The sequence below is a fragment of the Xenopus laevis genome, chromosome 4S (genome assembly GCF_017654675.1).
Source record: "Xenopus laevis strain J_2021 chromosome 4S, Xenopus_laevis_v10.1, whole genome shotgun sequence".
NCBI lineage: Eukaryota > Metazoa > Chordata > Amphibia > Anura > Pipidae > Xenopus > Xenopus laevis.
The window spans coordinates 112,205,526-112,493,883 of NC_054378.1; the positions used below are offsets into that span (position 1 = coordinate 112,205,526).

The 288,358-nt window shown below is 41.2% G+C and overlaps 3 protein-coding genes and 1 long non-coding RNA gene across 6 annotated transcripts; 1 reads left to right on the forward strand and 3 right to left on the reverse strand.

Moving 5' to 3' along the window:
- Window positions 1-19,449: 19,449 nt before the first annotated feature.
- Window positions 19,450-22,404, reverse strand: LOC121393365. The gene is made up of 2 exons (XR_005961024.1): window positions 19,953-22,404; window positions 19,450-19,832 (listed from the first exon to the last, which is right to left on the reverse strand). It is a non-coding gene; the product is annotated as an uncharacterized LOC121393365 (long non-coding RNA).
- Window positions 22,405-118,319: 95,915 nt separating this feature from the next.
- slc41a3.S (solute carrier family 41 member 3 S homeolog) lies at window positions 118,320-153,004 on the forward strand. Of its 3 annotated transcripts, none has more exons than XM_018261387.2 (10): window positions 118,320-118,640; window positions 133,931-134,038; window positions 137,712-137,783; window positions 138,506-138,650; window positions 141,396-141,542; window positions 142,434-142,578; window positions 143,506-143,585; window positions 146,002-146,136; window positions 148,938-149,086; window positions 152,565-153,004. In XM_018261387.2, exons 1-10 carry the CDS (start codon window positions 118,347-118,349, stop codon window positions 152,748-152,750), a joined length of 1,461 nt encoding a protein of 486 aa, XP_018116876.1. In that variant the 5' UTR covers window positions 118,320-118,346; the 3' UTR covers window positions 152,751-153,004. The 3 variants fall into 3 exon arrangements, with proteins under 3 accessions (XP_018116876.1, XP_018116877.1, XP_041417661.1); XM_018261388.2 differs by lacking the exon at window positions 118,320-118,640 and adding an exon at window positions 128,922-129,767; XM_041561727.1 differs by lacking the exon at window positions 118,320-118,640 and adding an exon at window positions 133,233-133,550.
- An 8,163-nt stretch (window positions 153,005-161,167) lies between these two features.
- chst13.S (carbohydrate (chondroitin 4) sulfotransferase 13 S homeolog) lies at window positions 161,168-186,209 on the reverse strand (the record flags this gene model as incomplete). Its single annotated transcript, NM_001095744.1, is given in 3 exon segments — window positions 161,168-162,288; window positions 164,489-164,568; window positions 186,014-186,209. Coding segments are annotated over 3 exon segments (990 nt in total). The 3' UTR covers window positions 161,168-161,448.
- An 18,775-nt stretch (window positions 186,210-204,984) lies between these two features.
- Window positions 204,985-233,480, reverse strand: txnrd3.S (thioredoxin reductase 3 S homeolog). Its single transcript, NM_001353386.1, has 16 exons — window positions 233,274-233,480; window positions 231,311-231,371; window positions 228,799-228,908; window positions 221,247-221,354; window positions 220,668-220,740; window positions 219,934-220,053; window positions 219,562-219,704; window positions 219,367-219,482; window positions 217,305-217,530; window positions 212,358-212,450; window positions 211,206-211,282; window positions 210,141-210,297; window positions 209,542-209,649; window positions 208,861-208,956; window positions 206,264-206,398; window positions 204,985-205,134 (listed from the first exon to the last, which is right to left on the reverse strand). Exons 1-16 carry the CDS (start codon window positions 233,376-233,378, stop codon window positions 205,066-205,068), a joined length of 1,797 nt encoding a protein of 598 aa, NP_001340315.1. The 5' UTR covers window positions 233,379-233,480; the 3' UTR covers window positions 204,985-205,065.
- Window positions 233,481-288,358: the final 54,878 nt, after the last annotated feature.

Here is a 288,358-nt window from a genome sequence, read left to right on the forward strand (position 1 = left end):
GGAGGAATGGGGGTCTTCCCTGCTATAGGGCTGCTATTCTTCTGGGCTGGTACAGTGGTCACTAAGCATAAGATACAGTTTATACAGTTAGTGTAGGTAGAATTTCTTGCTGAGAACTAAAGGCTTAGCACTGTCAATTAGTGCTGTGTGGGCCCTTTTTGCTGTAATTTCAGGATATTCATGGCTCTTGTGCATTATAACCTGATAATACAACGCCAATGTGTTTGCTCTAGGACTAGGACTAGTCTCTTGACTGAGTTGAGTGTCTGGGTGCCAAATGCAAACTGCTTTGTCACAAGGGTAAAAATCCTAAAACAATAGTATTTGTTTATTGCATTTTGCACCATGTCCCTTTAAAGGAGAAGGAAAGGTTAAAACTAAGTAAGCCTTATCAGAAAGGTCCATCTAAATATACCAGTAAACCCCCAAAGTAGTTTCTTTCCTTCTATTGTGTACACATGGGCTTCTGTATCAGACTTCCTGCCTTCAGCTTAAACCTCATTGCCCTGGGCAAGAGCATGCTCAGTTTGCTCCTCTCTCCCCCCCTCCCTTCTCTACTGTAATCTGAGCCCAGAGCAGGGAGAGAGTCAGGCAGGAAGTGATGTCACACCACATTAATACTGCAGCTCCTATCCTAAACAAACAGAGTTTCTAGAGCTTTTTACTAAGGTATGGTAAAGCATTCTACAGAATAAATATAGCATTCTAGCTTGCACTATTGCAGCTAATCTATTGGCAATAAAATGCCTCCGTAGCTTTCCTTCCCCTTTAATATATCATTCACTAAGCATTAGGACAGATATTATAGAACAAGAAGAGCCACATATCCAGCTTGTAGTCTTCTATTTCAATCATTAGACTTCATCACTGCAGTTCATTTTTCCGTTGGGAATTTCCTTTTATTGAACTCTGAGCAAACGATGGAAAATTACTGTCATTTCACAACTGACCCTTTCATTGTTTCATAAAGCGAAACTTTCAGATAACCAGTTGACTGATAGACCTGATCGCTTGCCAGATGCAAATAAATACATTTAATTACTACATTTAAAATCCATAGAGAAAAAAAGGACTTTATGATGCATTGATCCTAGCTATCAAACTGGCTTCAGCGTAATGTGTGCGTGCCAAACCATCAAATGTCTGGCACATTAATCAGCTTGTTCATTTGGGCCAAAGTGCAAATCCCATGATTAGGTCTGTACATTGTGTTGCAGCATGGACTACAGTTATGCATGGATAGATTTATCTATACACTCAAGTATACTATCCAGTCTCATGATACAGATATGGGATCTATCATCCAGAATGCTCAGGACCTGGGGTTTTCCAGATAAGGGATTTTTCTTTAATTTGGATCTCCATACATATAGGGGTTATTTATTAAAGTCCAAAAGGAAAAGACCTGAAAAAAATGTTTTTTTTATTAGGAAATCCAAATTTTTAGTGCAAAAAAACTCACATTTTTCAGGATTTATTTAAGCCCGATGCTGTAAAAAATCTGAATCCAAAAATCCAATATCTCAGTTTTGCTGAGGTTGTCAATAAGTCAATGGGAGAGGTCCCTTTCCTATTCGGAAGTTTCTGTGGTCTGTGCTGGAATTAGCCCGAAAATCCAGCAATTGTGGACTTTTCAGGCAAAAATCAGATATATTTGGACTTTTTGGGAAGAAACCCGAAAATATTGTACTATTCTGGGAAAAACTCGTACGATTCGGGTTTTCGCTCGATTATATCAAATTTTTCCCCAATCCGATTAATTCACGCTTCGTTAATAATAAATAAGGTCCCATAATGGATTCTAGTTTTTAAAAATTCTAGATTGTAAAAAAAGCTGAAAAAATTGGATTTTGAAAAATAACCCCCTAAGTCTACTTAAAATTTATTTAAACATTAAATCAACCCAGTAGGATTGTTTTGCCTCTAGGATGAATTAGATCTTAGTTCAGATCAGGTACAAGGGACTGTTTTATTAATACAGAGAAAAAGAAAATCAATTAAAAAAAATTAGGATTGGAGTCATGTTGGAGATGGCCTTCCTGTAATGCGTAGCTTCCTGGATATAGGGATTCTGGGTAACAGATCCCTCTACCTGGGCTCTACATTACAAAGCAGTGTATTAGTGAATTGTATAGAATAGTACGTGTTTGCTCACCTTATTGTGCCATGTACTGGCCTGCATTGCCCCAACATCCAAGTATTAATGGGGACGTTCACCTTCCAAATCCTTCAGTTCCCTTGTACACCCTAAATGATGACTTTTTTCAGCTACTTTCTATTTTTTATTCTTAAATGTTTATCTGTTTTAAGGTATTTTCTGTAATTATTTTTAACATATGCTGTGTTGCTATAGAGTAGGTGGGAGTCGTGCCGGTAACCTAACAAAATGCAACTAATGCAAAAGGTAAAGAAGAGCTTGCAATCTAAAAAATGATATTGCTTCAGAAGAATATCAGCGTCTAGTGTGGGAATTCAGTAGAGCTCAGGGAGCATGCTCAGTACAGGGTGAAGGTGCTGCTGTAAGAAATTAATCAACTATTGTTGTTCAATATGATACCAGTATTAAATGTATGTTTTCAAATGCAAGGAGTCTGATTGGTAAAATGGGAGAGCAGGAGGTACTGGTGCTGGAGGGAAAATATGATGTGATTGGTGAGGCCGAAACATGGCTGAATGAGTCACATGACTGGGCAGTTAATATCAGTGGCTATACTTTGTTTCGGAAGGACAGAGGCAATAGAAAAGGAGGAGGGTATGTCTATTTGTTAGGCAGGATTTAAAAGCTTATATAAATGTGTATAAAATAGAGGAGTCTGAGTTCCCAGACTCAATTCATGCACTGATGGCTCAACTCAATCTAGTCAGTGGCTAACTCAGCATATGATTCATAAAGCTTTAATAAAAATGAATGTAAACAAGGCTCCAGGGCCTGATGGCATACTCCCCGGGTTCTAAGAGAGCTTTGTTCAGTTTTAGACTAGCCCCTATTTCTGATCTATTTGGATTTTGCCAAAGCTTTTGATACCGTGCCCCACAAACGACTGCTTTCTAAACTAAGGTCTGTTGAGTTTAATAAAGTTGTTTGCACATGGATAGGAAACTGGCTACAGGATCGGGTACAGAGGGTGGTTGTTAAAGGACAAGGAAAGTTAAACTAAAGAAGTAGCTAGAAATGTTGTACATTATGTTTTTAGGCTTCTGTATCAGCCCAAGGCAACCAAATCCTTTTAGCAGGGAAGATCTGTGTCTCCAAAGATGCCCCAGTAGCTCCTGATCTTCTTTTCTGCTGATTCACTGCACATGCTCTGTGCTGCTGTTACTTACTGAGTTTAGGGACCCACTCACAATATACAGTACACATAGAATAGAAAAGTCACAATATAAGACTGATTAGTCATTAATACAGATAATTACTACATGGCAGCACAGAAACCAGTGCAATTAGCATCAGAATTTAATAATCAGCCCTGTAACATCAGCTTATATTACAGGCCAACCTCATTTTCTGCTGGATAATTAGTGACGAGCCCTAAGCTTAGCTTCTCAACAGCTGCTCAGAGCCCACTGAGCATGTGAGTGTCACAGACACTTTCCAAGATGGTGACCCCCTGTGACAAGTTTGAAGTCCTGGATCATTGCTGCTATTGACAAGCTGAATCTTTAGGCTGGTGCAATAAGATCAGTGTATAAAATATTTTTCACCATATTCATTTTTAGGGTTTAGTTCTCCTTTAAGGTAACTCTTATGTTATATAATGGCTAATTTTAAGCAACTCATCAATTGGTCTTCATTTTTTCTTTTTTTTGTGATTTTTGAATTATTTGCCTTTTTGTTCTGACTTTTTCCAACTTTTAAATAGGTTGCCACTGGCCCCATTAAAAAAAATGCTCTACAATGCTACAAATTCATTGTTATTGTCACTGTTTATTACTCATCTTTATATTCAGAACTTTCCCTATTCATATTCCAACGTCTAAATCAAAACAATACATGGTTGCTTGTTATTTGGACCCTAGCAACCAATTTACTGAAATTACAAACTGGAGGGCTGCTGTATAAAAAGTGAAATGACTCAAAAACCACAAATAATAAAAAATAAAAAAACAATTGCAAATTTTAAAAGAATATCTTTACATCAGGGGTGCCCATACTTTACTAATGCAAGGTCTAATTTTAGTGATGTTGTCCAATTATGATCTACATCCATAATAACATTGTTTGCATTCTGTTCCATGAAAAATATATCTTTATTTATGACAAAATGTATATTATATATATTTTTTATAGATTTTTTTGCAGGGGGGCCCGCCACTGCTTAATGAAATAAATATCTGAATCAAACAAGAGGGTGATCACCAGCTAAAGGTCTATGGGTGGATCCTGATAGACCTTTTGGACACCCGTGCTCTACATCAAACCAAAAGTTAGAAGAAGCTGCGTCTCGTTTTTGTCCAAAGAAAACGGCTTCGAAAGTGGTTTCGTGATTTTATTTGCCAGCGGCGAATCGAGGGAATTCGCCGCAAATTCGCGCCTGGTGAATAAATTCGCCCATCACTAACATTGAGCAGTCAAGTGCAATTCTTTCTACTGAGTGTTAGAGTTTGGTGGCACTCAGCACTGAGCTTTCACACGTATCATACTATCCTATTATTTCTTTCACATTGGGGATCAAGCTTTGCTGTGTTGCCACCCAGGAGCCCCGTTTCTCTGACCCTGTGTATGTGACATGGCTCAAGAGCTGGTTTAGTGTACTGAACAGCCCTAATCTTTGTCTTCTCATTTGCAACATGCGGCGGGGGTCTGCTCAGGCCCTCAAATGAATGACGGCTCCAATCGAAAATAGTTCAGACCGCTCTTCAGAGCAGGTTATCATTATTAGTACAGAGAACTGAAGGCCTAATGTTTGCTGGCAGCGGAGAATTCGGTGAAGCAACTCCCGTCTTCTTCTGTTTATTTGCCTTATTTGCGTTGTTGGTTTCCAGCATCACTACTTCAACTGTATACACTTAATTATCTGGCTGTCCTCTAGAGATCCGTTTACGTGCCTTGGATTTCTGTATGTATAGAGAGAGATACACATCAATACATCAGGGACCCGAAACCAAACAAAACAAATCCGTGCAACCACCAGACCTGCCTGACCCACAGCACTAAATTGACGCCTGTGTTTTTTTTTTCTTTTCCAAGAATACACCGCTTCTCCTTTCTAAGAACATGCACATACAGATGCACGTATTGTGGCAGGGGTTGGGGAAGGTAAACCTTATTTTCCCTTATTCAAGTGCTATATTGACTGCAGGGCTGAACCACTTCTCTCCGTGACAAGACGCTCCGTGCGTAGTGGTGCGACTGTCTGACCAATGGCACCTCGAGGGATCATTTTTATTTGCATTCGTGCTATTAAATATACATTTTAATCTAAGCCATAACTTAAAAAATATTATTTGTAGCATCTTTTGCATTCTGCAAATACAAACCTCTGCTAACTAGTGGTGGGCGAATTTATTCACCAGGCATGGATTCGTGGCAAATTTTAGCAATCAGCAAATTCAGCACATGTACAAAATTGTTGAACATTGAAATAATATTGACACCAATTGATTTTAATGCATTTGGACAAAAGACTCGCACAGCTAAAAATGGCCGCGCAATGAAAATTGTCGCACGTCAAAATGATTTTGATGCCCATTGACTTTAATGCATTGGAACAAAAAAGTCACAAGTGTAAAAATTGTCTCGCTTGTAAAAATTGTTGCGTGTTAAAAGAATTTTGACACCCATTTACTTTAATGCTTTTGGACAAAAGAGTTACACATGTAAAAATTGTCGTGTGCATAAAAACTGTCACGCGTCAAATTTATTTTGACACCTATTGACTTCAATGTTTTCTCAATTTCTTTGCTGTTTTGCAATTTTTTTTTGATATTTCATGAATTTGTCGGTGAAGCAAAAAGGGACAGAATCGCCCATCACTACTGCTAACATATTCGGATAATGGCAATGCTGCAAAGGCTCCAGACAACAGCAAAGCCAGCCCTCTCGCCATTGCTAACTTCTCTGCAGCTTCACTTGCATAACTAATAAGAAAGCATATAGGCAGATAACATTTTAATTTGGGACAGACTAACTGATGCTAGGGTTGCCATCTGGCCCGTATTTTACCGGCCTGGCCGGTAAAAATGATGGTTGATCCCAATGTTATTAATAGGGAAAAAAAGATAAATATATAGGAAGGCCGGTATTTTTTTCCGGAAAAGGTGGCAACCCTAACTGTTGCATAGATCACAATGTGGCCTATTGAATCTGCTTTCCCAGTGGTGCCATACAAACCCAGTAGAAGGTCAGGCAGGATGGTAGAAAAAGACCAAACTACCCAACCAAACCCGGGCATTTTTGGAAGACATCAATGGCAGTAGAAGACAGGGACCTGTGTTTACAGACAGCTGCTAATTCTATGCAAGCCACTAAATGCCATGTTTTTAAAATATGTATATACCCTTTGAATATGTGATATGAAAAAAATACAGTGCTTGAATATAAAATGATGAAAGTTGAAGTCTATAATTTTATACCATTATCAACATCATTCCAGCGTCTACATGCATAACTACATCAAGCCCTACTATCACGACTAAGCCCTATCTATCTATTATCTATCTATATATCTATAATCTATCTATCTATCTATCTATCTATCTATCTATCTATCTATCTATCTATCTATCTATCTATCATCTATCTATCATCTATCTATCTATCTATCTATCTATCTATCGTATCTATCTATCTATCTATCTATCTATCTATCTATCTATCTATCTATCTATCTATCTATCTATCTATCATCTATCTTTCATCTTTCTTTCTTTCTTTCTTTCTTTCTTTCTTTCTTTCTTTCTTTCTTTCTTTCTTTCTTTCTTTCTTTCTTTCTTTCTTTCTTTTATCCACTATATCATCTATCTATCTATCTATCTATCTATCTATCTATCTATCTATCTATCTATCTATCTATCTATCTATCTATCTATCTATCATCTATCATCTTTTTCCTTCCTTCCTTCCTTCCTTCCTTCCTTCCTTCCTTCCTTCCCTCCCTCCCTCCCTTCCCTCCCTCCCTCCCCTCCCTCCCCCCCTCCCTTTCTTTCTTTCTTTCTTTCTATCTATCTATTATCTATTAAATAGTCTAAGTGGCGTAACTACCGGGGGGAGCAGGGGGTGCGATTAGGCCAGGGGCCGCACCCCCTCAGGGCCCCCCGGCAGCTCACATGCCACTGGATTCCATGCAGAAAATAGCGTACGGAGTTACGTTACTGTATAGTCTGTATGTCTGTCTTTCATTCTGTCTGTTTATCTATATATTATTTATCTTTCTCTATATCATCTATCCACCATCTATCTACCGCTCTATGTATTATCTATCTGTCTATAGGTGTGTGTGATTTATTCACAGTGCATCATTTGTCATGTATTGCCATCATGCTTGGAACACACAGGCAAATAGGGAGATACAGAGAATGAGACACTAATTAAATATTGGTGAGCATTTAAAGGAGAATTCAACCCATTTATAAAAAAAAACCGAGTACCCCCCACCCCAGGTAGACCTCCCTCCTCCCCCAGGCTTAACTGCCCCCCCCCCGAGGTAATGCCCCATATTTTATACTTACCCCATGGTGCAGATTCTGCCATCGGAGTTCCACGCATTAATCTTCCGGGTCTTCGGTAAGCTGACTATGAGATCAGCAATTGCCTTGTAACTCCCCGCATGCGCAGTTGTCGCAAACCGGCAAACTGCCCCAACTGCACATGCGCAGAAATGATCTACCAGTCAGCTTACAGAGGAGCCAGATGGATGCATGGAACTCCGCTGGCAGAATCTGCACCGAGGGGTAAGTATAAAGTATGGGGCATTTCCCCGGGGGGGGGGCAGTTAGCCTGGGGGGTACTTGGTTTTTTACAAATGGGTTGAATTCTCCTTTAAAGGAATTCTCTCCCTGATTGTGAAATTCTCTCCATGAATCAGTGGTACGGGTATGGGACCTATTATCCACCTGGGGTTTTCCAGATAATGGACCTTTCTGTAAACCCAATAGGCTGGTTTTGCTTCGAATAAAGATTAATTATATCTTAGTTTGGTTTAAGTACAAGCTACCGTTATTATTAGAGAGAAAAATTGAACTATTTTTAAACAAATTGATTATTTGGCTAAAATGGAGTCAATGGAGACAGCCATTCTGTAATTCAGAGCTTTCTGGATAATGGGTTTCCAGATAACAGATCCCATACCAGTACTGGTTGATAGTTTTAAGAAGTTTTAAGTAGGGGTTGGATGGCTTTTTAGCAAGTGAGGGAATACAGGGTTATGGAAGATAGCTCATAGTACAAGTTGATCCAGGGACTGGTCCAAATTGGAGAGGCTTCAGTTGTTGCGGTTGTTTGCCTTCCTCTGGATCAAATAGAACTTAAGCAGGTTTATACAGACTTAAGGTTGAACTTGATGTACGTGTGTCTTTTTTTAACCTAACTTACTATGTTACTATGTTGAATAAGCTGATGGTAACATAACCAAGTCGACTAGTTGAGACCATAAATAGGGTTATATATGGGGTGTATTGCTCTTACAGCAACTTGATTTCTGTAGAATTCTTCTAAATGCCCTGGTTTGGCTGGTGACTGTGCTTTTTCTTGGAAGAAAGGCAATCAATATGAGTCTCTCATTTGTTACCATCACAACCTGTTATGTGTATAATTATCCTTGAGATTAATTCAATGAACTCTTGGGAAGGGCTTACCCTTTCCAAGAAACAGACCCTGCGGCTGCTGGGGGCTCAGCAAAATGCACTTACTTGTACATACATAAGCAAAGGTGGTCTTTCCAAAGACATGGGCACACTTATGTGTCCTTTTCTGAAACACTGCTAACCATATTGTTAATTTGTCCCTGATAACAAAAAATACTGACCAAAGAGCAATCCTGCTCACTATAAGTTTGATCTGTTTGTTGGCCCTTTTCCATCACATGCAGCTGAAGTGCAAACAAGGTCCCTCCTGTATGGCCAAGTCCCACATCTCCCATTGCAGCTGCCATTACAAACTGGTTCAAATCTTTGCTCTTTCTGTATCCATACCCCCCAACATTCATAGAAAGAGAGACAAAAAGTTTTGCCGCATGTGCAGCATGACAGATTTTTGACCACACCCATTTTATGACCACACCCCCTTATTACCATGTCCATTTTACAAAATTTGGCAGGTTATGGAAAGTTTGAACAAACATTTGATGGTTTTAGGGTCAGCTTTTATGTGTTATTACAGTTTTGCTAATGAAGGTGAATTGACCTTTAAGCTGCAAGTCACAGTTTCCCCAGGAGACCTGCTTATCTTAAATAGTTACAATTGTATCTTTGCTTATCTTAAATTGTAACAAATGTATCTAACTGCACCTGACATGTATTCTGGGCTCTCTGCTAGAAGCCATTTAAGTTTTAGAAACTTTGTATCTTTTTCTGGCTGTTCAGTGCAGGAGATCAAAGAGAAAGTTGGGACATTTCAGTAGCAATCCGGGACTGCGGGTTGAGCTGTCAAAATTGGGACTGTCCCACGAAAAACGAGACAGTTGGGAGGTATGTGTATCTGCTCCCACTCTGGCTAAGCATTTACACTGAAATTCAAGGAAGGAATGCTGCATTGTATGAAAAAGTGAATTACACTGATCAGACCCAGATTTCTATTTGGGCCGCCCATAGGCTAGAGGGTCCCCCGCCAGTGTGCCCCCCCCCTTAACGAGCACCCATAGCACTTCCGATTATATTACATTGCTGCTGGGTGGCATGCCGCCCCTAAAACCTTGCTGCCCTAGGCCCAGACCTTTGTGACAAATCCGGGCTTGGCACTGATTTTCACATATTGCACTCCTCCAGTAAGCAAGCCCTGCAGCTTGTTCACCTTTAAATAAACTTTTATTATGATGTAGAGAGTGATATTCTGAGACTAATTGCAATTGGTTTTCATTTATTTATTTGTGGTTTTTGAGCTTTTGAGCTAATTTAGCTTTTTATGCAGCAGCTCTCCAGTTTGCAGTTTCAGCAATCTAGTTACTAGGGTCCAAATTACCCTAGTAACCATGCACTGATTTGAATAAGAGACTGGAATAAGAATAGGAGAGGCCTGAATAGAAAGATGAGTAATAAAAAGTAGCAATAACAATAAATTTGTAGCCTTACAGAGCATTTGTTTTTACATGGGGTCAGTGACGCCCACTTAAAAGCTGGAGAGAGTCAGAAGAAGAAGGCAAATAATTAAAAAAAAACTGTAAAAAATATAAATAATAAAGACCAACTAAAAAGTTGCTTAGATTTGGGCCTTCTTTAGCATACTCAAATTGAAACTAAAGAAGGATAAACACACACTTAAAAGGGGTGCTTTTAAGTGTGTTTTTATCCATGTATTCATCAATTGCCACTATCTAGGTGAAAGTGCTCTGTGTTCTAGGAAGCTTACAATCTAAAATGGAAGTTGGCAAGGCATATTTTAGGTTACGACAAAGAAAGTCCACAGGTTTGATTGAAATAGAGCACAAATGAACAAAGGATGTATTACAGTACAAAAGAATTGTTTTAAACATTCAATATACATCATTAGTGTCCAGTCTGTAATTTGTCCTCTTCCTGCATCGCAGTTGCAAGAGGCCCCTTCTCCTCTAACGGCCGCACTGTAAATTGGGGGCTGATTTACTGTTTATGTTAAATGCCCTTAGAAAGGCTCAAGTGTCTCCTGGTTCATAATATTTACTTTTTTTGGTTTTCAAAGGGGGAAATTGATTTTTAAACCGAGATATTGCTTAGGAGGTACGGAGCTTAACACATTAACAGTTTGAAAATGAGAGAGAAGCAAGGTCTGTTAGAGAAATCCAGGCCACCAATGCCACGTGTCAGGGAATTCAGTGATAAAGCATCCAGCCATGACGTTTTAGTGCCATCAAACTGTAATGTAGGACAAGATGTATTTAAAGAGCTTGGGCAACATACAGACAGAAGGTAAATTAAAATTTCATTTTGACTTTCTGGCTATAATTATTAATGTAGGAATTATCACTGATCTATATAAAGAAAAACATTTTAAATAATTTAGATTTGTATTTAGCAAATTATTTAATTGTAAGCAATTTGCATATTACAAATTGTCCCTTTTAGTTGTACAGAGATCTTAAAAGAGAAGTGAGGTTTAAAAGTCTGTATCAATACATTGGCCACCCCTACTCAGTGGAATCCATAATAATTGCACTTTCTTGAGTATATAGGGCTGCAGGGGAACATCACAGGGTGGGTACAATTCCGTCACAGGGCAGGTGGATCAGCATACCTCCCAGCATACTATAGATATATAGGACAACCTGGACAGGATTAATCTGATGATATTACTGTACACATGCGCTGCTGCTTGAGTCCAACATTTTTAATTATACCCTGCAGCAATAACGACCTATTTTGGATGAACCCTCCATGCGGTGCAAGGAAAGTCTGGAGAGCACATGTACGTTCTGCTTGTAAACAGAGTTACTGTGTTACCATACAACAAAGGCTCGCAAGTAGGAACACATGGCAGCTATTTGCTAGAATGTTTCAAACATCATTTAAAGGGATAAAACAAGTTCTGACTCAGGAACATTCTACATCAGTTGTTTGCAACCAGCGCACCATAGCTGCCGTTTTACAACTTAAACATCCAGCACCCACTGTCAACCTTCAGCTGTCAGAAGCATTCTGGGAATTTAATTTAACATTATATGTGAGTTGTGAGTTCCCCCATGCTTGTACTAAAGCTGCGTTAAGGTGGCCATACACAGAGAGATCCGCTCGTTTGGCGATGTTGCCAAACGAGCAGATATGTCCCTGGTATGTCTTCCTTGAGGTGAGCGATATCAGGCTGATCCAATCGTGGGCCCTAGGGCCCAACAATCGGATCACAAAGATGGGTAAATGGGCGGTCGAGTCACGGCACCACATCAATGAACAGATGCAGTCCTCAATCCAACCGGATTTTTAGTCCCATCCGATCAACATCTGGTCGAACAGAAATTGATCGGGGAAGCCCGTCAGAGGGCCCCATACACGGGCCAATAAGCTGGCGACTTTGTCTGTCCGCAGCTTTTATCGACCCGTGTATGGCCACCTTTAAAGAATTATTCCCAGCCTCCAATTACAGCCAACAACTCGAGGAGCCAAGAGGAGATGTGCAATTTAGTTGCAGGTTCTCATACGTGTACGTGTATGAGGTGCAGACCATGTGAATGCTGGGGGGGTAATGCAGTTGGCCCACTGGGGTCCTGAGTGATGCATAATTTCAGTGTATGTATCTATATATATATATATATATATATATATATATATATATATATATATATATATATATATATATATATACTCCCACAGTACAGTACCCGCACTCAAATCTGGGCGATTCCAATGGTGCCAGATCAAAAATATTCAAATAGTGAAAAGGAGTGAGTGCCGATCCTCCTTTTCACTATATATATATATATATATATATATATATATATATATATATATATATATATATATATATATATATATATTTATATATATATATATATATATATATTTAAATATATATTTAAATATATATATATATATATATATATATATATATATATATTAAATAAATAAATAAATAAATAAATTCTATTAACTTCTATTTACCATGCTGCAGCTCAGTGATGTCTTCACTATATGCCCAGTGCAGAGCCCTGTATAATTATTATTAACATGTATTTATAGAGCGCCAACACATACACCAGCTGACATATTCAGAGCCAACTATGACATCACGTGGCAGACTCCCAACAGAGTGCATTGCACATGGTCATTAATCTGCAGGAAACCTCTGCCTCCTCTAAACTAATGCAGATCTTGTCTCACACATCTAATCACACAGGGGAAAGGACATTTTCAATAGATGGGATCAGTGTGGTTTGGCCAAAATGCACAGTGAGCCAGATTCACATCCATGAGAAAAGGTTATTTTATGGTTTAACGAGTGAAAATGTATGGGAGAGATGCAATTTGAGGAGAAAAAAAACTTTTCTCCTAATTCATTTGCCTTTTTTCCCCCATAGATTTTAATGAAATACAGTAAACACTGAGATATGTTTTTCTCATTGGTTCTATGGGCCCATTTGGAATTGAATAAGGAGATAAGTCATCTAATTAAATCTGAGCTATAATTACCTATAAGGATGTATGACCAGCTTTAAAGGTACACAGTTTCTGTAACCGAGGAAAATATTGTACATGTCACTACCGCAAGAACGGACACCCCTTATTTAACTGGATAAACCAGTGGTACAGTGGATGGCCTAGTTGCCTTGATGCCCAGGGGTCTGATTCCATCAAGGCCACTATCTGTCTGCAAGAAGTTTCCCCAGAGCACAAAGGTACAAAGTACAAAAAATGGCTGTTTATGTCAGAAATGTGGGGACCCATGGGGTTAATAGCCCCTATGGCTTTAAATCCCTAAACTACCTTATTTGTCTAGTTGCTGGGCAGATGGCCACGTATATGCATCTCCTTTAATTATCGGCCCATAGGTTTATGACCACTTTCTGTTTGGTTAGGGGTGGTCCTTTCTCTTTGGCCTTCAGTTGGATGTGCTCCAGGAAGCCTGGGATCAACAAAGCATTTAGTAAAGCCCTTTATTAAAGGAACAGGGACCCCATGAATGAAGGCTTTAGTCAGTTACCGGTTGTTTCACCTAATAGCACATTCTGGGAAAGTGGATAGTCAGATTTAGATAGAAATAGCAGCCTGTGCTCCAACAAGAATTAATAGCAGGGAGTAGCTCTCCTCTAGGCTCTGCTTGCTTAGGTGAAGGGACTGCAGTACTGAATCAGGCTTAGATTATTCCACTGATGTGGTGTCACATTGTGTCTCATCTGTCTGACTGTGCTGAAATTGATCATCTGTCATTTATTACTGAACTGCCATATTGGATTGTGAGTATAATAACCCTGTGAATATTGTCTTGGACAGTAAATCTATTCTGCTTGAGTTTTCCAAGAACCTCCTGAACCTCCTTCTGTTTTTATTGAAAGTCATATAGCTTAAGTGAGTTGTAGTACAGCTACCTCTCCGCTTTATACCCTTCACTTAGTGAAGGCCCATCCAGGGTGTTAGAGTCCAATGTAACTGATACTCTATCGTATAACTAGACAAGGCTTAAAGGGGTTGTTCACCTTCCAAACACATTTTTTCAGTTCAGATGTTTTCAGAGTGTTCACCAGAAATAAAGACTTTTTTCAATTACTTTCCATCTTTTTTTTTTTCCAGTTTCCCAAAAGTTTAAAGTTTAATTTTTGTGTCTCTGGTGTTTCAGTCTGGCAGCTCAGTGATCCAGGAGCAGAATATGAACTGTTACAATTTGCTGCATTTAGTTGGTGCATTTAGTTGATACATTTCTTAGCAGTATCCGTGGAATATTAGCAACTATTGTATCAATTCTAACAGCTGCTTTAAATAAAACTCAGGGATTCTGCTCAGCAGGGATAAAGATCGCAAATGTATCAATTAAATGTATCAATTTAGAACAGGTAAAGAGTTGGCGACCCCACCCCTCCTAGAGCTGCTTTAGAAGGTGAAAAATTACACTTCAATATTAGAAAAACAGTGACAAATAAAAAATAGGAAGTAATTTGAAAAAAGTCTTTATTTCTGGTGAACAATCTGAAACCAACTGAACTGGAAAAAGTGTTTGAAGGTGAACAACCCCTTTAACCTAACCAAATTAATCTTACAGGCTCCGTAAGTACTCTGGGTTTGCGTGGATTCCCTCCCCTGTCCAACAACAGGGGCTAAGGTGAATGATGTCTGAGGAATATGTAGGCACCATATAAATAAACCACAATAAATGGACTGAATTCAATAAATCTTTTAGGAAACAATAACATGTTGCTATATAGATCAGGGGCTCGGAGACTGCGCTAAAGCAGCGAGACATGTCCAGAGAGGAGTAAGTAAACAGGATCCTGACATCATGAAATTACAGGAAAATGTACAGTTTACTGGCATTTATGGAGCAGCAGAATATTTTTTTCCATGGCTGGAAGTCAGAATTCCACATTAGACTGGTTTGAACAGACAGAGGCAGTGAGCAAAAAAGGCGTCTGAGTTTCTAGAGTAAGAAATACCTAAGGGTAAAAGGCAGAGAGCACTGACATGGGCCAGGTAATACGGAGTGTTTGGGTGGAGGGCGAGAATGGTAACAACCCCTTGGGCTGGCATCACTCAGGACAATTATGGGTTCTCCATTAAAGGTTTTTTCTTTATGAATACCAAACTTGAATTGCAGCCTGCCCCAAAATGATCATCAGGGCTTTTATCCAGAAATCAGAGGAACAGAGGGAAATATTCAGCGCTGGTTTTAGGGCTGGCAAAAAAGGGCATTTATCTTGGGCCCCAACTTGCAGCACTCCAGTTCTCATTAAACTGTAACTTCTAGCATCTCCTAAGATGCTAGAAGTTACAGTTTAATGAGAACTGGAGTGCTGCAAGTTGGATTATACCCCTTAGACTGGGGCCTTTCTGCCAGGGGCCCTGTATTGTCAGTCTCAAAGCCTGACAGTATTAAAGGGTAGCATATAAAGCAATTTGAGAGAGTATTGTATCAAGTAGCTGGAACACAACTGAAACATACGTTGTTTAAGCTAGTTACCAATCCAAAAAAGCCTGCTAAATAATAGCTACTGACATCAAATCTCTGACATCAGATATCTTAATGACATAGTTCTGCTGCCTTATGATATAGTTCTACTGCATATTGAAGCTAGGGATGCACCGAATCCAGGATTCGGTTCGGGATTCCGCCAGGATTCTGCCTTTTTCAGCAGGATTTGGATTAGCTGAATACTTCTGCCCGGCTGAACCAAATCCTAATTTGCATATGCAAATTAGGGCGAGAGAGGGAAATTGCGTGACTTTTTGTCACAAAACAAGGAAGTAAAAAATAATTTTTCCTTCCCATCCCTAATGTGCATATGCAAATTAGGATCCGGATTTGGTTCTATATTCGGCCGAGTCTTTCACGAAGGATTCGGGGGTTCAGCTGAATACAAAATAGTGGATTCGGTGCATCCCTAATTGAAGCAAAGGAATATGATAAAGGGAGTTAGAGGTAAAGCCTCTACATGAATCAATGTGTTTGCTCTAATTTTAGCTCCAATGATTGCCTCCAAATGATTTCGAAATTGCACTTATTCATAAATCCATCTATCCAAGTGGTACATTTAATTTTGCAACATTGCGCGGGTTTCTTTGCAACCATGTAGTACTGCTCCAAAGGACATGCGGCATATGGATATGTGTATGGTTAGAAATGGATGGCTGGGCACTCAAAGAAGTTAAGAAACAATGGGTTCAATCTGCTTTGTTTTTTTGCACTTAATACTGGGGATGGGGGGGGGGGCATTTACAATTGCTTGTGCTTGTATCTTAAATGTGTATTAAATATTGACCATCAACTTCTTACATTTTTTCAGACTTAATATGTTTACTTCTCTGCCTTTATTATGGTAAACAATTTCAATTTAGAGCAATTCCCCATATTTTGTATAGCTATAGATCACATTTTCAAACACTTACTGCAAAATCAGGAATCTCAAAACAAAAAAACAAAGATGGTCGGTTTTTGCTTTTTTTTTTTTTCTATTAATAAACAAACAAGGACATCCAAGTAATCTTGAACACGTGTAGGAGATTAGCTGTAATCACAGGATTTAAAATGAAAGCATATAAAGCAGAAGCACCTCATATGAAATATACTTTCAAATCTGATGGGATCAAAGAGTCATATTCATGCCTGGATTTCTGTCACCCGTAGACCGCAGGGTCCTCACAACTTCCTGCTGCCCTAGGCCTGGGCCTTTGTAGCCTTACCACAAATCTGGGCCTGGTCATGTTTCAAACTAGGGATGCACCAAATCCACTATTTTGGATTTGGTCGAACCAACAAATACCGATCTAAATCCAATGCAGATTCAAAATCAGGGATGTGAGGGGGAAAAAGAAAACCATGCCCACTGTTAAATGTTTTTTGACTTCCTTGTTTTTTGATGAAAAGTCACACGATTTGAAGGATTCAGATTCGGTTCGACCAGGCACGAGGATTCGTCCGAATCCAATCCTGCTGAAAAAAAAAGCCGTACCAAACAGTGAATTTGGTGCATCCCTATTTCAAAATACATTAATAACATATCTAGCAGTTGTCTTTTCAATCATCACACCTACACATTAAATATTAATTTAACAATTCTCCAGCTTCAACAAAACCTTGCCAAATGGGAAATAACTTTAGGGAGGGCGAATATTAGAAAAATTGTCTATTTTCCTAAATTGCTTATAAACTGTATATGAGACATAAAGAGCACACATCCATAAAATGAATCTATCACAAAGTGCAGGGCAAAGTGCAAAAGCCAGGTTCATGTCATCATGCTTTTTGCACACCCGCGTCTTTCTCTGAACTTTTCTAAATTGCCATAGGTCTCTGTGCTTCTAAATGCCACCCACCCCCTCCCATTCAAGTGCTTTTTAAATGAGCACTAAAGGTCACGCATTTACACCCCTACTTCTCTAAGCTCTTGGCTTGGGTTCATCATTGATAATTTAGATGGAACATTTATAAACTCATCAGAACACACTTTCAGTTTTACAGAGATGGACCAATCACATCTAGTCGGTACCAGATAATAACCCTCCAAATCAGATCCAGGGCAAGTAGTATAGTCACCCATGGCAATATTTCTAGACCCAGTGCCCTAGCAGCATGCCCCCTACCAGCTCACACCAATAACTCCCCCTTCGCCTGATGCTGATTCCACTAACACAGTTTCCCCACATTACTCATTTACTCACCCTCTAACTCAATTTACAGCTTCACTTGGCATGCACTCACCCTACCTATCCCTAGTTACAGCCCTGCTACACCTTTCATATTACTGTGGGTTTGAATGGTTCATCTCAAATTGACTAATGTCAAGAGACTGAAGCTGACCTGCAATATTGCCTAACGTTTTTCCCTATAATAACAAATTTTCTGATTGGACATTTATTGTAAAGGGGGATGATAGCAAGAATATATAATAGACACAAAGAAACCTTGATTATCAGAGACTCTTTTTCAGGTACCCATATGAGGTACCTGAAAAACCTTAAGGCCAACCACATTGTCTGATTTGGTAAACCTGCACAAGAACAGACCACTATTGTTGACATTGGATGCAGATTTCCAATGTCGTTCATCTCAAATTGACTAATTTGAACTCATTTAAATTGACTAATTTGAACTAATGGTTCATCTCAAATTTTTCATCTCAAAAATACTGAAGGTGACCTTGGATATAGCCAAACGTTTTCCCTATAATAACACATTTTCTGACTGGAAGTTCATGGGTACTGGGAGATGGTAACAAGAAACACAAATAATAGAATAGAAACAAAGAAACCAGGCCCAACAGAGATTTTTTAACATATGGGTCACGTAAATGTCTCTTTAGAGGTACCTGAAAAACCCTACAAGACCACATTGTATGATTTCCTAAGCCTACATGAGAACAGCCCACTATTGTTGACTTTGGAGGCAGATATCCAATGTGGATTGAAAATATCATCCAGATGGTCTGCTATGTGGGTCTAGTCAACACAATTGGGACCCCTACTGTAAATGTACTACTGGTAGTTCTGCCATAGTACCAGGTTAATCAAAAAGAGACATTATTATGTCCTAACATACACTGTATGTCCTCACAATCAATTTGGTTATCACAGGATAACAGGTCCCTGGTAGATCTAAGAACAGCACTCAATAGTAAAATCCAGGTCCCACTGTGACACATTCAGTTACATTGAGTAGGAGAAACAACAGCCTGCCAGAAAGCAGTTCCATCCTAAAGTGCTGGCTCTTTCTGAAAGCACATGACCAGGCAAAATGACCTGAGATGCACCTACACACCAATATAATACATTTTAAAAAAAATATACTTGCTGGTTCAGGAATGAAATGTTATATTGTAGAGTGGATTATTTACAGTATAAAATAAAAATGACACCATAAAAATCATGACAGAATCCCTTTAAGTTAAAATAATAATAACAAACACATTAAATAAACCCAATAGGCTGGTTTTGCTTCCAATAAGGAGTAATTATATCTTAGTTCAGATCAAGTACAAGATACTGTTTTATTATTACAGAGAAAAATGAAATCATTTTTAAAAATTTAGATTATTTGGATAAAATTAGGTCTATGGGAGATGGCCTTTCCATAATTTGGAACTTTCTGGATGATGGGTTTCTGGATAACAGATCTCATACCTGTATGGCAAATGGTCTTCTAGTAATTCAGAATTTAAAGGGGATCCAACACTAATACTAGCTCTATGTCAAAAATATGCTGGGAAAATACAGATTTTTTTTTTTTATCTCCCATATAAATTTAATTCATTGTTCAGTATTTGCTTTAATGTAAATTCATTTTCATGTCTGTGATTTTAGAAAAGGTGGCAAAATCCTGTACCAAATTGGGTACTGCTTTCAAGTTGGTGATATCCGACATGCAGTCCTCCAGCCGTTGTTGAATAGTAACTCTTAGCCACCCCTTGTGTGAGTTTAGGTGTGTGTAGTTATGCAGCTGCATTGGGTGGGCTGCAGTTTGACCTGTTTTGACCATATGGACTTGTATGATGGAAACTTTTTGTTGATGAACCAAAAGGAATTGTGGAGGAGCCGTAGCTGCTGCTGCTCTGATCATTCCGGTAGCTGACCTGAACAATACAAAGGTGACTGTGAATGTACAGTATGTGGCCCTTGTACATTATTCATTCATTGGTTGGAGAAGCATATGGGTCGGTTTACGTGTGGCCAACCTAACTCTACTACTTTACCTCTGAATCCTTTCAGGACTTGTTATTGTTGTTGTTTTTGATTCCAGCCACACAGATAATGCCGAGTTGCCTTTTCCCATTAAAATAATAAGCAAAGCACAGTTATTTGCGCTGGAAAGCACCAATCACTTTCAACCAGTCAGATGAAACCTACCCTTACCATTGATGAAAGCTGTTGCAGAAGCACGGTTTTATGAGACCAATTAAGTGGTTAAAACAGAAACTCCAACCAGATGGTTTTGGAATTGCAGGACGCAGACTGACGCTGCATAAAAAGGGTAAGGAAGAAAAGTTTTATGAGCCTAGTCCAGGTACTTTTCTCAGTGGGACAATAAGGGGCTAAACGGGCCTGCTGAGTTATAGTTATTTTTATGAAGAACTGAGGTCACTGATCTTAGTGAGAGACCAGAGATGTCTGGCTCCGGGAGACTTTAGCACAGCCTGATTACCAGCATTTGAGAAGATTGTTTTCCAGAAAAGCAAATAGCCAAAGGGTGAAAAATATTTCTCTAAAGCAAAGACATGGATCCAATAATGGCGTAGTACAGATAGACACATTTTTCATCAGTTTGAAGCAACACAGAACACATGTCAACCTTGGTGTCCAGCCTCTGTAAGAGAGGAAAGGGATAGAGTGAGCCTCTTAATAGACCTCATTCATTGTGAAACAGGCAACGCTAAAGGCCTCTCGGGACTTGACTTTAACTTGAGTTCCTTGCATTTGAATTCCACAGGGAGAAGGCCCAACTTGCATGGAGGATGGAATAAACAGTACAAACCTCATATTATCCATGAATGCTGAAGGAAGCCCTTTATCATAAACTCCCTCCACCCTTTCAGTGCTAGGTGGAACTTCTACAGAGGGTATTTCACCTCTTTGCAGGTACTGAAAGGAATCCAGTGCATTAACAACATTTGCACAACTTAAATTCCTTTCATTGGCCCTCTTAATATATTCAATGACATCAACTTTAATGGAGATGAAAGTACACCATCTCCCTGCACAGCTTTACCACCTGCTGGCCCAGCAGTCCCTCAATAAATATAGTTCTTCAGCCCCTACTAATATTTATAGTCATTCAACACCAATGTTTATGGTTGTGCTCCAGTTAGCTGTAAGCCACCATTGTTTGAAAGTCTTCATAGAACCACCATATAATTGTTGACCTGATGTTAAGCATCAGCCTGAATCTGTGGACATACTCTGGTACAACTTCCATGCAGCTGGACTTTATGAAAACATGAGAATATTCTCTGTTTGACCTCTGGAGACTCCCATGGAAGAAAGGAGCAGAAGTGGCCATCTTCCTTTTGTAAGAATATGTAACCCACTTTGAAACCAAAGGCAACAGAGCCTGACCACGTCATGCTGTCCTGGGGTCCCTTTTACTACTCTCTCAGGCTCCTATCCACATTGGAACCAGACACGGGTCTATTGATGACTATTACAGTATCGCAGTCTCCTACCCTATCGCTAAGCCTCCTGGGAACTTTGGCTTTTTTAGTAACATGCACTCATAGGGAGTACTGTGCTGTGGGGAGAGCTAAGTGCCTCCACTGCTCCACCTTTACACATGATTGCTTTAACTTTAAATATCTATGGGTATATGGTATTGATTGTCTATTTGCCGACAGATATATGATGTTGATTTGAATGCCCCTTTATTAACGTAAATAAAAAATGATGGCATTCTTCTATTAATACGCAACCCCGAAATAGCAAAATATTAAAAAAAACTACATAAATATCTCACGGACCCAAGAACAGTCAACTCTTTTTTTTAAATTTTCTGGAATCCGTGGGCACTGTCAGGTACGATAACTTTTACTTTACTGCTCACGTACAGTGCAATATAAAATGCCCTTTCATATAGAAGCAATTTGTGTTTTCACTATCCATGTAGAGCGCCAGAGTAAAACAAGGGGCAGTGTTTGGAAAGGGTTGTAGTTTATGCAGGATGAAGCGGCTCCAGTCTTCAGCATGAAAAATCCCAAACACTGCCTATTAAACCAAATGCTCTAGTCATTAATTTTAGCTCACTGGCCCATGCTGATCTGTTTATTGTAAAACAGAGTACAAAGAATGCTTTTGCTGTGTAAATTGCCATCAGATTATTCTTCCTCTGCATTAGGTAGGACCAGAGAACGCTGCTGTTTCCATGGTGCACGTATTTTCTTTTTCACTAGAGTCCCACAAAATGAAAGGATTAGTCTTCACTAGAGGCCCCATTCTAGCGGGTGACTATGCAAAAAGAAAGGAAGATTTACACTTCGGGAGTGGAAATTTTATAGCCCTTTTCTAACGGAGAATGGATTTAATACGCAGCCACAAAGCAATGGCCTCCTCTGACTGTGCATCCCCAAAAAAAAAAAAATATATATATATAGTGAATAAAGTACCCCCTCTTATAAAATATAAGGATATTATTAGTTACCGAGGAGTTTCATGAACATATAAAAACACGAGGCCGAAGGCCGAGTGTTTTTATACAGGTCATGGAACTCCGAGGTAACTTCTAATATCCTCACATTTTACAACTGGGGGTACTTTATTTATTATAATACACAAATTTTAGTGAGTCATGTGACAGAAATGACATCACTACTCACCGTTTATAACTGATGACATCACTACTCACCGTTTATAAGGATATAATTTACAGGATATTCATGACTTTTGTGTATTATATAGTGAATAAAGTACCCCCTCTTGTAAAATATAAGGATATTATAAGTTACCGAGGAGTTTCATGACCATATAAAAACACGAGGCCGAAGGCCGAGTGTTTTTATACAGGTCATGGAACTCCGAGGTAACTTCTAATATCCTCACATTTTACAACTGGGGGTACTTTATTTATTATAATACACAAATTTTAGTGAGTCATGTGACAGAAATGACATCACTACTCACCGTTTATAACTGATGACATCACTACTCACCGTTTATAAGGATATAATTTACAGGATATTCATGACTTTTGTGTATTATATATATATATATACAAATCACTTGCAAGACTAATGCTCATCCTCCAAATGTTTCTTTAAAGAGAATATGTATTGTAGTTTTTTTCCCAGAGGGAAATTGGTGATTTCCCAGGAAACGTGAGTGAGAAGGGGAAAGGGGTACCCCATGGGGAACACAATTGCACAGCGGCAAATCAACAAACATTTCAATGAGTCTTCCTAGAAAAAGGGTGAGAGTTGTTGCATTTAAAATGAATGATTCGAAAAAGATTCCTAAAATACAATGTTTTATGATTTATGTGATGTGTGCATCACAAAACGGAAGCTGATATGCCAAAATGTGTTATTTTTATAAATTGAGCACAATGTTGCCTCTGTATTAAATTGTGTGCCAGGGTGTTCTCATATATAGCACCATATTTATGTACTGTACTTTCTTTCTAGACACCCAATGGCCACCGCTGTCATCCTAAGCACTGAACTGTTCTTTGCAGATGATGCTAGGACACTGAAAGAGTATGGGAGCAAAGCCAGTGGTTTATCTACAGAGCAAGCATGTCCGTCGGGTGGAGAGCTGTTTCTGTCTCCTCGGTAGGTGGGCCTGGGAGTGACCCATGACAAATAAGAAATCCCTGGTCACCTGCAATTTTTTTTCATCATGTGTCACCCATAGCTTTGCCACCTGGCCGGTATTTTACCGGCCTGGCCGGTAAAAATGATGCTTGATGCCAATGTTATTAATAGGAAAAAACAGCAAGAATATAGTAAGTCCAGTATTTTTTTCCAGAAAAGGTGGCAACCCTAGTTACCCACAATTTTGCTCAGGGAGAGTTTGCAGGGTGCTCTGGGTGTAAGACTCGCCGGGAGATTGTTGAAATCTTTTACCTCCCGGCGCTTCTCTCCTAGACTGACAGTGCACATGTGCGCACTTCCAGGTTCGCGTCCCTGATTGACGCCTGCGTCATGACGTCACCAAGGGGAGCCGGATTTCTATTATGGCGCCAAATTTTGTTTAAATGGCTACTCCTCCATTTTTTAAATGCCCAAGCTGGCTTCAGTTTAACTGTTCCTGCTCAAGCGTTACTTCTGTTTCCTGATATCCTGGTTTTGACTACCCGTCCCTTGACTATGATTTCTGCCGCCTGCATCGAACTATTCACCTGACCTTGACTATGTCTCCTCTTATCCCTGCCGGTACCTCGTTTACGGACTTGCTACGCACTTCCTTGTCGGCTTCTGCAGCAAGAAGTCCGGGGTCCCAAAAGGCCGTCGGTGAACACCGGAACCCACGGGGTCCACATGTATGTCTGAAGGTACAACCACTGAACAAGGTTCCTGATAACGTGACCGTTACACTGGGCCTCACAGCGCTGAGAAGAAAAGTACCCTGGGCCTGTTCACTTTTGGAGAATGAGGAGCACTGCCCGGGTCTGAAGTAGGCAACTAGAATCCATTACTGTCAACAAAGAGAATTAAAAGAGAAACAAGGAATAGATTAAAGGAAAAGATAGAATCTCTAAGGGGGGTAGGCACCCCAATTATTTTAACTTTCCTTTGCTTTAATCTCTTTCATGCCTCTCTTTTTTTCTCTTTGTTGGCAGTAACGGTCTCATTTTCTTGGTTTTTTTTTGTGGGTAATTAGTTTACATTGCGTTAATTAACTAACTTATCATCTCAGTCCGTCACAGTTTCTTGTGATTCTTTCTGTGGTCACTGCACATTCTAAAAACGTCTCCAGACTTCCCCTCACTGTGTATGTGCTGAATGAATACCATTGCCTGAATTATCAGCTCCTTCCAAAGCGGAATTGTCAGAAGTGGGAATTGCATTTTTTGGCACAGTACAGTACCATACATTTTATTCTACAAAGACTTTTCGACTGAATCGTTTGTGCTTTCTCTGCAGATCCGAGGAGGGTGCAGACTGGCAATGCCCATGCCAGGGTTCAGAATTGAAGTCTCTGTCTGGGTACAACAGAGGTAATGAATTTAGTTTGACAACTGCAGCTCTACACTCAAGCGCTATACTGTTGGGCGAGGGGGAGTCTAGCATGAAGACATAGTTAACTGTTATGTAAAATGGTTAAAAAAATAACACATTGAAAAGTTCTACACGGCTACAGTTAAAACCTACATTTGCTTTCTACCATCCATTTTCTCTCGTTCCACTTCAGAGCTAATTAGTTTATACAGTATACTGCCTTTCCTATGCTAAGGGTAGCTGCCTGCATTACGTTTAGGGATAGCCATGCATTCTGCAAGCAGATTTTAGGGGCAGAAAACACCTAGATATTCACATTTTTTCAACACGAGCAAAAGAAATAGAACTTGTGTTGAAAATACATTCAGATTATTCTTTTAATTACAACCTTAAATAAATCCATTGTTTCTTGGTTTTGTTTTTATGATGAAGCAGTAATGGTGACTTGATTTGCTTCCGACTTATGAGAACATCCCTGTAGTGAAACTCTAAACGGGCTTTGTATAAACAATCTTCCCATTTCACCCTTTGTTGTGCCTGATTTGCTATCTTACAGATAAGCAGAAATCTATTATGTGTGAGTGGGGGGTTCTTATTTATGCACTGGGAATCTGATTTTGTATTAGCTTTAATATCCATCTGTGACACCTAGTGGCACATTTACTATGGGTCGAATATCGAGGGTTAATTAACCCTCGATATTCGACCATCAAAGTTAAAGCCTTCGACTTCGAATATCGAAGTCAAAGGATTTACCGTAATTCCTTCGATCGAACAATCGAAGGAAAAATCGTTTGATCGATTAAATCCTTCGAATCGAACGTTTCGAAGGATTTTTTAATTCATCCATTGAATGATTTTCCTTCGATCACAAATTGCTAGGAAAGCCTACGGGGACCTTCTCCACAGGCTAACATTGGTGCTCGTTAGGTTTTAGGGGGCAAAGTAGGTGGTCGAAGTTTTTTTTTAAAGAGACAGTACTTCGACTATCGAATGGTCGAATAGTCGAACGATTTTTAGTTCGATTCAAAGTCGTAGTCAAAGGTCGAAGTAGCCAATTCGATGGTCGAAGTGGCCAAAAAAAAACCTTCGAAATTCAAAGTTTTTTTCCTTCTAATCCTTCACTCGAGTGAGGGATGCTGTTCGTTTATGAGAAGGAGTAAAAGGTAAGCAAAACAACATTTATTTTTCTTAGGTTAATTCATTTTAAAATAAAGCAAATGGGGGTCACTGACCCCATCTAAAAAAACAAATGCTCTGTAAGACTACAACTATATAATTCAAGCCTATTCGGGCCTCTCCTATTTATATTCTAGTCTCTTATTCAAATCCGTGCATGGTTGCTAGGGGAATTTGGACCCTAGTGATCAGATTGCTGAAATTGCAAACTGGAGGGCTGCTGCATAAAAAACTAAATATCTCAAAAAACACAAATAATAAAAAATGGAAACCAATTGCAAAATGTTTAAGAATGTCCCACTCTACATCATAATAAAAGTTAAGGCAACCCATTTAATCTGTTTTTGTTCAGAGTGTTCTGAACTGCTTTATAGTCCTAACCTGACTAGGGATCAACACATTTTAACAAGGTGCCTCATAGTCACTGATGTTTTATTAGTGTACAGTTGACACCCACAGTAGATATTGGGTGTTTTGCACATTTTGGGTGTTTTATACATAGCTGTTTTACGTCCTGTCCCCAAGTTATGAATGCAAGCTCCAGTGTAAAGACAGGGTTTCTATTTTTCCACCACAAACCATAGGATTAAGTGTTCCAATTGTTAAGCTAAACACAAAAAAAAGCTGGCAATGCCAACCTCCTTGCCTGCCTAGTTTTCTGTAACGATGGAAGTCTTGGCTGCCCATAAGCGAGTGGCTCCTCTTATAAAACGCCGTTGGTCGGACGCCGTTGGGTACAGTTGAGCCTAGAATGGCAAAATCCTTGTTAACACTTTGTTCTTTTTCAAGGTTACGTCTGAATATGCATAAAGATTCGGTTTGCTCTAGCTTTGAATCTTATTAAAAATATGAACGTGTATGTGGATTTGTCTTCCCACATCAGAAGATGTCTCTTCAATTGCACCACAGGCTCTTCTTCATTATATGGAAACTCAAGAACATAAGCCCAGCTGATCTAGATCTGCGAGTGGAGTAAACTCGATGAGATGATTTGCTGGGGGGAGGTAGTAAGAAGGGTTGATCCCTAGGCCCTATTATTTTTCTAATTTTTGAGTTAAACTGGCCATAGATGTAAAGATCCGATCTTTTGAATCCTTGAACAATCGGACTTCCCCATCTCCCGACCTGCCACTAACCATTCTGATCACATAAAGTAAATCTTTTAACCTGTCTGATCGACCAAACGACCGATGTCCGCCGGGTGAAAAAATGTCGGGACTCTCCACACATGGTCTGAAAATCGTACGAATACTCGGATCTTTGCGTCTATGGCCAGCTTAACACAGTTGTAGCTTTCCTATGCCATATTGCTTCCCGTAGTTGCTGTTGGCAGTTTATACAGTGGTGCTCAAACGTTTGTACACTCTTGAATTTTCAGTATTTCTGGGTAAATTTGAGGGACAACATGGTCTGTTTTTCACTCAAGTCAAAAAATTCGATAACGAGAAAACATGAGCCAATAACATAGAGTTTGCTCATTTATTTATTGAGGAAACTGATCCAAAGTGACATATTTTGCTTTCAGTAACTGGTGTAACAGCAATAATTCCAAATAAATGTTTCCAGTAACTGTTGATCAGTCCTGCACATTGGCATGGAAGAATTTCAGCCAATCCCTGCAATCCGAACAGCTTCATCTCAGGGCTTCTTCAGCTCCTTCAATATTCTATAGGGTTACAGTTAGGACTTTGACTCATTGACTATTCCAACTAAAAAAGTTGTAATATTGGTGTGTAGGTGCCATCTCAAATAATTTTGCCTGGTCATGTGCTCTCAGAAAAAGTTAGCACTTCACAATGGAACTGCTTTCTGCTGTGCAGCAGTAAAGAGTGACTGAAGTTTATCAAAGCACATGACTCGGGGCATCTGAGAAACTGAAAGCCCCATGCCAGATTTAAAAATTAAATATAATAAATAGGGATGCGCCAAATTCAGGATTCAGTTTGGGATTCGACCAGGATTCAGACTTTTTCAGCAGGATTCGGCTTCGGCCAAATCCTTCTGCCTGACCGAACGGAATCTGAATTTGCATATGCAAATTAGGGACCGGAGGGAAATTGCGTGACTTTTTGTCACAAAACAAGGAAGTAAAAAATGTTTTCCCCTTCCCACCACTAATTTGCATATATAAATTAGGATTCGGTTCAGTATTTCTTTCGTGAAGGATTCAGGGTTTATGCTGAATCCAAAATGGATTCGGTGCATCCCTAAAAAAAAAATCTGTTTGCTCTTATGAAAAATGAATATAGAGAAGTACATATAGAAACATACAGAGAAATATTTTATCAATTAGTCTCACACCATGCCTATCTAACCCTTCTGGTTTTGGGCCCCTAGAATATTCCATGTACTGTACAGCTTACGGTAAACAGCTTAATAGCAGCACACTAGTTAGGTTTGGTAAATCAGTTATATTTAAACAGCTGTGGTAATACAGTTATGGGACCTGATATCCAGAATGCTTAGGACCTGAGGTTTACGACATATTTCTGTAATTTGAATCTCCATACTTACGGTCTACTAAAAATCATTTAGACTTTAAGGGGCAGATTTATCAAGGGTCAAATTAAAATACTTTGACTTCGAATATCGAAGTTTTTTCCATCGAATTTGGCTATCCTGCGGTCGAAGTAAAATCGTTTGAACGATTCGAAGGATTTCACCGATCGATCGAGCAATTTTACTTTGATTAACAAAAACTTAGAAAAATGCAGTTAAAGGTCCCCATAGGCTAACATAACACTTCGGCAAGGTTTAATTTGGCAAAGTATTGAAATCGAAGTTTTTTTAAAGAGACGGTACTTCGATTATTGAATGGTCGAATATTCAAACTTTTTCACTTCGAATCGAATTCGAAGTCGTAGTATCCTATTCGATGGTCGAAGTATCCAAAAAAATGACTTTGAATTTCGAATTTTTTACTTTGAAAATTCCCTCGAAATTCACTTCGACCCTTGATAAATCTGCCCCTAAATAAACCCGATAGGATTGTTTTGCCTCCACTAAGGATTTATTATATCTAAGGTACTGTTTAATTATTGCAGAGAAAAAGGAAATAGTTTTTAAAATGTTGAATTATTTGATTCAAATGGAGTCTAGGGGAGACGGCCAATAATTTGTAGAATTTCTGGGTCTGTTCAGTATATTCCAGGGCAAGTGTGCCACCGCTGTTATCTTTTTGCTTTATTTGCCTTTATATGTGTCCACACACAACCCATATTGGACAGAGGTGCCTTTGGATTACCCTTTATAATCTTTATTAAATATAAAAAATATAAAATATCAAAAGACATTGATATGATTTGTATGTCTACTCTTTAGCAATTTCTATTTGTTGGGGAAAAATAGTATTAAAGTAATACATAAAAGAGATGGAGATGAAAGCAGACAGATGCATACACCCATGCACATATATGTATAACAATAAATTGGCAGAGCTAATGTTTAAAGGTCTCTGACTTGACAGTATGCTGAGTATGAATGACTTGCAGTTTGGGTATTCCGCTGAGGGCCCATGTTGCAGTTACAGAAGATTAATGATAAAACTGCAGGAAGAGAACAAAGTGATTCACATCAAAGCCGGAGCTCTCTAGGCCCAGCCTTGAGTGATCATTAAACAGAAAAGCATTGCTCTGTTCATTTCCAGATGTTCAGGGATGGCATGATCCTTATATTGATGGCTACTTAATAACTGTCTGGTTACTGTGGGTTATTAGAAAGAAACAGAGTAATTTGGCCTGTTAGATGGTCAGCAAGTTGTTTTGGGGTTTAGGGTTGACACCATGTTTACTAGTGCTGACATTAGGTCCTTTATACTCCCCAGATCAGGTTATGGAGAGGGAACTGAATTGGTAACGCATACTTCCCAACTGTCCCGTTTTTCACGGGACAGTCCCGATTTTGACTGCTCAACCTGCAGTCCCGGATTGTTACTGAAAGGTTCCGACTCTCTCTTTGATCCTCCTGCTTTGAACAGCCAGAAAAAGATACAATGTTTCTAAAAACGTATTTGACTTTTGGCAGAGAGCCCAGAATACTTGGCAGGTGCACTTAGATACATTTGTAACCATTTAAGATAAGCAAAGAAACAAATGCAACAATTTAAGATAAGCAGGTCTCTTGGGGAAACTGTGACTTGCAGCTTAAAGGGCAATTCACCTTCATTAGCAAAGCTGTAATAACACATAAAAACTACAGAAATGTGTTCAAACTTTCATAACCTGCCAAATTTTGTAAAATGAACATGGTAATTGGGGGTGTGGCCACAAAAATGGGCGTGGTTAAACACTTTTTGTCCCTCTTTCTGTTTCCAAAATGTTGGGAGGTATTGTAACTGCCTAACGCCAATACCCAATGAGACTGAGCCAGTAATGACTGGTCCAATTAAGTGGCTCCCTTTTCACAAATAAAATTAGTAATATTTCATTGCAGACTAAACAAATGAATGTAGATGAACCAATTCACAACAGATCACGGTAAAGTTGGCCATTGGGGTAAATGTTTATAGTAAGAAAGTGGGACCCTGCACCAAATTATCAATGGAATCAAAAAATGTAGGATCCATGCCATGTATTTATGGCTCTAATATAAGGGTCAATTTTAAAAAAATAAAATAAATAAAGAGAATCCAAACTGCAACCCAGAGTTGTATATTAAAGGAACAACGGAATACTTAAAGGGTTGATAACCTTTGCAATTAGTTTCCATTATTTATTTATTTATCTATTGAGTTATTTAGCTTTTTACTCAGCAGCTCTCCTGTTTGCCATTTATAACAATCTGGTTGCTAGGGTCCAAATTACCCTAGAAAACCATGCATTGATTTTAATTAGAGACAGGTATATGAATAGGAGAGACCAGAGTAGAAAGATGAGTAATAAACAGCAGCAATAACAATACATTTTTGTAACTGTACAGAGTGTTTGTTTTATAGATGGAGTCAGTGACTCCCTTTTGAAAGATGGAAAGAGTGAGAAGAAGGCAAATTATTCAAAATCTATAAAAAAATTAAGACCAGCTGAAACATTGCTTAGAATTAGAACATACTTAGAGGAGATTCGGGGAGGAGATAATGAGTCAGCACCAAGGCCGGAACTAGGCGTCGGCAGAAAAGGCACCTGCCTAGGGCGCAACGATGTGGAGGTGCTGGCATGTGCCTGTTCAACAATCTTATGCCTACCCTCTCCTCTGTCCCTCCCCTTAATTTTCCCCTTTAGTTGATCTTCGCCGATTTCATGGCGCGCGTGCCTGTGCATAGGGGGGTGGGGCTAGCTGACTGGGTTGCCTAGGGCGCCTGGTCGGCTTGGCCCGAATCTGCACTGTATTAGTGAAGGGAACCGCAGGTTTCCAAAACAGAGCACAGAAGCCTGAAACTATTTGCCCACATCCAAGTGCAGCATGTAAAGTGCAAAAAATGGACGATTAGGCCCTTTTTTGCATATTGCACGCTGCCCATGTATTTACAAATGAGCCCTAATATCTTTTATTCTCCAAAATTGCTCCATATATTATATTGCACATAATTGTCATTATTTCATTAGAAGAACAAGCTCAGTCTATGGTGAAGCTGGGTTGTAGGTTGGGAAGAGCCTGGACTCTTAAGCTCAGAATGGTAAATATAAATTTGGAGCTCTCTGGGAGTAGAAACGGGGGGATATTTTGAGTATCAGTTACATAAGAAGTCAACGTTGTGCATCACTGGGAGAGCAGCGCAATAATATGGGTATAGAATACACTGCTTATAATTTTCGGGCCAATAAAAGTTAGAGTATGTCACCAGGCCAACCCTATCTTTGATTGGCCAGGGAATAGGGGCAACAAGAATAAAGGAATCCTGGTGTGTATATATGTGTATGTATATATGTGTATGTATATATATATATATATATATATATATATATATATATATATATATATACAGGGCCGCCATCAGGGGGGGACAGGGGGGAGAGTTGTAGGGGGCCCGAGGGTAAGGGGGGCCCGGCCACACTTACTTGATAAGCCGGCCCCCCATCTTTCTGAGAGCTGCTGACTTCGGGAAGGCATGGATGTTTAAGGGGCCCTGGCCACCAATTTTCTTATAATGTGGGGGGGGGGGGCTGGCCATTTTAATTCCTAGGGTCCCCTGGCATAGGCTTGGCCTTGCTAGAATCACAATATTTTACTACACCAGCGAAAGCGCAAACCAAAGCTATTGGGGAACGGTATTAAAAGACATAATGTACAGTATATAGCAACCAATCAGCCACCTGTTTCAGGCTGTTATGGGTTACTAGACTTGTTGCAAAACTTAATTACTAGTGTGCCTTTTTGTCAGGGGCCAGTGGTACCCCTGTTTATTTTTTTTTATGAAAATTGGGGACAAATTTACTTTCTTTTGGAACTGGTGTATTTGGGAGGGAGACACTAGAATCAGCCGGGAAATACTTTTATTTGTCTAGCACTCCTACATTTTAAAGCATGCTTGCAATACATTAATTTAAATTATATTTTTGGCTGTTCCTTACATAAAGCCTATGACATGTTTACAACAAACAGTGCACATTTAATTCATCGGGACAAGCATGAAATATTCTAGCAAACAAGCATGACAAACAAACATTCTGTCAAGACCATAGCAGTGATGCCATTGCCCATTCCTGTTTTCCATTGGTAATGCCCTAATAGTTTTAGTAATCCTAGATCTTAATGTGCTGCATTAAAGTATTTCAAGCCGATTAGGTTCTGAGGTTTTCTTTGGGCATATGTTAAGCTTGTATGAGCCCATTTGTACACAGAGTCCTTGTTGTCAAATGTTTATATGCAACTCCCAGGTTCTACAGGATTTTTTTTTTCCCACAGTCTGTTCTTCTTTGTTTGACGAGTTTGTTCAATTCATTTGCAAAACAAAATGATTTTGCTGTACAGATCTTTAGGAGGGTGTTCCTGTTTAATGAAGAAGGATGCAGTTGTTTTGGGGCTCATCCTTCCCCCCTACATTTCCTAACATATGACACATAAACTATACACTGGGCTCATGTGTAGGGCAATATAACAACTTTATTTTATTTTACGAAGCTTTCCCCGGTGTAATGTATTTGCTGCTACATATACGTCCATTGTACTTTAACTTCCTGCCGTATGCAAATTAGGCATCGCTAGCGTAACTTCGCTTTCCTTGACGAATTAACGCTAGCGCAACTTTGCTACCATTTGCCTCCCTGAGCGCAACTTTGGATTTTAGTGAATTAGCGGCGCCCTGGCGAAGTGCGGCGAATTGTGGTGAAGCCTGCGCTAGCGCAACTCCACAGGTTAGTGAATTTGCCCCAATGATCACTCAGTTCAATGTGTAGTTGAAACATCCGCCTTTATTGGTTACATTTGATAAAAGGAAAAAACAGCCTGAGGTCTGACACGTTTTGGAACTACGTACTTCCTCAGAGGAGATTTAAAGTGAGACAATACGGGGCAGATTTATCAAGGGTCGAATTTCGAAGTAAAAATACCAGGCACAATTGTGGCGGCAGAACTTGCCACAAGGCTGCAATTACATGCAGTTATTGGAGGCAAAAATGCTGCCTTATGGGGGAAAAAAGAGCAATTTGTGTCTGAAAATTGCTCACATTACTTATTAGGGGAAAGATGCAATTCAGTGTTTTGTTTTTTAGCAACAATGCAGTGTTTTTACACACAATTGTCTTGTAATTGTGCCCATGAGGGGTTGTTAAATTTGATGTTCATCAAGTTCAACCTTTTAAGTATATATATATATCCTGCCTAGTTGGTCCAGAGGAAGGCCAGACACCTCTCCAATTTGTTTAAGAGGGGAAAAAAATCCTTCCTGACTCCAAGATGGCAGTTGGACCAAGGTGCAGCCGGAGGGGGTCCAGGGGGCCCTGGATGCTAGTGCAGAGAACACAATTGTGCTCTCTAAGCTAGAAGAGCAGAATTTCCAGTTTGAAACCCAGAAATTCGACTCTTGAATTAGGAGGAGCTGCATTTTTGCCACCCTTGGCAACCAATGGGGCGATGCCACCTGAGGCGAGTTTCTCAAGCATTAGAGAATATTAGTGAACAACCCCAACTTGGCCACTTTTTCCTCATACCTGAGATTTTCCATACCTATGAGATTTTCAATGTGGTGTGCCCAAAGCATTAATTAATAATTAAGCTTTTGTCTTGCAGCAAATCAGACGCACTTGTCAGAATATGGTTATTACTGGCACTTTGTGTCAAAATACACAGGCCCCCAAAATACACGGGCCCCCATACATGGCCTGACAGACTGAGTAGACAGCTTATTGGCCCGTCTGTGGGGCCATCCGACGGGCTTCCCCGATTGATATCTGGCCGAAAATCGTGTATGTGGTCCGGCAATCCGACTGCCCATATCGGGTCTATTATGATCCGATCGTTATGCCCTAGGGCCCACGATCAGATCAGACCGATATCGCCCACTTCAGTGTGGGCACATCGGGGAGAGATCCGCTCGTTTAGCGACATCGCCAAACAAGTGAATCTTTACGTCTATGGCCATCTTAAGGGTAGAACTACACGAGCGTCTTCCAACGGACCCAACACGGTGCGCCAAAACACAGGCGTCAAGTCCGATGCGATGGAAAATATGGTAAGCAATAGCAATGTTGGATGGTGTCACAGCGTTCATCCGACACATCGTGACTGTTGGATGCAAACGCTGCATGCTGCGTCTGCATCTGACAGTTGTGTCACATCGGATGAATGCTGTGACACCATCCGACATTTGTATTTACCTTATTGTCTGTCGCATCCGATTTGACACCTGCGTTTTAGTGCATCGCATCAGATCTGCCGAGTAGTCGTGGAAATCATCCATGTAGCTCTACCCTAAGTCTGTGCATGATTCTTAAGGCCCAAGCCTGCTTCCAGTATTGCAGCAGCCCCCAGTGGGAACCCAGCAATTACAACAGGGTTGAAGATTGTGGTAGTTCCAGGGTCTCCCTGCACCAATAGGTGCACTTGTGTGTAATTCAGAAGAGGCAGGACAGATGCACTGGCAATAAGTTCGCCTCAGGGAAGTGAAAGATGTATGTTCAGGTGCAAGTTGTGGTGTTTATACAAATGGCCTGTAGATGTCACTGTGCCCATACTTATAATGTACATACTTCATACAGCTTAAAAGTGAAAGTGAAAGTTACTGTTGTGTAATGGCTGCGTGAGACCCTGCTAATAAAGCACTGTTATACTCTTCTCATCCTCGGCTACCCAAAACATAACAGATTGGCGACAGGATGGCTCTTCTACCTCTGAAGCAGCCTGCACCTTCTCTTCCAAACCCCGGTGAGCCTACCATACCTTTTACTGCTTGGATCCGTATGTTTGAAAATTACATTATTGCTGCTGACTATTGGGAGATTTCTGCTGCTAGAAAGCGTGCTTTACTTATTCACTGCCTGGGAGCAGAGGGACAGCTTATATTCTATACATTACCATTACCTGATGATACTTATGAAACTGCTCTTACTACTAAAAAGAACTTTTTTGTGCCAAGAGTAAATGTGGTTGCTGAAAGATATAAATTCCGCCAACGTGAACAACGTAATGGCGAATCCACAGAACAATTTGTAGCAGCTTTGAGAGAGCTGGTTGTTACCTGTGAGTTTGGGAATCTAACAGATGAAATGCTAAGAGACCAAATAGTGGAAAAAACAAACTCACGTCGCATTAGAGAGAGACTGCTCCTAGAGCAGGATTTAACCCTTGCAAAGGCTATTACAGTTGCTAGCCAAATTGAAACAGCAGTGGCAGAGGCTAAAACTCTCAGTCAGGGAACTGCTGGGAATGTACAGATTTTGAATTCAACACTGTGGCCTAATAATGCACAGTCACAGCCAAAATACAGTGCTAAGGAAAGGGATTCACCTACACTGCAAAACCATACAGCAAATACAAATAAAAAATACTGCTTTTGCTGTGGTTCAACACAACACACTGCAAATTATGTTACATGTCCAGCAAAAGCTAAACGGTTCAGCTGTTTCTATACTACCAAAGGATATTTTCTTGAAATACTTTTCCAAAGATCCGCTTGTTGCACCTGCCCTGAAACTGGTCAGTTACTTAAAGGATCCAATCCCTGTGTTTGGTTGCTTGTCAGTGACTGTACAATTTGAATCAAATTCTGCAAAATGTGACTTTTACATTGTGAATAAGGGTACTGCTATACTTGGAAGGGATCTCTTTGCTGCATTAAACCTACAATTAGTTGATGTTCTCATTACTACAGCACCAGTGCCTGCCACACAGCCAGTATCTAAAATTTCAGCCTGGATCTTTAGTCAGAATTAAGAAACCAGGAATACTGAAACAAGGACAATCTAAATTTACTACACCACTTGAAGTGAGACGCCAGCAAAGACTGATGGATGCATATGGAATGCAAGTCATCTTGCTCCTGTTAGATATGAAGGACATTTTCCTACTTCTGATGTCAACTGCAATAGGCCTGAAGAAAGTGAACCTATAAGGCGTACTGATATAATCAGAAAACTACCTGCATGGACCCAGGACTATCTGATGTGAATAATGTATATTATTGCTTTAAAAGGCATTGTTGTTGTTTATTACATTTGCCCAAATGCTTTCCTACTATAGGGGGAATGTGGTGTTTATACAAATGACCTGTAGATGTCACTGTGCCCAGACTTATACTGTGCATACTTCATACAGCTTAAAAGCGAAAGTTACTGTTGTGTAATGGCTGCGTGAGAGCCTGCTAATAAAGCACTCATCCTCTGCTATCCAAAGCACCTTTAATAAATTGCTTCAGTGTGTGCAATATACATTATGTCCTCAACTGTGGTTGCGATTGGAAATGAGCCCTATTGTCAACTGTCAAAGAGCTACATGAGAGTGATTCATTCGCATGGGCACTGAGCTGCTTATTCATGCAAATATAATGGAAATAATAAAATATAAATAATGAAAATATCAGCATGTGCAATGTTTGGCATATTTAGGGAATAAGGGAAGACTTTATTTCACCCTCCATTTGTAGCATGTCCCTTATCAACTTGTCCAGTTGTTTATGCTTATTGCTGCTGTACAAAATGTTATTATGAGTTCAGTTTACAGGTACAAGGTGCCAAAGGTTGGGTGATTGTTGTGTTGGGGAGCTGTTGCTGTGTTCCTATTGACTAGTAACAACAAACTATTGCTTAGGCATCGATAAGTGTATCATTAAAGATTATTGTATTCTGCAATGAACTGGAATTGCTACGGATAATTGAAACCTACAGTAAGTTATATTTTTGTCTAGTCATGCCATGCTCTCCATGTGACGTGTGTTAAACAGCTGGCTTAGATTTCCCCTGGAATTTACTTATGCTGAAATATAAAATATTTTCTAGTTTGTCATTTGGCTAAAGTTTCTGTTCTGCTTTTAGATCTGTGTGTGTTGCATGTCAGATCTAGGGAGTCTTGTTATAATGCTTAATATTGGAGAGGCTATTTTCTCCCGATTACTTCTGAAATTTCTTCATTCCTGTTTTTGTGGGCACATTTCCCAAGCAAAATGTTGCAACTTCGTCTCCATTTGTTTAACATCTTAATGCTGAGGATATAGAAACATTGGAAAGATTACCATTTAATTGTTTGCTTTGCCCATGCATGTTGGTTTCAGACTTTGCCAGCTTTTGATTTATGGTCGTTCTGATTAGCGGGTTGGATGTTCAAGACCTTGTTCCTTTTGGTAATTTGAACTTCCAGAATTCCGGTGATTTATTTGCTTTCAGGAATGTGCACAGGCGGGGAGTTTGATAATCTTACAACTAAAACAGTATTATGGTCTACCAATTCATCTGACATGCAATATATTTTTAAATACCCTCCACTTTCTTCTGGGTATCTTTAAAGAGGTCTGGAGGTTTGTTATAAATCGTAATATTGTTTGCACAATCCGTCAGTTTGGTTTTGTTCATTCTTATTGTGACTTCTGTCAAAGATTGTAGAGCTTTCCCAACATCAGAGAAGGGGGTTGAGGGTTGTTGCGAGCAGGACAGGCTCAAGAACGAGTAGCAGGCAAACTTTGGGGGACACAGGCTAGGCAAACAAAGGAAAGCCTGGGAAAGAGCAGAAAGGGAATTAATAAGACAAATGCAATTAATGGTGCATGATGATATAATAAAATGTCATGGACATATGGTATACATGTGTAATGATGCTGTACATGTAACCTGAAAAGGTGCTAGAACAGGATAAGCTCCTGTTTTGGAGTTTGTTTGACTAGTGATAGACAAATGTATTCGCCAGGCGTGAATTTGCAGCGAATTTGCGCATTTCAGATAACTGCCGCAAATATTTGGCGCGTCCAAAAAATGTTGACGCCGGCAACAATGTTGACGCCTGTGACAATATAACATGCGACCCATTGACTTTAAAACAATCGGACAAAATATGCACTTGTCAAATTGTCACCGGCATCAAAATTCGAGTTTTGCAAATTTTTCGTCATAGCAAAATGCCCATCACTATGTTTGACATAATATTGACTTTTCACTAGATTCTTTTGCTATTTTTGTCTGAGAAAAGGACATTTGGTGGCCATTTATTTTCTGATGGTGATGTCTGTTATATAGTTAATAATTAGATGGATTGTACTATGGAAGAGGACATACAGTATATGTTCTTCTAGTCATAAATGCTTAACTTCAAAAAGACAATCCAGCCATATCCTTCACAGTGTGAGTAATGCCACAAAGTCTTTGTATTACAGAAACTCCAAGATTTTTTAATCTACTTAACAAACACCTGAGCCTCAGTTTTACATTGTATCGTATTTTTTATTGTTGTGCAGCTGAAGTCTAACATTTCCTCCGGCGTCAACTGGGGTGTGGACTATAACCTCAAGGGTCCCCTTGCAACGTCAAGCTTGTGCCATTGCTGCTGCCAGTACCACGGGGGAGTGGGCCTGTGTAGGCAGACACACTAGGAGGCACATTTATCAAGGGTTGAATTTCAAATTCATGTGAGTCTTTTTAAACTCCCATAAATTAAGTCAAATTCAAAATTCGATTGGGAGAAATTTATTTAAAAAATTTAATTGATAAAACTCGGACGAATTTTCTGATATTCAACATTTTTCTTTCCAAAGCACAAAAGATTTTCAACCCAACAGATCATGTTAACCACGATAAAATATTATGCAAGCCCATAACATGTAGCTTACAAGGCAAAGGAGACGGACAGATTTTACCAATCCGAAAACTTGAATCGAATTCGCTTCGAATTATACAAAACTCGATTTCAGTTTTGTCTCCGAAAAATATCTCAAATGTCAGGAGGGCTACAAACATTAATCCCTGGGCCTCTCCCAAATTTTAATTCTTAAAGGGCCAGAGTATGATAAATCTCGAAAATAAAATTTGAATTTCCTTAAAAACTTAAATTGAGTTTGGATAATTCACTAGTCGAATTTGAGAGTTTTGACCATAAAAAAATTTCGAATTTTCAATTCCACCCTTAATAAATCTGCCCATAGGTATTTTCCTGGTGCCCCGCTGGCCCAGTCCAACTGTGGACAATCATCATCTGGAGAGGTGGATATATTTCCATTATGGAACACTGGAGCATCCAGGCATTATTAATCCTGTTTCGCCATCTGGCAAATGAGTCTAGCTTTGGTAGATGCCAGAAAAAAACATTAGCTGCCTAAATGGGTAATGCTACAATTACAGTGTAAAAAAAAACATTGTTGACAATTCTTTGCTTCCTACTTTGTGGCAACAGATTGGAGAAATTAATTTCCAGAGAATTGGTTTGCTGTTTTAGGAGAGGAGGAACTTAGCTGGTTTGCAAGCCTTGGCCACTCAACCCAATCAATCTGATTGGGATCAAATCCCTGCACACGTACAGATTTTGGCAGTAGTCAAAAAGGATCCCAAAGCATATACAGTATTTTATTCTGTGCTGTCCTAGAAGCTGGAAGTTTCATCTGTGATCAAGCATCTCAGAAGATTAGTATGGTACCTAGTGTTAATTTAAATATGCAATGGTTCTCCTAATCATATTATCTCTCTCCCTTGTGTTATATTTGCTAAATTAACCCATGTTCCTGGGTGGTGTAATGTAAGTGCTGTGATTGGCCATTTGGTAGCCCCTAAGTGGACTGGCAGCCTACAGGAGTCTCTGATTGGCAATACACCTGTTTTTTATGCAAATAAAACTTGTCTTCAAGGCAAGAAATCAAAAACGAGCAGCTGCTTTGAGGCCACTGGAAGCAACATCCATGGGGTTGGTAAGCAACATGTTGCTCACGAGCCAGTGGTTAGGGATTATTTTGGAGGGAAGTCACTAGTTTTTTTAATTTTAGACTGAAGATAAAAATGAAATTTTCTAAATGTTTTGCTTTGTTGCATCTAGATAGCAATAAGCTTTCTTCATTTCCTAAGAATAAATGTATTTCCCATGAGAGTAAGTTATTGAAAACTTTATATCTAGCTGCTTCCAGGAAAGCTTTATTTAATTTTTTTTAATGAACCAGCTTAGTTGGCAAGAAGCCTAAATAGCTAAAACAAAAGGAAGTATTTCCAATGAGTCTTTTAGGCTCTACAATTCCAGTTGTAGTGGTCAAATATCTTGGTTTCTTCAATTGTAATATGAATGTTTATTGGGTAGATAAATGGGCTTTTTCTTTCTTTTTATTGTATTTACATCCACTGGCTTAGTTAATGTTGGTTAATTTTTGTTAGTTTTTATGCATTTCTTCATTGAATGTTATCCATCTTTGATAATAACATGCTATTGTGTTGAATGCTACATATTTTCTTAGTCCGCATAATATTTGCTGTTATTTTGATTTCATTTGTTTAATGTGAAAATCAAATCAAATATTTCAAGCTGAGATCTATCAGCTGCTGCATAATCGTTTATCATTGCATTCCACTTGTTCATTTACTATAATAAAAAGAGTTTCTGGAGGTACAAGTGTGGCAATAATTGTAAAAGGCTGAAGACAGAAGACTTTTTCATAAGCAATGGATGACTTTGTATACATATTGGAGCTCATTTATAAACACTGGGCAAATTTGCACCTGGGAAGTTACCCATAGCAATCAATCAGTGACTGGCTTTTAACAATGAAAGCATTTGATTGGTTGCCAAAGGTTTCTGCCCAGGTGCAGATTTGCCCAGTGCTAATAAATGAACCCCAACGAGTCTATTGGTTTTATAGATACCTAACAGCCCTAAACTACCACTTCCAACATGTCACTGACAACCAAAGGACTTGAGGAAGACGGGTCAAGCGCAGATGCAGTTTTTCACATCAACTTTGTTTTTTCTTTTCTCTTTGTTTTTCTTGCTGGGGATCTTGGAACCAAATGAAACCAGGTACAATTACAGCAGCCAAGGAACATAAACAAGAAAAGGATTCTTCCTAGTGAAACAAAAATTAGAATGAGATTTATTTGCGTACAAAACTGAACGTACTTTATAAACCGATCTCTATTTTTGTCTTGTCCCATGCCTAGACGAAGCATGCATGGAGAATATTTAAATCCGTCCCACTGCGGCAAAAGCGTAACCCTGAATATTTATATACTACAGATACTTTGCCTCAGCCATCTCCCGCGACGTGAGAGATGAAATATAATCCAAACCACAGAACCCAGAGCACAGCAGTTACCTCAACATTTTTGGCAGCCTTGGCACCAGAACGATGACTTGAGGGAGGCTTGAGGAGAACACACAGGTCCTTCTTTGTAGAAATACCTGGCATTCCACATGGCCAAGCACAGAACATTTTATTTTGACATTTTTTACAGCTGTTCTTAACAAAAGAATGGACAAATGTTGATACGGTCACAACAGGATTCTAACAATTCATAGCACAATCAGGGACTAGGTTTGTTATACCTAGATACTATAAATATGACTAGCCCGGCCATCCCACCCTCAAACCATTGTTGTATGAGATGTTATTACAAATGATAAAAGATAGTTACTGTATGTGTTTCAGGTTCTACAAGATCCAATCAGATATAGCTTATATCTTATGCCAGATACTTCAATTTTAGTGCTCATAGACATGTACCATTTAATATGTTCTTTGAAACTATAACCTCTATAGTCCAGAAGCTGGAAATACTTCTCATTAGCTTCTATGCTACAATTTATGGCTACCCCTATGAAAACTTTGAGCTAGGAACAAAATAAAGAGTGCATTGCTTGCTTCAGAGTTGTACCTGAGGCCAGAGCTGCTGCCTCAGGGGTCCCCACACCACCCTGGGCCCCCCAGTCACATAGTCCCCTCTGGTCTTTCCATCCCAACTGCATCCACCTGGCCCCCCGTGCTTTGGGGCCAATGAGGGAGGTCAGGAGAGGGGGCGATGCTTCAAGCAAAGAGTAAGTCTTTGCCAGCAGGACCCAAAAGTGCAGGAGTCCACCATTTTTTCAACCAGTTTTCCACCAGCCCAGTCCGGCACTGGCTTGTTTCATAAACTGTATATATTATTTGTATACCAATAATTCTTATAAAAGAGGGATGCACTCTTATAGTGTAAAATGGGGTTAAATGGTAATTATGTATAAATATATAAGGGGACAATACAGTAAACTCTCTAATGCTTTATTTACCAGTAGATACTTTCAGCAGATGATCCATGGACTGGTCCAATTGCCAAGAAGGAATTTAGAGGGGCATCAGGTGGGCTTTTTTTGCCTTCCTCTGGATTAGCTAGGTTCACTTAAAAAACAAAGTATGAACTTGATGGACCTGAGTCTTTGTCTTTGTTACTATGTTGCTGGACTGTAAAACCTTTTGAAATGTACATTCACTATTCATTAAGTTTCATGATACTCATACAATAAATTTGAAATGATCACAGCTACTGATACTATACATTTGAAACGGCAGCACCACCTGTCTGCCTTACTCCAGTCAGACACGTTGGGAGCAGGGTTAGGAGCTGGCAGAAGAGGCACGTTCCTTGGGCACAATGGTGGGGGGGGGGGGGTGGTAGGAACATACCTCTTCCGTAGCTTAACCCTTAGTCCACAAACTTGTTCCCCCTTCAATTTACACTGATCCCTCTGCAGTGTTTGGTGGTGCAATGTTTTGCGTGCACACGCTCATGAGCCCATGTGTGCAAAGTGGAGAGACTTAGCCAACCATGTTGCCATGTTACCTAGGTTGTCCAGCTGGCTTGGAAGACCAGTGTTTCCGCCTTCTTATTGATTGACACACCGGTCTCCAGTTCTGTGTGTAAATACCTGGCAGAAAGCATCTTTATGCCATGACGTAGTCTCTATCCTTGACTCATATTAAAGGTATTGTAGTTCCAGTGTGCATTTTGATAGTCTTTCGTCATTCTGTTGTGCTCAACCCCCTTTTGGCACTTTTTCTCATTTAAATAGCCTGACTTAGAGTCCTGCGTGGAACCAATTTTTGAGACGCAGACCCAAATCCACAACCCACTTGGATCCGCTACCCAACCCCGGCCCGCAACAGCCTTAGCTGCAACCCGATCCACAACTCGCAGACCGCCATTAAAATGGAAGTTCTGTTGCTGCAAACCAGTGACATCAAAAGTTTTGTAACATTTTAAAAGGAGTAAAATATAGACAATATAACATAAGATAAGAAGTATAGTTGAGACCCACAACCTGCAGACCCGTGACCCACATCTATACCCGCACCCAAAAATCCTACCCTCATCCCGCAGGGTATCCACTTTTTTGTGGGTAACCCACAGGTATCAACAGGAACCCGAACCACTGCAGGACACTTGCCTGACTGCCATACACACATTGCCAAAACTGGATGTGGGTTTAATGTTCTTCAGTTGCTCAATACTATTCTTCTAGATCTGTCTCAGTAGTATTCAGGTTACTTGTTATCCCTCTGCAGAAATTTCCAGTTGGTGAAGACAGGTACTGCTTTTCTGCTTCATGAAGAGAGAAAGATTCCCCAAACAGTCTCCTGGGCTTCTGTATTACAGATTGTAACAGCTGGACGCAGTTTGTAGAAGCTTTAGATAGTGAGAAGATAAATTCCTGTGACCTCTGCTTAGAACTGGCCAGAGAAACATCAGATGGCTTTTCTCTGCTCGCTAACTTCATTTTCTGAACAAAGCAACATCCCAAGACTTTTCTTTTCTCACTAACTTAATTTTCTACCGACAGTGCCGCGTCAGCCAAAATAAAGCAGGTGGCCTTTTAGTTTCAAATTCATTGTATTAGCTGTTTAAAAACTGATGATATATTGACAAACAGAACAAAAATAATGAGTGTAAATTTAAAAAGAGCTTAGAAGATTGCTCTTAACAGGTCTACATGAATTTGTTTTGAGGGTTTGTTTACATTTTTTCTGAATATGCGGGTGTCAATTTAAAGGGTTACTTTAAAGTGTTATAAAAGAGCAGGCTTAGCTGACTGAGGTACATACATATCTACAGCAATGATTACTATCATTCTAAATATTTTGAATATACTATAGATACATCTGAGTTTTGTCAACGCAGATTCTCTGGACTTTTTCTTTTTGATCTCCTGCACTGAAAAAAGATACAAAGTCTCTGAAACTTAATTAAAATAAGAAGCTTGAGGCCCGAACACTCAGTCACCCTGTTATAACACGTAAAACATGTCTCAAAAACTCCTAGAAATGTGTTCAAACTTTCATAACCTGCCAAATTTTGTAAAATAGACATGGAAGGGGGTCAAACTTGTTCTCGGCAGAACTTTTTGTCCTTCTTTCCATTTTTTAAATGTTGGGGTATGAAGGGCCAAAAGTGCCACAAATGATCATTTAAATAATGGTTTGTGTGAACTGAAAAAACAGTTATTTAATTTTTGTACAGTTAGTAATGTTTTAAAGCAGATATCCTGGGGTTCTTGCTATCAGCTCTTCTCCATTTCAGCTATCTTTTATCCATGGTGAAAGCAAAGCTCTGCTTGGATTGTTGTGTTCAGCGGTGCCTTAGAGAATAAATATTCATGACCTGCATCCCAAATCCCTGCCAAATCAAAGTACAGGTATTTTTCAATAAAAATGCCAACCTTTAATTAGAAATTACTAGGAATTTTGAAAAGTACAGACTAAGCGTACTTTTGAAAAGTACTTGTTGAATTGTCTGCTGGGGGTTGTTTGAACATGGACATGGATATGTCGAGTCTTTATATACAAATTAAGACTAGGACAGGGCTATTGTAATAAAAGACAGGTCTAGTAACCCATGGCAACCAATCTGCTTTCAAACAGGTGACCAGTAAATGCTATCTGCAAATCTAAAAAACATAATTCTAAGCAACTTTTACATTTCTTTTATGGTTTATAAGTTATTTGTATTTGCTATTGAAATCAGTGTGTGCCCCTTTCAATGTAACACAATATAATACAATGTAAGACAAGGCAACTGATTAAAAGTTTAAAAGACCTGGGGAATGAAGACTTTTGCAACATTGTTTAAAAATGGAGTTAAGCAAATGCTGCTTTCAATAGCAATTGTTTTAACAAATAACTTTAAAAGCACTGAATCTTTTTTTAAAAAAATGTATACTGGAACGTTGCTTAGACTTAAGTTTGCTTTCTTTAGTCACATTTGTATTTTGGGGTTGACTTGCCCTTTAAGAATTCTACTGCTTCATTATACATTTTATACAGGGACTAAATGTTCCCTACAACCTGCTTTCAAGTTTAAAACCAAATAGTTGCCCTTTTATTGGCCACCACTCGGATCACCTGACTAAAGATGGAAAGGGAGGGAGCTACAACATGGAGCTGGCCACTGCTCCTGTATAAACTATAACAAACAAGGGAAAGTTTTGCTCACCACTTAATTTGAAACCACAGCAATGAGACTGTGACCACAAAAATCATACAGACAAATACAGGAGATTCTCTGCACCATTATGACATTAGGAGATTAAGCTACTTAAACTGCCTTAAACTACTTAAACTACCCTCCGCTTTTAATAAAACAGGGATTATTTGTCCATGGATTGCAATAAATTTAAGATGGCCAACTACGTCAAAGTTATCCATGGTCTGACCAATCCTAAACTCACTTTAACCTGATTCTTTAAGAATTCTATTGCTTCTGCATTTTTCAAAATGTATAAAAAATCAATACAATTTTTGTAGCAGCTTAAGACACATAATGTCTTAAATTTCTTAAAAATGGAGAGTGCAGAGGATCTCTTTTCTTTGTCTGAATTTTGTGGTCACACTCTCACTGCACGCCCATCTAATGGTTTAAAATTGTTTAAAGGAGAGCACAACTTTTCCTTTTTTTTGCTATAGAATGGTGTAAAGGTGGTGTAAAGGTGGTGTAAAGGAACTGTTGGAGAGTGGTCTTGGGAAGGGCAAATAGGGGATAACAAATGAACTGTAGCACACTACAAAATTGTTCATTGGTTCCAAAGGAAGATATAAAATGGCTGGAATGACAATAAACACCATCTTCAGAGCACTGATGTGCAACTTATGAGCCCATGCATGTTGTGATAAATGCAAGTCACCACACACAGTGATTTATGATTAGACCAGACCATTAAACTGATAGGGAGAGAAATTCCAAAGAGTGGGTGCAGCATGTATAAAGAGTCCCAGATGGGATAGGGTGAAAAGGAAATAAATAAGGAGAAGAACGTCATGTGCAGAGTGAAGTTTGCATCTGGTTGCTATCAGCATTGATGGTTACTTTGGGTAGAAGTACATATGGGGAAGTTGGATTAACAGCTCAGTTTTATCTACTGTATGTTGAGTTCAGAGGCTTCATTAGATATAACTGGGCACCACAGCAAATTATTTTAAAGGACCCTAAAATGTCTAGAGCTTTACATTACTTTACTAATATTTATTGAAATGTTATATGAATTAGGGCTTTATGGGCCCACTATATCTCCAGGCCCCCCTGCAGTCTCAGGGTCTGCTCCCTCTATAGTTACACCCCTGGTTGAGTTGTAGGCAATCAGAGATAAAGAGGGAGCAGATCTGGAGAGGAGAGGTAGGGATCAGGATCACCTGGATATAAATGAGAATCCATGTTATGTTACTAGTGATACTAAAAACACAATATATTTGGCCAAAGGTAAAAGAGGTCTATAGTATATGGGCAAAACAAATATAACCTTTAAACATTTAGTCAGTAGTGTCCTAAATGCTTCCAAACAAAAAAGGCAAAGAGGTTAGCGCACCGACGCCCTTGATATGTGCATGGTGGGGATCCCGGTGACTTATTTTTTCAGGGATGATAATTTGTTTTCTTGATTTGCAGATGAAATATATATACACACACACATTTTTATATATGTGACAAAGGCTAGAGAATTAGCCAAAACATTAAGCTCCACCCATAAAACAACCTATTGTTTCCCCTTAAACCCTGAGAGTGCGGATTCCTTCTTTTCTGTGGATCTATGGATATATCCTGAACTGCACCCAGGCCAGCAGGACTTCAGTAGCGTGCCAGCTTTGTGAACTTGCTATATATATATATATATATATACATATACAGAACAAAATGGAACGAACTTCCATGAGGGGAAACAAAAGCCTGGGTGCTAGTCCATAGGAAATAAAAAAAGACTGCAATGTTTGACAGCACTCCTGTGTGGAGCCGAAATGTTGGATCGCAATAAATGTTCACCTATTTGACGAGTTTGCCGTGTTGGAATTGTCCTTGGAGTGCTGTCAACCATTGCAGTCTTTATACATACATATATATATATATACACACACACACATATATAAAGAGGGGCATTTACTTGCCAGATGCAAAGTGTAACGTGCTGTTTGCAGGATATTTTAACCACAGTGGATTGTTTTGTCCCAGAATTCCACTGTAATTGTGGCCTTGCGGGAAGCTGATCCTGCTCCATTGTGTCAAAAGGAATTTATGGTTTCAAATCAAGTGCAAGTTGCAGCTAGCGTCACCAGATTGTATATTTCATTACACATTGAAAACTGCAACCTGCCGTGGGCACCCTGAAACTTACCAGGGTGACATTAGCTTCATGTGACATTAGTCCCAGTGTCAGTAGGCACACTTATGTACAATTCATGAGAAGATTCAGCCAATGCCACTTACCAGGCACCACCAATTGTTATGTCATCCTAAATGGCCAATGCTATGACTTTTTTATATTCATGTAGCAGATCCCCAGTATAACCATGTTACCATGAATCTTGTATCTTTTTATAGACTGTAATTTCTGCCACTTTGCCCATGGAATCCAGTCAGGCCCAGATTTGTGGAAAGGTCACAAAGGCCCGGGCCTTGAGAGGCACAGTTTTAGGGGGGTGGCATGCTGCCCAACCACACCTGCATTGGATCAGAAGCACTGGGGATTCGCAGGAGATACAATGGCTTTCAAAATGTCCTGTGCACCAATCCCCAGTACTCCAGACCCAATGCTAAAAATTTGAGCATGTGCTGGTCTAGGGCTGCCTGCTATATAAATCCGGCCCTGAATCCAGTCTCCGACAATGTTATATGAGCCCTGACAGGTTGCATAACAATATGCAGTATGCATTAATAGAAAATATAATATATTTACAAGGGTTATGACAGGCAGGGCCGGATTTACCTTTTGTGCTCCCCATATGTCCAGCTGCTGTGGCCACCCCCCCCCCTTCCTCTGAATCCACTAGCAGTTGTAGTCTGTAGAGCATTTGCAGACCTGGATTTGTGGAAAGGCCACCTAGGCCCGGGCCTAGGCCGGCAAGATTTTAGGCGGGCGGCATGCTGCCCAACCACACCCACATTGGTTCAAAAACACTGGGGATGCGCTATAGATACAATATTTTTTTTAATTTCCCATGCACCAATCCCCATTGTTCTTTTCCCCCTGGAGGGGACAGGGGCGATGAATGGTAGTGGGCCTAGGGGCGCCCACTATGTAAATCAGGCCCTGAGCATTTGTTTTTTAGATGGTGTCAGTGACCCCATTTGAAAGGAAAACTCATAGTTATGCCACATGAATTAAATGGTAAAAATAGGAAAATCACCCTTATATGCTACTTAGCAAGAAGCATGATTAAGAGAAAAAAGTTATGCTCTGCAACCTGGATCACATTTCCAAAAAAACATTTGCATAGTTTAGTAAATTAATAGGATATTAATCGGAGCACTGGTGAAATGGGAGTATGATTTTCTGAGAATGATGCTGACTATGAAATGCTTAAAGAGCCTTATGTAGAGTAGGGGGCAAAGAAGAGACAATGGAACTATAGTGCGCACTTTTAATTACACCAAAGGACTCAAAGATAAGAAGGGAGTATGTTAAAGGGATACTATCATGGGGAAAAATAATTTTTTCAAAATGAATCAGTTAATAGTGCTGCTCCAGCAGAATTCTGCACTGAAATCCATTTCTCAAAAGAGGAAACATATTTTTTATATTCAATTTTGAAATCTGACATGGGGCTAGACATATTGTCAATTTCCCAGCTGCCCCAAGTCATGTGACTTGTGCTCTGATAAACTTCAATCACTCTTTACTGCTGTACTGCAAGTTGGAGTGATATCACCCCCCTCCCTCCCCCCCCAGCAGCCAAACAAAAGAACAATGGGAAGGTAACCAGATAACAGCTCCCTAACACAAGATAACAGCTGCCTGGTAGATCTAAGAACAGCACTCAATAGTAAAAAACCATGTCCCACTGAGACACATTCAGTTACATTGAGAAGGAAAAACAGCAGCCTGCCAGAAAGCATTTCTCTCCTAAAGTGCAGGCACAAGTCACATGACCAGGGGCAGCTGGGAAATTGACAAAATGTCTAGCCCCATGTCCGATTTCAAAATTGAATATAAAAAAATCTGTTTGCTCTTTTGAGAAATGGATTTCAGTGCAGAATTCTGCTGGAGTAGCACTATTAACTGATGCGTTTTGAAAAAAACATGTTTTCCGATGCCAGGATACCTTTAAGATAACTTTGCATACTACCACTATTACTATAGACACTTAAACCATTCTTTACACAGTTAAGGCATAATATTTGCCTTTGCTACACTGCTCTAACATACAGCTGCTGCTTTGCAGGTCCTCATTGCGCAAGGTTTAAGGCAGTTGCCCCTGCTCTGAGGCCTTAAACTTGCATAGCTTAGGGCTGTTGTCAGAACATGTTTAATGACTTAAGGGGTAATTAATGTTATACAAAAATTAGAAGTAGTGAATGCTTGAATTTTAAGATTTTAAGTATAAATCTATTGCTATTCCATAACTCCAAATTTTAACATGCTCTAGATTATGTACATAGTAACTGAAATACAATAAGGAGCTGAGCACAGCAATGTATGGTAATACAATGTATGGTGAACAAACAATATTCCTTTATAGTCCTTTGACCACTTGCCTGATGTGGCCTCTGTTGCTGTGCTGAATTTTGCCATAAAGCATGCACCTCATAGATGAAATAGCAAAATTCATAACACTGCCTTGACAGCCCATGCCAAACATTGTTTGATCTAACTACCTGCAGAGTTCAGAATTATCCTGTACATGCTGTGCACAGATCCATGGCTCGCTCACTCCACTCTTACAAATGCGAACTGCACGGCCGCGCCCCGCGTGCAGAGTGACGTTGCACCGTTGCGCTGGCTTGCCACCCCTAAACATCTTGCCGCCCTAGGCCCGGGCCTAGGGGGCCTCTCCCTAAATCTGACCCTGATGACAGGGCTGTATTTGCCTTGACAAATGGCACTTAAACTTGTGAAATCCAAAACTGCAAAATTTAGTACAAAGGATCCACCTGACATCTTAGCAAGAGAGTAGTCAGTTTCAAATTTTCAAAAATCTCATAACAACTCTCTCTCCCCCAGGCTAAGCATGAACGAGCGGCTCATTGAAATAAGATAGAAAGCCCTAAAGCACAAAGCCCAGTTCAGTTCACATGTCAGTCAGTTTAGCCGCTTAGCTTTGGGCAGTTACTAGGACAAGAAACACAATAACTTTAATATTGCAAATATTTAGCAACTTATAATTATGGAAGATATGTACCAAGACTTAGATTTCAAATAGAATATTGGCTTACCTTTAAAATTTATTGTGATAATACAGTTTGTGCTTTTGGCTGACCTGGTTATGGTGTTATTATTATTATTATTATTATAAATAAAATGTATTTATAAAGCACAACTGTACAGTATATAGGTGTATATATTAAACATACAGATTTGAACAGATACAGCAATTGACACTCCATTCATTACATGTACTTGTGGCAAATGGTGTTTCTGCACCGGTTGATGCAGAGGAACCCTGGAACTACCAGAGATTGTCAAACAATAGGTAAAGTCTTATCAAATGCAGGGTAAAGTTTTTGACCATTTTCATGTTGCCCATGAGACTGGGTGTTGTTGAGTGTGGCAGGCCACTGGGTCTCCAGAGCTTGAAGATTGCTGCTGGCTTCCATTGTAACACTGCTTGTTCATCTCTCTGCCTTTTCCCATTGGCCCAAGCATTTCAAGGCACTGTCTACCCCCAAACATTATATGACAGCGGCCCCTTATAACACCCTGTGGTTTCTAAGCATTTTATGGCAGACACAGTGGCCCTGCCTCAAGCTTTATACAGACTATACCATCAGCAATCCTTCAAGTGGATCTAATCTCCAGGCGATTGCAGGTGCAATTTATATAATCTGAGGAGTCAGTCATATCTATCGAGGCTATGACAACCATCCGGAGGGGAGCAGCCAGTAATGCAGGGGCGTAACTACAGAGGAAGCAGACCCTAAGGCTACATGAAGCCCTAATTAATGAGCAATTTAAACATATTTTGGTAAAATAGGTCAACATCTGGATATGTTAAAGGAGAAGGAAACCCAGTCGGCGCACAAACCCTCCCCCTCTCCCCTGTGTTGCTTCCCCTCCCTCCTCCCCCCTGGCCTACCTGTCTCGCTGTCAAATGCCCCTAACTTGTTACTTACCCTTCTGCGCAGGTCCAGTCTACGGAGTTCACCAACGCCATCTTCTTCCAAGCGATCTTCTTCCTGCTTTGACCGGCGCATGCGCAGTAGGAGCATTTCGCAGGTGAAATTGGAAAACTTTGTGACTTTTGGTGCATTCGCAGTAGATCCGTACCGGCGAAATGCTCCTACTGCGCATGCATCAAAATGCCGGTCAAAGCAGGAAGAAGATCGCTTGGAAGAAGATGGCGTCGGTGAACTCCGTAGACTGGACCTGCGCAGAAGGGTAAGTAACAAGTTAGGGGCATTTGCCCAGCGAGACAGGTAGGCCAGGGGGGAGGAGGGAGGGGAAGCAACACAGGGGAGGGGGGGAGGGTTTTTGCTCCGACTGGGTTTCCTTCTCCTTTAAGGGCCTTAAAATGTATTTGTTGTTGGGCCCAGTAATATCTAGTTACTCCACTGAAGTACAGATTGCTGGGCCGACGGGGCCCAATGGACTCAATCATCTGTTTGATGAGTCCTTTTATCAAGGAAAAATCATTGCAATGTGTCATTGCTTTAAGACCAGATACGCAATAAAACGGTTACATTTAAATGCAGAGCTGTCTATTTCCTTATCTTCCCAAGAAACCAAAACCTAATCCATTCCATCTCATAATAAAATCCTTATTAAAATATATAATTATTAAACGGAAATGCCACAGTCTGAAAAACAGGCGGCTATGAAATACCTCTGCGTTCTTGAATCCTGAAATCATATAAATATTGAGAGCGTCGCCATATCTCTCCATCTGTGATGAACAGGTAGCCACAGTGCCTTGCTGTGCCACTCCAGGTCATATAGATGAATTTATTAAACACACACACACACCTATTCTGTATATATTCCCCTTTCAGTGGATTGAAGCTCTGAAATGGAAATCTTCCAACATTCTGCAGAATTCCAAGAAAACCAAAAAACAGCGCAATGAAAGGAAAGGTGCCAGCATGTGTGCCATGCCTGCTAGCTGTGTTTTAAATACAAATATTCAGAACTGTTTTTTTAAAAAGAAAATATTTGTTTTAACACAAGCCAAAATGTAAATGTCATATTTAAATGCAGAAAAGGGGAAAAGGACTAATTTTCTTTAAAAAAAAATGTAATGCAAGGTTTCGGTGTAATTGTAACTGCCAAAATCAGGCACAACATACTGTATAGTGCAAGATACCTGACATTTACTTTGTGGGACATTTACTCCAACATTGTTCAGTTGCTTGTTGTTTTGTTGGTGCAACATCAAGGGGCAGATTTACTAAGCTCGAGTGAATAGTTTGAATCCAGAAATATTCGAATTTCGAAGTAATTTTTGGGTACTTCGACCATCGAATTGGTCAAATTCGATCGCATTCGATCGAATCGAATGATTCGAACGATTCGAAGTAAAAATCGTTCGACCATTCGATAATCGAAGTACTGTCTCTTTAAAAAATCCTTGGACTCAATACTTCGCCAAATAAAAGCTGCCAAATTGAATGTTAGCCTATGGGGACATTGTAGATAGGTTTTGGGCACTTTTTATGATCGAATAAAAATCATTAGATCGATCGCTTAAAATCGTTCGTTCCATTTTATCGTTCAATCAAATGATTTTTATTCATTCAATCGAACCTTTTGCACTAAAATCCTTCGAATTCGAAGGATTTTACTTCGAGGGTCGGATTCGAGGGTTTTTTAACCCTCGAAATTCGACCCTTGATAAATCTGCCCCCCCAAGTGTGAGCGTCTCTAGAATCATAGGAAACCTATTACTTAAGTCTTAGTCAAGGTAGGTGTCAAGTAGAAGGATCCCTGCCATCAAAGTGCACAGATTAATCATGAAAGGTCAGAAGCTTTTTGGAGTGTAGAAGGAGAACCGAGTTTTGGACTTGAGAAATTCCCAGTAGCCTCAGGTTTAGTTAGAATCTTGGTGATAAAATTTGGGAATTTTGCAAAAGCAAATAAGACTAGCGATTGCTTCACCCAAAATTTCACAAAATTACTGAAAAATTTGAAAACTGCGAAAAATTTGCAAATCGAATTGAAGTCATTGGGCATCAAAATAATAATTTTTTTTCCACTTTTTCTTTTTGCCTCTTGTGTCTTTCTGTTGCCAGAATCTTTCTATGTCCAGATCCAGAGCTTATTCTTTCTAATGCTTTGGGGGAGTAGGCTCCACCCAGTAAAAAAGGGGATCATTTTCCAGCAGAAGAAAAAGTGGAGTATTAGACATGCCTCGTCTTGTGCTTTTCTTACCATTTCTACTGTTTAACGTTGGAGGGTGGTGCAAGGGAAATAGTCTCCGTGGGAAATCAGTGTTGGAGATTGGGCATCACTTTAGATTGGTTACTCAGTGGAAGAGTGAAAGAGTCATTTACAAAAATGTTTAGTGATAAATCTGGTTCCGTTCACTTAAAATTAACAAAAGTGAACACCGCTAATTTAAGCACCAAAAAAACTTATACAAAAAGCTTTTGCTGTATGGTGCCTACTGAATCTCTAGAGGACAATTTCAAAAATACGCATTAAGACAACTTACCCGAAAAAGGTGGTGACCCGGGTATATGAACGCCGGGTCCCGCTCCTGGGTTCACTAATGCCTGACACTGTATCAAATCCAAATGAAACCCAGTGCACAAACCTTCACACACCCACTGAAACTATACAGGTATGAGATCCATTATCAGAAAAAACCCGTATTCAGATATCTCCGAATTATGGAAGGGCTGCGTCCATACATACACACACACACTGGCCCGCCATACACTCACATAAACTATATACAGTATACACATATCTATATTAATTGTAGATTTAATATCACTATTGCCTTGAATATTATGTTTATCCAAGAAATCATCCAATCCCCTTTTAAAGTCATTACCAGAATCAGCATTCCACAACCTCACTGTCCTCACTGTGAAGAACCACCTACTCTGTTTCAAATGAATGTTCCTTTAGTCTAAAGGGGTGGCCTCTGGTGTGAAGATTCATTTTAAGAGAAAAAAGATCCCCCAGTTTTCTGTCTATCATGCCCTCTATTAGGTTTAAAGAGTAATTATATCCCCTCTCAATTGTCTTTTTTACCAGAGAAAACAACCCCAACCTTGACAGTCTCCCCTCATAATTTAAGTTTTCCATCCCACTTACCAATATAGTTGCACTTAGTCTCTGCACTCTCTCCAGCTCATTTATATCCCTCTTAAGGACTGGAGTCCAAAACTGCACTGCATACTCCAGATGAGGCCTCACCAGGGACCTATAAAGAGGCAGAATTATGTTTTCATCCCTTGAGTTAATGCCCTTTTTTATGCAAGACAGAACTTTATTTGCTTTAGTAGCCACAGAATGACACTGCCCAGAATTATACAACTTGTTATCTACAAAGACCCCTAGATCCTTCTCATTTAAGGAAACTCCCAACACACTGCCATTTAGTGTATAACTTGCATTTATATTATTTTTGCCAAAGTGCATAACCTGCATTTATCAACATTGAACCTCATTTTCCAGTTTGCTGCCCAGTTTTCCAGTTTAGACAAATCACTCTGCAAAGTGGCAGCATCCTGCATGGAACCTATAGTTCTGCACAATTTAGTATCATCAGCAAAAATAGAAACAGTACTTTCAATGCCCACCTCCAGGTCATTAATAAATAAAAAGCAAAGCATACGCTTTCCAAAAGCTTTCCCACCACTGACGTCAAACTAACTGGCCTTTAGAATAAAGGAGATGATATTGGAGGTTTTATTTTCCTGAATTAAAGGAGGGCGATTATTATTCAGTCTATTCATATGCTAAACGTTAAGGAAGTCATTAATAGCATCTCCCAAGTCTCCAAGGATGAAAACAAGTCCAACCTACACATTTTTTTTCTTTCCCTTTATATGGAGCTGTGCAAGCTGAGAGGAAAGTTACCAATAGGCAGGCATCTTATTGAATGCATGGAGTTATTTATTACATCTGTATCACAGGCTTTAAAGGAGATGGGGGGTTTCATTCTAAGAGTTCCAGCCATTCTCTGTTGAGCTTTCCCTCTGTGTTGTTGTAGGACAGAATGACCTCATGGCAAAAACCTCTCCTAGCAACCTGCACGGCGCAACATTCATCCATCAGCCGTCCCTTGACCATGACATGGGCAAATAATCTCCCAATAGTCACTCTAGCCTTATTATAATACCACAATAAGCAATGTAAGCATAATAAATAAATGGTCCCTTGTTATTTTATTTATTTTGTTTGTTTGGGTGTATTATCCCTATGCCACATGACTGTGCATCATATCATAAATCCATTATATGAGGGCAGGATGGGGTCTGAATTAAACAATCACCGGTTTAGGGTAATGGCACACAGGGGTTCTAAATTAACCCAAATTGTTAAAGCAACCAAATAGCCCCCATTGACTTGTAAAGGTACAAGTATTTTTCAGTAAATTTTTGTCTGATAACATGCATGGGTACTTTTTTAGGCAACTACCGACCTGAGAAGTCCTTGTGCCATAATTGCAAGGGGGACTTTGTAGACACACTAAAGGAGAACTAAACCCTAAAAATAAATATGACTTAAAATGCCATATTATATATACTAAACTTACTAAACCAGCCTAAAGATTCAGCATCCCTAAAGTAGTAATGGTCCAGGCCTTCAAAGTTTTGGATTCTGTTTGGAGTGTCTGTGACACTGCACATGCTCAGTGGGCTCTGAGCAGCTGTTGAGAAGCAAAGCTTAAGGGTCGTCACAAATCATCAAGCAGAAAATGAGGTTGACCTGTCATATAAGCTGATGCTACAGGGCTGATTATTACATTCTGATGCTAATTGTGCTGGTTTCTGTGCTGCCATGTAGTAATTATGTGTATTAATTACTAATCAGCCTTATATTGTGACATTTCTATTCTATGTGTACTATATATTGTGAGTGGGTCCCTAAGCTCAGTAAGTGACAGCAGCACAGAGCATGTGCAGTGAATCAGCAGAAAAGAAGATGGGGAGCTACTGGGGCATCTTTGGAGACACCGATCTTTACTGTTAAAGGGCTGTGGTTGCCCTGGGCTGGCACAGAAGCCTAAAACTTAATGTAAAATAATTCTGCCTTACTTCTTTGGTTAAGCTTTAATGCCTATAATGGCTAATTTTTTACTTAAAAATGTTGGGCTTAAAGTCCCACGTACCATTACGGACATTCCTGTTGCAGTAGGTCCAGTGACATAACAGTTTGTGTAACTCAAACACCCCCAAACCTAAAACACCTTTTTGGGCCCTCTTCTGATCATATTCCTGTCTCTCATTCAAAGCACTGTCTAGTTTTTAGGGTAAATTGCACTCTATGAAAAAGGCCAAACATTGCGTGTTTTCCTCCAACAGTAAAGACCAAAATATGATTAAAAATTAAAATCATTTATTAGGACATACAAGTGAATGCCTGACACATTTTGTGTCTACTGGGGCACTTACTCATAGGCTCAATAGGCTAAATTGCACTCTAGCAACCAAATAGGTGCTACAATTCCAAAATGTAGAGCTACTAAGCAAAAAGCTAAATCATTAAAAAACCTTTAATAATAAGAAATGAAGAGCAGTTGCAAACTGTCTTATAATATAACTCTCTACATAATAAAGTTATTTTAAAGGTGAACAACCCCTTTAAAGAACTTTGTAAAGGTAACTGAAAGAGAAATTGTCCCTACACTGCTGGTTCAGTGTAGTATAAGCCATCTCTCTAAAACGCCTTGCAACCTTCTTTAGAGCTTTTACACACAAGGGTGTTTTTTATGTATTATTCAAACTAATGCTGTCTGCAAAAAAAAAACTGCATATATTGCATTTATGTGCGTTTTTGTAAACTCAGCAAAGTGTGTTTTTTTGGTCAGTTCCAAACGCAACCTTCTAGTCTACTGGTTTCTGAATATGCGTTGGTTATAAGGAAATGCAGCATGTTACGTCTGATCAAATAAGATGAAATGTGAAAGGGATAAACAAACGTTCATGAGTGCAACCAGGCAGAATATACAGTAATTACATCGGGACGTTTAGGTGCATTTAAACCTACGTCTCAAACATGTGCCAAATGCATAAAAGATGCCTATGTGTATGAGCTCTGTTTTTCAACCGGTTCCTGCTATGTTGTTTTGAGGGTCAGAACCAGCAGTGCAGAGAAAAGAAAGGGATAGACAGATGCTGCTTTCTACAGATGACTGAAAATCAGTGAAAATGTTTAATTATTGTGTTTGGTCAACCTGTTTTGAATTGCTTTTCTCATTAAAGATGTTTTTTTATTTGGTGCCCACTGACTAAGACTGAGCGGTTACTGCTTTCTACCGGAGGTAAACATCTATTTGTGTATGTAAATATACAGCGTATCCCTGAGTCAGCAGAGCCATGCAAAGTAACAGAAGGAAGCCTTTCAGAGCCAAGCCTAGTGGGGTTTTTGCAAGAGAAAAAAGGATATTTCATAAATTAAGAAGGTGAAAGGAGAAAGAATTGGAAACATGTGTATTTGCTGGAAAGAGAGAGAGAGGCACTAAAGATGGAGCAGTATTGGGTAGAGAGCCAGCAGCATCACTAGGTGCCTGCCAGGGACTCTCACATTTCTTCATGCTCAGCAGAAGCTTCCAGGTTTCTCGGCCAAATGTCTATTGTTAGAATATCATCCCCTGGGCTGCTGGTCTTTGTGCTGGATCAACTGCTTTTGCAGCTGGGCATCATGCGGTACTCTAAGTGTCAAGACTCTGGGGGTCATTTATCAAAGCAATGTAGTGGCAAAAACAGCACAGACGCCATAAGCGTGTAAGTACAGGGCGTGTGCTGAATCTGGCGCAGAGCTAATAGCGTTCTTTACAATTCTCTTACTATGTAAGATCCTATGCACCCCTTGCGATGCCAGAACGGTTAGCTAGAGCAACATACATGGTATATTCATAGGCTAAGAATAATCATGATTTAAGTAGGCTTAGCTTCCCCCAAAAGAGATCAGCTGCTATATATTCATAAACTAATAACCTTATAAAGGTAGCTTCCCCAAACAAAAATGTCTCCCTACTTCCCTGCTAACAATAATGGTGCTTCTTGGCCTTCAGTAATATTTACACATGTAACATGTACACAGTAATAATTACACATGTAACCTACAGCACTTAATATCGCCCCATTTGTGTTACGCTTTCATTTAGACTGTAAGCTCTATGGGGCAGGGATCTCCATCCTTTTGTCTCCTTGACACTAAGGGGGAAATGTAATAAAATGCACAAAGAGCAAAACTTTGTGAATACAAATGCGCCTGTCGCAATGTAATATGCTTTGTCCGGCTTTTATTGAGAACTCCACTTCACCAGTGCTTAGCACACTTAAGTGGGGTTTGCCTACTATAGAACCAACCATTTAAAAAAGGCTCTTGACTCTGTAAAGCAGTTAGAACAGCAATGCAATACTGAGGGGCCGATTCACAAAGGGTCGAATATGGAGGGTTAATTAACCCTCGATATTCGACTGGGAATTAAAATACTTCGAATATCAAAGTCGAAGGATTTTAGCGCAAATAGTGCAATCGAATGATCGAAGGATTATCCCTTCGATCGAACGATAAAATCCTTTGATTTGAACGATTCGAAGGATTTTAATCCAACGATCGAAGGAATATCCTTCGATCAAAAAAAGTTAGCCAAGCCTATGGGGACCTTCCCCATAGGCTAACATTGAGTTCGGTAGCTTTTAGATGGCGAACTAGGGGGCCGAAGTTTTTTCTTAAAGAGACAGTACTTCGACTATCGAATGGTCGAATGGTCGAACGATTTTTAGTTCGAATAGTTCGATTCAAAGTCATAGTCGAAGGTCATAGTAGCCCATTCGATGGTCGAAGTAGCCCAAAAAACAATTCGAAATTCGAAGTTTTTTTACTTCGAATCCTTCACTTGAAGATAGTGAATCGACAATAAACCTATGCACGATTACTTTATATTTTCTGTACATGGTTTGGACAGCTTTCATGCATTTGGTGAGATATATATATATAATGTGTGTGTGGGATCTAATTCTGGTGAACAATTGGACAAGGCTGTGTAAACCACATGCACAAGTCACTGTGGCTCCATCTGTATGTTGGATACTTTATTTAAAGGACAAATAAAGGGTTACTAAATATTTTATTCCCATCTACAGGCATACCTCCAGTGATGTCATCGGCGTACAATCTGTTTTCCTGATCTGAAGCCTCACAGAAAAAAACTTTACGTTTGGGCATGGTGTTGTATAAGGGTGGCATAGTGCTACTGAAATAACTGGCTTAAAACTAACATTAGTGTGTTGTTGACAGAGGTGTTATAGGACAGTTTGAAACAGGTCTTTTTTATTTTGGAAGGTGGGCTTGTAATTTTATTTGCTATTGGATTGCACAGGTCTTACCTATCCTAACAACCAGGTTGCAGTTCAGATGAAAGAATAGAAGATAGATAGAAAAGGGTCTCTATAATATGATGAGCAATCAAAATAACTTTAGGAATTAGAACTGAATGTCACCGTACATCATTTTAGTTTTTGCTGAAATCTAGAAGGGGACGGAATAAGACACTGGATTTATTCAAAAACCAAACTGAAGAGTTTCGAATAATAGGTAATCTATAATACAGGTATGGGACCTGTTATCCAGAATGCTTGGGACCTGGGGTTTTCTGGATGAGGGATCTTTCCATAAGTCATACCTTAAGTCTATTAGAAAATCATGTAAACATTAAATAAACCCAATAAGCTTGTTTTGCTTCCATTAAGGATTAATTATATCTAAGATTCGATGAAGTACATGGTACTATTTTTAATTACAGAGAAAAAGGAAATTGTTTTTAAAAAAAATTGGACTATTTGGATAAAATGGAGTCTATGGGAGACACCCTTTCCTTAATTTGGAGCTTTCTGATTTTGTTTTGTCAGATGGGCATGACCACCATGAGGGGAGTGGCTACTGGGGGAGATTAGTCGCCCGGCAACAAATCCCCTCTTCCTCGGGCGACTAATCTCCCTTAAATGCTGGCGGGATGGCACTCGGATCACTTCGGCTTTCCAAAAGTTGCCTTAAGTTTCGTAGTGAGGCAACTTCGGGTGACTTCGGAAAACGAAGCATTCCAAATGCCATCCCACAGGCGATTTACATTCTAGCCAGCGGTAAGGCATTTAGGGGAGATTAGTCGCCTGAAGAAGAGGCAATTTGTCACTGGGCGACTAATCTTCCCCAGTAGCCACGTCTGCCACCACCCTAAAGCCCAATATCTGTACAGCTGATCAGACAAAGTGCAAATACTGATTCTAGCCAGATTTCATTTAGATAAAAGCCATTTGGTAAAAGTGCAAATTATTTAACCCTCCAGTTGATATTGAACTAAAACTTTAGATTCAAAACTTGTGATGTCACAATGAGAAGTCACAGGAATGAGTGCCGCAACCTCCAGGGTTGGAATTCTGACTGCTCTTCTGTTTACCAGCTCAATTGAGTTTACTTTATAAAACAGCATTTTGTCCCAGGCAAGCAGCAATGACGCAGTTGGCCGTCCCCACATGTAAATGTTGTAAGAGGCTCTTTACTGGTACTCCTGGAGGTGTTTGTCTTGGCAGCCTTTGAGAAGTTATGTAGTAAGCACAGGGTTTGTTCTACCTGAAGCAGATTGGGATGATAAAAGGTCCTGTTTGGGCACATTGTGGCCAGAACCAAAACACGGGAACCGCGTCTCTGACTGATCTTAAAAAAATTCCCCACTACAAATCCTGTTACATTAGTTACGTGTTTGTGTATGAGGGGCAGACAGGCACCTGTTTTATGTCTTGTCTCATGTTTTTACTTTCTCTGGAATCTTTCTGCACCACCAGTAACCATTTGTCTTGTATGGTACTCTGTAGGGGATAAAGCAACCCATGTGTTCCATGTTGGATTCCACCTAGGGCATATGCTCACTTTTTGGTCAGGGCAATCAGCTTTAACACCAGACTTTGATTATGGGGGGCTGGAATTTAACTAGATGAGTAGTTTATGCCAATAAAGATTTCTATTTTTTTATTCTACATTCGTCTGATCTATGCATGACCTTTTGAGCGCCCTGCTCCAACATTTTGCTTCTTTGTCTACAGTTTATCCGCTCCCTTGAGCTGAGGGCCTGGGGCAGGAGAACCTGGGCCACCTACTCCATTTGGTGAGTTATTCTATTGGTAAAGCCCATGCTTAAAGACATATGATGGGTCTGGAATTTAAACCCATGTCAACTGCTATTTATGTTATAGCGACAGCTAGTTCCATGCTGCCCTGTAGAGCTTACAATCTAATATTACCACAAGGGCCTGATAACGTAGGACTAATTCCTTTGCTCTCTGAAATAGAAAAACAGACGTGGCAGGTACCTGCTGTTTGGAAGAACACAAACTATCTAAATAAAAACAAATATACAAGTTATTGCTGCACTGGAGAGGTAGGGGGTAAACCTGCTTTTCTCAGAGGCCACGAATACAAATATTTTTCTATTTAGATGTTGACGGTGATAGCATATTTAGAAATGCTGCCATGAAGTAATGTCACGCTACTTGTACTGTTACTGATCTAATTTGTACAAATTCCTGTTTTTCTGCACATATTGTACCTGTTTGCACAGCACAGCGGGATCAGGAAGCTCTTTAGGCCCTTCTACCCTTCCCCTGTACCTTCACAATTATTGTTTTATTTAATTTCAGTATGCAAATTTGGGTTCTGATTCAGGATTTGGTTGAATCTTTTGTGAAGGATTTGGTATAGGTATGGGGCCTGTTATGCAGAATGCTCAAGACCCGAGGTTTTCTATATAAGGGGTCTTTCTGTTATTTGGATCTCCATATCTTTAGTTTACTAAATAATCATTTAAACATTCAATAGGATTGTTTTGCCTACAACAAGGATCTATTATATCTTAGTTGGGATCAAGTACAAGGTACTGTTTTATTATTACAGAGAAAAAGGCAATTATTTTGAAATATTTGATTAAAATGGAGTCTATGGTAGATGGCCTTCCCATAATTCGGAACCTTCTGGATAATGGGATTCCGAATAATAGATCCCATAACTGTAACTGGTCGAATCCAAAAATTATAGATTGGGTGCATCCCTGCTTTTATTAAAGATATCTTATTTTTAAAGGGATACTGTCATGGGGAAAAAAAAAATTTCAAAATGAATCGGTTAATAGTGCTGCTCCAGCAGAATTCTGCACTGAAATCCATTTCTCAAAAAAGCAAATAGATTTTTTTCTATTTAATTTTGAAATCTGACATGGGGCTAGACATAGTGTCAATTTCCCAGCTGCCCCAAGTCATGTGACTTGTGCTCTGATAAACTTCAATCACTCTTTACTGCTGTACTGCAAGTTGGAGTGATATCACCCCCTCCCTTCCCCCCCCCAGCAGCCAAACAAAAGAACAATGGGAAGGTAACCAGATAACAGCTCCCTAACACAAGATATCAACTGCCTGGTAGATCTAAGAACAACACTCAGTAGTAAAAACCCATGTCTCACTGAGACACATTCAGTTACACTGAGAAGGAAAAACAGCAGCCTGCCAGAAAGCATTTCTCTCCTAAAGTGCAGGCACAAATCACATGACCAGGGGCAGCTGGGAAATTGACAAAATGTCTAGCCCCATGTCAGATTTCAAAATTGAATATAAAAAAATCTGTCTGCTCTTTTGAGAAATGGATTTCAGTGCAGAATTCTGCTGGAGTAGCACTATTAACTGATGTGTTTTGAAAAAAACATGTTTTCCGATGACAGGATCCCTTTAACATGAACAAAATCATTGGCACATGGCAAATCCAATTTTCTCTGCTGATTGCCTTTGTTGCATGGTCCACCTAGTCGCCTACTAAAGAATCTGCTAATTAATGTTCATATTTTTTGATAATGTTTTTTTAAATATATTTTACTTATTATTTGGATTAAAAATACATAAATTAACACATTTTACTCAAAGAGGTGGATAGACATTTATCAATTTCACATTTATTAATGTTTTACTACACAAAAATATATTCTGTCCCCAGCAAGCCTTTCCCATAGATGCCAATTATAAGGTAAGTTTTCCTGGAGCACTTAAATATCCATTTGGAAAGTGTTTGAAACTTTGGTTACTCAGCCTAAATAGCATCAAGAAAAAGACTGAGCAAATAAACAGAAGTGATAGTGCCGCCTTAAATCATAAATCCACCACTAGATGTTAATATGTTAAATCTTTAGAAAGTAGATTGGATTATGAACCCCGATAATCTTAGATGCTAATGGATTATTTTGCTTCCTATTCTAATTTATCGTTTCAAGGGGTTCTCTTCAAGTTGTTCTCATGTTGCATATGATTCTGTTTTAAAAGTTAAAATTCATTAAAAAGATAATTAAAAAAAAAGAAAGTAAGTAAGTAGATTGCTCCCTGGGACCTACCACAACCTGATGAGTGTTTCTGGTAGACATTTCTCCATTTTGACTTACGAGTGCCAGTATTATTATTGTTACAAATAGTAGTTCATCTAGTATTACTGGTGCCAAATATGTGAATCTTGGCCACCCATATGCTAAGCCAAATTGGGCAGATCCAGTTGTTGGCTGCTGGGTCATATAGCACGACCTACAGAGACCCCTTGCTCGGTTGATATCAGACCCATTAGTGGGACCTATACTCAGGTCAAAATGCTGCGGACTCCGGCTGGAAGAACTAAGTAGGCAGCTTGTATCAGTCCATCTTCAACCAGCTTTATATCTCATATCTCACCAGTCATGTTTATACTAGTGCTAGGCTTATGTACATTGCAACAGGACCACAAGTGCAGTGTGCAAAGTGCAAATTTGGATTCAAATCAGCATTTTATATCCGTAATGCAACATTTTTTAGTGCTATTGCAGCCACATGAGGAGCTGGGCCCAATGCAAAAGATTACATGCAATTGTGCATCAATTGAGCATCACATCCAGTGGTAAGGGTTACTGCCTCAGAATGGAGGTAGCTCCAGTGTTCCATACAAATACAATAGGTGTACGTACTTGTGATTTAGCAGAAGACACAGGATAGACACAACAGCAACATCTCTTAAAGGGGACCTTTTGTTCAGACATAAAGAAAAGTATAATAAAAGTCCTTGTCAAATGAAACATCAAACCCAAATTCTTTATTTTTAATCAAAAATCTATAGTGTTTATAAACTTGTTTAAGACAACTGTCAACTGTCAATTATATCATGCCTGCCCGCCCTCTATGACTTAGGCATAAAGTCGTAGCAGAAAATTACTTTCACTTTCCATTCTGCAGTTCCTAAATGTCACTGCACTCCCCTTCCTCCTCACCATCTAATTGTGTAGCCAAAGCATGGGCATGGGCATCAGGTGCCCCCTTATGGCACATTTTGGCTTGATAAAAGACCGATGGCGGTCTGAAACGTTGCCAAGTGTATTGGGGTCAGAAACCCATGTCTCAATAAAGGCATTTTAAACAAAGCGATCTATGGCTGGTGCTGTCGATATCTGCAAATTATGAAACATTTTGGCATGATGTCAAGCTTGCCTTAATAACAGTGTCCACAAAATGGCACCTGCCTGCTTGCTGTGACTGTGAATTCCAAAGTGGCATTTATTTTGCTTGACCAACATCAAAATAATAGGATGTTGAATTATTGCTTCAGTTGACAGGTAATCTTTAATGAATGGCATTAATAAGCCAAAATTTGCGTCCATTTTAGTGCAAATAAACCCTGAGGTGTCTAATAATTGCACTGCTATGAGAAACCATTTTTTCTTGCCATGAGCTGCCATGTGGCACATCATAGTATCTGGCAAGTATCAAGTATTAGGTAGTCAGTGTGTCTGGCCAGTGCTGACTTATTGGCACTTACTCTATGCTGCACAGCTGAATATTTCCCGTTCAACAGAAGGTGCCAATGCCAATGTTACCATTACAATTATAACCTAACTTTGGCATTGTCATTATTTGCTTTCTATGGCATTATCATTTACCTTTACTGTGCCATTAAGATTATACCCTTACTGTGCCATTGCCATTATATGCTTACCGTGGCTTAATCATTGTACCCTTACTGTGACCATTTTACCTTTACAGTGCCATTACCATTTTATCCTTTCGGTGTTTTTATCATTATACCCTTACAGTGCCATTACAATTATCCCCTTAGGGTGCCATTAAAGGGGACCTGTCAACTTATTAAACTATTCCAGATCCTATTTCATGATGTTAGCCAAGATAAAATAAACTTCAGTTACACTAAATAAATTATTTCAATCTCATTTCTTTTAGTCTTGGAAATTACAATCACATCAAGCAGGCAGCAGCCATTTTGTGGACACTGTTATTAAGGCAAGCTTTAGATCATGCCAACATCTTGTTTATGTTTTAGAATGGGGGACCTGAAAACCATGCCCATGCACTGGCTGCACAATCAGCTGTTAAAGATGGAAGGGGAATGTGGGGAGAGCAGTGACATCTAGTCAGTGCAGAATGCAAAGTGAAAGTAATGGCCTGCCCCGTCTCTGTGGAGAGGCAGTCAATATATGATTGACAGCTGAGAGTTTTAAATGAGTTTATAACCGTTATGGATGAAGGATTTGGGTTTATTGTTTAATTTTAAAAGGACTATTATTATACAGATTTTTATGTCTGGGTGAGAGTTCTCCTTTAACAATTTACCCTTACTGTGCCATTACCATTAAACCCTTACAGTGCTATAACAATTATACCCCTAGGGTGCCATTACCAGTTTATCTTATGGTGCCATTATTATTATACTCAGTGCCCTTTTTAAAAAAAACAGGGTTGGTATGACAACAGAGATGGGGCAGAATTATGCCAAAACTGTATTTCCACAGAATTAAATCATATATTACATAAATTTGCACCAACAAATGTATCTGTTAACTGCTCTCACACACACAAGAGTCAGAATTTATTATCTTTAATGCTTCCCAGTATATACATTCACCCCTTTTAAAATGAAACAAAATGGCGGTCTCTGAACATGGACTGCATGGCTGAAGTGCCCTCTCCCTTCAGAGCCTCATTTATCAAACAGGCCTGCAGCACAACATTCTGTTTTCTTTGTAAATGAGCTCAGTTCATCAAGGAGGGTGAGTAACAAACATGTCTTTCAGGTCCTCCGCTGGCTCCAGCTATGTCAGGTATTGATGTCAGTGGCGGATAGTGATGCCAGCATGAGCACTTGGCAGCCTCGGCCATATTACATAAAACAGCCTTGTCTTGCACAGAGAGAGACCTGTGTGGGTTTCATGCTCTGAATCCTAATGAGACTTTTTTCCCCCTCTGTACAAACAGCAAAGTGCACTTTCCATTGCACAGAACGAGCCAGTTTGTACAGCTCACTTCTGGAAAAATAACAAAAAAATGATTAAAGAAACATGAGCCACAGGAAATGCTAGCTTTGTTTTCCTGCTGTATTTTATCTCAAATTTCCTTTCTATGGACATTACAAGGAGCAGCAAGTGACTTCACTTCAGCACCATTTATTAGTTGCTAAAGTTCCACTATCATTTTTTCTTCCCTATACTTTTTCCAAACATGTCATGCATCATGTGCGCCTATGTACACGGAAGCACACCTGTCAAACATTAGTTACCCCCTGGATAGAACTGGTAATCCCAAAACTAGGGAAACTTAGGTCTCTTCAAAAATATTCTACATAAAACAAACACATTTCTGTCACATTATTTGCCATTGGATAATCCAATAGATTATAGTCTGTCCCTTTGGCTTGTATGATGCACTGTGCTCACACACAAACCTAGAGCACACATACATGCTAGGTTACATCAGCCAATGAGCTGACAGAGCTGTGTCTTTTACACATTACTTCCTGTAACAGTTAGGGTTTGCGATACTTCCTGTCAGGTGATCAGCGAGAGACACACAGAACATCACAAAATAGTATCTCTAAGTAAAAGAGCAATATTTCTTCATACATAATACCAGTGTCGGACTGGCCCACTGGAATACCAGGAAAACTCCCGGTGGGCCCAGATGTCAGTGACCCTCATGCTGCTAAACATTTGGCCTATTTCATGGCCATTCCCTATTTCTATGAGAATAAAGAGGCTAAATAGATGGAATAATAGATTATAGTATGTAAAGAAAAGAGACTAGGAGAATAGAGGTTGAGTGAGGAGAAGAAGAATAATATGACTGTGAGTGGGCCCCTGGTCTAAGGTTTTTGAGTAAGCCCCTAGGTTTTTACGTGGGCCCCTGGTGTCCCAGTCTGAAACTGCATAATAGGATTCTTTAATAAGTCCCTATGAGAATATTAATGACCTTTGGTAATAATTTTGTTCAGAACTAGGGTTGCCACATGTTCGGATTTGACCCAGACAGCCCGTTTTCAGAAGGGCTGTCCGGGTCAAGAAAAAAGGAAAACCGGCTCGATCTTCCCTGATTGACATGCCAGTAAGCCAATCGCTGATCGCTATAATATCATAGCCCAGCCCACATGATATAGCATGCTCCCATGCACAATGTCTCTGACATCATGGTCCGGCCCCTGTTCGGATTTGAGACGCACAGGTGGCAACCCTATTCACAACATATAGTTCTGTGGTGACACTTTAACAGGGACCCTGTTATAATGACTACCCCTGGGGTGTCAAGGTGAATATCTGCAATATTATTTGCACTTTGAACCCTTTAGTAAATGAGCCCTCTGTAGGGTTTGTTGCACTGTTCACTCAACCTAATCTGCTGGCATTCACATATAAACTTGTTATGGTGAGAGACAGGGAAAATGGTAGTTGCCTAACACAGCAAAGCTGTAATATAATTTATTCAGTCCCGTGTGTTTTTATATGCAGTGCTGGACTGGTCCACCAGGATACCGGGAAAACTCCCAGTGGGCCCAGGTATCAATGTGCCCTCTTGCTTCTAAATATTTGGCCTATTTCATGGTCATTCCTTATTTCTTTATGGGGAAAAAATGTGTAATAATGGAAGAATATTGTAAGAAGACATTAAAGACTTTGCAGTATAAAGAGGTTGAGTGAGGAGAGGAGGAATAATAGTTTGGAAAGTGGGCCCAAGGTCTCTAAGGTTTTCTGGTGGGCCCCTGGCATCTTAGTCCAATGCTGTTTATATGGGTCAAGTAACTCCAAGGCAACATTGCTGTGAGTTACTGGTTGCTTTTATTTTGGGGCTCTGGAACCCTGCCCTTCCTCTATCCTCCAGTTTCTGCTCTGCTCCTCTGGGTCCTTGCTCCGTCACTCTTTCAATTCAATCACATTTTTCAAATTACATCCCTAAGTACCGATTATAACTGATGACATCCAAGCACCATTTATAGGGGTATAATTTACAGGATATTCACGGCTCGTGTGTATTTTAAGTCTATTATCTGCAAATATTCTAGCTATTTCTACATTAAAGTTCCATGGCTTAAGGGAAGAACGGAAAGGGCTTTTGTACTAAGCCCCCAGCTTTAGAAGGGCTCCTTCCTAGCTAGATTTACATAGGGCATTTTCACTGCAATTAGCCAGAAAATAACATTGGTGCAAAAGACCATGGGCTGATGGTAAGTTAAGGGCTGCTTTGTACTCTACACCTATCGGTGCGCCCTAATTTGCATGTTTAAGTAATATGTAATTAAGGGGTTATGTAGGGTATCAGGAGAAAGGACAACTATGTGCTCCCCCCCCCGCTTGCTCCTCATGAGTACACATGAAGGGTGAATAGTGTGGCTGTTTTTTGGACTTTAAACACTGCCCCACCATCCGTAACTGAGCCCTAAAATGGCCCCCAATGATTGCAGAGAGCAAGAGGCAGAGAAGCTAGTTTTTGGGAACCAATTCAAAAGCAAACAGTTATGACCCATGTGGTCCTCCTCAAATCTCTGATTGGTTACTGCCTGGTAACCAATCAAGGCAAACCAAGAGAGCTAAAAGCAGGTAGCAGGCTATTATGTTACACCTCCAGTCACTCCAGCCTTTATAGACTACATTTTTGGCTAAATAACTAAATTAGAAACATTTTCTATTTTGCACAGCCTATCTATTTACCCAGTTTTTATTTTTGCACTGAACTATTCTTTTAAGTGCAACGGATCACTTTCTTCTGCAATATGCTCATAATCCCAGACTTTTGGCACAGTTGTATGAGAAAATGTTAAAGTTCCGGCCATTAGGCTGGGGCAGCTTCACAGCTGCACTTTTCATGATATTTATTCTTTTTGCACTTATGCACTTTTTTAAACTTTCAGGATTGCGGAGCAAGACTTCCACGTTACACATACATTCGGGGGGGGGGGTGGCCATTAGGCTCCTTCCCCCCTGAATCCCTGACTCCACAGTGGGTGCACCTCTTTGATTCATTGGTTCATTGGTTACCCTACCCTCTTGTAAGCCCTTTTGGGCTGGAGGGGAATGAATAAAGGAACCCTCCTATCCTTGCAGCAGACCTTGGGGTCTGGGGGGTCCAGGATAAAGGGGTTCCCCCTAGCTTCGGCGAAGGGAAGCCCGAAGAATCTGGCAATTCTTTGAGCCTTTTGGCCCTGAGACCTGGATTTTTAGCACCTTAGAGCCCTGTGTGTGGTTTTTAACACTGCTCTTTCTTGCACTTTGGTGATACGAAGGATAGACTTCAATAACAAAAGAAAATAAGTGAGCAACTCCTGCAGAGAAGTCTATGTTTGCTTGAATGCTAATGAAAATAGTATGGGCTTGACAGCAGGCTCAAGGTTAAAGTGTGTCTTGAGCAATCATAAACTGGCAGAGGCAGCAGTGGATTTCCATTATAAAAATATCCCTTTCTTCATATCCTAATTAAAACATTAATATAGCAAAGGACTCTGTATAGAAGGTGATACACATTCATTTTGTGGATTACTGACACTTTATCAAAGAGTGTTTGTTCTTTATGTAGAACAGCTCCTACAACATCGGAGGGCTCATGATGGAAAAATGCATAAGAGTGTAAGGCATGGTGCCATAGGTGTTATTTACGAAAAAAAAGGTGCAAACAACAAAATTGCACCCTGTATTGCTCATTCAATTAACATTTGTCTTGCTGTGCTCTACACCTCTAAGCACAGTGCCTGTCAGTGTTGCCTAACTTGCCAATTTGAATGATGCCCGAGATGAGGTGAGAGGCCATTCCTACAGCATGCTTCTCATGAATACAGTTTTGCTAAATGTAGGCAGTGCTGTATTCATGTGAAAAGTGCAGGTCCTTGTACTTTAGAACTTGCACCTCCACACACTCCACTCCACCAACAGCGAAGGGGCAAAGTTCAAAAAACAAGGTGCTTTTAGCCCCTCTCCAATGCTTGAGTAATGACCCCTCGTACTTTCCACAGGTTTGGAGAGCATTGTATAGAAAAAAGCAGATGCCCTCTGACAGGACAACTGTCTTTTAGCAACACCCCCCACCCACCAAATCTTAGAATCCTGAAGGATGAAAAAATATCAGGGATAAAATATTCACAATGGCAAAAATGTTTCCTCTCAAACATGTATCATTAGTTTTGCAAACCAGTAATGCTTCATTGTCCGAGGCAGAAGAATCAATACCATGGATACCTAGTACAGAGAGCTCACTTGCACATTCATTAAAAAAAAAGAAACATTTCCAGTTACAAAATTGGAAATTCTGTAATATGTATGTAACAAAGCTTTGCATTAAAGATAATAAGGTTACTCCAAAAATGAATGTGGTCTTCTGAGCACATTTGCAATTGACATACATTTTCTTTCTCGTTTTCAAGGTATTAGCAATTATTATATGGTATTGTACTAAAATTGAAAAAGCGCCACCTGCTGATCAGTTCTTCGCACCAGCCTGACAGTTGGGAACATTTTTTTCAAGAAGAAAATCTTCTGATTTTGCTCTGCTCACATGAGTCTTCTAATGTTTCTTTACTCTTTTCTAAGCATCACATACGGTAACTTTTCGGTTCTTCTGAAATTGTCTCTTGACTGTCAGTCGAGTAAGAAGAACAGATTAGAGGTTGTTATTGTTGTTTCAATATCATTACATCAGCAGTGTAAAAACTTGAAACTTGAAAAATACATTCATTTGTGTTAAGGGTTTACATTTCCTTTAATAAAAATTCCAGTACTGTAAAACAGGTTCTAAAAGATGCAAATTTTCATATTTACTTTTGTACATTTTTTATTCTGTTTATGGCTTTTCAAACCAAAGTTTGCTGAATGGGAAATTGAGCTGTCATCACGGGAAATTATTTTGCCAACAGGTGATAAGAAGTTATAGCTGTTGGCATTTTATGTCCCAGAAGAGCCCTCTGCCTTGATCTTGTCCATTGGCTCTTGCCTTGAAATGGAAACAGTAACTTAATCAATGCAAATTCATCTCGTTCCCTGTCCTGCTTTATGCGAAAACAGGATCTTTCATAGAAATTTGGAGAGCCTCCAGGAAACAAATTGTGGAATTTTTAGGAGTGCAAAGACATTTTGGGAGTCAAAACCGTAAAACATATATTTATTTGTATTTACATATGTATTTTTCACTCACAAATATGACATTTCTCCAAGTCTCTCTTCGGCAGTAGAATACGACTATTTATACGTTATCCTGTCTGATAATGGGATTCCTTTATGAACTGTCTTTATATATCAGATGGGTTTTTACAGCAGAAGATAGCTTGGTAAATAAGAACAGCGATCCCTAAGGACTGTGGTTAAAAACCCATAAAGAAAACAACCTTATGAGTTCAACTCAATAAACTGAACTTTTCATGTTCCTGCTGTGCACACTTCAGCCATTCATTGGAACCCATTTCCCAGAATCCTTTTTGGCCATCTGTGAGTCAACATTGTGGTGTGTGGAGGACCACAAGAGAGAAGAGATAAAAAAAGGAGCAGTAAAGGGAACTCTCTAAAGCAAATATAAATTATGGTTATTTTTACTTTCACAGGAATAAATATCTATGCTTTTTAATATTTATAGCGTTATGGATGAAAATCAGAACCTCCTGTACAAGTAGGAAGATTCTGTCCATGCTGAAAGCTCATGATTGTGCATTTCAATGTGCAATTTAGGCGCCTTGTGATCTCTCTAGTAACAAGTATTAGTGATGCATTCTCAAGATATGCTGCTTATTAAAACTGATGCATAATATACTGTATAAATATCATTAAAGGAGCCATACTTTCTTTCTGTTTTTGCTCTCTTCCTATAAACAGTTATAAAATGTATGTCTTTTTTATTGTTGTTTGGCCAAATAGGTTTGTCTCTGTTATCACTGTCCATTTGCCACCTCTTGTTCTTGGCACCAGTAGAATATCAATCTGTTTGGCTTTCTGAATGCGGTCCAGTTAGAATGCGTTTATACCTTTAAAATAAGTAAATGTAATATTGATCAGAGTACTAGTCTAAGCACTTCTGCAATTTTCATTTTCTTTTTAAGATTCCAAGACATTAATGAAAATATGCAATGCTAACTTAATGAATTCTGTTACAACAGCGCCACCTGATGGTCAGTTTCTTATTGTAATTCTGGCAAGGAATTCGTCAGAAAAAAGACAGAGCCCTATTTTAACTTTTAATATGTTCTAAAATGGAAAGTTCTAAGCAACGTTTCAATTAATTATCATCATTATTTATTTTTTTTATAGTTTTTAAATTATTTGCACTCTTTCCATCTTTCAAATAGGGTTGCCTGACCCAAGCTGAAAGAGAAAAGTCCTGTAAAGCTACAAATTAATTGTTATTGCTACTTCTTAATACTCATCTTTCTATTCAGGTCCTCTCCTATTCATATTCCAGTCTCTTATTCCAATTAATGCATGGTTGCTTGGGTAATTTGGACTCTAGCCCAAGAAGGAGAACTGCTGAATAAAAATCTAAATAACTCAAAAAACACAAATAATAAAAAATGAAAACCATTGTAAAATTGTCTCGGAATATCACTCAAAGTTAACTCAAAGATGAATCAACCCCTTTAATGTTTCTCTGATTAGGAAAGACATGAGAGACCTCAGATAATTTTTCTGACGTCTTTCCAAAACAGGAACATCTGAAGAGTCCTCTATTTTTTCTTCTGACAAATTCTTGGACTGCATCACCATTAGAAACTGACAGCAGGTTGAACTGTTCTGCTAAAATGTGTTATGTTAGTAGTACAGATTTTGCAAAAGTGGTTAGAATAGGCCTTCAGTAGTGATGGGCGAATTTATTCGCCAGGCACAAATTTGCAGCAAATTTCCGCGTTTCGCCGCCAACTAATGAATCCACGAAATTGGCACGAAAATTCGCTGGTGTCAATGTTTTTTGACACCTGCGATGATTCTGATGCCGGCGACAATTTACCCATTGACTTTAATGCAATTGGATAAAATAGGCTTGTGTCGATTCTAATGCCCGGGAATTGGCGCCGGTGTTGAATTTCACTAATTTTTCGGTGAATCAGAATGGGAGATATTTGCCCATCACTAGCCTTCAGTCACTTGTACATTAACTCATTTTAAAAGTTTACTTATCCCAATGTGATTTGCGCCATAAAATAAAAAATAAAAATTCAAAATCTTACACTTGAATCACAACATTTTGCCACCAGTTGCATGATCTATAAGTACTACTAGGTCCTTCTCCAACAAAGACCAACAGACTTTAACTTCAACTTTTTTGTGTTGCAGAACCAAATCACAGCTTCAGAAAATCCCCTTCTGGAATTTATCTTCTTGAAGTAATATGAATGTAAGCACATAGGGCTGAGCTGAGCTTAGCTCATATGTATATTGCACTGAGATGCTGTTTAAGAAACATTAGAAAACTCTCTAACATTTGTGTGCATTTGTCCTCTGGACACCAGGGCTAGAGTTACAAGAGCCCCTCTTGCAACAACAAGGGCCCCCTCTCCCAACGTCTGCCCTACATCACCCTCTGGTGCCGCCTCTGTGCCAGGGAGCATGTTTTACCTATTTCCTCAACTCATGGCTGTTTCTGGCTAGAGAAGGGAGCATCCACAGTGACATGGGGAGTGGGCCTGGGTTGGTGGAGCCTATGAAGGCTGAGGACCACCAGGGTTTTTTGCCCATGTCCCACCAACCCAGTCTGACCTTGAGTGGAGTTCACAAGAAGCGTTGCAAGTATGGGTTGGGTGGGGGACCTACAACATTTTGCAAATACGATTTGGGTGTGGGTCTTACAACATTTTGTGGGTAAATGTTGGGTGCGGGTCTTAAACCATTATAGGGGTTAGGGTTTTTAAGGTTTTTCCTGACCAACGCATCACTACAGCACTGTGTATCCGAGTAGTGCCACATACATAAAGTTACACAAACCTAAAATGCCCTACTGTAGAGTCCTGTGCGGAACCAATTTATAAGACTCACACCCACAACCCGCAGTCCACAACCTGAACTGCAGCCCCGCATATTTACCCACTTTGATCCGCTACCCGACCCGCCTTATCCACAACCCCATCTGCAACCCGCAAACCACCATTAAACAGGAAGTGGTGTTGCTACAAACCGGAAGTGACATGATCAAAAGTGGGCAGGGACAGAAAAAAGTTTCGTAAAATTTTAAAAGGAGTAAAATACAGACAATGTAACATAAGATAAGAAATATTGATGAGACCCGCAACTTGCAGCCAAGTGACCCAAAATTCCTACCCTCATCCCGCAGGGTACCCATTCAGCTGTATTTAATTAACTACTAATGACAGTATTTTAAATATATAAATGGATTAGCAATTGGAGGACAATGGCTAATATCAACCTTTGGGTAAAGAAAAACAGCCACAGCCATTGAAGGTTTACCTTCATTTTTTCCAAGAAATGTTGTGGTTCGGATCATTTTAGTCAACAAGTACCTAGGATAGGCTAATAAATGACACTAGATAATAACATTTGTTAGCAAGTGTATTTGTATAGAAAGTACAAGTGAAGCATAGATGGCTGGCTTTTGTGTTTGGGTCAGACCCTATTTGCGCCTTTTACTATGCTTGGCTCGGATTCCTAAGACTCCCTTGGTTGAATGATCGGGCCCCCTGACACTGTACACTCTGCGTGAGGCTGAGATCTTTTCAAACTGGACACAGTGTTCTAGCGGAGTACCATGCTTTCCTATGCAAATGGACAGGACATAGCGATCATTGGCTTTCTGAGGATAGCAACATCTAATAAATCATACCCAGCTATCAGAGCAAGGCATCTGGCTTTGTATCTAGTAAACTTGTTTATGCTCACTATTTAACTACATAAACAGGTCTGTTAGACAAACTAATTTTCATTAAAATAAAAGTTTCAGCCGTCTAACTGATATTAGTTCTTGTTCCTGATAATGATCTGGGTACCAAAAACAAAAGCAAATATACAAAATATCTGCACCGATTTTATTTTTGATATCATGGGTGAACATCACTGTTTTGTAGCAGTGGGAGTTGTAGCTGGATAAGAGTTGGAGGACATTACCTGGTGGGCAAATGACCCCTGTGAGAGTAGGGCCTAATATAACACTGAGAGCACTGATGGATGCAAGACCGTGCCCACCATTAGTGCTCATCTAATAAGCTGTGTCTCCTGCCACTCCTTGACGAAAGGTGGCCATACATGCTACAAATTAGTCCACTCTACTAACGTTAACAGCTGAGTTGTCAGAGATGCAGGTAAAAACTAAAACAATTCTTTAGCTCTGACGATTCAGCATTAACGGTTTGTTGTTCAATCATCTTCAAACATGTCCAATCAAAATTTTCAGTCCTGCCCATTCCTTGAGATGACCGATATCCAAGGCTTTTTACCAATATTGGTCGCCTTTTCTCCCCACAGACATGTACCAATTATTGTATGAAAGATCTTTTGTACGATAATATCCAGCGTAGATAACGCCCTCGTAGGACCACACTGCGGCTGGGCCCCAGGTCCTGAGGGGCCAGTGTCGGACTGGGCCAGTGTCAGATTGGCCCACAGGGATACCAGGAAAACTCCCGGTGGGCCCAGGTGTCAGTGGCCTTCATGCTGCTAAACATTTGGCCTATTTTCATGGCCATTCCCTATTTCTATGTGAACAAAGAGGCTAAATAGATGGCATAATATATTATAGTATTATAGGATGTAAAGAAAAAGGACTATATAGGTTGAGTGAAGAGAGGAAGAATAATAGTACTGAGAGTGGGCCCCTGGTCTAAGGTTTTTTGGTGGGTCCCTGGTGTCCCAGTCCGACACTGTGAGGGGCCCAGAGGCCATTTCTGCAGTCATTTTACTGGAGTTAATGGAGTGATCATTGGACATATATTTGCAGTGGTCTTACTGGCAAGTCAGGGGTATTCTTTTTGTAAGTTTTGCAAGGTATACACGTGCTTTATTAGTTCTCAGAGGGGGAGGGGCCCCCATATTTGTCTGCAGAGGGGCCCCCCAAACTCTAGTTACGTCACTGATAATATCGATGCGTCTATGGCCACCAACAACGTGCATATTAAGGGGACGAAGGAGAGTGAATAGGGTTCCTATGTCCTCCCCAGCTCGGCAGCTCATCAATAAAACACTGACTAACATGCTCATGGACTAGCACGGCCTATATATACTCTGTATACAATCACACGTGGAGGCCAATGCATCAGTTTCTAATCTGTATTTTAAAAAAGTGAGATGAAGCTGTAAAATCACAACTTTGTAAAAAAAAAAAAAAAGCAGAACATCAAGCCGTTTGAATGCTTCAGATACACAAAGCAGGTATTAGTGGGCAGAGTTTTTCATTTCAATTTTTGGGATTTTTTTGTTTGAAAACGGAAAATATTCAACATTACAAATTACAGCCAGTACATCCCTCCTCTCTCCAAATGGTGCCATGAAATTAAAGTGTTGCCCATCTGTAACTTTATTGTACTTTGCACCCTGCTTTTCCAGAGGTGTCTAAGTTATATTTTACATTTTTTTGTCTAAAACTAACAATCACATGCAAGGTATGTTGTTTTGAAATAACACAAGCACCACCATGTGGGCCAAGTTAAACTCAGCCAAGATATCACTGTGCATTCCTGAGAAACAATACTGAATTGTCCAGCACAGACTTCTTCTATAGTAGGGATAAACACAATTAAAGGACATCATTGTTTAAATTATTTTTGTTTTTTTAAATCAGTTTTTTATATAAAATCATTGGTGCAATATGACAAACCCTGAAGAAGGGAGAGTGTACCCCCTCCCGAAACATTGACATTGTTGGTGAAATAATAAATGGGGTAAGCTCCCCGACTGCATGAACTGAGTGTGTGTGGTCCTATGTACCTTTTTGCAGTTACTACAAGACCAAGCCAGGTCTGTGGAAAGCCAGCACCACCAGTGCAGTGTGAGAGAACAAGTGTGTGGCAGAACTATAACATTTGCAATATGACAAAAACAGCATATGTATTGGCAGGAATTAATTCAGGTGACTTAATGACAAAATATATACAATTAAAACCAGTTAATGTGCTCTTTTAAGCATTTAGCCATTTAACTATTATCAGTTTTTACACTACTAATACAATGAATTTAAAACTACGGCTCCACCTGCTGTTCACTATGGAGCACTGGCCAAAATAATTTTTCCATTTTTAAAGGGGAACTCCACAAAAACATATCTTAAGATTTTTTGAAACGTAAACATCATTTCAAGCAACTTTGGAATATACATCAATTGAAAAATATGCAGACTTTTCATGAATTATAATGGTTTGGAACAGTTCCCTAAGCCTAGCCCCCTGATGATCTCTCTGACTACTTTGCTGAGCTGGCTGACTACTGTTACTTTGTATCAACAAACATGTCCTCTAATGTACTTGTAAAGTGTAATCCTCGCAAGCGCCTTTTTTCCAGAGAAAACAACCCCAACCTTGAATTATGAGGGTAGACTGTCAAGGTTGGGGTTGTTTTCTCTGGAAAAAAGGCGCTTGCGAGGGGACATGATTACACTTTACAAGTACATTAGAGGACATTATAGACAAATGGCAGGGGACCTTTTTACCCATAAAGAGGATCACCGTACCGGAGGCCTCCCCTTTAGACTAGAAGAAAAGAACTTTCATTTGAAGCAACGTAGGGGGTTCTTCACAGTCAGGACAGTGAGGTTGTGGAATGCACTGCCGGGTGATGTTGTGATGCTGATTCAGTTAATGACTATAAGAATGACTTGGATGATTTCTTGGACAGACATAATATCAAAGGCTATTGTGATACTAAACTCTATAGTTAGTATAGGTATGGGTATATAGAATTTTAATTAAAAGTAGGGAGGGGTGTGTGTATGGATGCTGGGTTTTCATTTGGAGGGGTTGAACTTGATGGACTTTGTCTTTTTTCAACCCAATTTAACTAACTAACTATGTAACAGCCATCTGTCCTCAGCCTGCATCCTCCAAACCCCACAATTCCCTGCACATGTGATTTCAATAAGTAACTGAACATCATAGTGCATTGAGGGTTATGTAGTTCCTACATGCTGTCTGTAAGCTGTGGAGAAGTTGTTACAATTTGTAACATCAGTGTTTAGTCCCTCCTTCCCTGCCAGGATTTCAAATGATGCAGAAAGAGAAGAACTGTTAAACAGCTGGATTTCAGCATAGAAAATGGCATTTATTCATACTTTTTGAAGAAACAGGTAACTGTGATGGGTATATTAGGGGTTTCTGTGTTATGTGGGCCTCTTTATCAAATTTTGGTTTGGAAGCCGGAGTTCCCCTTTAATGGAATACCCTGTAGAAAAATGCTTTCCCCCTGGGTGTTAAAGCACAGCCAGGGCTGATAAATTCACAACTAACAACTGGTTTCATGCTTATTGGGGGCTCATCAGTATAGAGTTGGGTTTTCTGATCAACATATGTGTTGGACTGGGATACCAGGGGCCCACCCAAAAACCCTTAGACCAGGGGCCCACTCTAAGTATTATTTTTATTTCTCTCCTCACTCATCCTCTATTCCCCTAGTCTCTTTTCTTTACATATTATAATAAATCATTCCATCTATTTAGCCTCTTTGTTCTCATAGAAACAGGGAATGGCCATGAAATAGGCCAAATGTTTAGCAGCATGAGGGCCCACTGACACCTGGGCCCACCGGGAGTTTTCCTGGTATCCCAGTGGGCCAGTCTGACACTGTATGTAGAGCCAGAAAAGTGGATCGGCACAAACAGCACTTCATGGAGAATAAAACTGCCAGTGGCATACATTTTCAGGGTGTGACTGCACCTGGGTCTTCACCTCTGCTTGGGGCCCACTGCAGGATCAATGGCACAACCGGGGGGCAGTAAAAAAGGTTGGGCACATTCACGGGTGCGTGAGAGTAAGGAGCATGTGTCTGGAAGAAGGGGGGCCAGGGAGAATGGGTGTCGGCCTGAGTCCCATTCCTGCACCAGGGCCCAAAGCACCCTAGTTACGACACTTAAAAATGGGTTTTATTCACAGCATTCCCCCTGCTTTGCAATCACATAAGCAGCAGTTCTTCACACTTGAAATGCTTTTCCATTGGAATCTCTTATGACACATAACTGCATTCCTAGGTTGAATAGTGATGCTGTGCGTAAGATCACTTAATTGTTCAAAGGGGTTGTTCCTAAGGCCCAAAGTACCCTAGCAACCAGGCATTGATGAATAGAAAGATGAATAATGCAAAGAAGCAATAACAATACATTTATAGCCTTTCAGAGAAATTGTTTTCTAATTGCACGCTGGAAAGAGTCAGAAGAAGAAGGCAAATAATTTAAAAACTATTTAAAAAAAATGAAGGCCAGTTGAAAAATTGTTTAGAATTAGCCATCCTCGTATAACATACTTAATATTAATTTAAAGGTGAAGCAACTCTTTAATAACTGCCCCAGACATAGGTTTGTGGGTTTCCAGGGAGCCATTCTAATACCAGTACTATAGCAAAGCCAAAGCTGAGCTTGTGAGCACACTCCTCATTGGAGAGGCACCACAGGTATTATTTACAGTAAACAAAGCTATTGTGTGTTTGTGTATACTGTACAGAATGGGTGTGATGAGACTTATTCAACAATGATGTCCAGCCAGCACTACCTAATGCCACAATCACATCTCACATTCTCTGTACAACACTGACCTCCCGCGTTGGGCATCACGCTGAATTTAATAATAAACCATCCATCTAAAATGCTGCTATTTTTAGAAGCACGGAAGTGTGACTGGGCACGGAAGTGTGCTCTCTAGCTTGTATCTCCTGCACTTAAATAATGATTGCTAAAGTTGGCCACGCGTTGGATTGTTGTCCTCCTGAAGCTGCTCTTATGCATCAGCTGCTCCATCTCTCAGCAGCCAAACTGCAATCAGAAAACCTCTGCATGGTCCCGATACAGTAAAATAAAATCTGAAATAATTTTTCCGCTGTTTTGTATCTGTCCTAATAATAACGCAACATGGCAAGAAACTGCAAGCATACAATTTAGTTTTTCTGTGTCACAACCTTGTGTCAGAGGTGTAAACCAGTGATGTCAATATATTGTTTGTAAACAGAAGGAAAGAGAACATATTCCAAAGCAGAACTGAAATTATATTTTACTTCTGTACTAGACTTTTGAATGGCTAATGTATAATTATCTTCCTGCTCTTTCAGGCCTTTCCGAACTTCTATAAAGGTGTTACACCCACAACAAGTTTTCATGTGTGTTGCCTTTGCCGTACATTACTGTGAGTATTATCGGCTGGGGCATGAGCTACATCACTGTAAACATGGCCAAGTAAAGACTAGAGGGGGCTGGGAGAGAAACCAAGTCATTATATTATGCTCCCATAATATCTTGGGGACAGCAAGCTGGAGTGTTTAGGATTTCCAGGGTCCATACTTTTGCTAGAGGTATGTCACACATGTGTCTAGTGCAATGACTGCAGCGTCAGTATGTAGATAATATTTAATAAGTATACAGATGAATTGAAATGATTTAAATTATTTGTATACTGTGCATCTATATCTTTCTATCATCAATCTCTCTCTCAATCTATATCTATCTATCTATCTATCTATCTATCTATCTATCTATCTATCTATCTATCTATCTATCTATCATCTATCTATCTATCTATCTATCTATCTATTATCTATCTATCTATCTATCTATCTATCTATCTATCTATCTATCTATCTATCTATCTATCTATCTATCATCTATCTATCTATCTATCTATCTATCTATCTATTATCTATCTATCTATCTATCTATCTATCTATCTATCTATCTATCTATCTATCTATCTATCTATCTATCTATCTATCTATCTAATCTATCTATCTATCTATCTATCTATCATCTATCTATCATCTATTTATGTATCATCTATCTATCATATATCTATCTATCTGTTTGGTGGTGTTTATCTATAGTTAGAGTGGGAAGTCTCGTATACAGGGGAGAGTGAGCTCGCTAACACAGCTGACTGTTTGAGGCTCCAGCCTTCTTTGGCTTGGAAAACAAACTCTCTTGTAAGGCATCTCAGAGAGCTTAGTATTAAAAAAACATGACCCATGTCTCAGCTCAGATGTTTGCCTGCCTTCTGAATGCAAAGCCTTCCTATTATTAACTTCTTAGATTCTCCTAGTCAGATGCTGCCCTAAACCCTTTATTATATATGTTTGTTTATTCCTCTAACAACAAGAGGAAAATTAGCACATTTATACTGTAAGGAAGGTCAGGCATTAGCAGTGGAAGGGTTTGTATCTAGGGCTTATGAGCGCCTGACACCTCTGTTTTATTTCATTTCAGGGATACATGATGCTCCCTGTAACCATATTTGGGGTTCAGAGCTTTGTTGCTCGGAGATGCAGCTAAACAATAGCTGAAGGCCTGGAGATTTTTTTTTCTCTCATCTTATAAGAAAGTGTTGAGCATGAATTTTTTTACCATTCCGAAGTAACAGCCTTTCTTATCAATGTGCATTGCCCTATTGTGTTATAATTATCTGCACAAATCTGTACATGGCCATGGTCTATGTATTGTATGTGTGTAGGGGGAGGGTTCTATGATGGTTTTTACGATGATGTTCTATATATATATATATATCTGATGTAAAATTAATCTAAGCTGAAGTTTGAGTAAAGTAAAAGTCAGTAGATTTTGGATCAGTTATTTGAGTCCAATGTCCCTGGTGTACTTATATATTGCTGGGCAAATGTCTATAGCAAACTAAATCAAGAGAACGAAATAGTAGGAACCCCCTTCAATGGAGGCACACCATAGCCAAAGTATTAAAATATGCAGCAATCTATATTTAATACTTGGTATTCTTAAAGGGCAAGTCAACCTCAAAATAAAAATGTGCCGAATAAAAGGAAATCGAATTCTAAGCAACCTTCCAATATACATTTATTAAACATGTTCACTGCTTTTAAAGTTATTTGTAAATACAATTGCTATTGAAAGCAACATTTGCTTTAAGCTGGCCATAGACGCAAAGATCCGATCGTACAAATCAACGTACGATCGGACTTTCCCATCTCCCGACCCGCCACTAACCATTCAGATCAAAGTCTTACCATTCCGATCAAATAAAGTAGTAAAAGAACAGATCAGCCAATGTTCTACCTCTGACAGCAATCATACAATAGTTATGTCTGACAAAGCTAGTGACAGTCTCCCACTGAAAATCGTATGATCGGCAATACACGCAGAGATATTATCGGCAGCCGACAGAAATTTTCTAACCTGTCCGACCGACCAAACGACCGATCTCCGCCGGACGACAAATGTCGAGACTCTCCACACACCGTCCGAGATTGTTGCGTCTATGGCCAGCTTAACTCTTGGTTGTTGCTGCTTTTTAAATAAAGTTGCAAAAGTCTTAGTTCCCCATCAAAGACAGGTCTGTTGATCAGAATTATAAGTTATCTCTTATTAGGGAAAAAAAATGAGGGGTTGAAAGTCCCTTTAATAATGCCGGTTTGCTTTATGGTGCCTGTGAGGAAATTCATATGGGCAAAATGCACATTGGGCCGATAATTTTTGGGACTCTTGGGCTCCAAGCCTGGGTTTGGTGAGACCGAATGGGAACTTCACCTTACCCACATTACCCCTGTCTACTGTTTTTAATGGATGTCTTTATGAAGTATATATTTTTGCATAAGGAATAATTTTATAAAAATAGTCAATGGGAGTTGTTTTCACAGTGAAGATTTTGAGTTTTGAATTTCATGAAAAAATATGTAGATGGCGAAACACAGAGATTATGCCACAATTCCATGCCTGGTGAAGAAATTTGTTTATCACTACATGACATGTTTGGCTTAGGCTCAGACGGGGTCAGACTGGGCCGGAGGGACACCAGGAACAAAAACCCGGTGGGCCCCAAAGGCCCAGACCCTCTCCCTGCCCTTGCTGCCTCCCAGGGTCGGCCTGGGGCCCACCTGCCTGCTGTCTTTGGGCCCCCCCTGTGTCGCGTGTGTGCACGTTCACGCAATCGCACACAGTATCTTTTCTGCGACCGGCCCAAAGAAGGGAGGTCAGACCTTGCTCTCGCTGTAGCAAATGCTATGAAACTGGAGTAGCAAATGCGTGCAAACATATATATAATATGAACCCTTACACTTGACTCATGAGAAGTTTTCTTCTTTCGGCGTTTCAGAAAAGAAGAAAAAGAATTTCACAGTCTGAATAATCAGTTCCAAGTTATGGAAATGAGAAGGAATGCTTGTTCTGAGTCACAATTCCTTTATAGTTTGCAGATAAGTTATAGCCATCCTTGTGATAACAGACACAAGTTTATGTTAATTCAGGCTTTAATTGTTAAGGAACCTGCTGGGAGCACCTGACAGAGAGAATTTGGGCAACTGTGGAACAGCTGTAGATTCCCACTGGGCTCCGATATGATGCCGTGCTACACAACCTCACCGCACGCAGCTGTAGCCACGGCTCCTAGGGATGGCACCTGCACTTGGCTGGAACGTTGCCCTGAGTTGAAGGAACAGAGTTCAGTATCTACATGGGGCCAATACCTGTGGCTCTACAAGCCTTGTGCAATAATCAACAACAAAGCCTGGAAACCACCATTGGTACATTAAGTGATGATGTGAAATTGCTACTGTTACTGGATTATTCTTCATAAGACAGTTATTGCACTATAACTTTGGGTTTGGTATAGCCCCTGCTTTTTGGCCATAACAATTCCTAAGAAAGGTGATTACATGCACTGGCACATACCAAAAAAAAATGCACATTTTCTTACACTGGCAAATGGGCCAAGGCAAGTACATGTTTTTCTGACCACCCTTGAACAAACATTAGTTGGCATAATTGGCATGCATGTACAGGTATGGGAACTGTTATCCAGAATACTTGGGACCTGGGGTTTTCCAGATAACAGATTTTTCTGTATTTTGGATCTTCATACCTTAAGTCTACTAGAAAATCATTTAAACATTAAATAAATTCAATAGGATTATTTTGCTTCCAATAAGAATTTGTTATATCTTGGCTTGGATCAAGTACAAGGTACTGTTTTATTATCATAGATTTTTTTGGATAAAGTCTATTGGGAAACTGCCTTTCCATAATTCAGAGCTTTCTGAATAATGGGTTTCCGGATAACAGATCCCATGCTTGATTGAATTGTGACATGAATTTTGACCTTCCTATACTTGCTGGAATATCAAACTTGTGTTAAGACTCTTAAGGTGGCCATACACGGATAGATCCGCTCGTTTGGCGATGTCGCCAAACGAGCGGATCTCCCTCCGATATGCCCACCTTGAGGTGGGCAATATCGGGCTGATCCGATCGTGGGCCCTAGGGCCCAACGATCGGATCCTAGCGTTCGCCAAACGGGCGGTCGGATCGCGGGACCGCATCAACTAACAGATGCGGCCGCGATCCGACGGGATTTTTAATCCCATCCGATCGAGATCTGGCCGACTTTCGGCCAGATCTCGATCGGGGAAGCCCGTCGGGGGCCCCCATACACGGGCCAATAAGCTGCCGACACGGTCTGTCGGCAGCTTTTATCGGCCCGTGTATGGCCGTCTTTAGAATAGATGTCGGTCACTTGTTCGAGTGTTTGCTGCCTGCCCCAACCCCTGGGTGTGTTACTGATTCTGCTCCCTGACTTCCAGTTCTATCAAGGAACCTTCACTTTAGTTCCAGCCACTGATAGACCCATGCTAGACTACTAGGATATCATAACACTCCATCACCAGTTATCTCCTTGTCATTAATTTTAGGGTGTAGGAGATGGTATAACCAGCACATGATAGGACCCCAGTTTTGCTAACTGACCCTACTAGTTTGATAAATACTTTTGCAGGGCTGCAAAATCTATATTATATTATTTTATGTAAAGTGTATGTGCCCTTTTTACTGATGTTTCTGCTATTTGTCCCGACCTGCTTCCTTTAGTTAGGAGCCTCACTCTACACCAGGCAACCCAACCTTTTTTACCCGTCAGCCACATTCAAATGTTAAAAAAAGTTGGAGCGCAACATAAGCATGAAAAAAGTTCCTGGGGGTGCCAATTATCGACTGTAATTAACTATTGAGGGCCCCTATGTGGAATGACAGTCTACACGAGACTGTTTTTTATGCAACCAACATGTAAGACGTGCCGGGAGATTATCTAGGGTCCTTACCTCCCAGCGCTTCTCTCCCAGATTGTGGGGACGGATCCGGCGTTGACATCGGGTGACGCCGGCGTCACGACGCCTGTGGTTTGGCACCTGCGTTATGACGCTAGGCGTCATAACATCATCACTAAGCCCAAATTCAAATTTTGGTGCCTTAAAAGGACCATTCTCCATTTTGGAAGTGCCCAAGCTGGTTCCAGTTTAACTGTTCCTGCAGAAGAGTTTGTTTGTAATTCGAATTCCGTCTAATCTAATTCCCTGCCGGTACCTCGATTACGGACTTGTTTCTCACTTCCAAAATGGCATCAGTGAACACCGGAACCCACAGGCTCCACCTGTGCATCCAAAGGTACTATCCTGATAACGAGATTGTTACACAACACTAGCCTCCAATCCTGGAATTAAAAAAATAAGCACCTGCTTTAAGGCCATTGGGAGCAACATCCAAGGTGTTGGTGAGAAACATGTTGCTTGTGAGCCATTGGTTGGGGATCACTGCTCTACACAATTGACCTTCCTATTATTAGCCCTAAAGTCTCTCTGGGCCTATCTATAGCTATTGGAATTCTAATGAAGGTCTCTATGTAAGTTATCCCATGGTTACACTAACAACTATGATGCAGACAAGAAAGTATTAGCTGACAACTAACGGCAGAACTTTGTTTTTTTAGGCATCTTGCAACAAAAAAATGTTGCCGTTCCCCTCCAGGTCACCACAATCCCCTCCCTCCCACACCTACAAGTGAATGGATGTGATGGGTTAAACATGCTCAGGACATTTGGCAGAGATCTTTGGAGATGTTATGCTGTGGGTAAACATGAGCCAGCACTATGTTGGCATCTCCAGCCCTTTTTTGTGAGTGAGTGACAGTCCCCTATGAGTCTGCCCAATTCCTAGAAGCGTCCAGGAACCCTGCGTACTTACACATTGGTCAGAAGCTGATCTCCCAAAATTAGCTTGTCTCGTGACAAAGGTTTCCTATCCTGGGCTCTAACAGAGCAGGCATTTGATCAGCAACAAGAAGTACACAAATATACCCCCTTGGAGTCGGCCCCAGCCAGCAGCTATCTGGTTAAACAAATCCATGGACGCACTGAGCTGACGTTACCTGTCACTGTTCCATTGTCCAGGAAAATTCCATCCACATTTTGTTCTTTCTGCTCACTGCTAAATTAGCAACAAACCAAAATACTTATTTCAAACAACATTAAAAACGCTAGGGAGTAATATTCTAAGCCTATCTTTCTTTTTCTTTTTAATTGCTAAGGCTTGATTACCCTAGCAACTAGGCAGTGGTTAGGAAACCAGGAATAGAAATCAAAGCACTAATAATATGAACAATGAAGACTCATATTCAGTCTGGTTTCTATTGCCTGTGAACAGTGATCCTAACAGCATTTTCAGTTACAGGCTAGAAAGAGGTTGAACAGAACATCTAAAAAACATAGAGACTAAAAAACAAAGACCAGCTGAATAAAATAAATCCATCTATAACATAAACCTACTTATGGGTAAACATCACTTTTACATGAGACTGTATTGACTCCCCGCTGGGGCCAAACTTGACAATGGTATTGGTTTTAGTATCACCACCTTAATCCCAATCCCTTCAAAGAACAGACCAGACATTAACCACTAGGGTAGCAATATTAAAAAGCCTATGATTACATAGCAAATAAAAAATAAAATAAAATTTGAACGTATGTCGGGTTTTTTGATTGATAAATTTTGATTTTTCATAAGTATTCCCAGTGAGTGTGGTAATATATCACTTTATTTAGCCTTTTTACCAGCACCCGGGCAAGTAGCTATATATGTTTAGGGAGTGCTCTTCCATGGTTCGAGTGTATATATATATATATATATATATATTTATGTGCTACGCAATATGTTGGCACTATATAAATACATGTTAATAATAATAATAATAATAATAATATATACAGGTATGGGATCTGTTATCCAGAATGCCCGGGACCTGTGGTTTTCCCGATAACGGATCTTTCATTAGATCTTCATACTTCAAGTCTACTAGAAAATCATCTAAACATGAAATAAACCCAATAGGCTGGTTTTGCTTCCAATAAGTATTAATTATATCTTAGTTGAGATCAAGTACAGGTGAACTGGTATTGCAAAATTGAACGCACTCCTGGACTGCATTATGAATACCAGGAGTGCATTTATTCTTGCAATACTTATAAATTATTATAATATATAAATAATATATATGAATATTGAGTGCCTATATCTGGAATGTAATATGTGTCTTATTATAACCTCAGAGACTATGTTAGAAATCTGGGTATGTTTATAGCTGTATATATACTGTATATATATATATATATATATATATATATATATATATATATATATATATATATATATATATAACCATCTGTTTATAAAAGTGTACAGCTCAGGTTATTTTCATGTCCTTGTGTTTTGCAGGTGTCTCTACTGCGTGCGGAATCATTTTATTTATATTGCTTCTGATCTGGCTGGATCTAGTGTAACAACTGAAATTGTGTATGCAAGGACAGTCACTGCAGAGCAGCACAGAAATCAGTGTAGCCTGCTGGGTGCATCTAAATTATGGATTCCTAAACTTTGGAACCAAAAAAGTCCCATGCTGTTATGGGTGGCTGTCCACGATCTGTGCCATTGCCCTCGCACTGCAAGTACAGGTTACCCGGAAACCCGTTATCCAGAAAGTTCCAAATTATGAAAAGGCCGTCTCCCATAGACTCTATTTTATCCAAATAATCCAAATTTTAAATGATTTCCTTTTCCCCTGCAATAATAAAACAGTGCCTTGCACTTGATCCCAACTGAGATATAATTAATCCTTATTGGAAGCAAAACCAGCCTATTTGGTTTATTTAATGATCATATTATTTCTGGTAGACTTAAGGTATGAAGATCCAAATTACAGAAAGATCCATATCCATAAAACCCCAGATCCCAAGCATTCTGGATAACAGGTCCCATACCTGTATACGGATTGCCACTGGCCTGTTGCACTCATCCCATGCCTGTGTTCAGCAGTGCTTTATTTATGAGCAGTGGGTGGGTGGAGGCACACTAGCCATCCAGAGCCCTGTATTTATCAGCTGTCCTATGGCAGGTAAGGATCTGTTCAGGTATGTCACTGTTCCATACGCCTGAACAGACACATGTTCTCATTTTTTGAGTCACCTTTTTTTGACACTGTTCCTTAAAGGAGAAGCAAACCCAAAAGGTAAAAAAGCCCTACCCCCCACCCTACATAGACCTCCTCCCTCCTCCCCCAGCCTAAGTGTTACCCCAGGTAAATGCCCCTAACTATTTACTTACACCTTGGTGCAGATTCAGGCATTGGAGTTCACGGGCACCATCTTCAACCACTTCAGTAATCTTCAGAATGCATAGGCGGCAGGTGAATTTTTTGTTTATGGAGGCTAAAGATGGACCTAAAGCTAATCTCAGACATTGATCTGCTGACATAAAAATGATTACTACCAAACTACTAACTTTCAGGAAAACCATGCAGAAGTGCAGGGGGTAGTGCTTTTCTAAAATGCTCAGGATGTAAAAGTACTCACACGTGCACTTCCATGAGATTCCAACTGAGGTCACATAAGAGAGGGCTATCCATCCATCTATGTTCACGGTTATTCCCCTTAATTCTAATAAAGGGGTGTTAAGTGGGAGCTGTATAATTCCCTTTTTCTAAATTGAAAATGTGCTGTATGGGTTCTTAGCCTAAATCAAACACTGCATATATTTTATTTTACTTTTTAACCCTAAGGGCTAAAAAAAAGTATAAACTTTTGGAACATTAAAGCATTGTGTCCTAGGTAAGTTAGCTTAACAGTATATGCAGTGAGATGCAGTGGGCAGTGACACCCCAAGAACATTATATGCAGTGAGATGCAGTAGGTAGGCACCCAGACATATTATATACAGTGGGTACTGATGCCAGACATTCAGACACCCCCACACACACACACACACTGTCACACTACACTGAAACATAGGTTTATATCCCATACATGTAGTTTCATAAGAACTCTGCCTTAACCAACCAAAAATTAACAAAACAATGACAAAAACAAGAAAAAAAATTCAAGTGCAAAAGCAAAAAACCCCCAAAAAGCACATTTTTTTTTTCAGTTGAAAAGTTCATTTAGGACTGCTGCAAGGGTGATAGGAATATTACTGATCTCCCCAGCCCCACCTACATCTGTAGCCTTTATTGGTGCATTTTAATGTCTGTCAAGAGAGCTGTGCTCTGATTGGAGGAGTCACAAGGAGACTGATCCAATCAGAGCACAGCTGGTTGCAGCAGAACCGGGAAGGACCGCAGTAAGCTTTCCGCAGTCAGTAAGGGAGCCTCCCCAAGCCTTATTGAATATCCGCCTATGTCAGAATGAGATTGGCGCTTCGGCAATTTTCGTGAGTTTCGGTGCATGCGCAGTTGTCACAAGACGCCAATACGCCAGTCTCATTCTGAAGATTACCGAAGAGAAGAAGATGGCGCCCGTGAACTCTGCTGGACAGAATCTGCACAGAGGGGTAAGTAAAGAGTTAGGGGCATTTGCCGGGGGTAACACTAAGGCTGGGGGAGGAGGGAGGGGGGTGTATGTAGGGTGGGGGGTAGGGTTTTTTTGGGTTTGCTTCTCCTTTAAAATAAGCATTTGTTTCCAGGATTTCACTTACTTACTGGATCCACAACCTTTTTTACCCGGGAGCCACATTCAAATGTTATAATACTTGCAGAGCACCACAAGCTTGAAAAAACTTCCTGGAGGTGCTAAATACGGGCTGTGATTGGCTATTGGTGGCCCCTATGTGGACTGGCAGTCTACAGGAGGCTTGTTTGGCAGTACATCTGGTTTTTATACAACCAAAACTTGCGTCCAAAATAAGCTCCTGCTTTGAGGCCGCTGGGAGCAACATCCAAGGGGTTGATGAGCAACGTGTTGCCCGCGAACCACTGGTTGGGGATCACTGCACTAACTGATGGGCGAATCTGTCCTGTTTCGATTTGAAACGGTGAAAAAATTCACGAAACAGTGAAAAATTTGTGAAATGCATTGAAGTCAATGGGCATCAAAATAATTTTAATGCATGACAATTTTGACATGAGCAACACTTTTTATATGTGCAACTCTTTTGTCCAAATGCAATAAAGTCAATTTGTGTCCAAATTTGTGTCCGCAGTTTCGCTAAAAAACATTCGCAGGCGGCTAAATGCAGAAATTTTCCTGCAAATCTGTGCTAACTAACTGAACTTCAGAGTGTCAGCAAACCAAACATTAAAGGGGTTGTTCACCTTTGGTTTTTGAGTTATTTAGCTTTTTATTCAGCAGCTCTGCAGTGTCATTTGCAAAAGCATTGAGGGTATTTTTCCATTAATTTCCGGTTAAAATGAAGATAAACAACGGGTACTTGCAGCACGTGTTGGACAGTGGGAAGCTCCTGTCTGTTGCCACATCTCACAGCTCATAGATTTGCTAAGTAACGACAGAGAGGATGGCGCTTCCTTAACCTCCAATTCTGGCAAAGTGACAGCCACCAAATCTCAGACAGAATAAATGCGAGACAGCTCTCTGACATTGAAGATAATGACAAGGGAAGCAACATGATGACCAAGTCGCTCTCTGCGCATAAGTGAATTAGTCACTGTCTCCCACGCAACAGGGTCCATCAGCATGGAGGCGTCACGTTACTGTGCATCGATTAATGTCTCCAGCCTTACATGTGCCTCACGTGTGACATTGGCGGAATATGTCAGGAATTCCAATGGAGAATAATTAAACACAGGGGCACAGTGACAAGCCATGAAGGAGATTCCTTCTGCTGTGAAATATGTTTCCAATCAATATCATGGATATCATATTTCAGGAGCATGACCCAAGATACCCCCCTGTGTACATGTGCAAAACCAATCAGTCCACTCCAGTGTGTATATTCAGGCACACAACCCACTAAACACTGAGCCCCCGCTCCATAGAAGGGTTTTAGTAAAGACCCTAGGAGGATAACCCCCCCCCCCAAACCAACACTTATTCAATTGCCTACAACACACATGAACTTACATGGAACCTGTACCTCCTGCCATGAGTATTATATATATGGAATTGATTCTGCATTTATCCTGGTATGTGCTCTGGGATATTATACATGTAGTGTCAGTAGGGTTGCCACCTGGCCGGTATTTTACCGGCCTGGCCGGTACAATTGACGATTGATCCCAATGTTATTAATAGGGAAAAAAGATAAATATATAGGAAGGCCGTTATTTTTTTCCAGAAAAGGTGGCAAGCCTAAGTGTCAGACTGGAGACCATTGGGCCCACCATCAGGGTCGGACTGGGGGGCCCGGGGCCCACCGGGACTCCAGTCCAGGGCCCCCCTACAGGCCCCCGTCCCCCTGCTGCAACGCGCCGTGCGGCGCCCTTCAGTGTGTATGCGCACACGGTGGCACCCTCTGTGTGCATGCGGGCACGGCGCTGCGTCTGCACGCATGCGCACACTGCGCATCGACGAAGATTTTTTTTTTTCCTCAAAAAACAAGATATCGGTCGAGGGGGCCTGGCCCGGCGGGGGCCCACGAGGGTCGGGGCCCACCGGGTTTTTTCCCGGTGTCCCGCCGGGCCAGTCCGACACTGCCCACCATATAAGGTTGCCACCATTCACACAAATATTTACCGGAGCAAGGGTGGATCATGATGTCACAAGGGGAGGATGATGGGGGTGGATCATGTCAAAAGGGGTGTGGCTATGCAGCAGGGATCTGCAAGGTGGAGATCGGGGAAGGGAAAGGGTTAAGATCTAAGCTGGTTGAGGGCTTAGGTGGGCGGGCCAATGGCTACATTAAAGGGCATTACAGATTTACCAGCAGCTACATTTCCGGTAAATTTATAATACCAGCTCCAGCCTGGTGGATATTTTACTAACCAGGCCGATAAAATACCGGCCAGGTGGCAACCCTACCACCAGAAGACCTAACTTCCAGGGCTCTGCTGCCACCACCCTCTCCTCCCCAACATTACCCTACCCTTCCACCATGTAGCTGCCTCACCCCACCAACCACTTCCATTACCCCCGTCCCACCAACACCAACCAAAGCCTGCTGTGCACACATCTGGAACCCAACAGAGCTGTTGGGCCACACTGAGATTTCTTCTGGTGCCCCAGAGAACCAATCCAATGCTGTATACATGCAATTGGCTCTGTTATACTATAAAAGATTCCAGGCCCGGATTTGTGGCAAGGCCACAAAGGCCGGGGCCTAGGGCGGCACAATTTCAGGGTGGCATGCTGCCCCAGCCGCACCATCTGCCAATGCGCGCATGGAAAATTGTATCCAGTTTCTTACCGGGCGCACGCAGTCCTCAGTGCACATAGGGACAAGTGAAGTGTGCGGGTGGGTATGCGTGCTTACGCACGGGGGTGTAGCAGAAAAACTGAAGTCAGCCTAGGGATGCCGGAAATACAAATCCAGCCCTGAAAGAATCCAAGTAGATAAGCATTTGACGGTGGTGAATTTCGGAAAATGTATTCGCCCATCACTATTTATGCCTCTCTAACCACATTGTATTCTCTTCATTTCCCTCTACAATACCTAGGTGCATATCTTCTCCATACTCTTAGTAGGGCTATGGCACCCCAGTGCTACATGTAACCATGTGTGATGCAGGGTGGTGGCACATGTGCAGATTCAGGGGAGATTAGTGACAAATCTCCTCTTCTTCGGGCGACTAATCTCCCCGAAATGCCTTCCCGTCAGCAAAAATGTGAATCGCTGGCGGGATGGCATTTGGATCGCTTTGTTTTCCAAAGTCGCCTAAAGTTCACAAACAGACAGACCTGCAAGAGTCAATTTCAGGAGAGTGAGCTGATAAGAGAGACCTAACATCTTCTGTATAGAGACAGATACACTTCCCAGCAAAAATACAACTTTTCAATCGGAAAAACAGATATTTAACAGCATCCTAGGAGCACAAAACAGCAGTTTGTTTAATCTTGGTCGAAAATCCTTCCAATGAAGTGGAAAGATATTTAATGTATTCAGTGGCATTGTGTGTTCCTCTGCTGCCCTCTGCTGGCCGTACAAAGCAGTCAGATTGCTAGCTTAAGTCATTGCAGGGTTTCTCAGTAGCCATCATATTCCTGAAGGCCAATTAGAACAGTGGGTATTAAACAGGCTTTTTTTTGTGTTTGGATTCAGCATATTTTGGCTGAATAGACTGTTAGACACACCTCCCAACTGTCCTGTTTTTAGAGGGACAGTCCCTCTTTTAACAGCTCAACCTGCAGTCCCTCATTTGTACTGGAAAGTCCCGTTTTTCTCGGCACTGAACAGCCAGAAAAAGAAACAAAGTTTCTAACTTAATTGGCTTTTGGCAGAGACAGCCACAGCAGGAGATACGATACTTTTGTAACAATTTCGAGATAAGCAAATAAGTAATTGTAACAATATAAGATAACAGGTCCCTTGGGAAATGTTAGACTCACAGCTTAAAGGGCAATTTACCTTCATTAGCAAAACTGTATAACTGGAAAAAACACAGAAGTATGTTCAAACTTTCATTACCTGGCAAATTTTGTAAAATGAACACGGAAATTAGGGCGTTGTCAAAAAAATTTTTACCACGCTACGCTCGGCAATTTTTTTGTCCCTCTTTTTATTTACAAAATGTTGGGAGGTATGCACAGTTGATGTGACGGGGTACATAGAGTCCTGCAGAGGGTCGGTACCCGCAAAAAAGCAGGCACCCTGTGGAATGAGAGGAGGATTTTCAGGTGCGGGTATAGCCGAGGGCAGTTTTGGACTGGGACACCAGGGGCCCACCAAAAAACCTTAGACCAGGGGCCCACTCTCAGTACTATTATTCTTCCTCTCTTCACTCAACCTCTATAGTCTCTTTTCTTTACATACTATAATACTATTATATATTATTCCATCTATTTAGCCTCTTTGTTCACATAGAAATGGGGAATGGCCATGAAATAGGCCAAATGTTTAGCAGCATGAAGGCCCACTGACACCTGGGCCCACCGGGACTTTTCCTGGTATCCCTGGCCGCGGGTCTGCGGGTTGCGGGTCTCATCTAAATTTCTTATCTTATGTAATATTGTCTATATTTTACTCCTTTTAAAGTTTACAAAACTTTTTCTGCACCATCACTTCCTGTTTGATGGTGGTCTGTGGATTGCGGGTCGGGTTGCGGATAAGGCAATTGCGGGTCCGGGTTGGATAGCAGATCAAAGTGGGAAAATATTAGGGTTGCAGTTCGTGTCGCAGGTTCGGGTCCAGTCCGGGTCTTAAAAATTGGTTCCGTGCAGGACTCTACATTGAGGTATAATTGGTACAATGACTTAGAGGGAGGCTAATTTCTAACAAGCTACTGTAAAACACTGTGATCATGAGCAGATAGACACTTGTTCGGCATTGGAGGCTAAATGAGCAGATCTGATTTGATCACTTGCACAGTGAGGCCAATGACATACCTCCCGTTTTCTGCAGGACTTACTGAAATGGGCCAAGTTTCTCCTGCACTGAACAGCCCGAAAAAGATACAAAGTTTCTGAAACTTAATTAAATAAGAGGCTTTTTGGCAGAGAACCCAGAACACTCAGCTCCTGCACTTAGGTATATTTGTAACAATTTAAGAAAGTAAAGACACCATTTTAATTAACATAGGTGAGAAATGAGACTAGCAGCTTAAAGGGCAATTTTACCTCCATTAGCAAAACTGTTATAACACATAAAACATGACCCTAAACCTCCCAGGAATGTGTTCAAACTTTCAGAACCTGCCAAATTTTGTAAAATGGACATGCTAATTAGGGGGTGTGATCATAGAATGGGCGTGGTCAATATATTTTTGTCCCTCTTTCCATTTCTCATGGGAGTTATGCAATGATTCCACTGATCATTTAGCCACCTGATCATATGGGAGGGACAACGGTGAAAATTATTTTTGTTGAGATTAACTATAAACAAGCAGACTGTTTGTAAATAAATATTCAGTTCCACCTACAGGCCCGGATTTGTGGAAAGGCCTAGGATGGCTGAATTTTAGGGGGGAGCCAACCACCCCCACGTTGGTTTGGAAAACTGGAGATTCGCAGGAGATATAATAGCAATGCACCAATCCCCAATACTCCAGACTCAATGTGGAAAATTTGCACATGTGCTGCTCTAGGGGCACCTACTATGTAAATCCAGCCATGTCCACATAAATAATATAAAATATTTGGAATAAACATCAATAACTAGTAATGAAAAAACATTTTGTCCTCTTTCTCATTTATCATCTCATTCTGCGCAGGTCTCCAAACCAGTAAATCTCAATACCGCCTCTGCTTCACATATCCAGGTAGGACACAACTGGTGTAGCTTGTACAGGTATGGGACCTGTTATCTAGAATGCTCAGATCTTTCCATAATTTGGAGCTTCATACCTTAGGTCTACTAGAAAATCATGTAAACATTAAATAAACCCAATAGGCTGGTTTTGCTTCCAATAAGGATTAACTATATATTAGTTTGGATCAAGTACAAGGTACTGTTTTATTATGACAAAGAAAAAATAAATCATTTTTAAAAATTTGGATTATTTGGATAAAATGGAGTCTAAAGGAGACAGCCTTTCTGTAATTTGGAGCTTTCTGGATAACAGCCCATAGGCACTGCTAAAACTGTTCGCTACTATGGGTTACTTGACCTGGAGCAAACTTTTTTCCCCTTCATAGGCAAAGGGTGGCAACATGTTATTGTTATTAAGGTATGCACTTCATTAGTCAATTTGTGTGTTTTTTTTTACGTTATTAGCCTCTTATTCTGCCTATTTTCTGCCTGCAGCTGAACATCTGGTGCAATGAAAAACCCAACTGGCTGTGAAAGTTAGGTGTTATACTAATTGATCTCTCTCGTATGGATCATCCATTCTTATTTCCAAACTGTTCTGTGGTTGCTGTGGAAATGAAGTCATAGTAACCAGATAGCAATTGATTAAAAGGGTGCAAAAAATTTTTTTTTTTTTTAAAAAAAAAGTAAATATTAAAAAAAAAAACACAAAAAAAGTTGAACTGCTTCTTTAACCACTAAAATCAGTTAGCCTGTGCTTATTAATTTAAAGGGATACTGTCATGGGAAAAAAACATTTTTTCAAAATGAATCAGTTAATAGTGCTGCTCCAGCAGAATTCTGCACTGAAATCCATTTCTCAAAAGAGCAAACAGATTTTTTTATATTCAATTTTGAAATCTGACATGGGGCTGGACATATTGTCAATTTCCCAGCTGCCCCAAGTCATGTGACTTGTGCTCTGATAAACTTCAATCAGAAATTGACAATATGTCTAGCCCCGTGTCAGATTTTAAAATTGAATATAAAAAAATCTGTTTGCTCTTTTGAGAAATGGATTTCAATGCAGAATTCTGCTGGAGTAGCACTATTAACTGATGCGTTTTGATGATAGGATCCCTTTAATGTCAGAAAAAAATAGAATAAATTCGCCCATCACTACTGCTCAGCTAACAGGACGCTTAATAAGGGAGGTACATTAGAGAAGCTCACTAGTGCTGACCACTGACATTCAGATTTTACCCTTGTATCCAACAAACGACCATACGTTGCAATCTTCTGACCTGCCACTAATCAGATTAAATAAAGTAGTAAAAGAACAAATCAGGCGATGTTCTGGCTATGACAGCAATCGTACGAAAGTTATGTCTGACAAATAGTAGTTGGAGCAGGCTGACTCTCGGAGCACCCCGGGAGGCAGTGGCTCTAATACGGGTGGTGGGGGGAGTGCAAGGAAGGAAAGGCAGGTTCTAGTTATAGGGGATTCAATTATTAGAAAGGTGGATAGGGTAATCTGTCGCAAGGCCCCTACATGCCGAACAGTCTGCTGCTTGCCTGGTGCTAGGGTTCGGCATGTGGTGGAACGAGTGGACAGATTATTGGGAGGGGCTGGGGAAGACCCAGCGGTCTTGGTACACATAGGTACCAATGACAAAGTTAGAGGAGGTGGTGAAGTCCTCAAAAATGATTTTAAAAAACTAGGTTCAAAGCTGAGGGCGAGGACTTCCAAGGTAATTTTCTCAGAGATATTACCTGAGCCACGAGCAACGCTAAGGAGACAGCGGAAGCATAGGGAGATTAATTCGTGGCTGAAAGATTGGTGTAGGGAGGAGGGTTTTGGGTTTTTGGAGAACTGGGCTGATTTTTCAGTCGGCTACAGGATCTTTGCTAGGGATGGGCTGCACCTCAATGATGATGGGGCAGCTGTTTTGGGAGAGAAGATGGCTAGTGGGTTGGAGGAGATTTTAAACTAGGTGTGGGGGGGGGGAGGGTTCAGTAAAAGATTCAGTGGTAGACAGGTTAGATGAGATAGTGGGCAAAGAAAGGGAAAATGGGGGAGGAGATTTGGCTGGGGATACTGTTAAGGATAGGGAGGACCACATGTCATATGTTCAATATGGTGCCAGTATTAAATGTATGTTTACAAATGCAAGAAGTCTGACTGGTAAAATGGGAGAGCTGGAGCTGCTGGTGATGGAAGGAAAATATGATGTGATTGGTGTGGCCGAAACATGGCTGAATGAGTCGCATGACTGGGCAGTAAATATCAGTGGCTATACTTTGTTTCGGAGGGACAGAGGCAATAGAAAAGGAGGAGGGGTATGTCTGTATGTTAGGCAGGATTTAAAAGCTCATATAAAGGAGGAGGTTATGTTAGAAAATGAGGGGGCAGAAGTCGTATGGGTGGAGTTCTTCACCAATTGTAAAGAATCCAGCAAATTAATTGTAGGCGTATGCTATAGACCCCCTAATGTAAGTGAGGAGGAAGAGACAAAGCTCCTAATGCAAACAGAAAAGGCTGCTAGTTTAGGTAAAGTAATGATAATGGGGGATTTTAATTACCCAGATATTGACTGGAGCAACGGTACTGCTAGATCAGTTAATGGGAACAAGTTTATAAACTTATTGCACGACAGTTTTTTAGCACAGGTTGTTGAGGAGCCTACCAGAAAAAATGCTATTCTTGATTTAGTGATCTCAAATGACCCAGAACTTATAGCAAATGTCATTGAACCCCTGGGTAATAGTGACCATAATGTTATATCATTTAATGTCTGGTGCAAAAAACAAAAATATACTGGGGCAACAAAAACCATGAATTTTGCAAAAGCTAATTTTAGTGCCTTGAGGGCTGCCCTACAGAGCATTGATTGGGGCATTAGGTTTTCAGCTAAAAACACAGAACAGAAATGGTTGTCCTTTAAAATGATATTAAATCATTACTGTTCTCAATTTATTCCCTTAAGGACTAAACGTAGAAGCTCTAAGAATCATCCTGTGTGGCTTAATACAGAAGTAAAGAAGTTAATGGGAAAGAAGAGAAAGGCATTTAAAAACAACAAATCTGTAGGGACAGAAGCTGCATTTAATGAATATAAACACTGTAATAAATGTTGTAAATCAGCAATCCGGAAGGCTAAGAAAAGAAATGAAGAGTTAATTGCGGTGGAGGTGAAAACTAACCCTAAAAAGTTTTATAAATATATTAATAGTAAAAAGATTCAGGTTGAGAGTGTTGCTCCATTAAATAATGGTACCAGTATGGTTGTAACAGATACAGATAAGGCAAATGTGTTAAATCATTTCTTTTCATCAGTGTATACAATAGAGGAGTCTGGGTTCACAGGCTCACTTAATAACTGCACGAATGGTTCAGCTCAATCTAGTCAGTGGCTGACTCAGGATATGATTCATAAAGCTTTAATAAAAATTAATGTAAACAAGGCTCCAGGGCCTGATGGCATACACCCCCGGGTTCTAAGAGAGCCTAGTTCAGTTTTAGACCAGCCCTTATTTCTGATTTTCTCAGATTCACTGTCATCTGGTATGGTGCCTATGGATTGGAGAAAAGCTGATGTTATTCCAATATTTAAAAAGGGATTACGATCTCAGCCTGGCAATTATAGGCCAGTAAGCTTGACATCTGTGGTGGGCAAATTATTTGAAGGCTTGTTAAGGGATCACATTCAAAAGTTTGTCCTAATGAATGGCATTATGAGCAACAATCGGCTTTATGAAGGATAGGTCATGTCAGACGAATTTGATTGCATTTTATGATGTGGTAAGTAAGATTCTGGATAGTGGGGGGGCAGTAGATGTGATCTATTTGGATTTTGCCAAAGCGTTTGATACTGTGCCCCACAAACGACTGCTTTCTAAACTAAGGTCTGTTGGGCTTAATGAAGTCGTTTGCACGTGGATAGGAAACTGGCTACAGGATCGGGTACAGAGGGTGGTTGTTAATGGGACATTCTCTACTTGGAGTAAGGTTCTTAGTGGGGTCCCCCAGGGCTCAGTATTGGGTCCACTTTTATTTAACTTGTTCATTAATGACTTAGGGGAGGGTGTTGTAAGTAATGTATCAGTGTTTGCAGATGACACAAAATTATCCAGCCCAATTAATTCCATCCAGGATGTGGCATCCTTGCAACATGATCTTGACAAACTGGCAATCTGGGCAGCTAAGTGGCAAATGTGATTCAATGTTGATAAATGTAAAGTCATGCACCTGGGATGTAAAAATATCCAAGCCACTTATACCCTTAATGGGACTGCACTAGGCAAATCCATTATGGAAAAGGACCTTGGAGTCCTTGTAGATGATAAACTTGGCTGTAGCAAGCAATGCCAGTCAGCAGCATCAAGGGCAATTAAGGTCTTGAGCTGTATTAAAAGGGGCATAGAGTCAAGGGAGGAGGGGGTCATTCTTCCACTGTATAGAGCACTTGTAAGGCCCCATCTAGAATATGCCGTACAGTTTTGGTCTCCATCACTCAAACAGGACATTATTGTATTAGAGAGGGTACAGAGAAGGGCAACTAAGCTGGTAAAAGGTATTGAAAATCTTAGCTATGAGGAAAGACTGGCCAAATTGGAGATGTTCACGCTGGAGAAGAGGCGCTTAAGGGGAGATATGATAACTATGTATAAATATATAAGGGGATCATATAATAATCTCTCTAATGCTTTATTTACCAGTAGGTCTTTCCAGCTGACACAAGGTCACCCATTCCGATTAGAAGAAAAGAGGTTCCGCCTAAATATTCGGAAGGGGTTTTTTACAGTGAGAGCTGTGAAGATGTGGAATTCTCTCCCTGAATCAGTTGTACAGGCTGATACATTAGATAGCTTTAAGAAGGGGTTGGATGGCTTTTTAGCAAGTGAGGGAATACAGGGTTATGGGAAATAGCTCATAGTCCAAGTTGATCCAGGGACTAGTCCGATTACCATTTTGGAGTCAGGAAGGAATTTTTCCCCCTCTAAGGCAAATTGGAGAGGCTTCAGATGGGTTTTTTTTGCCTTCCTCTGGATCAACTGGCAGATAGGTAGTTAATAAAAAAAAAAAAAAGGTTGAATTCGATGGACATGTGTCTTTTTTCAACCTTACTTACTATGTTACTATGTTACTATGTGACAGTTCCAATATAGTTTTTGTAGTCAGCACTCACCACCTCTTAATTATTCAGGCGGTGCACGCGTCCAGTGGCCCACAGTCCAACCGGTTTCATGAACAATCCAATGTATGACACAGCTCCATTCAGGATATTGAATTTAAAAAGCCTTTATTAGCATGTGGCTTTTAGATCTGCAACAACATGACGTTTTGGGCTCACTTGTAGCCCTTTTTCAAATTACTGATACAGTAGCAGTGTCACCCATTGATATCGTCAGGCAATACATACAGAGATAATATCATTAGCCGACAGAAATCATCTAACCTGTCCAGGCCCGGACTGGCAATCCGTCTGTTCGGGCAAATGCTCGAAGGGCCGCTCCACTTACTGGTGAAATGGGCCGTCTAAACTCTAGTCTTCGCAGACTGCAGCACCACTTGCCTTTAATCTCTCAACCCAGGCCCGGACTGGCAATCTGTGGGTTCTGGCAAATGCCAGAGGGGCTGCTGTATGGTTCCATAGAAAGTTACCATATAGTGGGCTGGTAGGGGGCTGTTTGGGCCTCTGTACTTGGAATGGCAGGGCCTATTTTGACTCCCAGTCCGGGCCTGTCTCAACCTGCTATAAAAGCGCTCAGCTCCTGGACCCTATTTGATGTGATCCAGCCTCTCATCGGAATGGGAGAGGGGACCTTTACACATGCAGCTGCCTGATTTTAATAGCATTCTCCCTAACCCAGTACAAAACATTCGCTGGCCACAGAATGTAATTTACATTTAAAACACGTTACATATTTCTTATCTTCTAATGTAGAGCTCTTCTTACACAGTGAATGCATTAAAGGCCATTGGTGTTTTTTTCTTATGGTGACTTTTTTGTCCTAATTCATTAAAGTCCATGGGTGTTTTTTCTTATGGAGACTTTTTTTCCCTAATGCATTAAAGTCAATGGGTGTTTGATCTTATGGCGACTTTGTTCTTATGCATTAAAGTCAATGGGCGTTTTTTCTTATGGCGACTTTTTTGTCCTAATTCATTAAAGTCCATGGGTGTTTTTTCTTATGGAGACTTTTTTCCCTAATGCATTAAAGTCAATGGGTGTTTGATCTTATGGCGACTTTGTTCTTATGCATTAAAGTCAATGGGCGTTTTTTCTTATGGCGACTTTTTTGTCCTTATGCATTAAAGTCAATGGCATTTTTTCTTATGGCGACTTTTTTGTCCTAATTCATTAAAGTCCATGGGTGTTTTTTCTTATGGTGACTTTTTTTCCCTAATGCATTAAAGGCCATGGGTGTTTTTTCTTATGGTGACTTTTTTTCCCTAATGCATTAAAGTCCATGGGTGTTTTTTCTTATGGTGACTTTTTTTCCCTAATGCATTAAAGTCCATGGGTGTTTTTTCTTATGGTGACTTTTTTGTTCTAATTCATTAAAGTCAATGGGTGTTTTTTCTTTTGGCGACTTTTTTGTCCTTATGCATTAAAGGCCATGGGTGTTTTTTGTTATGGCGACTTTTTTGTTCTAATTCATTAAAGTCAATGGGCGTTTTTTCTTATGACAACTTATCTGATAAATGCTCATTCAGTGATCCTACACCCGAAATTTTTGGTCTCCCCCACGGTGGCCTTTCCTCCTTATGGACCTTGGGAAGATGGTAAAAAAAGTGGGTATAGTCACTGTCTTGGGGATCAAATAGTCTCTTACCGCTATGTCTATTAGACCATCTCCCAGAGCTCCATCTACAAGTTCAATAAGCTTTGACCTAAAAAGTTTAGCAGAATCTGTTTTTAAAACTGTGTATGCTTCCCTATCATTAAGCTGCCTGATAGCTTCCTCCATGTAGGTGTGAGCATCCTGCACCACCACTAATCTACCCTTATCAGCATTCTTAATTACTAAACTTTTATCCTTCTTAAGTTTCCACAATTCCTGTTTCTCTTGATTGCTAAAATTCCCCCCTTTCTTTACTACTGACTTATCCTTCAATGCCCATAAATCCGCCTCCACTCTCCTCTGGAGCTGTTCCACTAGAGGACCTCTAAACTTAACGGGATAAAAATTACTCTTGTTCTTAACTATGCATGTATCTATAGAGTTCACATTCACAGTATCTATTTCACAAACATCCTTACCACCTCATGCACCTCGCCGTACAAGATGATTAACGTCAATGACAGTTTCCAAAATATCAAAGTCTCTGTCCGGTGAAAACGAAAGTCCCTTACTTAGCAATTGAACCTGTCCTGGTGTTAATTCTTTGGATGACAAATTTAGGACTTTTTTGGATAACGCTTCCGTAGACTGTATCCCTCCCTTTCCTTTCTCCTGGCTGGTTCCTGACTTCATCGCTCCATTTCCTCTCTCCTGACCAGATCCTCTTCATGTTTTTTCCACAGGGTTCTGTTTGTTTTCTTTCGATTCCAGTTTCTGTCCTCCATTGGTCTGTCCCGTAAAAAAGGCTGAAAACCTCCTTTACTTTATCTCCTCTTTTATTCTGTGAAGAAATAGGAAAAGAGCCAGACAGGGAACTATCCAAGAAATCTTGATCAATGAAAAAGCTTACTTTCTTTGGTGTGCTAGTGCCCTTTAGAATAGATCTTTGTGTACCCATACTTCTATTATTCCTCATCTCTGTCTAGTTTGTGCCCAGTTGTATACCTGATCCTTCATATAATCTAAACTGTCCCGATTAAATTTATTTTTCTTATTATCCATTATCTCTTCTTCAATCTTTTTGACCTTCCTTTTTATAGAGTCATAAAGGGACTCAAATCTAGCCAAGTTCTTAAATTGTTCCACCTCCTTCTCCGACTGTCTTAAATCTGCTTTAACACCCATATGCATTTTTGTTTTGTGCTCAATCATCAATTCCATCAACCTGATAGAGCAATCTGTCAAAATTTTGTTCCAACTACTCATGAATATTTCATCTTTATCAAGGAATGAGGGGGATTTTTTAATCCTCAAATCTCTTGGTATCATCTGTGCAGCAACATATTTCTCTAGTGAAGCTATATCCCACCACATGTGTAGTTCTTTAATTAAATTACGTTCAAAATCCCTAAATGCTTTGAATATATGTGTATGATCATTTGATGACTCCATGCCTGTGCCAAACACTAAATTTCCTTTAGATAACCTTGCATCACTATCCCACACATTTTAAAAAAAATTTTTTGTGAACAAATACATTTTATAAAAATGTGTATTGCTTACTCATGTGTTAATTTATGTGAATAAACAATCTTTCTGATATAAGCCTTATAAAACCATGGTGACATTTAAATATAAAGCTGCTAACATCAGCCATGGCCCTTAGCACTATAGCATAACTGTCTAAAAACTGACCACAATGTTCCAATGTGTCCTGCATGACATCTTTAACCATAAAGATTATAGCAATACAATTTTTTTTATGCAGCCCTTTTCAAAACAAGTTCTGGCCTTAAAGGAGAACTAAAGCTTAACTAAAGAAGTAGGCTAAAAATATTGTACATTATGTTTTGGGCTTCTGTACCAATCCAAGGCAACCACAGCCCAAAGATGCCCCAGCAGCTCCCTGTCTTCTTTTCTGCTGATTCATTGCACATGCTCTGTGCTGCTGTCACTTACTGAGCTTAGGGATCGACACAGTACACATAGAATAGAAATGTTACAATATAAGGCTGATAAGTAATTAATACAGATAATTATTACATGGCAGCACAGAAACCAGTGTAACTAGCATCAAAATGGAATAATCAGCCCTGTAGCATCAGCTTATATTACAGACCAACCTCATTTTCTGCTGGATAATTAGTGATAACCCCTAAGCTTATCTTCTCAACAGCTGCTCAGAGCCCACTGAGCATGGGCTTTTCCACAGACACTTTCCAAGATGGTGATCCCCTGTGACAAGTTTGAAGTGCTGGAACATTGCTGTTATTGAAAAGCTGAAACTTTAGGCTGGTACAACAAGTACTTGTAGGGTCCTATAGGATCTTTTAGGCTCCTATAGAGTTAATTCCCTACCTTTCTTGTATCTTTCTCTATAGCTGTTGTTTATTGGGCAAAAGCCTTTATGACCTGTTTGTGCAACAGCTATAGCTATAGGACAAAGAGTGTAATGACACTCCCCTGCCACACTGCTATATAGTGTTGTGCAGGGAGTGGCCTCTTCCTCTTTGGCTCCTGGTGTTTGTGCTGCTAGGTGTTTCCCATTGAGCCTGGGATCACCAAGGCCCTAGTAAAGCATTTACCCCAAAGGGACCTGTACCTTTGGTGCTGAAGTCGGGAACCAGGCTCTCCCGTGAATGAGGATTAGCTATCATTAGGGCAGATCTGTAATAGTCTCTCTAGGAGAGAGAGATAGCCAGATTTAGGTAGTATGAGCAGTTGTGTGCTCCATCAAGGAGAATAGCAGGGCAGTGTCGGACTGGCCCACCGGAACACCAGGAAAACTCCCGGTGGGCCCTCCTGCTCCTAAACAATTGGCTTATTTCAAGGCCATTTCCTATTTCTATGAGAATAAAGAGGCTAAATAGGTGGAATAATAGGTTATGGTATGTAAAAAAAAGAGACTAGGAGAATAGAAGTTGAGTGAGGAGAGGAAGAAAATAATCTTAGAGTGGGCCTCTGGTCTAAAGGTTTTTGGGTGGGCCCCTGGTCTAAGGGTCTTTGGTGGGCCCCTGGTGTCCCAGTCCGACACTGTAGCAGGGAGTAGCCTCCCAAAGGCTTCTAAGGTTGCCTTTAGTGTAGGGAACTCAGTGATAGGGAATTCAGTTTAGCAGAGCACTGCCTGACCCCTACTTGATTGATCCTGTTTCACACTGGTGACTGGTCTTTGAGAGTGAGATATTCTGCCTACTATTTGACTATGGGAGTGACATCTGTACATGCTGCATCATCATCATGCTATCCTTCCTCCTCTGTGATATGCTAAATCCTGCTACAGCTCCTGCTTGAGTAAACCTGTGGTCAATTGCATATTTGTGTGCCAATAAACCATCTCACTTGTTTCACTATTTAAGAACCTCCTGGCGTCCAATTTATCTATCTTTAACACTATTTAGCCTGTGGGTTGTAGTTTTACACCATCTTAAAGGGGAAGCTTCCATTTAGCAAAAGTGCCGCCCTGAGTGTAGTTTCACAGTGTAACCCATGCTCATACACTAGCTGGACACTCTTAATCCCTAATTGGCAGGATAGCCCAAAAAAGCGTTACATACTTTATATAAAAGATAGCATTTTTTCACTATATCAGTTTGAATGGTTTAGTTCTCATTTAAGAACAGTAAAATGTGTACTGTATGTTCATTTTATAAGTTTTAAAAGCAATTCCAGGTAAAGAGTAAAAAAAACAGACTTTGTCCCTAGAATTTTGAAAAGCTGGACCTTTGATTTTTATGCAAATATTTGGCCTTTTTTGCCCTTGTAGATGAACAAAAGTAACTATTTTAATGCAGTACAGCATTAAGATGGCCATACATTTTCAGATTTAACTCATACATTATCAGTTTGATACCAATTGTACATGTTAAAGGAGAAGCAAAGGCAATTTACATTGGGGGGTGCCAAAAATTAGGCACCCTCAAGTGATTATATTTAGTTACCTGACACCCCGGACCGGTGCTCCTATCAGCAGAAATCTGCACCGGCCTGGGGTTATACCAGTGAGCACCATGGAGCTATCCTCTTCCTGCTTACTCATTTTTAAAATTTCCCAGGGCAATCATATGTGCAGTAGAACAAAATAGCTGACTTTTTAGTTAAAGTTGGGCTTTTCCCTCTACTGCGCACCCGCGAGAAGACTGAGGAAGCAGGAAGCGGCTGGCTCCTTGGTGCTCACCCCAGACCAGTGCAGTTTTTTGCTGATAGTAGCATCAGGCCGGAGTTTCAGGTAAGTAAATATAACCAACTTTTGGCACCCCCCTTTTGTTCTCCTTTAACGCAAAGATTTGATACTAATATTCATGCTAAAAATGTAGGATTAATGTCCTAAAAATCACAAATCTGATGATGTTTTGGCCATTAATAATTGCCAGACAACTATTGTACATGTCAAGTCATGTCCCAGAAATAGATTGTAGGTCACCCATGGATATCGCCAGAAAGGCAATACACGCTCAGATATTGTTATCCAACAAAAATTTTCTAACCCGTCCGATAGTCTAAACGACCGATCTCCATGGTATGAAAAGTGTCGGGACAATATATTGGAGCCCATACACAGTCCGAAAATCATTTGGTGTGTTTATGGCCAGCTTTAGTGCTGGATTTGGACCTCGTTTGGGGAATCAAAGAATTATGGCACGCTCTGAGTAGAATAAAACAATGAACTTTATTTCAGCATTTTAAAAACATCCATGTCCTAACATGTTTCGTATCCAAAGATAAGTAGTCATACGTAGATTGTTTGGGGAACAATCTACTAAATTTGAATTATACAGGGGTGTAACTAGAGTGGAAGCAGACTCTGAGATTGCAGGGGGGTCTAGGAGATATAGGGAACCCTGTATGGCACTGGTAGTTAGGCTGTGAAATGATTCTGCTGTGGGCCCAATAACTTCTAGTTACGCCACAAAATGTACAAATCAGTATTCTGGCACTAATGGAAGACTTCTTATGTCTCCTGATATATTTCAGGCGAGGAGGCACTGAATGAATATTTGAAGATGAAAGCTGTGTCACCATTGAGTACTGAGGACATTTGCTTCCAATCATTCTAGTCAAGCAGATGAGCCAGCACCAATAATCCCAGGAATCAATACAGAATAATAGATAATATGTTCTCTCTGTGATTACATCTGCAAAAACTGCAATGATCTCCATTGTATTTAAATTCCTAAGCAGAGACACTGAGCAGGTCTTCCCATGGGAAAGATGGGTGCACCACTCACAGCTTAATGGTATGTGTATATTAGAAAAACTGTCAATCGCTGGAGTGGAGGTGGCACTGGGATGTGTCTAGTGAGGTTGTATGCCTTATCAGTCCCTATCAGTGAAGATATGTCCTACTGTATGTCCCCTGATCTCAGCAAATTCTGCTCTCTGGGGTTAAACAATTGTTGGTTGGTACCTTCTTGCCAGTAACAGGAGATGAACTTCTCTCCTCAGTCCTTGCCACTACTTGTATATAACACCACTCCCTTGCCTCTACCCCTCACTAATAAACCAGTACTGACTTCCATTCCAGTCTCTCCTTTATCATTGGTGTGGTTTGATTCTTTTGCCTTTAAACAGCATGTCCTTATCATACAAGTCCATAAAATACCCCTCCCTCAGCTTTATCTAACTACAGATCTTTCTATCATCTCCCACTTGCCATCAAACTGCTTGAAACTCTTGTGTATTAGATACCATTTCCTCTGCATGCACCACTTGCTCCCCCTCCAATCTGGTTTCCACTACTCTACTGAGATGGCACTGACTAAAGTTGACTACAACCCTCTCTGCAAAGTCTGAGGCTTTTCTCCATCCTTATTCTTCTTGCCTTTTGTGCAGCCTATGATACAGAAGAGGATATCTCTACATTCATATGGTCTACATGACAGTTACCTTGATTCGCCTCTTGTCTCTCAAAGCATATATTAAGATGGTTATTTATCAAAATCCAAAACTTTCTCATTATTTTCTGAAAACTATTTTGACCAAATCCACACTAACTTTTCCACCCTATTTATCAACAACTTTTCACTAATCTTTTTTGTGCACAAAAAATTATAATAAACTCATGAAAAAAATCCGGATCCTATGATTTGTTTCGGATTTTGCACCTGAAAGCTACGTTTTTTCATAAAATCATGAAAGCTACGATTATTTCGAAAACCAAGCACAAGTCTTCCAATGTTCCAGTTGTTAATGGGACATCTGCCATTGACTTCTAGATGTTCTCAGAAAAAATTGTATTTTCCCCTTTAAAAGTCCGACAAGAAAAATTCGGAGCTTAATAAATAACCCCCTAAATGTCTCCTAATTGGACACATTACTAGAGCTAGTTGCTGGGGTACATCAGGGTTTGGTCATTGGTCCCCTTATCACTGGCAAATTCATTTTATACTACATGTTTTTAGAACACCCTAGAAGGCCATAAAAACAAAAAGAAGAACCTGACCCAAAAGCGCCATTCTCTCTAATTAAAGGTCTGGAAAGAAAATCAGGCTGTTCAAAAAGTGGACTTCACGATAGTTGCATTCTATCGCTTGCCTAAAGGCCCCCATACACGGGCCGATGAAAGCTGCCTACAGACCGAGTCGGCAGCTTATTGGCCCATGTGTAGGGCATTCCGACGGGCGCCCCAATCATTATCTGGGCGAAAGTCGGCCAGATGTCAATTGGGCAGGGTAAAAAATCCCGCCAATATTGCCTCTATTCTGATCCGATCGTTGGGCCCTAGGACCCACGATCGTATCAGCTTGATATGCCCACCTCAATGTGGGCATATCAGGGAGAGATCCGCTCATTTGGCGACATCGCCAAACGAGCGGATCTCCGTGTGTATGGCCACCTTAAGATTCAGTGTTTTTCATAGGTAGCTTTAGACAGGATTCCAAGATGGAGAATAGGTCAATGACAAAGAGCAAGGAGGAAACTCTTATTCATATATTCATGAATTTGAATAGGTCATTGTTATGCCCCCCCCGAGCAGAACTTTAAACCATTGCATTGTTGTTTGTAAAATTGTGTTTTCACTTGGGAGAAAAAAAAATGTTGGTTCTAATTGGGCCCATTCCTGCTTTGGTAGTTTGCAGGTCTCTTCAGCAGCACCGTGCTTGTACCCCCCTCCCCCCCATTCATGTTGTACTCAGTTGTAGAATTGAGATAATTCTTAGCTGGTTGAAACTGAGCCCTGGTCTTAGCTAGACATGGAAAATGTGGGCCAAGCAGCGGAGCAGCTGTACATGCTTGTTATATTTACTGATACACTGACAAAGCCTTCGCCCAGAGCTGCCTTTTCATCAGAGGAGTCTGTGCAGGCGAATTAGCCCCAACCTCCCTGGACTGCAATGAATAACTGGGTATCCAGGTAAGGTAGCTACAACTTCTTATGGCACAATGCATGCTAAGAGTTTCCATGTTTATTCACTTATAACATTAAAAAAAAAAAAATTACAAGAACGTTATTTTAATGCTCCTCTCCAGATTTTGGATTTATGAATATCTAAAATAATAGTTGACAATATACATGGGATACAGAAAGTGTTGGTGTAAAAAAAAAAATGGCTGTATAATACATTGTTTCATTTGTCTTCATTTGTACAGTTACTTTCATTATTAAATGGTCTGTTTACCTTCAAATTAAATTTAGTATGATGTAGAGTGACATTCGGAGCCATTGCGCAGTTGGTTTTCGATGACCTGAAAAAAAAGAAGAGGTGTAAAAAAAGTAGCATTAACAATAAAAATTTTTTATTATGTTCTTAAAGGTGAACGACCCCTTTAAAAGTGAATGCAAACATGCATTGTACTGATACAAAGCAATTGTAAAAAACAGTTCCACATTTAATGGGCAGACGTGATCAAATGATTCTCGTGTCAATTTCACATTTTAAGATAAAACGTATGCAGAAAATTTTAGGCAGAATTGAAGAAATCTCTGCTTAATTTTCCAAAATGAACAGTTTATATGAAATTGTTGTGTGACTTTTGGGGGAGACACCCATATCATACGGTGGAATAATCTGCTGTGTGTGAATGTTAAAATAAACTCTGTCTTTAATCGTATACAGCAGTGGTTGTAAACAGCAGGGTTATTCCCCCTAACGGGGCCCAAAACAGCAGCCAGTGTAGTCCCAGTCTAAAAGGCAGTTAGATTGAGATTTGTGAAAAATTTCTATTTCTACTCCTAGGTACCTATGGAAGCCCAGCTTGAAGGGCATTTAGAGGGATGAAAACTTATGAGCTATACTAGATATTCATAGAATAAGAATGGTTGTTTTGATGTATATGTAACCCTATAGTGAGTTTAGGGGAGCTTCATCCCATCCTCATGGGACTTTGTAATTCTACAATTCTGTGTCTCAAGCTTTCAGGTTATTTGTGTGCTTACATAACATTTATCCATATTTGTTTGTTTTTCCGCTTTATCCTTATCCTTTCTTTAGTATCTGTTTTTTCCTTTCTAATTTCCCAGTCAAGTAAAACATGACATATGATGTTAGGTACAACACAAATGAAGAAAAATGTAATCTTTGCTCTGTTTCAGATACAGTTTAAATGCGTCAGTTTTAAATGTAAACTCCATGATTTGGCCTGTATTTAGGTCTGATACTGCACTAAGCACTGGTCTTCCATCCAGTCTTGCCAGCTGGCCTTTTCAGTGTCGGACTGGCCCACCTAGATACCATGAAAACTCCCACTGGGCCCAGGTCTTAGTGGCTCTCTTGCTTCTAACCATTTAGCCTATTTCATGGTCATTCCTTATTTCTTTAAGTGGCTTAATAATAGAAGCAAACAGTATAGTAGATATAAAAGACTAGAGAGAATAAAGAGGTAAAGTGAGGAGAAATAATAGTTTGGAAAGTGGGCCCAAAGTCTTAAGTTTTCTGTTGGGCCCCTAGCATCCCAGTCTGTAATTGGGCCCTTTAATTTATTTTTGATTGTTGTGAGTGAAAAAGAAGTTAAAGAAGTGAGAAAAGTGTATCTCTTAATTATCCCACTGTTGTACCATCTCTCCCTACTATACCTGCTATCCCACAGTCACACTCCCTTCTCAGAGACTATTATCCCACTGTTACTATAGACACCATCTCTCCCTACTATACCTGCTATCCCACAGTCACACTCCCTTCTCAGAGACTATTATCCCACTGTTACTATAGACACCATCTCTCCCTACTATACCTGCAATCCCACAGTCAAACTCCCTTCCCAGAGACTATTATCCCACTGTTACTATAGGCACCATCTCTCCCTACTATACCTGCTATCCCACAGTCACACTCCCTTCTCAGAGACTATTATCCCACTGTTACTATAGACACCATCTCTCCCTACTATACCACAGTCACACTCCCTTCTCAGAGACTATTATCCCACTGTTACTATAGACACCATCTCTCCCTACTATACCTGCAATCCCACAGTCAAACTCCCTTCCCAGAGACTATTATCCCACTGTTACTATAGGCACCATCTCTCCCTACTATACCTGCTATCCCACAGTCAAACTCCCTTCCCAGAGACTATTATCCCACTGTTACTATAGACTCCATCTCTCCCTACTATACCTGCTATCCCACAGTCACAGTCCCTTCCCAGAGACTATTATCCACTGTTACTATAGGCACCATCTCTCCCTACTATACCTGCTATCCCACAGTCACACTCCCTTCTCAGAGACTATTATCCACTGTTACTATAGGCACCATCTCTCCCTACTATACCTGCTATCCCACAGTCACACTCCCTTCCCAGAGACTATTATCCCACTGTTACTATAGGCACCATCTCTCCCTACTATACCTGCTATCCCACAGTCACACTCCCTTCCCAGAGACTATTATCCCACTGTTACTATAGGCACCATCTCTCCCTACTATACCTGCTATCCCACAGTCACACTCCCTTCCCAGAGACTATTATCCCACTGTTACTATAGGCACCATCTCTCCCTACTATACCTGCTATCCCACAGTCACACTCCCTTCCCAGAGACTATTATCCCACTGTTACTATAGGCACCATCTCTCCCTACTATACCTGCTATCCCACAGTCACACTCCCTTCCCAGAGACTATTATCCACTGTTACTATAGGCACCATCTCTCCCTACTATACCTGCTATCCCACAGTCACACTCCCTTCCCAGAGACTATTATCCTACAGTCCCACTGTTACTATAGACACCATCTCTCCCTACTATACCTGCTATCCCACAGTCACACTCCCTTCCCAGAGACTATTATCCACTGTTACTATAGACATCATCTCTCCCTACTATACCTGCTATCCCACAGTCACACTCCCTTCCCAGAGACTATTATCCCACTGTTACTATAGACACCATCTCTCCCTACTATACCTGCTATCCCACAGTCACACTCCCTTCCCAGAGACTATTATCCACTGTTACTATAGACATCATCTCTCCCTACTATACCTGCTATCCCACAGTCACACTCCCTTCCCAGAGACTATTATCCCACTGTTACTATAGGCACCATCTCTCCCTACTATACCTGCTATCCCACAGTCACACTCCCTTCCCAGAGACTATTATCCCACAGTCCCACTGTTACTATAGGCACCATCTCTCCCTACTATACCTGCTATCCCACAGTCACACTCCCTTCCCAGAGACTATTATCCACTGTTACTATAGACATCATCTCTCCCTACTATACCTGCTATCCCACAGTCACACTCCCTTCCCAGAGACTATTATCCCACTGTTACTATAGGCACCATCTCTCCCTACTATACCTGCTATCCCACAGTCACACTCCCTTCCCAGAGACTATTATCCCACAGTCCCACTGTTACTATAGGCACAATCTCTCCCTACTATACCTGCTATCCCACAGTCACACTCCCTTCCCAGAGACTATTATCCCACTGTTACTATAGGCACCATATCTCTCTGTTACTGCTGTTCTGTCAGGGTTATTTGACTTCCTACACTCTTCTAATGACCTGTAACGTGTAACCTGCTAAAGGCAAAGGGTAGTGCCAGAGTTAAGGAAGAAATTGTCCGTTACTACTGCTGAGGTAACACATTGATTTGGTAATTCAGGGAATGTGATGGTCATTTTTCAACGCCCCCACCCAAAAGCTGCAGTTTAGCAACCAGCCATGGCCCTTACAGCTCAGCCTCATGTACAACTGCTTCTCACAACTAGAGCAGGCTAAGCGGGATGGCCACTGACACGCCAACAAGGCTGATGCTTTAGTGCCAGCGCCGCACTCCCAGATTTGGGAGGAGCCTCCTTCCAGGATTGACCCTCCCCGGCTCCGCCCTGTCCTTTGGGTGAGTAGGGGCACACAGTGTGGGTACTGGGGTAGTAACGTGTGGGCAAGAGTGTGGCCTATCCGCGCTGTGACAAAACCATGCGCCTGAGGCCCCTCACAGGATCACCTCAATTTGGCGGGAGAGTAAGTAGGGGCGGGGCTTGGGTAGTGCAATAGATTGGAAAGGGATGCTGGGAGAGAAGCGCCTGCAAGATGGGATCATACCAATTTCACTGTGGGGTGGGAACAAACGTAGAATTTTGAGCGGGGTCTCGCTGGTATATTGTGCACTTTTCTCTCACACTCCCTGTCCCGCCCTGTTCTCTGACTGTAGTTTTCACCTTGGCTATTCGTCACCCGCCATGGTTTCACCCTGGGCACCCCTGTCTGCCAGTCCACCATGGGCACTTTCTCTCTGAGACAATTCATTTACTTTATTAGCATGGGGTTTCATATTTGGACCAACATCTGGTTGTTACCCTAGCAACCAGGCAGTAGTTGAGATGACAGACTGGAGAGGTAACAAAAACTGTAGCCTCGAAGAGCATTTTTGGTTGCTGGGGTCAGTGATCCCTGACAACCAGATAAGCATTGTAATGTATCCCAGAAAGAGGCAGAATTAAAAAGGAAATAAAGTCAGATACAATAAAAAAAATTACCGATTAAGTTGCTATGAATAGTTTCTATAGTATAAACTTTAATTTAAAGGTTAACTACCCCTCTAAAAAGCTCGCACAGATTAACATTAGTTTTCTGTATACAAGAATATAGATCAAGGGAGGGCACTGATTTTTTAATGACATGGATAAGAAATGCAAATAACCCAAAAATACTCCCCACAGAGTAACCAAAATACACAATATTACAGATATTGGGTTTGCACACTGACAAAAAAACTGCAAATACACAGTGGTATGAAATATAAGAAAATCTTTATATATATTGGTCAATCAATACATTGCACAAACAGATCTCTCATTTATCTATCAAAGATATATATACACAGCAATATCATCAAGTAAAGATAAATACAATTTGTGTGAAATCGAGGCGAAAAAGAAACCACAAGCAGCAGATACACTTGCCAGCAATGAGTATTAGCCCCAAAGACTATTATGCTGAAACTTTGGGGTTAATTCTCATTGCTGGCAAGTGTTTCCGCTGCTTGTGCTTTCTTTTTTGCCTTGATTTCACACAAATTGTAAATTTTGCTGTGTTATACTGTATATCTTTGATAGATACATGAGTGATCTGTTTGTGCAATGTATTGATTGAAAAATATATATAAAGATTTTTATATTTCATACCACTGTGTATTTGCAGTTTTTTTGTGAGTGTGCAAACCCAATATCTGTAATATTGTGCAATTGTTTTCTGTATGTAGGCTGCAAAATTTAGACTGACCACGGGATGGGGGGCACCTAGAGTCAGACTGGGGTGTCCAGGGGCCCACCGGGCTGCAGCAGAGAGGTTCTCTAACCCCAGTCACAAGCTCCAGCTCCAAATGTCACCCCAATGCTTACTTTGCTTTCCTTTTGTGGATTTGATAGGGGGCAGGGGGGAACAATGAGCCTCATTTCCTGATGATAAGAGCAAGCCTGGATCATTGTGTCCCACCAACCCAATCTGCACTGGGGTACTACTTAGCCCTTTAGCCGTAACCCTGGTGAGCAGATTGTAGTTGGATGGTTGCAACATGTTAACATTTAACAGTAGAGACATGCAAATTAAAGGTATCCTGTCATCGGAAAACATGTTTTTTTTCAAAATTAAAAAGTTAATAGTGTTACTCCAGTAATAGTTAATAGTGTTACTCCAGCAGAATTCTGCACTGAAATCCATTTCTCAAAAGAGCAAACAGATTTTTTTATATTCAATTTTGAAATGACATGGGGCTAGACATTTTGTCAATTTCCCAGCTGCCCCTGTTCATGTGACTTGTGCCTGCACTTTAGGAGAGAAATGCTTTCTAGCAGTCTGCTGTTTTTCCTTCTCAATGTAACTGAATGTGTCTCAGTGAGACATGGGTTTTTACTATTGAGTGTTACCAGGCAGCTGTTATCTTGTGTTAGGGAGCTGTTATCTGGTTACCTTCCCATTGTTCATTTGTTTGGCTGCTGGGGGGAAAAAGGGAGGGGGGTGATATCACTCTAACTTGCAGTACAGCAGTAAAGAGTGATTGAAGTTTATCAGAGCACAAGTCACATGACTTGGGGCAGCTGGGAAATTGACAAGATGTCTAGCCCCATGTCAGATTTCAAAATTGAATATAAAAAAATCAGTTTGCTCTTTTGAGAAATGGATGGAAGTATGTGCTATATAAATAAAGAATAACACTGTTGGTCAGCCACTCTGTTTAATAGTTGCTCAACTGTAAATTCCACAATTGTATACCATATTATCAACACCCAGATAAAACTTTTCCTCAGCACTCCAGGGTCAGTGACTTTTTAAAGGGGTGGTTCACCTATAAATTAACTTTAAGCATATTATAGAATGGCTAATGCTATGCAACTTTTCAATTGCCTTCAGTTTTTCTTTTTAATAGTTTCTGAATTATTTGCCTTCTTTTTCTGACTCTGTTCACCCCATCTAAAACAAAATGCTCAGTAAGGCTTATGGTTATTGCTACTTTTGACTCATCTTTTTATTCTGGTCCTCTCCCATTCATATTCCAGTCCCTTATTCAAAACAATGTATGGTTGCTGGGGTAATTTGGACCGTAGCAACCAGATTGCTGAAATTGCAAACTGGAGAGCTGCTGAATAAAAAGCTAAGTCACTCAAAAAAAAATAATAAATAAAAAATTAAACCAGTGGCAAATTGTCTCAGAGTCAACCGCTGTAATGAAGGTTGTTGCCAAAAGGTGACATCTAGTGGTCATGCTTGGTTAAACAGAAAGCACTTATGATTCTACTATTATTGTACAGGTATGGGATCACTTATCCAGAAACACGTTATCCAGAAAGCTCCGAATTATGGAAAGGCTGTCTCCCATAGACACCATTTTATCCAAATAATCAGAATTTTTAAAAATGATTTCCTTTTTCTGTGTAATAATAAAACAGTACCTTGTATTTTATCCATACTAAGATATAATTATTAACCAAACCCAAACCTATTTGGTTTATTTAAAGTTTACATGATTCTCTAGTAAACTTAAGTATAAAGATCCAAATTACAGAAAGAACTGTTATCTGGAAAACCCCAGGTTCCGAGCATTCTGGATAACAGGTCCCATACCTGTAGTACTAATGTGCACATTTTAGTGTTCCTGTAAAAGCCCTGGCATTTTTGTGCTTCAGTTAAATAGAAAGACTTGTATATGTGTTCTCCTCTGTTTTGCTACACATTGCGAAATACTAAATCTGTGTGTGTAAATAATGTCATTATCTCTTCAGTCTGGCACAGGTCTTTAAACACTGAGGTCAAAATGAAGGGTGAGGGTACTCGACACAGGCAAAAGGCACCTCGTGCCAACAATAGGGAACGCTCCAAGCAAAAAGCAAAGAACAGGAGCAAGCAGAATGAGAAGAAAATCGGCAACCGGGAGATAGTCGAGGAAGAACTTCCTCTCATCCAAGAAAAGCGCCCCCCTGAGAAAAAGCCCCACATGCCCAAACTAGCTGAGGAGTCAACCATTGCGATCACCCTGCAGGTGGTGTTCCCTTATCTGTTGGCAGGATTGGGTATGGTTTTGGCTGGCATGGTACTGGATGGGGTACAGGTAAGAGAAATACATCCCATGATGTCATTTTCCATTATGTCAACAGACATATCTGTGCCTTGCATTGATATGACTCCGTAGTTCATGATATCTTCATATGTAAGTTACTGAGTTTTTACATGTTTACATTCGACAATCTAATTCCCAGAATCCTCATCCAGAAGACAGATCCCAATACTTCCTTCCTATCCTATCACTACTATAAATGTATCTACAGTTGTGACTGATTCCTAGAATCTCAGCCGTAAGGTTATCTGCCTATTCTAAACATAAGTAAATATCACATAATCTTTTACCCTTTGAAGCAAGCACTACAAGCGCCTTGTTTGACTTAAGTCTAATTTTATTTTGGAGATAGCACTTTGTAGAAATCACTATAGCACTTTAGAACACACACGAAAAATCTGTGCATAGACTTTCTATGTTTCAAGACACGCACAGCTTAATGCTGTAACACTTGGGTGACTGCCCTGAATATTAAAGGGATACTGTCATGGGAAGACTTGTTTTTTTTCAAAACGCATCAGTTAATAATGTTACTCCAGCAGACTTCTGCACTGAAATCAAATTCTCAAAAGAGCAAACAGATTTTTTTATCTTCAATTTTGAAATCTGACATGGGGCTAGACATATCGTTAGTTTCCCAGCTGCCCCCAGTCATGTGACTTGTGCCTGCACTTTAGGATGGAACTACTTTTTGGCAGGCTGTACTTGGCTTTTGCTATTGAGTGTTGGTCCAGTGAGCTGTTATCTTGTGTTAAGGTGGCCATACACTATAAGATCAGCTCGTTTGGCAAGGTCGCCAAACGAGCGGATCTTAACCCGATATGCCCACTAACTGCTGGGCAATATCGGATGAATCCAAACGTTCGCAATACTACGAATGGGCTCTGACGGGTCGCAGTACCGCATCAACTAGCCGATGCGGTCCTGGATCGTACGAAAAATCAAACTTGACTTGGTTTTTGGCCTGATATCGATCGTGAGGACCTGTCGGGAGCCCCTACACATGGGCAGATAAGATGCCGAATCAGTCTAAAGGACCGATATCGGCATCTTTAATCTGCCCATATATGGCCACCTTTAGGGAGCTGTTATCTGGTTACCTTCCCATTGTTCTTTTGTCAGGCTGCTGGGGGGGGGAAGGGAGGGGGAAAATCACTCCAATTTGCAGTACAGCAGTAAAGAGTGACTGAAGTTTATCAGAGCACAAGTCACATGACTGGGGGCAGCTGGGAATCTGACAATATGTCTAACCCCTTGTCAGATTTCAAAATTGAATATAAAAAATCTGTTGCTGTTTTGAGAAATGGATTTCAGTGCAGAATTCTGCTGATGCATTTTGAAAAAAACATGTTTTCCCATGACAGTGTCCCTTTAATAATGTTGCACTAGGTTCTGTTATTTGTTTTTTTCCATAGCCTGTGGCACTGATCTATAATTGTAGCTTGATTCGATGATCCAGTGGAGGTACTGTGAAAAAAGATCGGCAAAGGAAAAAACCCTGAGGGTTTATTTTTCCTTTAAATCTAATTTTGTTTGTGTTTGCAATTCTAACTCTGTTATACTGTCATGCTAAATGCTGAGTAAACAGCCGTTTTTAATGTAGGCTCTCCTCTTTACTATACCCATTTAATAATTCTGCTAAATTAATATGTTTACTTGGCAACCCTTCCATCAGGATTATTATTGCTAAACCCCTAAGGGATGTGTGTCACTTTAACATTGCATGAGCTCAGGCAGGTCAGTCTGTCCTGACAAACCCGCTTGGGACACATTGGAAAGGCTGGCCTTACATCAAAGACTTGTTAGCTAGCAACAGATAAAGCAGAATTCTGCTGATCATTATGTTGGTGCTTAAAGCTAGGGGTGTTTTGTGTATGTGTGTGGTCAGTCTATGGACAAGCTGTGCTCTGTTCACAAAGGATGATATATCTTCAAAGGCAGCTCCAACCAGGTTGCAATGTGCTGGTTCTGCTGGCGGACAAAGTACTTGTGCTCAATATTCTAGAAAGGGCACTTAAGACGCACAGAAGGTACTCACGAAGTGATCCTGTCCCCGTAACTTTTTAATGAATAAATCTTTTAAAATGACATTTGGAAGACAGTACAGAGAACTAATGCGTTTTGGACGTCTCAAACATAAATAGAGCAGTTTTAATGGCATGTGACAAAACAGCAATTCTCCTGTGTCTAAAGCTGGCCATACACTTGCAGTCCCATGCAGTACTCTATCCAATCAGGCCATGGGGTATATGGAAAAATCCTCTATATGGATACTGTACTAGGAGGCATATTTATCAAGGGTCGAATGTGCTAATCGAAAATAGTTCAAAATGCGAATTCAAGAAGACCAACCGAAATTAAGTCAAAGTTTTTTTTTTTGGTCGACTAGGTCTGTTTTTGATCGAGTAGGTCCGTATTCAGCCGAAATCAAAATGTACGAATCGAAGGAATATCGCATTCGATCAAATTCGATTCGAAGTTTTTCCCCAAAAAAGCTTACATTTTTCAAAGTCCACCAATTGACTCCAAATAGGTCATAGGAAGTCCCCCATAGGCTAAAACAGCAATTCAGCAGGTTTTAGATGGCGAATGGTCGAAGTCTAATGGAAGAGATGGTACATGATAAATTTAAATATTAGAATTTTTAAATTTTTTTCAAATTCAAATCGAATTTGGTCTATTCCCTAGTCAAAGTAAACAAAAAATAGCTCGAAATTCGAATTTTTTCCGTTCGAAAATTGGTCAAACAAATCTGGGCATGTACGGCTATACTAATGGACAAATCATCCAAAAGGTACTGGGGGTGACAATGCAGGCCCCCCTCCAGTAAATATAATCACTTACCTTAAACTTGGGGCAGCACTCCGCCCCCTGTTGTCACCGCCTCTGATGTCATCGACCCAGCCCCTGCCCCACCTCCAACATCATCCACCCCGCCCCCTGCCCATTTTCCGGCCCCAGAAAAGGTGGCAACCCCATCTCTGATGTACTTGTAAAAAGTAATCATGTCCCCTCGCAAGTCCATATTACCCTAGCAACCATGCATTATTTTGAGTAGGAGAATATGAATTGAGTAGCCTGAATAGAAAGGTGAGTAATAAAAAGTAGCAATAACAATAACTGCTTCACATGCCTTACGGAGCATTTATTTTTAAATGGGGTCAGTGACCCCCATTTGAAAGCTGGAGAGGGTCTGAAGAAGAAGGTAAACAATTAAAATTATGAAAAAAAAATATTGAAGACCGGCTGAAAAGTTGCTTTGAATTGGCTATTCTATAACATATTAAAAGTTAACTTAAACTGTAACCACCTGTTTACCAGTAGTAATGATCTAGACCTTTAAAGGTGAACTCTGGCTTCCAAACCAAAATTTGATAAAGAGGCCCACATAACACAGAAACCCCTAATATATCCATCACAGTTACCTGTATAGTATGAATAAATGCCATTTTCTATACTGAAATCCAGCTGTTTAACAGTTCTTCTCTTTCTGCATTATTTGAAATCCTGGCACAGTTTACAGACAATGCATTGCACTATGATGTTCCGTTCCTTATTGGAATCACTTGCAGGAAATTGTGGGGTTTGGAGGATGCAGTCTAAGGACAGCTGACTGTTGATACAAAGTAACAGTAGTCAGCCAGCTCAGAAAAGTAGTCAGACAGATCAGCAGGAGGCTAGGCTTAGGGAACGGTAAGAAACCATTAAAAATCATGAAAAGTCTGAATATTTTTTAATTGATGTTTATTGCAAAGTTGCTTGAAATTATGTTCACTTTTCAAAAAGCTTACGTTTTTGTGGAGTTCCCCTTTAAATATTGGGCTGGTACAGAAGCCCAAAACAAAACGTACAACATTTCAGCCATGATTTATGGTAAAGATTTAGTTCCCCTTTAAAGGACAATGCATCTTGAAAAATGATCCTATTCATATTAAAAATGAACCATTTCTGAGGGTACTGTAATGCCAGGCTTTCCTGTCTCCTTCTCAGAACTGGCAGCCAAGGCGCTGAGCATGCATAATTTGTCCTGTGCTTGGACTATGCAGTATTCCAAAAACTCAATTTAAGGTGGCATTAGTATGAGTAGGAGGAAACGAATATGCTTTTGTACTTCTTTAATTTATCATATACATGTAAACCCTTTTGGAAACACTATTGTGGAACTTAGTAGTGCTTGAGTGACTTTAATTGAAGTGGCCCTCGATATATCTGCTCTTCTGCAAGCAACTAATCTCCAAATACTTCCCAACGGCATTTATGTAAATCGCCTGTGGTAAAACATAGGCAGCACTTTATTTCTCCGAAAGTCGCTCAGTCTTTCGAAACAACTTCAGGCGAACTTCAGAAAAAAGATCATGTAAATTGCAGTGCTTTGTTTTTTTCCGAAGTTGCTAAGTGAGAAAAACTTCTGCCGACTTCGGAAAAAGGAAGTGCCTCATATGTTTTCCCACAGGCGATTTACATTATCGCATTTGGAACATCTTAACATGGCATCAGAAAGCATGTGGTAAAACTTTAACCTTTCTTTAGGCTCAACTAAGTGTTGAAGGCCTTGCTTGCTTGTTTTGGAGGATTATGGGGAACATTTGTTTTCTCCTCCTGAAATGTCACATTATTTACTTCTATTATTTGAGGGGGGTTTTGTGGGTCAGTCCTAAATATGACAGCAGGCCTTTTGGCACAAGCAAGTTGTATCCTAATTACTGGTAGAGTGTATGGAATGGAAACATCGAATCAGCAGAATAACAGAGAGCGTTTTTGCCACTTGACCATGTCAGCATCAGCTTGGTAGTACGTGATGCATAACAGACTTCTCCTTTCCAAATCTCATGCTCCATAACCAATTATCTGACATATACATATGGGATCATGTACCTCCTGTTCTTCGAAATATATATCAGAAGTCGTCCCCAAGGTGGCACCATGCCAAGGACATGGGTGTTATTTGCGTACATGATAGTTCTTGCACCTAAGTAGCATCCATGTCTTCCACACAGAGGTGCCTTTTATATACAGTATAAGATTTCAGATTAGACCCAATCCCCCTGTCCTGTTCATGTTGATGTCTGTCCACTATTCAGGTTCTGAAGTCTAGCCAATGATTGGTTTGTGTGACATGCATTCAGTGATTGGCTATGGCCCTACTTTGTGGCATGAGCTCTTCTGTTCTACATTTCTGCCTATGCTCCCAACACACTTTCTCCATGCACTTCAGCCCTAGCCCATCCACTACCAGAGTCCGCCAGTTGTCCTGTGACAACAGTAGATGCCTCCATTTATTTCTGAGCTTCTGCAGGTTTGCCTCAATGTTGTTCAGCTGCCTCTTTCTCGGAAGTCCTACTGAGCAGTGGCCTTCTGGGCAGGTATGCATAACCTTATTCAGAATGAACTTGCCTGAACCACCTTAGCGTGCTAACTTTGATATCCAGCGGCTCCCGGTAAAGCACCTCCAGTGCCATATTTTTGTTTACTCCAGGATTTTTATCATGGACAGTTCTGAATACTTTTTGAAAAGCTCCAAGGTGTTAAGCAGGCTCTCATCTCTTTTTGTAAGTGTCCATGGCCATGCACCATATGTCGCCATAGGTTTAATTATACATTGTAAAATAGTAAGTTAAGTTGAAAAAAGACACACGTCCATCAAGTTCAAACTTTTAACTTTTTTTAACCTGCCTAAGTGCCAGTTGATTGAGAGGAAGGCAAAAAACCCCATCTGAAGCCTCTCCAATTTGCCTCAGAGGGGGGAAAAAATTCCTTCCTGACTCCAAAAAGGCAATCGGACTAGTCCCTGGATCAGCTTGTACTATGAGCTATCTTCCATAACCCTGTATTCCCTCACTTGCTAAACACCATCCAACCCCTTCTTAACGCTATCTAATGTATCAGCAAGTACTGATTCAGGGAGAGGATTCCACATCTTCACAGCTCTCACTGTAAAAAAACCCCTTCCGAATATTTAGGCAGAAACTCTTTTCTTCTAAACGGAATGGGTGACCTTGTGTCGGAAAGACCTACTGGTAAATAAAGCATTAGAGAGATTATTATATGATCCCCTTATATATTTATACATAGTTATCATATGACCCCTTAAGCGCCTCTTCTCCAGCGTGAACATCTCCAATTTGGCCAGCCTTTCCTCATAGATAAGATTTTCCATACCTTTTACCAGCTTAGTTGCCCTTCTCTGTACCCTCTCTAATACAATAATGTCCTGTTTGAGTGATGGAGACCAAAACTGTATGGTATATTCTAGATGGGGCCTTACAAGTGCTCTATACAGTGGAAGAATGACCCCTCCTCCCGTGACTCTATGCCCCTGTTAATACAGCTCAAGACCTTATTTGCCCTTGATGCTGCTGACTGGCATTGCTTGCTACAGCCAAGTTTATCATCTACAAGGACTCCAAGGTCCTTTTCCATAATGGATTTGTCTAGTGTAAGGGTATAAGTGACTTGGATATTTTTACATCCCAGGTGCATGACTTTAACAAGTTGAGCCTTTCTTTTTCATTGTCGTTTAGTTGTCTTATGTACTGTAATAACACCACCTAAGTACTTGAACTGCTGGAGCCCTTCGTATCCATCACATTTTACAAGAAAACATACCTGCTACTGTTATATGTGGATATTAGAAGTCTGCTTGGAGTTTTGTGACACATATAAGATGCACCTTTTTTTGCCTTTATATAATCATGGAACTCCTTGATGACTTCTGATATTCACTTTGGGTGCATTACCTGTTACGTAACTGGTAGCTTCTGGTATGGGTCAGTAAAAACTTATTTATGTATAATTTATAGTTTATTTATATAAATACAAGAGATGTTTATTTTAATCTGCTTGCTTTTCAAGTGATCTAGCTTTTGTCAGACAGGTATTTTGTAAACTGACAGTGTACAGAAACAAAACTCTGTGAACTGGGAATGGCATCCCCCTGGGGTACTGTTAGTTGTGTAGTAGAACATGGTCTTTGCACACGGAAAGCAACATTAATGCAAGGGTAGAATAACCAGTTATACATGAAGGAGCCAGCAGGTATGGAATTCCTAAGGGTGGAGTTTGAAGCCATCAATGTGAGAGAAACTACCAAAAATTGTTTAATTGCCTGTAGTGCTGTATCTCCATAACACTGAATTCTACATACACTCACATATCATAAAAGGTAACCGAAGGGCATAGGACACTTATTTGCTGTAGTTACTAGTAACACGATACAGGTATGGGACCTGTTATCCAGAATTCTCAGGCTCTGGGGTTTTCTGTTCGTTACATACTTTGGATCTTCATACCTTACGTCTACCACTAAGGATGAATTGTATCTTAGTTTGGATCAAGTACAAGCTGTTTCATTATTACAGAGAAAAAGGAAATCACTTTTAATAATTTTGATTATTTGGATAAAATGGAGTCTATGGGAGATGGCCTTTATGTAATTTGGAGCTTTCTGGATAACGGGTTTCAGGGATAACGGATCCCATACCTGTAATATGTTTGAGCAAAGGGGTATGAACTACAATACATATCCACATTTTTACATACCAGTTTTGTGTCACATATGTTTATTCTTATTTTTTGTGGCAGTTTGGCAACATATTCTGTGCGTAGTACAGGTATAGGATCCCTTATCCGGAAACGCGATATCCAGAAAGATCTGAATTACGGAATGGCTGTCTCCCAAAGACTCCATTTTATCTAAATAATCCAAATTTTTAAAAATGATTTTCTCTGTAATAATAAAACAGTAGCTTGTACTTGATCCCAACGAAGATATAATTAATCCTTATTGGAAACAAAACCAGCCTGTTGGGTTTATTTGAGGTTTAAATGAATTTCTAGTAGACTTAAGGCATGAAGACCCAAATTACGGAAAGATCCGTTATCCGGAAAACCCCAGGTCCCGAGCATTCTGGATAACAGGTCCCATACCTGTACTTCAACACACATTAGCCCACAGTACCATTATACAGGCAATAATGCCTCCCTGTTGTAAAATATAAGGATACTGGAGGTTGAGTTCTATAACCATATGTGGGTAATTTTCCATATTCTTAGTAGGGGAATAGTAAAGGGGATAATTCACAGATATCACTGAGTAATGTGACATAAGTGACAGCTATTAGAACTGATGTCATCACTAAGCATTTGAAATTTATGTTGGTTTATTATGGCCTGCTTTGGTACTGTCCTATCCCAGGCTAAACAAGAGTACTATAGTACACTCATAAACAATAATAAATCCAACCCACAATGCTTGTTATACATATTCAACTCACTACTCCATCTACTAATGAAACATTAACATCTGGAAAAAAAAACAGGACTTTGCTGACTTCTTTAAAAGCAATGCAAAAACAATTTCCCCACTCTTCAGATAGCAATATTCTCACTCTTCTTAAATCTCTCTTTTCAACTTTTTTGATCGTAAGCAGGCCATAGATGTTGAGATTTTTAAAAGATCCGATCCTCATCGTGAGACCACGATTATCTCGGAACGATCGTACGAATTGACCATCAACTAAAAAGACCAATTTGTCAGGAAAACAAAGGGGAGCTGCCTGCTTGGCCCTGCAAACATAGATACATTGCACTGGGACCAACAAAGATTTTTTGACCTGGCCGATCAATTTCCTGACAGATGTCGGACGAAAAATCGTAAGATGTACGAATGTTCGAGTCCCACTAACACACGATAATTTCTAAGGATTGGTCGGACTTCCCTAAAATCGGTCGTTCGGCAAGAAGAATCGTCGTGTCTATGGGGAGCTTAACTGTGTCTGAAGTCTTTAAACGTCTCCTGTCCTCTCCATCAACAACTTGCTCACTTGATCCTATGCCATAACCTCTACTAAAACCGTGGTACCTTGTCCTTACTCCAGTACTTACTCATATATTCAATTCCTCGCTAACATCTGGAACTTTCCTTCTTTATTCAAACAGGCCTGTGTCAAGCCCATTCTGAAAAAGGCTACACTGGATCTATCCTGTTTGTCTAACTACTGGCCTCTCTCTTATACCACTAGCCTCTAAACTTTTAGTAATACTGTTCTAATGCAAAAAACTCTGGGATCTCTACCTACCTTTCTGACCATTCCTTCTCTGTTACTTTTGCTAACAAATCCTCTCCCCCTGTTAATCTTAATGTGGGCGTTCTGCACTTGGTACTCTGTTGTTCTCCTTTTACGCTCTCTCTTTAGGAGACCATATATATTCATTTGGCCTTACATACCACCTCCTATTCATGTTGTAGTCTCATTCAAACCACTACCTGGTGACTAGGGTAAACTGTATCCTAGCGACCAGAGAGCTGCTGAAGTTCCAAACTGAAAAACTGCTGAAAAAAAAAATCAAATCAATTCAAATAAATGACCAGATGTAAATTGTCTCAGAATCAGGGCCGGGCTAAGCTGACCGGGTGCCCTAGGCAACCCGTTGGGCCACTAACTCCTCCCATGCATGCGCATGCACAGAACAGAGGGGTACATTTATCAAAGAGTGAAGTTATCAATGGGTGAAAGTGAAAGTTCATCCTTTGATAAAAAGCCTTTCAAAAAAATCCCATAGAAATGAATGGAGAGTGGCTGAAATTCACTCTAGAGGACTGTGGTGACCTCTAACTTCACTCTTTGATAAATATACCACCGAGTATGCGACGTAGCAGAGGGGAGGGTGGGGAAAGTGACAGAGGGGAGGGTGGGGAAAGTGACAGAGGGAAAGGAGGGGAGAGTGATAGAAGGTAGAGCGAGAGAGGGGAGAGCAACAGAGGGGAGGGAGGGGGGAGTGACAGAGGGCAGTGAAAACGGACTAGGGGTCTGTATGCAGAAGAGACTTTAACAGGTATCTGTCCTGCCCAGTGCCCCCTATTGTTTCACCATAGGAAGGTCCAAGTAAACTTAGGAGAAGCCGCACATCACCATAGGAAGGTGCCTATTCTGCTTACCCCTATTTCCGGCCCTGCGCAGAATATTGCAGCCTACATAATGGTAAAAGCTTATTTAAAGGTGGCCGGCCCTTTTAAGAAATGAAGAAGAGAGAGTATATTTTCCCATTACTCCTGTGCATGTAGAAATGCACGTGCTGCTGTACAGCATCTCTTTCCACTAATTACTCTTTCTGTGACTCGCCGAGTTAATGAGAAGCGATGGCAACGGGCGCACCTCATTTTATCATGTAGTTACCTTAAAGAAACTCCTGTGACTGTGATCCTTATCTGTCTCATTGCAAGCTAGTGATGACAGCTGATAAGAGTCTGAGTGGCTTATTGGATGATGGACTGGATCCAGGGAACGTTTCCCTTGTCAGCTCAGGACCTAGATATTGCTCGGGACGCTGGTGAGTAGTCACCTTCAGCAGCTTTTGGAGAGAGAGGGGCACACTGACACCAGCTTGGTCTCCATACCCTCCAACTTATAACAATGACGAGGTGACACGAAGCAGACAGAGAGAGAGAGAGAGGTGGATCAGTTGGAGTTTTTGCGAACAATAAGACCTTGTGGGGGAAGAGATATGGGTCTTGCAGGTCCCATGTGCAGCTGCTTTATCTGGTTAAACCACATGGCAAGTCCTTCCTAGAAGGGAGAATTCATTCTTAAGTGCTTTACCCTGGGGAGCTGAAGTGCCTAACACGGAGCAAGTCTTTCTTGTTTATTTCTTTTATAAACTTGATTTTCTGCAGGCCGGCCTGACCATCTCACTTGCTGCTGCTTCTGCTACAAAGAAGCCAATATTAGGCTGTTTTTAGTTACTCCTCCTGCCGGACTGCAGTTGCCCTTTCATTTAATGGTTTCCCAGACAAAGCTCTGAAATCATCTCGGCAAGAGACACTTTAATTTCGGGAAAGAAAACTGGCATCTGTGAAAAGGGAAAAATTTTGCACAAGGACAGTTTGACCCCTATTCTGAACTGAGGATTATGGGTTAAAGGGAAACCATGGTGATTACTCAGTTGGAGCTGGAGTTCTGCTTTCATGGGAAGAAGCTGAGAGGATTTAAGTGTAAACTGACCAGGTCGCCCAATGGCTTTCTCCCAGAAACCAACTTGTCTATTGCTACCCAGGTGTTTGTGCCTTTCCTTTTGGCAGGACTGGGCATGGTGGCAGCTGGCCTGCTGATGGACCGTGTTCAAGTATGTACAGCTAAGTGAACCCAATGCCATTGATTTGTTATATGTCTTCAGACTATTACCTAATACATGAACAACCCAGCTCTGTTACAAAGTAACTACGATGTTCCTTGGTTTTACAGAGGGCCATAAACTTCTTCATAAATTGCTTTGTGCTTTTCCTCTGCCCATTGTGTCAAAGAGTCTCTTCTCCAGTCGTTATCATAAAGGCAGTGTGTTAGTGGTAGAGGGGTTGTTCACCTTTAAATTAACTTTTAGTATGATGTAGATAATGATATTCTGAGACAATTTGCAATTGGTTTTCATTTTTTATTATTTGTGTTTTTTTCAGTTATGTAGCTTTTTATTCAACAGTTCTCCAGCTTGCAATTTCAGCAGTCTGGGTGCTAAGGTCCAAGTTGATTTTATTAAGACACTGGAATATGAATAGGAGAGGCCTGAATAGAAATATGAGTAATAAAAAGTTGCAAAAACAATAAATGTGTAGCCTTTCAGAGCATTTGTTTTTTTAGATGGGGTCAGTGACTCCCATTTGAAAGTTGGAAAGAGAAGAAAAAGGCAAAAATACAAAGAAGAAAAAATAAAGGCCAATCAAAACTTTGCTTAGAATTAATATACTAAAAGTTAACTTAAAGGTGATCCACCCCTTCAATAGAGGACTCCCCATTCCATCTCTATAGAGTTTAGCCTTTCTAAAATACACCACAAACTGACCTTGAGAAACGCAAACCCCCATGCCCCCTGCAATACCTCATTCTTTTCCCTTCCCAGTTGGTAATAAAGCTGCTGACAATATTACAGGTGTAAACAAGGGATTTATGGCAAATAAATACAATACAATGACAATTTGACATTTCCATGACATTTGCAGTCTGTATTTTGGAGAGAAAAATCCCCAATAAAATATGATTTCTGCAGACTTTTGCTTGAAGGGGATATTGGAAGGGGGAGGGAGGATCCCATTTAATATATGAACTTTTGTACTATGTTTTGCTTATTTTTAGTTTTTGATACAGCATTTGATGGGCTTCTAATGATGGGCCACAACACATTTGCCTGGCACAGTACTTTATGGGTTACCACTCAGTAACTTTGTACCTGAATTAAATTCTACCTTCACCTGATGCTGCCTTATGGGATCGGACCCTGGGGAGACTTCAGTATGAATGAAATTTCCAGGTGCTTTATGGACCTCTGTCCTTGCTCACCCTTGTACAGGTGTGGGATCCGTTTTCTGCAAACCCGTTATCTAGAATGCTTCAAATGACAGGAAAGCCACCTATTATTTATATAATCCAAATTTTAAAAAAAAAAATCCCTTTTCTCTGTAATAATAAAACAGTACCTTGTAAAGATATAATTAATCCTTATTGAAGACAAACCCAGCCTATTGGGTTTATTTAATGTTTACAAGATTTTATAGGAGACTAAGGTATGAAGAAAAAGATCTGTTATATGGAAAATCTCAGGTCTCGAGCATTCTGGATAACAGTCCCATACCTGTAGCTGAATTAAATAGTTCTTCTCAATTCCTATACTTGAGCACCTGTAGGGAATTGTACCTTCACTTCCTTCTGTGGGCTTGTGCCCTTCAGTCTTGTGCCCTTGAGTCTTTTGTTGTTTTGTGAAGTATCTATAAATGGTGCATTTGTATATTCTGTCCTGAATTTGCTGTTATTTCCAATGCCTTTTTGAAAAGCATACATGGAACAGGTTTAATCAATGAATATAGTCAATTTAGGTTGCAAAAATAAGAACACAGCACATGGCACAGTCAGATGAATGAGCTCTAAAGGTGGCCATACACGGGCCGATAAAAGCTGCCGACAGACCAAGTCGGCAGCTTATTGGCCCGTGTATGGGGGCCCCCGACGGGCTTCCCCGATCGAGATCTGGCCGAAAGTCGGCCAGATCTCGATCGGATGGGGTTAAAAATCCCGTCGGATCGCGGCCGCATCTGTTCGTTGATGCGGTCCCGCGATCCGACCGCCCGTTTGGCGAACGCTAGGATCCGATCGTTGGGCCCTAGGGCCCACGATCGGATCAGCCCGATATTGCCCACCTCAAGGTGGGCATATCGGAGGGAGATCCGCTCGTTTGGCGACATCGCCAAACGAGCGGATCTATCCGTGTATGGCCACCTTAACTCTGACAGTAGATAAGCAGCAGCCTGAATAACTCTGCTAGAAAGCTAGTCGTCATTAACAGATACGGATATCTTCTGTCAAATACTGCAATGTTGTCTGTTCAGATAGTAGATATGTTCTCTAGCTGTGACTGCTCATACTCACTTCTATCCAGCTTTTTTGCACTCTGATGTGTCTCCCAACTTTCACATCATGTCCATGTCCTGTTGGAGGTTGTAGTTCACAACTATGTAGTTTGATTAGTATTGTGAGTTGTGGTGAATAACTAAGCTGGGAGTTGCAGTGCCCAATTTTGTTTGCAGTTGTAGTATTTGGTTGTTGTTGGATTTGTGGGTTTTTTGTTGAGTTCTGTAGTGCAGAGTTAGGAGCTGTGTATCATAATTGTTAGGCATTGTACTGCACAGTCATGTTGGGAGTGGTAGAGCATCCGTGGTATGAGATGTAGTGCACAATTATATTTGAGCATATGATTATTGATAGATACTGTAGTGCAGAGTTCTGTTGGGAGTTTGTAATGCATGGTTATACTGGGAGTTGTAGGGGATAATATTTGTTGGAGTTGTAGTGCACGATAAAGTTGTAATACCGGTATGGGACCTGTCATCCAGAATGCTCAGGATCTGGGGTATTCTGGGTATATATAGAGAGAGAGAGAGAGAGAGAGAGAGAGAGAGAGAGAGAGAGAGAGAGAGTCACACAGTTTTAAGAGTTGTTGTGTGCAGTTATTTTGGGCAGTTGTAGTAAATGTTTCATGTTGGAAGTTGTAGTTCCCGTTCATGCTGGGTTTTGTTGAATTGAATGATTGTTGTTAATAGGGATGCACCAAATCCAGGATTTGGCCAGGATTCGGCCTTTTTCAGCAGGATTCGGATTCTGCCGAATCTTTCTGACCGGTTGAACCAAATCCTAATTTGCATATGCAAATAGAGGCGGGAAGGGAAATCGCTTGACTTTTTGTTACAAACCAAGGAAGTAAAAAATATTTCCCACCCCTAATTTGCATATGCAAATTAGGATTTGGACTTGTTTTGGTATTCGGCCGAATCTTTCACGAAGGATTCGGGAGTACAGCCGATCCAAAATAGTGGATTTGGTGCATCCCTAGTTAGGAGTGCAGAACAGCACAAACACAAATTGTGTTCCTGAGGTTTATTTTCGCCATTTTTCTGCATTTTCCAGTGCTGCCCCTGAGCAGAGCGACATGTAGCAGCATTTTCCCCCAGGAAATTTGGGCTTTTCCTCACTCAAAGTGTTTTATTTCATTTAATGGCTTATGATTGCCAAGTTATAATGTGATTAGTGGCTTAGGATGGAGCTCCCCGGTGATGTATCCCATCTGGAACCAATTAGCATTTATCAGTTTAGTCTGAAACTCTGAAACCATCTAATCTGTTAGTAATTTCTCTCAGGATCAGACGCAGGGATTAAGATCTTTTTTGAAAAGGGGTTGCTGGTATACATGGGTTTGCTAGGCTTTTTATGAAAGCACACTGTGAGCTGGAAGTCCATACACAGTGCAACATGGAGGCTGAGAGTGCACCATAAACCAATTTGTATGAGTTGGCTCTGACTTACTGGAGCAGAACTTTCTGAGGGGTCTTTTAATTACTGCTAACACTGCAAGTGCAGAAGCATTAAAGTGTGCAAATTAATTACAATTAAATTAGATTACATGGATTACCATTGATTACAATGACAGTTATCCTTTGCCCTGACTTTTAGTTTGATGAATAAAATGGTATTGCTATCGTTTGTCGGTGGTCTGTTTGCCTCCTGACTTCAAAAAGGCAAACATGCAAGCTTCTCCCTTTTTCCTCTTAGATGTTATACCATTCCCCACTGCCCGATCCCCATTTCACCTACATCATGGGTCAAACTATTTTGACCCCAATGGGTACAAAAAAAGGCAGGTAAAAGGTATGAGTAGCTCTGTAAACCAAAACTGTTGTTCGGATAATTTAGTCCCAAGGAGATAAACATATGTATCTATATCAGTGTAATTCTCTTCTTCTCTTCCAGCACTGGGATGTCTTCAAAACCATCACTGAGGTCTTCATTCTGGTCCCGGCTTTGGTGGGCCTTAAAGGCAACTTGGAAATGACCCTGGCATCCCGGCTATCCACTGCGGTAATGTTCCTAATCTGTAATCTCTAATAATCAGCAGTTGTATGAATATTATATATATATACTGTATATATATATATATATATAGATAGATATATATATATATATATATATAGATATATATAGATATATATAGATATATATAGATATATATAGATATATATATATATATATATATATATATATAATGTTCAAAGTGGACCAGCACACCGAAGTTTTCAATCAAAAGAGTTTTATTTCAACATCACTCATGTGTCCAACGTTTCGGCCCACATTAGGGCCTTTATCGGCCCTAATGTGGGCCGAAACGTTGGACACATGAGTGATGTTGAAATAAAACTCTTTTGATTGAAAACTTCGGTGTGCTGGTCCACTTTGAACATTGTATACGCTGATTGACCAAGCACCCACATTGGAGCAACAAGGAAGGAGTGCAGGTACTTTGTGAATGCTTATATATATATATATATTTATATATAGAATATCCTATGAATTGTATGAATATTGTATTCAAAGACCTTGTATTACCATCTCTGGTTGCCAATAGGTTAGACAGCTTTTATCTATTAGACTCAAAGGGGCAAATTCACGAAAGGGCAAATTGTCGCCAGCAAAGCTTCTCCACCCTTCCTGCCACTTCGCCAGTCGAAAAATCATTACCACTGCGTTAATTCAATAAAATGCAAAGTTGCGTCCTGGGCCCCGAACGCTGTTGACTTTTCGCTAGCGTTACTTCAGCAGTGCGCGCATTTCAATGCGAAATGACGCTAGCCATCGCTTATGGATAGCGAAACTTCGTTAGTCCTTTTACGCTTAGGTCAATTTGAATAGGGCGGGTACAGTAGAGTCGTATATATGTCTTTATTAGAGATGTTGGTGCAAATGCTCAAAGTGGCCACTTTTTATTACAAATGTCCAAGGAACCTGAATAAAGACAAAAGAGATCCTATAATGCCCTACACATGAGCCCACCCTAAAACGAATGTTCCATACAACTCTGGGGAAAAATGTTAACACCAAAAAGTTTAATAGTTAAGACTTTTGCAGGCAATCCCGCTTAAAAAAAGAAAAGTCTCCAGCATTTTTACAACTTTAATGCATTTCTGGCAGACAGGATATGATGTCACTGACATCAGATTGAGGAAGATGTTGCTTCATTTTAGCAGTTCGCCAGGTCTGAGGTGGCAAAGGAAACTCTGACGATTGATAAGTCGACTGTCCATACAGGGCGAACGAACATTATCGATGGTCCGTTCGCTATGCCCGTCAGAAAATTGGCAATGTTCCTGCGGATGGGATTTCTGGTGAACTGTCGCTAGCGTTAGCCACTTCGCCCTTTAGTGAATCTGCCCCAAAGGAGTATATTTATCAAAGAGTGAAATTAGAGATAACTACAGACTGCTAGAGGGAAATACAGCCTCTCTCCATTCATTTCTATGGGATTTTTAAAGACATATTTATCAAAGGGTGAACTTTGATAAATATACCCCACTTTTTGATAAATATACCCCAAAATCTATATCTATATTATGCAGAACATTTGGGGCTGAAACACAAGGTTGCTTTTACTCCCATACAGGGTTGATTGGGAAACATCGCACAGAACCCAGAGACCCCTCTTTTACAGACCTGCCTTTAGGTAAAGGCAAATATCGCTTGAATATATAGTGAAATAGGGGCAACATATTTGAGAGTTTGTGTGAGGCCTTTTGGCCAAATTCCATCTGCAGCCATTTACACCACACCGGAATGTAGTTTTGAACAACCTGGCTTGGCATTTCTTTTTTGCTTACAAAACACACAGCTGTATAGTCATTTCTCAGTGACCTCTAAATTCTGCCACTGATTATGTCGGTACACATACTGTATTCAGTATGCACAATTACTAGAGTGTGTTATTGGGGATTTCCAAGCGTATATTCATATTGCATTTAACTCGGTCATTCACATATATATTCTAAAATGAATTCCATAAGGCAGGATTGCTCTTTATGCCTACATTGATGCTACTTGATATTCAGCATTTGTCAGCTGCAATTGCCAGCTTGGGTGGCTCAGACAAAACTATGGATGCACCGAATCCAGTGGCGGAACTACCGGGGAGCAAGGGGTACTAGCGGGCCAGGGCCCACACCCCCTCAGGCCCCATGGCAGCCCGCGCGCCACTGAAAATGCGTGCGGTACGGAGGGGGGTGGGGCCCGGCTGCGCGTCACGCACCAGGGCCCGCCCCCTATAGTTACACTACTGACCGAATACACTATTCTGGATTCATCTGAACCCTGGAATCCTTCGTGAAAGAATCGGCCGAACCAAATCCTAATTTGCATATGCAGATTAGGGGTGGGAAGGGGAAAAAACATTTTTACTTCCTTGTTTTGTAACAAAAAATCATGTGATTTCCCTCCCCGCCTCTAATTTGCATATACAAATTAGGATTCCGTTTCAGTTGGCTGAGCTGAAGGATTCGGCAAACCTTGCCCACCCTTTCAATTTTACAGCAGTTTGCAATTATGGGAGCATTGCCCTTTAATGTCTTTTGACTTTAAAGGAGAACTAAACCATAAAAATGACTGTGGCTAAAAATGCAATATTTTATATGACTTTAGTGCATCAGCCTAAAGTTTTAGCTTCTCAATAGCAGCAATGATCAAGGACTTCAAACTTGTCACAGGGGGCCACCATCTTGGAACAGGTGATACGGTTTTGTAATTTTTAGCACATTTTAATACAGTATTGAGTTCAGATTCCATGCAGTGAGGAGAGCTTGTGGACAGGCAACCAATGAGACAGTGGCTGCTCAGGCAAGGCACAAAGTGTACGATAAGACAGTTACACCTTCATATAGTATTTAAGGGAAAAAAAGTTTGAGCCCCTAGATTATTCAGTTATACAAATCCATTTGGAAAATTATATATATATATCTATAATGGTTCTTTAAGAACAGTCAGCTGTTGATGAACTACAGCTCCCAGGCATTCAGGGCTGGAAACTGTACCACAGCAACAGAGAAGGAGAAGTCCTGGTTGGCTGGCCCTGCCATACATTCCCTCACATGCTTTGCTTTACAGGCACCTGTTCTTTTCAACAGTGAAATGTCATACTGCTAAATATAAAAATGTAGGAAGCACACACATGCCACCATATATCACGGGGCAGTATCGATGGGAAACAGATGTTTATTAACCATTTTCCTGCCAACAACATCATATCTACCGTTTTGGGTTTATGTTTAAGCTGTGGGAAAAGCTCATTGCTAGAATTGCCAACAAAATGATTGTGTTTTAAAGTAATGAAAATATCATGTACTGCTGCCCTGCACTGGTAAAACTGGTGTGTTTGCTTCAGAAACACTACTATTCTTTAAATAAATAAACTGCTGTGTAGCAATGGGGGCAGCCATTCAAAGAAGAAAAGGCTCAGGTTATACAGCAGATAAGCTCTGTAGAACATAATGGTGTTCTCTGTTATTCACTATTTAACCTGTACCATATAACCTTTATTCAATTGCCATCATTGCTACACAGCAGCTTGTTTATATGAACTATAGTAGTGTTTCTGAAGCAAACACATCAGTTTTACCAGTGCAGGGCAACAGAACATGATATTTTCGTTACTTGAAAACACTTTCAATTTTTTGGTTACTGTTCCTTTAATTATGTATCCTCTCTGTTCCAGGCAAACACAGGACAAATGGATAACCCCAAAGATAGATGGACGCTGGCAGTCAGCAACCTGGCTTTAATACAGGTGAGTGCTGCAAGCAAGTGTGTTATTTATGATGCTGATTGTCATGATCGGCTCCTTAAATCCAGGACAAGTGCTAGACTCCCGGTCACGGCTCAGCTTCCGCCTTTAGCAACTGCCTTTGTCTTCGGGAGGAGCCCTCAGCTACTTAGATGCCTCCACTCCAGGTCTTAATATGAGAGGAGCCAAGCAAGAGTTCTTGACAAGCAAAGGGGCACTATCGTTATCAAGTATTTAGACACAGAAGGCAATACCAATGTCACAAGGAGTAGATGAGATAGCGGGGTCAAGTAGGCCGGGGTTGGTGCAGGCAGAGTTCAAGCAAGGTCAGACAGGCAGTGGTAGGTACAGGCATCGCTCAAGAATAGTCAGACAGGTCGGGTCGGTACAGGCAGCGTTCGAGAATAATCAGACAGGCCAGGGTCGGATTAGGTAGAATTCAGCGGAGTCAGACAGGCAGGGATCAAAACCAGATAATAACACTCAGAAAAGCGCACCCAGGAACAAAGTATTTATACCTAACAACGGGCAATGGGTTTTGGCCCAAGGTCCCTTTAAATATTCAAACTACGCTCCAAAGCGAGGTGACATCATGAGGCTCAGCACGTAAATCCCAGAAGTGCACGCTGCATTTCAGCTTGTGTAGCCCTGTGTACCATCCTTAGGCTGTTTTGTTCATTTATTCAGTACAGAACTCTATAACCCAGTTGTTGTATACATTGCAGGTTCAGGCCACAGTCGTTGGGCTCCTGGCTGCCATTGCTGCAATTATCCTGGGTTCCTTGTCTAAAGGTTATGTGGAACTGGACCAAGCTGCCGTCCTCTGCGCCAGCAGTGTTACAACAGCATTCATTGCAGCTCTGTCCTTGGGTAAGTTCCATGGCCACGTTCCTACCCTGGGAAGCAGGTGGGATCATTATCTGGGCCAGAATGTCATTAATCAGTCATCAGAGTCATAACATAGAAAAGACATGCTAGTGACGATAGGAAGTGACAAACTTGTTTAAAGGTATATGTCTTCAAACCAGAAATCATCTTTACAAGGCCCTCCAGCTGCTGTTTAAATGCAACTCTCAATGTCTTCCACCAGCTGAATATGTTAGTGAGTTATCAGTGACCTGGGGTTCTATAGCCATTCCTGAGCCATCAGCCAGAGCTGTATGATTGAGGATTCATGCTTTTGCTTCAGATTCAGGTCTGGAGGATCAAACAGTCAGTATAGGAATGTCTGATGACAGAATATTCTAGCAGGAATGACTGGGTTCAGCCTACCGTCATGGTCCACAACATATGGGCATTCCCTCATGTCCTGCAGTTATATAGGCATTCCCAGTGTCGGACTGGGACACCAGGGGCCCACCCAAAAACCTTAGACCAGGGGCCCACTCTCAGTATTATTATTCTTCCTCTCTTCACTCAACCTCTATTCTTCTAGTCTCTATTCTTTACATACTGTAAACTATTGTTCCATTTATTTAAAAGCTTCATATAAATAAGGAATGTCCATGAAATAGGCCAAATGTTTAGCAGCATAAGGGCCCATCAACATCTGGGCCCACCGGGAGTTTTCCTGGTATCCCGATGGGCCACGCCGACACTGGGCATTCCCTCATGTCCTTCAGTTATATAGGCATTCCCTCATGTCCTGCAGCGGGAATGACTGGGAGATGAGAAATGCTGCATTCTCTATCGTTGATGTCTTTTGTTACAGCCATGGGCAACTGAGCTCTGATTACTAGGAAATAACTGCAGGACACGAGGGAATGCCCATATGTTACGGATCACGACTATAGGCTGAACCCTAACCCTGTGTACATACAGCTTTAGCTCTGTGCTTTACAAAAGTGTTACCTCTGGCTTCTAAGAAGTCTCACTGCTGGGACTTTTATGCACTTTAAAGGGATCCTGTCATCAGAAAACATGTTTTTTTCAAAATGCATCAGTTAATAGTGCTACTCCAGCAGAATTCTGCACTGAAATCCATTTCTCAAAAGAGCAAACAGTTTTTTTTATATTCAATTTTGAAATCTGACATGGGGCTAGACATTTTGTCAATTTCCCAGCTGCCCCTGGTCATGTGACTTGTGTCTGCACTTTAGGAGAGAAATGCTTTCTGGCAGGCTGCTGCTTTTCCTTCTCAATGTAACTGAATGTGTCTCAGTGAGACATGGGTTTTTACTATTGAGTGTTGATCTATCAGGCAGCTGTTATCTTGTGTTAGGGAGCTGTTATCTGGTTACCTTCCCATTGTTATTTTGTTTGGCTGCTGGGGGGGAAAGGAAGGGGGTGAAATCACTCCAACTTGCAGTACAGCAGTAAAGCGTGATTGAAGTTTATCAGAGCACAAGTCACATGACCTGAGGCAGCTGGGAAATTGACAATATGTCTAGCCCCATGTCAGATTTCAAAATTAAATATAAAAAAATCTGTTTGCTCTTTTGAGAAATGGATTTCAGTGCAGAATTCTGCTGGAGCAGCACTATTAACTGATTCATTTTGAAAAAATTTTTTTTCCCATGACAGTATCCCTTTAAGGAATCCATCATGCAGGCCAGGGTTAATAAAATACGCACCTTATCAACCATCCAGGAACCGAGGATATTGTGACTCTGCCATGATTTTTATGGTGTTGTTTTTGTTTCTAAATTACACTGCAAATAATTCACTCTACCATATAAAATGTCATTCCTGAACCAGCAAGTTCTTAGATCTGCCAGGCAGCTGTTATCTTGTGTTAGAGAGCAGCTATCTTGTTACCTTCCCGTTGTTCTGTTGTTAGGCTGCTGGGGGGGGAGGAGGTGATATCACTCCAACTTGCAGTACAGCAGTAAAGAGTGACTGAAGTTTATCAGAGCACAAGTCACATGACTTGGGGCAGCTGGGAAATTGACAATATGTCTAGCCCCATGTCAGATTTTGAAATTAAATATAAAAAAATCTGTTTGCTCTTTTGAGAAATGGATTTCAGTGCAGAATTCTGCTGGAGCAGCACTCTTAACGCATTTTGAAAAAAACATGTTTTCCCATGACAGTATCCCTTTTAGTTTCTTTTCTTCACAAACCACTTCGGCTCAGGACACCTGCCTACATGGATATGGAGATCCCTTGGACAGTATTTCTGTATTTTTATATAAAATCACATTATGATCTAATTTCTCACTGGGATAGTCCATTATCTTGAATTGGTATCTGTGCTATAATGCATGCATCTAAGAAAGGTGTTTTTTCCCTGCTAGACACACGGTGGCAGTGTGGTTCAGCTGAGCGCACCTTATGATAATTGTAAGTTTCCATGAACATCCTTTCATCAGTTCAGTTCTCTTTCCTGTTTACTTTTTAATATTTACATACTGAATATGGTCAAGCTCATTCACCATTAAATGTGCGCTCATTTCCTCTCCGTGAAGGGAGCAGAATTTAAACAAATTCATAAAAAGAGTTTCAAGATGGAATTTGTAACGTATTAGTTAGTAACCCAGACACCATGCCTTGAAGGGACCATCCAAAAATACATTATTTCATATTGGATAATTAGATTAGTGTTAAAAAAGTATTTATATTTGTGTATATACCTATATAATATTAATACAAGTTTGTAAAAATTCTGTTTGTTAGGTCTGGTGATGATTGGAGTAATTATCGTTTCCAGGAAAGTCGGAATTAATCCTGACAACGTTGCAACCCCTATCGCTGCCAGCCTTGGAGATCTGATCACACTGTCACTGCTGGCGGGCATTAGCAGTACACTGTTCCGATATATAGGTATGAGAAATGCCTGTGGAAAGAGGGCCACTGCTCTGATGCTGTGGCAGTGCATATAGTGGCATCCTCAGTTAGGGATACTACTGCTGGAGTGAGAGGCCTGGGAACATGTGACTAAGCATGTGCTCCAGGGCATTTTGCACCTTCAGAGTCTCTGTGAACTTCTACTATGTGAACAGGATTTTGAGGGAAAGCTCATAAACTTTCAGTGCTTGTTTACATTACAGAAATTGACCCAATTCCAGTCGGACCAAAGGCCGGTAATATAATTTTTGTGCAGAGATCAGTGGCACTTACTGGGTTGTAAGTGACTCCCTAGTATTTGTTTTAGTACAATCCAGTTAGCTACTCACACCAACGTTGGCAACTGTAAGCTGATTGGACAAGTCAGATCACATACTCAGGACTCACGTCTGACTCTACTAGAAGTCGATCTATGCAAGACCCATAGTAACAGTTACATCTGACATAAACTACTGTAGACATTTTGTTCACCTTGAACCAAAGACTCCAGTGTGAATGGTAATGCCCAATACCATTCCTTCGCATATTCAGGACTCGCTTCTGACTCAACTGGAAGTTGATCTATGCAAGAGCCATAGTAACAGTTACATCTGACATAAACTACTGTAGACATTTCATTCACCTTGAGCCAAAGGCTCCAGTGTGAATGATAACGCCCAATACAATTCCTTCACATACTTAGGACTCACCTCTGACTCAACTAGAAGTCGATCTATGCAAGATATTTCATTTAATTTGAGCCAAATACCCCAGTGTGAATGATAATGCCCTATACAAATCCTTCTCAAAGTGTGATATTACCGTCTAGTTACATTTATCGATGCACATTCATATGTTATATTGATTTTTATTTCTATCCCTTTCCAGATATTCTGTATCTTTCGCCCCTTATCTGTGCCGTCTTCCTCATCCTCATCCCTCTGTGGGTGGCTGTGGCTAAACAGAGTCCATCCATTGCAGAGGTACTAAAATCCGGCTGGCAGCCAGTAATTGTGGCCATGTCCATCAGCAGGTAATGCCCCATGACTTTCTAACTCGCTTACTTTAAAGGGGAAGGAAAGTCTAAAATAGAATAATGCTAAACATGCTGTATTTTGAATACTAAACATAAACATGAACTTACTGCACCACAAGCCTAATCAAAGAAATTATTTATGCTTTCAAAGTTGGCCACAGGGGGTCACCAAATTGTAACTTTGTTAAACATCTTTGTAAGACCAAGACTGTGCACATGCTCAGTGTGGTCTGGGCTGCTTAGGGATCGGCTGCTTAGGGATCATCATAAATTATCAAAACAGCACAAATAATCAAATAATACTGTATCTGGCAGAAGCCGATACAGCAAGACTGATTAATAATCAGAATATGCAGACTGCACTGAGTCCTGTGTTGTCATGTAATCTAATGTGGATTTTATAGATTTTGTATTGTTTAATACAAACTTTCTGCAGAACCAGTGACTGCAGCAAAATAATCCTCCAAACAGAATCCCAGTATTTCTGTTTAAATCTGGCTCCATGATCTTTGTCCCTGCAGCTGGAGTTGGAAACAGTAAAGGGGATCTAAAGGCAAAAATAAAATCCAATACAAATCTCTACACAGTCGCCGACTGCTCTACAGGAAAAAAACAAAGCTGCTTGAGTTCTGCATGGCTGGGAAGTAAGGCGGGGGCTCCCCCTGCTGTTCATAAGTATGATTGTTTCCCTGCAGAGCAGTTATGGACTGCATGACAATTCCTTTCCACAGCAGTAAATGAAGGGAGAATTTCACTGCACAAAGTCAGGTTTCTTACAAAAACTGTACACATTTTTTAATTAAAGTATATTGGAGATAGGTTTCTATTTCATTAACGGAAGTAAAAATGGGATTTTATTTTTTTGCCTTTACATGCCCTTTAAACCATGAATTGATTCCATACACTCTCACTTTCCTTTTCTAGCATTGGTGGCCTAATTCTGGACAAGACAGTCACTGACCCAAAATTTGAAGGAATGGCTGTGTTCACCCCTGTAATTAATGGTGCGTCCTTCTCCTTTTATCTCTCTACTCTATTTATATAAACAAGCATTAAGGCATGTTATTTTCAAACTATGGTTTATGACTAAAGTACTATCTAACTGGCAATTACATGTGAGTCAGATAGGTTCTTATTAAAACGTTATAAGGTATCTGCATAGGCCGTGTATTATTGTATGTGAAGTTGCACCAAGTAGGGCAAAGCAGAACAAATTACAAGTGAAAAAAAAACCACAAAGAAGAACGTTGGCATCTCTCTGTTGCTAGTGTCTCAGTTTGTTGCTGAGGTTTATATTCCCATGTAGCATTGCCCTGTGCTTATATGTTTATCATTAGGATGAATATACCTGTAGAATGTGCTGAAAATAGCACCCACTGTGATAAGAATCCTAACCTCTAGGGAGCTTTGATGGAGCAGGTACAGGTGCAATAGGGCCCAGGCAGATATTTTAATGCCTTGGTACTTGAAACTGATGATATTAATTGGTAAGAAAAGATGAAAAAGCAAAGGTGGCAAAGCTAGCATCAGATGTTCAACAGATGTAAGTGTACTTCCATTATTTCATTATCATCATCATCATCATCATTTGTTTATATAGTGGCAGTAAGTTATGCAGCGTGTTTATTCGGAACGCACAGAACACCCAAAAGAAGGGAGGGAAGTGGCAGGAAATTACAACCAAAAGTGTATACACCACTGACCTTAGGAATCGTAACTGTAACAGCATACAGTATCACAAAAGTATGCAATGCAAACACATTACTTCAACTGCTTACTTCATACTCAGTAAATAAAATGCTCAGAAACTGCACAGAGCTTATTTATGAGTGCAGTGATACATACATACTCCTAGAAACCCAGCAAACTCCAATGGACTAAGTTTTACCTGCAACTTACAGGTAAAACTTAGTCCCTTTGTAAAATGTATAATTAAGCAATAGAATTCTTAATGAATCAGATGAAAATTGAGCATAGGACTGGCCAGATATGGGATGACTTTGACGTAGTTGGCCAGCTTAAATATATTGCAATATATGGACAAACAATCCCTGTGTTGTTTAAAGGGTAAGGCATTTTTCAGTAGCAGTATGCACAAAATGTCTCTGTCTTAAATATATTGATAATGGGTTGAGTGCAGAGGACTCTTGTAGTTGACTATATGTATTTTGTGGTCACAGCCTCCTTGCACCCCCGCCTAATGGTTTTAAAAATTAGTGGTGAGCACAACTTTCCCTTGTTTTTATATATATATATATATATATATATATATATATATATATATGTATGTATAGGATCCCTTATCCGGAAACCCAACCCAATATCCAGAAAGCTCCGAATTACGGAATGGCTGTCTGCCATAGACTTCATTTTATCCAAATAATCCAAATTTTTAAAAATGATTTCCTTTTTCTCTGTAATAATAAAACAGTTTATTGTACTTGATCCCAACTAAGATATAATTAATCCTTATTGGAAGCAAAACCAGCCTATTGGGTTTATTTAATGTTTAAATGAATTTCTAGTAGACCCAAATTACGGAAAGATCCGGAAAACCCCAGGTCCTGAGCATTCTGGATAACAGGTCCCATACCTGTATATATATATATCAGATAGAGGATCAGCACTCACTGTATTTAAAGTGAAAAAATGCTTTATTTGCAAAAAAATTTTACATATTCATCCGACGTTTCAGTCGCACCTGGGAAACTTTCTCAAGGCTTGAGAAAGGTTGAGAAAAGTCCCCAGGCGGGACTGAAACGTCAGATGAATTTTTTGCAAATAAAGCATTTTTTCACTTCAACTACAGTGAGTGCTGATCCTCTATCTGCTATTACTTCAATTTGATTGTGCACCATTGGAATCATACTGATTAGAGTGCTGGTACTGTGGGACATTTTTTATATATATATATCAGCTGTTTAGAAACCTATTGACACATAGGGTGAGTAGGATGTCTATCCATTTAAATGAGAGATGTTGCTAAAGCATTTGTGTGAGTTGAACCGCAATATTGGCCTGAAATTATAGGACTGAAATTATAGGATATGGCTGAACTATTGATGCTCTCGGATGATACAATCATGGCTTTTGAGAAGAGAGAATCCTTTCCCCAGGTGTATTTGTTTGGTCGAGCCTTCTAGCTATGTCTGTACATGTGTGATTTGGATGGCAGAAGCGGACATTTAAATGGAAAAGCAAAGTATAAATTTGAATTAGCTGATCTCTATGTAAGCAAATTGCTCCTGCTGTATCTCCCTGTATACTGTTAGAAATGTGTTTAATGCTAAAGATGATAGACCCAACAAAGAAACACAAACATACAACTTTACTGAGTCAATCAATTCAACATGACCAACTTTTCTGTACTACATTCGTGTTATTTTAAATGCATTTTAACCCTGGTCTTGGAACCCACAGGTGTGGCTGGAAACCTGGTAGCTATACAGGCGAGCAGGATCTCCACCTTTCTGCACTTCTGGAGTATGCCAGGCGTTCTGCCCTACAAAATGAGGCAGCACTGGCCCAACCCATGCACCACCTTCTTCTCTTCAGGTAAGATTCATAGGGGTATATTTATCAAAGAGTGACGTTAGAGATCACTACAATCCACTAGAGTGAAATACCACGTCTCTCCATTCATTTCAAGATTTTTAAAGGAGTATTTATGAAAGGGTGAAAGTGAAAGTTCACCATTTGATAAATACGCCTTTAAAGGAGAAGGAAAGCTACGGAGGCATTTTATTGCCAATAGATTAGCTGCAATAGTGCAAGCTAGAATGCTATATTTATTCTGTAGAAGGTTTTACCATACCTGAGTAAAAAGCTCTAGAAACTCTCTGTTTGTTTAGGATAGGAGCTGCAGTATTAACGTGGTGTGACATCACTTCCTGCCTGAGTCTCTCCCTGCTCTGGGCTCAGATTACAGTAGAGAAGGGAGGGGGTGGGGAAGAGGAGCAAACTGAGCATGCTCTTGCCCAGGGCAATGAGGTTTAAGCTGAAAACAGGAAGTCTGATACAGAAGCCCATGTGTACACATTAGAAGGAAAGAAATGCAGTGTTTCTTTTGACAGGGGCCTCAGAGCAGCATTACTTTGGGGGTTTACTGGTATATTTAGATGGACCTTTCTGTTAAGGCTTACTTAGTTTTAGCCTTTCCTTCTCCTTTAAAAATCCAATAGAAATGAATGGAGAGAGGTGGTATTTCACTCAAGCAGACTTTGCTGATCTCTAACTTCACTCTTTGATAAATATACCCCATAGTGATCCAGGCAGCGCTAGAGATGTATCCCCTGATACTGTATACCTGTATTTGAAATAAGTCGAAAACTTCAGTCTGATGCTATCGATTGGGTTGTGTATTTGTGTGGCCCTCAATTCAGTGTCCATTGTGCTCCAAGCAAGTGTCTTACTACAGAATATGAGCGGATACTTGCTGTTTTGGTTGCACCACAAGGGACCACTATCAACACAAACGTATCTTTTAGCTGATTCTTTGACCTTGAGCAGTAACCTGGGAGGAAACCGCTAATATGGCATTAGTATTACGGAGCCTGTAGATGAAGTTTCACTATTAGTAAGCCTCTGTTGTCCAAGAGCAGCTTCTCTTATTGCAACTGTCATGTTGCTGTTGTTCTGATTCAAATGCAAAGGATAAAAAGGAAGTGAGATCTGCATCAGTGGAATGGAACCCACTCGCAGTTCTCTTTTTTTGAGTGGGGGTGTATTGCAACTAAGGAGGTCAGTAATGTCTTACAGATGCTTCTAGCTGGGGACATCACTTTGCTTCCCTAAAAACCTGACCCCACACGAGAGAGCAGAGAAATCACTTGAGCAGGGGGTGTTTCTTAATAGTCTTTGCCAGAACAATAGTGCCTGCCTTCAAATAATAAGGAAACATTGGCTTTACTGAACAACAGGAATTCTGTGTCCCAGCCTCCTCTAATAGACTTGTAAGTCGGACAAAATAAAAATAATCAAAAGTGTATAACCATTGCCTTCAGGTCTCTTTGGTTGCCCAGAGTCTGGGGTACACTATTGCATAGCCATAACTGATTTCTTTACATAATACACTTTGAGTCACTAATACCTGTGTGCAGCTTTGGGGATGACAATTTATGGAATGGCACATGCGAGTACTTTGGGGGCAGGCACTGTGGGAAAGCATGACTGGGTGGCTGATCTAGGTGATTTCCAAGTACATCAGGGTGCATTCCAAGTAGGCAAAGCAGTAGCGATCCTAGAGGGGGGCGGGCCCTGGTGCGTGACGCACAGCTGGGCCCCGTCCCCTCCGTACGGCCGCATTTGGCCGCATTTTCAGCGGTGCACGGACTGCCGGGGGGGCCCTGAGGGGGTGCGGGCCCTGGCTCGCTCGCACCCCCCTGCCCCCCTGGTAGTTCCGCCACTGAGGCAAAGGTTACATTTAAAGGAACAGTTCAGTGTGAAAATTAAAAACTGGGTAAATAGATAGGCTGTGAAAAATAAAACATGTTTCTAATATAGTTAGTTAGCCAAAAATGTAATGTATAAAGACTGGAGTGACTGGATGTCTAACATAATAGCCAGAACACTACTTCCTGCTTTTCAGCTCTCTAACTCTGAGTTAGTCAGTGACTTGAAGGGGGGGGGGCACATGGGTCATAACTGTTCAGTGAGTTTGCAATTGATCCTCAGCATTCAGCTCAGATTCAAAAGCAACAGATATGACCCATCTGCCCCCCCCCAAGTCTCTGGTTGGTTACTGCCTGGTAACCAATCAGTGGAAACTAAGAGAGCTGCAAAGCAGGAAGTAGTGTTCTGGCTATTATGTTACACACCCAGTCACTCCAGCCTTTATACATTTTTGGCTAACTAGCTATATTAGAAACATTTTTTTTATTTTGCACAGCCTATCTATTTACCCAGTTTTTATTTTTACACTATTTTATTTTTAAATTTGTATTCCTTTAAAACAGCCATTATCTTGCAGTGTAACTCTGTATACCTGGTGCCATGCTTTTTGTGGCAAAACACCTCTGGGTATATGGATATCTCAGAGCACATCTGGATTCCTTTGGGGACGGTACTTTGTAGCGTATCTGCTCTGCAGCACCTGTACATGACTGCAGGACAAAATTTTTAAGGGACAACACCTCTGTTCCCCGTTTTGTGGCAGTGCGTGTCTGGGTACCTTTGGGTTATGCAGGATTGGGCAGACCACATCTGGGTCTCTCTAAAAGTGATATTCACTATGTTGAAAAACCCCGTTTTCTGGACAGCTCGCATTATGCCTTGTCTTCTTATCTCAGGTTTGTGAACCTTTTGCACTGTTGTCTACTTCATGCACGCAACCTGCTCAACCCTTTTGTTTCTTACAGGTATAAATTCCAAGTCTGCCCGAGTTCTCTTCCTGCTGGTAGTGCCTGGCCACCTGGTTTTCCTTTATGCCATCCACCTCTTACAGGGAGGCCACGCTTCCCTCACCGTTCTCTTCATCACCTTTTACTTGACTGCTGCTCTGCTACAGGTAACCGTGGCTTCTGTATAAATGGAAGGGTTAATGGGAAGGTGGCCAACTAATGCAGTAGCCCAAATATATCTTAGTTTCCCATTAGCAGGGACAGTTTTGTGCAAAAGTATAAAGTCTCATGGATTGCCAGTTCTGCCCTTTGGTGCCATCCCTGCACTGGGCAGCAGTTTGAATTTCCTTTGCAGACCTGGCTGTCTAATACAATTAAGTACTTGGAGTCTTTACAGAGAATGAAATAATGTTTCTTGGAATCACTGCACACAAAGGAGTTTTAGCCTCACAAACAAATACCAGGGTCTGTATAATTAGTTACACCCAAACAGCACCCAGCCCTGCTGTCTCCTTTAACCAAGTGTTCATTGATGGGATAGAGAAGCTGGTGCCCACCCTTCCTAGTTGGAAAAGGAAGAGCCAAGTTAAATGGGCGCCGTTTTAAGAGGACAATATACACAGACAATATTAAAGGGATACTGTCATGGGAAAACTTGGTTTTTTTTAAAATGCATCCGTTAATAGTGCTGCTCCAGCAGAATTCTGTACTGAAATCAATTTCTCAAAAAAAGAGCAAGCATATTTTTTTATATGTAATTTTGAAATCTGACACAGGGCTAGACATATTATCATTTTCCCAGCTGCCCCCAGTCATGCGACTTGTGCTCTGATAAACTTTACTGCTGTACTGCAAGTTGGAGTGATTTCTCCCCTTCCCTTTCCCCCCAGCAGCCAAACAACAGAACAATGGGAAGGTAACCAGATAGCAGCTCCCTAACACAAGATAACAGCTGCCTGGTAGATATAAGAATGGCACTCAATAGTAAAATCCAGGTCCCTCTGAGACACCTTCAGTTACATTGAGTTGGAGAAACAACGAAAGCAGTTCCATCCTAAAGGGCTGGCTCTTTCTGAAAGCACATGACCAGGCAAAATTACCTGAGATTGCTGCCTACACACCAGTGTTACAACTAAAATTTTATATTGTAGAGTGAATTATTTGCAGTGTAAACAGGGTAATTTAGAAATAAACATCATGACAGAATCCCTTTAAGGTACACAGAGCTTGTGTTGGAGCCAGTCTAGTTCCCCTCCTGCTGCCGATCACAATTACCGGTTCTAATGATAGACGTTTGTAAGGGAAATCACTGGGATTAATCAGTCCCATAGCCCTTTGGAATGGTAATAAAAATTAATATTATTCCAAGCATAGGAAAAACATGAGGAGGGAAATGACACTTTCTGATCCACAGCACCCTGCTGTAGCCAAACAGCACCTATTCTATATTTACTCTTGTGTCATCAATCATGCTGGTACAGAACAGGCAGGTACAGAACATACTCGGCCACGGCTAGATTGGTATCTTTAAGTGTCAACACCTCATCTCTGGCAGTTGCTGACTGACTTCCCTCAAGTGGGTGGAATATATAGATGTTGGCACTTGATGGAGCAGGTGAACAGAACACATTTTAGTTCTGCTCCACTCAAAATGAGAAAATGAGTGGTTAAATCCCTGTTCATCACTATTTTTTTTATATTTAAATGATGTTTTAAATACATACATAGCGCTAAAAAAGACATTGAAAGTTGCAACTTGACCCTATATCTAGCACCCTCAGGGGGCAATGTCCTGGGGATGATACTCACTGTTGGGTTGTGGTCCCCATTCTCCTCCTATAAAAGTTCCCATCTTCTAGACTTCACAACAATGCCTGCCTCTGAGGAACAAACATGATTTTATGGTCAGTTTAAAGGAGTCAGGTGCACCTATTCTCCAAAAATACCCCAGACCGGCAACTTTCCATCACCGGCCCTTTTTGTTTTCAGTCCTTGTACCACCCGGTTTAGTAATTTTTTCAACTTTACTACAAGGTGGTGGTTAGTGATGAGCAAATCTGTCCTGTTTCGCTTCATTGAAAAATTTGCGAAACTCATTGAAGTCAATGGGCGTCAATATAATTTTGACACGCAACAATTTTGACGAGCGACAATTCTTACGCGCGCAACGCTTTTGTCCAAATGCATTAGTCAATGGGCGTCCGAATAATTTTGATGCACAACAATTTTGACACTTGCGACTCTTTTGTCCAAATGCATTAGTCAATGGGCGTCCGAATAATTTTGACGAGCAACAATTTTGACACGCGACAATTTTTACACGTGCGACTATTTTGTCCAAATGCATTAAAGTCAATTGACATCTGAATAATTTTGACGCCATCGACAGTTTTTACATGCACAATTCTTTTGGACGTCCAAATAATTTTGACGCGCAACATTTTTGACGCGAGCAACAATTTTTACACGTGCAACTCTTTTGTCCAAATGCATTAGTCAATGGGCGTCTGAATAATTTTGACGAACGACAATTCTTACATGCGACAATTTTTACACGCAACAATTTTTACACACGTGACTCTTTTGTCCAAATGTATTAAAGTCAATTGACGTTTGAATCATTTTGACCCAATCGACAATTTTTACATGCGCAATTCTTTTGTCCAAATCCATTAGTCAATGGACGTCCAAATAATTTTGACGCGCGCAACAGTTTTGACGCGCGCAACAATTTTTACACGTGCGACTCTTTTGTCCAAATGCATTAGTCAATGGGCGTCTGAATAATTTTGCCGAACGACAATTTTTACACGCACGACTCTTTTGTCCGAATGCATCAAACTCAATGTCCAAATGCATTAGTCAATGAGCTCCCGGATAATTTTGATGCACAATGATTTTTTTGATGCAGCAAATGCATGTCGGCGAAGTGTGGAAATTTGCAGCCAGTCCATGCCTGGCGAATAAATTCACCCATCGCTTGTCGGTGGTCCACCCAGCTGGTGCATTTTGTATAGAAGAGGAGCATTCGCCCAGAGTAAAATGTAAGAGCTTTTTTGTCAAAAGGGGTGGTGTTTGTTCACCCTCCAGTGAATCTGAGTTTCCTTCTCCTTTTAAAATGCACCTGCCTCTATGAACTGAGATTAAGGGCAGAAGCACACGGGCAGATTTGGGGAGATTTAGTCGCCTGTCGACTAATCGGCTCTTCTTTGGGGCGGCAATCTCCCCGAACTGCCTTCCGCATGCTTAAAATGAAAAATCGCCTGCGCCAATCTCGCGACGCTTTGATTTCCGAAGTTGCCTCACGAGGAAACTTCGGGTGACTTTGGAAATCTGAGCGCCACGAGTACATTGGCGCAGTAGTTTTCTCATTATAGCAGGCGGAAGGCAGGGGGAAGGAAGTTCGGGGAGATTGTCGCCCCGCAGAAGAGGCGATTAGTCGCCAGGCGACTAAATCTCCCCAAATCTGCCCGTGTGCCCCTGCCCTAAGGGAAGAAACTCATGCAAATTTTTGAGAACATACACACTGTTAGCCAGACCTTAGTGCTACCCCTGTGCCACCTATATACTCAGATGAGGTAGATGAGCTAAGCATGGCGCTGCCCGTTGCTGGATTCTGCCACTAACACAACCCTCCCGTTGCAGGTGTGTATCCTGTTGTACATTGCAGATCTCATTGTGCGCTTCATGTGGAGAAGAGGTCTCGACCCTGACAATTTCTCCATCCCCTACCTCACTGCTCTCGGGGACCTGCTGGGGACCGGCTTCCTGGCTCTATGTTTCCGTTTTGTCTGGCTCCTGACCGGCACAGAGAGTGAGCTCGGAAACTGAAGGACAGTCAAAGGTTGGGCAGAACTGTAGCAGCACTTTGATCCATGAGTTTTAACTGTATAGTCCCAGCTTGTTCTATGAGCTGCACTCTATTAGCCAGGAAGGATAATACACTTGATTTTTACTTTATTTATCAGCATCAACCAAGTCTCAGCAAACCGGGAAACTGCACTGGATTTATGATGAAAAGATTATATTTGTATATAAATCTAATGCCGTTTGTTTACAATAAAATAACAGGAATTCTGACGTCAGTGCTGGAATGACTCTACATTCTGTGTGAAATAGATAAAATGGAGTCTATAGGAGATGGCCATCTCGTAATTCTGGAGAATGGGTTAACAGATAAAGGATCCCATACATATAAGTATAAATACATAACTTGCTGGCAACAATGATGATCATATAAGGCTGTGCCCTGAAAGCAACTGGTTATGTGAAGAACAGCCAGGGAAATGAATGCTCAGATAGCAGAGAATGAATGTATATAAAATGCAATTCCAGCTGAATATTGAAGCTGTGAGTCTCTATTGATCCTATAAAAGCCTTTATGATGTATGAGTAGGAGTTAGTGCTACTGCCCCTTTAAGGCTCTTGGCATCCCTTTCTTCACGATTTCCAGCAGGTAAACACAGTCCGGACAGGCAGATCTCAGAAGAAGAGACGTATCTGTTCCTGCCTCAATAGAGACTTATTCGTTACTCACGCCTGTTTACTGTACTTCTGGCCGGCACAGCACTTCTCACACATTGCAGACACTTCACATCCAGGCCAGAGACAGCTCAGAGGAACATACAAAGGGGAAGTGGGTTTGGGAACACAGGGCTCTAAAGAATCTAAATGCAAAAAAAAGTCACATAATGTGTGTTTCAATAAAAAAAACAATATTTACCTAATTTGCATGGACAGGGCAGGTACCAGGCTACTGATAGGGTTGCCACCACCTTTTATGGAAAAAATACCGGCCTTCCTATATATTTATCTTTTTTCTCTATTAATAACATTGGGATCAACCATCATTTTTACCGGTCAGGCTGGTAAAATACCGGCCAGGTGGCAACCCTAGCTACTGAGAAGTCACAGTCCTTGGTGTAGCAATGCAGTGTCTCATTCAAACCATATACCGAAACAACTGGACATACATTACACTTAGGGTTGCCACCAGGCCGGTATTTTACCGACTTGGCCGGAAAAAAGACCTGCCAGGGCTGGTATTACAAAGTTACCGACAATGTAGTCCCTGATCCGCCCCCTTAAGCCCCACATCCAGTAAAAACTTACCAGTCTCTTACTCTTCACCCTTCCTAAAGACTCTCTCGGAAATGTGGTGATGTCATCACCCAGCCCCTCACCATCATCATCCCACCCATTTACATCATTGCCCCGCCTCCTGGTGTGTCACCATCCCCACTGGCCGGTAAGAATATTTTAAAAAGGTGGCAACCCTTATTACACTGGGCACAAATGCAACACCACTAAGGGGCAAATAAATGCTTATTCACCAAGCACTTGCACCTGGGGCATAGCTGTGGAGCGGGGACAGCAATGCCAAGCAGCCCTGTCCTTAGCACCTTGCTCCTTCGCACCCTGATCCTTCGCACCCTGTGCCTGCCAGTGCTCCTTAACTAACATGTCTGAATGATGTGTAAGTTTGAGGGTGGGATAGAGGAAGACTAAAGTTGGCCAAACACGATAAGATCCACTCCTTTGGCAAGGACGCCAAACTCGAAGATCTCGGACGATATTGGATTAATTTGAACGTTTGGCCCTAGGGCTGATCGATCAGATTACAATGAAAAGAATGGGCGCCGACTGGATGAGGACAGAAAAATCAAGCCTCCCCAATCGATATCATGGCCAGATATCAATCGGAGATTATCGGAAGCCCCCTTACACTGGCAGATAAGATGCTGAATTGGTCTAAAGGGCCAACATCGGTAGCTTTAATCTGCCCGTGTATGGCCACCTTAAGTGCTTCACCAGCATTAGCCCTCATACATAGTGCACTGCTCATTGCACTGACTTCATGGGGGAAAGCACAGGTCTTTGTGCTCCATTCCAGCACCCTTGTTGCAAAGTGCAGGGCTGGGTGCCAACATGCTAAAAACATGGCAATTCATGCCCATAATTAAGATTTTGGAACCCTGACCAACACTTTTTAATATGCCCAATAACCGTAAACACAGGATGCAAAGAATGCATGGACTGTTCATATTATAGCTGAGCCTAAGAAAAAACACTCGTGGATGATCATGGACTTCCACAAACAAACCATGGGAGCATGTCATATTCAATAAAAGCTTTATTAGCTCCTCAAAGGAGAAGGAAAGGCTTGGTGCACTTGGGGTGCCAAAACATAGGCACCCCAAGTGATTGTGTATACTTACCTGAAACCCCGGCCCGGTGCTCCTATCAGCAGAAAACAGCACCGGCCCGGGGTTTATATCATGGAGCACCACGGAGCGATCCTCTTACGATGTCTTCTTTCTTCAAATTTCCCAGGGCAAACACATGCGCAGTTGAATGAAATAGCCGACTTTTTAGTTAAAGTTCAGCGTTTCGTTCTACTGTGCATGCGGAGCCACGCGAAGGAAAGAGGAAGACACTCTGTGGTGCTCACTGGTATAACCCTGGGCCGGTGTCGTTTTCTTCTGATAGGAGCACCGGGCCGGGGTTTCAGGTAAGTATATACTTACCTGTTTCAGGTAAGTCACTTAGGGGTGCTAACATTTGGTACCCCAACGTGCAAAAAGCCTTTCCTTCTCCTTTAAGGGGAGGATGATTGTACAAAAATGCTCGAGGGTAGAAGAGTAGGTTTTGACCAGCCAGCCTCATAACAATGACATCAATGGCAATCAGTGCCATCCAACTAAAAGCTACAGAAACAATTGCACCTTTGGCATATGAAAGGGATAAGGTAAGAAAGTGCCCTTTAAATGCCAATAAGAGCAAATGCTAGCTTGCCTGTTGCCATGGCTAAGGGAGAGTTCAGCGGCAGTGGGGGAGGCTGCGGTTTTCTTACATTAATGGCTCGGCTTTCCCCTAAACAGACATTCCATTAGATCAGCTCAGCAATAGGCAAAGAATGGTCCTGCCAGAGCTAAGAAAGGGCACAGACACACTCAAGTTTTTATTGCATGGAAAAGAGCTAATTGTCAGGATTAATAAGTATGTCTGTTTTTTGATGGAATCCCCCAGCAACAAATTCAGTAAGACTTCACCAGGAGTTATACTGAACAAGTGAGTGTATATCAAGCCATAGGAGTAGTTTATACAGAAGCTGAAGCAGGAGCACATAATGGGCCTTAATGCTGATGCTTAAGCTCGGGGGGGGGGGGAGATTGTTCCAAATTACAGTAAATGTACTAAATATGTAACATCCTGAAGCTCAGAGCTGCTACAAAAAATCATTTAAACATGAAATAAACCCAAAAGGCTGGTTTTGCTTCCAATGAGGATTCATTATAAAGTATCTTAGTTGGGATCAAGTACAAGGTGCTGTTTTATTATTACAGGGAAAAAGGAAATTGTTATTAAAAAACGTAATTTCTTTGCTTCAAATGGAATCTATGGGAGATAGCCTTCCCATATATGGTGCTTTCTGGATAATGGTTTTCCGGATAACCGATACCTGTACAGATAAATTGCACTTGGAGTGGTGTGATTTAAACTTCTTGTTATAGAAAACTGCACTGGCGCATCCCGTATTAGTGCATTAACCTATATACTGTATACACACATTTTTTAAAAATACTTTAATGTGCACTTTAAAGGGACAGCATTAGCACAATGAATAGGTTTGGCTATTGTGAGAATTAGGAGATTTGTTTGGTTTTAGTTATTTCTTGCACTAAACTGTGAAAACAGGGAAATTGAAAGTGAAGTCACCTTCTACTTCCTGGTTTGTATGAGCACAATCAAAATAAATCCATATAAAGCTCCATATAATGAACTCCTCCTTATCATGAAGCCTAAAAAAGGCTGCAGCTGGGGAAAGGAGGGGTTTGTTTATACAGAGGGCGTCTTTGTGGGCTGCCAATTGCTTTAATTGTGCTTTAAATGCGACTTTAATTTTTAAATTTTGTCCTGTTTAGTGCCAAAAATAAAAAAAATCCATAGATAATTCCCATTATTATCCAAAGACAAAACCGATGTTCAGCATAAACCTTCATGATTGTATTCCTGTAGAAAATGGGGTATACAGAGCTTAAAGACACTACAGTCAGAAAATAACCAAACATTTCTGACCAACTCTTACCGGCAGCCTCTAACGTCAGAGAAGTAACAAAGCAGCACTGTATGGGACGCTGGGGGAAACCAAAGCAAGAAAAAATATACAATGAACGCATTTTATACCATAAACAAACCAAGGGTTTGTTAATTTAAATACTAAGGGTTTGTTCTGGTGCAGTTCTGTTGGGTCATCGATACTGTGAGTCACTCTGATGTTCTGCTGCTGCTCTGGGGTTGCTAGTATTTATAATCCTTACCCGATTATAAAAAAAAATGGCTTTATTTGAATTAAACATAAATTGGTATATATACCCAGTATGCCCAGTTTTCAATCAGTTTTGTACTATAAAACGACTATAAAACGGATCCTGCAGTGATGCAAGCAATGGGTTTCATATGAGAGTTCAGATCACGGTTTGAGACACTGAAACATTAATATATAGGGCAAAAAAAAAAAAAATCTGATTTGGCCAAAAATGTGCTGGGCTGAATCTGTATGATCGATTTTTTAGGCCTCAAATGAATAAGGAGATCATAACTGGGGTCCAGAGAGCACCACATCAATTTGCCAACAAGGGCCTCACATTACAGGATTTTCTACCCTGCCCAATAAATGTTTGGCCAATTTTTTGGCCACTTTTATAAAGGGAGGTGGTGAGCTATAGGTGAGGGTGTACGGAAATATGAAATACAAACATTATTATGATGTTGTGTCACCATAGGCTTGCACGTCATAGATGCATAAAAGCTAAGACTGACCCACCTAGTGCAGGAGAATTGGTTTCCAGACTTGGGTTCCCATTATTTCTTTGTGCCTAAGCATTTTATGAGGTTCCTAAGCTCATAACCATGTTAAAATCAAGTTGAAGACCAACCTCACTGTTCCTAATGCACAAAACAATGGAGATAAAATAGACGGCACCACCTTATGTGGAACATCCACTCTCCACCAAAGGAACCTGTGACAACTATTATGTTATTGCTTAGTTGCGCCTTACTTCAACAAATGGTATGTGTATGATAACCTTTGCTCCTTTCCCTATGTGGTTATGATGCTTTATAGCCAGACCCGCATTCTTTGGTAAGAGACCCCTACCATGAGGGCAAACAAACCAGAACCCTCTATAACTCAATGCACATAGATGACCCCAAGTCCATCTGTGAGAGCTGTGTACTGTTGGGATCCTACATTCAGACTAAACTGGGCATGCTCACCAAATGGCACCCCATTGGCCCAGTAGTATCAGCTATGATTGGCAGCATTACAACTCAAGGCCGGGTTGGTCCCTATAATAGCCCACCTGGCCTATAATGTGATTGGCCCTTGTGGAAGCTGCCTTTGTTGAATCAAACCCTGTTATGCATTTACAACAGGAACTGTTCCCTTTCTCGCTTATGAAGTTGGCTACCAAGAATTGCAAACTGTTAGTCTTTTTACATACATGTAAGACCATAAAGACGACCCCGCTTTAAGCCAGCACAGCTGTATCCACATGCTCCAGTAACCAGCATTATCAGTGCACAACCCTGGCATCATCCTACTGAATGCCAGCAATACAATAAAGCACTGCATTCCCTAAAAGAGTTGTGTAAGTCCTGCCCTATGCCCTTCTCGCCTTGAAGAACCTTTTTACGATAGACAGTATTCGTGAACAGATTCCCTGTACTAGTCACTAAGGGTGTTGTTCCTCCAAGGAGCTGTGCACCCAGGATCAGCCTCTCATATCAAAATCTTGGATTCCCATTCAGACACCCATCAGAAAAACAAGTTTGTAGAATTGCGCTAATTCATAGGCTGCACATAAACTGACACTACCAATCTCCAGTTTCCAACGTTCTTCATCAATCACCATTGTGACCATCCTGTGGTCTTCCATCTGCAGTTGAACGAAATCCCCAGGAGACAAAGATAACTAGTGAACCACAGACTGCTCATCCCTTACCTACCACAAAGCCACCCTTGGATTCTTAACGGCAGTATACACCCATTACTTTATTGAGGAGGCTTAGAATTTCATGAAGAGTTTCTGAGACCAGTGGTGGCATTGCACCACCCTTCATAAAAGACCTATGGTCAAACCATTTGGTTCCCAACTACAAATGGCTTCAATTGAGGCACAGCAGTAACCAGCACCCTCATTGTAATCAAAATAACATTTTAAAGTGGGCCGAAACACAGATGTTCCTGGTTTTAATTTTGTTTTTAGCTCTCTGAAGTCACTGGGAGTTCCCTCAATTAGTTTCTAGCAGAAATCCAAGCACTGGGATTGTTTATAGAACATTTGCCAGCCGGTATCGGCTCATAATGCAGGAAGCTACCCAGCAGCATGCCGTCCCCAGGAGAGCAAGTACAGTCTGCTGAGTGATTCATCAGCCCAGACACCCATAGGGGACTCAGAAAGTAGACTCAGGTCTGGAAAAGGAAGGGCGGTAGACAAAAATATGCTCACTTTACATCCCTCCCCCCCAAGCAGAATAAAGTCATTTTTCATAATGGTAGTTACCCTTTCAATAAATGTACTGGTAGGAGACATATAGTCTTTCATTTCTAAATCACATGTAACGCAGTGATTATAGGCAGCATCTGAAATTTCAAGGGCCTCACATGTCTCCTGACTATGCGAAAGGCACAGGTTAGATTTCATGTTGGTGACGGAGTGGTTCATAAAGAAAACATTCCCAGCATTAACCTGTCCAAATACTTAAAGGAACACCAAAAAAAGAAAAAAGTGTTTTCAAATAATTAAATATTATGTAGTGTTGCCCTGTATTGTTAAAAGTTGTGCGTTTGCTTTAGAAAGACTAATATGGTTTACAATATGATTAAACTGCTGTGTCGCCATTGGGGCAGCCATTTAAGATGAAAAAGGAGAAAAGGTTATTTAGCAGATAACAGATAAGTAATAGATTTCAGTGGTATTCTGCATCTGTTAACCTGAGCCTTTGATGGCTGCCCCCATTGCTACACAGCAGCTTGTTCATATAAACTATATTAGTGTTTCTGAAGCAAACACACCAGTTTTACCAGTGTCGGGAAACCGTACATTATATTTTATTAACTTTATTACACTATAATTTTTGGTGGTACTGTTCCTTTAAGCCCTCAATGCAAATTGAATGATTTAAGCAATTATTGCATTTTTTTTAGCTCTTCATTTATACGAGTGGGGCTATTGTATACTGTACGCACAGAGCTCTCTCTGCTCCATTTGCTTTTATACAGGTGAGTAGCACTTAGAATACTGTCTAAATTAGAAAGGGAGGATGCCAATACAACAAGGCTGGGCCCCCAGCTCAATGGAAGACCAATCTTTGGCTCTCCTGTTGTTGAGCTATAACTCTCATTATCAGGAGGTGGGAGACACATGGGCATCCTATGAGATACCCAGCTTGCATGTCATTCCGAATGTGCATGTTGAGAAGCTCTGGGGGAGGCAAGAAGCTTCTGTCCCTCCTGTGCCTGACATAGGGTTGCCACCTTTTCTGGAAAAAAATTCCGGCATTCCTATATTTTTATGGTTTTTCCCTATAAATAACATTGGCATCAAGCAACATTTTTACTGGCCAGGCCGGTACTAGCCAGGTAGCAACCCGAGCCTGACAACACAGCATAACTGGTGTCCATTTGGAGGGGTTGAACGCAATGGACTTTGGTCTTTTTTTCAACTCATCTTCCCTGTGTAAAGAATCTGGCAGGGAGAATTTGTAGCCAGGGTTGGACTGGGCTGTCAGGACACTGGCAAAAAACCCGTTGGGCCTGCTGACCCAGGCCCGCTCCCTGGTAGCAACCCCCTAACACTTCCACAAGCGAAAGAGAGCCGAAAGTAAAAGGAACATGACCAATGTGGTCGATGCAGCAAAGGAACCAGCAGGAAAGAAGTGGTGGAGGAGGAGGGTGCCTGCAGATGGAGGACTTCACCACTGGGGTGGGGGCCCCAAAGGTTGCAGCTCTGGTAGGCCCAAGACACACCAACCTGACACTGGTTGCAGCGCTTGAAAGGCACAATTGAATGCCCTAAGTGGACCCGCTCTTGTGCCTAGCCTTTTTGAAAACAGGTCCTAGGATGTTGGAGACTCCATTAGCCAAAGTGGGGAAAAGTGGGATGTACAACTTGGAAAAGAGATGTGGGAAATGCATGACTAGGTAAGCGTAAAGCATAACACAGTCACATCCACATCTGCTGTTATTTCACTTTTAATATAAGAGCGACTCGTTTCTAAGAAATGTTGACCCTTCAAAATGTAAACAGGTTTGCTAAACCCAAGCCAATTTAGCAAGATATCAATGGAAAGCAGAAAGTTGAGTCAACAGTTTATAAAACGGTGCATTTCTGCACCCGGCTGCGTCTATAAAAAGCATCAACCTCCACATCACAAATTCACTCAGCAATAAATAACCAAATCCTTTACATACATGATGAAAAATGGTATGGGCACCAGGCCCACGGACATTCTCATTATCTGCTCAGTGTATTTTTGGGAAGCGTGGGACAGTGTAATTAAAGAGCAGAAAGTCCATCTTGTACAAGTTGAAGAGTCTGCGCTGGTAGAAGAGTGGCACAGTCTTGAAGAACTCAGCAGCCATCCCATCTGTGGTCCGTGTCGTTTTGGAAGATGACGGGAATTTGACTCCCACTCCAATAAGCTGCAACAAATACTCAGCATCGTCTTCCAGCGTTTCATACTTTCCCACAACGTCATAATGGATGATGCATGGATGACAAAGAGAGTGCACCCTCTCCCAGTGTTCATTAAAAGGTTCTTCCCTTTGGGTCACTGGGTCCACCAGGTAGTACAAGAACTCCTCAAAGGTGACATCATTGCCTCGCTCCAGGGCCTCCACGGAGGGATCCCTACGATGACGTTCAATGATCTTGGTCCCATATCGCTTGTGAAAGGCTGTGTTATACGTGCGGGTAAACTTGTTCCTGTATGCGGACACTAGCCTCTCGAATGGTTCTCTTACAAAAATAAATTTGAGGTAGTTCCTTAGCCGGTAATTGATTTCTGAGGTGCTGAACTCTGAGAGCAAGCGTAGGTTTGAGGGAACATGAGCTTCGTTTGCCGGAATGAGAGATGGGTCCTTATACTTCCCCTGGCCGGTGAGGACCATCATGACCCTCTTCCAATTGGTACAGGCTACTTTTGGTACATAGCAGTACAGAAGTCCATGGGTGTCATCTACAACAAGGTGTTTCAAATCATCAGATGTCAAGACTCGGCGCTTCCTTGTGTAAGTCTTACAGGTGCTGGCCAGCAGCTCCCGGCGACTCTGATGCATTGCTTGGATGGAGGAGGGCTCCAACTAGGGGAGGGAAAAGGAAGATTATTTATTTTTCATTACTAGCATTTCTTTATTTCAAAATAATTATGGCACTGACATTAAGGGGCAGATTTATCAAGGGTCGAATTGAAAATTCAAATTCGAATTTGAGGTTTTTTTATGGTCAAATCTGTCAAATTCGACTAGGGAGTTATTGAAATCCGATTCGAGTTTTTCAAAATATTTGAATTAGATTTTTGAGATTTATCATACTCGGGCCCATTAAGAACTATAATTTGACTATTCTCCACCTAAACCTGACAAATTAGTTTAAGTCAGTGGGAGACGTCCAGGGATCAATTTGGAGTTGTTTGCAGCCTTCCTGACATTCAAGTTTTTTTTGGGGAAAATAAAAAATTTAAATTTGAATCAAATTCAATTCAAACTCGATTCGAGTTTTTAATTTGATTAAATTCACCTGAGCTAAAAAAAATTGATTTCTATTTCTTTATGGGAGTTTTAAAAAATTTGACCCTTGATAAATGTGCCTCTGGCCTGTACCTGTGGATAGTGCAGCAGAATAACAGAACCTAGGCAGAAGAGCCCAATAAAGAAGCTTCAGGTGAAGAATTTGTGCTCAACTGCAACGAGTCTACAATTGTGGGTAAAAATTCTGCATTCTTGGTTAAAAAAAAATTATCGGTTTCATAAACATATACTGACATTGCTTCTCAGCCTCCTGCGTCCAGCAGTTGATGTAGGATTTGTTTTATCTCTTAAAGTGATACTGACACTTTTCTTTTCAAAATATTAATCTACATTAAAAGTTACATATAGGTCACATTGATCGTCTTTCGCGGATCGTTCTGCTTTTGTGAGTAATTATTACTTGAAGTTCCTAAACCTGACTGTTTTACCAACCTGACTGTTTTTACCAACCTGACTGTCCATTCTCAGCCTGTCAGTAAGAGTTTTTTTTTTAAAAGGTAAGTTTTATTTCGTTTTTGAACACAGAACATACACACAGAACAGACAGTCAAGCAGACCGGTTCATATAGATTATACATAGGTACAAAAAATTGGCTGAACGTACAAGTCGACTACAAGCACAAGAAAATAAACATCGCTATGAGACAATAATGGACTTCTGGGAGAAGCGCAGTAAGAGTTTTTAATGCTAACAGTCTAATGCTGCACAAATATGGCAGACCACTCAGAGGAACATGGGGGTAAGAAAGGAAATGTAAAAGCATCAGGCAAATACTTTTATGGCAAAATTATAAATAGCATTCAAAGGCTATAAAAGGGCACATAAACCTCACACCAAATTAGTACTCCCCTGCAGCCAGTTAAAGAAGGCTTCCTTGACTATGAATCTATATATATATATATATATATATATATATATATATATATATATATATATATTTTGAATAAAGTACCCCCTATTGTAAAATATAAGGATATTATAAGCCGAAGGCTGAGTTCTTTTATACAGGTCATGGAACTCCAAAGTTACTTCTAATATCCCTTGGCTTTTACCCTGCAGTAACTGAAATGTGCTTTTTTCTCTTTTAATGATGAAACCGCATTCCTTGTTGCGCTGTATAAGCTGAATACTCAGCATTTCCCAATAGGACACAGATGCCCATGTTGCGTGCAATCTCATAGCTCTGTGTTCCTGTCGTAAAGACTTTTTCCCCCTCAAGGTGGTGGTGGTGGGCATTCAAAGACAATTTTATGATGGATATAAAAAAAGGTTATTTTCTGGTGTCAGTATCTCTTTAAGGGAGGAACTCCACGGTGCGACTCGAGCCGACAAAACGCATGCAACGTGTCGGATGTTCTGAAGATAAAGGAAGTGAAGGAGAAATTGCAGGTAAAGAACTACACACAGCGTTTTAATCCGACAGTCGAATGAATGTAGTTCTTACCTGCAATGTCTCCTTCACTTCCTGTATCTACAGAACATCAGACACATCACATGCGTTTCGTCGCATGGCGATGTGTCAGTTCAAGCCACACCATGGAGTTTCTCCCTTAGTTACACCCCTAGCTGCAGTCAATTACTCCCGCACAGGGGTCTGGAGAGCACAGAGCAGTGTGTGTTTCCCCCTTATCTCCTTTATCAACATGCCTGGCTAATTAGCAGCATCAAGTCATTACTTCTCTCACTTCTGTAATGGAAACAGGAAAATGACATCATGGTATCAGATACCAGTCATAGTGAATGCTCGCCCACCTGCGCGCTGTCATAAAGGGCTTGCAAGGGACTTCTTCTGGGCTTTCCATGCCATCTGCCACCCAAGAACTGCTCTTCAGCTGTAAGGAGAAGAGAAAAATAGACGTTTCAGGGTCATTGAACCATTAATGAATTTAGACAATACATATTTTGTATGTAGAAGGTTATTTCGATGTCTGAGCAGTTCTTAGTGAAACCCTAGTTAGATGCCTTCAGAAAACACAGATGAAAAATCCAGTCCGATCAAAGACTGCATCGGTTTTTGGATCTTTGGGATCGGATCATCCTGATATCCTCACCTCAAGGTGGGCATATCGGTGAGAGATCTGGGGACCTCCCAAAACAAGCAGATCTCTGTATGTATGGCCAGTTGGCCACCTTTAGATTAGTTCGTTCATTGCTACTTCCACTGATACAAATTCAAATCACTAAGGTTCCCATCGCAGAACAGCCTTTGCCATTATGTCAAACTTAACATTTATTTTGAAAAAAATAAAAAAAAATTAAAACAACCTGCTTTCTCTTTAACAGCAGAAAAAAAAATAGTATTAACTAGTAATAAATACTTCGTCATGTTAGAGATGCAATAAAGGCCGTTGAAGATGATTTCTCAGAACAAATGCCACTAACTGGGAAAATGTAATAAAAATAATAAAAAGCAGAAGAGGAAGCCAACAGTGGGCAGATTACATCAAAACCCATTGCACAAGATTTCAAAAGAATAACTGGTAGGATATGGTGTAAGAAGTTCTAATGAGGGTGGAGTTGCCCAAACGCATAAGACATTATCACATGGTATGACTACATTTTGTTTTGTGGTGAATATCCTCTTTTTCTATTAAAGACATTAGATATATTAGTCTTATTACACCTCCATTGCCACACTAAGCCCCAGCACAACCTTAAGATTGTCACAGCCATAAGCTGACCAGGTACAAATGCTACCCCCCTAAAATACAACAGGTTGATCGGTATTTTTATAATGCTAAGTTGGCAATTTTGCTCTACTGTATGTCTGTTATTCGCACAGCAATATTGCTTTCCCACAAACTATAATTCTGGCTACTACTATGGCGACTACTATAGGCACCATCTATCCCTACTATACCTGCTATCCCACAGTCACACTCCCTTCCCAGAGACTATTATCCCACTGTTACTATAGGCACCATCTCTCCCTACTATACCTGCTATCCCACAGTCACACTCCCTTCCCACAGAGTATTATCCACTGTTACTATAGACACCATCTCTCCCTACTATACCTGCTATCCCACAGTCACACTCCCTTCCCAGAGACTATTATCCACTGTTACTATAGACACCATCTCTCCCTACTATACCTGCTATCCCACAGTCACACTCCCTTCCCAGAGACTATTATCCACTGTTACTATAGGCACCATCTCTCCCTACTATACTTGCTATCCCACAGTCACACTCCCTTCCCAGAGACTATTATCCACTGTTACTATAGGCACCATCTCTCCCTACTATACCTGCTATCCCACAGTCACACTCCCTTCCCAGAGACTATTATCCACTGTTACTATAGGCACCATCTCTCCCTACTATACCTGCTATCCCACAGTCACACTCCCTTCCCAGAGACTATTATCCCACTGTTACTATAGGCACCATCTCTCCCTACTATACCTGCTATCCCACAGTCACACTCCCTTCCCAGAGACTATTATCCACTTACTATAGGCATCATTTCTCCCTACTATACCTCCTATCCCAATGCCAAAGTCCCTTCCCAGAGACCTGCTCGGACCTTCCTTAAGACGGATCTAAAGCACCACATGATACTCTTAAAGGACACTTTTCAATAAATGTCAAGTGAACCAATGACCTAGTATCCTGGGTACAACTAATTTAGGGCTTATAGAGCCCAAAACGTCTCTGTTACTACATAAAATTTGGTTGCCGTCTGTTTTTCTCTACTGAGGCATTTAGCAATATGACAAAAACTTAGCGAGATTTTTAGAATAATGTACATAAGAAATAGGGGGATTTAAAAAAAAAAAATCAGGTCCTGGGGATGAGAATGCTGCAATTAAAAAAAGCAAAAGGCTCAGTATTACTTTAATAGCAAACAAACCTTTGGGGCAGTGTCCCTGGCATCTGGTAAATATCCACAGGAAGAAATCACAGTCACAGACCCAACATTACTCCTCACATTACAAAGAAACCATTCACTGCATGTTCATGAGAGCACTAGGAAAATCTTTGCAAACCAGCAACTCCACAGGGACTATTGCATATATGTATATATCCCCTTCCTAATGCAAATACAAAAACCCAATGCACTTATTTGAAAGGGCACATAAACCTCACACCAAAAGTAGCCTGGTATATATATATATTATATATATATATATATATATATATATATATATATATATATATATATATATATATATATATATATATATATATATATATATATATATATATAGTGAATAAAGTACCCCCTATTGTAAAATATAAGGATATTATAAGCTGAAGGCTTAGTTCTTTTATACAGGTCATGTATAAAGTTAATTCTAATATCCCTTGGTTTTTACCCTGCAGTTACTGAAATGCGCTTTTTTCTCTGTTAGTGATGAAACCGCATTCCTTGTTGCGCTGTATAAGCCGAATACTCAGCATTTCCCAATAGGACACAGATGCCCATGTTGCGTGCAATCTCATAGCTCTGCGTTCCCGTCGTAAGGACTTTTTCCCCCTCAAGGTGGTGGTGGTGGGGACGCAGTCCATAAGGAATCTGGACTCACATCTGCATCCGATTTCTCCACCAAACCAAAAGCAAATGTGTATGGGGGGGGGGGGATTGCACTGCTTGTAACCTTTAAACAATTGAGAAACCAAGGTCAATCCAAGTTCCGCATGGATAAACAGAAAAAATTATATAAACTCTCCCTGACAAAGGGGACAACATACTGTAAATGTATCTGCTAAACTGACTGAGTGGCAATTAGGGGTCAGTTTTAGGTAGTATCATTGTACAGGGTATGGAAGAAATTCTTATTTCTGCTATTTCTATGACTAAAATATTAAAGATGGGTTCTATTAATGGAAGGGCTCTATATTAAAGAAGGAACTCTATTTGGATAATAGATATCCATTCATTTATAAAGTGCCACTATAATCTGCATGCTTTATGTAAGCGTTCATAACAAGAGAAATACAAACTGATAAAGTAGGGGTCAAGGGCACTACCCCACAAGAGCTTACAACATAAATGAGCAGAGATAAGTGTGAGCTGTATAGGGAAGTAAGTTGGAGACGTACGTGTAGAGATAAAGATTTGTGATCTGAGCAACGTTATGGAGCAGCAAGGAGTTAGAAGACTAGTGGGATATTGTAGGAACTTTTGTAATTATTAACATGTAATTTTAGAGTTCCAATATATTGTGCAGCACTGAATTAAGTGTATAAGAGGTTTAAGGGTGTAGGTGTTTTAAAGGAGTTTTAGAAGAAAAACTGAAGTTTATGGATGCTCTAAATCCAGAATTTGGCAGAGTACTAGCACTTTTTTCAGGATTCCACCGAACTGAAACCTTTTTCTGCTGTAGTGTTTTCCCAAACTGTGGTGATAGCTCATCTACAGGTGTCCAGCCTGAATGCAGAGACACATGCTCAGATTCGGGGAGATAAGTCACCCGGTGATAAATCTCCTCTTCTTCGAGGCGACTAATCTGCCTGAACTGCCTCCTGCCAGCTAGAATGTAAATCGCCAGCAGGATGGCACTCGGTACGTTTCACTTTGCTTATTAGCCCGAAGTTGCCTCACGAGGAAACTTCCGGCGACTATGGAAAACAAATTGATCCGAGTGCCATCCTGCCAAATGGGCGATGCTTTGGCTAAACTGTAAACCCCAGAATCCACTGAGACACAAGCCACACCACTGCCCAGGTCATTGATTTGGCAAGCTTAAGCCATCTTCACAATAACTGGAACGACTCTCCAAAAGGGGCTTTTGTCATTTATTTTCCACAACTGGCTCCAATCTCGCAACTGCCAACACTATAAAGTTCTACTAGCGACTCCCAGCTTAGTATAGGTGGGGGGGGGGGCTCAGTGATGGAGGATATGGAATTGAGCAGAACATCAATATCCAATTAAAAAGCAGTAAACACTTGTGTTAATGCAGCTCGGGATTACGGACCGTACAGCGTAATGGATTGATTACAAAAAAACACTTATCAGGACTTGGCTAGAAAAAGATCCTCATTTATAGTGACCCAAAAAGTAATTGGAATTCCAAGAGCCAGCGGAAATCAAATGCAAGATGAGCAAGCTGGGAGGGTAATTCATTTATGATGATTACAAAAAATTTCTTCCATGGGGAAGCAAAAGGCAGCAGGAGACAGAGCAAACTCGTAAAAAAAAGAGACAAGTCTGAAACACATTCAAAGTGACACAGTTATTCTCTCCCGAATGGAAAAAGACATAAATCCACAGACAGAAAAAATCTCACCCCCAGAGGCATCTGGATGTTCTCAGCCGCAGCCTTCTAGCATTACAATACCTGCATGTCCAGAGATAGGGGCTCGCAAGAAAAAAGGGTCTTTGTAAGCCTATTTGTCTAGCCTAGATCCAGTTCCTCCCAATATGTTGTTCTTGTACTTAATATTATAACCTTACATTCTTTCAGTCTATTCTGTACCATTTTATATGAGGCCCAATGACCTATCATCGGACCTGCTGTCGGATACCTCACTTGAACCGAATTCACCTTGCCCGGTCATCATTTGTGGCAAGTTGGCAATTGCGCATTTAGATCTCCTAGAAAGTCTGAAGAGCTCCTCAAGTACAATACACCCTTCTTCTCAATGATGGAAGTTCTACTAACCACTAGAAATGTTGAGTGAGCAGCAATGTAAGCCGACATGTAGTTGCACAGGTTTCTTCAGTGTTAAAGAGTATCTGCAACTGTTCATATGAACAGGATTGGCCTTCAGCCTCTTCTTCAGAACAGATTAGTCATATGAGATGTGCAGCTGGGGTGCTCCATGTGCCCGGGCCATGCTTGTACCATAACAATGCTCTTGGGAAGGAATGGTTGCATTGAATGTGACAAATCAATTGATTGGCTATATTAGTGGGAGCCTGGAGGAACTCAACAAGAGCACTTTGTAAGTTCAGGTAACCATCGTTCCAGCATCATGATTCTCCATGTTGCAGCTGATCTGGGAAACAGCTTCTGTATATACCAGCTTTTAGGTAGAGATGAGCTCATTCTGCAATTTTGCCAAAAGAGCAGATCTCTCCCCGATATGCCCACATTGAGGTGGGTGATATCGGGCTGATCGATCGTTGGCCCTAGGGCCCAATAATCGGATTATAAAGTATGGCATACGGGCGGTCGGATTGCAGGACTGCATCATCGAACAGATGCAGCCACGATCTGATCGGATTTTTAACCCTGCCCGATCGACATCTGCACGACTTTCGGCCAGATGTCGATCACGGAAGCCCGACAGAGGGCCCCACACACAGGCCACTAAGCTGTTGACTTGCTCTGTCAGCAGCTTTTATTGGCCCATGTATGGCCACTTTTTGTAGTGCACAGGTGCACCAGAAACCCGTGGGGTCCAAGGGTTGGGCAAGTTAAGGTTACAAAAGGGGTCTGTTGGTTTGGGTTTGAGGTGGTGGCTTCAGATGCCAGAACAGCTAGATGTTCATCTTGTAACGGCTTCAGATGCCAGAACAGCTAGATGTCGGCCATGACACCCTCCCTTCAGCCTTTTATCTGTAGCCCACAACCCTTTGCTGATTTAGTAGGAGGAGCCCAAGTTGTGGAATATCAGCAGCAGGTTTAGGTCAAAGAAAAAAAGGTTATGATTTGGGATCAGGCAGGTGCGATTCCTCTCCCAATGAACCCTTTGGGGGTTTTTTTTTGGGGGGGTGTCACATAACATAGTCCATTATGAATTGCTAGCATTGACTTTTAAATTACTTAACTTTTTGTTCTGTAGCTGTCCAACTTTGAATTTCAGCTGTAACCTCTTTGCTAGAGTCTCACTTAATCTAGCGATTGGGTAGTTGTCTGCATGTTTGGAAGATAAATACTAAAACCATCATCGTTTCTTTATATAGCAGCAGCAAGTTACACAGAACTTTACATTTACTTATAACACACAGAAGCCTTACAATCATTTCACACAAACACAGGTCACAGATTAAAATGGTATCAGAGGGCCCTGCTCACAAGAACTGACAATCTAAAGGGTTATGTAGGATAGAGTGTTCCAATGAAAGGCTGTCAGGCTGTGACTGAACTAGAGCAGCCCTTGATATATGTATAAAGCAAACAACAGCTGAAGGGCTACAGGTCACAAATTCCATAAACTCCCCAGCTAGTGAACCATTGCTCATATTTTCTTGTGACACCAGCAAATTATATCTGATCCTCTGTATAAAAACAGTAAATTGGCTAAAGATTTACCAGCAGTCACACAGGAATAGTGTAATGTTTAACCCTATTGCAAATAACTCTTTAGTTGCAGCTTGACTTTACAAGACAAGGAAACCACTGGGGGTAACAGTATGTGATTCTATTCTAGCTCTCTGGTGCCTCCCCTGAGATGCCCAATTCAGCAAAAGGATTGCTAAAAAGAGTTGTAGTGCCCACCAGGACGCTTAGAGTATAGGGGCCTGATGTCCTAATGGACACAGTGTTGCTGAAATTGATCACCTACAACAGTGCTGTTCAACTACTGTGGTACTGAGGGTCAGAATTCTCCTGTCTTACGTGGTAGAGGGCCGATAATGGAAGCCAGTGTTAGTTACACAGTCAGAGCAGGGCACACACAGGCAGAGCAGGCAGACTTTCATGTGGGGGGCCACACAAGGGGGGTCGCAGGCCAAATCCGACCCACAGGCCGCCAGTTGGACAGCCATGACCTACACCAATGGTTATGATGGGGGCCTATACATTTTACGGTGGGATTCAGCAATTTCTAGTTAAAGGGGTTGTTCACCTTTAAATGAACTTTGAGTATAATGTAGAGAGCAATATTCTGAGACAATTTGCAATTGGTTCTCATTTTTTTATTATTTTTGTGGTTTTTGAGTTATTTAGCTTTTTATTCAGCGGTTTTGCAGTTTGCAATATCAGCAACCTGGTTGACAGGGTCCAAATGACCCTAGCAACCATGCATTGATTTGAATAAGAGACTGGAATATAAATAGGAGAGGCCTGAATAGAAAGAGGAGCAATAAAAAGTAGCACTAACAATAAATGTTTAGCCTTATAGAGCATTTGTTGTTTAGATGGGGTGAGTGACCCCCATTTGAAAGCATCAGAAATAGAAGGCAAATAATTCAAAAACTATAAACATTAAATAATGAAGACCAATTGAAAAGTTGCTAAGAATTATCCATTCTAGAACATACTAAAAGTTAACTTAAAGGTGAAACTCCCCTTTAAGCCAAGGAATCTGCAAACTCTACTGCACAGCTGCGATAAAGGCAAAGGGCTGCTGCATGTACAGATCAGTAGAGCACACCTTGGCCTTCATAAAAAATTGCACTGCTCCTTTTGTTCCCTTTAACAGGGGATGTAACTGAACATACAGCAAATAAGATAGTTAATTTATATACGGATATTTACAGAGATAGAGATATGCGGTTTGTCCCTGCAGAAGGGTCTCTCAGAAATCCTCTCTTGTTAGAGAAATAAATCTGTTTTTATACGAGAGGAGAATGCAGGAGACAATTCACTGTTCCTCGGGTTGGGCAGATATTGAGCAACACAGGAAATCAAATATATAATATACGTGGGGATATATATGGTAATAAAACACAGCTGTAGTAACGTAGCTCATAAGCAGCTGTGCATACATAGACAAAGTGTCATAGACAAAGCTGCTTTTATTAACATGTATTTATATATTGCTTTCAACAATCTAATGGCCACCATGAGAGCGGACACCAGTCTTGATAAATGAATGAACCAGAAAAGTAAAAGGAGCACAGAGTACTGAAGGGTTTGGTGAACAGAAATGCCCCAACTTGGCCAAAATCCCAGGCGAAAGGAGCTCGGCTGCCCTCGGACTAAAGTGCTGGAGACAGTATCAATCTGGTTGAATCTAGGCTAATGCAAAGGTGCCCATATAAATTTATTGAAAATTGCCACCCTGGCACCTTCTATGTTTGAGAGATTAGAACGGAGCCTAATAATGTCTGGGACAGTCTCAGACTGGTAGAGGCACATCTGCAACTGATTCAGCTCTCTATGGGCTGAGCTGGAGTCCTGGACAGATCTCTGTGATAAAAAGCGCAGAGAATATTTATAAGCTCATTGTCCAGCCGACATAGCACTGCTGCCCTAAGAGCGTCTGGGAGGTGCTGAGCGCAGTCTACAATTAAACCGGCTTCAGCCGTCCCTCCTGTGGCTTGCGGCTTCCTACAGGGAATTTGTGCCACAAGGCAGAGCTGGTAACTGTACTCACTGCTGTACCTATCATACACCCACTACATTGTCTTGCTACAGATTAAAGGGGCAGCTCACCTTCCTATTAATCCTCCCATTCATGGATGAGGGTATAGATACTCTCCTCCGCAATCGGCACATTCCTAGACTGGTCAGAGGTCCTTAGGGCAATGCAAGACGCAAATACATTGCTGCAGGTGTGCAAGAACTTAAAGGGATACTGTCATGGGAAAACATGTTTTTTCAAAACGCATCAGTTAATAGTGCTGCTCCAGCAGAGTTCTGCACTGAAATCCAATTCTTAAAAGAGCAAACAGATTTTATTTATTCAATTTTGAAATCTGACATGGGGCTAGACCTGTTGTCAGTTTCCCAGCTGCCCCCAGTCATATGACTTGTGCCTGCACTTTAGGATGGAACTACTTTCTGGCAGGCTGTTATTTCTCCTACTTAATGTAACTGAATCAGTCTCAGTGGGACTTGGATTTTACTATTGAGTGTTGTTTTTACATCTACCAGGGAGCAGTTATATTGTGTTAGAGTAAGGTCACACTGAGCGTTTCGGGGAGATTTAGTCACCTGGCGACTAATTGCCTCGTCTTTGCGGCGACTAATCTCCCCAAACGGCTTCCCTAACTCTGTGCTGGCTAAAATGAAAAATCGCTGGTGCTAATCACGTGCGGCGATTCATTTTGGGCGACTTCGGAAAACGAATCGGCGCGTGTGATTAGCGCCAGGCAACTAAATCTCCCCGAAAACACTCAGTGTGACCTTACCCTTAGAGAGCTGCTATCTGGTTACCTTCCCATTGTTATTTTGTTAGGCTGCTGGGGGGAAAGGGAGGGGGTAATATCACTCCAACTTGCAGTAAAGAGTGATTTAAGTTTATCAGAGCACAAGTCACATGACTAGGGGCAGCTGGGAAATTGACAATATGTCTAGCCCCATGTCTAATTTCAAAATAAAATATTGAAAAAAAATCTTTGTTCTTTTGAAAAATAGATTTCAGTGCAGAATTCTGCTGGAGCATCATTATTAACTGATGTGCTTTGAAAAAAACATGTTTTCCCATGACCGTATGTATCCCTTTAATTCCAGTTTCAGCTACCCAGCCACACAAAAGCTCATATTGCCTGCTGAGCTGGCAGCTAATTGGTCCATGCATGGGGCCAAAATGACAACCTCCATAATCAGTATCTCATATATGCATGGTCGCATATCAACAAGGTTGAGTGTAACTATATCAGGGCGTTCTCTTGTTAGGTTTGCCCAGGTTTCTATGTAAGAGTATCTGATTTAGGGCAGAGTTTCAGTCTTGAATGAATTACCTTTGTTATTCGACAAAAAACATTCTTAATCGACTCTGATATTCAAGCTGCAGTTAAGAATTAATGATTTTTCTGGATGCAGACTGGGGTATCCAGGTTGTCTTTTGGTGGTTTCTTCTAAGGGACTTACCCCTAAATAACACCACAGGCACTGAAGTTCCTTCAGAGAAATAATGTTGGAAAATTCCTAGCGGATTTTCTCCTGGCGCTTGGAATCAATTATTCAGGCCCTTAGAGATATCATGGGGGCTGGATTTAGAGCAGTCTCACAGAAGTCCATTCAAGGCTCAGCAAGAGGCCAGTCATCTGATGGCCACAGAGGGCTTTCTGGCCTGTTATTATTCCAGGTGCCTGCCAACAACTTTCCTGCCGCTGGATGCTCGGCTTTAGTGTTTATCATTAACTGCTTAGTCACTGGAAGGCTCCAGCATTTCTCAATAACAGCCAACACTCATTCAATGATGTCAGAAGAAGCATATACCCAGCCTAGCTTATAGTCTACACCAAAACGGGGCTCATATCCTATTTATAGGATGATGGACTTAACTCTACTGATGAACAGGATGTACTTTCCCTTTAAAGCTTAGATTATGTGTGTGCATAGCTTTATATGTGCATATATTAATGCAGAGTTTGGCTGTAAAGTGTGGGTTAGAGTCCTGCAGCGGGTCGGGTACCCGCAAAAACCTGCGGTACTCTGCGGGTTGCGTTTAGAAGTTCCAGGTGCAGGTATACCCGCGGGTCGGCAGTTCTGCGGGTTAGCGGGTTGCGCCGTGGGTCTTCTCAATATCGATATTCACTCCTTTCTTCTGGTCACGTCTACTTCCGATGATGTCACTTCCGGTTTACAATGACAGCACTTCCTGATTCTTGATGGTCAGCGGGTCGCGGGTCTGGGTTGCGGATAAGGTACTTGCAGGTAGGGTCGGGTAGCAGGTCCAATCGGGTAAGAATGCGGGTTGCGGGTCCGGGTTGCGGATTGCAGGTTGCAGGTACGGGTTGGGTTCGGGTCCCAAAAAATGGACCCGCGCAGGACTCTAGTGTGGGTTTGAGGCGGCAGCAGGTACCCGGGTTCAAGAAGCAAGTGGGTTCAATTATATAGCTCAGGTCAGGTCAACACTTCACCAGTCTGTATTAACGGCATCAATTCCTTTTGTTGAAGAGGGTGGCAGTTGCGGGCAGGCATGTGGAGAGTTAAGGTGTCCCTATAGACGACATCTATTGTCTTTTGGGAGAAGTTGCTGATGCCTCGTTATTGCACAGAACATATACCAGTCCATCCGCAGAAATGAATAAAGGAGAAATGAAATGAATAGTGGGATTTTGCACTTAGGCAAAAAGAATATTCAGTTTGGACAATGTTAGAATTTTAGATTGTACTGTCCATTTAAATGGAGAATGATAAGCGGAAGACAGAGCCTTGCACCTTGAATATCATATTCCCTTTAAAGGTTAACCTTGAAACAGAAGAAGGACAGTATTGTGTTGAGCTAAAGAATGGCTACTATAGACAAGGCTTACTGTAACTGCACTTTTTTTTTTTTTTTCCTCGCTTATTTGCCAAAAATAAAACTGTGGTCAGTTTTCCAACCAGAGCTCCATCTCCAGGGTCTGAGCTCACAGGATCCCGAGTCCCAAATTATCAAATTGCAGTGCAAATGTTTAGAGATACATGCGTGGCTTAGCTCTGGAGCTCTATTTTGGAACAATAAACCTCATGGGTGTATGGAACCAGACACAGCAAATGATCCGGCACCAATCAATCCATTACTCATGTTACACTGGGAAGGGACTCTGGTTTCATCTAAAGCTCATCTACCTCTGAACAGCCAAACCTGACACCTCTGTTCTGTTTAACTCCCCACCTTCCTGAGGCACATGAGCAAAATGTGGCAAAGGGGATGCAGGTTTAGACAGAACGTTCCACAATCCAACCTGAAAATAGACAGTCTGTGCAGACAGATATTCTGGTCTCCTTGTTCTTCCCAACAGCCAGCAGACCCGAAACTTAATGATAGGTACCAACGTTTCCTCTTGCTACCACAGAGCTCTATTTATTCAGCTTATTGGCTAAAAGGTGCAAATACAAGCTCATTGGCCATTCACACGTAGGACCAAATCCGACAATCTCCAAACATTCCAAGAACCGTCCATAACCGACATTTGGCTTCCATTAGGCAAAGAGGAATTCCATGAAAAAAACCAGAATAAGGCTGATGTTATATTCATTCACATAGGTACCTTGGCTATATTCTGTTAATAAGTAAAATTACAAATGAGACATGACAATGGTACATTTTCCTTTTTGACATCAACAGTTGACCCATCTCCTGCTTTTCTTCATCTACAATATGGTTGGGTGCATATCTGACATGTTTCATTTCTGAAAAGTCCATGTTTGGTCTCCAGCCAATCAGAATGGCCTCCACCACTTCAAGGATAAGAATAGTACCACAGCCAAAAGCTCAATTCTACAGACAGAGCTTGTTGACACTATTAACATTTTCCAGCCTCTTGAACTCTTTTACCTACGCATCGAGTTTTTCTTACAATGGGTGTATCTTCAGCTACTCTACTATTGAGGCACCTCCAGTCTTTGCCCTAGGCTCTTCATGATATTTTGCTAAAACATCATCATCATGCCAAACAAGCACACCGGGGTTACCATGCAGTCCGCTATACTCAGAGTCATGGGTCAGGCTACTTGAAAAACTAGCTGTTGAAAAATGCAGGCTGAAAATTAGCCCTTACTCTGTCATTAGCCTCCTGTCCTGCTATTGTCAGCATAGGGGCTAATTCCCTGTCTGGCATCAGCCTTAGTTGTCAGCTGAAAAAAAATATGGGAAGTTACTGGGGCATCTTTGGTACAGATGCAGGTTAAGTCTAAACTCCACGAGTGCTTTGTCGGATGGTGTCGGATTAACATACAGTAACACATCAGACAAGTCGGTTGTAGTCGCATTGGTCAAAATATAATGGGACTGATCCTATTCCCATTGCCATCCCAAATCTGATGCATATACTACATGTAATTAATTTTCAACACGACACGACTGTCTAATATAAAATAAAAACAGATGGTAGCCGGAAAGACTTTTTTCACATTAAAATAATTGATTGTCAGATGTAGGTGCATGAACAACAGACTCCATCTGACTTTATCTGATCTGACTTTGCATTCTAGCCTAGGGGGATAGTCCTAGCATCAAAATCTCGTACTGTTGTGTGGTGTTGCATGCAGGATCAGATAAAATCTGACCTATAAAATCTGATTAACTTCGTCCGTGGTGGTTTACCCTCAGCCTCATTCTTCATGACTTTGAGCCTCCCAATATAAAATCCAATTTAAAACCCCACCAACCACAGACCACAATCTATGCTCCTCTGTAATTTAGGCGGCCATACATGGGCTGATAAAAGCTGCTGACAGACAGTAGGCAGCTTATTGGCCAGTGTATGGGTGTCAGGCCCGTAGGCGCAGTTTAGGTGAGGACCAAGGAGGAAGGTACAGTTCGTGGTACAGGAGGGAGTGGCAGAAGAATGGTCGAAGACAGGCAGAGGTCGGTTCAGGCAGCAAACAGGCAAAGTCGTAATCCAGGCAGGGGTCGGTTCAGGCGGCAAACAGGCAAGGTCGTAATCTAGGCAGAGGTCGGTTCAGGCGGCGGACAAGCGTAGTCAAAATCAAGGCAGGAGTCGTAACCAGAAGTCAGAATATCAATATAGCACCCAGGAACTTGACAAGAAGGAACCTATAAACGGGCATAGGCTGAATCCTGCAGCGCCCTTAAATAGTCACATCTTCGCGCCAAGATGCGCAGGATTGCGTCAGACGCCGAGCGTCAATACGCTGCGTCGGCGCCAGCTTCATCACTGGGCGCGGACGGTACGCGCTGACGTCCGGCGGCCACGTGGCTTCCCGTGGGCGCCGCCATCTTGCCCATGCCGTCGGACGCTCCTTACAATGGGGACCCGATGGGCTTACCTGACCAATATCTGGCCAAAAAATGGCAAAATTCCCGTTGATCCTTGATCCCACTGCTTGCATTCCTGGCCTTCTGGTTCACGATCGGATAAGTCCAATATCACCCACACATGGTGGGCATATTGGTTGCCAAATGAGGTTGCTGCTCATTTGGCAACCTCACTAAACAGATGTGTATGGCCACCTTTACTCCTTTCAGTATAGTAAGCTCTCTTGAGAAGGGCCCCCTACAACTCTTCCATCACTCTAAGTACAGGTATACAGGGTCAGACTGGGCAGTCCAGGGCCCACTGGGGCTGCTGTCTCAGGGCCCCCTTTTGAGTCCCCTGCCACAACAATAATTCCTCCGGCGAGCTGCCCCCCCCCCCACTGCACGTGCTTTGTTCTTGCCACGCCCTGCCCAAAAAATGGAGGTGTCGCCAGGAACATTAGTCCAGGGAGTGGGCCTGACCTTGCTGGTATAGGATCAGTTAGCCAGAAAGTTCCGAATTATGGAATGGCCATTTCCCATAGACTCCGTTTTATCCAAATAAACGAAACTTTTAAAAATGATTTCCTTTTCTCTGTAAAAATAAAACAGTACCTTGTACTTGATCCAAACTAAGATATAATTAATTCATATTGGAAGCAAAACCAGCCTATTGGGTTTATTTTATGTTTACATGATTTTCTAGATCGAATTACATAATGATCCAAATGCTCGGAACCTGGGGTTTTCTGGATAACAGGTCCCTTACCTTCTGTATTGACAGAAATTCTGTTATCCGAATGCATAGCTCTGTGATGCACATTGGTACCTTATTATAGTCCGTAAGGCTGCTGCACACACAAAAAAAAGAGATAATGCCCTGGTGTAACAGAAGTATTATTAGTTTACAAGGAATGCTGTTGCACTCTTTTTTGCAGTAAAAAAAAAAAAACTTTATTAGAATCGTTGTTTCGAACCTCAATGGGGTCTAAAGACACTGTCGGACAGTGCAATATCTACACAAAAGGAATCACCTCCACTATATATCCCATTATACAATAACTATTGCCTAAAGCTGGCCATAGACGTTGAGATTTTTAAAAGATCAGATCCTGATCGTGAGACCACGATCTTCTCAGATCAACCTCATTTTCTGCTGGATAATAAGTGACGAGCCCTAAGCTTAGCTTCTCAACAGCCAATCAGAGCCCACTGAGCATGTGAGTGTCACAGACACTTTCCAAGATGGTGACCCCCTGTGACAAGTTTGAAGTCCTGGATCATTGCTGCTATTGACAAGCTGAAACTTTAGGCTGGTGCAATAAGTTCAGTATATAAAATATGACATTTTTAGCCATATTCATTTTTAGTTCTCCTTTAAGTCAAACATTTCCTTTTAATCATTTTTGCTTTCAATAAGGATTAATTATATCTTAGTTGGGATCAAGTACAAGCTACTGTTTTATTATTACAGAGAAAAAGTTAATCAATTTTTTAAATCTGGATTATTAGGCTAAAATGAAGTCTATGCTAAATGACAATTCCGTAACTCTGAACTTTCTGGATAATGGGTTTCTGGATAACGGATCCCATACCTGCAGAAGGCAAAGGACTGAAATTTAAAACATGTGTTTGTAAAGGTGTCAATGGGAGACGCTGGGCAGACAGAAATAACTTCAGCAAACCATAATAGGCCCTAGATATTGCTCTAGGACAGGGGTCCCCAACCTTTTTTTACTCGTGAGCCACATTTAAATGTAAAAAGAGTTGGAGAGCAACACAAGCATGAGAAAGTCCATGGGGATGTCAAATAAGGGCTGTGATTGGCTGTTTGGTAGCTCCTATGTGAACTGGTAGCCTACAGGAGGCTCTGTTTGGTACACCTGGTTTTTATACAACCAAAACTTGCCTCCAAGCCTGGAATTCAAAAATAAGCTCCTGCTTTGAGGCCACTGGGAGCAACATCCAAGGGGTTGGAGAGCAACATGTTACTCATGAGCTACTGGTTGGGGACCACTGCTCTAGGAGGTGGACAGGCTTTTTTGTTCTAATTTATAAGGGTAAGAGCACACACTAAGATTCGGGGAGATTAGCCTGCCGGGGACAAATCACCTCTTCTTCGGGCGATTAATCTCCTCAAAAAGCTTTCCCGCCGGCTACAATCTAAATCACCTGGCGGATGGCACTTGTGCATTAATACAAATAAATAAATCCCATAGAAACAGGTAGGAAACATGTTTGTGTTAACCTCAACCAACCAGTACGTTACTATGGGGGGGAAGATGCCTGGTTCAGCAAACCCTTTCACTACCATATATACTACTTATCACTGTATTAAAGGAGAAGGAAAGGCTTGGTGCATTTGGGGGTGCCAAATGTTAGGCACCCCCAAGTGATTGTATTGACTTACCTGAAACCCTGGGCTGGTGCTCCTATTAACAGAAAACTGCAATGGCCCGGGGTTATACCAATAAGCACCACGGAACACTTCTCTTCCACTTCAGCTTTCTTCAAAGAAGACGCATACGAAGTTGAACGAAATAGCCGACTTTTTAGTTAAAGCTTAGCTTTTCGTTCTACTGCGCATACGCAGCCACTAGAAGAAAGAGGAAGACGAAAGAGGACGGCTCCGTGGTGCTCACTGGTCTAAACGTAGAAACAGAAATTTCACTTGCACTCGAAGGCTGATCAACGTAGAGATATACCCTTACACTTTATTAGCAGAAAGGTGATACCCTTAAGAAAAAAAACCTAAAAACAACAAAAATTCAACGTATTCCCTTTATTACCACGTATGACACCAACAACAAGATTACTAAACGTTTCATTCTAAAATATTGGTCCATTTTACAGTCTGACCAAAAATATGGCCATTTATTCAAACAACCTCCTATTTTTTCATATAGAAGAGGTAGATGTATATGGGAACTTATAAAACCAAATGTTTCTGATTGCCAAAAATCATACAATGTGGTATCTAAATGCAATATGGGCACGCATCCTTGTAGAAATTCTGGGCACTGTAGTGGGATAGTTCTGGGTAATATTGTTTTACATCCCCAACATGGTTCCAAACACAACATTAAAGGCTATTTTACCTGTGACAGTAAGGAAGTGATTTATTCTATAAAGTGCCCGTGCGGATTGGTCTACGTAGGCCAAACCAGCAGAGCGATAAAGGTGAGACTGAATGAACATAAAAGTACCATACGGAACTACCAACCCATACCTGATGTTCAGGTACGTGCTTTACGTCTTGGATGTGTTACATTGCTAATTCTTTCACTATATTTTATGCTTGACAAATGGGGACATCCCCGAAACGTTGCACCTTTATGCTAATAAAGTGTAAGGGTATATCCCTACGTTGATCAGCCTTCGAGTGCAAGTGAAATTTTGGTTTCTACGTTGAATTTGGGAGGGTGCCGATCCCTCCTTCACTGTGCGCCAGACGCTCAGGATCGAAGGCCAGGGTGTACGAGGGGTTCTTTACTTCTAGCTCACTGGTCTAACCCCAGGCTGGTGCCGTTTTCTGCTGATAGGAGCACCGGCTCGGGGTTTCAGGTAAGTCAATACCATCACTTGGGGGTGCCTAACATTTGGCACCCCCAAGTGCACCAAGCCTTTCCTTCTCCTTTAAAGGAGTTGTTCACCTTCCAGACACTTTTTTCAGTTCAGTTGTTTTCAAATTGTTCAACATAAACAAAGATTTTTTTCAATAGCTTTCCATCTTTTATTTTTTACCATTTTCCCAAAATTGAAGTTTAAAGTTGAACGTTTGTGTCTCTGGTGTTTCAGCCTGAAACAGCAGAGCATCTGGACTGTTACAATTTGCTGCATTTAGTTGATACAACTAGTTGATACATTTCTTTCGCAGTATCTGTGGAATATTAGCAACTATTGTATCATTTCTAACACCTGTCTTCAATGAAATTCAGGGATTCGGTCTGAACTAGAGTCCTGCGCAGGTCCAATTTGTGGAACCCGTACCTGACTGTACCCGCAACCTGGACCCGCATTCTTACCCGCTTGGACCCACAAGTACCTTATCCGCAACCCGCTGACCATCAAGAATCAGGAAGTGCTGTCATTGTAAACCGAAAGTGACATCATCGGAAGTAGGCGTGATCAGAAAAATGGAGTACAAATCGATAATGAGAAGACCCGCAAACCCGCGTCTATACCCGCAGGGTACCGCAGGTTTTTGCAGGTACCCAACCCGCTGCAGGACTCTAGTCTGAACTGTCTAAAACCAACTGAACTGAAAACATGGTTTGAAGGTGAACAACCCCTTTAACACATTTCCGTGTTCTGCAATTTCCATGTGTGGAAGCTGCCATATTGATTCTTTCAGCTTATATGCCAAGATAATCAATAAGGCATCTTCCATTCATAAACAGAGGAATGCGATATATTCAGAATGTACGTGCAAAAGGAAAAAACATAATATAGTTACTATGCCATTTATACAGGCAGAGGACCTGGAGCAATATTCCTGCTGTTTCTTGCTATATTGCATTGCTTTTCAGCACAGAAAGCTACAAACAGTTGTACGCAGCCAGGAAAAGCATTGCACGGAATACTTTATGTACATGGGAACGTTTACATTGCGCTGTTCAGTTTCACAGCAGAGCCCTCCGGGGGAAGGTAAAAGCCAAGTAATGAGACACACGGTTTTTTTGCACTGCAGGGTCATTTAATAAGCAGAGCACTTTTATTCCTCCTCTCTATGACTCGTAGCTGATCCTGGACTTCAAGTCCAAACTACCAGTGTAGACAACAGTATTCTAAGAGAGTTTACCACTGCTCTTCAGCAGAATGTTGGATTTTCAATTACAATCAGGTTGCTAAGACTTAAGTACCCTAGCAACCAGGAAACAGTTTGCAAGTCTGTTTAATATAAACGGAGTCAGGGGTTACAGCCCCTTGTTCCATCCCAACTTAACTTCCACACTTTACCTATGCAGCCCCCAGTAGGCTTCACTGTCTATCAGTTAGTTAATTATTGGGCATACTTATAATGGGGGCTGAGACGCTGCCAATATCATCCATGGTATCGGAGACAGACTCATCCTGCTTTATTTGTGTTGGATACAGATACCAAGTGCCCAACAACATTCCCATTATACCCACAGCTGGCACAGAGTGAATGCAATAAAAATCCACCATTGATCTGAATGGCCCTAGGGCCCTTCAGCTGCAGTAGATGTTTAAAAGGGCCAGACAAACAACTAGAGACACAATGGCAGTTTAGGTAAGTCTGCAACAGAGTTCATAACTTTTCCCAGAATCTAGGGGTAATACATCAAGAGGAACACAATATTTCCACCTCCTAATATTGTCATTAAACAAGAGAAAAAACTAAAAAAAAAAATGTATATAACAATCCTTTAAAGCCAAGTAAATGTGGCTTATAACCTCCATAGGTTCCCCCTTAACATAAAATATTTATGTGTATAGTCATTGGCTACATGCAGGGAAAATGCCTGGAGTCATAAAAGGGAAACTAGCTACAAGCAATAACAGGCCGCCTAAACATCCCATAAACAAATGTATGTTCAGTGGGAGAGAATTAAAGAAGGGTCAGAGACAGTGATGTCATCTTTAAAATATTTTGTGTTTTTAAAAGGACCCCCAACCCCCAGATATCTCTGTAAATGAAGCCTGGGCTGGTGTGGATTTTACAGACAGTGTTAAACCCTGTTGCAGAGTAGCGATTAGTCTGTATAATGTCTGTTTCTGGCCAGTGTAGCTACTGACAACCAGAGACACTAAACAGACACATATAAAGGCAGAGACACATATCTACACTGGTCAGACACAGATGTAAAGACACAGACCTACACTGGGCAGATGCAGATACACAGACATAGACCTACACTGGGCAGATACAGATATACAGAGACAGACCTACACTGGGCAGATACAGATATACAGAGACAGACCTACATCAACCAAAAAGAGACAAATATATAGAGATCTTATAGTATCAGAACACATATGATATCAGATAGAGACCTACAGTGGCCAGAAACAGACACAACATACAGAGACACAGACAGTCACACATGGGCAATTGCAGAAGAGATGCAGAGACAATTGTGCTGCTAAAGCTCTGCGCCCACAATGTCAGCCAGCTTGGTGTAAGCGCAGTGTCAGGACTATTTTAGTGCCACCCAGTCGCTCTCTGAACCACTATTTCTACATGACCCACATTTCTGACATGCAAATGCCGGCCCCAAATCATCTGCGGTTGGTGGGTCAAATGGGATTACTGTGGTCTCCTGCTACACGGGAAAGTTTAACTTTAACCCTGACATCTCAAATGAGTTTTTATGAAATAAGAGGAATAAAATGGGCAGCTGGTCCCCTTGTGGCAGAGGCTAAACACTGAAAGGGAGGCTCAGAGAGCATTTTCATTAGGGAGGCTGGTCAGTGGGGAGGCTGGTCAGTGGGGAGGCTGGTCAGTGGGGAGGCTGGTCAGTAGGGAGGCTGGTCAGTAGGGAGGCTGGTCAGTAGGGAGGCTGAGGCTGATCAGTAGGGAGGCTAGTCAGTAGGAAGGCTGGTCAGTAGGGGGACTGAGGCTGGTCAGTAGGGAGGCTGGTCAGTAAATCGAAAAACTTTCCTGGAGGGCTGGAGAGGGAGGTAATGCAAGAACAGGGAATATTCCATACACACTCACAAAAAGGCTTTTAATACGGTTAACTCCTCAGACACAGGGAGCAAATTATATCCCCTGAGGCTTGATTGGAGGGGGTAGGGGTGACAATACTTTAACCCATTAACTTTTTAAGAATTCAGGAGAAGGAGGAGATATCACAATACATGTATTTGTATTGGAATCTCTGGTAAACCTTACACACACACACACACAGAGTTCTTTCTTGCACTGGTCCTCTGTCTAGACTCAGTCACATTGGTATTTAGCTGGGTCTCTCTGTCATTGCATCTGGAATTCATCCGGAACAGACGGAGCCCCAGGCACTGCAGGAATCGCTACTATAAATGTATACATCATATCCAAGATATATGTCCCAAGGCTCAATTCTAAATGTAAAATTTATTACAGATCACGTTTAAAATGGCACATACTGACCCCACCTTATGCGCTTTATACCCTCCGGTACTTAATCATTGGTGTCTCTCCTTGCAGGAATCTGTCCATTGATTTCTAAACTGCAACTCCCATCATGTTGCAAGTTGTAGCTGGACGGCCATAGACTGGATATCCCTGAAGTATATATTGTACATACAAAACACAATGAGGATACTATACATAATGGCCTCCTAGATGCTAGAGTCGCACGGCAAAAGTCACATATACACATAAATATATCTAGCCTACTCTAATAGCAGCCCTGCAGACAGCCTTGTCCCCAAGAGCTTACAACAACTCCACAGAATATCTCTGCCCAATACAGTGCTCAGGCAAAACCCCACAGAGCTTACAGTCTACCCTGGTAAAGCATGGACTGCTATAATGACCCCTGGGAGAAATGCAGAATCCCAAGCTTGCAGCTCAGAGATCCAACCAATAGGAATTCAGAAAGCCGGTGCTGTGTCGCTGAGCTTACAATCTAGCCATCAGAATTGCAGCAATGTCAGTTCTATTGTACTCTGCAGAAATAAAGGAGCTCAGCACCGTGCCAAAGAGCTTACACTCTATCAGGGCCAATAAGAGTCCTGTCCCAGGCAGTTTATTATAGGGAGACAGTTCCCAGCAGCAGAACGGCAACACTAGTAGAAATCATTCCAATGAGACAAAACCATATACTCTCCGCTGGGGGGGGATCCGCTTACCTGAACCCAAATGGCTCTGGAAGTAGAATATGACCAGAATGAAGGAGCCCAGGCAGGTGGCCAGGGCCATCACTTTGCCTCTCCTCATAGCGAGTAGTTAGGTCCCGGCCCCAGGTGCTCATTGCCCGGAGAGTATGAGCTGCACCCGCCGCTCTCTCTTTCTCTCTCCCTCCTAAGCCAGGAGAGCCCACAAAGGAATGTACCAAAGCGACTCGCAGGGGGCGCATATCTAACTTTAAACGCCGGCTCTACCTGAGCCCTCCCTCTGGCGTGGGGGCTGAACCACAGTTTATGCTATTACGGTGGAAAGATATGTGTGCGCTGAATGCACAGCCCTCGGAGCTGGGACACATACGCTCCCCCTATATTCAACGTGGCACAGTCTAACCTGCGAGGCTACAGAGTATCTGTAAAGTTTGCGGGCAAAACCAAGCGTGCTATAGGGGGCGCTACAAACTGTTTCTAATTGCCCCACAGAAAACAATATAAAAGTAGCCTCAACTCATCTGTCACTTAATTAAAGGGGTGGTTCACCTTTAAGGTAACTTTTAGTGTGATATAGAATGACCAATTCTAAGCAACTTTTCAATTGGTCTTCATTATTTATTTTTTATAGTTTTATAGTTATTTGTCTTTTTCTTCTGACTCTTTGCAGCTTTCTAATGGGCGTTGCTGACCCTCATCTAAAAAACAAATGCTCTGTAAGGCTACGAATGTATTGTTACTTTTTACTAATGATCCTTTCAATTCAGGCCTCTCCTATTCACATTCCAGTCTCTTATTCAAATAGGTGCATGGTTGCTAGGGGAGTTTGGACCCTAGCAACCAGATTACTGAACCTGCAAACAGGAGAGCTGCTGAATAAAAAGCTAAATAACTCAAAAACCACAAATAATAAAAAATGAAAACCAATTGCAAATTGTCTCAGAATATCACTCTCTACCTTATATTAAAAGTTAATTTAAAGGTGAACAACCCCTTTAAAGGGCAAGTAATACAAGTAAAAGGAATATTATATTTTCTTGTGACATGTATGTTTGCCCCAGCATTATTAATCCTTTAACACAGATATACAGAGATGTGCCTCCAAAATCCAACCCCAATCTGCGAATAATCCCAGTCCTTTCGTGGATGATTCCATCACTTTCGGCGACTTTGTCGTGGCACGAGTTTTCTGGCAACACACAGCGCAGCACGCGCAAAATAACCCCAGCAGGGAAAGGGTTAAATGCTCTGTTTTTTTATTTAGACAAATTTTAAAGGGCGAAATGAGAGGATATCTACGTCTATAGCCACCTTAACAATGGGTGATGTTGGGTGACTTCAACGGCGCCCAATCAAAATTTTCCCTCCAGCCCGATTGACGAGCCGACTTATATCCCGATAAGTCTTCTGACGATATCGGTCGGCTCTTTTTCCACCATACCGAATATCGTTCGAAAATTTGTTTCGTACGAAGTTATCTGTGTGTCTATGGCCACCTTTAGTTCCAATATATCATATGGGGGGGGGCTCCTTATGCCTAGAAGATGTATTAGAGCTCACTCTTTTAAAATCACCAGACATCATGTCTCTCTACATGCAGGATTTGTGCAAAAGGCAGTTATTTTGTTAGATTTTGTTTGTATTGGAAGCAGTTAGTTGAGTGAGCTCTAATACATCTGCTAGGAAAGGAAGCGTGCACACAGGAGCGCAAGCGCACAAGTTGAGCATCCGCGCGCATGCACAGAAGAGCGCACGCGTCCAGGAAGTGGGGATTGATCTCACAGGTGGGGAAAGAAGCGTCTGAACTAGGGGTTAGGAGGAACGGTGCCTGGCGCCTCCACATTTGCGCCCTAGGCATGTGCCTCTTCTGCCTACCCCTAGTTCCAGCCCTGCCAACAAGTCACCTGGGTCTCCTGGATGATGAATTTTTTTCATGTTTGTCCCGATCCGATTAAATTGTGATTTTTTTAATAAAAAATAAGGTCCAATCGTGGATTCTAGTTTGGTTGGACTTTTATTGCTTTTATTTGCACTCGAACCTGCATTTAGACACATGTAGAATTGTGCAGAACTATAGGTTCCATGCAGGATGCTGCCACTTTGTAGAGTGATTTGTCTAAGTTGGAAAACTGGGCAGCAAACTGGAAAATGAGGTTCAATGTTGATAAATGCAGGTTATGCACTTTGGCAAAAATAATATAACTGCAAGTTATACACTAAATGGCAGTGTGTTGGGAGTTTCCTTAAATGAGAAGGATCTAGGGGTCTTTGTAGATAACAAGTTGTCTAATTCTGGGCAGTGTCATTCTGTGGCCACTAAAGCAAATAAAGTTCTGTCTTGCATAAAAAAGGGCATTAACTCAAGGGATGAATACATAATTATGTCTCTTTATAGGTCCCTGGTGAGGCCTCATCTGGAGTATGCAGTGCAGTTTTGGACTCCAGTCCTTAAGAGGGATATAAATGAGCTGGAGAGAGTGCAGAGACTAAGTGCAACTAAACTGGTTAGAGGGATGAAAGACTTAAATTATGAGGGGAGACTGTCAAGGTTGGGGTTGTTTTCTCTGGAAAAAATGAGCTTGAGAGGGGACATGATTACACTTTACAAGTACATTAGAGGACATTATAGACAAATAGCAGGGGACCTTTTTACCCATAAAGTGGATCACCGTACCAGAGGCCTCCCCTTTAGACTAGAAGAAAAGAACTTTCATTTGAAGCAACGTAGGGGGTTCTTCACAGTCAGGACAGTGAGGTTGTGGAATGCACTGCCAGGTGATGTTGTGATGCTGATTCAGTTAATGACTATAAGAATGGCTTGGATGATTTCTTGGACAGACCTAATATCAAAGGCTATTGTGATACTAAACTCTATAGTTAGTATAGATATGGGTATATAGAATTTAATTAAAAGTAGGGATGGGTGTGTGTATGGATGCTGGGTTTTCATTTGGAGGGGTTGAACTTGATGGACTTTGTCTTTTTTAAAACCAATTTAACTATGTAACTATGTATCTATCTATGTATCTATCTATGTATCTATGTATCTATGTATCTATCTATCTATCTATCTATCTATCTATCTATCTATCCATCCATCCATCCATCATCTATCTATCAATCATCTATCTATCTCTCCATCCAACCATCTATCTATCCATCATATCTCTCCCTCTCTCTCTCTCTCTCTCTCTCTCTCTCTCTCTCTCTCTCTCTCTCTCTCTCTCTCTCACACTGTGTAATTTAATTCTGGGGTCACTGTGTTATTTAATTCCCCAGAGCAAATGTTCCATTTTATATTGGGAGTTAATGCTGTTAATTGATGTTCCATTTTATGCGGGGGTGCGTTCTGCCATCTGATACCTTCATTCTGAATATACCAGGCCAGAGAATAGTGTATCAATAATCAGGCAGAACAGGGCTGAAATCAAAACTGTTGGACTATGACTCGGTACATGGGTGGCCTCCTTAAATAAAGACAGAAGATTTTAAAGCACTGCAATATCTGACAAGAGTGACAAACACATGTATTAATAGTTAAAATAAAAAGAGGGAGAGACTTCGGAAGTCTAAAGGGCACATATAAACATATATATATGTGTATTTTTGAATTTATTTGCAGCAGGAAAAGCAGGTCAGAACAATGCCCAAGGATTCAGCAATCAGTATTGTTTCATTGGTTTTCAGAGCAATACCTTAGGAGCTACTGCACATTAATGCAGCAGCTGAGGGAGGGTCAGTGTTCTATCTTGTTACTATCTGACACCGGGATGGTGGGATCAGTCTCTTTAATAAAGGAATATTTAGCCTATGGGTCAGGACTAAAAACAAGCTCCCAACAAAATTAGTTTCCATACTGTTTAATGTGTTTTTTCTTCTTTAATTTAGTGAAAGTCTTTTTTTTTTTTTTTATAGATAGTACTGGTAGTAATACATCAAAGGATTCAGTTCACCACACTTTACAGGATTTTACATCAGTCGAACTGTGTGTTCAACCCAAAACTATTTTTTATCTTTCAATTTTTAAAATGCAAATTGACCAGTGGCATAACTAGATATTACTGAGCCCCACAGCAAATTAGTTTTCAGGCGCCCAAAATGTCTAGAGATTGACCTGTTTTACCAATATTTATTTAAAATTGTATATGAATTAGGGCCTCCTGGTGCCCCTATATCTCCTGGGTCCCCCTGCAGCTGCAGGTTCTGCTTCCTCAGTTACGCCTTCATGTGACTTCTCAGTGACTTCTGACAGTTGCTGATGTGTGTAACTGCTCATTGTCTCCTGGAAGTTGCTCAAAGAAAAAGCACTTAAAGAAAATTACGACATTTTTACACCTTTCTTTACATGGCGATGTTTGTCCATTGATTATGTGCCGTTTTTAACAGCACATAATAAATGTGCTCCCTTCTGACAGTTGATGTGTGACTGTTCAGCTCATGGCAGTTGACTGCTAATTGTTTTTCTGGCAGTTGATGTAGTGCCACCACACAATGTTCCTTTGACAGCTGATGTTGTATGACTGCTCAGGGGTTTTTCTGACAGTTGGCAGTATTTTCTAAATGCTCCCCATTCAGTTGTCTTCTTGTGCTGCACTTACCTGGTCTGAGAACACAGAGTAATACAGCAGGGTAGGCGGACACCATGACTAGTTGCGTGATGTCCAACATTGACCACGAGGAGGATAAAGTGCGCTGGTTGCTGATTGGCTCCAGGTTTCCTGTGTGCATGCTGCTGGTTGGTCAGTTAATGGGAACTGTACCCCAGACACAGTGGCCTCAGCCCTTCCTTCTACTCTACACTAAGGGGCTGATTTAACAATATTTAAATTTGGATTCAGCTGAACCCATAGTTAAAAAAGAACCTCTAAAAATAAGCAAACCTGTATTTTTAATAATAAGGCTAAGTATGGGGTAAGGGGGCAGCTGAGTGGCGAAATTTGATGCAGTTGTTGAGGAGGAAGAGGAAGCCTTAAAATGGATCATGGGAGTTTAATTCTCCTTTTATGTCTCTCTAAAAGCTGATTGTGAGTGACAGCTCGTTGGTGCATAGCTGTTTGGTGTTTCCTGGACATCGGATGGTGTTTACCTATCATATTATGTGTCTCTCTTACAGTCTATGGTGTGTGTGACTTGTCATTGTTGGTTGAGCTTGACTGCTCAGCGTCTCTCTAGACAGAACGATGTGTGACTGCCTGTTGTCTCTCTTAAGGTATCCATAGACATAGAGATCCGCTTGCCAAAATGAGCGGAACTCTCCCCTTTATGAAGTGGGCGATATCGGGCTGAACCGATCATGGGCCCTAGGGCCCAACGATCGGATCAGATGAACAGATGCGGCTGTGATCCGACAGGATTTTTTACGGCCAGATACCGATCGGGGAAGCCCATCGGAGGGCACCACACACGGGCCAATAAGCTGTCGGCAGCTTTTATTGACCCGTATATGGGGTGGGCCTGCTCTTCATTTCCTTAAAAACTGGTGGTGTTCGGCTGTTTCGGCGTCATTCGATGCTGTGTGACTGCTTTCTCTCTACGCCAGTGAAACGAGGAACGCATTACAGCAGTATAGGCTACAGAAACCATAATGGCTTGAAGTGGACAAATGAGAGAGATCAGATTACTTTATTTGTAGCAAAGTATATTATTAAAATACATCAGTATAATACACATGAGCCATGAATATCCTGTAAATCATATCCTTATAAATGGTGCTCAGTGATGTCATCAGTTATAATCATTGGTGCTTAGTGAGTTCCAGGACCTGCCTTCGTGCTTTATATGGTCATGGAACTGTTAGGTTATAACCTTGAAATTTGGTTCTTAAAGGAACAGTGACACCAAAAAGTGTTTTAAAGTAATTAAAATATAATGTAGTGTTGCCCTGCACTGGCAAAACTGGTGTGTTTGATTCAGAGACTCTACTATAGTTTATATAAACAAGCTGCTGGGTAAATGTGGGGGCAGCTATTCAAAGCTGAAAAGGGAGAAAAGGCACAGGATACACAGCAGATAACAGATAAGCTCTGTAGTATACAATGGGATTCTTCAGAACTTATCTGTTTTCTACTGTGTATCCTGTGCTTGAATGGCTGCCCCTGTGGCTACACAGCAGTTTGTTTATATAAACTATATTAGTGTTTCTGAAGCAAACACCCAAGTTTTACCAGTGAAGTGCAACAGTATATAATCTATTCATTATATAAAAACACTTCCATTTTTTGATGTTACTGTTCCTTTAAAGTTACAAGAGGGGGCTTTTTGCCGCCCCTTGTAATTAGCCGCTCAATGCCGCCGGAGGCAAGGTTCTCACTATGCCTCATGGCAGGAGTGGCCCTTTTCATACACCAATATTTTACAATAGTACATTATTCACTATATAATTAACAGGCATTTAGTCAGCCGAACTGTGTACTCTCCCCCCATCCAATCGTTGTTGGGGAAAAAGCATTCAAACAATTATTTTCTGCTGTAGAACTAATCATTCCAGTGCAGGGAAATATATTGCCTCTTGTGAAAGGGTCTGTAGAGATTTAGTGAGTGGAAACTATAGTTACTGAGCAATAATAAATCAGCCTCAGCATCCAAATTAAATGGGCATTTGTTATGGGTTGACCATACATCTCTAAGATATTCGGAATAAGGTCTATGTAAACATTGTTCCTGCGTCTTTGGACTCATAGCAACCAATCATGCGTTCTCTTTAAACAGCCCGTGATTTATATCCTCCTTGTATCAGATATTCATAGGCAGTTCTACTAGCAGTTCTACTACCCATGCGATGAGCTCTACCCACTGTATCTTACAATATATGAACACCGCCGACTGTTACATCTTGGGGCCCCTGAGCAGTTTACAGTTGGTAGGGGAGAGTAACATCTGGAGTATGCAGGGCAGTTTTGGACTCCAGTCCATAAGAGGGATATAAATGAGCTGGAGAGAGTGCAGAGACTAAGTGCAACTAAATTGGTTAGAGGGAGGGAAGACTTAAATTATGAGGGGAGACTGTCAAGGTTGGGGTTGTTTTCTCTGGAAAAAAGGTGCTTGCGAGGGAACATGATTACACTTTACAAGTACATTAGAGGACATTATAGACAAATAGCAGGGGACCTTTTTACCCATAAAGTGGATCACCGTACCAGAGGCCTCCCCTTTAGACTAGAAGAAAAGAACTTTCATTTGAAGCAACGTAGGGGGTTCTTCACAGTCAGGACAGTGAGGTTGTGGAATGCACTGCCGGGTGATGTTGTGATGCTGATTCAGTTAATAACTATAAGAATGGCTTGGATGATTTCTTGGGCAGACATAATATTAAAGGCTATTGTGATACTAAACTCTATAGTTAGTATAGATATGGGTATATAGAATTTAATTAAAAGTAGGGAGGGGTGTGTGTATGGATGCTGGGTTTTCATTTGGAGGGGTTGAACTTGATGGACTTTGTCTTTTTTTTAACCCGATTTAACTATGTAACTATGTAACAGGTGTCCCTTGTTCCTTTTTCTTCCCCTTTAATGGCACAGTAACTAGCAATTACATACACACTCCATCATTATAACATCCTGTTCATTTGATCGAATGCAGGGTAATTAGACGAGCATTGATTTATACGCAGCTCTGTGTAACGCTGACACAATCCTGGGTACAAATCATTAATCTGCTCTTTGTCCCCCTTCCAAGCCACATTCTGCATATTCTGCAAAATCAAACAGATGTTCCTTGTGGGTTGATTCGCTCTGCTTCATTGTGGTTAATACAAACTGCCGACTGGTATTTTATAGAACAAACAGCTAAACATAAAGCTCATGGTTAGGAGGTGCACTGCTCTGTGCAAACGAGTCAGGTGGCAGATAGAAGGACTCACTCTCTACAATCCAACTGTACAATATTTCAAATGAACTACTAGGGCATCTGTGAGCTCATTTCCCTGCACTACCACTACGCTAATTCACTTATATGCAAAGTTGTGCCCTGGGCGCCTAACGCTGGTGACTTTTCGCTAGCGTTACTTTGCAGTGCGAGCATTTCATAGCGAAGATGCACTAGCGTTCGTTTGTGCCTAGCGAAAATTCACTAGTGATCTTGTGCTTAGGTCTATTTGCATACGGCGGGTAATTTAAAGTTGTAAGGACGTCTTTATTTTAAATGTTGGTGCAAATGCTTGAAGTTGCCACTTTTTATTACACATGTCCAAAGAACCTTAATAAAGACAAGAGAGTTAATATAATGCCCTACGCATGAGCCCACTTTAAAATTAACGTTCCATATTTTATGAAATGTCTGGAGAAAACCGGTTACCCAAAAACAGGTTTAAGTCAGGACTTTTTCAGGCAATTCCACTTAAAAAAAGGAAAAGTCGCCAGCGTTTTTGGAATTTTAATGCATTTTCGGCACACAGGATATGATGTAAGTGACAGAAGATTGAGGAAGATCTGGCTGCTTTTTAGCACTTCGCCTGGTCTGAGGTGGCGAAGTCAAATCTGACGAAAGAGGTAACATTCAGTAAAATCTGCACTTTACTGAATTTGCGAGTAACGATCTTTCGCCTTTCGGAAAAGTCGCCTGCCGATAGAGTGCGACGGTTTCTTTCGCTAGCGAATTGGCGCCTACTCCTATTAGTGAGTTGCCGATGTCGCTGCGGATGGTAACGCTGGCGAAAAGTCACAAGCGTTAGCCATTTCGCCCTTTAGTGAATCTGCCCCTTTGTGTTAAAGGGGTTGTGTAACTTTTAGTGTGATGTAGAAAGTGATATTCTGCGACAATTTCCAGGGTTTATTATTATTATTATAATTTGTGGGTTTTGAATTTAGCTTTTTATTCAGCAGCTCTCCAGTTTGCAACTTCAGAAGTCTGGTTGCTAGGGTCCAGATTAACCTAGCAACCATGGACTGATTTCGATAACTGAGAATATGAACAGGAGAGGGTCTAGTAATTATAGAGTTTAGTATCACAATAGCCTTTGATATTATGTCTGTCATCCAAGCCATTCTTATAGTCATTAACTGAATCAGCATCACAACATCACCCGGCAGTGCATTCCACAACCTCACTGTCCTGACTGTGAAGAACCCCCTACGTTGCTCCGGTACCATACGGGTCGGCTCATGTATGGACACCTTTAGGGTTCTCATAAAGCCAGGGTCAAGTGGACGGATTTCTAATCTTTATTGTCTTGGTTTATTTGTTGACTTCGTTTTGTGACTTTTTATTTGTGAATACAATATATACTATGTCTGTACAATACTGATGGCTATAACAGAAGTGCTCCCCTCTGTGTAGGAGAGCATCAGAACGCTACTTGACATAAAAATTTTACAATTGTATCTGAAATTTTATGTCGATATTTAATAAAAATATTTTAAAACGAAAAAAAGCCAGGGTCTACTGGGATCTCAATTTTTGCATGGGTAGCAAATAGGGGTTTGAGTGGGGCTTGTGGGTAGACGGCTCCCTTTCCACCAGTCCTTGAATGATGTCACTTCCAGTGTTGTGACGGGCAGCAGGTAATAGGACAGGTTGAAGATCAGAGCAGGTAAAAATATCGGATTTGGGTTGCGTGCCAGGTGAGGATCCATCCAATGCAGTGATTCCCAACCAGTGGCTCGTGATCAACATGTTGCAATGCTCACCAAAATCTTGGATGTTGCTCCGAGTGGCCTTAAAGTATGTGCTTATTTTTGAATTCCAGCCTTGGAGGCAAGTTTTATTTGACTAAAAATGATGTGTACTGCCAAAAAGAAACTTCTATAGGCAGTCATTCCACATAGGGGCTACCAAATAGCCCTTATTTGGCACCCCCAGGAACTTTTTTGTGCTAGTGTTGCTTTCCGACTCTTTTTACATTTGAATATGATCCACCGGTATAAAATGTTGGGGGTCCCCCGATCCAATGAAACCTGGCCAGGACTCTGGTGTAATGTTCAGTAAGTCTTTTGATATGAATTAGAACAAAAGTGGTGAAAAGCAGATAACTTTATTGGCTAACTAAGATGATTATCACATCCTGCTTTCAGAACATTTTCAGTTCCTTCTTCAAAGCTGATCAAACCTGAAAGCTTGATATGATTATCATCTTAGTTAGCCAATAAAGTTATCTCCTCTACCCCACTTTTGTTATGCTTCGTATCAAAAGTTTTACCCATAACTTTTTCAAGTGGTACACAAACCAGGCTTTGTAAGTTGGTAATATTTTCCCCGTAGATACAAGCATTGCTTGACTTTAATCTCTTATCCCAGAGGGTCACTCGTTCACATAGAAAGGAATTGTACAAGTCGGAGAGCACAGTACCATGTAAGGACAGTAGCCCTTTGATTGCCCGCAGTTCTCAGTGAGTGTTCCCTTCCAGAAGCAATTACACCAATTCACACTTTCCCTTAGAATATCAGTGTCTCGTCGTCACCGTGCCGGCCTCAGTCATACCCAGCTCCAGAGCTGCCAAGCTCCAGCCGAGGAACTCATTTAGAAAATAGGCCACCTATTGGGAAAAGTGCTATAAGTATTTATTTAAAGTTTATGTGTTGCTTTTTTTTCTTGGATCAGCAACCTGTGCAATGACTGTCCAGGCCGTACAGTTAGATGTAATGGTTACTCATGGGCTGCTTGTGGGAAGCTGGTTTCAGCGGTCTTCAGCTTCTGTTCTTCAACTTCATTTTTATTCTGCCTGTTAAAGAAATGGCCACCAATGCACAACAGACGGCTTGTACTCAAGATCATCCAGTTGGCCTAAATAATAGGAGGTTGGATCTGGAGTTATTGCTTGAAAACCCCCCGAAAGGGAAAGGAAGAGCCTCGCTGTATCGAGCACTGATTTCTGTTTATTGTTTAGTTGCTTGTATTTATTTTCCTATCCCTTCCATCTCCTCTTGTGCAGATACAGCATATCATTCTGCCCCAGGGTTATAATTCAAACAAACAGAATTCAGAACACAAGGGCTAATGGCACACATGGGGCATTTTTCCATCGGTGGAAATATGTTTGACTTTACCCCTTTCATTGGGACGATAATATCTGACCAAACAAGCAGCTCTTTGGGCAGTTTCATCACTCAAGTAATGGACTGAGCAGGGATGATCCAAATGTGTAGCAGTCAGGTCAATAACTGATCTCAAGGGAACCCTGTGTAGGGATGTGGACTGCCGGCCGTATTTCTATGCCCCACTATATACTTGTATCAATATCATTATGTGTTTCAGTTTAATATCTTTGAAGAAAACTTGGGCCCAGATCAATAACGAACTTAAGGTCCCCATACACGAGTCGGCAGCTTATTGGCCCGCATGTGGGGCCATCGGATGGGCGTCCATGATCGGAATCTGTCTGAAAGTTGGCTGGGTAAAAAATCCCGTCGGATTGTGGCTGCATCTGTTCGTTTATGCGATCCTGCGATCTGCCAGTCCGTATTGCCTACATTCTGATCCGATCGTTGGGCCCTAGAGCTCACGATCGGATCAACCCAATATCTCCCGCCTCAATGTGGGCATATTGGGGAGAGATTCACTCGTCATCGTGTATGACTTAAGTTTGACTGAGTGGGCAGCCAGTGCATTTGTCAGGTCTTTTTTCTTTCCTGTTGAGACTGAGCTAGAACTACGACTGGAAGAAAACAGGGTCCTGGAAGGGTCCTAAAGGCCCCTATACACAGGCCAATGTGACCCATGTGTGGGGACCTCCGACGGGCTTCCCCAATCGATATCTGCCCGAAAGTCAGCCAGATGTCAATAGGGCAGGATTAGAAATACTGTTGGATTGTGGCCGCATCTGTTTGTTGATGCTGTCCTGCAATCTGACCGGCCGTATTGCCTCCATTCTGATCCAATCATTTGGCCCTAGGGCCTATGGCCACTTTAAGAGATGTAAAGCTGCAATTTAAAGGTTGTAAAGAGGGCAGGGATTGAGGGGGATGGGCAGGTTTTGGAATAATGAGCACGGCCATACATGTGCAGAGCATTTCTCATCGGGACTCCCATTACACTTGTCAACAGGAACAGACTAGATGTCCAATCTGGTGAGTGACCGCACAGATCCCTGGCAGGTTTTAGAAATGATTTCATGCTGAGGGACCCATAGATTTTTGATAACCATGAAAGCTGCCCTTTCCCCCGGGCCTGGTTAAGGGTATCTTACACCATAGATCTGTCATGCTTCTCTCCCCTGCCTCTCATGCTTTTGCTTGTTACAGTAACTCACTATTCATTCCTCCATTGCATGTTGAGTCTTGCTGCTCCATTCCTACTGCTGAATATAGATTGATCCTAGTTTACTCATACGTGGAATGTTTGCTTCTGTATGTCCAGTGCTTCAGCAGCATGCAGGGGCGCCAATCTAGGTTATTAGGCTGTTCTTTGCTATCTACACAATCATGAATATAAACTTCTTTTTCCCCCGCAATGTGCATTTTTTTTAATTGGAACATATTCTAGGTATGGGATCCGTTATCCAGAAAGCTCCGAATTATGGAAAACCGTCTCCTATAGACTCCATTTTAACTAAATTTAAAAAAATGATTCCCCTTTTCTCTGAAATAATAAAACAGTATCTTGATCTTGATTCCATCTAGATATAATTAATCCTTATTGGAAGCAAAACCAACCTATTGGGTTTATTTAATGTTTCAATTATTTTCTAGTAGACTTAAGGCATGAAGATCAAAATTTCGTAAAGATCCATTATCCATTATCTGGCTCTTTGAAAAGCTCAGCACTGCCGGGCCCCCCCTTCAGGCCTGGGCCCGGTACACTTGTACCCCTGTGCCCCACTGATGGCGACCCTGGTGGTAGATGCAGGACCGCCATCAGAAATCACAGGGCCCCATACGACAAAATTTCCTGGGTCCCCTGGGCTGCGCCCGCAGCAAGCCCCACCTACAGGTCCTCCCTCCCCACCCCAAAGATCCGCCCCCCACCAAACAGTAAAAAAACAAAAAACAATATTGGTGGCTAGGTTTCCCACATGTTAATAAAAAATAAAAAGATATTGGTGGTCAGGGCCCCCCATAAAAAAAACATTTATGGCCAGGGCCCCCCCCATTAAAAAATATTGGTGGCTAGGACCACACATGAGAAAAACAAATTGATGGCCAAAATTGGTGGCCAGGGCCCCTTAAACGTCCATGCCTTCCCGAAGTCAGCAGCTCTCAAAAAGATGGGGGGTCCGTCTAATCAAGTAAGTCTAGCGTGGCAGGGCACCTCTTACCCTCGGGGCCCCCTACAACTCTCCCCCCTTATGGCGGACTCTGGTGGTAGATGGTAGATGGGCAGTTTTATGGCTTTTATTTCTAGATTTAAGTAACAGGTAAAAGCATCAGTCAGACTTTAGGCTTATAGATACCTTGAATCATCAGGAGGGTGCTGCTGTGTCCTTGTGTCTGTCCACATTTTACTGCACTTTTTTGGGTTGTAATTTTGATTAATTTACATAATTTGGGTTCACTGTGAAGAGGGTGCAGAATCAGAAGTCTAGGAATATAGCGTTGTGTCCAGACTTCATCTTTACTTGCCAGTTTGCATCCAGTACAAACCGGGACTCCAAACACTTCACCAAAAGCTCCTGCTTAAAGGAGAACTAAACCCTAAAAATGAATGTGGCTAAAAATGCCATATTTTATATAGTGAACTTATTGCACCAGCCTAAAGTTTCAGCTTGTCAATAGCAGCAATGATCCAGGACTTCAAACTTGTCACAGGGGGTCACCATCTTGGAAAGTGTCTGTGACACTCACATGCTCAGTGGGCTCTGAGCAGCTGTTAAGAAGCTAAGCTTAGGGCTCGTCACTAATTATCCAGCAGAAAATGAGGTTGGTCTGTAATATAAGCTGATGCTACAGGGCTGATTATTAAATTCTGATGCTAATTGCACTGGTTTCTGTGCTGCCATGTAGTAATTATCTGTATTAATTACTAATCAGCCTTATATTGTGACATTTCTATTCTATGTGTACTGTATATTGTGAGTGGATCCCTAAGCTCAGTAAGTGACAGCAGCACAGAGCATGTGCAGTGAATCAGCAGAAAAGAAGATGGGGAGCTACTGGGGCATCTTTGGAGACACAGATCTTTACTGCTAAAGGGCTGTGGTTGCCTTGGGCTGGTACAGAGGCCAAAACATAATGTACAACATCTCTAGCTACTTCTTTAGTTAGACTTTAAAGACTCCACTAAAGGAAATGCAAACCGTCAAAACAAATAAATGTAAAATTGCAGAGTACTCTTCTCAGCACTTTTACAATTGACATTTGTTTATCGTTTTCAATATATGAGCAGTTGTACACTGCCAATATAATGGAATGGAAACAGCCACCTACTGATCAGTTCTGGGTAGAAAGGCAGGAGAACATTTCCGAAGTCTTGTGATGTTGATGGGCATTCAGCTGACCAGAGAAAGACAGAGGACTATTCTGTGCTCACTAAGTTAATTTTCTGAGCTGAGCAACATGACAAGACTTCCCTTTTCTCACTAAGTAAAAACAGATGTTCAAAAGAGCAATTTTAGATGGATTTGATCTATTTGCTGTATAAACTCAGGGGCTGTGAGAAGAGGGGAAGTGGAAAAGGAGAAGTATGTGGGGGGGGGGGGGGGAGAGAGAGAGAGAGAGAGAGAGAGAGAGAGAGAGAGAGAGAGAGAGAGAGAGAGAGAGAGAGAGAGAGAGAGAGAGAGAGAGAGAGAGAGAGAGAGAGAGAGAGAGAGAGAGAGAGAGAGAGAGAGAGAGAGAGAGAGAGAGAGAGAGAGAGAGAGAGAGAGAGACCGTTCTAAGAACTGCTCAAGAACCAGCTGCTCTCCTGCGCGGAACCAATTTCTAAGACACGGATGTTTTCCCACTTTAATCCTATACCCGACCCGGACCAGCAACTGCCTTATCCGCATATTTTAATGGATACACCAATTTATTTCTGTGTTTATTCATTACTTCATACCTTTTGGTGACAGTGCCCAATGACAGACCCCACAAGGGGCGTGTGGTGATGGGAAACAGGCAGAGTTTGGGGTAAATTGTGGGCATAGTCAAATTTGACCCATTGATAAAAATTCAAATGTTGGGAGGTATGAACTCGCTGGTAATATGGAACAGGGAATATCCACAGACTTCTATCAGGAGGTACTGACCCAGAGGGGAGGGAACTGCATTAAAAGGAGATAAAAGCTCGGGGAGAGCTGCCTTAGACCTTTTTGGCTGATGTTTGGAGATATCTGATGTTGGCGAAGACCTGATGAAACTCACCCCAGAGGAAGTGCCCCGGTGAGGGCCGAGTCATGTCTATATCTGATGTAAAGCATACCATAATAAGGCAGGGTCTGCTGATTCACCAAGCTGGGTATAGGTCTAGGACAAGCTATGGCTCCACCGAGCACTTGGAGATGTCACAGCAGGGCCACAATTACTGGCTTCGGCCTTATCAATTTTCTTACAGACTTATTGTTTTGAGCTTTAATTGTGCTGGACACACATATTTTTATTATTAACATGTATTTATATAGCGCCAACATATTGCGTAGCACTGTAAAGTAAATGTGATTATACAACTACATCACATGAATTACATATATAGAATATATGGAGTAACAAACATCACAATCAATACAGGTACACATAGACCAGAAGGGGCCCCATGTCAGTAAAGAACCCAAGCATCAACAAGATACCTCGCCCCTGTTATAATTACACCTGAAGCTGTGGGAGCAACGATGGGAAACGGCTGAAGCTATAGATGATAATTGCAGATGAAGTATTTCTCAGTTGAACAATGTACAATGTGGTCCTCTAGTTTACTGGTGCAACAATGTGCTCTTAGCAAGGGTAAATAAGCCTCATCACATGACAAGTAACAAACCTGCATATAGGGACTCAAATAGCTTTTACGCACACGTCATCATGAGGAACAGAAAGTCTAAAAGAGACGCAACATGCAAACTTTGTGGGTTTCTCATTGAAGATCATAGTTTGTCACCATTTCAGAACAGACTCCATGTCGAGAGCTGCACTGCCACCTGCTGCCCATTCCACAAACTGCACTTTAGAATATCCTGATTTGGCAATTATTGCAGATTAATAACTACACAACATACTACACAATGCTGTAAAGTGGAAAGGTCCATATGCAAGTCCCAAAATACTTAAATGCTATAGATTAAATAGGGATGTACTGAATCCCCGAATCCTTGGTGAAGGATTCGGACGAATACCAAACTGAATCCTAATTTGCGTATGCAAATTAGGGTCAGAAAAGGAAAAAAGTGGAAAAAAATGTATCTTTTGGGATGAAAAGACACATGATTTCCTTACCCGGCCCTAATTTACATATGCAATTTATGATTCAGATTCGGTTCAGCCAGGTACAAGGATTAGGCTGAATACAAACCCTGCTGAAGAAGGCAGAACCCTGGCCAAATCCCAAACCAGTGCATCCATAATATTATACAAGTATTTTGGGACTTTCATCTGTATCTCTCTATAGCAACCTATCAACCCCAAAACTATCTCCATGCTTTTCCTATGGGAAAGGACAGCTATTACTGCCCCCCCCCATTCCTAAAGCCATTCTCCTGCCCCTATAGAAGCCCTCCCCTGGCTACTCCAGCTTAAAAGAAAACTATACCCTCAAACAATGTAGGTCTCTATAAAAAGATATGCCCTGCCCCCCACTATTCACCCAATAATTAAGAGAAACAACAACTGGGAAATATTGATGTAATTTATTGATGTATGTTTGCAACAGCTACTGTACAAGGGGGTTTCACGTAACCATGCATGACCTGCCAGAATCTGTAAAATATTATACACAGATCACCTTCAAGCTATTTTGGGGGCTGGGTAAGTAACCCCTTGTGTGCCAAAGTGATTAAGAGCCAGGTACCCAGATGTCAGAGAACACACTGCTCTTTCTGATACTATCTACAGCTTTACAAGACATACAGACAGACTGCACTTAAAACAAATACGAGTAAAGTATGGAATTCTGCATGACAGCTTTTCTAGAGTTTATTGCTGGTCGCACTCTGTTGTGGTGCAATAAGCAAAGAGGCAAGAGATGGTAGAAATATAAATAACTACAGTTCACAGAAAATACCTCAAATGTTATATTTATGTATAATTTAATTTTCTAAGCAGTGTGCTTTCTTCCATACACACCTGGTATCCGGCATGTCAGTCAAATATTGCCCCTTAGAGGACAAATGAATGGCTTTGTATCTCTGAGATATTCAGAACAAAGGTCACCCATACACACTTTGCGGATACATAGGAGATTTAACACACACATTGGATGTTTGTGTGATAGTAACACTAAGAAATATGATAAAAAGCTGAACAGAACAATCCTGGGTAATCAGTCAGAGCTCTCCTCAATTTGGGGTGTTGAGCCAAGACTTCATAAAAAGCACTTGAGAGATGTGCTCACCCAAAAACCTCCCGTTCTCACAGTATAACCCTGCTGTTACCATTCACCCAAGAACCTTCTTCCCCGTCACTGGCCAATACGTGGCACTGATAGGAGGTAACGATTGCTGCCAGGATTACCAGATTACTAGACTCACCAGCAGCAATACGTTATACAGTGGTGTGAAAAACTATTTGCCCCCTTCCTGATTTCTTATTCTTTTGCATGTTTGTCACACAAAATGTTTCTGATCATCAAAAACATTTAACTATTAGTCAAAGATAACACAAGTAAACACAAAATGCAGTTTTTAAAAAAATGAGGGTTTTTATTATTTATTATTTAGGGAGAAAAGAAATCCAAACCTGTGTGAAAAAGTAATTGCCCCCTGAACCTAATAACTGGTTGGGCCACCCTTAGCAGCAATAACTGCAATCAAGCGTTTGCGATAACTTGCAACGAGTCTTTTACAGCGCTCTGGAGGAATTTTGGCCCACTCATCTTTGCAGAATTGTTGTAATTCAGCTTTATTTGAGGGTTTTCTAGCATGAACGGCCTTTTTAAGGTCATGCCACAACATCTCAATAGGATTCAGGTCAGGACTTTGACTAGGCCACTCCAAAGTCTTCATTTTGTTTTTCTTCAGCCATTCAGAGGTGGATTTGCTGGTGTGTTTTGGGTCATTGTCCTGTTGCAGCACCCAAGATCGCTTCAGCTTGAGTTGACGAACAGATGGCCGGACATTCTCCTTCAGGATTTTTTGGTAGACAGTAGAATTCATGGTTCCATCTATCACAGCAAGTCTTCCAGGTCCTGAAGCAGCAAAACAACCCCAGACCATCACACTACCACCACCATATTTTACTGTTGGTATGATGTTCTTTTTCTGAAATGCTGTGTTACTTTTACGCCAGATGTAACGGGACGCGCACCTTCTAAAAAGTTCAACTTTTGTCTCGTCGGCCCACAAGGTATTTTCCCAAAAGTCTTGGCAATCATTGAGATGTTTTTTAGCAAAATTGAGACGAGCCTTAATGTTCTTTTTGCTTAAAAGTGGTTTGCGCCTTGGAAATGTGCCATGCAGGCCGTTTTTGCCCAGTCTCTTTCTTATGGTGGAGTCGTGAACACTGACCTTAATTGAGGCAAGTGAGACCTGCAGTTCTTTAGATGTTGTCCTGGGGTCTTTTGTGGCCTCTGGGATGAGTTGTCTCTGCGCTCTTGGGGTCATTTTGGTCGGCCGGCCACTCCTGGGAAGGTTCACCACTGTTCCATGTTTTTGCCATTTGTGGATAATGGCTCTCACTGTGGTTCGCTGGAGTCCCAAAGCTTTAGAAATGGCTTTATAACCTTTGAAATTGAACTCAGGTGTGATAAACCACAGTTAAGTTATTTTTTAACAAGGGGGGCAATCACTTTTTCACACAGGCCCATGTAGATTTGGAGTTTTTTTTCTCCCTTAATAACGTAAACCTTCATTTAAAAACTGCATTTTGTGTTCAATTATGTTATCTTTGACTAATAGTTAACGGTTTTTGATGAGCAGAAACATTTAAGTGTGACAAACATGCAAAAGAATAAGAAATCAGGAAGGGGGCAAATAGTTTTTCACACCACTGTATGTGCCAATAATTCTACCTGAGCTTGGTTAGTGCACTGGCTTCACAGGAGAGAAGATATAGGGATCAGTTAACAGCAGGATTTAACCTCAGCAGCCCTTCTGGGTAATGTCTCCTCCTGAGGATTTGGATATGTCCATGGTAGTAAATACCTGAAAAGAGAGGAAAGATAAGAATAAACAGGTCTCTCTACTCATTTCATATGAATGTGTCACATTGTTATGGATGAACCAAATCCACTATTTTGGATTTGGCCGAACCCCTGAATCCTTCACAAAAGATTCGGCCGAATACTGAAACGAATCATAATTTGGATATGCAAAGGGGAAAACATTTTTTACTTCCTTGTTTTGTGACAAAAAGTCACGCAATTTCCCTCCCCGCCCCTAATTTGCCTATGCAAATTAGGATTCGCTTCGGCCGGGCAGAAAGATTCGGCCAAATCCTGCTGAAAAAAGCCGAATCCCAAACCGAATCCTGGATTCGGTGCATCCCTACACATTTTATATGGGCACCAGCAGAAATAGACATTCAATACACACATGGAATAAATGCAGTGGGCAAATAACCATTTAAATGCAAACTACAGGGGGAGATGCTCAACATATTCTATGGTTACCTGGGGTAAAAGTCTTTTCTACCTTGCTGCAAATCAGACATTTCTGTGCTTCATCCTTAACAACCTGTACTGCCCTATCAGACTCAAGGTACAGGTATGGGACCTGTTAACCAGAATGCTCGGGACCTGGGGTTTTCCGGATAATAGATCGTTCCATAATTTGGATCTTCATACCTCAAGGATACTAGAAAATCATGTAAACATTAAATAAACCCGATAGGCTGGTTTTGATTAATAATATCTTACTTTGGATCAAGTACAAGGTACGGTTTTATTATTACAGAGAAAAAGGGAAATTATTTTTAAAAACATGGATTATTTGGATAAAAAAGGAGTCTATGGGAGATGGCCTTTCCATAATTCGGAGCTTTCTGGATACGTTTCTGCATAACTCATCCCATACGTGTACAGAATATGGGGAAAACGACATTATCTCTCAGCTAACTGCAGGCAAATAAGCCTGTCCCCATCTCTTAAAGTACATCTGTGATATTCTAGGAATGGAAGAGCTGGAGAACAGACAGATTCTTGTGAGCTGAATAGCTGGTCATTTACTGCCCACTTGTTACAGTTTAAAAAACACTGCCAGTGCTGGGTGATAAACCTCCAGATCTGTCACATGGAATCTAGTAGAGAGGATTATAACGTTGACTCTTGTATACCTCAGCACATGTAGGATGGATTCCAATGGTCTCATCAAGCTTTTCTTTGGTTAGCCCACACTTTATTGCTGCACCAAAGCCTTGAGTGATTTCTCCAGCATTTGGACCCAGTACATGGAAACCAATGACTCGATCCTGAATAAGAAGCAACATTTAATCAGGGATTGGTTATTATATTGATTAATGGGAAAAAAATGGTACACCCATGTCTAAGGCATGCAACATTCAAAGAGCACTTGTACCTATGTGATAACAGTTATTGCTTGACAAGGAGCCTATAATTAGCAGTGGGATAATCTCATCTCTGGGAAGAAACTTTGGCTGTGGGATAGCAGGTATAGTAGGGAGAGATGGTGCCTATAGTAACAGTGGGATAATAGTCTCTGGGAAGGGAGTGTGACTGTGGGATAGCAGGTATAGTAGGGAGAGATGGTGCCTATAGTAACAGTGGGATAATAGTCTCTGGGAAGGGAGTGTGACTGGGATAGCAGGTATAGTAGGGAGAGATGGTGCCTATAGTAACAGTGGGATAATAGTCTCTGGGAAGGGAGTGTGACTGTGGTATATCAGGTATAGTAGGGAGAGATGGTGCCTATAGTAACAGTGGAGATAATAGTCTCTGGGAAGAGACTGTGGCTGTGGGATAGCAGGTATAGTAGGGAGAGATGGTGCCTATAGTAACAGTGGATAATAGTCTCTGGGAAGGGAGTGTGACTGTGGGATAGCAGGTATAGTAGGGAGAGATGGTGTCTATAGTAACAGTGGATAATAGTCTCTGGGAAGAGACTGTGGCTGTGGGATAGCAGGTATAGTAGGGAGAGATGGTGCCTATAGTAACAGTGGAGATAATAGTCTCTGGGAAGAGACTGTGGCTGTGGGATAGCAGGTATAGTAGGGAGAGATGGTGCCTATAATAACAGTGGGATAATAGTCTCTGGGAAGGGAGTGTGACTGTGGGATAGCAGGTATAGTAGGGAGAGATGGTGCCTATAGTAACAGTGGGATAATAGTCTCTGGGAAGGGACTGTGGAATAGCAGGTATAGTAGGGAGAGATGGTGCCTATAGTAACAGTGGAGATAATAGTCTCTGGGAAGGGAGTGTGACTGTGGGATAGCAGGTATAGTAGGGAGAGATGGTGCCTATAGTAACAGTGGGATAATAGTCTCTGGGAAGGGAGTGTGACTGTGGGATAGCAGGTATAGTAGGGAGAGATGATGCCTATAGTAACAGTGGGATAATAGTCTCTGGGACGGGACTGTGGAATAGCAGGTATAGTAGGGAGAGATGGTGCCTATAGTAACAGTAGGATAATAGTCTCTGGGAAGGGAGTGTGACTGTGGGATAGCAGGTATAGTAGGGAGAGATGGTGCCTATAGTAACAGTGGGATAATAGTCTCTGGGAAGGGACTGTGGAATAGCAGGTATAGTAGGGAGAGATGGTGCCTATAGTAACAGTGGGATAATAGTCTCTGGGAAGGGAGTGTGACTGTGGGATAGCAGGTATAGTAGGGAGAGATGATGCCTATAGTAACAGTGGGATAATAGTCTCTGGGAAGGGACTGTGGAATAGCAGGTCTAGTAGGGAGAGATGGTGTCTATAGTAACAGTGGGATAATAGTCTCTGGGAAGGGAGTGTGACTGTGGGATAGCAGGTATAGTAGGGAGAGATGGTGCCTATAGTAACAGTGGGATAATAGTCTCTGGGAAGGGAGTGTGACTGTGGTATAGCAGGTATAGTAGGGAGAGATGGTGCCTATAGTAACAGTGGGGTAATAGTCTCTGGGAAGGGAGTGTGACTGTGGGATAGCAGGTATAGTAGGGAGAGATGGTGCCTATAGTAACAGTGGGATAATAGTCTCTGGGAAGGGAATGTGACTGTAGAATAGCAGGTATAGTAGCTTTGGGCAACAGCACAATAAAGCTAACTCTTCCAGTACAAAGTAGCTTAGAGATTTGTCAAGAAATGGCAATGTGTGGAGCTGGACGTGCCCATTTGCACAAGCAGAGTAAAGGCCCCCATACATGGGCTAATAAAAGCTACTGACAGTTGGCAGCTTATTGGTCCGTGTGTGGGGCCATCCGACGGGCTTCCCCGATCAATATCTGGCCAAAAGTCGGGTAGATCTCGATCGGGCAGGTTAAAAAGTCCCATCGGATCAGGCCGATATCGTCCACTTCATGTGGGCATATCGGGGAGAGATCTGCTCGTTTGGCGACATCACCAAACGAGCAGATCTCTACGTCTATGGCCACCTTTAGACCATGGTCATACGGGTGCATAAGTCACCAAAAGAGATGTAGTTAATTAGTTCTCTTATAGTGAGAGAGCATGCTGGCAGGGTTAATGTAGAGTTCACAATAGGAACTCCCCAACAGGACAGATTCAATTGGTAGACCCGAATGATCATTTTACTTACTCAAGGTAAGTGGTTGGCCATGAATTTCCCTACAACAATTGCTATGAGAAAATTGCCCCTGTAGCTTCAGCCATCAGGGTACCATTAGATTACACAATTAAATTAATTGTTTGCTTTTGCTTTTAATCATAGTTTTACAGTCAAAACACATCAGTATACAGATAGAAGGAAATTCTTACATTATCCTGTTTATTGCAAATTATCTTGGCAAAACAGGTATTGTTGTCCCGACTGGGAACAGTCCATTCAAGAGGCCAAAATAAAGTGTGGTAAACCTTAGGAGAAACGAAATAAAATTACGATTTTATATCATTGAGACTATAAGCATTGGTTAGGATGATAAACTAAATCCTGCAATCACATTCTAAGGCTTGGGCCACACGAGGGCCAAAATCAGCTGGCTGTTTTCAGCCCTATCGTGGGCAGAATCCTACTCTCTTTTCTGCATTCCTAAGTGACGAACTGCCCATGGCGGATTTTGGTGAAGAACCGCGAGTCTCTGCATTTTGAGCTGAAATTCGGCAAAGTCTGTTCGCCCCAAGCCAATTCAACAGTTACAAATGCAGAAAAGAGAGGAGGCGACTGAACGTGGTAGGGTTGAAAACAGCCAGCATATTTCGGCTAGCCGATTTTGGCCCCCGTGTGGCCCCAGCCTAAAGATAATGTTGCTTGCCAAATTGGGATAAGATTGGTTTACTTGATGACCAATCAGATCAAAGTCGGGAACCTGGGAGACGTGTCCAACAGTATGTTAGATCAAACATTTCAGGACAGTTAAACATGCCAGAGGCCAAATATGGTTGGCCACTTCTACCTGGGCACAGGAAGTGCAGAAAAGAAAAAAAAAAAACTTGACTTACTTCTAAGTTTTCTTCCCCATGAATTTCAATGGCTTTTTCTTCAGAGTAGCCGCAGCAGCCATACTCCAGAGGAGTGAACACCGTTGTTGGAACATTGACATAATCACACTGTAAAACAATGGTTTGGCATTATACACAATGAAACACCTTTAATAGACAAGACCTTTCATTCATTTGAGTTTGGGGTATTGCAATGCTGGTTTCATAGTCTGAAGCAATACTGTCAAATGTGTTCTATATAGTGGTCTGAAAAGCCACTAATCCTAAATCTGATCTCAACTGGCATTGCTGGGGCAGCAAAACTGCAGTTTGGCAAACTTTACTCTAGTCGGTCAGTTGCACAATTAGCTTTTTATTTGGCATTGCAAAGGAAATTATTTATGAGGACATAATATGGAGCAATTAGGAACAAATGGTTATTTTGCTGAAAATAGATAAAGGTGTGCCAAAACCCATTACTGAGAGGTGAGGGGATCAAAAGGTTTGTAAACAGTGAACAGGCAACCTGTTTTATGACAGTTTGAGGCATTTGAGGCTGCTTCACTGCAGTCCCTTAAAGGAGAACTAAACCTTAAAAATGACCACTCAAGATAGCACACCTTCACTTTGGAGTCTCTGTATAATCTCCGAGCCAACAGTCGTCCAGCTTGGATTGCTACAGGAGTTAGTTCCAATTTTCCATCCAAGATGTCGCCAATAGCATAGACATAAGGCACACTGGTTTGTTCTTCATCACTGACCGGTATCTTGCCATTCCTGTTGTAGGCAGAACAGTTAACGGGTAAATGGTATAGCTACACTGATACAACGTCAATATAATTAAAAATAAATAAATGCAAATTATCCTTAGACTGTATAACCATTAAAACCGACAGTTTGTTCCGCAGGTCAAACCCTTTGGTTACATTTGATGGAGTCACTTACAAATTCTACATAATACAATATATGTCCCTGTAAGGGTCTTTCAAGGGCTGCACTATCATTGGCAGCGTAGTTTTATCTCTACTACAAGATATCCACTGTTAATAAATCTAATGGTCATTTCCTATTCACAGTGGACAACCTGCAGCACTTCTAAAGGAGGTTCATGGGAAGTAATCCATTTGATTTAGGAGGCAATTTGACTACTGAAAACAATCTTAAGATGATCATATAATATCTGCATGTTTGGCGAGGTCTGTCGGCAGCTTTTATTGGCCCATGCATTGTGGTGTTCAGTGTCAGACCGCTCCTTCTCACCAGGGTCAGTGTTCAGTAGCAAAACTTTATCCCAAGGTGACTGTACCCCAGTAAATGGATAAATACCTATTACAATATTAGCATGGAAATGGAGAAAGACCGTAGTGAAACGATACTGAATGTATCTGGTTGAAGGCCTCAGTAGAGTGCATTCTGCTGGAATCAAAGAACAGTTTGTTTGTAACTTTACTAAGCGTGAGATTGCACTAAGCATCATGTACCCCAGACCAGCTTTGCCGAAAAGGGTTGCAGGCCTGGGGTAAATGATGCGGAGCACAATCTCACCCAACTTTTTCCAGTAGTCTTAGGACCCCAGGCCACCTTCTCCGAGTATGTGTTCAGTACAGAACATTTTCACAGATTTCTTTACCACACATTGTGTCTTTCTAGAATCAGCTTAGGCAACATTAAGATGAATTACTCACTTTACATTTACTTTAACCCCAATCGTCTCCAGGCCGATATTTCTGGTGCAGGCATCTCTCCCAACAGCAATTAATACCTACAGGTCAAAGGTTATATTTATCATTTAACAGTCCATTTGTCCATTTGCTTCCACTAAGAATGTGGTCACTATGCAAAATCATATGCATGCCAAGAATGGGTTGGTTGTGCTTAGAATTTCTTTATTAAAGGGATACTGTCATGGGAAAAACATTTTTTTTTTTAAAACAAATCAGTTAAGTGTTGCTCCAGCAGAATTCTGCACTGAAATCCATTTCTCAAAAGAGCAAACAGATTTTTTTATATTCAATTTTGAAATCTGACATGGGGCTAGACATATTGTCAATTTCCCAGCTGCCCCAAGTCATGTGACTTGTGCTCTGATAAACTTCAATCTCTCTTTACTGCTGTACTGCAAGTTGGAGTGATATCACCCCCTCCCTTTCACCCCCCAGCAGCCAAACAAAAGAACAATGGGAAGGTAACCAGATAACAGCTCCCTAACACAAGATAACAGCTGCCTGGTAGATCTAAGAACAACACTCAATAGTAAAAACCCATGTCCCACTGAGACACATTCAGTTACATTGAGAAGGAAAAACAGCAGCCTGCCAGAAAGCATTTCTCTCCTAAAGTGCAGGCACAAGTCACATGACTGGGAGCAGCTGGGAAATTGACAAAATGTCTAGCCCCATGTCAGATTTCAAAATTGAATATAAAAAAATATATTTGCTCTTTTGAGAAATGGATTTCAGTGCAGAATTCTGCTGGAGTAGCACTATTAACTGATTCATTTTAAAAAAAAAACATGTTTTCCGATGACAGGATCCCTTTGAGAATAAAACTGCTGACTGTTACTCAGTACTTGTGAAGGACAAATACCACAGCTCCTTTGCAGTTTTAGCAATTTTACGGGCGCACTGCAGAGAGACAGGGGGCCTCCTTAACAGAAAGATCAAAGAATCAAAAGGGTAATAAACATAGATGAAAGGCTTTAGTCAAAAACTTGCCATTATTGGACATGGGGAAAAAAAAAAGGGCGTTTGACTTGGATGCAAATACATAATTATTTACGTCGCTTGTTTTGGGGTGGGGCAGAAGCCATTGCCTTTTTCTGTGGAGAGTCAACTTACAGTGTTGTATTCATCCTCGATGATCTGGTCACCTTGTGTCGACTTTGCTGTAACTTTTAGCCTCCCCGGGGTTCCCGCCTCCAGCAATTCCACCTGGCAATGTAATAAGAGAAAATACAGATGTGTTCTTTATTGCAAGCAGAGCCTGATTACCTTTGACTTTCTAATCTGCAAGTCACTTTGCCAGAATGGATTTATAACTGTGAAGATTATTAAGCAGATAAATGCTGAAGTTTTATCCTCAGTAGCAGCAAGATGGGATTCTGTGAGCATATAGAGACACACTATACACACATTCAAATACATGTGAACAGCGATTTTAGGTTTTTGGGTGAGCAGAAAAAAAATTGGTATCATTCTGAGAAAATGTCTGGTTAATGGGATAAAAGATAGAAGTACAGAAATCCATTGGGAACACAATACTTTACTGTGTTAATGACATGATTTGGGCAATAACACTATGGGGAGATTAACCAATATTATGCCAGATACTTAACCAACGACACTATTTTTAATAAACATGCCCCAATGTGGGTTCCGGGGCAGGTCCAGTTGGACAGATCTGTGTCCAACCTGGACCTGTAAAGTGAGAACCTGAACGTACTGGCCCTCTAAAGGGTCCCCTCTGTTTGCACTGCCTGATCCTGCAGGCTCTGACTCAATCTTCATTCCGACCCAGGACTCAATGCCAGGAAGTGACATCACTCCTGAGGCAGATCAACCAGGTCAGGAGGAATTCGTTAGACTTAACTGCAGGAGGTGGGCGGTGGAACGCAGCCTGCAATTGGACCGGGTAACCAGGATATTATAGCCGCACGGTAGAGTCCTGCAGCGGGTCGGGTTACCCTCAAAAACCTGCGGGTTGCAGGATGAAGTTTCAGGAGCGAGTAAAGACACAGGTCGGCGGTTCTCAGGGTTTGTGGGTCAGGTCGTGGTCTTCTCAATAGTGAGTTTTACTCCTTTTTTTCTGATCACACCTATTTCTAATGATGTCACTTCCGGCTTACAATGACAAGACTTCCTGTTTTACTCCTTTTTCCCCTGATCACACCTACTTCTAACGATGTCACTTCCGGCTTACAATGACAGCACTTCCTGTTTCTTAATGGTCAGCGGGATCAGGTTGCGGATAAGGTACTTGTGGGTCGGGTAGCGGATAAGTCCAGGTTGCGGGTTTAACAAATGCAGGACTCTACCACGCAGTCAGGAAACTGGGGTCTTTCCACCCAAAACCTCACCACATTGCAGGTATTCAGTGAGTATCCGACCCAGGACTCTGCTCCAATGTGACACCTTCTACAAGACCACTCAGAATAAGATGTTCTAAAGCAGGAGTCCCCAACCTTTTTTACCCGTGAGCCACATTCAAATGTAAAAAGAGTTGGGGAGCAACACAAGCATGAAAAAGTCCCTTGGGGTGCCAAAACAAGGTCTGTGATTGGCTATTTGGTAGCCCCTGTGTGGACTGGCAGCCTACAGGAGGCTCTACTTAACAATATACTTAGTTTTTATGCAATTAAAACTCGCTTCCAAGCTGGAATTCAAAAATAAGCCCCTGCTTTGAGGCCACTGAGAGCAACATCGAAGGGGTTGGAGAGCAAAATGTTGCTCAGGAGCTAATGGTTGGGGATCACTGTTCTAAAACAAAAAAACATGTAAAAGATTGTGTGCCGCCAATACTCTGAACCATCATATATTACCATTTGTACCAGTGATTGTCAACAGGCAGCCTTTATATGATTTATTAAAAGGGTACAGTGCTAAACGATCACAAAGGTAAAATGTAACCTGCAGCCCTGCTGAGAAGTAAAGGGGTCACATATGGGCGTATTATCATAGGCCTCAGAATGCACATTTCTAAAAAGTAAGTTTTTTGTTTTTTATGGTAGGGCTTTTGGGGAAGGTTTAAGGTAGGGCGAATAAATCAAGCAGAGGTTGCACAGCATGTCAGTCTAGGCAGCGTTAACCAAGTACAGGTATAGGGTCCTTTATCCAGAAAGCTCCGAATTACGGAAAGGCCGCCTCCGATAGACTTAATTTTATCCAAATATTTAAAATGTATTTCCTTTATCTCTGTAACAATAAAACAGAAGCTTCTACTCAATACAAACTTAGATATAATTAATCCTTATTGGAAGTAAAACCCAGCCTATTGGGTTTATTTAATGTTTACATGATTTTCTAGTAGTAAAGGTATGAAGATCCAAATTACAGAAAGATCAGTTATCCGGAAAACCCATACTTGTATATGGATGACTTGAAGAGACATTGTTTAACTACAGCTATACAATAATGTTTTATTAGAAAGAATTCAGTTGTGAAAACCCCTCACATTAATCCTGAACATGTTGTCATATACATGAAGTTATTTTTACACTAGGATATTTTCATGTTTCTTAAAGGGATCCTGTCATCAGAAAACATGTTTTTTTCAAAACACATCAGTTAATAGTGCTACTCCAGCAGAATTCTGCACTGAAATACATTTCTCAAAAGAGCAAACAGATTTTTTTATATTCAATTGTGAAATCTGACATGGGGCTAGACATTTTGTCAATTTCCCAGCTGCCCCTGGTCATGTGACTTGTGCCTGCACTTTAGGAGATAAATGCTTTCTGGCAGGCTGCTGTTTTTCCTTCTCAATGTAACTGAATGTGTCTCAGTGGGACATGGGTTTTTACTATTGAGTGTTGTTCTTAGATCTACCAGGCAGCTGTTATCTTGTGTTAGGGAGCCGTTATCTGGTGACCTTCCCATTGTTCTTTTGTTTGGCTGCTGGGGGGGGGGGGGTGATATCACTCCAACTTGCAGTACAGCAGTAAAGTGTTATTGAAGTTTATCAGAGCACAAGTTTATCAGAGCACAAGTCACATGACTTAGGGCAGCTGGGAAATTGACAATATGTCTAGCCCCATGTCAGATTTCAAAACTGAATATAAAAAAATCTGTTTGCTCTTTTGAGAAATGGATTTCAGTGCAGAATTCTGCTGGAGCAGCACTATTAACTGATTCATTTTGAAAAAAAATTTTTTTTCCCATGACAGTATCCCTTTAAGAACAAAAAATCTGTACTAAGTACAACCAATTAAATTCCACACCTTGAACGTCTATTGCAAAGACGAGAATATAAAGTCAAGCCGCTGACTTGGTCTTTGTGATTAGTGTAATCTCTGTCACTGGTGAAAATTGCTGACAATATTGAGCAGGGAATTTGAACGGGATGTGACCCAAATACATTCCAAACAGATTTTTCAAGTACATTCAGGTTCCAACAAGAGATAAAGACGCTGCAAGGAGATTCACAAAATCAACAGATTCTTAAAAGGGTTGTTCACCTTCCAAAACACTTTTCAATTTAGTTTTTTTTTTAAATTGTTCACCTTAAATAAAGACTTTTTTTTACCATTCTCCCAAAATTTAAGTTTAGAGTTGAATGTTCCTGTCTCTAGTGTTTCAGTCTGGCAGCTCAGTGATCCAGGAGCAGCTGAACTGTTACAATTTGCTGCATTTAGTTGATACATTTCTCAGCAATATCTCTGGAGTATTAGCAACTATTGTATCAATTCTAACAGCTGCCTGTAATGAAACCCAGAGATTCTGCTCAGCAGGGACAGAGATAAGAAATGTATCAACTAAATATATCAATTTAGAACAGTTAGAAAAAGTCATCAACTCCCCCACCCAATCTTTACAAGGTGAAAAATGAAACTTTACACTTCATTAATACAAAAAACTGTCACAAATAGAATAAAAATTGGGAAATGCAGCAAATTGTAATAGTTCAGAATCTGCTCCTGGATCACTGAGCTGCCAAACGCAACTTTGGGAAAATGGTAAAAAAATAAAAGATGCAAAGCAATTGAAAGAAGTCTGTTTATGGTGAACAATCTGAAAACAAAACTTGACTGAAAAATGTGTTTGGAAGGTGAACAATCCATCACAAACAAAAAACAACTGAAGTGTGAGTCAGGTGTCCTGATAGCCAGAACACCTGTCCTACAACTCCCAGCAACCCAGTTCAGACCACCATCAACAGTGCTAGCGATGGCTTAACACCAGTTCCCCATAGCTTAAAACATAACTTTTAATAACTTATTAGTTAAAAACCACACACACCCTTAGTGTGCCAAGCTTCCCACGACCAAACAAACACACTGCGTTAACTACGTCAGTGCTGGACAGTGTCCTTAAAAAACATTCAATAAAATTGCCCAGGATAACGAGTGGATGGTCTCGTGCCAACTTGCAGCGTGACCAAATACACCAAAGTGTTCCTAAAAGGAAAGTCTACCCCATTCAGGACTGTAACCCCCTCCCTTCCATTTTTCCAGGAGTACCTGCCTATCTACGTAGGGAGCGGTCAGAGCTACTCTCACCACCGTCCACCTATGCTGCCCTACGCGTTTCACCGACTCAGCGGCTTCTTCAGGGGCACCGCTGAGTCGGTGAAAAGTATAAAAACAGTACACATTTGTTAATTAAAGTATATTGGAAATAGGTTTCTTTTTCGATAAAGAAAGTAAAAATGGGATTTTATTGGTTTGCCTTTACATGCCCTTTAAAGGCTGGTACAGTGGCATCTTTTTTAAGTCTCTAATGGCTGCAGAGCTATTATGTAGAAACTTTGGAATGTGCACTAGGAAAACACACCCTGGAACTGGTCCATTTTGATAGTTCATAAGAAGCCCCCTTTATATGACACAATGTGAACATCCCACTTTGCAATCTGGTCACTATTTAGAATGACTAAACAAATGTACTTTTTGGTATACACTTATTAAGAGTTTGAGACTAGAAACTGGGGGATGGCTGGAAACTTTGTACTGTGCACAGTACAAAGTTTCCAGCCATCCCCCAGTTTCTGAATGGAGAAATCATGCTTGAATGCAAAGAATGTAAAGGATTACAAATTAACACCCGTCAATGGTGCAATGGTAGAATCCTTACCTTGATTGGTACAAACTGCTTGATGAATTTTACTCCGTGAGTTTCCATGTAAGCACCAGCTCGATTTGCCATCTCTTGATCAAAACCACGCAGCAATATTGATCGCACCATGACTGTTGCATCCAACCCAATGCCAGCAAGAAATCCCGCACACTCCAAAGCCACATAGGAAGCACCTACAACAAGCGTCTTTCCAGGGCAGTAAGGTAAGGAAAATAGATCATCACTACAATAAATAGAAACAAAAGCATAAGTAAATAGAAAGTTAAGAATGTCCACATGTCAACAGTAAAGAGATTTTTTTTTTTTTTACGATTCTCCAAAATACAGAAGTAATTTGGGACTAGTCACTGATGCAAAAGGGTAAATATTTAATTATCAAGTAGGTTTTATACAAGCTAATTTTTTTTTAAAAGGTTCAGCAAAACACATGGGCATCTGTTTCTGAACAAAGAGCAAGCAGTGTGCAAAATTTTTTTTTACTTGTACAAAGAGCTGATTGTTTACCAATTCCCTAGCTTGTTTCCCTTGTCTGTATTACTATTTAAAAAAAACAAAAAATCAACTTTTAAAGTGTGTCATCAATCACTATCAGTATGTACTAGTGATGTGCGGGCCAGCCCACGGGTTTACCTGTGGGTCGACTCCTGCACAAAACCTTTGGGTGGCGGGCAGCCACTACCTACTACTGCTGCCTTCCAGTACCGGAATTTAAAGACTTCCGCCTGCCCCCGCCCCTTTTGTGACATCACTGCAGGGTGGGGGCGGGTCTATAAAAAAAGAGGACAGGAGCGGGCCCGGTGCGGTTTGGGAGGGGGTGGGTTAAGGTCGAGAAATTCTCGACCCACACATCACTAGTATGTACCCTCAATAATCATCCTCTTATCAGAATATTCACAACAAATATAGTCTCTGCTGAAACAAAGTGTCTTAGCAAAGCCAATTATCAGTATTGTCTTACATAACAAGTAGCTCTGTATGTCATTGCCCTTAAGGACTTAATGACTGAATCACCAGTTACATTTTCTGTACCCAAGTAGGAACTGCATACACAAATCCTTAAGGTGCTGCACAATGTTATAAACACCTTAAAGGAGAACTAAACTCTAAAAATGAATGTGGCTAAAAAAGCCATATTTTATATACTGAACTTATTGCACCAGCCTAAAGTTTTCAGCTTGTCAATAGCAGCAATGATTCAGACTTATCCCAGGGGATCACCATCTTGGAAAGTGTCTGTGACACTCACATGCTCAGTGGGCTCTGAGCAGCTGTTGAGAAGCTAAGCTTAGGGCTCGTCACTAATTATCCAGCAGAAAATGAGGTTGGCCTGTAATATAAGATGATGCTACAGGGATTATTATTAAATTCTGATATATATTTAAAATAATTGGCTTGTGGACACTCCAATTCTTATAACCCTTGATTATGACAATTATTGATTTAAATTTTGGTCATTTCCACATTGACCTGCAATATAACCTGATGCTACAAGGCTGATTAATAAAATACTGATGCTAACTGCACTGGTTTCTGTGTTGCCATGTAGTAATTGTCTGTATTAATTACTAATCAGCCTTATATTGTGACATTTGTATTCTATGTGTACTGTATATTGTGAGTGGGTGCCTAAGCTCAGTAAGTGACAACAGCACAGAGCATGTGCAGTGAATCAGCAGAAAAGAAGATGGGGAGCTACTGGGGCATCTTTGGAGACACAGATCTTTACCACTAAAGGGCTGTGGTTGCCTTGGGCTGGTACAGAGGCCAAAACATAATGTACAACATTTCTATCTACTTCTTTAGTTAGGCTTTAGTTCTCCTTTAAGGACAAGGGCACACAGAGCATAGGTTCCACTGCTCTCAGACTGCTTATTTCTTTTTTGAGCTCCGTGTCCTCCACTCACAAGAACAGATTCGGCTTGTGTGCAGTCCATCGCAGTGGAGGTTGGCCTGCTTTCAAGATTTCAGGTTGACCTCTGCTCGGCCGAGTTCGACTGCACGCAAATGGACCTTATTCAAATCAGTGGAGATGGAGCAAAGCCCTTGGCCTAAATCTTACCTTGTAATGCAGTATTCCTTATCACCGGGTATATTCAAATACCGGGGTCTTTCTCCTGTTGCCACAACAAATGTTTCTGCTGTGAAGAAAGATTCCTTTCCTTTCTTGTTGGTGGCCTATATGACAAACAAAGTAAGGTTTTGCGATGTTTGAAGTGAGAGAGTCTGAAACCACTAAAGCAACAGAGCCACTTACTTTTATCTTGTGAGATTCAACGAATTCCCCATAAGCATTTTCATACCGAACTTGTTTGTCCCTCAGTGCCACTCGATAACCCCAGTTTAGTGAGCCGATGTAGTTCTGAATTGCCTCTCTCATCGTTTCCCAGTTGTGTTTAACTATAAAAACAATATGAACAGTTTTATGGTCACCATTGCATTGGAAAATAGTTACAGAGCAACTGATTCAGTAGTCACGACGCTAAAAGTGTCTCCATAATTTTAGAACAGCAGCTCTCTTGGGAGAGAACACAAAAAAGGCAACTACTAAGAGAGAAATGTTTCTGGAACAAGAAACATAGCTGTTTGTGCAAGGGTCTCGCTCCAGCTACAATAAATGATACAATACCTTGATCCTCGTATTCCCAACCAAACGTTCGTGAATCTTTCAACGACTGCCCCAGAATTGCAGCTTGATGCATCAGTTTTTTAGGAATGCAGCCAACATTTACACATGTACCACCAAGACCTAAATAACAGAGAAATAGACATACAAGATGGAATAAAACAAGGCTGAATTTGCAGGACATTAATTTCCCTTCAGACCTGTTAGAACATAACATGGGATTCCCTACCAAGAGAGGGAGACAAGAGATTCATTGGTGGGGAGGAAAAGAGATTTCACCATCAGCACAGGAAGGGTTTATTTACTGTAAGGCAGTCGGGTTATTGGATTCCATACCAAGAGAGGTGGGAATGAGTGATTCATTGGTGGGGAGGAAAAGAGATTTCACCATCAGCATAGGAAGGGGTTCTTTACTGTAAGGGCAGTTGTTAGAACATAAAGGAACAGGATTCCTTGTTTTGGCAAAAAGCTCTACCTAAACACGTAATGGGTGTGCAGTGTGTGAAGTGTGTGAATCTAAAAATAGCTTTCTTCTCTTTTGCATCACACAATACTCCCAAAAGGCTGGTAAGTGTTGCACAGAAGGTAACTCAGCAGATACTGTCATATTACTTGTTTTCTTGGATGTGGATGGGCATTGAATCTGTATATTAATCATGTTATTATTCTAAATTGCATGGACTAAAAATCTCAGGGTTCTAGGCCCACTGTAGAAAGAAGCAAAAACATCAACTTACCCCACGATGTTCCCTGAGGTGTAGGTACAACGAAATCAAGAACCATCACTTTTTTGCCAAATGATGCGGCTTCCTATAGAAAAAACCCAGTGTTACAAGGAAATGAAAACTATGTAACAAAGTTAACAATAAACTCAAGCACTACCAATGGCATGTAGCAATAACAGCATAGAAGAAATACCGCCTGTACAAACCAGCGACCCAATTTTTTCAGTACTCATCGGGCAACTGTAACAGGGGGTATATGATCACTCGCAATGGAACGTTAAATGTGGTTCCAATCACAACTTTGCCCAGATGGTACAGGAACTCTAACCTGTTCTTGCGCTTGCCAAGTCGTTTTCTTTAATTACTATCCACCACCATCAGGGTTGGTGGAGATTGCAATTTTTTTGGTGAAATTTTGATTTATGAAATTTTGATGGACATAAATATATTTGCTAATTTAGCATATATTGTAAATAAATTGTTCACTTATATAAATGAGGAAAAGCCACAGTGCTGCAGTCCGATACATAAACACCAGCTACATGTTTTATGTCCTTCTAAGCAATTTATTGAACACAAGTGATCTAGTACCTTTGAGCATGCAAGGCCACCCGATCCTCCTCCAATTACAATAAGATCATAATCATAGGTCACAGTGTTGTCATCCAGCAATTTCGCCAGTGATCCATCTTTATGAGCCTGTGAAGAGATTTTGTTTATAAGCAAATTGCTCTCCATTGGCAAGCAGCTTAATCACATTAAAATAACATCACTTCCACAAACTTTGCATACTTTTTCCTGCCTATGAACGCAGACTGTGCAAATTTTGCAGAAGGGTTTTTTTTTCCTCAGAGGGCAATAAATAGGAAATAAAGTACAGAGTATTAAAAGTCATTAAGGCGTTCCATGAAAATATAAAAAAGGAACAAGGTTACAGGCAGAGTGCTTTGGAACTAAAAGGTGACTGCTAACTTCTTTGTATTTTACAACAGTGCATGATGTGGATATATTACAGGTTATTCAAGGCTCTGGGGTATTATGTGAGAAATAACCTTCCACAACCCACAATGTAAAAACATGCCCAATATGACAAACTGCCTGTGAAATTCAAGTGGCTCAAGTCTCCAGATTGTGGACACAAATTCTCTCCAAATAACCAAACCCAAGAGTCCACAAGAACAAGGGTCAGAGCATAACCATAGAAAAAGAGGATCATTCTTAAAGGAGTAGCTAGAAAGAGAGATTTTTGTACTTACCGTTAAATCTTTTTCTCTTGTCCTATATTGGGGGACACAGGCACCATGGGGATGAAGATCCTGCAGCTTGGAAAAGGACACTAACTTGTTAACTTTTGACTCCTCCTCCTGCTCTGGGCTTCATCCCCTGCCTCCTCCTCCTATATTCAGTTTCAACCGAAGAGGAGTATAAGATAAGCAACCCAAAACAGAGAAGGAGTCCTCAACCCCCTCAGAACCCTCAAAACAAGGACTCCCAAAACGCAATACATTGCACAGTAGTAAACAACAGGGCGGGAAGGCCTGTGTCCCCCAATATAGGACAAGAGAAAAAGATTTAACGGTAAGTACAAAAATCTCTCTTTCTCTTGCCTAATTGGGGGACACAGGCACCATGGGGATGTCCCAAAGCAACCCCTGAGGGCGGGACACTGTAACCCCAAAGATGATCAGGTAATGACAGCCTGTAACACCTTCCTCCCGAAGCTGGCTTCGGCTGAGGCCTGTGTGTGCAGCCTATAGAAGCGCGTGAAGGTATGCGGAGATGCCCATGTAGCTGCTCTGCAGACTTGCTCAACAGACGCTTGATGACGAATTGCCCAAGACGTGCTCAAGGCTCGTGTTGAGTGAGCTCTAACTTGAAGTGGAGGCTCCTTGCCCTTCACGGAGTATGCTCTGATGATGGTGGATCTGATCCACTTAGCTATCGTTGCCTTGGAAGCTTTCGTGCCCTTCTTGGGGCCACTCGGGAGAACAAAAAGAGAGTCAGACCTCCTCATCCCTTGTGTTGCATCTAAGTATGCCCTGATTGCTCGAACCACATCCAACTTGTTTAGCTTGGTCTCCAAGGGGTTCCGGGGCTCCGGACATAGCGAAGGAACTATCAAGTCCTGGTTGAGGTGAAACTCTGAGACAACCTTGGGGAGGAAGTCAGGCGTGGGACGAAGAACGACCTTGTCCTTGTGGATGATGGTGAACGGGGACCTGCAAGAGAGTGCAGCCAGTTCCGAAACTCTACGTGCAGACGTGATTGCCAGTAGGAAAACAACCTTTTCGGTAAGAGTGGCTAGCGGAATGACCGCAATAGGTTCATAAGGGTCCTCCTGAAGGACGGAGAGAACCAAATTGAGATCCCATGGGGGAACTGGACATCGATAGGGAGGCACGATTCTAGTCGCTCCTTGTAAAAAAGTCTTGATATGGCTCCGTAAGGCAAATCTTTTCTGAAAGAGAATGGAAAGGGCCGATACCTGCACCTTCAGAGAGCTCAGCGCCAAGCCCTTGTTGAGCCCATCTTGGAGGAAGGAAAGAATGTCACTCTCAGAGGCCCTCTGTGGATCTACGTCTCCTTGTTCGCACCAGCCGATGAAGGTCCTCCACACTCTATGATAGACCTTCGCGGATACTGGCTTACGTGCCCGCAGCAAGGTTGGGATGGCTGCCGTGGGGACCCCCGATCTTCGAAGGACTAAGGTTTCAAGAGCCACGCCGTTAAAGCCCAGCGAGGAGAATTCGGGTGGTTGACGGGCCCTTGTGTTAGCAGGTCCTCCCTTGCCGGGAGATGAAATGGGACGTCGATGGACAGGTCCACCACGTCGGCGAACCAAGCCCGTCTTGGCCAGTAGGGTGCCACAAGGATGGTCCGTGTTCCCTCTCTCTTTATCTTCTTGATGAGTCTCGGAAGCAGAGCTAGTGGAGGGAATGCGTAGGCCATGGCGAAGTTCCATGGAATCACCAGAGCGTCTACCGCGAGAGCTAACGGGTCTATGCTTCTGGCAACGAAGTTCTGAACCTTCCGGTTGCATCTGGATGCCATGAGATCCACCTCTGGAAGACCCCACCTGTCCACGATCAGTTGGAAAACCTCCTGGTTGAGACTCCACTCGCCCTGATCCAGAGTTTCTCTGCTCAGGTAGTCTGCGAGCCAGTTGTCGACCCCTGGTATGTGTACCGCGGAGAGCTCTGGAATGTTGTCTTCTGCCCAAGTCAGAATCTTGGCTGCCTCCAGTAAGGACGCGGGACTGCGAGTGCCCCCTTGGTGGTTCACGTAGGCCACAGCGGTCACGTTGTCCGACTGAATCCTCACTGCCTTGCCCCGAAGGAATGGCGAGAATTGTTGCAGTGAGTACAGGATGGCTCTTAGTTCCAATAAGTTGATCTGGAGAAGTCTCTCCTCTTGGCTCCAACAGCCCTGGGCTGTTCTTTGGCCTAGAACTCCGCCCCACCCTGTTAGGCTTGCGTCTGTCGTGACCACCGTCCAAGTGTGGTTGGGAAAGGGCCTTCCCTGCGTGAAACGGAGAGGATGGGTCCACCAGAGAAGGGACTTCTGAACCTGCACCGGGATCACGATCAGGCGGTCCAAATGCCGTCGATCCCTCCGTTGATGCCTGAGAATCAGGTGTTGGAGAGGCCTGGTGTGGAATTGGGCATATGGGATGGCCGGAAATGAGGCGACCATTGTACCCAGTGTTCGCATGGCCGTGCGAAGAGGGACCGGGGAGATTGATCTGAGAGTCTGTATGCGCGTCCGTAAGACTTTGGCCTTCTCCCGTGGAAGGAAGACCGTCGCTCGTTGGGAGTCTAGAATCAGCCCCAGGTATTCTATGGTCTGAGCCGGGCAGAGATGTGACTTCTTGTAGTTGATGACCCAACCCAGGGTCTCCAGAGCCTTGAGTGTCTGAGAAGTGTGTGACTGGGCAATCGCCGCAGACGGACCCTTGACCAGGAGGTCGTCCAGGTAGGGAATAACTGTGATGCCCCTGATCCTGAGCTGTTCTAGTGCTGCTGCCATCACCTTGGTGAAGGTCCTGGGAGCGGACGATAGACCGAATGGCAGCGCCACGAACTGCCAATGAGAGCCGTTGACATAAAACCTGAGGAATCTGTGATGATTCGGGTGAATCGGGATATGGAGGTAGGCGTCCTTGACGTCTATGACTGACATGAATTCGTTTTCCTCCATGGATGCCAAAACCGACTGTATGGATTCCATTTTGAAATGGAGCTTTCTCACAAAGGGGTTGAGGTCCTTTAAGTCCAAAACCGGCCTCAGGGAACCGTCCTTTTTGGGGACCATAAAAAGGTTGGAATAGTATCCCCATCCTCTTTCCCCTGGAGGCACTGGTTGAATAGTTCCTGCCGAACAGAGGTTTTGGATTACTGAGAGGAACTTTTGCCTTCTGGGAACAACTAGGGGCAGTCGGGATATGAAAAATCTGCGGGGAGGACGATGAACAAAGTCTATGAGGAGACCCTGAGACACAACTTGAATGACCCAGAGGTCCCGTATTTGGTCTTTCCACACCTCTCGAAAGGACATTAGACGGCCGCCCAGAGGGGTCCCTCCGAGGGTGGGTACGCCTTCATGCTGTGGCGGATTTGTCCTGGGAGGGCTTGGCCTGTCCCTTTGAAGACGACCAGTGGGCTCCTTGCTTGTGCTGGTAGCGTTGGCGAAAATTGGAGGTGGACTTGTCCGCTTGAGACTTCGTCCGCTGTCCCTGGCGAAAGGGCCGAAAAAACGGTCTTCTCTTGAAAGTTGCTCTCTTCGCTCTAGTTTGAGGGAGCAAGGTACTCTTACCGCCAGTGGCTTGTGAGATGATCTTGTCTAACTCGGCCCCAAAGAGCTGTTTGCCCAGGAAGGGGAGGCTAACGAGTGATCGCTTGGATGTCAAATCAGCTGACCATGACTTCAACCAAAGGAATCTTCGGGCGGCTATCGATTGAGCTGATGCCTTAGCCACCAGTTTAGCAGCATCTAGTGAAGCGTCACAGATATAGGAAGTGGCGTCTGCTATTTGTGATAAGAGGGCGTCAGTAGAGGGGTCATCGGACCCAATAAGTTGTGCTGTCTGTTCAACCCAAACTTCCATAGCCTTGGCTACCCAGGCTATAGCAAATATTGGTCTGAAAGCCATACCGGAAGCTGTAAAGGTTGCCTTGCAGAATCCTTCTAGACGCTTGTCAATTGGATCCTTGAATGACGCTGCGTCTGCCACAGGGATAGTGGTGGCCTTGGAAAGTCTGGAAACTGGTGGATCAACCGCCGGAGGGGATGACCAGAGATCAATGCAATCTTGTGGGAAAGGATAGGTTTGGGAAAAACGCCTGGAGATTTGCACTCTGTGATCAGGGGTTTTCCATTGAGATTTGACAATTTCCTCTAATTGCTCATATGCTGGGAAGATGTAAGTGGCTTTCTTTTGCCTCTTAAAGATGTTCTTGGCTGGCTCTACAGTCGAATTTGTGTCTTCGATATTGAGCGTTGTAAGTACTGCCTGTATAAGTCCCTCTACCTCCCTTTGGGTTCTGGGAGTGTCCTGATCTGGGTCAGGCTGATCCTCTGAATCGTCGCCCGAAGGAATTTGTCCCTCCTCATCAGAGGGGCTAAACTGTTCCCCAGGGGAATCTGGGGGCGAGATAACGGATCGTTTAGAGGCAGTAGGTCTATTGTCCTGTGACCTAGTAGGATTAGACAGTCTTTCTAGAACCTTGTCTAAAGTCTCAGGAATGCGGGATAAATTTTGTAGTCCAGCAAGTGAGATAGAGAGAGCACGGACCAAATCGGTGTCTGAAGTGCTGGCAGTGCTGGCTGTGTTTGCGACAGGTGGAGAGGGAGGGTGTCTACACGCTGCGCACACAGATTCAGACGAAACACTCTGAAATTTGGTGTTGCACACTGCACATGCAAGGTAAGACACTTGTGCAGCCTTGCGAGAAGGTGCTGAGGACTTTGAGGTCCTGGGCTCCTCTGTTTTGTCTGCCATATCCTGGTGGCAATACAGCCTGAAAACTCCTTATATAAAGATAAAAGGAGGGGCAGGGGATAACCTGGCGCAGGGCCTTTGGAATAGAGCCTGCAATAGAGAAGGGAAATATTGATTATTCCCAGCTCCCTAAGTCACATGTCAGCATAAAAGTACAGGCAGCCTAATGCGCATAGGAGCGGTGTATCGAGTACTCGCCTGAAAGGTTGTCTCTCAAAGTGAGGGGTCCGGTGTCTCTCTGGTGTGGGCGACAGGAGAGCAGTCGCGGGAGAGCTGAAGCGCGCAGGAGGTTGCCGGCTGCGAAGCGAACAACCGGAAGTGCGTTGTTCCGCTCGTTTTGGCGCCAGTGACCAGTATGCGTATCACCGCCGCATGGCGCCCAGGAGACAGAGAGAACCGGAAGTGCGCGCCTGAGAATGGCGCTGAGTGACGAGCGCTGTGTGACTTAGGGAGCGCGCCTGTGAGTTGGGCCCTTAGGAGGGGGGAGAGGCGGACACAGGTGACATAGATATACTCACCCAGTCCATCCAGCCTTTGAGTGCCCATGGAACTTGGAAATCCCTGTAGATATAAAAAAATATATATATATCTTGCTAAACACAAGGAAACAATTAATTAATGTGAATAGCAAGACTGGTTCAGACCTCCGTAGAGCGGAAACGCAGTCACAGGGAATGAGGGGAGCTAGCCTGCAGACCTCCGTAGAGCGGAAAGGCTGTTGGGCACAGGATCTTTTCTTTTTAGGTTGGAACCTAAAACAGCTGGGGGGGCGCGTGAAAATAATCAATGGCCCCCATCTGTGGCATGATCATAACCGTGGTCCTAGATCAATTGCTCCAGCCACAAGTTTTTCTGTGTCTTCTCCTCTGAGGACACTAAAAGAAACTGAATATAGGAGGAGGAGGCAGGGGATGAAGCCCAGAGCAGGAGGAGGAGTCAAAAGTTAACAAGTTAGTGTCCTTTTCCAAGCTGCAGGATCTTCATCCCCATGGTGCCTGTGTCCCCCAATTAGGCAAGAGAAATGTTGTACATTATGTTAAGTGCTTCTGTACCAGCCCAAGGCAACCACTGCCCTTTATCAGTAAAGATCTGTGTCTCCAAAGATGCCCCAATAGCTCACCATCATCTTTTCTGCTGATTCATTGCACATGCTCTGTGCTGCTGTCACTTACTGAGCTTAGAGACCCACTCACAATATACAGTACACATAGAATAGAAATGTCATAATATAAGGCTGTTTAGTAATTAATACAGATAATTACTACATGGCAGCACAGAAACCAGTGCAATTAGCATCAGAATTTAATATCCAACCCTGTAGCATCAGTTTATATTACAGCTAAACCTCATTTTCTGCTGGATAATTAGTGACGACCCCTAAGCTTAGCTTCTCAACAGCTGCTCAGAGCCCACTGAGCACGTGAGTGTCACAGACACTTTCCAAGACACTTTTCCGTCTGACGAAGGGGCACGCCCCCGATACGTAACGTTGCAATAAACACGCAGGGCCTTGCCCGCATGCATTGAGCTCTGAGTGCCGGTTTTCTTCTTGTTAACGTGCTTCATTAAGGGTTGCTGATCCCTTCCAACTGTGCACCGGGCCAGCTTATACCAGAGAGGCCAGGGAGTGCTGGCGGGTTTTGGAATTTGGATAAATCCATTGACTCAGACTCCTCAGTTTAAGGTACCTCAGACTCCTCTCTTTTTAAAAGAGCAGGAACAGCAAAAACTGCCTTTCTTGCCTTCACGCTCTTTGAGGGTTTCGGAGTGGTTTTCGTTAAAAAATCCCAGCATCAAAACGAAAGAGTCACCCGATTGACGTGTGATTTTATTGCAACTTTTTCCCCGCACATGCTTTTTTTCCCCATTCGGATGTATTGGTAAATTAAGGGCATTCAGATTTGGGAGTTCCATGCACGTACCTCCCATGTCGCCTAACCCTAGTCTGGAAAGTGTACCTGTTCATGCACTCAATTATGTATGCCCTGATCTCGAGGTAAATACATTTTGGAGGATTCACTGCTACAAAGATCTAAAAGTATCCCAAACATGAAATGCTAAGATGGCTGGTTCCTCATATGGGCAGGAACACAGAGAAAAAGCACATCATCTCTCTCATCATTCAATTATTCACTACTTAATTACCTGAAGTGTCTTATCGCAGCCTCCAACATGCGTTTTATTTACAAAGACATTGGGAACAGTTCTTTGTCCGGTCAATTCATGCAGCGCTTCCTGGATAGCGGCACCATCATCTGGAATGGGAAACACAGACATGGATAAAAACAGTTGATATTTCCATGGAGGAAGTTCATGTGTAACACGCTTCATAACTGGATAAAGTGTCACCCAGACGCAAAAATCTGCATAATAAAAGTCCTTTTTAAATTAAACATGAAATTATCTAATTTCTATGTTTTATTAAAGCATTCATAGATGTTGTACTCATTTAAAAATCTCAGCTGTCAATCAAATATTGTCTGCCCCTCCTCTATGCCTTAGGCAGACAATTACTTTCACTTTCCATTCAGCACTTCCTACATGTCACTGCTCTCCCCACATTCCACTGTTCTCTCCACAGTTTAATTGTGTAGCCAGGGCATGGGGATGGACATCAGGTCCCCCATTCTGGGGCACAAACAAGATTTTGAGATGATACAAGGCTTGTCTTAATAACAGTGTCCACAAAATGGCTCCTGCCTGTTTGCTATAATTATGAATTCCCAGAAACAAGATTCATTTAATTGATATAGTGTAATTAAAGTTAATTTTGCTCAACTAATGTGATAAAATAGAATTTTGAGTATTTTTTCTGGGTGACTGGTCCCCTTTAAACAGGACTTGATGCACAGCCCTCCAACGTATCTATACGTGTTAGACTTTCTATAGCTCCATACAGTGGCAAACCCTTAATAGGCAAATTGTGTTTACTACACACCTCCTGCCGGATTTGTTTTTAAAGTGGAAATAACCTTTCAGTTAACCCTTAGGCTGTTATAAAATGCCCTGTTCTGGTCAACTTCTTTTTAACTGTTACATTTTTTTTATAGATTTCAAAAGTTTTGTCTCCTGCTACACCTCTAGAAAAGCATTTGTTTTTCAGTAAGTTACACCGCAAATAGCCATGCTCCATTTTAGTTTCTTCTAAGGTTATCGGCTCTGTTGTGCATGTATGCATGAGGCTTACGAATAAATCACTTCATTGCACCAAGCAAGTTATCAGAGTGCTGTTGCATTATTTTGATGTAATATTGATCGCTCTGTGGGAAAGGGGTCTGCCATCACCTGACACATCCAAAAGTCCAGATGGTTCATTTTTCCAATATAATGTCTTGTAGGGGAATAGTGACACTACAGGAGGTGCACTTTTGCACTGAAACCAACTCTGGGTGTCTGAACATAGGCCGACACTGAGCATCAGCCTAAGGTTAGGGGCACATGGGGTAAAAATTATCCGCTTTCTCCGCCTTGAGAGAAAAGCAGACACTCACCTGAATGCATGGAACAACAAGTAAATTATGGAATATTATGCAAGTTATTACAAAAGAAAATTTTTCAACTTTTATAATCAGTGATTCATGAGCTTAAAGGGCATGTAAAGGCAAAAAAATAAAATCCAATTTTTAATATCTTTAATGAAAATGAAACCTATCTCCCATATACTTTAATTAAAAAATGTGTACCGTTTTTATAAGAAACCTGACTGTATGCAGTGAAATTCTCCCTTCATTTACTGCTGTGGATAGGAATTGTCAGACGGTCCCTAACTGCTGAGCAGGGAAACAATCATACTTATGAACAGCAGGGGGAGCCCCCGCCTTACTTCCCAGCCATGCGGAACTCAAGCAGCTTTGTTTATGACGATCCCTAAGCAGCCCAGACCACACTGAGCATGTGCACAGTCTTAGTCTTGCAAAGATGTTTAACAAAGTTACAAGATGGTGACCCCCTGTAGCCAACTTTGAAAGCATAAATCATTTGTTTGATTAGGCTTGTGGTGCAGTAAGTTTATGTTTATATAGTGAATAAAGTACCCCCTTTTGTAAAATATAAGGATATTATAAGTTACCGAGGAGTTTCATGACCATATAAAAACACGAGGCCGAAGGCCGAGTGTTTTTATACAGGTCAGGAAACTCCGAGGTAACTTCTAATATCCTCATATTTTACAACTGGGGGTACTTTATTTATTATAATACACAAGTTTCGGTGAGTCATGTGACAGAAATGACATCAGAACTCACCGTTTATAAGGATATAATTTACAGGATATTCATGGCTTTTGTGTATTATATTTAGTATACAAAATACAGCATTTCTAGCCTTATTCTATTTTAGACTTTAGTTGCCCCAGAACCTACATTGCCCTGTGTGGACTGGCTATTTGGACTACCCCCTACTTTGAGATATTTTTTCTAATATGGCAGTTTATCCTTCACACTATTCTAAATGTTGTCCCTTACAGCAGATTAAATGAAAAGGCCATAAAGACAATTTCTCTTTAAACCTTTGCGTATTGACACAATATTCCCAAGAAATTAATCAGCATTTCCAGTTGAGTACACGGCTGAAACCTCTAACAACGCACTGGTTCTAGGGAAGAGCATTATCCAGCAGTCGAGCAGTTTGACTGTTACTCAATGAAGCTGTTGCTTACCACACTCATCCAGTTCCAGGGAGTGGTACTCTGCACCCAGAGAGGAAAAAAGGTCTTTTACCTGCAGAGATAAGAAGTTACAGCTCAGATATTGTGATGCACAGTTAGGCAAGTTTACCAGCTTCCTGGTCCCCTATTTTAATTTTTTTCTGGCATTTGGCTTCCCTGGGGGACCCCAGCAGTGACAGCATCTGGTTGCTCTATAGTTACGTCCCCAAAAGACAGGCTATCGGACAAGAAATATAGCCCCGCCAGTATGTTGTTAAACTTTATCTCCCGGGACTCCCTGACAGCCTTCAGAATTCTGCTGGGAGTTGTAGAGGACTATAAGGTGCCAAACATTAGCTTATTTTTCTGCCTGGCCACAGTCTGGGAATCTCTAAAACCAAGTGTGGAGAATGGAGATCAGAGGAAAAGCGAAGGCATTTTCCAGCAGCCAAAATCCCAAGGATATTCACCCCCTGAATTTGCAGAGGGTGGTAGAGAAGAATTGACTGGCTCTGCCCAAGCCTGGACAGTTCCCTTTAGGAGGGCAGATATAAGGGGATATTCACTGAAAGCCTAAGTGAGTTACAAAGGGACCAAGGTTCTACAAGTCAGCAACACAGACATTCTGATACACTGATTCAAGGCTGCCTAGTAGGGACCTCCAGCAAAAATATTTTTGGTCCCCTGTTTTTTTTCTCTCTAGTGTTTGGTGTCCCTAGGGGTTCCCGGCAGTGACAGTGTCTGGACAAGTAATTTAACCCCATCAGTATGTAGTTGAACTCTTAACTCCCAGGACTCCCTAGCAGCCTTCAGAAGAATGCTGGGGGTTGTAGAGGACTAGAAGATGCCAATCATTTGCTTATTTATCTGCATGTCTGCAGTTTAGGGATCTCTTAAAAGATGTGTGGCGACCAAAGATAAAAGTAGGAACCCGTCTGGCTAAATGTAAAGGATATTAACCCAAGTTGCAGGGAATCACAAACTTGGAGCTGCTTTTAGGGGGGGGGGGGCAGGTGATGCAGGTATAATGGCTCCTCAGTTAAAGCCTTACTTGGGTACAAGGGGCCCCTCAGTGAAAGCGTTACTTGGGTACAAGGGGCCCCTCAGTGAAAGCCTTACTTGGGTACAAGGGGCCCCTCAATGAAAGCCTTACTTGGGTACAAGGGGCCCCTCAATGAAAGCCTTACTTGGGTACAAGGGGCCCCTCAGTGAAAGCCTTACTTGGGTACAAGGGGCCCCTCAGTGAAAGCCTTACTTGGGTACAAGGGGCCCCCTCAGTGAAAGCCTTACTTGGGTACAAGGGGCCCCCTCAATGAAAGCCTTACTTGGGTACAAGGGGCCCCCTCAATGAAAGCCTTACTTGGGTACAAGGGGCCCCCTCAATGAAAGCCTTACTTGGGTACAAGGGGCCCCCTCAATCAAAGCCTTACTTGGGTACAAGGGGCCCCTCAATGAAAGCCTTACTTGGGTACAAGGGGCCCCTCAATGAAAGCCTTACTTGGGTACAAGGGGCCCCCCAATGAAAGCCTTACTTGGGTACAAGGGGCCCCTCAATGAAAGCCTTACTTGGGTACAAGGGGCCCCTCAATGAAAGTCTTACTTGGGTACAAGGGCCCCCCCAATGAAAGCCTTACTTGGGTACAAGGGGCCCCTCAATGAAAGCCTTACTTGGGTACAAGGGGCCCCTCAATGAAAGTCTTACTTGGGTACAAGGGCCCCCCCAATGAAAGCCTTACTTGGGTACAAGGGCCCCCCCAATGAAAGCCTTACTTGGGTACAAGGGGCCCCTCAATGAAAGTCTTACTTGGGTACAAGGGGCCAATCAGTGAAAGCCTTACTTAGGAACATGGAGCTAGGGATCAAACTCCCTGGTTGCCCCTGTCAGTATCCCCCCGAGAAGGAGTATCAGCCCACGGGAAGAGCCGCTCTCTACTGCAACTCTGTAAGGAGGGTCGGACCCACTTTGTCGTCTTACCCGGTCGCAGTAGGGACAGTAGCTCTTGCTGAACACCATAACCCGGTTGCTGTCGATCAGCTCCTTGACCCGGGCCTGAAACAGCTCGCGGCCGGTTGGCGGCATGATGGCAACTAGCGGCTACTACTGAATATGGCCCTGAGCAGACACCTTACTTCTCAACGCTGTCTTCCCGCCTAGAACCACCTCATTGGAGGAACGCCCGTCCCAAACCACTGACGCCAAACACGCCTCGCCACGCCCACCCGCCGAACCTCGTGACCCAAGGATGAATAGGCAGGAGCGCGGTTACGTGAGGCGATTACGCTTTGTGGTGAGAAGTAATTGGCTTATAAATGAGAGTATGACACCGGGCTGCTCTATACTGGAGATGCGAGGTCTTTATGTGCCGCAAGTAGGGCTCTGTGGAGAGTTAGGGGGATAGTTCACCTTTAACTTGTACTATGTTACAGCATAGCTAATGCTAAGCAACTTTTCAATTGGTCTGTGTTTATTTTTTTTATAGTTTTTTTAATTATTTGCCTTTTCCCTCCAGCTCTTTCCATTTTCAAATAGGGGTCACTGACCCCATCTTAAACACATGCTCTGTAAGACTACACTTATTGTTATTGATGCTTTTTATTTCTCATCTTTCTACTCAGGCCTCTCCTATTCACATTTCAGTCTCTTATTGAAATCACTGCTTGGTTGCTAGGGTAATTGGGACCCTAGCAACCAGATTGTTTAAAGGACCAGTAACAAATTTTTTTTTTTTTTTAAATTTGTTAGTATACCTCGAAAAAAAAAACATCGCACAGCCTTTATTAAGAAATAACTTACCGAAATTCCGCTTGTGTTCCTCTTCAGAAAAGGTGACGCGGTGACGATCCCTGGTTATCAACTATAAGGAAGGCAAGGAGGAGAAATTGAGCACCTGACGATGGATCGCCTTTTCTGAAGAGGAGCACAAGCGGTATTTCGGTAAGTTATTTCTTAATAAAGGCTGTGTGATTTTAAAGTTTAATTTGTCTTGTTTTTTTTTTCATGGTATGCTAACGGATTAAAATGAATGTTACTGGTCCTTTAAACTGCAAACTGGAGAGCTGCTGAATAAAAGAACGAAATAACTCAAAAACCACAAGCAATAAAAAATAAAATCCAATTGCAAACTGTCTCCGATTATCACTCTCTAGTCTACATCATCCTTAAAGTTAATCAAAGGTGAACCACCCCTTTAAGTGAACTTTTAGTATGTCAGGTGATCCCACAGGTGGCCAATAAAAGGGCAGCCAAGTTTGGGAGTTTTAACCTTGAAAGCAGCAAGTAAGTTGCAGGTAAAACGTAATCCCTTTGTAAAATGTATAATGAAGCAATAGAATTCTTAATGAATCAGATGCAAGTTGAGTGTAAGACTGGCCAGATATGGGATGACTTTGACGTAGTTGGCCAGCTTAAATATATTGCAATATATGGACAAACAATCCCTGTTTTGTTTAAAGGGTAAGGCATTTTTCAGTAGCAGTATGCACAATATGTCTCTGTCTTAAATATATTGATAATGGGTTGAGTGCAGAGGACTCTTGTATTTGTCTATATGTATTTTGTTTTGAGGTATGGCCTAGGGACCTCACATCTTATTAATCTGCCGCTGGTAAAGAGCTGCTGAACAAAAAGCAAAATAACTCAATAATCAAAAATAATTTTTTAAAAAAATGAAGACCCATTACAAATTGCCTCAGAATATTACTCTCTACATCATTCTTAAAGTTCGTTTCCAGGTGAATAACCCCTTTTAAGAGCTGAATTTGTGTTTTGTAAAAAATAAATTTGGCACATATGCACTAACAATCCCACTCCGACACAAGCAGGGCACATTGAAAAGCCTCAGGGTGGGGTGAAAGAAATTTCTCCTTCTTGGTTCTTGCAAGTAGCAGTGGGAGAAGGAGAGGGTAGTTAAATACATTAACAGGCTAAAGCTCCAACCTATCTGAAAGTCTGAGGTACAGACTGGGTAAAGGTGGATGGGTATACCCTGGGCCACTGAAAATCCAGAGTCTAGGGCCCATCGTCCAGTGGCTTGCCCAGGGTGTTAGGGTCCAATATGATCAGGGCCCAACAGGATTTCTTCTGGTTTCCTGTGATGCCGGTCCAATCCTGAGAGGAGGTGTTTGTTTATACAGAGAGGCTTGCTGTGCTAGGGTATTACATAGGAAGAAGGGGACCCAATTTTTGCACAATGGCTACTGCCTTCTGGTATTATTAGCCCTTTAAAACTACAGACCGGAGCAAAAGTATCTGACGTGAACAGTGACCGACCAATCAATATACATAATATTAAGCAACAGTATGGTAAATGATCAGCAAATCTCAGAAATGTGTTATTGCTTTCAACGGGAGGCTTTTATCTTGGCGGATTCCCCATTAGCTCCACGTCACCGGAGACAAACACACAAAAGACAGTTTGCAGTGCAGTAGGCGTGACTTGACTGACGTTGCCAGCAGATTTATCTTTATGGGGGGCGGGGGGTTTCAAGCAAGGTTGACCTCTCCAGGCTCCACTCTCTCTGGAATGTTGCAGAATGTCACAAGGCAACTTTTGGCGACTTTGGAAATCCAAAGCGATCCCGTTGGGGATCCGTATTTTAGCCGGTGGTAAGGCAGTATGGGGTGATCTCCCTGTCTGCCACCACCCTAAAACTGGTGTGTTTGCTTCTGAATTTCTACTATAGTTAATATAAACAAGCTGCTCTGTAGTCATGGGGGCAGCCATTCAAACACAGGATACACAGTAGATAACAGATAAGATCGGAAGCATCCCATGGTATACTACAGAGCTTATCAGTTATCTGCTGTGAATCCTGCGCCTCTTCTCCTTTTTCAGCTGCCCCCATGGCTACACAGCAGCTTGTTTATATAAAGTATAGTAGAGTTTCTGAAGCAAACACACCACTTGTACCAGTTCAGAACAACAGTAAATTCATTACTTTTTTTTTGGTGTTACTGTGCCTCTAAGTGAATTCTAATATGCTTTTAATTTACAGTAGGGAGTACATTTTCCTCTCTATACATGTTGTAATTTGTCCCTGATGCCACCACTTGTTTTATGAAATCCTTCCTACATCGCTCCATCTCTGTAATTAGGATAAGCCTTCTAATCAGGCCCACGCCTATCCCATTTGGGCAAATTTTATTCATTATTTTCATTCTCTATCAGTCAGCTGTAACATACACAAATATAAATTAAAATTATTAAAGAGTAATCTGCGTCTTCATGGTGACTTCATGCAGTGAAAGTGTTTCATCTTGCAGGAAAAGACTGTTTGCAGATATTAGGACCTGAAAGCAAATTGCCATGCTTAATTTTCTTAATGCATTTAAATTGCTTGAAACTTTTATAAGTGAATTTAGTGCATGATCTTTATGTATGACATGTAAAGAACCTGCTCGGCCATTTCTGATGTATTTGGTGGGCTTTGTTCCAGAGCATTTACGGATTGGGCTGTTCCACAAAATAAGTCGCCGAAGGGAACTAGACATATGGGATCCACACAATTGTCTGGAACATGTGCAGAAATGCTCTCAATTACCTGAAACCGCCAACTGAATAGTAATTAACTTAGAAGTAATTTTGCTGTTTTTACAAGGTAACATAGCGGATTAGTATTAAAAAGAATCAACATTATTTAGGCTTAACTTTGCAACTGTGTAATAGCAAACATGGGGTCTGGTTGTCACTCAGTTTTAAGCTTTATACAAAGTTGAAAAAGGTAATTCCATTCTAAAATTAAAGAGGCAGTTTCTTTATTTTAAGAATAAGTATAAATAAAGTTTAAAATAAGTGAATGTAAAATGAATGAGGGTGCAATTCTAAAAAAAAATGCAATTTACAATATTTATTTATTTTTATTCCAAGATACTAAGGGGTGCATCTTCTAATGTTCATTAATATATATGGACATTGTTACAACAGCGCCACCTACTGGTTAATTTCTGACCACCAAGTAGTCAAGAAAATTGTCAAGAGAAAGAAAGAGGCTGCTTTGATGTGCTTCTGGTTAGCAAATATTTAACAAAGGTTTCTATTTTTTTTTCCTAAGCAGAAGATCATCATAACAGCCTATTTCTTTCTCCTGAAGACTTCCTTGACTACTTGGTGGTCACACTGGTTGGGAACTGACCAGCAGGTGGCACTGTGAATAAAGTACCCTCTTTTGTAAATTATAAGGATATTGTAAGTTACCGAGGAGTTTTATGACCATATAAAACACAAGGCCGAAGTCCAGTGAGTCTTGTGACAGAAATGACATCACTACTCACCGTTTATAACTGATGACATCAGTACTCCATTTATAAGGATATAATTAACAAGATATTCATGGCTTTTGTGTATTATATAATGATCATGTATATTTTCATGTTTCTTAAGACCTGGAATAATATGAATGATCAAATTCTTAAGCCCTTAGTTAATTTGTCTAATTTACTTTTCCATATATGTTATTTTTACTTATACTGACCAATATAAGTGGAGGGAGCACCAAAAGTTCCTCGCCGGGGGGGCTCTGAAAGTTTCTCTACAGGCGGGCCCACAAACTCTAGTTACGCCACTGTAACTTGTAAAGGAATATAACCACACACCATAGTCATAATAAATACAGTGCTGTATTTCGGTCCAGTGCCACTCTAGGCAACTTACCCAATCATGCCCCCTCATTAGTGCAACTGCATGTGCGTGTGAGGTCACGTGTGTGGATGACATCACGTGCGAGTGATGTTGCATCATCCAAGGCACCCCTCACCCTTCCAGCTCTGCCACTGGATTTAGACAGCAAGATCTGGCAGCAGCTGGGTCGATAGTTTTCTTTTTTTAAAAATGAAATTTTTATATAGGCACCCAAGGGCTACCATAATTAACGGCTGTTTGGAAAGAGTCATCATGTGACCGCGGAATGGATCTTCTGTCTGAAAGATCTAAGGATTGTAATATGCTGCTGCTGTCGGGAAATAACTTGTATAACTGAACAGAAAGATGATTGAACGTTTAAGAACAACAGCAAATAATAGTCTCAAAACTAAGAAAGGATATAATATCCCCAGAATTGAAGACAATATGATAAATTGTAGCTCGAGCAAACTTATTGTTGCAGAGAATTGTATAAATCTTGCTGTATGAATGAGTGTAAATGGGGAAAGGTTTATGGGCATAAATGCAGCAACCATGGATTAGCAGGTCAAACTGGCAGATGGTAGGTGTTTGCTTAATATTGTCACATATGGTATCCCAAACCGCAAGGTCAGGGGCGATCTGGCCCCTCCGCCGCCTGAGGCAGCTTGCAGTTGCTTCCGCCCCCTCCCCTTTGCACTCACCTTTTTGCGCCTTTTATGCGCAGAGAGGGCTACGACGTCTTCTCTAAATCCCTGCCGGTACCTTGTTTACAGACCTGAGTCTACTTACGCACTTCCTTGTTGGTTTCCGCACAGTGGCGTAAGTAGACCCCTAAGGGCCCTGGTATGGAAATTTACAACTGGGCCCCCTACCACCCCCCCCCACACACACACACACATTGGGTTGCAGCATTAAAGGGGTCATTTACATTAACTTTAATGTGGTGCAGAGAGGGATATTCTTAGAAACTTTGCAATTGGGTTTTTTCATTTGTTTTATTTGCGGTTTGAGTTATTTAACTTTTTATTCAGTAACTCTCCAGTTACCAGCAATCTGGTTGCTAGTGTCCACATTACCCTAGCAACCATGAACTCATTTGAAAGACTGGGATATGAATTGCAGAGAGGCCTGAATAGAAAATAAAAAGTAGCAATAAGAATAAATGTGTGGCTTAACAAGGCATTAGTTGTTTACATGGGCCAGTGACCCCCAGCTGGAAAGACTGAAATAACTCAAAAACTATTAAAAGAAAAAAATGAAGACCGATTGAAAAGTTGAACAAACTAAAAGTTGACCTGAAGGAGAAGCACCCCTTTAATGTTACACTATGGGGGGGGGGTATGTGCAAGGCTACACAGGCAACATAAGAAGGAGCATTTGAACAACCTGTAAAAACACCTTTCCTTGAATTACTTCAGTGACGTGTGTTGTGCTGCTGCTAATGTGACATGAGACAAACTCTTACACTTCTTCCCTTTCATATAATGTATATTCGCCGCACCCTCCCCTCCCAGGCAGCTTTTTAATACCTAGTGCAGTGCGTCCCCCACCTCCCTAGCTACAGCCAGTCTATAAGGAACCATAGCCGCCATTACACAAGCTCCCACTACCTACTGACAGACCCCCCCACTCCCCTAGTTAAGGACCCGACCCCCATCTCCTTGTGGTGCCCATTGTAGCTCCTGCTCCCCCATAGCCAAACCCAAGGCAATAACCCCCCCCACACACACACACACATTGGGCGAGGACCCACCGGGGTAAACAGGTAGTAGGGTCCACCGGTAAAGGGAAAAAGATGATGGTCGACGCAGCGCCAGGAGAGGCTGGCACGCAAGTACAAGAGTTCAGCAGAGTCCCCTACAATAATGGCGCGTTGTAACACGGCGTGCAGTGGCACAGCTCCTTGTAGATCTGCTGCCGAAACTTTCAGCGCGTCCTGCTGGCTGCCGTCGGTGACGTCACACGTCACGCTCTACTGAAAACGGTGCACTCGGATAAAAGTTAATTCTCCAAAAGGACACGGTCACGGGCCCCATTGGGGGTGTATGGGCACGGGCCCTGGTGCCGCTGCACCTTCTGCTACCCCGGTAGTTCCGCCACTGTTTCCGCAGCAGAAAGCCCGGGGCCCCAAAAGGGCGTCGGTGAACACCGGGATCCACAGGGTCCACCTGTGCATCTGAAGGTAACCATCACTGTGCAAGGTTCCCGTGAACTTTACACCTCTGCTACTCAGGTGCCGCCAGGTCTTAAAGTGAGAGGGCCAGGGAGAAAATTCTGGGCAGGTAAGGGAACCGCAATGTATACAGGAGGAACGGGGAACAGAGAGTGAAGTCATGGAACACGCTGTGACAGTACCAACCAGACATTGCAGTACATAGTCAAGAGCCAGGAGTGTAGTCAGGATAAACAGGCCGGGGTTAAAACCAGTCAGACGGTGCAGTACAGAATCAGGAGCGTAGTCAGAATAAACAGGCCAGATCAGTACCAGTCAGACAGCACAGAACAGGATCAGGAGCGTAGTCAGGATTACCAGGCCGGATCAGTACAGTCAGACGGTACAGTATAGAATCAGGAGCATAGTCAGGATTACCAGGCCGGATCAGTACAGTCAGACAGTACAGTACAGAATCAGGAGCATAGTGCGAATTACCAAGCTGGATCAGAACCAGTCAGACACTGCAGTACAGAATCAGAAGCCAGGAGCATAAACAGGCCTGATCAGTACCAGTCAGCCAGTACAGTACAGAATCAGGAGCATAGTCAGGATAAAAAGGCTGGGGTCAAACCAATCTGTAACATGGTACAAAGTCAGTATCTAGAAGAGTGGTCAAACAGGCAAGAGTCAGTTCAGGCAGTGATACAGCAAGGTCAAAACAGGCAAAGGCCAGGAACAGAAAATCAGTCAAGAATCACACCCAGGAAATAGACTTATGTTGGGTATGAGTCAGTTCAGTGTAGTGGGGTTTTATAGGCAACCGAATGGCTCACACAGATCAATTGTGGCCAGATTGGCAACAGGTGAAATAAGCCAAGCCTACTTGCAATCACATGGAAAGCAACAGGAGTGATCCAGGGCCTTAGCTGTCTACTCACATCGCACAGTGGCAATGCAGACAGCACAGGGACACCTGGTTCAACTCCAAGCAGGTTGTTACAAACATCTTTCCATATACACAGGTGATGATTGAGTGCACAGTGTCAATGAGGAATTGTTTTCACCATGAATTTATTTATATCTATTAGGTCTGGTATGGTGTTTTATTTATATATTTTGGATCTAAGTATGTGGATTAAAGGGCCTGTAACGCTAGATTGTCTTAAAAGCATTTACGCATAAGGGATCATTTACTAATGGTAGACGCAAACGCTCAGCACATTAATGGACACAGTGCTACCTGCTATCCCATAAAGAAATATGCCTCACCCTTGTGTCTCTTGTGTTTAGTTTGGGTGGCTGTTAAGTATAATTGTCACTCAATGTGTTGTGGCTAAAGGTGTTTGCTCTGGCACTTAGGAAAGAGTGCTCCGGGTAGATGCTTCTGTACTCTTGACATGCCCCATTACTAGGCAGGCACACCTTATAATCAAGGCAAGCAAGTCACTACCACAGGGGTGTCCAACCTTTTGGCTTCCCTGGGTCAAAGTGAAAAAAGAAAAATTGTCACACATGATATACATAAACACTTTTGATTTGTAAAAGTAAAGAAAATACACAAAAAAGAACCACAATACCAGTTGGATAACCAGATGGAGCCATATGGGACACCTGAATATTAAATAGAATTATTATTATATTATTACTAACTGGGCAATGGGCAGAGTCTTCCCTCCTTCCTACTCCACAGGTCACCACATTGTTACAACCTGGCATAGTAAGCCTATTCCTAACAAGACGACAGACTGAGGTGGTTAATGTGTCTGGACTTAGAGAGCACTAAGTGTTATTTCACTCTCGTTTTATTTGTATTTCCATACATTTATTTTTTAATTTCCCTTTTTTCCCTTCTCTTCCTTTTCTCTCTTCTTCAAGCTGGGCCGCATTCATATCCATCCTGGGCCGCAGGTTGGACACCCCTGCACTACCAGGTTCAAATCTTTTTGCCTACAGAATCTGGTACAAAGCAGCGGTACAGCATAAAGAGTCCCTAAGTGCTCATTGAGTAAGTCACTTGTCAAGGGAATAACTTCATTCTAAAGGTGGCCATAGACGGAGCAGTAATATCGCACAAAACAAATTTTCGTACGATATTTGGTGCGTGTATGGTGGGAGACGAGCCAAGCGATATCGGCAGAAGACTTGGATATCGGTCAGCTCATCGATTGGGCTGGCCGGAAAATTCAGCTCTACACGTCTACAATCTTTCTTGGAAAGATCTTCCCACCTTTACACTATAAAGGGTCCTGTCGGTCAGGCGCAGCTCCTCACTTTTCGGTGCACTGGCAATTGCTGCACATTGTTTACAAACAATTTAAGAAATGTATTTTGTTGATTTTCCCTCCTGTCCTTCTTGGATCCTTAGCCCTTAAAACTGTCTCCCACTTCCCCTTACCCCCAGCTGGCTTCTGGGCCTGTGTTTCATTGCTATACCCTCAGCCTGGATACCGACTCTGATTCTTGCAGCCTGACCTGGGCCCGTTCCTATTTGTCTGTACTGCATTTTGCCCTAGAAGTGTGCAGGTGGCTTAACCACCCCACCGCAGAAAGTTCCGGGGCCCCAAAACGGCGTTGGTGAAGACCGGGGTTGACATTGGTTTTCCCTGTTGCACAGAAGGGTTTCTAGCTGTCTTCCAGGGCTCCATTCTCACAGATAGTTACAAACACAAGGTGCGGATTGCACGAATGAAGGATACAAGGAAGAGATCCTTTGAACCTCATCACACTCCCTAAATTGTGTGGTTGAATGACACCCAGGTTAGGGGGCAGCAGAAGGGATCTCTTTGTGCCTATGCTTATCTATCCATCCTTCATGAATACAGTGCTATCATCCACAGGTAGAGCTGTATCCATGAGGAATGAAGAGGCTGTGCCCCTGGAGGAAACCGTAAGAAATATGGAGTTTTGTGCTTGCTTTTTGCACTCTGCACCCTTTTGTAAATGACACCCACTATGTTACTCTCTTCTCTGCGGCAGTTTACTGCAGGAATGTGTTTGTCAAGCCTTGCAATATAAAGTCTGCTTTATTATTCAGATGTGCCCATCTAGAAAATGTAAGTAATGTACTAAGTTTCTTTTCTCGCGGCAGTAACATTTGTGCCTATCGGAACAGAAAAGCTCCTTTACAAATTTAAGCAGAAAGAGTCAAAAATGGGTTTACAGCGCTTAAACCATTGGTTCATTCAACCAAGTGGAACACAGTAATTTTTCATTCAGCCCATTGCGCTGTTCTTGGAGAAAATTAGCTCACTTAGGAGGAAAAAAACATGTTTGCAGTGGGCTTGAAGTTATCCAAATTGAGATAGGATTATCTTTATCTGCAGAAGGATCCAACGCAGGTGCTCCTTATATAATCCTCCGGCACTCCATGCAGAGAGAAAATTGCTGTGATGTGTGTACAGAATAGTCATCCCATTTAGCAAATTGTAAATAAGAAAGCTCTTAGTGCCTTGTTTAACAAACATTCTCTCTTAGTTCTCATGGAAACACATATTTTGTTGTTTGTAGGTCCTTCTCACCCTCTCTATCTTTCTGGAGAGTCTGTCTCCTTTGCTTCCAGAGGTTGCTGTTGTCAACTTTCAACTCACAGGTAACCTGCAGCCAAAAACATTGGGCTAATTTACCAACATGGGTGCTAAATTGCACAAATACACTTTCCAACATCAGCAATCAGTTTAGAAGAGTCTACTATAAATTAGAGTATAAAAGACCTGACTGGTTGCTATGGAAAACTCCACTATGCTTATAAATGAGCCATAATAGGTTTTTACCCACAAATTATTCTCTGTTACAGTGAAATGTTTACACTAAATCAGAAATTTCAGATTATAATGATGATTAGATTATAATCAGATCTCAGATTATCATGGTGATCAGCATCCCATTAATTTATAACATGGTTACAAATATATGAAAACTTGGGATATCAAAAATAGCAATTCACCATTCACCGCTATACTTCACCTAAGTGGCCTTCTTTGCCTCTAAATTGGGCCCCCTAGGAAGGCCTCTCCCTGAGTTTGACAGTCAGTGCTTTATTTTCTTCTTGAATAGCCTTATTTATGAAGAACAGGGCAGGTTGCAAAGTGTGAAAAAAGAAAGCTCTGTTTGCGCTTATCATCCTGAATACAGTGCAAAGACCAACACCTGTATCATAAATACATTGCTTTCTGCTTTCGGCAGCATTGTATTCATAAAGTGCGATGAAAAAAAACCCAGTATAATCTCATGTTTGCCCTTTTAGCTGTTTTTTCTATCCAAAATTCTTTTAATTAGATTGCTGGCCACTCATACCAGCCCTCAACAGAGGCAGTATAACAAGCCTTAATGAACTGTCACTTCAGAATTGTATTGAGGACTCTCCGGACGGTATTCTTTGGAGATGGAGTATTTTGTTCTGATCCATAGAATGCCTGAACGGAGATTTTACAATTTTATCATTGGCAAGTTTTCTAGTGACATGTAAGAAACTGATTTCACAATGCCTATAGTGATTCAGAGTGTTGGTTGATTATTACAAGCCTCCTTTATCATATGTTGAAAATAACTTTCAGATCCTTCCTGAATATTATATAATAATATATATTAACTACACATTCATAGTGGTTTTTAAGGGTTTTGTCAGAAATAGAGTTTTCGGTTGTATGCACAAAGACATTGGCAAAGGAGGGAGCAAATACAGTGCCCATTGCGGTCTATTGTTTTTGTCATTATCCAGGAAGCTCAGAGCTGTCAACCTCCCTGAATTTATCAGGATTTACAAGAATTTGAGGTCTATCCCCTGGTCTCCTGTCACTCCGACACAGTACCCTGATTTTTGACAACTTCAAATGATTTTCCCCAATTTTCAGAGGAAATCCGGTGTACGCATGCTTGCTCAGAACATTTGAGTGACTGCAGGAGCAATGGGCGCACACGCAGCATGATTTCTTTGGCTTCAGCAATACTTGTGTGCAGTTCCACTGACGTCACATACCCGGAAATTCTTTGCTAAAGCGTGCCGCAGGTCCCCCAACTTGTTGGCAACACTGGAATCTAAACTTTTTTTATATTGTCTAAAGAAACACCAGGATAATTGATAAAAGCGGATGAGAAAGAAGTAAAGCTTCTTAGAATAAGAATTTTTAATTTAGATAATTTAGATGTTGCAGAATCTTTTAAAGGAGAAGGAAACCCAGTGGGCGCAAACCCCCCCTCCCTTGTGTTGCTTCCCCTCCCTCCTCCCCCCTGGCGTACCTGTCCCGCTGGGCAAATGCCCCTAACTTGTTACTCACCCCTCTGCGTAGGTCCTGTCCACGGAGTTCTCAGGCGACATCTTCTTCCAAGCGATCTTCTTCCTGCTTTGACCGGCGCATGCGCAGTAGGAGTATTCCGCCGGTACGGATCTACTGCGCATGCACCATAAGTCACGAAAATCGGAAAACTTTGTGACTTTTGGCGCATGTGCAGTAGATCCGTACCGGCGAAATGCTCCTACTGCGCATGCGCCAAAACGCTGGTCAAAGCAGGAAGAAGATCACGTGGAAGAAGATGGCGTCTGTGAACTCCGTGGACTGGACCTGCGCAGAAGGGTAAGTAACAAGTTAGGGGCATTTGCCCAGCGGGACAGGTAGGCCAGGGGGGAGGAGGGAGGGCAAGCAACACAGGGGAGGGGGGAGGGTTTTTGCGCCCACTGGATTTCCTTCTCCTTTAAGCATTCAGGTAAGTCACAACAAATGATCACTTAATATACATTTTCTGAAGCTTTTGGGCTTCGTAGGTTTATAAAAGTAGATCCTACACCTGAAACTACTGGTTATCATACCTCCCAACATTCTGGAAATAGAAAGAGGGACAAAAAGATTTGCCATGCAGCAAAAATGTGTTGCCCATTAAGCCAATTAAGTTAGAAACTGTATCTTTTTCTGGTTGTTCAAGTGCAGGAAAGTCAGGACATTTCAGTAACAATCCGAGACTGCAGGTTGAGCTGTCAAAAACGTGATTGTCCCACGCAAAACGGGACAGTTGGGAGGTATGGGTTATGTAGATTTGATAGTACATTTGATGTGATGGTAAAATATAATGTACTGGGGTTTAGGAACATGTGAATCCACTACCATTCATATGGTAAGCATGCCTACTGGCCAGGCACACTTAATTAAATGCCAAATAATGTCCCAAGAAGGAACACAGAGACTTCACGATGAACACCAAATCCTTGTTCTGCGTTGGTACATAAAGAAAAGAAGACTGGCTGATAGTGTGATAAAGCTTTATCAAAATAAAATAAAATCCCTGGCTGAGTGCAGGCTACTCACAAGCGTTTGAAAATTCAAAAGGCGTATAATAATTCAAGTAGGTCATTCAATCCAGATCCATAGCTCTACTCGTTTCGTATGATATGGGTTACTGGTTGTGGCGGTTACTCCAGGGTCTTCTTGCATCAATATGGGCAACTGACTGTGCTTGCAGACATAAGTGACCTCCTATTGTCTAACACATATGACAACTAATAAATGCATTAAATAGATGTTATACTGGATTGAATTTTGGAAAACACTGCAATTGGTGCCTTTTTTTGTAGTTTACCTCTAATAGTAAATACACTTTGTATGACATCTGCCATTTATTAGGGGCGGTTCACCTTTAAGTAAACTTTTACTATGTAATAGAATGGCCAATTCTAAGCAACTTTTCCACTGGTTTTCATTATTTCATTTTTATAGTTTTATAATTATTTGCTTTATTCTTCAGACTCTTTCCAGCTTTCAAATGGGCGTCGCTGATCCCCATCTAAAAAAGCAAATGCTCTGTAAGGCTACAAAGGTATTGTTATTGCTAATTTGTATTTCTCATCTTTCTAGTAAGGTCCTCTCCTATTCATATTCCAGTCTCGTATTTCCTTGCATCCCCTGCTCTCCCCCTGTCCAGCAGAGCATAGAAATGGTTAATCTGAAGGCTCCCCAACTTCGCCTGATTATACATTTGGTGCAGCATCTTTTTTTGGCTTTGCAGGCAGAGATCTCCAGCTAAGCAAACAGAGATCAAAGCAACCACAGATAATCAGTGTCTTGCATGGAGTTGGATGACAATATTTCCACTCAAGAGCCCTAGGGAGGTTGAATTAAAAAAAACAAACTAATCCATAATAATTACAGCATAACAACATCACTTAAAATGCAGGCTGTGATTGAGAGTAGTCCAGCTATCTGAATACTTTCTCTTTGCTGAGATGTGTTCTAGGCTAATTTCTGACAATTATTGGGGTGAAGCACAGGGTCATAGGGAAGGAGTCTCAGATGGATGTACTGCTGCTAGTGATCTGGACTCATCCATTGTACCTCTGTAATGGTGCTGATATCTGCTTTATGCCAAGCTGCTTTATTAACATTTTTAGGAGTTTATTATGGCAGCTGGTATAGATGTAGGTGAATGACTTTCAGTGCTGAATAAGGAAAGGAGAGAAAAGTATTAGTAGAAGCCCAGGGGCCGCATCTTCAGTAAAGATGTTTTCAGCACCAGAACCAGTCAGTCCTGCATATTTTCTTTTTTCTCTAAAATAGGATTTACAAGCAGTGGAGGATCTCAGAGAGGTATAGACTGAAGGCCTGATTTGCACCCACTTTAAAGGAGAAGGAAAGCTACAAAGGCAGTTTATACCAATAGATTGGCCACAATATTGCAAGCTATAACACTACGGTATCAACTAAGGGGCAGATTGATCAATGGTCGAGGTGAATTTTCGAATGAAGAAAATTCGAATTTCGAGCTATTTTTGTGTTCTACGACTAGGGAATAGTCCAAATTCGATTCAAATTTGGAAAAAATTAAAATATTCGAATATCGAAACTTATTATGTACTGTCTCTTTAAAAATTGGACTTCGACCATTCGCCATCGAAAAACCTGCCAAATTGCTGTTTTAGCCTATGGGGAACCTCCTAGAACCTATTTGGAGTCAATTGGTGGACTTTGAGAAATCTAAGTTTTTAAGGGCAAAAACTTTGAATCAAATTCGATCGAATGCACTATTCCTTGATCCGTACTATTAGAATTCGGCCGAATATGGACCTATTCGATCGAAAACAGAAATGTTCAACCAAAAATACCTTCGACTTAATTTCGGTTAGTCTTTTTGAATTCGAATTTCGAAGTTTTTTCGACCCTTGATAAATATGCTCCTAAAGGTGTCAACTAAATGTAGCCAATTGTAACAGTTCAGATGCTCCTGGATCACTGAGCTGAGACTGAAACACTAGAGACAAGAACATTAATCTTCAAACTTTTGGGAAAACTGTAAAAAATAAAAGATGTAAAGCCATCAAGAAAAGTATTTATTTCTGGTGATCTGAAAACAACTGAACTGAAAAACCCCTTTAAAATCCCTAAGTGCAATATTTAACTGTTTTTTTTTTTTTTGTTGTCATTATGAACCCTCTTCCTTAACGACTGCATCCATTTAATGCTGGGGACAGATACACTGTCTGGGGACAGTTCCCGGGACACTTTTGCATTGGAAACATGCTCAGAAACGGTTACAAAAATGTACATAACTGTTATGCATTTACATGCAATGTCTCTTTTTTGTAAAGTTCATAATTTATTGCAGAAAGCATGACATCTTTGACAGTTTTCATTTTGTTGGATTTTCTACTCCGAATCACAAATATGTACTATCTAAGCTTCCTCAATGTAGGCCTGAAATGGAGTAATTGGTGATTTGTCTTGGTAAAAGCTTAATACTTTCTGTAGTGTTCTGTATAAAATTAATTGCTATGAAAAGGACTGAATTATTTGGGGGAGGGCATAAATGTTTCTCTCATTAATAGTTTAATGCACCTGCCTAGTAGGAATAAAGTTAGTTTAAAGGGCATGTAAAGAAAAAAAAATAAAATCCAATATTTCTTTAATGAAAAAGAAACCTATCTCCAATATACTTTAATTAAAAAATGTGTACTGTTTTTGTAAGAAACCTGACTGTATACAGTGAAATTCTCCCTTCATTTACTGCTGTGGATAGGAATTGTCAGACGGTCCCTAACTGCTCTGCAGGGAAACAATCATACTTATGAACAGCAGGGGGAGCCTAGTGCAGTCCCATTAAGGGTATAAGTGACTTGGATATTTTACATCCCAGGTGCATGACTTTACATTTATCAACATTGAATCTCATTTGCCACTTAGCTGCCCAGATTGCCAGTTTGTCAAGATCATGTTGCAAGGATGTCACATCCTGGATGGAATTAATTGGGCTGGATAATTTTGTGTCATCTGCAAACACTGATACATTACTTACAACACCCTCCCCTAAGTCATTAATGAACAAGTTAAATAAAAGGCTGTGCAAAATAAAAATGTTTCTAATATAGTTAGTTAGCCAAAAATGTAATGTATAAAGACTGGAGTGACTGGATGTCTAACATAATAACCAGAACAGTACTTCCTGCTCTTCAGCTCTCTTGGTTTCCACTGATTGGTTACTAGGCAGTAACCAATCAGTGACTTGAGAGGGAGCCACATGGGTCATAACTGTTGCTTTTGAAACTGAACCGAATGCTGAGGATCAATTGAGGATCAATTGCAAACTCACTGAAGAGTTATTAAACTCAATGACTCACTCAGAGTTAGAGAAATGAAAAGCAGGAAGTTGTGTTCTGTTCTGTTCTGTTAGACATCCAGTCACTCCAGCCTTTATACATTACATTTTTGGCTAACTAACTATATTAGAAACATTTTTTATTTTGCACATACTATCTATTTGCCCAGTTTTTATTTTTATACTGAACTGTTCCTTTAAGACAATATGGAAATAGTAGATGTGCTGAAAAAGGTACTGGGCTGCATGATTCTTATATTCTGTCAACAAATCCTGAAACTTGGTGTTAAGTCTGGACAGTTTACAGATATTTTGGCAGGGATGATAAGATAACAGGTCCACTTCCACTAATCCAGGTTCAGTAATCCACAGTGTTCAATCAGATATTTGTGCAGAGCAGTAAATGCTACCTGCTTATCTGTTGCTATGGGTTACTAGAACTGGAGCTGGACACTTTGTACCTGTTATTTCACTGCCACATATATTCACATGCCCAAAGGCTGAGCTAATGGCAAGTGTGCAGACAGCATCTGATACCTGGTCAATTAATCTGCAAGGCTAAAGTATATAGGGGGGTCTCTCTGACTGGGTAATTAAAAAAAACAAATATTGGCCATAAAACATCCTCACTTGTGACATCACAAGTCTTTGAGTAATACAGTCATTAACCAGCTGTGAAGCAGATTAATTGAAACTGACCTGTTGGTTGTCATTAGTTGTTCAGCTAATTGCACAGATCAACTTCAGTCAAGCTAGATGACTTGTTGATGTTGGACTATAACTCCCAGCATCCTTGAGAGTCAAAGACTCACTCTGGCAGTTCTAGCACAGATCATGGTGACTACCCAAAGCCTGGCTATATATCTTAATGCCAGGGTGAATCTCTGCATTGTTTTAACTCTTTATTCCCATCAGAATCACCAATTATATTCCTCAGTTGTTCTTATTTATGTTCAATGTAAACAAAGGCACGATAGCATTTTCCCCTTCATAAATTTTATCACCTATTCTGTGGGAAACTTGCATCCTTCAGAATATTCCCTGATTTATTCTGGATATTTCTGAGTGTTTACAGCACACAAATAAAGACATCTGCTCTTTGGTGTGGAAGTCAAATCTAAGTGAAGGAAGCCAGGGTTTCAGTTCCAGGCACTAGGGGGCACTGTGGCTCCGCGTATAGAGGATGGTGTGCGGCCTTCGCTCTGCGCAGAATGAGTTCCAGCAGTATTACATTTTTTTGCGATATAACTAAATAACACAGGAATTAACACGGCTTTACAGTATGCACAGGTTACTTTAAACACCAGTCCTTTATTCCATATGCACATCACTTCTGTGTTTCAAAGAATGCTAAATAGTGGATTGAATCAGAATAAATGTTATCCCATTCACATTTCCCATTTTCAGTTGGGGGAATTAAGAGGCCGAGTAATAAACAGAGCTTGATGCCATGCAGGGCCATATGATATGCATAGTTCTTACCTGCAGAGCAATATTGTAATATTTCTAGCTTAATAATTACATGCTAATGTAGTGTAGAGATGCAAAACATGCATACCTATAGGACTATATACATAGCAGCATGACTGTATACATAGCAAAACAGGTATGGGACCTGTCATCCAGAATGCTCGGGACCTGGGGTTTTCTGGATAATGGAACTCTCCCAAATTTGGATCTTCATACCTCAAGGGGCAAATTTACTTAAGGTCGAATATTAATTAACCCTCGATATTCGACTGTCGAAGTTAAATCCTTCGACTTCGAATAGCGCTATTGCTAGATCGAACAATTAAATCCTTCGAATCGGTCGATTCGAAGGATTTTAATCCATCGATCGAACGATTTTTCTTCTACCTAAAAATGCTACCTAAGCCTATGGGGACCTAACATTGACTTTGGTAGCTTTTAGGTGGCGAACTAGGGGGTCGAAGTTTTTTCTTAAAGAGACAATACTTCGACTATCAAATGGTTGAATAGTCGAACGATTTTTAGTTCGAACCGTTCGATTCGAAGTCGTAGTCGAAGTTCGAAGTAGCCCATTCGATGGTCGAAGTAGCCAAAAAAACCATTCGAAATTCAAAGTTTTTTTTATTCATTCCTTCACTCGAGCTAAGTAAATGGGCCCCTTAGTCTACTAGAAAATCATGTGAATATTAAATAAACCCAATAGGCTGGTTTTTCTTCCAATAAGGATTAATTATATCTTAGTTTCATTCAAGTACAAACTACTGTTTTATTAAAAGGAAATCACTTGGATTGGATTATTTAAATAAAACGGAGTTTATGGGAGATGGCCTTTTTGTAATTTGGAGCTTTCTGTATAACGGGTTTCCGGATAATGGATTCCATACCTGTATACCTGTATATATGATTATACAGTATACATAGCAATATGACTATGTACATAGGAAAAGAAATAAATGCATAGCAGTCTGACTGTATACATTAGCAATGTTACAATATATATAGCAATGTGAATATATCCATAGCAATACAGGTATGGGATCTATTATTCTAATGAATATTATTATAAATAATTCAACATTTCTAAATGATTTCCTTTTTCTCTGTAGTAATAAAACAGTAGCTTGTGCTTGATCCCAATTGAGATATCATTTATCCTTATAAGAGGCAAAACAATCCTATTGGTTTTAATGAAGGTTTTCATGATTTTTTTTTAGTAGACTTAAAGGGGACCCGTCACCCAAAAAAATTATTCAAAATCCTATTTTATCACATTAGTCAAGCAAAATGAATTTGAATTACACTATATAAATAATTTGAATCTTGTTTCCTTCCGTCTGGAAATTCCTAATTATAGAAAACAGGTAGGAGCCATTTTGTGGACACTGGATAACAGGTCCCATACCTGTATGACTATATTCATAGCAGTGTGACTATATACAGAGCAATATGGATATATACATAATAATTGTATTATGTATACATAACAATATAACTATACACATTGTAAAAAACATATGGTTACATAAACAGCAATATCTGATTATATGCACAATGATATTGCTATATACATAACAATATAAATATATATCTCCATAACATGCCCAGCATTATAGTTACAGTATATACCCTGGTTGTAGCATATCTAAAAAATGACTACCTGTTGAGGTTAGAAAATCTGACAAAGCATAACTAGGGTTGCCACATTTCAAGAAAATTTTACCGGCCAGTGGTGGGGGCAGGAACTAAAGGGGCGGCCGTGATGGAAAAAGGGGCGGAATGTGATGCAAAGGGGAGGAGTCATAGAGATTGTGCCGCAAAAGGGGCGGGCCATGTCACACAATGACAAGAAGACGAAGAAAAGGTAAGTTCCACCGGAGGGCCAAGGGTGGCAACCCTAAGCATTATTGGCACTGAGGAGGGGGCAGAACTACTGGCGGTGTGTAATCGCAGCCGGGCCTGCACCCCCTTGGGGCCCTCCAGATGCTTGTGCCGATGCGGGGATTACGCGGCTGCTCTGCCTCCACTGGGCCCCGGTGATCATCGTTCTGTTACTGGGAACTTTGCTTTTATTTTCTAACTTGCAGTAGACTTTTCAAATATAACTGATAATTGGTAACAAACTGGCATGTGAACTTGGTCAATTTAGCAGCTTTGTGTAAGGAACTTACCCTGGTGGTCTAGCGGCAGCGGGGTCCACGCAGCGTCCTCGGCGTGGACGCCCGTCGCACTACTTCCTTCTCCTGCGCCGGCTTCCTCTAGGGCGCGCGCACGTTCGTCATTTAAAGGCGCAGTCGCACTGGCTTCATCACGCCAGTGCGCAATTAGCGCGAAATTCAAATGTATGTAAAGCCCATTTGGATTACAGGACCTTGCCCGTTGTTAGGTTCAATTAGCTTGTTCCTGGGTGTTTGTTCTGTGTGATTCCTGTTGATCTACTGTGTTTGACCCTTGCCTGCCTGCTTACTACTCTGACCTCTCCAATCCTGACCTTGCCTGCCTGAAACTACGTTGTTCTCTCCTATCCTGAAACCTTGCCTGTTCTCCGACTATTCTACGATCTCTAATCCTGATTCTGGCCTGTCTGACTATTCTTACTGCTTGTGCTGGTCCTGGTGGCTTCCTATCTTCCAGCAACCTTGTAAACAGTCGTGCCCCATTGCCTGCCAGAACTTACTCCTTGCACCTCTCGTTAAGTCCAGGTGGCATCTGAGTAAGCCGAGGGCTCCTCCCGAGGCCAAAGGCGGTCACTTAACTGGTGAAGTACGAGCCGAGACCAGGGTGCTTGGCATCTGTTCTGGTGTAGGGTGCCGACAGTGACACTTTGGAAGTAAATAAGCCCTTAAGCAGTGTCGGACTGGCCCGGCGGGACACCGGGAAAATACCCGGTGGGCCCCGACCCTAGTGGGCCCCCGCCGGGCCAGACCCCCTCTCCCAAACAGTTTTTCGGAAAAAAATATTTTGGCGCATCGCAGCGCCATTTGCGCACCCGCGCCTAGCGCCTTTTGCGCATGCGCGCTTAGTGATTTTTGCGCATGCGCGATGCGCCGCTTGACGGAGTATGCTGGTCGGCGCTTCGGCTCAAAGTAGGTAGCGGGGGCCAGAGGGGGGCCCTGGACAGCGGTCCCGGTGGGCCCCGGGCCCCCCAGTCCGACCCTGCCCTTAAGTTCTCTGTAGCACAACTAAAAGTTGTAAAAAAGGAAAGAGCTGACCCCATAATTAAAATCCAATGAAATATCTGAGATATATTCGTGTACAGATTCGTTATCCAGTAACCTGTTACCCAGAAGGCTCCGAATTAAGGAAAGGCTGAACATAATCAGTTAGGAGGGAGCATTTTATTTCCACCAAGTCCCACTTTCCTTATTTTAAAGAGATGTTACATTAAAATGTATAGTATGATGTAACTTTCATAACTCATTCATTAAGCCACACATGCATTATACATTAAACATTAAGATCTTTGAGGTCAACTTCTAAACTAAATCTATGGATTGCAAGTTAAGCCTCCGTGGATTTCAGCCTCAAGATTTGTTGTTTCTGATCTCTAGTACATCATTTTCAAAGTCATTTGCATACTCATTATCTATGAATTATAACTCACAGTGATCATTTTGTGCAGAACCTGCCTTACAATTTGAACAAATAGCATATATGTTATATCTAGAGGAGCTAGTATTAGTATTCCTGTTAACCTAGTTGGCCAATATGTCCATGGATTGCTGTTGCGGTGACTCCCTTCTTGTGAAGCAGCCTGTGGCTGTCAAGTGTCTGCAGAAACCCATTATACAGAAAGATCCGAATTACAGGAAGGCCATCTCCCATAAAAACAATTCTATTAGGATTTAGGATTAAATCCTATTTGGATTTAGGATTTAATTAATGTTTAAACTATAATTATTAATTATTTTAAGCCGGTATACTTAAGGAATGGAGATCCAAATTATGGAAAGTCCCCTTAATTTGAAAACCTCAGGTCCCAAGCATTCTTGATAACAGGTTACATACCTTTACTAGGGATAGTAGTTCAACCAGTTCTAGAAGGCTGCTAAATGCTGGTTGTTAAGCTGGCCATAGAAGCAAAGATCCGATCGTACGAATCAACGTACGATCGGACTTTCCCATCTCCCGACCCTCCACTAACCATTCAGATCAAAGTCCTTACCATTCCGATCAAATAAGAACAGATCACCCAATGTTCTGCCCCTGACAGCAATCGTACGATACTTATGTCTGACACACTAGTGACAGTCTCCCTCTGAAAATCGTACGATTGGCAATACACGCAGAGATTTATCTGTGTGGAGAGTCCCGACATTTTTCGTCCGTTGGAGATCGGTCGGTTGGTCGATCGGACAGGTTAGAAAATTTCTGTCGCCTGCCGATAATATCTCTGCGTGTATTGCCGATCGTACGATTTTCAGTGGGAGATTGTCACTAGTGTTGTCAGACATAAGTATCGTACGATTGCTGTCAGGGGCAGAACATTGGGTGATCTGTTCTTATTTGATCGGAATGGTAAAGACTTTGATCTGAATGGTTAGTGGAGGGTCGGGAGATGGGAAAGTCCGATCGTACGTTGATTCGTACGATCGGATCTTTGCGTCTATGGCCAGCTTAAAGCTGGCCATAGATGTTGAGATTTTTAAAAGATCAGATCCTGATCGTGAGACCACGATCTTCTCAGAACGATCTTACGATCGTACGAATTTACCATCAACTAAAAAGACCAATTTGCCAGGAAAACAAAGGGGAGCTGCCTGCTTGGCCCTGCAAACATGGATAGATTGCACTGGGACCAACAAAGATTTTTTGACCTGGCCGATCAATTTCCTGACAGATGTCGGCCGAAAAATCGTAAGATGTACGATCCCACTAACCGCACGATAATTTCGAAGGATTGGTCGGGCTTCCTTAAAATCGGTAGTTCGGCAAGAAGAATCGTTGCGTCTATGGGGAGCTTAAGGGAGATGGTACAATGTAGTGTTAAGTGAATCTGACCTTGCTTTGCCAAAAATTTGCAAATGGGAACAAATTGTAAATGTAGGGAGAAGAAATTGCAAAGGGGAAGAAATTGTAAATGCAAGGGGAAGAAATTGCAAATAGGAAGAAATTGTAAATGTAAGGGAAAGAAACTGTAAGGTGGAAGAAATTGTAAGGTTAGGGGAAAGAAATTGCAAAGGGGAAGACATTGTAAATGTAGGCAGGAGCAATTGCAAAAAAATACCAAATTTACAAAAAATTGTAAAAGAACAACATTTCCTGGAGGCCTTTTATGATGAGATTTGAAGTTTTTAAAGATTTAATGAACCTATAACCTTGTTCTGACCAATGCTAGCAGTTACATTGGTTCTGAAACCCAAAGAGAGTCTGAAAACCATTGCACCAATGTACCATTGTCTATGTGCCATTGTGCAATCCCAAACTTGGGTAACAGAAGCTTCACATTCTGTCTCTGTAGCCTTGAAAAAGGGCAAAAAAACATGTTGCTGAATGGATGGATAGAGTAGGGTTCCTACTGGATTTCCATGTATCCAAACGAGCCTGTCCAGCTCTGCATTCCAACCCCAGTGTCAGATTGCAATATTTGTGAGTAATATCTCAGCATTAGTGATCATAAGCAGCTCAGCTCTTATTTCAATTATAGATGCCTTAGGCATAATCCTGCCATTTTATTTTAGAAAAATTAAAAATGGATGAAGGATTGATTAGAGCTCTTCTGATTCTGAGCCAAGAAGACCACTCAGTGCAATTGTCCAACATGCACTATACACAAGATATTGAAGAGCCACATCTCCAGCATCCCTCCGACAGCAGAAGGCTGTTGTAGAAAGCGGCTACTGGCGTTATAGTTAAACAAAATCCTGCTGTGCATTTAAACCCTCCCTTCTATTGTCTGTTTAATGTCCAGGCTTCATAGTCTGGTTCGATGCAGAGGCCAAAGGCTGCTTTATAGATCTGCAAATTGTTCATAGGCCAGTTAATCCTATAGTTGGCTAGACTTGGTTTTTATGTTTCTGATGCAGATCTCATATAAGGATTTAAAGAGAGATATTCCTATTAAGTACTAGAATTCAATGCATGTTTCTGTGGACTGAATTACTCCAGCTATTTCTAGAATTAGAAGGATTAATATTTCCCTTATTTGTTTTGGAACTTCTGTTGCACATGGTTAATAACAACATTACTGTCTGGTTTATTAGTTGCATCTATTAAAACAAACCGCTAAAGGAACTCTGGAATTGCTGCTTGGTCCAAGATGATGGCAAGTCAATTCCAGGGTTCCCAATGCCAGTCTGCAGAAGTTAAAGCCAGCAAGATATACCCTGTATTAAACTGGCACATATATCATTCATTACTCACTGCACTGCTATAGGCTGACAATAATTCTTTTTTTATAATAAATAAGACTTGCTGCCAATAAATATTTTATGTGCAGAGGCTAGGCAGGCAGGTATGATTTATATATGCAATAATGCACCCACCGGGCTGCAATATAAGGCTATTAGAAGCTTCAGTAGCCATATAAAGTCATGAGGCCATGGACGGAGTGCTTTTATACAGGGCATTGGATTCCTTCTTATAATACCAGATGGCACATATGATATTACTGAGCACTGAACGTCATTTATATGGATCTACAGTATATTATAGGTTATTTATGACTCGTGTGTTATAAATGCTTTATATGGTCCTTATTTTTTGAGATACGGAGATAGCACCGTGTCATTTAAGGAACGGCCCCTACTATGTATACAGTACTACCCCCAGTTATAGTCCATTTTCAGGTGCCCTCTTGAACACTATTCCACAGTTATGGCCCTTCTGATACCAACTTGCTTTAAAGGAGAAGGAAAGCTACGGAGGCATTTTATTGCCAATAGATTAGCTGCAATAGTGCAAGCTAGAATGCTATATTTATTCTGTAGAATGTTTTACCATACCTGAGTAAAAAGCTCTTGAAACTCTCTTGTTTGTTTAGAATAGGAGCTGCAGTATTAATGTGGGGTGACATCACTTCCTGCCTGAGTCTCTCCCTGCTCTGGGCTCAGATTACAGTAGAGAAGGGAGGGGGAGGGGGAAGAGGAGCAAACTGAGCATGCTCTTGCCCAGGGCAATGAGGTTTAAGCTGAAGGAAGGAAGTCTGATACAGAAGCCCATGTGTACACAATAGAAGGAAAGAAATGCTGTGTTTCTTTTGACAGGGGACTCAGAGCAGCACTACTTTGGGGGTTTACTGGTATATTTAGATGGACCTTTCTGATAAGACTTACTTAGTTTTAACCTTTCCTTCTCCTTTAATATACATACTAGGGGTCATTTAAGTAGACGTCAGATGGAAGTGCAAGAACATTTAGTGGCTCAAAAAGCATGCCACCTAGTACTTATTCAAAGTACACATCTGTTTTGGGTCAGGACTTCTCCCCAGGTAAAAAAAAACCCTGTGATATGGAGAGCACAGCACCAAAGGGCACATGAAGTAACATCCCTGTCCTTAAAGGAGAAGGAAAGCTACCGAGGCAGTTTATTGCCAATAGATTAATAGATAGTGCAAGCTAGAACAATAACAATTGATTCTGTAGAATGCTTTACCATACCTGAGTAAACAGCTCTTGAATCTCTTTCTGATTGTTTAGGATAGCAGCTGCCATATTAGCTTGGTGTGTCTCTCATAGTTCTAGGATCAGATTACAGCATGGAGGGGAGGAGGGAAAAGGGAGCAGAGAAGGGAGAGAAGCAAACTGAGCATGTTCAAGCCCTAACCTTAAAGGTTTGAGCTGAAAACAGGAAGTCTGATACAGAAGTCCATGTGTACACAATGTGGTGTTTCTTTTGAAACTCAGAGCAGCATTACTTTGAGGGGTTACTGGTGTATTTACATAGACCTTTCTAATAAAGCTTATTTTGTTTTGACCTTTCCTTCTCCTTCTATAGGGCACAGTGTCGGACTGGGACACCAGGGGCCCACCCAAAAACCTTAGACGAGGGGCCCACTCTCAGTATTATTACTCTTCCTCTCCTCGCTTCTCCTAGTCTCTTTTCTTTACATACTATAATACTATCATCTATTATTCCGTCTATTTAGTCTTTTTGTTCTCATAGAAATAAAGAATGACCATGAAATATGCCAAATGGTTAGAAGCAGGAGGGCCCACTGACACCTGGGCCCACCGGGAGTTTTCCTGGTATCCCGGTGGGCCAGTCCGACACTGATAGGGCAGCCAGTAAGTACAGGGCCTCTTTATGGCCTGTTCAAGAAGGATGCATCTGTGCCTCTCCCTGCCCCCTTATGAGACAGTGTTGGGGGGACACAGGTTTCGGTATTCCATTTTGGAGCTCAGAGACCTAAGGCAGTTTGTTTTCATGTTGGGCAGGGTACAAAAACATGGCAGATTACATCCATTTTTCCACTGTAAATGGCCTCCACTATCTCACAGTTACAGGCCCCAGTGGGGCACAATGTAGTTTTTATATAATCCCTCTACACTCCACTGTTCTGCAGGGAGATGGACCTTGGATCCATGGCTTCTGAATGAGGGAATGCATCAGGCTAAACAGGAATAACACTTAACCAGTTTCTCTAAGTGTATATATATATATATATCCAGCAGAGTGCTAAAGTGCTGGGTGCCAGGCTTCCGGAATGTTCAATCCCGTGACATTTGCAATCGTTTGTTGCATCTTTAAAACTGCCTGCATGAAAACGTGTCACTTTGAAATATTTTCTCATTAGTCCACTCTGTCAAGTAAAGTGCAGAGCGCTTTGCTCTCGTGCATTCATTTCCTGCCTCCACTCCATCACAACAAGCGACCTAACATTTTAGCGCTGACACTGAAATTACAGAGCAGTTTTAGAAATACGAAGCCTTGCCGGTTTCGCCCCCTCGCTGTTTCCCCTCCTCTTGTTCCCTCTTGCCTTTTGCCTGTTCCGATGGGTCACTGGTTGCCAGGGTGAAGCAGATTGACTATTGAAATAAAAAAAATCTCCCTAGAGCATGAAGGGAGATCTGTTATTTGCCCCTTGGAGGGGGGATGTAAAGCAAATAATATGTTGGACGGCAGCGTCATTCAACAACATTCCTGGCTGTGCTCCTGGGGGGCCGGACCCTCTGTATCTGTCAAATATTAGGTTATTAAAGGCAACCACAGAGTTTCATGATCAGAAAAAGCCACAGTACTTTTACATACACACAAAAGGGAAGTTGCTCAATACACATTCTCACCTCCACTGCTAGTACAAGTATTGGATTTATCTGAATACCTATTATCCAGAGAGCTCTAAAATTAGGGATGCACCAAATCCACTATCTTGGATTTGGCCTAATTCCCGAATCCTTTATGAAAGATTCAGCTGAAACCAAATCCTAGTTTGCATATGCAAATTAGGGGTGGAAAGGGAATCATTTTTTAACTTCCTTGTTTTGTTACATAAAGTCACGCGATTTCCCTCGACGCCCCTAATTTGCAGCGGATTCGGTTCGGTATTTGGACAAATCTTTCATAAAGGATTCGGGAGTTTGGCCGAATCCAAAATAGAGATCCAAATTAGGATTCGGATTCAGTTCGGCTGGGCAGAAGGATTTAGCCGAATCCTGCTGAAAAAGGCCAAATCCTAGCCGAATCCCGAACCAAATCACGGATTCGGTGCATCCCTATATAAAATACAGGAAGACTGTTTACAATGTCCTTTTCAAGCAAACAATTATTTTTATGAATGATTTCCTTCTTCTTTATAATAAATACCTTGTACTTGAAGGTAACTAAAGTAGAATAAATCCATTTGGTGAGAAAACAGTCCTATTGTTTTTTTCAATGTTTAAATGATTTTTTTTTTAAAGTAGATTTTAGAAATGGTGACCCAAATAATGGAAAGACCTCTTATCTGGATCTACTGCAATAGCATTCGCAAGAAGCTCTTGAAATGCAGTCAACTGAATTTATTAATGAAATAGGGTGGTAGACTTTATGAATGGTGACCCAAATAATGGAAAGACCTCTTATCTGGAACTACAGCAATAGAGTTCACAAGAAGCTCTTGCAATGCCAGTCAACTGAATTTATTAGGGAAATAGGGCGGTAGACTTTAGGAATGGTGACCCAAATAACGGAAAGACCTGTTATCTGGAACTTCAGCAATAGAGTTCACAAGAAGCTCTTGCAATGGCAGTCAACTGAATTTATTAGGGAAATAGGGTGGTAGACTTTAGGAATGGTGACCCAAATAACAGAAAGACCTCTTATCTGGAACTTCAGCAATAGAGTTCACAAGAAGCTCTTGCAATGGCAGTCAACTGAATTTATTAGGGAAATAGGGCAGTAGACTTTAGGAATGGTGACCCAAATAACGGAAAGACCTGTTATCTGGAACTTCAGCAATAGAGTTCACAAGAAGCTCTTGCAATGGCAGTCAACTGAATTTATTAGGGAAATAGGGTGGTAGACTTTAGGAATGGTGACCCAAATAACGGAAAACCTCTTATCTGGAACTACAGCAATAGAATTCACAAGAAGCTCTTGCAATGGCAGTCAACTGAATTTATTAGGGAAATCGGGCGGTAGACTTTAGGAATGGTGACCCAAATAATGGAAAGACCTCTTATGTGGAACTACAGCAATAGAGTTCACAAGAAGCTCTTGCAATGGCAGTCAACTGAATTTATTAGGGAAATCGGGCGGTAGACTTTAGGAATGGTGACCCAAATAATGGAAAGACCTCTTATGTGGAACTACAGCAATAGAAGCTCTTTAAAGGCCAGTCAACGGAATTAGGGTGGTTTTCTGGAAACTGTGGTGGGTCAATGACATGTGGGGCCCCTAGGCTACATGAACACAGGTCCCCCTTCTAGGCTACTGCTGGGTCAGGTTTGGTGCGAGCCAGTGATGTTACTGGATCTACATACATTTGGACGCACGCATGCGGCTTGTCTGTCTTCTTCTCGCAGCAGGACTATCCTTTTGGACCCAGAGACGCAGCTTAAAGGGAATATTAAAAGAAAATAGAAATAATAATTGAAAACAAACTAGATGGGCCCGATCAAACTGGGTCCCTAGGCTATAGCCTAGGCCCCTGTCTGGAAACACCAGGTCCCAAACATTCCAGATAACAGATCCCAGACCTGTATTTCCATCTTTGCAAGTAAATGTCCAAACACAGAAAAACATCATATCCACCCCATACAGAGGTCCTACTTACCATTGGCCATATTTCCCATAGACTGGCACCTCCCTGATCTTAGGGAAAGTGTCTCCTGCCCGATGCGTTTATTGACTGCAGAGACTTGAAGATATAAATATGAAGAATATGGCTATTTAGTTAATAGGTTGGATGAATATAATGGGGTTTACCTCGACGTGGATACAGTGGCTCGGAAATGTTGTGATCGGAATCGTTTTTGGAAATGTATGCACAGAATGACTTACCGTATATACTCGAGTATAAGCCGAGTTTTTCAGCACCAAAAATGTGCTGAAAAACTGTACCTCGGCTTATACTCGGGTCAGTACGCAAAACTGAAAGGCTGCGCTTCAGGCGAACAAATGGTGTGTAAATGGAGCAATATGGAGGCTTTAAATGAGACGGAAAGGCTGGAGACACTTGGGGGTGCCAAACGTTAGGCACCCCCAAGTGATTGTAGCGATTTACTATAGGAGTGAGCAGCACGGAGAAAGTTACCGGTACTTCCGTCTTCACGCAGCTGCGCATGCGCATTAGAACGAAAAGCCGAACTTTAACTGTAAAGTCGGCTTTTTTGTTCAAATGCGCATGCGCCAGTACAGGGAAATGCGCAGCTGCGCGAAGACAGAAGTACCGTAGCTTTCTCCGTGGTGCTCACTCCTATAGGTCCTGGGGTTTTGGTAAGTCGCTACAATCACTTGGGGGTGCCTAACGTTTGGCACCCCCAAGTGTCTCCAGCCGTTCCTTCTCATTTAAAGCCTCCATTTTGTGCTGGAGCTGTGTACCATGCCTAATTACTGCTGCCCCTGTATGGCACACACTATCTCTTCACTGATGGATATACATAGCTAGACTGAGGCACCATAAATATGTGTTATGTGTGTGTACAAGAGACTTCAATCCATTCTCCATTGCTGACAAACTGCCTTGGCTTAGACTTGTGAAATGTACCAGTTTCTTTAACCCACTCACCCTCGGCTTATACTCGAGTCAATACATTTTCCCAGTTTTCGTAGGTAAAATTAGGTACCTCGGCTTATACTCGGGTCGGCTTATACTCGAGTATATACGGTATTAGCCAGGGGATCAAGGAATGTGCATTGAGCAATCAATTTTGTGTGATTGTAGCCGTTCCCAAATCTTAAGCCCTTTGGGTGTATTTTGGTTGTCCTTGGATTCCATCTACAGTCTACGGTTCCCACCTGGCCTGTATTTTACCTGCTTAGCCAGTAATAAACCAGCGGAAGTCTGGGCTGGAATTAAACATTTACCAGCAATGTATTTGGTATTTGTTAATTGCCTGTTATTGTTATAAGCTAAAGGGGATAGACACAAGCTGGAAATAATCTCTAGCTTTGTTTTCAGCTGGATATCTGAATATTAATGTAGTGGCCCCAAGAGGAACCTTATTCAGGGATTAAGTAGATTGCATTTTTGAGAAAGTAGGACTTTTTAATAAACATTTCTGATAGCGGAAGGTATATTTACATTTTTTTTAGAAGAATGCAAGAGTGTTTGCTTTAGGATATCTACCTGTGGCTCTCCAGCTGTTGTTGTACAGGTATGGGACCTGTTATCCAGAATGCTCAGGACCTGGGGTTATCCAGATAACGGATCTTTCCGTAGTTTGGATCTTCTTAAAGAAAGGTAGTAGAAAGTCATGTTAACATTAAATACACTCAATAGGCTGGTTCTGCTTCCAATAAGGATAAATTATATCTTAGCTACTGTGTTATTATTACAGAGAAAACGGAAATTCATTTTAAAAATCTGGATTATTTGATTATAATGGAGTCTACGGGAGATGGCCTTACCGTAATTCAGAGCTTTTTGGATAACGGTTTTCCGGATAATGGATCCCATACCATACACTACAATTCCCAGCATCCCAGCTAATGTGGTTGGTCCCTTCAGGAGGGGCTCCAATTACCCATGCTTGTATTGGGTGCCTGCACAGAAAGTGTATCAGTGTATGGATGAGATAGCTGGACTTGATTTCTCTTGGCTGTGAGATGGAGCTGAAAAATAATCAACATTTTCTATTAAATAATGAAATTATATCTGCACTATTACTCCTTAGAGCTCCATATAAAAAGTCAGTGATGCAAGGAATGAGCGTGGTGCTTTGCTGCATACAAAAGACAGTGAAGGATACAGAGCGTGCAAAGATACATCAGGCCATAGAATTCAGCCCTTTCAATTCTTATGCAGGTGAAGAACCGAAAAGGGATCACCATGACCCCATGATTTTATACTCATGACCCCATGATTATACTATAGTATCATTGCCGCCAGCAATAAAGAATAGTCAAAAGTATATCGTGATCAATTCTAAAGTTAATCTTGGGTTGTGACTGTTACTTAAAGGAAAACCATACCCTCAAACAATGTAGGTCTCTATAAAAAGATATTGCATAAAACAGCTCATATGTAAAATCCTGCTTCATGTAAATAAACCATTTACAAAATAATATACTTTTCTAGTAGTATGTGCCATTGGGTAATCATAAATAGCAAATTGCCATTTTAAAAAATAAGGGCCGCCCCCTGGGATCGTAGGATTCACTGTGCTCACATACAAACCACATGTAAGGTCACATGAGCCAATTAACAGACAGAGTTCTGCCTTTTGCTTCCTCACTTCTTCCTGTTACAGTTAGTGTTGTAGTATTTCTGGTCAGGTGATCTCTGAGGCAGCACAGATAGAGTCACGAAATGGTGGTTCAAGGCAAGAGATGTAAAAGGTCAATATTTACTTAAATATATATTCCAGTTTGCTAAGATTCTTTAATATGCCACTTAATATGATATGAACTATCTGTTGCTTAAGTGTTCATTTTGGGGGTATAGTTTTCCTTTAAAAAGGGAAACTAGTCCCTTATTCAGACACTTGCCTCAGTAGTGATTAGTGAAAAAACACCCTTTAATATTCAGTTATTTGCTTTTAGGATATTTGGGAGAATGTGATAAAAGTCGGTAACGGAAAAACTGTTCACGATGTGAAAATGTATGACTTTGCTCGAACAAATGTTCCTTTGCGCGGATTTAATATAGATTTTTAGGGATGTAGCGAACTGCCAATTTGGTGTTCGCGAACGCCGTTCGCGAACACCGGCAAAAAATGCGAACGTTCGCGAACAGTTTGCGAACTTCGAACACCCGCTAAAATCGTTCGATTCGAACGATCGAAGGATTTTAATCGTTCGATCGAAGGATTTTCATTCGAATCGAACGATCGAAGCCATTCGATCGAATGATTTTCATTTGGAATGAAATGGAATAATTTTCAATGATTTTCGAATGGAAATCGTTCGATTTTTAGCGGTCGAAGGAATTCGAATGGTCGAATGGTCGAACGATCGAACGCGAACTCAAAATGCGAACGTTCCCAAACGTTCGTGAACATTCGGCGGACGCGAACGGTCGAAGTTCGCGCGAACTAGTTCGCGGGGCGAACAGTTCGCTACATCCCTATAGATTTTGTGAACCCGGAAACTGTTTAGAAACCACTTGTTACGGTGGAAGAAAGAATTTTATAGTTCATGCCAGGGCGCAGTGTATGTAATTGTAAAAAAACTTCTTACTTAGTTATGTTTGCTCCAAAAGATTCTGACACCTTCAAGCACTTCTTAAAAGTTCACAATCAGCAATTAAAATTCTAAGGGGCAGTTTTACTAAAGGGCAAAGTGACTAACATCAACGAAAATTTGCAAGCGTGACTTGATTTCGTTACTTCGCCGATTTACTAAGGGGCGCAGGCGTAACTTCGCTAGCGAAGGAGATAGACTAGCAGTAATTCGCTCCCTTACGCCTGGCGAAGTTGCTTTCTGGCGAAGGGACGTAACTGCGCAAAATCACTAAGATGCGAATTTTACTGAACGTTACCTCGATGGCGACTTTTTATTTTTCAGGGTGATAGGCTGCAAAAGATCTTACATTTTTTATGGGGTACCCAGCTTCCCCCCTACATTTCCTAACATATGGCACATAAACTATACAGTGGGCTCATGTGTAGGGCAATATAACAACTTTATTTTATTTTATTAAGGTTCCCTGGCCTTGTGTAGTGTAATGTATTTGCTGCAACATATAAGTCCATTCAACTTTAACTTCCTGCCGTATGCAAATTAGCCAACGCTAGCCAAACTTCGCTTCGCTTGCTGCAGTAACGCTAGCGCTGCTTTGCCAGCGTTCAGCGCCCTGGATTTTAGTGAACTAGCATTATCCTGGCGAATCTACGCCTGCGATGTGAGCGATGCAATCGCTGGCGAATTTTCGGAGGTTAGTGAATTTGCCCCTTACAGTCTAAGGAAAGAATAATACATTGAGAAATGTGAATTTTTATTCTTATTTGTACACATTGTTTTTCTCTTTGCAACTTTTATTAAATTTCCCATAGTTGCACTATGTGATTTGAGCCATTGGGTCAGAGAGCAGCAGTGTAACCACAACAGAACCATGTACCATGAAAAACTGCCTGCAAATACTTGGCTCCCTTGCACTTTGCACCTGTTGGATGTCTCTGGCTTGCACATCTGAATGGCAGTCAAGCTAGAGGGCATCCAAAGGGACATCCATATGCTGCTGCCAGCCCACCCCTCATTAATACAATGCAGTCATTCTGGAGCATAAACACATGCCACTAAGCATTGGCAGTGTCAGACTGGGACACCAGGGGCCCATCCAAAAACCTTAGACCATGGGCCCACCAAGAAAATTTAGACCAGGGGCCCACTCTCGGTACTATTATTCTTTCTCTCCTCACTCAATCTCTATTCTCCTAGTCTCTTTAGTTATACATACTATAACCTATTATTCCATCTATTTAGCCTCATAGAAATAGGGAATGGCCATGAAATAGGCCAAATGTTTAGCAGCATAAAGGCCCACTGACACCTGGGCCCACCGGGAGTTTTCCTGGTATTCCAGTGGGCCAGTCTGACACTGAGCATTGGGCATTGTGCATTGTACATCCTTCTGCTGTAACTGAGGTCACTTGGTGTTCTAATACTAAGTACCGGTAAGGGATGCATTATCCGTAAACACATTATTCAAAAGTTCTAGATTATGGGACGCTCATCTACCACATTTTAATGAAATAATTCAGAATTTAAAAACATATTTCCTTTTTCTCTGTTGTAATAAAACAGTAACTTGTACTTGATCCCAACTAAGATATAATTAATCCTTATTGGAGGCAAAACAATCCTATTGGGTTTATTTCATGTTTCAATTGTTTTTTTATCAGGCTAAATGTATGGAGACCCAAATTATTGAAAGACCCCTTATCTAGAAACCCCCAGGTCTTGAACATTATGGATAACAGGTCATATTTCGGTACCATTACACATTCTATGCTTATATTCAGGAAAACTGTAGTATTTCTCAAGCAGTAAAACCAGCCTCACTTGTGACATCACCTGCCTCTATGTCATCAAGCAAGTAATGGTCCGTTCCTTTCATAAGAGCCTGAAACCTGCATGTCGTCTGTTCCTGCTACATGGGATTCAGACAGTGGAATAAATGCCAGTCCCAGGAACCCACAGCAAAAGTCCTCTTCCCACCTCTAAGGCCAACTCTACCTCTTTTGCTTAATGAAACCAAGTAGGTTATTTATTAAAGTCTGAATGTCAAAAACGCAAAAAAATTCAATTTTTTTAACTATATAATCTGAATTTTTAGCAGAAAAAAACCTTACATTTTTCAAGATTTATTAAATCCCAAGGATAGAAAAAGTGAGAACCTGGAAAATCTGGCATCTCAGACCTACTGAGGTTGTATATAAGTCATTTGGAGAGGTTTCTGTCCTATTTGGAAGTCTCGGAGGTCTGCGCTGGAACTAGTCCGAAAATCAGACTTTATTCTGACTTTTTGGGCAAAAATCCAAAAAAATCTACGATTTGGATTTTTGCTTGATTTTTTCTCAATGCGATTGAATTGCGATTTTTTAAATAATAAGGTCCAATCGTGGATTCTAGTTTGGTTGGACTTTTTTCATTCAAATAATCAGATATAATTTGAACATACATAAGGCCCAAAATGTAATTTCTAAGAAACTTTCCAGTACAGCTGCAGGAGTTATAAAGATGTTTGTAATGCAACTGAAAGCAATGTTTGTTGACATCTTTACAGTTCTGGGTAAATCAAAAAGGTGCACCGAAATCTAAGACATTTTTTAACATTTTCCCATTTATTCTCATGGGGGCTGATTCACTAACTTCGAGTGAAGGATTCGAAGTACAAAAACTTCGAATTTCGAAGTGTTTTTTGGGCTACTTCGACCATTGAATGGACTACTACGACTTCGAATCGAACTATTCGAACTAAAAATCGCTCGACCATTCGATAGTCGAAGTACTGTCTCTTTAAGAAAAAACTTCGACCCCCTAGTTCGCCATCTAAAAGCTACCGAACTCAATGTTAGCCTATGGGGAAGGTCCCCATAGGCTTGGCTAACTTTTTTTGATCGAAGGATATTCCTTAGATCGTTGGATTAAAATCCTTCGAATTGTTCGAAGGAATAATCCTTTGATCGTTCGATCGCACTATTTGCGCTAAAATCCTTCGACTTCGATATTTGAAGTCGAAGGATTTTAATTCTCAGTCGAATATCGAGGGTTAATTAACCCTCGATATTCGACCCTTTGTGAATCGGCCCCATAATGTCATGTGATCTTTTCTCCAGCCCGATACAATTGTTGTCTGATGAACAATTCCTGGATCTCCTTATATCACAGTTATAGCGATTTTCTGTTGAAAGTCCTACAGCCACAATACTGTCATGTAGGTCTATACCCCGGTCCCCAGCTTTATATCTAGAACAGCACTTTCGACAAACATCTCTTCACTGTACCCTTAAATAGACGGCACAGCATTATGGGGAACGGCAGTATCTTCTCTGGAGAGCAGACCAGCTTCTGTTTAGTGCCATAATTTAAACCTTATGAGACATAATTAAGTCCTCTGGGATAGCAGTGAGAATGCGGTTTTAAATCACAAGATGAGAAGAAAATATTCTTAAGTAAAAGAACAAATGGTAAAAGAATTATTTGTAGGTAGCACAAGTGGTAAATACAGTGAGGATGACGCGAGAGCTGTGGGAATAAATAAGGATACAGATACCAAAAAGTTCAAGGTTAATGGAGGTTGAGCTTCATCTGCAGGTTGAAAAATGCTGCAGCTTCAAAATAAAATTATATTATCTTGTAGAAAATTGCTCTGCGTTTTTTTTTTTTTTTTTTAAAGTTTGAGATTTTTGAGTTATTGTGTTTGCTCTGCAGCTTTCCAGTTTTTAGAGTTTCAACTGTTATGGGGTTGCTAGGGTCCCACTTACTCCAGTCAGAATGGAAGATGACTAGGAGAAGGCGTCTGTAGAAAGTAACAATATCAATAAAAATGTAGCCCCTCTGAGAATCAGGGTTGTACCCTTTATGATACATACATATATAATAACAAACTCCTCCTCCTATCCATTCTGTATAGATAATATAAGTGCTGCTTACGGCTCAGCCAAATAAAGCGAATCCCCACAGGTAACAAGTAGTCGGATGCCTATAATTTCAAAGCCATAGCAATTATTTGTACTGCCTTCTTCCTCTAAAAAAATTCAAGATTTATTAAGTGTAAACAGAGTCGGACCGAGATGCCACCAGAGAAACTCAGACATTGGGCCCACTTTCCAAACTGTTATTCCTCCTCTCCTCATTCAACCTCTTTATTCTCCCAGTCTTTTGTATCTACTTACTATATTCTTCCGTTATTATGTTTTTTTCCCAATAAAGAAATAGGGAATGACCATGAAATTGCAAATGAAAATAATCAGAAGCAAGAGGGCCCACTGACACCTGGGCCCACCAGGAGTTTTCCTGGTATCCTTGTGGATCAGTCAAACACTGAATGGGTTATTTATTAAAGTCTACATGGTAAAAACTAAAAACATTTGAGTTTTTTACTATGAATTTAACATTTTAGTGGAAAAAAACCTAAAATTATCAAAGATTTATTACACCCAGAGGATGCAAAAAGTCTAAAACCGAAAATAATCCATCTTCAACTTGTCATGGTCCAGTAGAAGTCAATGGAAGTGGTCCTATTTGCAATTTGAAGTTATTTCTTGAGATAAGCCTACATTTCTGGCTATTCCGTCAATTTCACTGAAAAACTTGCAAAATTGCATTTGGCGTCAAATGTGAGAAACTCAGACTTTTTGTGTGACAAACTGAAAAAGTTTGAGTTTTCATGAGACAATCTACAAAAGGTTGGTTTTTGTTGATCTGATTTTTTCGTGGTTTTTTTAGTGATAAATAAGGGTAAATCGTGGATTCTTCAGATTTTAGTAAATAACATCCTGAGATAAAAAAACAAAAAAAACTCTCATTCAGCAAGTAAAAGCAGTCGAGGTCCTATAGTAGTCAATGGGAGCTGCGCTGATCCAGTTGGTCCATTTTTTAGATATTCACAGTTATAGAGGTTTTCTGATATTTTTTTGCTAGTAATTGTGCAAAAATTGATTTTTTTAGTGATTTTCGAGATTTCCTTATTTCAAAAAAATAATTTTTTAGCCGAATTCTTTTAATTTGTCTTTAAAACAGTTTTCAGATTTTATCTTTTGTACAACAATTTAAACAACATTTTAACAACAATTTTTGTGAATTTCAGCTCTTCCTGAACCTGTCAGTCTGTCGTTGGGTGATTCCCAGCTGTTCATTTGCTTGCCACTTATGATTATGCCCTTTAGAGAGAACCACTTTTAAAGGCTGATATGCAGGGTCAGACTGGACATTGGGGGGCCCACCGGGTTCCAAACCTCTGGGGGGGCCGCATGCATCTCATCTCATCGTCGCGGAGCACAAACGTCAGCGCACATGAGCAAGGTCCAGAGCTTGCCGCCACTGTTTGTTTTTTTGGGGAGCCCAGAAGATCGGGGGAGGGGGTCTGGGCTGGAGGGGGCCCACTGGGGTTTTTTCCCAGTGTCATGCCATCCCAGTCTGACCCTGCTGATATGGTAAAACAAACCTGTTTTATCAAATAAACTTTGAGTGAATTTCTAAGCAAACCACAGATGATGAATGCAGCACAACATGAGTTCATCCCCAACTATGTCAATTACACTTGCACCAGCTCAAAGGAGTTTAATTTTTTATTATTTGTGGTTTTTGAGTTATTTAATTTTGTATTCAGCAGCTCTCCAGATTGCATTTCATCAATCCGGTTGCTAGGGTTCAAATTACCCCAGCAACCATGCATTGATTTGAATAAGAGACTGGAATATGAATAGGAGAGGTCTGAATAGAAAGAAGAGTAATAAAAAAGTAGCAAAAACAATTAAGCTGTAGCTTTTTTTGTTTGTTTAGATGGGGTCATTTAAAAGCTGGACAAAGTTAGAAGAAGGGGGCAACATATGCAGCAGAAGATGGTTTTGGCAGGGGGGTCCAAGTTGAAAAACACAGGCGCTGCAACATTTTGGCCATGCCCCCTTTTGGCCACTCCCTTTGGACTCCACTCACTTTCCCGTGTGCTTTCACTGAATTTTTCGGAAAATCAAACCATAGCAGTGGGGAGACAATTTTCTTAAAGTCTGGCACTGCAGGCAGGGGGTATTAACACCACATGTACAATTTTATCTGAGACCTGTTTATGGGGAAAAAGGGGAAAAAGATTCTGGCACCTTAATTCATTACATGCAGAGAGTGTGGGGTACTCAAAAGACATACAAAGGAGCAATAGCTACTGATCTCCCACGCACCACAAGTACTATAAAGAACATTATATAGTAAGAAGCAGAGGGTACTGGTACACCAAATACATACATAGGTTCAAATTTACTTACCTTCAAAGTTGCGCCAGCTTCGCCGCACTTCGACAAGCGTACATTCACCAGGGAAGCGAAAATTCACGAAGATCTGAAGTTGCGCACAAGTTACCGTGCGTTTGCGAAGTTGCACTAGCGATGTTACGATCAGCAGTTCTATGATACTCTAGCGATGCCTAATTTGCATACGGCGCCAAGTTAAAGTACAATGGCCGTATATGTAGCAGCAAATACAGTACACTACACAAGCCTGGGAAACCTTCATAAAATAAAATAGAGTTGTTTTGCCCTATACATGTGCCCACTGTATAGTTTAGGTGCCATATGTTAGGAAATGTAGGGGGGAAGAAGTGTACCCCCAAAAAAATTTACGATCTTTTTCAGCCTATCACCCTATAAGTAAAAGATGCCAGCATTTTTTTGGGACTTAGAAAAAATGTAAACTTTTTTTTGGACCATCCCTATCTACTCTATTTCGCCTGGTCTGAGATGAAGAAGTAAAGTCTGGCGCAAGAGGTAACGTTCACGAAAATCTGCAACTTAGTGAATTAGAGTAGTTACGTCCCTTCGCCAGAGCACAACTTTGCCTGGCGTTAGGGTGCAAAGTACCGATTGAGTCTGTCTACTTCACTAGCGAATCTACACCAGCACCCGTTAGTAAATCGGCGAAGTGGCAAAATGACACAACTTCAACCTTTAGTAAATTTGCCCCATAGAGAGCAATGGACAAGGGCACCACGAGCAGTAAGATAAAGCGAATACTGGCAGGCCAAGCACAATATAACAAAGTGGGTACAAGAATTCATTATATAGTAAGAATCAGTGAGCACAGGCACTCCAAGCCTATAAATTCTAGCACCTCTTAATGTACTGCCTCATTCTATTGCTCTGCCAAAATGCAAGGTATGAGGAGCTGCATTAGTTATGTGAAAAATTCAAATATCTCTGACTACATGGATCCCTGTTAGGCTAGTTAGACAGCAATGTTATATTATAATGGGGCAGTTGTACAAATGCTCCAATCCCACTGCATCAGGATGGCACAGTAGAATTCCATGTATAAATACTCCTAAGAATCATAGCTGAATGGCAACTTCATTTATAAATACCCCCAGAATTCATAGCAGAATGGCACAAGCGCAATTCCATGAATAAATACCCCCAGAATTCATAGTAGGATGGCACAGGCACAATTCCATGTATAAATAACCCCAGAATTGATAGTAGGGTGGCACAGGTGCAATTCCATATATAATTACCCCCAGAATTAATAGTAGGATGGCACAGGTGCAATTCCATATATAAATGCCCCCAGAATTCATAGTAGGATGGCACAGGCGATAGTCCATGTATAAATGCCCCAAGAATTGATAGTACGATGCACATTGCAATTCCATGTAAAAATGCCCCCAGAATTCATAGTAGGATGGCATAGTGCAGTTCCATATATAAATGCCACCAGAATTCATAGTAGGATGGCACAGGTGCAATTCCATGTATAAATACCCCCAGAATGCATAGTAGGATGGCACAGGTGCAATTCCATGTATAAATACCCCCAGAATTGATAATAGGATGGCACAGGTGCAATTCCATGTAAAAATACCCCCAGAATTCATGGTAGGATGGCCCAGGTGCAATTCCACAATTGTTGCTGCTTTATTGCAAGTGGGATGCACTATAATCAAACAATTTAATAGTTCCTCTTTCCCCTACTCAATTGCAAGTTCTTTGCCTCAGGAAGACAGAATAGCCTATAAAATGCTGCATGCACCCGACGTGCCCTCGGTCTCTGGTAGAATGGTGATGGCCCCATCTATGTGGAGTAGAACTTAGAAGAGAAGAAGGATCCCGAATTCTGCACCTCGGTGGCCAATGCTCCTCCAGCAGCACCCAGGAGCACTGGGAACACACAGCCCATGCCTGCTTCTCATTGATTGGCTGTTCATAGGATTTCCTCTTCAACTTCCTCCAAGACAGCTCCCCCATGAGAAACCCCTGGCACTATTACTACCCCATGGGTGCAGGGCCAGATTGTACACAGCGCGCCACAAGCGGTGTAGCGTGCCACCAGTGACGTCACGCAGTGCACCAACAGCAAAGTCGTGCAGCATGCCAACAATGTACCATATGTATTTACTTTCACAAAGTATTTCCTGATACATGGTGGGCCCCATAAAGGGGGTGCAGGGGGTTTAGCTGCACTAGGGACTATGCCCCTGCACCCCTGGTAGTTCAGCACACACACAAAAGGCAAAAAAAATGTTGTGAAAAATAAATGCCAAAAAATATTTGTAAAAAAAAAAAGAACCTTCAAACCACAGGAGGAAAATTCTGGGAGGGGGCATGGACCCTGTCACCCCCCGGGTTCTGATGCCTATGGGGGGCAAATAATTATAAAACTATAAAAAATGAAGACCAGTTGAAAAGTTGAGTAGAATGGGCCATTCTATAACATACTGAAAGGTAACTTAAAGGTGAACCACCCCTTAAACTGTGGCCCATTGCTCATCCCAATGTGTTCTCTCTTTCAGGGGGTGTAACAAGAATATGCTGGGTCCCCTAGCCATAAACAAATTCAGAGGGCCCTTCACACATAGGCACTGCTGCAAGCGCCTGTCAATGTTATGTAGTCTTTTCATTACAGTTAGCGTGTCAGCGATCGGCGCGTTAGCCGGATTGTTACAGGTTGAGAATCACAATTATACAGAGAAGGTGTCAAGAGTTTTCTTGTTTATGGTACCACAATGAGAATGAGAATATTGCAGAACAGTTTAATAACAGCCTCTTTGGCATATACATAGCCAGGCAAATTGTATGCTTGATCATATACAGACATAATACGGATTTGCAGAATCACAGAGTGGAACAGCTCAGAAACACTCTATGTGATCTGTAACAGAACTATGCCAAAAGTATAGAGCCAAACGTCTACAATGATATGAGATAGAAATCACAATTGTGCACCTTGTCAAGTGGATGGGTTGCATCTGAAACCCCTGGTTAGACCCTTCAAGTGATAACTAAACATTGTCCTAGGGCAGAAAGTTATATTGTACAGGACCTGGAGTTTCCTGATAAGGGGTCTTTCTGTAATTTAGTTTGCCATACCTTTAATCTACTAAAAAAAAAAAATCACTTAAAGAGGACCTGTCACCTTAAGAAATAGTTCCAGTTAATTTTCTATTGCGTTAGTTAAACCAAGTAAACTTTACTTACATTAAATAAATTATTTAAATTGTGTTTCTTGAGTTTGGGAATTAACAGGTAAAGCAAGCAGGCAGCTGCTATTTTGTGGACACTGTTATTAAGGCAAGCTTTGCATCATCCCAAAATCTTGTTTATGTGAGTATTGGTCCTCATGCCTACGCCCATGCACAGGCTGCACAATAAGACAGTGAGGAGGGAGGGGGAATGAGAGGAGGGCAATAACATCTAGGAAGTGCTAAATGGAAAGTGAAAGTAACTGCTTGTCCTGCCTATAGAGGAGGAGGGGCAGGTAACATATGATTGACAGCTGAGATCTTTAAATAACTTTTATAACAGACACGGGCACTTTATTAAAAAATACATTTGGCTCTCATGTTTATTTGAAAAGGACTTTCATTATACAGCTTTATATGTCTGGGTGACAGATCGCCTTTAAATATTGAATAGCCCCAATTGGGTTGTTTTGCCTCAGATTAAGATTAATTAGATTTTAGTTTGGTACAAGTACAAGCTACTGCTTTATTGTTATAGAGAAAAATTAACCGTTTTAGAAATTAGAATCATTTGGTAAAAATGGAGTGTATGGGAGATGGCCTTCTCGTAATTTGGAGCTTTCTGGATAATGGGTTTCTGTATAACAGATCCCATAACTGGAAAAGTTTCAGTCTAATAAATGTTGATAAAGAAAGGATAAATATGATTTTTCTGGGGTCATGAAAGCTTTTTCTTTGCCTAATTCATTGGAAAGTCCTTATTTAGTATTATACCTTCCAGTGGTTGAATAGTTGGATATATCAGGGGAGGTTGGGGTCAAACAACATAAAAATGTATTTATTAGCTAGAATATATTGCTATCAGTTGCAGAGACTTTACATTCTGATTCCTTGATAAGGAACTTTACATGTAGATTCCTTGATAACATCCAATGTATCCACCCAACCTAAAGGGAAAATTATTTCCTTTTTCTCTGTAATAATAAAATAGTAGCTTGTACTTGATCCCTACAATTAAAGGAAAACTATACCCCCAAAATGAATACTTAAGCAACAGATAGTTTATATCAAATTGAATGACATATTAAAGAATCTTACCAAACTGGAATATATATTTACATAAATATTGCCCTTTTACATCTCTTGCCTTGAACCACCATTTCGTGACTCTATCTGTGCTGCCTCAGAGATCACCTGACCAGAAATACTACAACACTAACTGTAACAGGAAGAAGTGAGGAAGCAAAAGGCAGAACTCTGTCTGTTAATTGGCTCATGTGACCTTACATGTGATTTGTATGTGTGCACAGTGAATCTTACGATCTCAGGGGGTGGCCCTTATTTTTTAAAATGGCAATTTTCTATTTATGATTACCCAATGGCACATACTACTAAAAAAGTATATTATTATGATAATGGTTCATTTACATGAAGCAGGGTTTTACACATGAGCTGTTTTACTCAGTATCTTTTAATAGAGACCCACATTGTTTGGGGGGTATAGTTTTCCTTTAATCCCAATAATTAATCCTTATTGGAGGCAAAACCAGCCTATTGGGTTTATTTAATGTTTACAGGATTTTGTAGTAGACTATCCAAATTATGGAAAGATCTATTATCCGGAAACCCTCAGGTCCCGAGCATTCTTGAAAACAGGTCCCATGCCAGCAGTTCAATTGTAAAGGAGAACCTGGGATCGGTAAGTAAGTATACCCAAGGCTTCAATACCTAACCATGTCCAGGGACAGTAGATACTTTGCACCTGTCCTGCACATAGTAACTGACCCTTGTAGCGCAGTAGTGGTCATCTCTTGCATGAGTTTTCTACTCCCTTCCCCTCTGTTCCACCTACAGCTTTGCCTCTGTGGGGCCAACACTGTATTTAAATACAAGCATTACAAGTATATATATATATATATATATATATATATATATATATATATATATATATATATATATATATATATATATATATATATAATTCTCTCTAGATAGGAAGTTCCGTCACATGGAAGATCTCCTTTCTCTCCAGACCTGGCAGTTTGAGCTTTTTTTACCCAGATTCTGTGTTGTTGGCAAATTGCAGCTCTGTGAATGTGACATTATGAGATGAGTATGACACATACTTAAATGGATTTAGCATGTAGCCAGATAGAAATGACACATATCTGACTCAGGATGACAGTAAGCCAAATGAAAATAAACCACAGGCAGATTGCTAGGCCAGGGAGGTGACGATCTGTTAGACAGCACAGCCATTTGGGAACTGACTCTCCTTAATCAGATGGGGCCCCCATCCTGCCTATCTATACACACACACACTTACACACACACTCACACACACAACAAGTCAGGATTGGAACAGATGTGAGTGACACATACTAGTTGCAATTCAAATGACTTGTATTTAATTCCCCCAGTCCAGCATAGCAATGTGTATCTCACAAACACTCTGATGGTTATTCAATCAGGCTGCTGGCTTTGCAGTGTAAGGGGGGCACTGTGTGCACACCCCACCACACAAGCTATATAACTTTCCATTTAAAGGGAAACTAACCCCTTTAATAAAATCTATTTAATCTCTGTATGGAGCTGAGGTAAGCTTCTTCTGTTTGTTCTGTTGCCCCTAACTGTGGAATTCACCCTTCTTGTCCCTGCTTGTGACATCATAGGAAAAAGTATATATAATTCTCCAATGAGTTTTCGCACTCCAAGGCTATATAGAAAAGAGAGGGGTGCACGGTAATTTTGCATACACCAATAGTTTCCAAACCAGCACTCCCAATGGGGACTGAAACGTTGGAAGTAGATACTATGTAATAATAAAAATTACATTTTTTCACTAAAGGAAGTGCTGGTTTGGAAACTAATGGTGTGTATATATATATATGTTTGATTATATATACTGTATATATATAAAATAAAGAAAATTGAAATTGGTAATAATTTTATTTACTGTGGCCTGTGAATTATGATGTTTGTTTTTCAGATCTCCAATCTGCAATTTTCACATCTACAAAAGCAGTTCTGTGACTGGTTGTAGTAAATTCTTAGTTACAAAGTCGTGATCCTGTAGTGCAGCTGTGCAGGAATATAGAGGAGAATGATCCTTAAACCTTTCCGCGCTGGACAGTTTCTCTGAGTGGGTTACAAATCCTCTGTAGAGACTATAATAATGCCTTGTGCCTGAGACACGGAGATGTATCTTAGAACAAGATGGAAGTGCCATAACTGAGATAGATTCTATCTATAAACTGCCTTACTCTTTCTTTGCAGAGCTATAAACATGATATGTCTTTAGACTGCGGGTAAGAAGTAATAGGCTCATCCTTACTTCTGTAAGATATATTCAGCATGGGGAGATTGGCTGAAAGGGAAGTCACAGTTACAGGTATATCTCCGTGATGGTGAACTGCCTGCGTAGGATTTCACTCTGGTACCTACATAGGTTATTAAAGGGATACTGTCATGGGAAAAAATGTTTTTTTTTTTTATACACGCATCAGTTACTAGTGCTGCTCCAGCAGAATTCTGCACTAAAATCTGTTTCTCAAAAGAGCAAACAGATTTTTTTTATATTTAATTTTAAAATCTGACATGGGACTAAACATATTGTCAGTTTAACAGCCGCCGGAGTCATGTGACTAAAGCTCTGATTAACTTCAGTCACTCTTTACTGCAGTACTGCAAGTTGGAGTGATATCACCCCCTACATCTAAGAAAAGCACTCAATAGTAAAATCCAGGTCCCACTGTGACACATTCAGTTACATTGAGTAGGAGGAAACAACAGCCTGCCAGAAAGCAGTTCCATCCTAAAGTGCTGGCTCTTTCTGAAAGCACATGACCAGGCAAAATGACCTGAGATGGCTCTTACAGACCACACCAATATTAAAACAACAAAAAATACACTTGCTGGTTCAGGAATGAAATTTTATATTATAGAGTGAATTATTTGCAGTGTTAACAGTTTCATAGAAATACAAACTACATCATAAAAATGATGACAGAATCCCTTTAGGTAAGCTACATGAAATACTATGTATTATTATATTTTTTAATCTCTGTTCCCCTTTTTTGAATTCAGGGTTCAGATTTAATTTCACAGCAGCAAAGTATTTAACATTTTAGCTGAATTTAGTCATAGTAAGGCAGTGGCTCGCAAACAAGGGGCTAGACCCCCAAGGAGGGACATTGAGTAGGGTGCTCTACACTGAAGGTAAGATGTGAGAAGAATGCCTTTTTTAAATACTACTTACTCCTGGAAGCCAAAGAATTTTATATGTAAGTGCCCCTATAGAGGTCATCAAAATGATTTCCAGCCAAGAACATGTGCAGTTGATTCCAGAAATATGTAGGGTTCCAACACGGGAGGAATATGGTCCTGAACTTCTTTAAACACACCCCACTCATGATGCAAGGCAAATATAGTGATATTGAAGAGGTAAAGAAGCAGGAACAGGCAGTCTAGCTGCTTAGTGTTTTTATTGGCACGACATGTTTAGAGCGCAACGCCCTTATCAAGTAGATTGATAAAGAGCGTTGTGCTCAAAACATGACTTGCCAATAAAAACACTAAGGGTAAAATTTGCTAAAGGGGCGAAGTGGCAAACCCTGGCGACTATTCACCAGCATTACTGGCCGCAGGGACATTGCTGATTTACTAATTGGCGCAGGCTCCAATTCACTAGCGAAAGAGATAGGCACTAGCGGTCATTTGCACTTTATCACCAGGCGACAATTTGCTGTGGCGAATGGACGTTATTCTGCAAATTCACTAAAATGCGAATTTTACTGAACGTTACCTCTTTCGCCAGAGTTGCCTTCGCCAGCTCAGACCAGGCGAAGTGCACTGGAGTGCATAGATCTTCCTCAATCTTCTGTTACTTACATCATAGTCTTTGGTGTGTTCCCCATACATTTTCTAACATTATATTATACTGGGGACTCATGTTTAGGGCATTATATTAACTCTCTTATCTTTGTTTTTTCGAAGTATGGGAATCACACGCTGTAGGCAGAATAACTGCATTTAAGATTTATTAAATTTTCACACAACATGTTTCGGGCACCAAGGCCCTTTATCAAGTGTAGAGCTTCCAGGGAAACACATAGTCTGGCTGTACTAAAAGTGCGGCTAATGAGTGTAAACCTACTATAGAAACTCTCTTATCTTTATTAAGCATCCCTGTGTAATTAACAGTGTAAATGTAATGTATTTGCTGCAACATATAACATAAATTGTCCATTCAACTTTAAATTTCCCGCCTTTTTGCAAATTAACCTGAATGCAAGACCTGTAGAGACAGAAATGAAAGCTAGCGCATCTCTGTTTTGAATTGCTCGCATTGGCGAAGTAACGCTAGCGAAAAGGCGACTTGAATCTGTGAATCTGCCTCAAAGCTGCTAGACTGCCTATTCCTGCTTCTTTACATCTTCAATTAGCAGTAGATTCCAGGTCTGGATCCTGTTAAACATCTCATGGTCCTTTGGTGAGATCGCTGGGAAAAGAAGATCAAGTGGTAAGAGATAACATCCCCATCCCTGCTGCACTACTCTTTTCTAAACCAGTAAGTGAAACCCAGCAGTTTTGGATGGCATGATGTTCTGGTTCAGGAGAGCGACAGGAGGCCTTCCACAGGTCCAGGTATAGGATCTGTTATCCAGAATGCTTGAGACCGGGGTTTTAAGGATAAGGGGTATTTCCATAATATGCATCCCAATACCTTAAAACCACAAACAAATCATTTAAAAATGAAATAAACCCAATAAAATAGTTTTGCAGCTGAAATAGTATCAAGTACAAGGTACTGTTTTATTGTTACAGATGAAAAGGAAATCTTTGTTAAAAATTTTAATGTAAAATTAAAGTCTATGGGGCAAATTCACTAACCTCTGAAAATTCACCAGTGACGACTTCGCTCTCATCGCAACACTTCGCCAGTAGTAGATTTGCCAGGACAACGCTAATTCACTAATATCCAAAGTTGATTCCAGGGCACGAACAGTGGCGTAACTACCGGGGGTGCAAAAGGTGCAACTACACAAGGGTCCGTGGTCCTGCACCCCCGGTGGGGCCCTCCAGGAAAATACAGCTCCTGAATCCCCAGAATCATCAGGCTATTCCACGGCCACCTAAGGAGGTCATTCAGCATGAAGGACTTCAGCATGCAAATTGGCCAATTAGGGGGCTTTAAGCAGCAGCACTTTCAATTTGCTGTACAACCTGGAGTGCCAGGTTTGTACATTGAAGTACTTTGTGCCAAAAAAGTTTTTTTTCTTCTTCGCTTCTGCTGGCTCCTGTCTGTGTAACCTGACCCCCCCCCCCTGCACAGAACATGCAGCTAAGCAGAGAGAAAAGGAATCAGCTGACAGCAGCAAGGAACTTCTAACCTGCTGCTTCCCCCATACGTTTCTGTAACTCATAATATTTTACTTAGTCATTTGTGCATCACAATGGAAATCTGGGGCTGGGGTATTATACATGTTATTTCCACTTTGTAATTGCCACCGTACCATCTTTCTCTGAGCTCTGGGGGTATTTATACATAGAATTGCCACCGTACCATCTTTCTCTGACTTCTGGGGGTATTTATACATGTAATTGCCACCGTACCATCTTGTTCTGACTTCTGGGGGTATTTATTCATGTAATTGCCACCGTACCATCTTGCTCTGACTTCTGGGGGTATTTATACATGTAATTGCCACCGTACCATCTTGCTCTGACTTCTGGGGGTATTTCTACATGTAATTGCCACCGTACCATCTTGCTCTGACTTCTGGGGGTATTTATACATGTAATTGCCACCGTACCATCTTGTTCTGACTTCTGGGGGTATTTATTCATGTAATTGCCACCGTACCATCTTGCTCTGAGTTCTGGGAGTATTTATACATAGAATTGCCACTGTACCATCTTTCTCTGACTTCTGGGGGGTATTTATACATGTAATTTCCAACGTACTATCTTTCTCTGAGTTCTGGGGGTATTTATACATAGAATTGCCACCGTACCATCTTTCTCTGACTTCTGGGGGTATTTATACATGTAATTGCCACCGTACCATCTTTCTCTGACTTCTGGGGGTATTTATACATGTAATTGCCACCGTACCATCTTTCTCTGACTTCTGGGGGTATTTATACATGTAATTGCCACCGTACCATCTTCTCTGACTTCTGGGGGTATTTATACATGTAATTGCCACCGTACCATCTTTGTTCTGACTTCTGGGGTATTATTCATGTAATTGCCACCGTACCATCTTGCTCTGAGTTCTGGGAGTATTTATACATAGAATTGCCACTGTACCATCTTTCTCTGACTTCTGGGGGGTATTTATACATGTAATTTCCACCGTACTATCTTTCTCTGAGTTCTGGGGGTATTTATACATAGAATTGCCACCGTACCATCTTTCTCTGAGTTATGGGGGTATTAATACATAGAATTGCCACCGTACCATCTTTCTCTGACTTCTGGGGGTATTTATACATGTAATTGCCACCGTACCATCTTTCTCTGACTTCTGGGGGTATTTATACATGTAATTGCCACCGTACCATCTTTCTCTGACTTCTGGGGGTATTTATACATGTAATTGCCACCGTACCATCTTGCACTGAGATTTGGTGTATTTATACATAATTGCCACGATACCATCTTGCTCTGAGTTCTAGGGGTATTTATACATGTAATTGCCACCATACCATCTTGCTTTGAGTTCTGGGTCAGTCCTCTCACCACAATTGGACTGCAAGTGGGCGGCATAGTAGTTATGCTACTGTTGCTTGGTACAGGTATGGGACCTGTTATCCAGAATGCTCAGTGCATGGGGCTTGCTAGATAATGAATCTTTCCATAATTTGGATCTTCATACCTTAAGCCTAGAAATTCATGTAAACATTAAACCCAATAGACTGGTTTTGCTTCCAATAAGGATTAATTATATCTTTGGATCATGCACAAGGTACTATTTTATTATTATTATTATTATTATTAATAAAAGGAAATCATTTAAAAAAATGTTTATTATATGGATAAAATGGAGTCTATGGGACACAGTCTTTCCGTAATTTGGATCTTTCTGGATAACGGGTTTCCAGATAACAGGACCATACCTGTATTTTTAAAAAAATACCATTTCATATTTAATCATTTATTTTTGTAATTAGTAAGTATTTATAAAGTGCCAAAATATTCAGCATCACCACACAATAAAACCAACTATATAGATTATATGCAAATACTGATTAATGCAAGAAGTAAAGAGGGCACAGTTTATAACCCTAAATTCCTTGATCAATCTAGCTCATAAAATTCAAATAACAGCCATAGTGCTAAATGCCTTATGTTTTAATATTTACTTAACATTTGCCTTGGTTTATCTACATTCTGAGCTTTCACAAGTAGGACCTTCTTTGACCTTTATTGTTATTTTCCAAATGTTTGTTACAATATTTCTATTAACTGAACATCTCCTGCTGTATAAATAATTGAAATGTCAGAGGTTGTCTCCCTGCTGAACAGAGAGGAGAAAAGGCAGTGGGAGTAGGAAGGAGTCAAAGGGGGGTTTTAGGGTAGAGACACATCCTCAGATTCACAGAGATTTAGTGGGACATTCACTAAGATTCGTAGTTGCGACAAGTGTAACTTCGCCGCACTTCGCCAGGCGTAGTTTCACCAGCGCTCTGCAAATTCACTAAAATCCGAAGTTGCGCTCAGGGGTAGCGTAAGGTTGCGAAGTTGCGCTAGCTTTGATTCGCTAAGCGAAGCGAAGTTACGCTAGCGATGGTTAATTTGCATACGGCGCCAAATTCAAATTTCAATGGAGGAATATGTAGCAGCACTACAAATGCCTGGGAAACCTTCAAAACATCAAATAAAATTTTTATTTTGCCCTACACATGTGCCCACTGTATAGTTAAGTTGCCATGAGTTAGGAAATGTAGGGGGGAAGGAGGGGAGCCCCCCAAAAATTTTCGATCTCTATTGCGCTTCGCCTGGTCTGAGGTGGCGAAGGAAGTGTAGCGTAAAAGGTAGCGTTCAGAACAATGCGCGCGTTAGTGAATTTGCGTAGTTACGTCCGTTGCGCAAATTCGCCAGGCGTAAGGGTGCGAAGTTACGCCAGCATCCGTTAGTGAATTTGCGAAGTAACGAAAATGACGCTAGCGTTAGGCGCTTCAGCGCATAGTGAATTTGCCCCTTAGTCGCCTAGAAATTTGGGTGACTAATCTCCTTGAACTGCCTCCCGTCGACTAAAATATAAATCAACCCACGGGATGGCACCCAGAGCACTTCGTTTTCTACAGTTGCCCGAAGTTTCCTTGTGAAAAGGAATTGCTTTCGGAAAACAAAGCAATCCGAGTACCATCCAATCGGCAATTTACAGGAGTCGCCCAGAAGAAGAAGAGATTGTGGCTGGGCAACTCATCTCTCCAAATCTGAGCGTGTGTCTCTGCCCTTGTAGGAGGAGGGTGGGAAGCTTGAGATTAGAATATTTATACAGGTTGGTCAACTGGTGGGAGGACAATCAAAAGAGAAGTTCTAAATCAGAGTGCAGTTGGTAATAGCAAGCAAATCTCATTTTCTACTAATAAAAACTAATTATTTATTGGACGACTACAACCACAAGTGTGCAATTTAGCACCTGCAATGCATCAGAGTGCACTTTATGCTAAGCTACTGTACTGCTGTGTGCCATTTAAGAGTTGCCCCTCTTTCAATTAACTTTTAGTATGATGTAGCAAGTGATATAGACAATATGCAATTGGTTTTCATGTTTTATTATTTGTGGTTATTGAGTTATCTAGCTTTTTATTTAATGGCTCTCCAGTTTGCAGTTTTAGCTGCTAGGGTCCAAATTACCCTAGCAACCATGCGCTGATTTGAATAAGAGACTGGAATATGCATAGAAGAGGCCAGAGTAAAAAGATGAGTAAAAATAAGTAGCAATAACAATAACTTTTCAGCCTTACAGAGTATTTGTTTTTTAGATTGGGGTCAGTGAACCCCATTTGAAAGCTGGAAAGTGTCCCCATTTGACCCCATTTGAGTAGACATTCCAAACCAGTGCTTGTTTCTGTTGGTTTAGAACAGTGGTCCCCAACTAGGTTGCTCACCAACCCTTGGATGTTGCTTTCAGTGGCCTGAAAGCAGGTACTTATTTTTAAATTCCAGGCTTAGAGGTAAGTTGTGGTTGCATAAAAACTAGGAGTACTGACAAACAGAGCCTCCTGTAGGCTGCCAGTCCATATCGGGGCTACCGAAACCAGCCAATCACAACCCTTATTTGACATCCCCATGGACTTTTTTATGCTTGTTTTGCTCCCCAACTCTTTTTACATTTAAATGTGGCTCACAGATAAAAAAAAGGTTGGGGGCCACGGGTATAGAATAATGAATCCCAAAGATTTGGCCAAGTCAAATTTAAATTTTTTCCCCCAATCTTGAAAAAATTTTGGTTTTTCTATATTTCTTAAAAACTCTAAAAATTTGAGGTTTAGAAAGTGTAAAAACTACAAACATCTCTATTACAGGTATGGGATCTGTTATCCGGAAACCCGTTATCCAGAGAGTGCCAAAGACTCCATTATAATTAAATAATCCACCTTTTAAACATTATGGGGCTAATTCACTAAGGGTCGAATATCGAGGGTTAATTAACCCTCGATATTCGACTGGGAATTGAAATCCTTCGACTTCGAATATCGAAGTCGAAGGATTTAGCGCAAATAGTGCGATCGTACGATCGAAGGATTATTCCTTCGATCGAACGATTAAATCCTTTGAATCGAACGATTCGAAGGATTTAAATCCAACGATCGAAGGAATATCCTTCGATCAAAAAAAGTTGGGCAAGCCTATGGGGACCTTCCCCATAGGCTAACATTGACTTCAGTAGCTTTTAGATGGCGAACTAGGGGGTCGAAGTTTTTTTTAAAGAGACAGTACTTCGACTATCGAATGGTCGAATAGTCGAACGATTTTTAGTTCGAATCCTTCGATTCGAAGTCGTAGTCGAAGGTCGAAGTAGCCCATTCGATGGTCGAAGTAGCCCAAAAAAACCTTCGAAATTCGAAGTTTTTTTACTTCGAATCCTTCACTTGAAGTTAGTGAATCGGCCCCTACATGTTTGTTGGAAGCAAACCCAGCTTATTGGGGTTATTTAAAGATTACATGATTTTCTAGTTGACTTAAGGTATGAAGATCCAAATTATGGAAAGATCCGTTATCCATAAAACCTCAGGTCCCGAGCATTCTGGATAACAGGTCCCATACCTGTACCAAAATTTGCCAAGGTCCCATAGAAGTCAATAGGAGCTATTTTTTCATAAAGAAATAAATGGGAGTACAGAAAGGAAAAAGGGGTTGGTGGGTGAGAAAGGAAGACAGAGGGTTCTCTGCATAAAACATTTTGGAGTTTGTATATACATTCACAAAGAACCTCAACTTACTTATGAACTTGTTAATTTAACATGAACTTAAAAGAGCAGGAGAATATGTAGTCTCATCTTACTAGTATATGTTTTTTTTAAATTTTGACAGATCTATATGAGTATTTAAAGGAACAGTAACATCACAAAATGAAAGTATTTTAAAGGAATGGCAATATGATGTACTGTTACCACATCTGGTTAAAGTGGTGGGTTTGCTATAGAAACACAACTAGAGTTTATATAAACAAGCTGCTGTGTAGCCATGGGGCAGCCATTCAAGCACAGGATACACAGTAGATAACAGATAAGTTCTGAAGAATCCCATTGTATACTACAGAGCTTATCTGTTGTGTATCCTGTGCCTTTTCTCCTTCTTCAGTTGTGATTGGCTGCCCCCATGGCTATTTTGTTTATATAAACTATAATAGAGTTTCTGAAGCAAACAAACCAGTTTTACCAGTGCAAGGCAACAGTACATTATATTTTCAGTACTTTAAAAAACTTTAATTTTTTGATGTTACTGTTCCTTTAATGTTAAAGAATTCTGAGTAAATGACGTTTTCTAGCTTGCTGTATGTCTATTCAAAGTTTACTGTAAGGTCATTTCCTGCATGTTAACGGTGACGAGTCCTCCCTGTTTTATTAGCCATTGCATTGAGCTTTCATTCAAGTGAAATATCAACTGCTGGAGCTTTTCTACTTGATATTATATTGTGTACATATATATATATATATATATATATATATGATGTTTAAGTGAGCCTTCCATCCTTTATCAGTAATGTTTTTAGCTGTACATTGGAATATGGCAGGTACAAGTTAGAACAAATCCGTATTTCTGAGTGCATCCCTATAGATTTAAACTGGGATGAGGGAATGTCCTATCAAAGAATGGCTTTATTGCAATGGCCTGCTTGCTTTCCCTTATACTGAATAATAAAATAGGTTCAAAGTAATTGGCACAAACCTTTCAAACTGTATTTATAAATAAATTATTAATAAAGTATACTTTAGAGAGCGCCTTGCTCTTTTATCTTCATTTTATTCCTGTCTCCAACTGAGAACGTCTCCTCCATAAGACTTTCCCTCAATTCGCCCCTTTCGAATGCTCAGTCTGGCAATGAAAAGCCATTGTAAAGTAGGACTACAAATAAGTGATGTGGATAGATATTGGTATATATAGTTTATATAAAATGGAAAAGCCATTCAAAAGTATGACTACAAATCTGTAATGTGGATAGATATTTGTATATATAGTTTGTAGATGCAAGTGTATAGCTGGATGCAGTGTCGGACTGGGCTGGCGGGACACCAGAAAAAAACCTGGTGGGCCCGACCAGCCCAGCCATGGTCCCCTGATTGGGCTCCCCCTTAAAAAAAACTTACACTGCTGCGTCTCCACATAGGAGCACAGTGCAACGGCGTTTGCATAGTCGTGTGGTGCACCAGCATTCGCACAGGCACACACTGCATCAGTGTTCATGCAGGTGTGCAGAGGGAAGCCGAATAACTGCCTAAGGGGCCTTCAGGGTGGAATCCTGGTGGGCCCCAATTTCTCCGGTCCGACCCTGGATGGAGGCGATGAGTGTGTAGGTATGTGTGCTGGCTTTCATT

Excerpts from the sequence above, each read along its gene's own strand:
- slc41a3.S (XM_018261387.2), top strand. The coding sequence starts at position 118,347 with ATGAAGGGTGAGGGTACTCGACACAGGCAAAAGGCACCTCGTGCCAAC. Across the intron at positions 141,543-142,433 it reads TACACTGTTCCGATATATAG|ATATTCTGTATCTTTCGCCC; the intron begins GTATGAGAAATG and ends ATCCCTTTCCAG. Across the intron at positions 142,579-143,505 it reads GTGGCCATGTCCATCAGCAG|CATTGGTGGCCTAATTCTGG; the intron begins GTAATGCCCCAT and ends TTCCTTTTCTAG.